The sequence below is a fragment of the Dendrobates tinctorius genome, unplaced genomic scaffold (genome assembly GCF_039654945.1).
Source record: "Dendrobates tinctorius isolate UK_male_01 unplaced genomic scaffold, ASM3965494v1 ptg000092l, whole genome shotgun sequence".
Taxonomy (NCBI): Eukaryota; Metazoa; Chordata; class Amphibia; order Anura; family Dendrobatidae; genus Dendrobates; species Dendrobates tinctorius.
This window is the reverse complement of record NW_027361760.1, coordinates 8,759,186-9,047,543: the sequence shown is the minus strand read 5'-3', so window position 1 is coordinate 9,047,543 and position 288,358 is coordinate 8,759,186. Positions and strand designations below refer to the sequence as shown.

The 288,358-nt window shown below is 43.5% G+C and overlaps 2 protein-coding genes across 7 annotated transcripts; one reads left to right on the top strand and one right to left on the bottom strand.

Moving 5' to 3' along the window:
- The first annotated feature begins 48,711 nt into the window (after positions 1-48,711).
- LOC141098476 (uncharacterized) lies at positions 48,712-56,088 on the top strand. Of its 4 annotated transcripts, XM_073586312.1 has the most exons (4): positions 48,712-52,181; positions 52,306-52,467; positions 52,782-52,971; positions 53,626-56,088. In XM_073586312.1, the coding sequence occupies exons 1-2, from the start codon at positions 51,495-51,497 to the stop codon at positions 52,309-52,311; spliced, it is 693 nt and encodes a 230-aa protein (XP_073442413.1). In that variant the 5' UTR covers positions 48,712-51,494; the 3' UTR covers positions 52,312-52,467; positions 52,782-52,971; positions 53,626-56,088. The 4 variants fall into 4 exon arrangements, with proteins under 4 accessions (XP_073442413.1, XP_073442411.1, XP_073442412.1 ...); XM_073586310.1 differs by having other exon boundaries at positions 52,782-56,088; XM_073586311.1 differs by having other exon boundaries at positions 52,306-52,971.
- Positions 56,089-116,067: 59,979 nt separating this feature from the next.
- On the bottom strand, positions 116,068-259,476 carry LOC141098475 (death-associated protein kinase 3-like). 3 transcript variants are annotated; one of them, XM_073586305.1, is made up of 8 exons: positions 259,095-259,473; positions 215,767-216,127; positions 190,801-190,930; positions 190,169-190,217; positions 174,224-174,250; positions 169,285-169,437; positions 150,921-150,966; positions 116,068-117,492 (listed from the first exon to the last, which is right to left on the bottom strand). In XM_073586305.1, the coding sequence occupies exons 1-8, from the start codon at positions 259,154-259,156 to the stop codon at positions 116,959-116,961; spliced, it is 1,362 nt and encodes a 453-aa protein (XP_073442406.1). In that variant the 5' UTR covers positions 259,157-259,473; the 3' UTR covers positions 116,068-116,958. The 3 variants fall into 3 exon arrangements, with proteins under 3 accessions (XP_073442406.1, XP_073442408.1, XP_073442407.1); XM_073586307.1 differs by lacking the exon at positions 169,285-169,437 and having other exon boundaries at positions 259,095-259,476; XM_073586306.1 differs by lacking the exon at positions 174,224-174,250 and having other exon boundaries at positions 259,095-259,476.
- Between the last annotated feature and the right edge of the window lie 28,882 nt (positions 259,477-288,358).

Below are 288,358 nucleotides of genomic sequence, written 5' to 3'. Positions count from 1 at the left end.
GACATCTGCATGGAGCCGTTTTATTTCTTTCCAGGTAATGTAGCGTTTGTGTGGACTGTTTAAACCTTTTACATTATGAGAAAGGATTTTTAGTTTAATGTTGGTTTATTGCTTAGATATCAAAAACCTTCACCCGACCAATCTTATAATTTAGCAGAAAGGTAAACAAAAAAAAGGAAAACAAAAAACAAAACAAAAAAACAAGTATTCAAGCAAAAAACTATGAACAATACAAGGAAAATAAAAGAAAGGAAGTATGTATCTAAAGAGTCCTCCTGGAGGTTATCCACTAACTGTGGTATCTCTCCTTTTATGGAGACTTAAAAAAAGCCAAAATGTGGCAAGATCCCAGAAAGCCATAAAGGTGTGGAATAGTAGCCTATTAAACATTACTTAACTATTGTTAATTATTATTTATTTAAGACCCTCAGTAATAATTAACCATACGTATAAAACAAACAGGTGAACCAATAAAGTAGGCTAGACCAATAAAGTATATGACATATGTTTCCATGATCAACCATTATCTTTGGTAGATGGATCTTTCTGTAGGAATCATATGAAATCTAGACCTTCTTCTGGAGTAAAGAGTGGGACAATTTTACCCCTATGGGGAATGAGTAATTTTGTTGGGAAACCCCACCTATAAAAAATTCCTAGTTCTGTAAGTTTAGTAGTGATTTCTTTAAACGCTTTTCGGGCATCCATAGTGGATTTCGAAAAATCAGAAAAGAATTTTAGTTGGTCATGTGGAGAGGGGAGGGAACCTTTCTCTCTAACATATTTCAGAATTTTTTCTTTTGTTTCGAAGAAATTAAAGTGGAGAATCGTATCTCTTGGTTTATCCTTAGATACATTCTTGGGTAGGGGCAATCGATGGATTCTGTCAATCGTCAGTTGTAGGTCAGTCAAAGATGGCAGAGCCCTCTTTAACAATGCTTTGGTGTGGTTTGAAAGATCCCTTTGCATCACGCTTTCGGGTATCCCTCTGATCTTGACATTATTACGTCTGCTCCGGTCCTCTAAGTCCGCTAATTTGGACTTTACGACCAAGAGCTCAGCTTTCAAATCTGAATTTTGTTTTACTAGGTAGTCTGTCTTGTTCTCAACCTTAGTTAGTCTTTTTTCGTTTAACTCAAACCTTTGAGAGAATTTATCACTGATTTCTTGGATATCTATTTTCTGGGAATCGAAAGCCGATCTAATAGATTCATTGATAGAGTTAATGACAGAGTCAGTGACAGATTTGGAGACAGATTTAAGGAAATTAACCAGCATACCCTCGGTAACCATTCTGTCAGACTTCAATAGGGTATTGTAGTCAATATCAAGAACTGGCAGGGAAGCAGTAGAAGATAACTCCGAGCAGCCCTTTATTGGTGGTTGCTTGACAGAAGTGCTATTTGGAGAATACTCCTTGGAAGGGCTGTCAGAATCAAGATTCACTGCCCCCTCTTCCACATTCCGATTTTCTGGGTTTTTCCTCTTATTAGATTGGGACATATCCATCTTGCTGTCCCTGTCCTGATTAGAGGGCTGTTCTTTGTTTATGGTCTTAGAATTCTGAGAGGATGAAAAAGGCAAAGTACGAGAACTAGAAGACAAACTTTTCTGGTCCGATTTCCTCTGAATGATCTTACCAGAAGAACTATTGGGCATATTTTCAGATGAAGTAGCTTCCTCCCTTTATAGGGGGGGATCTAGATTTAAGTGGGCTTAACAGGTTGGCAGAGTCAGTATAAGATCTCTGGCTAGCAGTATTCTTAGGCTTTTGAATTTTACTAGCAGTGGATTTAAGATTAGCTGCCATAATAGGGGTATGTACTCAAAGAAAGATAGTATATATAGTGAGTATAATCCCCCCAATTAAGGCCATCTCACACCCTCCCAGTGATATACAGTTGCTTATTATGTAAATAATAGTGACACTATTATCTATAAAGTTATAACTCCAAGTGCCTTCAGTATCTTAGGGCTAGTTACACATGCTTCTCAGGCGAGTATAAATCACTGCTGACACCCAGAATCACAGCAGATACCTAAGATCACAGCCAGCACCCGAATATATCCAGCAATCAGCAAAGTCCCACAAAAGAGTCCAGAAAAAACTTCTTCAGCAAAGCGGCTCACCACTCCGCATCTAGAGGACACGACAGTTCAAGTCCCCTCTCTGGTATCAGCTCCGGACAGGACTACATAAGGCAGTCCCCGTCAATTTCTCCTATAAACGTCGCAGTAGAGCATCGGTTCCGGATCTTCTCTTTTCAATACACTGGCACCTCCTTCTCGCTGGTTCAGCACCGCCCCTCACCACTCATGCGGCTCCTTTAATTCTCCACTCTCTCTGGATACACTAGAGACACCGACAGTCAACTAGCAGCAGCACCTCCACTCAGGAAAAACAAGAGAAAAGTTGCTATTTACCAAGGATATATAGAAGCACAACTGATCCGGATCTCCACCTCTTGACGAGCCGGCTCCTCTTCCCCACCACCAATCTTCGCTGTCACTCACCGCTCCTGCAGGTTTGCAAATCTCCACTCTCCTCACCGTGGCACAGCAGAGCCCAACCAGTATCCTCCTGAGGCAGGCTACAAATCTCTCTGCCACCGACCGGGTCAGTAGTCACAGTAACACCACTGATCCGGATCTCCTCCTCTTGATGATCCAGCTCTTCTTCCCTCACCACCGATCAGCGTTGTCACTCACCGCTCCGGCAGCCCAGCAGATCTCCACTCTCCTCACCAGAGCACAGCAGAATCCAATCGGTAACCTTCTGAAGCAGACTTCAACTTCTCTCTCTCACCGTCCAAGTCAGCTGACAAACACCTCACAGCAGCTCTACTGATCCGGATCTTCTCCTCCTGATGTTCCGGCTCTCTTCCCCACTGCCGATAGCAGACAGCAATATTCCTTATTTCTGTTCCTCTCACCTGCCTCTCTAGCACCAGGCAGGGTGCTCAAAGGCTCACCAGATCAGACTCCAACAAGTCCTTATGCCTAAGAAGCCTGCATAATAGCAGTTCCAGCGCTTCTTGCTGAGGTGATTTTTTGCTGAGTCACCACTGACAGCTTATCCCTGCTTTCTTCCAGGAGCTATAACTTCTTAAATATCCAGCGGATTTTCTTCAAATAGGTCTCAAAATGATCCCAATGAGATTAGCAATCCACATCTGAGGGTCTTCCAGCAAAAAGCAATCTTCTTAGTTAAATAAGTTACTTGAAACACCAGGCTTCACAGGAGCTCTGAGCTCACATGTCCTCCTCCATTGAGCTCCAGGCCATGCCTCCGCAAACTCATCCTTTTAGAGACTTGTTTGGGCTCATGGGAGGAGTAGAAAAACATGAAAAATTTCAATCCTGAAAAATTCTACCAAGCGATTTGAGTGTTCATTCAAAACGGTGCTATTTGCTATTGGGCCCTATTGAATAATGAATGTTTTGAATTTTCTCCAAAAGTAAAGTAGTTGCAAACTCATCCTTTTAGAGTGTTGTTTGGGCTGATGAGAGGAGTAGAAAGGCATAAAAAATTTCAATCCTGAACAATTCTACCAAGCGATGTGAGTGTTCACTCAAAACGCTACTATTTGCTATTGAGCAATATTGAATAATGAATGTTTTCGATTTCCTCCAAAAGTAAAGTATTTGCAAACTCATCCTTTTAGCCTCTTGTTTGGGCTCTTGAGAAGAGTAGAAAAACATGAAAAATTTCAATCCTGAAAAATTCTACCAAGCGATGTGAGTGTTCACTCAAAACGCTACTATTTGCTGTTGAGCAATATTGAATAATGAATGTTTTGAATTTTCTCCAAAAGTAAAGTAGTTGCAAACTCATCCTTTTAGAGTGTTGTTTGGGCTGATGAGAGGAGTAGAAAACCATCAAAAATTTCTGTCCTGAACAATTCTACCAAGCGATGTGAGTGCTCACTCAGAACGCTACTATTTGCTATTGAGCAATATTGAATGTTTTGAATTTTCTCCAAAAGTAAAGTAGTTGCAAACTCATCCTTTTAGAGTCTTGTATGGGCTCATGAGAGGAGTAAAAAAATGTCAAAATTTCAATCCTGCATGATTCTACCAAGAAATGTGAGTGTTCATTCAAACCGCTGCTTTTTGCTATTGGGCCCTATTGAATAATGAATGTTTTGAATTTTCTCCAAAAGTGAAGTAATTGCAAACTAATCCTTTTAGAGACTTGTTTGGGCTGTTGAGAGGAGTAGAAAAACATCAAAAATTTCAATCCTGAATGATTCTACCAAGAGATGTGTGTTCATTCAAACTGCTGCTTTTTGCTTTTGAGCCCTATTGAATAATGAATGTTTTGAATTTTCTCCAAAAGTAAAGTAGTTGCAAACTCATCCTTCTAGAGTCTTCTTTGGGCTCATGAGAGGAGTACAAAAACGTCAAAAATTTCAATCTGGCACGATACTTCCAAGAAATGTTAGTGTTCTTTCAAACCGCTGCTTTTTGCTATTGGGCCCTATTGAATAATGAATGTTTTGAATTTTCTACAAAAGTAAAGTAGTTGCAAACTCATCCTTCTAGAGTCTTGTTTGGGCTCATGAGAGGAGTAGAAAAACGTCAAGAATTTCAATCCGGCATAATTCTACCAAGAAATGTGAGTGTTCATTCAATCCGCTACTTTTTGCTATTGGGCCCTATTGAATAATGAATGTTTTGAATTTTCTCCAAAAGTAAAGTAGTTGCAAATGCATCCTTTTAGAGTCTTGTTTGGGCTCATGAGAGGAGTAGAAAAGCATCAAAAATTTCAATCCTGAACGATTCTACTAAGAGATGTGTGTTCATTCAAACTGCTGCTTTTTGCTTTTGAGCCCTATTGAATAATGAATGTTTTGAATTTTCTCCAAAAGTAAAGTAGTTGCAAACTCATCCTTCTAGAGTCTTCTTTGGGCTCATGAGAGGAGTAGAAAAACATCAAAAATTTCAATCTGGCACGATACTTCCAAGAAATGTTAGTGTTCATTCAAACCGCTGCTTTTTGCTATTGGGCCCTAGTGAATAATGAATGTTTTGAATTTTCTCCAAAAGTAAAGTAGTTGCAACTCATCCTTCCAGAGTCTTGTTTGGGCTCATGAGAGTAGAAAAATGTCAAAAATTTCAATCCTGCCCGATTCTACCAAGAACTGTGATTGTTCATTCAAAACGCTGCTTTTTGCTTTTCTACCCTATTGAATAATGAATGTTTTGAATTTTCTCCATACGTAAAGTAGTTGCAAACTCATCCTTTTACAGTCTTGTTTGGGCTCATAAGAGGAGTAGAAAAACATCAAAAATTTCAATCCTAAACGATTCTACCATGAGATGTGAGTGTTCATTCAAACCTCTGCTTTTTGCCATTGGGCCCTATTGAATAATGAATGTTTTGAATTTTCTCCAAAAGTAAAGTGTTTGCAAACTCATCCTTCTAGAGTCTTGTTTGGGCTCATGAGAGGAGTAGAAAAACGTCAAAAGTTTCAATCCTGCACGATTCTACCAAGAAATGTGAGTGTTCATTCAAACTGCTACTTTTTGCTATTGGGCCCTATTGAATAATGAATGTTTTGAATTTTCTCAATAAATAAAGTAGTTGCAAACTCATCCTTAAAGAGTCTTGTTTGGGCTCATGAGAGGAGTAGAAAAATGTCAAAAATTTCAATCTGGCACAATTCTTCCAAGAAATGTGAGTGTTCATTCAAACCGCTGCTTTTTGCTATTGGCCCTATTGAATAATGAATGTTTTGAATTTTCTCCAAAAGTAAAGTAGTTGCAAACTCATCCTTCTAGTCTTGTTTGGGCTCATGAGAGTAGAAAAACGTCAAAAATTTCAATCCTGCACGATTCTACCAAGAAATGTGAGTGTTCATTCAAACCGCTACTTTTTCCTATTGGGCCCTATTGAATAATGAATGTTTTGAATTTTCTCCAAAAGTAAAGTAGTTGCAAACTCATCCTTTTAGAGTCTTGTTTGGGCTCATGAGAAGAGTAGAAAAACGTCAGAAATTTCAATCCTGCTCGATTCTACCAAGAGATGTGAGTGTTCATTCAAACCGCTGCTTTTTGCTATTGGGCCCTATTGAATAATGAATGTTTTGAATTTTCTCCAAAACTAAAGTAGTTGCAAACTCATCCTTTTAGAGACTTGTTTGGGCTCATGAGAGGAGTACAAAAACATCAAAAATTTAAATCCTGCACGATTCTATCAAGAAATGTGAGTGTTCATTCAAACCGCTGCTTTTTGCTATTGGGCCCTATTGAATAATGAATGTTTTGAATTTTCTCCAAAAGTTAAGTAGTTGCTAACTCATCCTTCTAGAGTTTTGTTTGGGCTCATGAGAGGAGTAGAAAACCGTCAAAAATTTCAATCTTGCACAATTCTACGAAGAAATGTGAGTGTTCATTCAAGCCGCTGCTTTTTGCTATAGGGCCCTATTGAATAATGAATGTTTTGAATTTTCTCCAAAAGTAAAGTAGTTGCAAACATATTCTTCTAGAGTCTTGTTTGGGCTTATGAGAGGAGTAGAAAATCGTCAAAAATTTCAATCCTGAATGATTCTACCAAGAAATGTGTGTGTTCATTCAAACCGCTGGTTTTTGCTATTGGGCCATATTGAATAATGAATGTTTTGAATTTACTCCAAAAGTAAAGTAGTTGCAAACTCATCCTTCTAGTCTTGTTTGGGCTCATGAGAGTAGAAAAACATCAAAAATTTCAATCCTGCACGATTCTACCAAGAAATGTGAGTGCTCATTCAAACCGCTGCTTTTTGCAATTGGGCCCTATTGAATAATGAATGTTTTGAATTTTCTCCAAAAGTAAAGTCGTTGCAAACTCATCGTTCTAGAGTCTTGTTTGGGCTCATGAGAGTAGAAAAATGTCAAAAATTTCAATCTGGCACGATTCTTCCAAGAAATGTGAGTGTTCATTCAAACTGCTGCTTTTTGCTATTGGGCCCTATTGAATAATGAATGTTTTGAATTTTCTCTAAAAGTAAAGTAGTTGCAAACTCATCCTTCTAGTCTTGTTTGGGCTCATGAGAGTAGAAAAACGTCAAAAATTTCAATTCTGCACGATTCTACCAAGAAATGTGAGTGTTCATTCAAACCGCTACTTTTTCCTATTGGGCCCTATTGAATAATGAATGTTTTGAATTTTCTCCAAAAGTAAAGTAGTTGCAAACTCATCCATTTAGAAACTTGTTTGGGCTGTTGAGAGGAGTAGAAAAACATCAAAAATTTCAATCCTGCACGATTCTATCAAGAGATGTGAGTGTTCATTTAAACCGCTGCTTTTTGCTATTGGGCCCTATTGAATAATGAATGTTTTTAATTTTCTCCAAAAGTGAAGTAGTTGCAAACTAATCCTTTTAGAGACTTGTTTGGGCTGTTGAGAGTAGAAAAACATCAAAAAATTCAATCCTGAATGATTCTACCAAGAGATGTGTGTTCATTCAAACTGCTGCTTTTTGCTTTTGAGCCCTATTGAATAATGAATGTTTTGAATTTTCTCCAAAAGTAAAGTAGTTGCAAACTCATCCTTCTAGAGTCTTCTTTGGGCTCATGAGAGGTGTAGAAAAACGTCAAAAATTTCAATCTGGCACGATACTTCCAAGAAATGTTAGTGTTCTTTCAAACCGCTGCTTTTTGCTATTGGGCCCTATTGAATAATGAATGTTTTGAATTTTCTGCAAAAGTAAAGTAGTTGCAAACTCATCCTTCTAGAGTCTTGTTTGGGCTCATGAGAGGAGTAGAAAAAAAACGTCAAAAATTTCAATCCTGCACGATTCTACCAAGAAATGTGAGTGTTCATTCAAACCGCTACTTTTTGCTATTGGGCCCTATTGAATAATGAATGTTTTGAATTTTCTCAATAAGTAAAGTAGTTGCAAGCTCATCCTTCTAGAGTCTTGTTTGTGCTCATGAGAGGAGTAGAAAAACATCAAAAATTTCAATCCTGCACGATTCTACCAAGAGATGTGAGTGTTCATTCAAACCGCTGCTTTTTGCTATTGGGCCCTAGTGAATAATGAATGTTTTGAATTTTCTCCAAAAGTAAAGTAGTTGCAACTCATCCTTCCAGAGTCTTGTTTGGGCTCATGAGAGTAGAAAAATGTCAAAAATTTCAATCCTGCACGATTCTACCAAGAACTGTGATTGTTCATTCAAAACGCTGCTTTTTGCTTTTCTACCCAATTGAATAATGAATGTTTTGAATTTTCTCCATACGTAAAGTAGTTGCAAACTCATCCTTTTACAGTCTTGTTTGGGCTCATAAGAGGAGTAGAAAAACATCAACAATTTCAATCCTAAACAATTCTACCAAGAGATGTGAGTGTTCATTCAAACCTCTGCTTTTTGCCATTGGGCCCTATTGAATAATGAATGTTTTGAATTTTCTCCAAAAGTAAAGTAGTTGCAAACTCATCCTTCTAGAGTCTTGTTTGGGCTCATGAGAGGAGTAGAAAAACGTCAAAAGTTTCAATCCTGCACGATTCTACTAAGAAATGTGAGTGTTCATTCAAACCGCTACTTTTTGCAATTGGGCCCTATTGAATAATGAATGTTTTGAATTTTCTCAATAAGTAAAGTAGTTGCAAACTCATCCTTAAAGAGTCTTGTTTGGGCTCATGAGAGGAGTAGAAAAATGTCAAAAATTTCAATCTGGCACAATTCTTCCAAGAAATGTGAGTGTTCATTCAAACCGCTGCTTTTTGCTATTGGCCCTATTGAATAATGAATGTTTTGAATTTTCTCCAAAAGTAAAGTAGTTGCAAACTCATCCTTTTAGAGTCTTGTTTGGGCTCATGAGAAGAGTAGAAAAACATCAGAAATTTCAATCCTGCACGATTCTACCAAGAGATGTGAGTGTTCATTCAAACCGCTGCTTTTTGCTATTGGGCCCTAGTGAATAATGAATGTTTTGAATTTTCTCAATAAGTAAAGTAGTTGCTAACTCATCCTTCTAGAGTCTTGTTTGGGCTCATGAGAGGAGTAGAAAAACGTCAAAAATTTCAATCCTGCACAATTCTATGAAGAAATGTGAGTGTTCATTCAAGCCGCTGCTTTTGGCTATTGGGCCCTATTGAATAATGAATGTTTTGAATTTTCTCCAAAAGTAAAGTAGTTGCAAACATATTCTTCTAGAGTCTTGTTTTGGCTTATGAGAGGAGTAGAAAATCGTCAAAAATTTCAATCCTGCATGATTCTACCAAGAAATGTGTGTGTTCATTCAAACCACTGGTTTTTGCTATTGGGCCGTATTGAATAATGAATGTTTTGAATTTACTCCAAAAGTAAAGTAGTTGCAAACTCATCCTTCTAGTCTTGTTTGGGCTCATGAGAGTAGAAAAACATCAAAAATTCAATCCTGCACGATTCTACCAAGAAATGTGAGTGCTCATTCAAACCGCTGCTTTTTGCAATTGGGCCCTATTGAATAATGAATGTTTTGAATTTTCTCAATAAGTAAAGTAGATGGAAACTCATCCTTCTAGAGTCTTGTTTGGGCTCATGAGAGGAGTAGAAAAATGTCAAAAATTTCAATCTGGCACGATTCTTCCAAGAAATGTGAGTGTTCATTCAAACTGCTGCTTTTTGCTATTGGGCCCTATTGAATAATGAATGTTTTGAATTTTCTCTAAAAGTAAAGTAGTTGCAAACTCATCCTTCTAGTCTTGTTTGGGCTCATGAGAGTAGAAAAATGTCAAAAATTTCAATCCTGCACGATTCTACCAAGAAATGTGAGTGTTCATTCAAACCTCTACTTTTTCCTATTGGGCCCTATTGAATAATGAATGTTTTGAATTTTCTCCAAAAGTAAAGTAGTTGCAAACTCATCCTTTTAGAAACTTGTTTGGGCTGTTGAGAGGAGTAGAAAAACATCAAAAATTTCAATCCTGCACGATTCTATCATGAGATGTGAGTGTTCATTTAAACCGCTGCTTTTTGCTATTGGGCCCTATTGAATAATGAATGTTTTTAATTTTCTCCAAAAGTGAAGTAGTTGCAAACTAATCCTTTTAGAGACTTGTTTGGGCTGTTGAGAGGAGTAGAAAAACATCAAAAATTTCAATCCTGAATGATTCTACCAAGAGATGTGTGTTCATTCAAACTGCTGCTTTTTGCTTTTGAGCCCTATTGAATAATGAATGTTTTGAATTTTCTCCAAAAGTAAAGTAGTTGCAAACTCATCCTTCTAGAGTCTTCTTTGGGCTCATGAGAGGAGTACAAAAACGTCAAAAATTTCAATCTGGCACGATACTTCCAAGAAATGTTAGTGTTCTTTCAAACCGCTGCTTTTTGCTATTGGGCCCTATTGAATAATGAATGTTTTGAATTTTCTACAAAAGTAAAGTAGTTGCAAACTCATCCTTCTAGAGTCTTGTTTGGGCTCATGAGAGGAGTAGAAAAACGTCAAGAATTTCAATCCGGCATAATTCTACCAAGAAATGTGAGTGTTCATTCAATCCGCTACTTTTTGCTATTGGGCCCTATTGAATAATGAATGTTTTGAATTTTCTCCAAAAGTAAAGTAGTTGCAAATGCATCCTTTTAGAGTCTTGTTTGGGCTCATGAGAGGAGTAGAAAAGCATCAAAAATTTCAATCCTGAACGATTCTACTAAGAGATGTGTGTTCATTCAAACTGCTGCTTTTTGCTTTTGAGCCCTATTGAATAATGAATGTTTTGAATTTTCTCCAAAAGTAAAGTAGTTGCAAACTCATCCTTCTAGAGTCTTCTTTGGGCTCATGAGAGGAGTAGAAAAACATCAAAAATTTCAATCTGGCACGATACTTCCAAGAAATGTTAGTGTTCATTCAAACCGCTGCTTTTTGCTATTGGGCCCTAGTGAATAATGAATGTTTTGAATTTTCTCCAAAAGTAAAGTAGTTGCAACTCATCCTTCCAGAGTCTTGTTTGGGCTCATGAGAGTAGAAAAATGTCAAAAATTTCAATCCTGCCCGATTCTACCAAGAACTGTGATTGTTCATTCAAAACGCTGCTTTTTGCTTTTCTACCCTATTGAATAATGAATGTTTTGAATTTTCTCCATACGTAAAGTAGTTGCAAACTCATCCTTTTACAGTCTTGTTTGGGCTCATAAGAGGAGTAGAAAAACATCAAAAATTTCAATCCTAAACGATTCTACCATGAGATGTGAGTGTTCATTCAAACCTCTGCTTTTTGCCATTGGGCCCTATTGAATAATGAATGTTTTGAATTTTCTCCAAAAGTAAAGTGTTTGCAAACTCATCCTTCTAGAGTCTTGTTTGGGCTCATGAGAGGAGTAGAAAAACGTCAAAAGTTTCAATCCTGCACGATTCTACCAAGAAATGTGAGTGTTCATTCAAACTGCTACTTTTTGCTATTGGGCCCTATTGAATAATGAATGTTTTGAATTTTCTCAATAAATAAAGTAGTTGCAAACTCATCCTTAAAGAGTCTTGTTTGGGCTCATGAGAGGAGTAGAAAAATGTCAAAAATTTCAATCTGGCACAATTCTTCCAAGAAATGTGAGTGTTCATTCAAACCGCTGCTTTTTGCTATTGGCCCTATTGAATAATGAATGTTTTGAATTTTCTCCAAAAGTAAAGTAGTTGCAAACTCATCCTTCTAGTCTTGTTTGGGCTCATGAGAGTAGAAAAACGTCAAAAATTTCAATCCTGCACGATTCTACCAAGAAATGTGAGTGTTCATTCAAACCGCTACTTTTTCCTATTGGGCCCTATTGAATAATGAATGTTTTGAATTTTCTCCAAAAGTAAAGTAGTTGCAAACTCATCCTTTTAGAGTCTTGTTTGGGCTCATGAGAAGAGTAGAAAAACGTCAGAAATTTCAATCCTGCTCGATTCTACCAAGAGATGTGAGTGTTCATTCAAACCGCTGCTTTTTGCTATTGGGCCCTATTGAATAATGAATGTTTTGAATTTTCTCCAAAACTAAAGTAGTTGCAAACTCATCCTTTTAGAGACTTGTTTGGGCTCATGAGAGGAGTACAAAAACATCAAAAATTTAAATCCTGCACGATTCTATCAAGAAATGTGAGTGTTCATTCAAACCGCTGCTTTTTGCTATTGGGCCCTATTGAATAATGAATGTTTTGAATTTTCTCCAAAAGTTAAGTAGTTGCTAACTCATCCTTCTAGAGTTTTGTTTGGGCTCATGAGAGGAGTAGAAAACCGTCAAAAATTTCAATCTTGCACAATTCTACGAAGAAATGTGAGTGTTCATTCAAGCCGCTGCTTTTTGCTATAGGGCCCTATTGAATAATGAATGTTTTGAATTTTCTCCAAAAGTAAAGTAGTTGCAAACATATTCTTCTAGAGTCTTGTTTGGGCTTATGAGAGGAGTAGAAAATCGTCAAAAATTTCAATCCTGAATGATTCTACCAAGAAATGTGTGTGTTCATTCAAACCGCTGGTTTTTGCTATTGGGCCATATTGAATAATGAATGTTTTGAATTTACTCCAAAAGTAAAGTAGTTGCAAACTCATCCTTCTAGTCTTGTTTGGGCTCATGAGAGTAGAAAAACATCAAAAATTTCAATCCTGCACGATTCTACCAAGAAATGTGAGTGCTCATTCAAACCGCTGCTTTTTGCAATTGGGCCCTATTGAATAATGAATGTTTTGAATTTTCTCCAAAAGTAAAGTCGTTGCAAACTCATCGTTCTAGAGTCTTGTTTGGGCTCATGAGAGTAGAAAAATGTCAAAAATTTCAATCTGGCACGATTCTTCCAAGAAATGTGAGTGTTCATTCAAACTGCTGCTTTTTGCTATTGGGCCCTATTGAATAATGAATGTTTTGAATTTTCTCTAAAAGTAAAGTAGTTGCAAACTCATCCTTCTAGTCTTGTTTGGGCTCATGAGAGTAGAAAAACGTCAAAAATTTCAATTCTGCACGATTCTACCAAGAAATGTGAGTGTTCATTCAAACCGCTACTTTTTCCTATTGGGCCCTATTGAATAATGAATGTTTTGAATTTTCTCCAAAAGTAAAGTAGTTGCAAACTCATCCATTTAGAAACTTGTTTGGGCTGTTGAGAGGAGTAGAAAAACATCAAAAATTTCAATCCTGCACGATTCTATCAAGAGATGTGAGTGTTCATTTAAACCGCTGCTTTTTGCTATTGGGCCCTATTGAATAATGAATGTTTTTAATTTTCTCCAAAAGTGAAGTAGTTGCAAACTAATCCTTTTAGAGACTTGTTTGGGCTGTTGAGAGTAGAAAAACATCAAAAAATTCAATCCTGAATGATTCTACCAAGAGATGTGTGTTCATTCAAACTGCTGCTTTTTGCTTTTGAGCCCTATTGAATAATGAATGTTTTGAATTTTCTCCAAAAGTAAAGTAGTTGCAAACTCATCCTTCTAGAGTCTTCTTTGGGCTCATGAGAGGTGTAGAAAAACGTCAAAAATTTCAATCTGGCACGATACTTCCAAGAAATGTTAGTGTTCTTTCAAACCGCTGCTTTTTGCTATTGGGCCCTATTGAATAATGAATGTTTTGAATTTTCTGCAAAAGTAAAGTAGTTGCAAACTCATCCTTCTAGAGTCTTGTTTGGGCTCATGAGAGGAGTAGAAAAAAAACGTCAAAAATTTCAATCCTGCACGATTCTACCAAGAAATGTGAGTGTTCATTCAAACCGCTACTTTTTGCTATTGGGCCCTATTGAATAATGAATGTTTTGAATTTTCTCAATAAGTAAAGTAGTTGCAAGCTCATCCTTCTAGAGTCTTGTTTGTGCTCATGAGAGGAGTAGAAAAACATCAAAAATTTCAATCCTGCACGATTCTACCAAGAGATGTGAGTGTTCATTCAAACCGCTGCTTTTTGCTATTGGGCCCTAGTGAATAATGAATGTTTTGAATTTTCTCCAAAAGTAAAGTAGTTGCAACTCATCCTTCCAGAGTCTTGTTTGGGCTCATGAGAGTAGAAAAATGTCAAAAATTTCAATCCTGCACGATTCTACCAAGAACTGTGATTGTTCATTCAAAACGCTGCTTTTTGCTTTTCTACCCAATTGAATAATGAATGTTTTGAATTTTCTCCATACGTAAAGTAGTTGCAAACTCATCCTTTTACAGTCTTGTTTGGGCTCATAAGAGGAGTAGAAAAACATCAACAATTTCAATCCTAAACAATTCTACCAAGAGATGTGAGTGTTCATTCAAACCTCTGCTTTTTGCCATTGGGCCCTATTGAATAATGAATGTTTTGAATTTTCTCCAAAAGTAAAGTGTTTGCAAACTCATCCTTCTAGAGTCTTGTTTGGGCTCATGAGAGGAGTAGAAAAACGTCAAAAGTTTCAATCCTGCACGATTCTACTAAGAAATGTGAGTGTTCATTCAAACCGCTACTTTTTGCAATTGGGCCCTATTGAATAATGAATGTTTTGAATTTTCTCAATAAGTAAAGTAGTTGCAAACTCATCCTTAAAGAGTCTTGTTTGGGCTCATGAGAGGAGTAGAAAAATGTCAAAAATTTCAATCTGGCACAATTCTTCCAAGAAATGTGAGTGTTCATTCAAACCGCTGCTTTTTGCTATTGGCCCTATTGAATAATGAATGTTTTGAATTTTCTCCAAAAGTAAAGTAGTTGCAAACTCATCCTTTTAGAGTCTTGTTTGGGCTCATGAGAAGAGTAGAAAAACATCAGAAATTTCAATCCTGCACGATTCTACCAAGAGATGTGAGTGTTCATTCAAACCGCTGCTTTTTGCTATTGGGCCCTAGTGAATAATGAATGTTTTGAATTTTCTCAATAAGTAAAGTAGTTGCTAACTCATCCTTCTAGAGTCTTGTTTGGGCTCATGAGAGGAGTAGAAAAACGTCAAAAATTTCAATCCTGCACAATTCTATGAAGAAATGTGAGTGTTCATTCAAGCCGCTGCTTTTGGCTATTGGGCCCTATTGAATAATGAATGTTTTGAATTTTCTCCAAAAGTAAAGTAGTTGCAAACATATTCTTCTAGAGTCTTGTTTTGGCTTATGAGAGGAGTAGAAAATCGTCAAAAATTTCAATCCTGCATGATTCTACCAAGAAATGTGTGTGTTCATTCAAACCACTGGTTTTTGCTATTGGGCCGTATTGAATAATGAATGTTTTGAATTTACTCCAAAAGTAAAGTAGTTGCAAACTCATCCTTCTAGTCTTGTTTGGGCTCATGAGAGTAGAAAAACATCAAAAATTCAATCCTGCACGATTCTACCAAGAAATGTGAGTGCTCATTCAAACCGCTGCTTTTTGCAATTGGGCCCTATTGAATAATGAATGTTTTGAATTTTCTCAATAAGTAAAGTAGATGGAAACTCATCCTTCTAGAGTCTTGTTTGGGCTCATGAGAGGAGTAGAAAAATGTCAAAAATTTCAATCTGGCACGATTCTTCCAAGAAATGTGAGTGTTCATTCAAACTGCTGCTTTTTGCTATTGGGCCCTATTGAATAATGAATGTTTTGAATTTTCTCTAAAAGTAAAGTAGTTGCAAACTCATCCTTCTAGTCTTGTTTGGGCTCATGAGAGTAGAAAAATGTCAAAAATTTCAATCCTGCACGATTCTACCAAGAAATGTGAGTGTTCATTCAAACCGCTACTTTTTCCTATTGGGCCCTATTGAATAATGAATGTTTTGAATTTTCTCCAAAAGTAAAGTAGTTGCAAACTCATCCTTTTAGAAACTTGTTTGGGCTGTTGAGAGGAGTAGAAAAACATCAAAAATTTCAATCCTGCACGATTCTATCATGAGATGTGAGTGTTCATTTAAACCGCTGCTTTTTGCTATTGGGCCCTATTGAATAATGAATGTTTTTAATTTTCTCCAAAAGTGAAGTAGTTGCAAACTAATCCTTTTAGAGACTTGTTTGGGCTGTTGAGAGGAGTAGAAAAACATCAAAAATTTCAATCCTGAATGATTCTACCAAGAGATGTGTGTTCATTCAAACTGCTGCTTTTTGCTTTTGAGCCCTATTGAATAATGAATGTTTTGAATTTTCTCCAAAAGTAAAGTAGTTGCAAACTCATCCTTCTACAGTCTTCTTTGGGCTCATGAAAGGAGTAGAAAAACGTCAAAAATTTCAATCTGGCACGATACTTCCAAGAAATGTTAGTGTTCTTTCAAACCGCTGCTTTTTGCTATTGGGCCCTATTGAATAATGAATGTTTTGAATTTTCTACAAAAGTAAAGTAGTTGCAAACTCATCCTTCTAGAGTCTTGTTTGGGCTCATGAGAGGAGTAGAAAAACGTCAAAAATTTCAATCCGGCATAATTCTACCAAGAAATGTGAGTGTTCATTCAAACCGCTACTTTTTGCTATTGGGCCCTATTGAATAATGAATGTTTTGAATTTTCTCCAAAAGTAAAGTAGTTGCAAACGCATCCTTTTAGAGTCTTGTTTGGGCTCATGAGAGGAGTAGAAAAAAAACGTCAAAAATTTCAATCCTGCATGATTCTACCAAGAAATGTGAATGTTCATTCAAACCGCTACTTTTTGCTATTGGGCCCTATTGAATAATTAATGTTTTGAATTTTCTCAATAAGTAAAGTAGTTGCAAACTCTTCCTTCTAGAGTCTTGTTTGGGCTCATGAGAGGAGTAGAAAAACGTCAAAAATTTCAATCTGGCACGATTCTTCTAAGAAATGTGAGTGTTCATTCAAACCGCTGCTTTTTGCTATTGGGCCCTATTGAATAATGAATGTTTTGAATTTTCTCCAAAAGTAAAGTTGTTGCAAGCTCATCCTTTTAGAGTCTTGTTTGGGCTCATGAGAAGAGTAGAAAAACGTCAGAAATTTCGATCCTGCATGATTCTACCAAGAGATGTGAGTGTTCATTCAAACCGCTGCTTTTTGCTATTGGGCCCTAGTGAATAATGAATGTTTTGAATTTTCTCCAAAAGTAAAGTAGTTGCAACTCATCCTTCCAGAGTCTTGTTTGGGCTCATGAGAGTAGAAAAATGTCAAAAATTTCAATCCTGCACGATTCTACCAAGAACTGTGATTGTTCTTTCAAAACGCTGCTTTTTGCTTTTCTACCCTATTGAATAATGAATGTTTTGAATTTTCTCCATACGTAAAGTAGTTGCAAACTCATCCTTTTACAGTCTTGTTTGGGCTCATAAGAGGAGTAGAAAAACATCAACAATTTCAATCCTAAACGATTCTACCAAGAGATGTGAGTGTTCTTTCAAACCTCTGCTTTTTGCCATTGGGCCCTATTGAATAATGAATGTTTTGAATTTTCTCCAAAAGTAAAGTGTTTGCAAACTCATCCTTCTAGAGTCTTGTTTGGGCTCATGAGAGGAGTAGAAAAACGTCAAAAGTTTCAATCCTGCACGATTCTACCAAGAAATGTGAGTGTTCATTCAAACCGCTACTTTTTGCTATTGGGCCCTATTGAATAATGAATGTTTTGAATTTTCTCACTAAATAAAGTAGTTGCAAACTCATCCTTAAAGAGTCTTGTTTGGGCTCATGAGAGGAGTAGAAAAATGTCAAAAATTTCAATCTGGCACAATTCTTCCAAGAAATGTGAGTGTTCATTCAAACCGCTGCTTTTTGCTATTGGCCCTTTTGAATAATGAATGTTTTGAATTTTCTCCAAAAGTAAAGTAGTTGCAAACTCATCCTTTTAGAGTCTTGTTTGGGCTCATGAGAAGAGTAGAAAAACGTCAGAAATTTCAATCCTGCACGATTCTACCAAGAGATGTGTGTTCATTCAAACTGCTGCTTTTTGCTTTTGAGCCCTATTAAATGAATGTTTTGAATTTTCTCCAAAAGTAAAGTAGTTGCAAACTCATCCTTCTAGAGTCTTCTTTGGGCTCATGAGAGTAGAAAAACGTCAAAAATTTCAATCTGGCACGATACTTCCAAGAAATGTTAGTGTTCTTTCAAACCGCTGCTTTTTGCTATTGGGCCCTATTGAATAATGAATGTTTTGAATTTTCTACAAAAGTAAAGTAGTTGCAAACTCATCCTTCTAGAGTCTTGTTTGGGCTCATGAGAGGAGTAGAAAAACGTCAAAAATTTCAATCCGGCATAATTCTACCAAGAAATGTGAGTGTTCATTCAAACCGCTACTTTTTGCTATTGGGCCCTATTGAATAATGAATGTTTTGAATTTTCTCCAAAAGTAAAGTAGTTGCAAACGCATCCTTTTAGAGTCTTGTTTGGGCTCATGAGAGGAGTAGAAAAGCATCAAAAATTTCAATCCTGAACGATTCTACCAAGAGATGTGAGTGTTCATTCAAACCGCTGCTTTTTGCTATTGGGCCCTATTGAATAATGAAGGTTTTGAATTTTCTACAAAAGTAAAGTAGTTGCAAACTCATCCTTCTAGAGTCTTGTTTGGGCTCATGAGAGTAGAAAAATGTCAAAAATTTCAATCCTGCACGATTCTACCAAGAACTGTGATTGTTCATTCAAAACGCTGCTTTTTGCTTTTCTACCCTATTGAATAATGAATGTTTTGAATTTTCTCCATACGTAAAGTAGTTGCAAACTCATCCTTTTACAGTCTTGTTTGGGCTCATAAGAGGAGTAGAAAAATGTCAAAAATTTCAATCTGGCACAATTCTTCCAAGAAATGTGAGTGTTCATTCAAACCGCTGCTTTTTGCAATTGGGCCCTATTGAATAATGAATGTTTTGAATTTTCTTCAAAAGTAAAGTCGTTGCAAACTCATCCTTCTAGAGTCTTGTTTGGGCTCATGAGAGGAGTAGAAAAATGTCACAAATTTCAATCTGGCACGATTCTTCCAAGAAATGTGAGTGTTCATTCAAACTGCTGCTTTTTGCTATTGGGCCCTATTGAATAATGAATGTTTTGAATTTTCTCTAAAAGTAAAGTAGTTGCAAACTCATCCTTCTAGTCTTGTTTGGGCTCATAAGAGTAGAAAAACGTCAAAAATTTCAATCCTGCACGATTCTACCAAGAAATGTGAGTGTTCATTCAAACAGCTACTTTTTCCTATTGGGCCCTATTGAATAATGAATGTTTTGAATTTTCTCCAAAAGTAAAGTAGTTGCAAACTCATCCTTTTAGAAACTTGTTTGGGCTGTTGAGAGGAGTAGAAAAACATCAAAAATTTCAATTCTGCACGATTCTACCAAGAAATGTGAGTGTTCATTCAAACCGTTACTTTTTCCTATTGGGCCCTATTGAATAATGAATGTTTTGAATTTTCTCCAAAAGTAAAGTAGTTGCAAACTCATCCTTTTAGAGTCTTGTTTGGGCTCATGAGAAGAGTAGAAAAACGTCAGAAATTTCAATCCTGCACGATTCTACCAAGAGATGTGAGTGTTCATTCAAACCGCTGCTTTTTGCTATTGGGCCCTAGTGAATAATGAATGTTTTGAATTTTCTCAATAAGTAAAGTAGTTGCAAACTCATCCTTCTAGAGTCTTGTTTGGGCTCATGAGAGTAGAAAAACGTCAAAAATTTCAATCTGGCACGATTCTTCTAAGAAATGTGAGTGTTCATTCAAACCGCTGCTTTTTGCTATTGGGCCCTATTGAATAATGAATGTTTTGAATTTTCTCCAAAAGTAAAGTAGTTGCAAGCTCATCCTTTTAGAGTCTTGTTTGGGCTCATGAGAAGAGTAGAAAAACGTCAGAAATTTCGATCCTGCATGATTCTACCAAGAAATGTGAGTGTTCTTTCAAAACGCTGCTTTTTGCTATTGGGCCCTATTGAATAATGAATGTTTTGAATTTTCTCCAAAAGTAAAGTAGTTGCAAACATATTCTTCTAGAGTCTTGTTTGGGCTCATGAGAGGAGTAGAAAAACATCAAAAATTTCAATCCTGCACGACTCTACCAAGAGATGTGAGTGTTCATTCAAACCGCTGCTTTTTGCTATTGGGCCCTAGTGAATAATGAATGTTTTGAATTTTCTCCAAAAGTAAAGTAGTTGCAACTCATCCTTCCAGAGTCTTGTTTGGGCTCATGAGAGTAGAAAAATGTCAAAAATTTCAATCCTGCACGATTCTACCAAGAACTGTGATTGTTCATTCAAAACGCTGCTTTTTGCTTTTCTACCCTATTGAATAATGAATGTTTTGAATTTTCTCCATACGTAAAGTAGTTGCAAACTCATCCTTTTACAGTCTTGTTTGGGCTCATAAGAGTAGAAAAACATCAACAATTTCAATCCTAAATGATTCTACCAAGAGATGTGAGTGTTCTTTCAAACCTCTGCTTTTTGCCATTGGGCCCTATTGAATAATGAATGTTTTGAATTTTCTCCAAAAGTAAAGTGTTTGCAAACTCATCCTTCTAGAGTCTTGTTTGGGCTCATGAGAGGAGTAGAAAAACGTCAAAAGTTTCAATCCTGCATGATTCTACCAAGAAATGTGAGTGTTCATTCAAACCGCTACTTTTTGCTATTGGCCCTATTGAATAATGAATGTTTTGAATTTTCTCCAAAAGTAAAGTAGTTGCAAACTCATCCTTTTAGAGTCTTGTTTGGGCTCATGAGAAGAGTAGAAAAACGTCAGAAATTTCAATCCTGCACGATTCTACCAAGAGATGTGAGTGTTCATTCAAACCGCTGCTTTTTGCTATTGGGCCCTAGTGAATAATGAATGTTTTGAATTTTCTCAATAAGTAAAGTAGTTGCAAACTCATCCTTTTAGAGACTTGTTTGGGCTCATGAGAGGAGTACAAAAACATCAAAAATTTATATCCTGCACGATTCTATCAAGAAATGTGCGTGTTCATTCAAACCGCTGCTTTTTGCTATTGGGCCCTATTGAATAATGAATGTTTTGAATTTTCTCCAAAAGTTAAGTAGTTGCTAACTCATCCTTCTAGAGTCTTGTTTGGGCTCATGAGAGGAGTAGAAAAACGTCAAAAATTTCAATCCTGCACAATTCTACGAAGAAATGTGAGTGTTCATTCAAGCCGCTGCTTTTTGCTATTGGGCCCTATTGAATAATGAATGTTTTGAATTTTCTCCAAAAGTAAAGTAGTTGCAAACATATTCTTCTAGAGTCTTGTTTGGGCTTATGAGAGGAGTAGAAAATCGTCAAAAATTTCAATCCTGCATGATTCTACCAAGAAATGTGTGTGTTCATTCAAACCGCTGGTTTTTGCTATTGGGCCGTATTGAATAATGAATGTTTCGAATTTACTCCAAAAGTAAATTAGTTGCAAACTCATCCTTCTAGTCTTGTTTGGGCTCATGAGAGTAGAAAAACATCAAAAATTTCAATCCTGCACGATTCTACCAAGAAATATGAGTGCTCATTCAAACCGCTGCTTTTTGCAATTGGGCCCTATTGAATAATGAATGTTTTGAATTTTCTCTAAAAGTAAAGTAGTTGCAAACTCATCCTTCTAGAGTCTTGTTTGGGCTCATGAGAGGAGTAGAAAAATGTCAAAAATTTCAATCTGGCACGATTCTTCCAAGAAATGTGAGTGTTCATTCAAACTGCTGCTTTTTGCTATTGGGCCCTATTGAATAATGAATGTTTTGAATTTTCTCTAAAAGTAAAGTAGTTGCAAACTCATCCTTCTAGTCTTCTTTGGGGTCATGAGAATAGAAAAACGTCAAAAATTTCAATCCTGCACGATTCTACCAAGAGATGTGAGTGTTCATTTAAACCGCTGCTTTTTGCTATTGGGCCCTATTGAATAATGAATGTTTTTAATTTTCTCCAAAAGTGAAGTAGTTGCAAACTAATCCTTTTAGAGTCTTGTTTGGGCTGTTGAGAGGAGTAGAAAAACGTCAAAAATTTCAATCCTGAACGATTCTACCAAGAGATGTGTGTTCATTCAAACTGCTGCTTTTTGCTTTTGAGCCCTATTAAATGAATGTTTTGAATTTTCTCCAAAAGTAAAGTAGTTGCAAACTCATCCTTCTAGAGTCTTCTTTGGGCTCATGAGAGGAGTAGAAAAACATCAACAATTTCAATCTGGCACGATACTTCCAAGAAATGTTAGTGTTCTTTCAAACCGCTGCTTTTTGCTATTGGGCCCTATTGAATAATGAATGTTTTGAATTTTCTACAAAAGTAAAGTAGTTGCAAACTCATCCTTCTAGAGTCTTGTTTGGGCTCATGAGAGGAGTAGAAAAACGTCAAAAATTTCAATCCGGCATAATTCTACCAAGAAATGTGAGTGTTCATTCAAACCGCTACTTTTTGCTATTGGGCCCTATTGAATAATGAATGTTTTGAATTTTCTCCAAAAGTAAAGTAGTTGCAAACGCATCCTTTTAGAGTCTTGTTTGGGCTCATGAGAGGAGTAGAAAAGCATCAAAAATTTCAATCCTGAACGATTCTACCAAGAGATGTGAGTGTTCATTCAAACCGCTGCTTTTTGCTATTGGGCCCTATTGAATAATGAAGGTTTTGAATTTTCTACAAAAGTAAAGTAGTTGCAAACTCATCCTTCTAGAGTCTTGTTTGGGCTCATGAGAGTAGAAAAATGTCAAAAATTTCAATCCTGCACGATTCTACCAAGAACTGTGATTGTTCATTCAAAACGCTGCTTTTTGCTTTTCTACCCTATTGAATAATGAATGTTTTGAATTTTCTCCATACGTAAAGTAGTTGCAAACTCATCCTTTTACAGTCTTGTTTGGGCTCATAAGAGGAGTAGAAAAATGTCAAAAATTTCAATCTGGCACAATTCTTCCAAGAAATGTGAGTGTTCATTCAAACCGCTGCTTTTTGCAATTGGGCCCTATTGAATAATGAATGTTTTGAATTTTCTTCAAAAGTAAAGTCGTTGCAAACTCATCCTTCTAGAGTCTTGTTTGGGCTCATGAGAGGAGTAGAAAAATGTCACAAATTTCAATCTGGCACGATTCTTCCAAGAAATGTGAGTGTTCATTCAAACTGCTGCTTTTTGCTATTGGGCCCTATTGAATAATGAATGTTTTGAATTTTCTCTAAAAGTAAAGTAGTTGCAAACTCATCCTTCTAGTCTTGTTTGGGCTCATAAGAGTAGAAAAACGTCAAAAATTTCAATCCTGCACGATTCTACCAAGAAATGTGAGTGTTCATTCAAACAGCTACTTTTTCCTATTTGGCCCTATTGAATAATGAATGTTTTGAATTTTCTCCAAAAGTAAAGTAGTTGCAAACTCATCCTTTTAGAAACTTGTTTGGGCTGTTGAGAGGAGTAGAAAAACATCAAAAATTTCAATTCTGCACGATTCTACCAAGAAATGTGAGTGTTCATTCAAACCGTTACTTTTTCCTATTGGGCCCTATTGAATAATGAATGTTTTGAATTTTCTCCAAAAGTAAAGTAGTTGCAAACTCATCCTTTTAGAGTCTTGTTTGGGCTCATGAGAGGAGTAGAAAAACATCAAAAACTTTAATCCTGAACGATTCTACCAAGAGATGTGTGTTCATTCAAACCGCTGCTTTTTGCTTTTGGGCCGTATTGAATAATGAATGTTTTGAATTTTCTCCTAAAGTAAAGAAGCTGCAAACTCATCCTTTTAGAAACTTGTTTGGGCTGTGGAGAGGAGTAGAAAAGCATCAAAAATTTCAATCCTGCACGATTCTACCATGAACTGTGATTGTTCATTCAAAACGCTGCTTTTTGCTCTTGGACCCTATTGAATAATGAATGCTTTGAATTTTCTCCAAAAGTAAAGTAGTTGCAAACTCATCCTTTTAGAGACTTGTTTGGGCTGATGAGAGGAGTAGAAAAACGTCAAAAATTTCAATCCTGCATGATTCTACCAAGAAATGTGAGTGTTCATTCATAACGCTTTTTGCTATTGGGCCCTATTGAATAATGAATGTTTTGAATTTTCTCCAAAAGTAAAGTAGTTGCAAACATATTCTTCTAGAGTCTTGTTGGGCTCATGAGAGGAGTAGAAAAACGTCAAAAATTTCAATCCTGCGCGATTCTACCAAGAAATGTGAGTGTTCATTCAAACCGCTACTTTTTGCTATTGGGCCCTATTGAATAATGAATGTTTTGAATTTTCTCCAAAAGTAAAGTAGTTGCAAACTCATCCTTTTAGAGTCTTGTTTGGGCTCATGAGAGGAGTAGAAAAACATCAAGAATTTCAATCCTGAATGATTCTACCAATAGATGTGAGTGTTCATTCAAACCACTGCTTTTTGCTATTGGGCCCTATTGAATAATAAAAGTTTTGAATTTTCTCAAAAAGTAAAGTAGTTGCAAACTCATTCTTGTAGAGTCTTGTTTGGGCTCATGAGAGGAGTAGAAAAACATCAAAAATTTGAATCCTGCGCGATTCTACCAAGAAATGTGAGTGTTCATTCCAACCGCTACTTTTTGCTATTGAGCCCTATTGAATAATGAATGTTTTGAATATTCTCCATTTTCAACAACTTTATTAAATTTTTTGAACAACAGTAATGTTCTTACATTGATATTTAAATGTCGATGTTACATTGAAACAAAGGGTGTAGGGAAGACTAAGGGATTCGGAATAGGTTTTAAGTCGCTTTATTAAGACATACAAATGGTAAAACAAAAGGATGGGTAGGGAGGGGAAATATAGATTAAACGAAGAATGTCATGTCTTTTCGATGTAAAGGGGATTAAATAACCCCATAAGGAAAAGACTTGACATTAACTAACAGTATTATTTTCTGCAATATTTTTAGGAGTAAAAATGCTATATAAAGACAAGCATACATATTATAGTACAACACCTGCAAAGTAAAAAGGTATTAGTATCGCTTAATAATTCTTATTGACATGCTTATACGAGCTGAAAGTAATAGTATCTCTTAATATAATAAAAGTTACAGTATATGTAAACTTGTCGCTGTCGGTCCAAGTAACCAGTACCCAAGGACAAAATGGAGGGAAAGTTCGGTTTTGTTTTCTCAGACTATAGAAGTGGAACATGAATCAAATTCGCCTATTAAATCGCTTTCACCAGTAATTAGCAGCTCTTAAGAGTCCACAGATCTATAAGAGATGGGTATCACCTGCAGCCCACAATTTTCAAGTATCATCAAGGCGGAAATTTGGTGTAGATAGAGGAGGAACGCCAGGAGGATATCTATAAGGAATTATGCCAGCTTTTTTTAGGAACTCCATACCCTCCGTTGGAGATTGGATGACAGTTATTTTAGATGCAAATTTCACAAGCAATGAGGAAGTCTGTGACCAATTATAATTAATACCAACACGTTGGAGTTCTCTCGTAGTCAGATTAAATGACCTGCGTTTTTGCATGGTATTGCTGGAAAAATCCTTGAAGAAAACCAAACTTTTGTATGGCGATGTGAGGAAAATTGTGTTAGGCGTCAGATTCCTGACTCTGCACAGCAGGAATCTAGAGCCAGACATCCGGCGGTCTCCCATTCTCCTCCGACCGCTCCAGGTGTTGCTCAGCAATCACGGCGAGCCAGGCGTACTGCTCAGACTCGCTCTGATAGCCTGGGTGTTGCTGCCACCTCTGGTGCAGCAATGGTAGCGCAACCTGCTCTGCAGGGAACCGCTCCAGAGGCTAAGTCCTCATGCCGTGCTACTGGGCATGCCCGCAAGGTGACCTCTCACTGGAGAGCAGGGGTCACATGTTCAGGTCCTGTGTTGGATCTGATTGGTCCTTTCCAGGGTACTGGAAGGTCCCGAAAGCGCATGGCTATAAAAAGCCCGCATGGTGGCTCGGCCATGCGCTAGTGTAGCATATTATGCTGTGTATGTATGGTGATGGATGCATGGACTGGTGTCTGACTTATTATGAAACCCCTTCCCTTGGAAATATCACGGATGGTGACTGTGTGTTGGGTTAGTCAGCTCCAGATTCTTGCAAGCTACACGCCACTGTGCTTTCCATGCCTACACTAGCGTCCGTCGGTGTCTGGTTCGCGGCGCCAACACTTGCGGCTTTAGTTGCCGCTACGCTGCATTAACAGCAGCTATTGGTGTTCGCGGCTGCGACGCCACACACCGGCTCCTGTGACGTTAACAGGGTTAGCGGCGTTACATTTATGTATGCCCAGCAACTCTGTGTCTGAACAGAGCCGCTCTTTGCGTTCGGGTGACGTTAACCCGTGCGCACTACTTCTTCTGGTGCATCTGCCATTGTCTAGCAGCGGTCTAGTCACCTACCGCACGGTGGACCCCGGGCGGCGAACGCACTTCCTATTATTTATATTTGGTGCATTCCGCCGTCCCTAACATTACACTAGCGCCAGGGTCTGGCTGGCAATGGCAGACGTGCAGCAGTTGCAGCGCTATATTCGGCAGCTGGAGAGCAGGTTGGTGGCTATTGAGAGCGCCAACTCAGCTGCGAATACCACGCTGGCTGCTGCTCAGACAGTCGCAGAGGCTGTCTCACGTGTGCCTACTCTTTTGCCCACGCCGACACTGTCCCGCCTCCCGCTTCCCGACAAGTTTTCGGGTGACAGCGCCACCTGTAGGGGATTTGTGAGCCAGTGCTCAATTCAGCTCGAGCTGCTGGCTGCACGATTCCCTACAGAGCGGGCTAAGGTGGGCTTTATTGTGTCACTCTTGTCTGGCCGGGCATTACAGTGGGCTACACCTTTGTGGGAACGTGATGATCTGGTGGTTCAGGGTGCTGCCCAGTTCCTCGCGGCTCTGAAGCAGGTCTTTTTGGGACCGCGGATCACGCACGACACCTCTTTACAATTACTCTCCCTAACACAGGGGTCACTCTCGGTCAGCCATTATGCTGTCCGGTTCCGGACATTGGCTTCCGAATTAGAGTGGCCGGACAAAGCTTTAGTCCCGGTGTTTTGGAGAGGGTTGGCTGAGCACGTTAAAGACGCTCTAGCTACCAGGGAGGTTCCCACAAGTCTGGAGGAATTGATTGCCGTCTCCACCCGCATTGACCTCCGATTTACGGAGTGCGGGCTGGAACGTGCACAATCCAGACGAAGGGTTAATTTGGCTCCCACCTTCACCGAGCCGCTGAGATACCCCGCACAGGAGCCTGTACCCTCCGAACCTATGGAGGTGTCCCGCACAGACTCCAAGTCACCACCGGTGCGTAGTTATGTACGTTGCTACCAGTGTCGACAACTTGGACACTCGGCCAGCACGTGTCCTTTGCGGGCAAAAAAACGCCCACGTCCTGTGGTCATAGGAGGTGGTCAGTCCAGCATGAAACCCTTCTCACCCAAACCGGTATTCCGGGGTACCTTAGACAGTGGTCCCCTCACCTGGGAGGCGGAGGTTATCGTGGATTCCGGGGCCGAAGGGAATTTTATGTCCTCAACCTTCGCCCAGAAACACGCTATCCCTCAGGTGTTGCTGCCTCAACCACTGACCATCATGGTGGTTAATGGGGCGCATTTGCCTACCCAGGTGACCCATCAGACAGTCCCACTCGGGCTTTCTATCTCTCTGTCCCATCGAGAGATCTTATCCCTGCTCATTTTGCCAGACGGTATTGACCAGGTGCTACTTGGTCTTCCCTGGCTCCGTTGCCACTCTTCTCATATTGAGTGGGCATCAGGGAAAATACTGGCCTGGAGCAAAAGTTGTGAGGGAAAGTGTCTGAAGGGCAGTCTTCAGGTGGCTTCCACTGAAGTGCCTGCGGATCTCTCCGCACTTCCTAAACCCTACCATCAGTACGCGGACGTCTTCTCAAAAAAATCTGCGGAGACGCTTCCGCCACACCGCTCATATGATTACCCGATAGATCTCATGCCAGGCACAGAACCTCCTAGAGGCTGTGTGTACCCATTATCACTCCCTGAGACAGAAGCTATGTCACAATACATCCGGGAGAACCTGGCTAGAGGTTTCATAAGGAAGTCGGTGTCGCCGGCTGGTGCAGGGTTCTTTTTCGTTCAGAAAAAGAGCGGAGAGTTACGTCCCTGCATTGATTACAGAGGTCTCAATGCCATAACAGTGAAGAACAAGTACCCTCTTCCGTTGCTCTCTGAACTGTTTGACAGGTTGCGAGGGGCCCGGATCTTTACAAAACTAGATCTACGGGGGGCATACAACCTGATCCGCATTCGCGAGGGAGATGAGTGGAAGACAGCCTTTAACACCAGGGATGGCCACTATGACTATCTGGTCATGCCCTTTGGCCTATGTAATGCGCCAGCTGTCTTCCAAGACTTCGTCAATGACGTCTTCCGCGATATGCTGTCTACTTCGGTGGTGGTCTATCTGGATGATATACTCATCTTCTCGCCAGATTTGACTACTCACTGGAGAGACGTATGCAGGGTCTTCGACCATTTACGGGTGAACTCTCTATACGCCAAGCTGGAGAAGTGCCAGTTTGAGCAGGAGTCCTTGCCGTTCCTGGGCTATATCATCTCGGCCCAGGGATTGGCTATGGATCCGGCCAAACTTCAAGCGGTGGTGGACTGGCAAGAACCCCATTCACTCAAAGCGGTGCAGCGCTTCTTAGGGTTCGTAAATTATTACCGCCAGTTTATACCGCACTTCTCCACATTGGTGGCTCCTTTGGTTGCTCTCACCAAGAAAGGAGCTAACCCTAATGCTTGGTCAGAACAGGTCTCCAAGGCCTTCTTGTCTATCAAATCCCACTTTGCTGGTGCTCCCATCTTACATCGTCCCGATGTGAACAAGCCATTTATTCTGGAGGTAGATGCCTCTTCCGTCGGTGCAGGAGCAGTCCTCTTCCAGAAAGATGCTCAAGGTCGGAAGCATCCTTGCTTCTTTTTCTCAAAGACCTTCTCACCGGCAGAGAAGAATTACTCCATCGGTGACAGGGAGCTGCTGGCCATGAAGTTGGCCTTTTCTGAGTGGAGACATCTCCTGGAGGGGGCTCGGTTTCCCTTCCAGGTATACACGGACCATAATAATCTGGTCTATTTGCAAACGGCCCAGCGCCTGAACTCCCGGTCAGGCTAGGTGGTCGCTTTTCTTTTCCCGCTTCCGCTTCACCCTGCATTATCTCTCCGGAGAGAAGAACGTCCGTGCGGATGCTCTTTCAAGCTCGGTGGTTTCGGTGGAAGAGGGAGAGGCTGAGCCTCGGCTTATTCTCCCATCGGAGAGTTTTACAACCGTGGCTCCAGTTTCACTCGAGTCAGTGCCACCGGGCAAGACCTTGGTTCCTCCTCAGCTACGGCCGGAGGTCCTCGCCTGGGCACACGCCTCCAGGGTAGGTGGTCATTTTGGCAATAAACGGACCACCGAACTCCTGGCAGGGTCATATTGGTGGCCACATATGGCTTGAGACGTTAAGGAATATGTGCAGGCATGCATTTCGTGTGCTCGGAACAGACCCTCTAGACAGAGGCCGGCGGGGCTGTTATATCCCCTGCCAGTGGCGGATAGACTGTGGGAGATGGTTGGCATGGATTTCATAGTTGGCCTGCCCAAGTCTGGTGGCAGTACGGTCATCTGGGTGGTCACCGACCATTTTTCCAATAGGTGCATCTGGTGCCACTCGCACGGCTGCCTTCTGCCCGTGGTCTTGCCACTTTGTTCATAAAGCACGTGTTCCGTCTACATGGCATGCCGGACAAAATCGTGAGTGACCGAGGTCCCCAGTTTGCATCTCGGTTCTGGAGGGAGCTCTGCAGCTTACTCAGCATCGAGCCAAATCTGTCCTCCGCCTACCATCCCAAGACGAACGGCTTGGTCGAAAGAACCAATCAGACCTTGGTTACCTACCTGCGGCATTTTGTCTCTGCCAGGCAGGATGACTGGGCATCCTTGCTACCTTGGGCTGAATTTGCCCTAAATAATGCGGTGGCTGATTCCACTGGTCAGACGCCCTTCCTCCTAAACTACGGTCAACATCCACGCGTTCCTGTTCCAATGCCAGTGTCCTCCACTGACTCCAGGGTGGCAGACTGGGCAGTGGAGGCCCGGGACATTTGGGATCGCACTCAGGATGCTATCCGTGCTTCTAAGGAAAGGATGAGGGTGTCCGCCGACACGTATCGGCGACCCGCTCCAAGCTTCTCCCCTGGCGACATGGTTTGGCTCTCCACCCGAAACATCAAACTACGGGTCGAGTCAGCTAAGTTCGCGCCGCGATATATTGGACCATTGAAGGTCCTTGAGCGAATTAGCTCGGTGGTCTACCGCCTGGCTCTTCCTCCACATTTAGCCATTTCGGACGTGTTTCATGTGTCCCTCCTCAAACCAGTTCACATGGCCCGGTTTTCTGAGTCATCGACCGGGTCGTCAGACTTATCATCTGACGAGTTTGAGGTTAATGCCATCGTAGGGCGCAGGTTTGTCCGTGGCAAAAAATTTTATTTAGTGGATTGGAAGGGTCATGGGCCCGAGGCTCGAACCTGGGAGCCGGTAGAAAATATTCACGCACCGCTCCTGATCGCGGCTTTTGAGTGCAGTGAAGCGCAGAGGGGAGGGGGCCTTAGGAGGGGGGGAAATGTTAGGCGTCGGATTCTTGACTCTGCACAGCAGGAATCTAGAGCCAGACATCCGGCGGTCTCCAATTCTCCTCCGACCGCTCCGGGTGTTGCTCAGCAATCACGGTGAGCCAGGCGTACTGCTCAGACTCGCTCTGACAGCCTGGGTGTTGCTGCCACCTCTGGTGCAGCAATGGTAGCGCAACCTGCTCTGCAGGGAACCGCTCCAGGGGCTAAGTCCTCATGCCGTGCTACTGGGCATGCCCGCAAGGTGACCTCTCACTGGAGAGCAGGGGTCACATGTTCAGGTCCTGTGTCGGATCTGATTGGTCCTTTCCAGGGTACTGGAAGGTCCCGGAAGCGCATGGCTATAAAAAGCCTGCATGGCGGCTCGGCCATGCGCTAGTGTAGCATATTATGCTGTGTGTGTATATTGATGGATGCATGGACTGGTGTCTGACTTATTATGAAACCCCTTCCCTTGGATATTATGGATGGTGACTGTGTGTTGGTTTAGTCAGCTCCAGATTGTGGCAAGCTACACCCCACTGTGCTTTCCACGCCTACACTAGCGTCCGTCGGTTCCTGGTTCGCGGCGCCAACGCTTGCGGCTTTAGTTGCCGCTACGCTGCATTAACAGCAGCTATTGGTGTTCGCGGCTGCGACGCCACACGCCGGCTCCTGTGACATTAACAGGGTTAGCAGCGATACATTTATGTATGTCCAGCGACTCTGTGTCTGAACAGAGCCGCTCTTAGTGTTCGAGTGACGTTAACACGTGCGCACTACTTCTTCTTCTGGTGCATCTGCCATAGTCCAGCAGCGGTCTAGTCACCTACCGCACGGTGGACCCCGGGCGGCGAACGCACCTCCTATTATTTATATTTGGTGCGTTCCGCCGTCCCTAACAAATTGGTTCCTTCGAAACACCCAAAAGCGCATTTCTCAGCCAATTCGGGTAAAATGAAACAATTACATCACTAAACAGATTAGCCGGCAAGGATGAAGGCCTTCGGATCCTAAATACTTTTTCAATTAGTTTTTCCCTTTAGTTTCAGGAAACAAATAGAATACCATTGAAGAGATATAGTCCTTTAATTTAGATGGAGGAATTGACTCGGAGACACCTCTGATCTTTACGTTGTTTTTCCTTTTAAAGTCTTCATAGTTATGCAAAGAATCTCTGAAGGAGGTAATATCTTTCTGAATATTTCTTAAAGAGCTTGAGAGTTCGTGAAGATCTGGAACACCCTTAAAGCATGAGGTTTCTTGGATTTTGGAAACAGATTTTGACTCTTGAGCATATTACAAGATTTTAAGCCGATGTCACCGGTCATAGTCGATAAAAGTCTATAAAGAATCTCTTGATCAAGCCTTCCGATGCTTTAACTGTGTTTGTTAGTTGAGGGGCAGATTCTCCATTTTTGGTTTCAAACGATAATCCCGGAATACCCTCACCATTAGTGGATTTCCCCCAAGTATCCAACGATTTCAAAAAGGCTTTGCATATATTAACCCAAAAACTTTCAGTAGGATATTCATCTGATGCTTGTATGTTATCCAACAACAACATGTTGATAGTAGATACTCCAGAATCCACACCAGATTTCTCCCGAGCCATATCAAGGCCATCAGTTTGTGCCTCCTGATTAAAAGAGCCCTCTGACAAAGAAGAGTATAGTGAAGAAACCTCCTCAGAATCCTCAAGATCAGGAATGTCACTTTCCGAATTATAAGTATGGACTGACCCCCCAATAGATTTCTCCAAGGATGAACTTTCCGGCCCCTCCCTCAACTTTGAGGGAACATCCAATGTGATATATTGTTTAGTTAGTTCTGTAACTCCATTTTAACTTTGTATAGTAGTAGGATTTGGGTGCGAATTCTCAAAATATTTTTTAATTAATTGTCTGTTTTCCTCAAACAAATCATTCCAATAACCCCTGTGGAAAATATTATACAGTCATATGTAAAAGTTTGGGCACCCCTATTAATGTTAACCTTTTTTCTTTATAACAATTTTGGTTTTTGCAACAGGTATTTCAGTTTCATATATCTAATAACTGATGGACTCAGTTATATTTCTGGATTCAAATGAGGTTTATTGTACTAACAGAAAATGTGCAATCTGCATTTAAACAAAATTTGACCGGTGCAAAAGTATGGGCACCCTTATCATTTTCTTGATTTGAACACTCCTAACTACTTTTTACTGACTTCCTGAAGCACTAAATTGGTTTTGTAACCTCATTGAGCTTTGAACTTCATAGCCAGGTGTATCAAATCATGAAAAAAGGTATTTAAGGTGGCCACTTGCAAGTAGTTCTCCTATTTGATTCTCCTATGAAGAGTGGCATCATGGGCTCCTCAAAACAACTCTCAAATGATCTGAAAACAAAGATTATTCAACATAGCTTTTCAGGGGAAGGATACAAAAAGTTGTCTCAGAGATTTAACCAGTCAGTTTCCACTGTGAGGAACATAGTAAGGAAATGGAAGAACACAGGTACAGTTCTTGTTAAGCCCAGAAGTGGCAGGCCAAGAAAAATATCAGAAAGGCAGAGAAGAAGAATGGTGAGAACAGTCAAGGACAATCCACAGACCACCTCCAAAGACCGGCAGCATCATCTTACTGCAGATGGTGTCACTGTGCATCGGTCAACAATACAGCGCACTTTGCACAAGGAGAAGCTGTATGGGAGAGTGATGCGAAAGAAGCCGTTTGTGCAAGCACGCCACAAACAGAGTCGCCTGAGGTATGCAAAAGCACATTTTGACAAGCCAGTTACATTTTGGAAGAAGGTCCTGTGAACTGATGAAACAAAGATTGAGTTGTTTGGTCATACAAAAAGGCGTTATGCATGCGCTGTATTGTTGACCGATGCACAGTGACACCATCTGCAGCAAGATGATGCTGCAGGTCTTTGGAGGTGGTCTGTGGATTGTCCTTGACTGTTCTCACCATTCTTCTCTGCCTTTCTGATATTTTTCTTGGCCTGCCACTTCTGGGCTTAACAAGAACTGTACCTGTGTTCTTCCATTTCCTTACTATGTTCCTCACAGTGGAAACTGACTGGTTAAATCTCTGAGACAACTTTTTGTATCCTTCCCCTGAAAAGCTATGTTGAATAATCTTTGTTTTCAGATCATTTGAGAGTTGTTTTGAGGAGCCCATGATGCCACTCTTCATAGGAGAATCAAATAGGAGAACTACTTGCAAGTGGCCACCTTAAATACCTTTTTTCATGATTTGATACACCTGGCTATGAAGTTCAAAGCTCAATGAGGTTACAAAACCAATTTAATGCTTCAGGAAGTCAGTAAAAAGTAGTTAGGAGTGTTCAAATCAAGAAAATGATAAGGGTGCCCATACTTTTGCACCGGACAAATTTTGTTTAAATGCAGATTGCACATTTTCTGTTAGTACAATAAACCTCATTTGAATCCAGAAATATAACTGAGTCCATCAGTTATTAGATATATGAAACTGAAATACCTGTTGCAAAAACCAAAATTGTTATAAAGAAAAAAGGTTAACATTAATAGGGGTGCCCAAACTTTTACACATGACTGTAGGTATTTGAAGCACGCTCAGGAGTACCAGCCCTTGATTTAGAAGAATTATCCTCTATAGTATGGTTGACAGTTTCTCCCTTTTTTGGAGAAGATAAAGCTGATCTCTCCCGTGCCACATCAGATAGGGTTATGTGCCCATTTATTTGGAATCTGTCCTTAATATTAGTAGAATCTGAAGATGAAATAACTATCATTTTTTTGATGATTAAGATTAATAGGAGGCAGGACCCCATTATAGCCTGGTAACGGTTTTTTGCTAACCGTCCCATCTACAGGTTGATAAGAGAGCTGCGATACCATATTATTACTATAAGAAAATCCCCCCAATTCACCATGCCGCTTTAGGGATTCCTCCCTCACCATCGGCTCCTTTACTGATAAACGGCTGCCATTTATGCCCACCGCAGATGGCACAAATTCCACAGCATCATATCTTAGGTTGCTGAATAGACCCGCTGGTGCATTAAGAGAAGCACTAGAAGCCATATCGCTGTAATTGTACTTCAGCTGCGCCGCAGCAGCGCTCAACACAGAGTCCCGACATCCCCTCTGATCCTCATCAGCTGAAGCCGCTGCCTCATCAGTCTTAGGCCTCTTTCACACTTCCGTTTTTTACAATCAGTCACAATCCGCCAGGTTTTGAAAAAAAACGGATCCTCAATTTTTTTTTGAGGATCCGTTTTTTTCCCATTGACTTGCATTAATGGCGGATTGTGACGGATTGCTGTCCGTTGCATCCGTTTTTTGTGAGGATCCGCCAAAAGTTGCTGTCCGTCACCATCCTCAAAGATTTCAAAACGGAGCTTGTAACGTTTTTTTCTCTGGCGGATCCTCCAGACACTCATTTAACCCGAAATTCTTTCTGGGTGCCGGACAAAAAAAAAAAAATTCTCTCTCTCTCTCTCCGGCCAGCGATTCCTTTAAATTTCTTCATTTTCAGGATCCGTCTGAAAACGGATCCTGTGCCATCCGTTCACATCAGTTGAGAACGGATCCGCTTGTCCGCCTTTTTGGCGGATTATAACTGATGCAAAAAACTGAAGTGTGAAAGAGGCCTTAAAGAACTCCTCCACCGATGTCTGATCAGCTGATGAAGCTCCATGCGCTCCCAAATCTCTCCCGGCAGCACTGGAGGAAGGCCGACCAGAAGATCTATGCAGTGTCGGGACAGGAGCAGCGCCGCCGTCATTCCTCTGCAGCCGCGGCTCCCACGGACTACCGACAGCTCTCCAGAGCAGTAGCTTCTGAAGCCGGGGCCATGCGCAGCCTCAAGGACCCCACCGCCGACACTGGACAAGTCCCCCGCTCTCCAAATGAGCCCGTCGCCGCTCCAGCTGCACCATGCTTACCGTAGGAAAGCCGCCCGATGGATCCCTGCAGTAATCGATCTGGCGCTGCATCTCCTTCACTCCTCTTCAGCCGCGGACTCCCGACACCTCTTCAAAGCAGTAGTTTCTGAGACCGGGGCCATGCTCAGCTCCAGAGACTCCACCGCCAATGTCGGACAGGTCCCCCGCACTCCAGATAAGCCCATCTCCGCTCCTTTGCCACATGGATCAACCACTGGGGATGGAGGCCTGCTATGTTTACCTCAGATGCAGTTGGGGCCTGTGTGAGAGGCCCTCCCGGAGTTTTTCTGTCCATACCGTGAAGTTCCCCCAGCAGGAGCTGCTTTTTTCTCTTAAGTCTTTTCCTGGACATATTCTTTGTTTTTTTAAATCCAAAGTTCCACTAATTAGCAATCTTCAGTAGCTTAAAATAGGGGAGAAGCAGGAGCTCTTAAGAGCATGTCTGCTCTCTTCCCCTGCAAACCACGCCCCTCTTGAATTTTCTCCAAAAGTAAAGTAGTTGCAAACTTATCCTTCTAGAATCTTGTTTGGGCTGTTGAGAGGAGTAAAAAACCATCAAAAATTTCAATCCTGCATGATTCTACCAAGAAATGTGATTGTTCATTCAAACTGCTGCTTTTTGCTATTGGGCTCGATTGAATAATGAATGTTTTGAATTTTCTCCAAAAGTAAAGTAGTTGCAAACTAATCCTTTTAGGGACCTGTTTGCGCTGTTGAGAGGAGTAGAAAAACATCAAAAATTTCAATCCTGAACGATTCTACCAAGAAATGTGAGTGTTCATTCATACCGCTGCTTTTTGCTATTGGGCCCTATTGAATAATGAATATTTGTAATTTTCTCCAAAAGTAAAGTAGTTGCAAACTCATCCTTCTAAAGTCTTGTTTGGGCTCATGAGAGGAGTAGAAAGATGTCAAAAATTTTAATCCTGCACGATTCTACCAAGAAATGTGAGTGTTCATTCAATACGCTGCTTTTTGCTATTGGGCCCTATGGAATAGTGAATGTTTTGAATTTTCTCCAAAAGTAAAGTAGTTGCAAACTCATCCTTCTAGAGTCTTGTTTGGGCTCTTGAGAGGAGTAGAAAAATGTCAAAAATTTCAAACTTGCACAATTCTACCAAGAAATGTGAGTGTTCATTCAAACCGCTGCTTTTTGCTATTGGGCCCTATTGAATAATGAATGTTTTGAATTTTCTCCAAAAGTAAAGTAGTTGCAAACTCATCCTTTTAGAGTCTTGTTTGGGCTCATGAGAGTAGAAAAACGTCAAAAATTTAAATCCTGCACGATTCTACCAAGAAATGTGAGTGTTCATTCAAATCGCTGCTTTTTGCTGTTGGGCCCTATTGAATAATGAATGTTTTGAATTTTCTCCATTTTCAAACAAACTTTATTGAATTTTTCAAACATAGCAGTAATGTTTTTGCAGCATTATCATGATAGAGTTGAATTTTCAAATTAACAGTAATGATTCGACATTGATATGATACAGTAGAGATTAAAAATTAACAGTAATGATTCAATATTGATATAATAGAGTAGAGAGTACATTATAATATAACTAACAATATCGCGTCTATTCAATATGTTTGGGGATAAATAAACCCCTATACCGAATAGACACGATGCTAAACTAACAGTTGTTTCTCTTTAGTATAATTAGGAGTTACGTAAACCCCTATAAAACGCAATATAACAGAGGAAGAATCTGCAACTTGCAGACAAATTTCCTAAATTGGGAAAGTTCGTGGAAACTCTGCATATCTTCTGCATTAAAAGACTCAAGACAAACGGGATATGAGGTCTCATCCAGGATTCATCCAGGCATTTCTCTTCTTTTATTCAAGGACGCAAGAAAGGACATTCCCTCTTGAGCGGAGAGAATTGAGATAACTTTTCCCCCATGATTAACCAAAAGCTTGGTGGGAAACCCCCACCTATATAGGATATATACTATATAGTATTTTTCTATTTTTCCTTTCTCTTTTTTATTGTTACTCCAAAGGACATTGCACTATGGAAAACCATAAAGGGGCCTGGACCTTCGATGGACTTTTTACCTTGTTTTTACTTGGATCTATTGTGTTGGGAAATCCAGGAACTGAAAAAGACCCTATTGTCTACTCCAGAGAAGCTATACTGCTGCTTAGGGATACAACAAGGCAGCATGCTGCTAATAGACCAGAGGACATTCTGCCAGAAATAAGGAGGACTAAGAGAAGAGGTTGCAGAGCTGGAGCCCTCAGGAAAGCTAGAAGAAGGCGCTATAGACCTGCTCTTCCCTCCGTCATTATGGGCAATGTGAGGTCACTCGGGAATAAGTTGGACGAACTGTCGGCGCTGGCCAGACATCATCGGGAATTAAAGGAGTGCAGTATGTTGCTGTTTACAGAGACCTGGCTCACCGAAGGTTCTCCGGACACTGTTGTCTTGTTGGATGGCTTTAAACTCATTCGCGCGGACAGGACAAGGGAGAGTGGTAAGAGGAAAGGCGGAGGGATGGCGATATTTGTGAATGATAGATGGCGTGACTCTAGGCACATCGTGGTCAAAGAGCAAACATGCTGTAAGGACATTGAGCGATTAGCTGTGGGCATGAGACCTTTTTATTTACCGAGGGAACTATCGCATGTAATCATGATAGATGCATATGTCCCCCCTTCTGCGAAAGCTGATGCTGCCACTGAGGTCCTACAATCCACAGTGAGCATGATGCAGTCCCTTCACCCACAAGCACTCCTTGTTTCGGGAGACTTCAATCATGTGTCTTCAGCATCCATACTACCCGGTTGCACACTGTATGTTACCTGCCTCACTAGAGACAACAAAATATTGGACTTGTTCTTTGCCAATGTGAGAGGGGCATATGCCTCGTCAGCCCTACCGCCCCTTGGACGATCGGATCAAAACCTAGTGCACCTCCAACCCGTGTACAAGCCACTTGTACAGAGAGAACCTGCTGTCACTCGCACAGTGAGGATATGGACTGAGGAGAGTGATGATGCTCTGAGAGACTGCTTTGAAACAACCACTTGGGATGTGCTGCAAGATTCCTATGGTGATGACATGGTACACACTGTATAACGGACTACATTAATTTCTATGTAGACAAAAGTAGTGAGGTGCTTCTCTAACAATAAACCATGGATCAGCCCCGGAATAAAGGCTCTTCTCAAAGAGAAGTTGGCCTTCAGATCAGGTGACAAGGGCAGGCTGAAAGAGGTGCAGAAAGATCTGAAGAATCTAATCAGGCAGGGAAAGGCTAATTATAAGAGAAAGATTGAACTGAAATTGTCACAGAAAAGGATTCATGAAGTCTGGGAGGGTCTAAAGTCTATATCTGGGCATAGACAGACTGTCTCCAGGATGGTTGTAGATAAAGAGGGGCTTAATGAACTTAATCTATTCTTTAACAGATTTAATCACACACTGGCTGCTCCTGCCCCTGCATACCATTCACACCTCTCTGCTACAATAACCTCACCCCCTACTGCAACTTGTCAACTGAGCCAGGGTCTGTTCTTTACAAGTACCCAGGTTGCAAAAGAACTGGATAAGATCAAAGTTTTGAAGGCTGCAGGTCCTAACGGCATCAGTGCAAGGCTATTCAAAACCTGTGGGCACCAGCTGAGTGAGATCATTACATATCTGTTCAATATGAGCCTGAGAATAGGTATAGTACCATAACTTTGGAAATTATCGTGTGTGGTACCAGTTCCGAAGAAACCTTATCCGAAAGACCTTAATGACTATAGACCTGTAGCATTGACATCACAACTGATGAAGGTACTAGAGAGATTGGTTCTCACACGTCTCCGTCCTCTAGTGAGCTCGGATATGGACCCTCTCCAGTTTGCCTACAGGCCGGGCATTGGTGTGGATGATGCCATTATCCACCTTCTAGATAGGACTCTCTCTCACCTGGAGAAACCTGGGAACACTGTGAGAATAATGTTCTTCGATTTCTCTAGTGCTTTTAATACCATACAGCCAGGTCTACTGAGAGACAAGCTGGGCCTTGTTGGCGTGGACCTCCAACTCTCCACCTGAATCCTTAACTACCTCACAAACCGACCTCAGTTTGTAAAGGTTCGGGACAGTGTGTCAGACACAGTGATCTGCAATACAGGGGCACCTCAAGGTACAGTTCTTGCCCCTTTTCTCTTCACACTGTACACTGCGGATTTTAAGTGCAACTCATCTAGCTGCTACTTGCAGAAGTATTCTGATGACTCTGCAATAGTAGGCCTCATCACAGGAAGAGATGAAAGATAGTACAGAGATACTAACCAAGCTTTTGTGGAGTGGTGTCAGAGGAACCACCTTAGGATTAATTCCGGGAAGACCAAGGAATTGGTGGTGGACTTTCGCAAGGGAAAAAATCCACCAGTAGTGGTGAACATTCAGGGAAATGACATTGAGATAGTCAACACCTATAAGTACCTTGGTGTGATCCTCAATAATAAGCTTGACTGGGCCCATCACTTGGATGCAGTGTACAGGGAGGGCCACAGTAGGCTTTATCTGCTCAGAAGGCTGAGAGCCTTCAGATTTAGGGGGCACTCCTTGCAACCTTCTTCAACTCTGTTGTGGCATCAGTCATTTTCTTTGGTGTGGCGTGCTGGGGTAGTGGCATATCAACCAGGGACAGGAATAGGCTGGACTAACTGATTAGAAGGGCCAGCTCTGTCCTGGGATGCCCCCTTGATCCAGTTCAGGAAGTAGGCGACAGGAGGATACTGGCCAAGGTGAGCTAAATGGTGCAGAATGATTCCCATCCCATGCATGAGACGGTGACAAAGATGTGCAGTACTGTCAGTGACCGGCTACTTCATCCTAAATGTGAGAGGGAGCGCTATCGAAAGTCCTTCCTTCCTGCTGCAGTTAGGCTGTATAACCAACACTGTCCAAAACGGAGAACGACCCAAACAGTGAACTGATAGATCCAAAGTTGTGATAGTCCGGTTATATCTTTTTTTTTTTCGTATATGTACCTACCTACTGTCAATGTAATGCCTTTATGCATCTGTATCTGTACTTGTTCCTGCCTTGCTGCTGTAATGCTCTGAATTTCCCCATGGTGGGACGATTTAAAGGATTATCTTATCTTATACCTTTTTTGCGAAGTAGTGTAGTAACCTCATTAAAAAAATTTCTCCACTGGATAGTATCTTTTGAGAGGTCTGCAAATGTTTTGATGTGATCATAAGGGTGGGGAAGTTGTTTGTTAGTTTTAAGATAGTTTAGAAGTTTTTCTTTAGTAGAGAAAAAATGAAATCTTAGAATTGTATCTCTGGGGACTTCGGCTGAGATGGATCTAGGACGGGGAAGCCTGTGTATTCTGTCTATCATTAATTCTGAATCTGGTATGGAAGGCAAAATTCTAACTAAAATCTCTTTAACATAGTTTTGTAAATTATTTTGATGTATTTTTTCTGAGTTCTCAGTTTGATGTTGTTCCGCCGACTACAGTCTTCAAGGTCAGCCAATTTACTACGTAGATATTGTATTTCTTTTTGAGTGCTTGTTTGTTCTTTTTGCAAAGAAGTAGAGGTTTTCTCAAGAGCTTCTATTTTTTTATCATTTTTATCAATGCTGATATTTATTGAGTCTACGTTTGTTTGTAATAGATTAGCATGTTTATTAAGAGTGGCTTCTTAAATTCTTGTTTAGCACCAGAATTACATCTTTAACGTATTGTTCCGATTATCCTTTTTGGGATACCTGAATGCTGTCTAAGTCAGTATATGTATTTGGATTAGGACTTTCTGATAGAATATTATTGTCTAATCTGGGCCTACTTTTATCGGAGCTTTGTGAAGGGGAGGCCTCGTAAAATTCTTCAGAATCCGATAGCATGGATTTACCCCCTATTTTTGTCTCTTTTCTTTTAGCTTTTTTATTAGCGGCAGTGACATCCATTTCTGTTTGGATGTTATCTAATTCTTGCAGCATTAGAGAAGTTGCATCACCGTTTTTACCAGTTAAGGTTTTAACTACTTGGGGAGTAGAAGGAGGGCTGATTAACAGAGCCTCATCTAGGCTAGTGACATCTTGTTTTAAGGAATGTTTGTCTCTTTGTTGTTTCGGTTTATTACTCCTCTGACTCATTTTGATGAGTTAGCTAAATATAAATATGGATAACAAAGAAAATATTACAAAGCTCTCAAACAGGGTTAGAGGACTATATAATTCTAAACGGGTCTCAACTAAGAGCTATGCAAAGGTTTGATGACACCACCTTCGTAGATTCCCATATATGTAGGAATAAAAATATTTAGATTAATCCTTGATTAAGTATTTTTATTACCTGAGTTTTAATAATCAAATGCTATAAATTATTAACATTAAGTAGTAATAAAAATAGGTAGTTTAATGCCTCTCTTTTCCACTAACCACCCGCTGTAATAATAAAGTCAGACTAGACTGATACCTATCTGCTTCCTATCAATACAGCTTCCTAATCCAGGGAGCTGATCTTATAAAGTAACTTTAATATAGCAGAGATCGCAGAAAGTATAAACAAAGAAATGCAATAACTCCAACTATTAATCAAGAAGCACAATTCCTCCCCAACACACCCACCAAATACTAATTAAATTGTCACTTCTTCAGAGGAAATCACACCTCTGTGAGATCAGATTAGTTTAAGCTTTGGGATCAACAGGATTATTATTGCTCCGTTTTAAAGCCCGAAACTGCGGTTCCCCACCACTCTGTGCATAAATCGGACAGATCAAATATCAAAAGGGGGCTTTCAGATACCGTAAACAGAACCCAAACAAATTCTGATTCAAGAAGATCTGCTGCCCATCGCTTCTCCTCTTATTTTGAGTATGCAGTTACTGTTCCACTTTATTATATATTATGCAAGAGGCCAGAATTATAAAAGACGCTGCAAAAGAAGCCCCTGGCCGACCTAAGATGGGAAGATCTGCCAACCAATACAATTAAATACCTCCCGCTGAAAATAAACAGCCGCAGTTCCTCAACAGAAGAAAAAAAAACAATGTCGCTGATGATTATGTTCCTTCACCTGAAAAGCTCCTTCCAGGGATCCAGAGGTATTTCCTATATCAAGTAGAAGGGTAACCAAACCAGCTTGATGATCTGACAATCGGAGGGTTGTGGCAGGAAGAAACCCACCTCTAATCAGCAGCCGCGGCTATCTACCGCTGCTATAGTCCTTTAATCTCACTCTATGCAGGTTTTCTCTGGATGTAGACCACCTCCCCGTGCTCCAGAAATGGCCTCCAATCAGGACAGATGAAAAGAGATGGCCCCGATCCGCAGCCCCAACTCGTCACCGCTGCTTAGAAGCCGGCAGAAGAAGACCCGTTGTTAAACAGCAACCGCAACTCTTTACCGCCGCTGAAGTTCTTCAATCACCACCCTGCAGTGATCCCCCGCTCACTGAAGATGTCCTCAGGCCGAACAGATGGAAGAGGAGAAGAGGAATCGACCTCCGGATCCAAAGTACAGCGTGACCCAAGCTCCGAAGACAGCGGGCCGCTGGAAGAAGAGAGCCGCTGTCAATCAACAGCCGCGGCTCCTTACAGCCGCTGTGACCATTCAATTGCCGCTTCACAGTGCCTCCATATCCTCCGAAAATGACACCACGTGAGACAGAGGAAGGAGAAGAGGAGAAATCAGTCCCTGGATCTTGATAGTAGTGCGTCACACTGCAGGAGGGGAGCCGATGTAAAACAACAGCAGCGGTTCTGCACCGCCGCTGCAGACTGTTTCTGCCGCTGTGCCTCTCTCTCCCACCTTAAGGATCTTGCCTCTCAAGTTGTCAGAAAGACTTTCCAAACACCAGGATCCCGAAGTCTTCACAGGAGATGGCCAGGTTTCTCCGCCACTTCACATCTCCGGCAGGCTGAGACGCTGAGTCATGCAGGCAGGCAGGAGGAGGTCCAACTCACCCGACGCTGAAGGCCATTCTCCAATACTCTCCTTTGTTGTTGTAAAACCAGCTTTAAATATGTCCCCTTGGTCCTCAGGCAATTAGGAATCCAAAAGAAGAGTTCTCAGTCCGCTGATGTCCTTAAAAAGTTGCTTTTTTCTGTTGCTTATGCAGAAGGCTGCAGGAGCTCTGTGCCAGATGTCTTACTCCATCCAGCAGCAGACCACGACCCTTTTGAATTTTCTCCAAAAGTAAAGTAGTTGCAAACTTATCCTTCTAGAGTCTTGTTTGGGCTCATGAGAGGAGTAGAAAAACATCAAAAATTTAAATCCTGCACGATTCTACCAACAAATGTGAGTGTTCATTCAAACCGCTACTTTTTGCTATTGGGCCCTATTCAATAATGATTGTTTTGAATTTTCTCCAAAAGTAAAGTAGTTGAAAACTCATCCTTCTAGAGTCTTGTTTGGGCGCATGAGAGGAGTAGAAAAACATCAAAAATTTCAATCCTGCATGATTCTATCAAGAAATGTGAGTGTTCATTCAAACCGCTGCTTTTTGCTATTGGGCCCTATTGAATAATGAATGTTTTGAATTTTCTCCAAAAGTAAAGTAGTTGCAAACTAATCCTTTTAGAGACTTGTTTGGGCTGTTGAGTGGAGTAGAAAAACATCAAAAATTTCAATCCTGAACAATTCTACCAAGAGATGTGAGTGTTCATTCAAACCGCTGCTTTTTGCTATTGGGCCCTATTGAATAATGAATGTTTTGAATTTTCTCAAAAAGTAAAGTAGTTCTAGAGTCTTGTTTGGGCTGATGAGCAGAGTAGAAAACCATCAAAAATTTCAATCCTGAACAATTCTACAAAGCGATGTGAGTGTCCACTCAAAACGCTACTATTTGCTTTTGAGCAAAATTGAATAATGAATGTTTTGAATTTTCTCCAAAAGTAAAGTAGTTGCAAACTCATCCTTTTAGAGTGTTGTTTGGGCTGATGAGAGGAGTAGAAAACCATCAATATTTCTGTCCTGAACAATTCCACCAAGCGATGTGAGTGTTCATTCAAAACGTTGCTATTTGCTATTGGGCCTTATTGAGTAATGAATGTTTTGAGTTTTCTCCAAAAGTAAAGTAGTTGCAAACTCAACCTTTTAGAGTCTTGTTTGGGCTCATGAGAGGAGTAGAAAAACATCAAAAATTTCAATCCTGAAAAATTCTACCAAGCCATGTGAGTAGGGATGAGCTTTCCTATATTGAAATATCGGATATCGGCCCGGTATTTGCGATATCGGAATTCCAATTTCTGATTCCTATATTTTTTTCACATCGGAAATCAGAAGACGACTAAGCATGGTTTAAAGGGAGTGTATCTGTTCCACGTGGTGCTCCTGGAAACTCCCTGCAAAGCAAGGTGATCTGAACACAGACACATGTCAAAGGGCATATTGACACCACCACTGGCAGTTTTAATTTAATAATGTAAAATCACTAACTCTAACTATCCCTAACCCCTTACCACTAACCCTAACCACTAACCCTAACCCTTACTCTAACCCTACTAACCCTAAACCCTAACCCTGCTAACCATAAGCATAACCGTAACCCTACTAACCCTAACCCTAATAACCCTAAACCCTAATCCCTAACCATCACCCTACTAATCCTAACCCCTAACCCTACTAACCATAACCATAACCCCTAACCCTACTAACCTTAACCCCTAACCCTAGCCCTACTAAACATAAGCATAACCCTAACCCTACTAACCCTAACCCAGCTTACTATAAGCATAACCCTAACCGTAAACCCTGACTCTACTAACCCTAACTCCTAATCCTTACCCTAACCCTACTAACCCTAACCTCTAACCCTACTAACTATAAGCATAACCGTAAACCCTGACTCTACTAACCCTAACTAACCCTAACCCCTATCCATAACCCTTACCCTACTAACCATAAGCATAACCCTAACCCTAGCTAACCCTAACCCCTAACCCTAACTCCAACACTAACCCTACTATCCATAAGCATAACCCTAACCAACACTAACCCTTACCCTACTAACCCTACTAACCCTAAACCTTACCCTACTAACCATAAACTGTAACCCTACCCCAACTAATCCTACCCCAAAGAAAAAACACCTCTGTTAAGAAGATGGTGACCAGTTTTCCTGCTACAGCTTTCGCTCTGTGTATTTTTCTAGTGATTTTTTTTGCTCCTCTGCCTCTGCAAACTCCTTCCCCATTATACTGAGGTGTTTCCCCTCCATTTTATCCATTATATAGCTCTGTAGTGGTCATTTTGTAATTCCGATTTTTTTTCTCCCATTGACTTGCATTGATATCGGAAATCAGAAATTCCGATATCTGATATTTTTTCAATATTGGAAATCGGAATTCCGATACAATATCGGGCAATATCGCTCATCCCTAGATGTGAGTGTTCATTCAAAATGATGCTATTGGGTCTTATTGAGTAATGAATGTTTTGAGTTTTCTCCAAAAGTAAAGTAGTTGCAAACTCATCCTTTTAGAGTGTTGTTTGGGCTGATGGGAGGAGTAGAAAAACATCAAAAATTTCAATCCTGAACAATTCTACGAAACGATGTGAGTGTTCATTCAAAACGCTGCTATTTGCTATTGGGCCTTATTGAGTAATGAATGTTTTTGAATTTTTTCCAAAAGTAAAGGTGTTTCAAACTCATCCTTTTAGAGTCTTGTTTGGGCTGAAGAGAGGAGCAGAAAAACACCAAAAATTCCACCAAGAGATATGAGTGTTCGTTCAAAATGTGGTTATTTGCTATTGGGCCTTATTGAGTTACAAATGTTTTGACGTTTCTCCAAAAGTAAACGAGTTCCAAACTCATCCTTTTAGCATCTTGTATGGGCTGATTAGAGGAGCAGAAAAACACCAACAATTTCAAGACTGAACAATTCCTTTTTCAATGTTTTTATTTAAATTTTGTAACAATAGATGATGTGAATGTATATTGTTAAGTCAAGTCAGCAATGATATATATCAAGGAAGAAGGAGGGGGGATGGAGGTGGGAAGTGGAGGAGTGGGGATATGGAGAAATATGGAAAAATAGGGAAAGTGGGTAGGGTACAGAACATGACATTTAAACAGTCAAACAATTGATTAAACAGTCATTTGGTATTTAAGCGAAGTCAAGTGTATGAACATCAAGAAATAATTGTACAATAAATATCGTACATAACATGTATTGCTAGTATGTGAGACAGGTACATTGCTTACACAGTTATTTGGTATTTAACCCCTTCACCCCCAAGGGTGGTTTGCACGTTCATGACCGGGCCAATTTTTACAATTCTGACCACTGTACCTTTATGAGGTCATAACTCTGGAACGCTTCCATGGATCCCGGTGATTCTGACATTGTTTTCTCGTGACATATTGTACTTCATGTTAGTGGTAAAATTTCATTCAAATAACTTGCGTTTATTTGTGAGAAAAATGGAAATTTGGCGAAAATTTTGAAAATTTCGCAATTTTCCAACTTGGAATTTTTATGCCCTTAAATCACAGAGATACGGCACACAAAAAACTTGATATCTAACATTTCCCTTTAACATTTCTCTGTCTTTAGATCACAGATATCACAACATGCTTTATCCACAGGGCAACAAGTATAGCCTATGATGGAACAGTTCTGGATGACATTTTTACAGTGTAAAACATTAATTAGTCCTAAAAAATTATTTCTCTAGAACACAGTCGGTGGACACTTATTAACCCCTTCCTGACCTTTGACGCCACATAGGCGTCATGAATAGGGATGAGCTTTCCGATATTGAAATATTGAATTCCGATTTCGATATTTTTTTCACATCGGAAATCGGAAAGCAGAAGAAGACTAAGCATGGTTTAAAGGGAGTGTATCTGTTCCATGTGGTGCTCCTGGAAACTCCCTGCAAAGCAAGGTGAGCTGAACGCAGACACATGTCAGTCAAAGGGCATATTGACACCACCACTAGCAGTTTTAATTTAATAATGTAAAATCACTATCCCTAACCCTTATCCCTTACCACTAACCCTAACCACTAACCCTAACCCTGCTAACCATAAGCATAACTGTAACATTAACCCTAACCCTACTAACCATAACCATAACCCCTAAGCCTACTAACCTTAACCCCTAGCCCTACTAACCATAAGCATAACACTAACCTTACTAATCCTAACCCCTAACCCTACTAACTATAAGCATAACCCTAACCGTAAACCCTGACTCTACTAACCCTAACTAACCCTAACCCTTAACCATAACCTTACTAATCCTAACCCCTAACCCTACTATCCATAAGCATAACCCTAACCCTAACTAACCCTAGCCCTTCCCCAACCCTACTAACCCTAACCCTGCTAACCATAAACCCTAACCCTACCCCAACTAATCCTAACCCAAAGAAAAAACACCGCTGTTAAGAAGATGGTGACCAGTAATCCTGCTACAGCTTTCGCTCTGTGTATTTTTCTAGCGATTTTTTTGCTCCTCTGCAAACTCCTTCCCCATTATCCTGAGGTGTTTCCCCTCAATTTTATCCATTATATAGCACTGTAGTGGTCATTTTGTAATTCCGATTTTTTTCTCCCATTGACTTGCATTGATATCGGAAATCGGAAATTCCGATATCCGATATTTTTTCAATATCAGAAATCGGAATTCCGATATGATATTGGGCAATATCACTCATCCCTAGTCATGACGCCTATGCGGCGTCAAGAATTGATTGCCCCCCTGCGGGTCGGGTGACAGGGGTCACTGAAAGGTCACCCGACCCACACACAGAGGACACTTTAGAGTTAACCCCAGGGGGCGTGCCTTAGCTCCCACGTGCCTATGATCGCTCTGATTGACTGTTAAAAGTGAAACAGCCAATCAGAGCGATTTGTAATAATTCACCAATGAAATTTGATGAAATATTACAATCCAGCCATGGCCGATGCAGCAATAGCATCGGACATGGCTGGGCACCAAGACCCGACCCCCCCCACCCTGACTGGCGGGAGAGATCGGCCCCCACCACTGATGGACAGCAGCGATTGGTCACCGTCGTCATCATCTGCTCCCCCTCCCCTTCCCTCCCCCACACTTTCTGATCCCCCCATCACCCCCCAGTACCTCCGATGTCCTGCTTTGGCTCCCGGGGTCCCGCCATCCCGGATCATGGGCACCGCCATCTTGGAAAATGGCGGGCGCATGCGGCGCCCAAGAACGTGCCAGCCTCCCATTCATTTTTCCTTTTGATCACTGTGATTTACTCTCACAGTGATCAAAATGAAAAAAAAAAGTAAATACACCCCCCCGTTTATCACCTCCATAGGTAGGCACAAATAATAAAATGAAAAACATATTTTTATTTTTCCATTAGGGTTAGAATTAGGGTTAGGGTTGGAATTAGGGTTAGGGTTGGAATTAGGGTTAGGGTTGGAATTAGGGTTAGCGTTAGAAATAGGGTTAGCGTTAGAAATAGGGTTAGGGGTGGAATTAGGGATAGGCTTGGATTTAGGGATAGGATTAGGGTTAGGGGTGGGTTGGGATTAGGGTTAGGCTTGTGGTTAGGGTTAGGGGTGTGTTGGGGTTAGGGTTGTGGTTAAGGTTATGACTAGGGTTGGGTTTGGATTAGGGGTGTGTTGGGGTTAGAGTTAGAATTGAGGGGTTTCGACTGTTTAGGCACATCATGGGGTCTCCGAACATGACATAGCGCCACTATTTATTCCAGCCAATTTTGTGTTCAAAAAGTCAAACAGCGCTCCCTCCATTCCGACCCCCGACGTGTGCCCAAACAGTGGTTTACCCCCACATATGGGGTATCAGCGTACTCAGAAAAAATTGCACAACAACTTTGGGGGTCTAATTTCTCCTGTTACCCTTGGGAAAATAAAAATTGTGGGCTAAAAAGAATTTTTTGAGGGAAAAAAATGATTTTTTATTTTCACAGCTCTGCGTTATAAATTTCTGTGAAGCACTTGGGGGTTCAAAGTGCTCACCACACATATAAGTTCCCTGGGTGGTCTAGTTTCCAAAAAGGGGTCACTTGTGGGGGTTTCCACTGTTTAGGCACATCAGAGGCTCTGCAAACGTAACTTGAAGCCCGCAGACCATTCCATCAAGTCGGCATTTCAAAACGTCACTACTTCCTTTCTGAGCCCCGACGTGTGCGTGAACAGTTGTTCCCCCCACATATGGGGAACCAGCATACTCAGGACAAACTGTACAACAACTTTTGGGGTCCAATTTCTCCTGTTACCCTTGTGAAAATAAAAAATTGCGGGCTAAAAATCATTTTTTGAGGAAAAAAATTATTTTTATTTTCACGACTCTGCATTATACACTTCTGTGAAGCACCTGGGGGTTGAAAGTGCTCACTATGCATCTAGATAAGTTCCTTAGGGGTCTAGTTTCCAAAATGGGGTCATTTGTGGGGGAGCTCCAAAGTTTAGGCACACAGGGGCTCTCCAAATGCGACATGGTGTCCGCTAACGATTGGAGCTAATTTTCCATTCAAAAAGTCAAATGGCGCTCCTTCCCTTCTGAGCCCAGCCGTGCGCCCAAACAGTGGTTCCCCCCACATATGGGGTACCAGCGTACTCAGGACAAACTGAACAACAAATTTAGGGGTCCAATTTATCCTGTTACCCTTGTGAAAATAAAAAATAGCGTGCTAAAAAATCATTTTTTGAGGAAAAAATTTTTTTTTTCATGGCTCTGCATTTATAAACTTCTGTGAAGCACTTGGGGGTTCAAAGTGCTCATTACATATCTAGATAAACTCATTGTGGAGTATAGTTTCCAAAATGGGGTCACTTGCCGGGGATTTCTACTGTTTAGGCACATCAGGGGCTCTGCAAAAGCAACATGATGCCCGCAGAACATTCCATAAAAGACTGCATTCCAAAATCGTGCTCCTTCCCTTCTGAGCTCAATCATGCGCCCAAACAGTGGTTCCCCCCCACATATTGGGTATCGGTGTACTCAGGACAAATTGCACAACAACTTTTTTAGTCCAAATTCTCCTGTGAAAATAAAAAATAGCAGGCTAAAAAATCATTTTTGAGGAAAAAAAATGATTTTTTATTTTCATTGCTCTGCATTATAAACTTCTGTGAAGCACTTGGGGGTTCAAAGTGCCCACCACACATCTAGATACGTTCCTTGGGGGGTCTAGTTTCCAAAATGGGGTCACTTGTGGGGGAGCTCCAATGGTTAGGTACACAGGGGCTCTCCAAACGCAACATGGTGTCCGCTAACGATTGGAGCTAATTTTCACCAGTCAAATGGTGCTCCTTTTCTTCTGGGCCCTGACGTGCACCCAAACAGTAGTTTATGACCACATATGTGACATCGATGTACGCAGGAGAAATTGCCCAACAAATTCTAGGATCCATTTTATCCTGTTGCCCATGTGAAAATGAAAAAACTGAGGCTAAAAGAAAATTTTTGTGAAAAAAGTCCTTTTTTTACGGATCAATTTGTGAAGCACTTGGGGGTTCAAAGTGCTAACTATGCATCTATACAAGTTCCTTGGAGGGTCTAGTTTCCAAAATGGGGTCACTTGTTTGGAAGCTCCAATGTTTAGGCACACAGGGACTCTCCAAATGCGACATGGCAACCGCTAAATATTCCAGCATATTTTCCATTCAAAAAGTCAAATGGCGCTCCTTCCCTTCTGAGCCCTGCCGTGCGCCCACAGTGGTTTATAACCACATATGAGGTATCAGTGCACTCAGGAGAAATTGCCCAACAAACTTTAGGATCCATTTTATCCTGTTACCCATGAGAAAATGAAAAAATTGATGCCAAAAGAAAATTTTTGTTGGAAAAATTAAAATGTCCATTTTTTCCTTCCATGTTGCTTTAGTTCCCGTGAAGCACCTGAAGGGTTAATAATCTTCTTGAATGTAGCTTTGAATAGCTTGAGGAGTGTAGTTTTTAGAAGGTTGTTTCATCTCAATTTGAGAGAGGTTACAGTTGCAACATTGCACATATTACTTGCAGCTTTATATTATTATTTTTTGGCTAATCTTTTCTCTCAAATTCTGAGATCTACAACCGCTACTTGCGAACTTACGCTAACATTGCCTACTGTTAAATTATGGGTTACATTTAACATCTTTATTGAATACATGTTTTTCTTCATTTCTGCCCACACATACATATTTGTGTATATCTACAGGGTGGTGGTCACACCTGTTTGTTTCTTCTCTTTGTATATGCTATATTAGCTCAATAAAATTTATTGTATTCATTCCATTGGTATGCGCCTTTTCTTTTTTTTGGGTATTTATGTCATTTAAGAAGGGCGAAAATTAGCGACCGTTTTTTTGGACTTATTGGTTCTTTGTTGGTTTATTCTAACATTTAGGTCATGGACTTTAAGGCACGGGAACAGTCCTGGTTGTCAAATGTTGATTCTATCTTTAAAGGAGAAGTTGCATCAGGTGGTGTTGTTGAAAGTGGGTCTATTTTGGAGCAAAAGAATTCATATAAATTTTTACTCAGGAAAAGCCTACGTATCTGGTGGAACAAGGCGTCACTTGAGAGTTACTTGGCTAAGAATATGATTCCCAGAGGTCTTCGGGTGAGAATTGTGCCCTCCTTTCCGGTGGAAGACTCTCTTTTTCGTAATAGATGGGAGGAGACGTGTAATATATGTTCTCGATCACTAATTGAATTACTCATTGGGATCAACAAGAAAACCTTGGAGGGTCTTGAGAATGAAATTGAAACTGTAAAGAAGAAGCTTGTGGAGGATTTGTCAGCTTCTAATATGGATCAATTTAAAACGGAGATGGAGAAACAGTTTCTAATCTGGGAAAAGGAGGTTCAGGAAGGAAAGGCCAAAAAATTTTCCAGGGATTTACTTGATTACAAAAATAACACTGTTTATAGGTGGCATAAGGCTACGACCACTCATCGTGCCTCCTCTCTGTCATCTCTATCATCGGCGGAAGATACTGCTTCAAATAATACACCACGTGTGTACCCTATGACTAGGGGGAGATACAAGGGACGTAATAACAAAAATTCTGGGAACAAACGAATTCCAACTCAGGTATTGACTGGTTCCATACCCCAAGTTATTAACCTCTCTGATGTTGCTCTGACTGAGACGCAGATAGAGGTTTTGGGTTTGGGTCTTACTTTCTCACCCTCTTCATCATTTGATGTTTTTACAGCGATAAAGGATTTACATCTCTTTGCACGTAAGCTTATATTGAAGAAATTGCATGAAAAGAACACGGGTGATGATGGTTGGACTCCAAGAGAATTGGAAGCTATAAGGGATTTGGAAGAATTGTGTGTTGAGACATCGGGGGAAGAGGATGAACCAGTTCAAAGTAAGTTTGTGGTCCCCAAAGTTAAAAAGTTTCCTCCTTTGAACATGTATGCGAACATTGAGTTGTTTGTGAAATTAGTGTCCGAGGATTTTAAGAAAATCCCCACTAGACTTCGACATGACAATCTTACAAGGGAACAGAGGCGTGCCCTGAATGAATTGAAGTCATTAAGGGGAGTTGTAATCAAACCGGCGGATAAGGGGGGCAACGTGGTGGTGTGGCCCACTACGTTGTATGAAAAGGAGGCAATGAGACAACTCAGAGATACCACATGCTACCGAAGACTGTCCTTTAATCCCACTTCTGTTTTTCAGGCAGAATTATGTGAGATTTTGGAGGATGCCTTTCAACAAGGCTTTATATCTAAAGAAATCAAAGAGGGCTTGATTCCAGCATCTCCACGCACTCCTTGCTTATATCTGCTCCCGAAGGTGCATAAGGATTTGGTCTCTCCCCCTGGTCGCCCGATAGTGTCGGGGAATGGGAGCCTCAATGAAATGACAGGTAAATTCTTAGACTTCTATCTGAGACCCAGTGTTGAAAGTCTGCCATCCTATTTAAAAGATACTGGGGATGTGCTTAGGAAGTTGGAACACGTGAATTTGGAAGAGGACATGTGGTTGGTAACCATGGATATAGAAGCACTATATACTTCTATTAGACATCACGATGGGCTGCATGCAGTAAATTCATTTTTATGTATGACAACCATGGATCATGGGTTCATCTTATTTCTGTTGTGCCTTCTGGAATTTTCGTTGACCCATAATTTTTTCATCTTCAATGATGCCCTCTACCTACAGCTCCAGGGCACCGCTATGTGGGCGGCTTTTGCCCCCTCATATGCAAATTTGTTCCTGGGGCTGTGGGAGAGGGACATCTTTTGTACCAACCCTACTCCTTTGAGTACTAAAATGATTTTTTGGGTCAGATATATTGATGACGTTCTTGCTATCTGGCAAGGTAGTGAGGAGGATCTTGTGTCCTTTATACGGGAATTGAATCAAAACAATATCAATTTAAAACTGACTTATCACTACAGCCGCACAACAGTTGATTTTTTGGATGTGTGTATATCCAAAGATGGCAAGGGTCTATTGCATACTGAGATACATAGGAAGGATACAGCAGTAAATTCTCTATTACATGCTTCTTCAGCGCATCCGAAAGCTTTGAAGAACAGTATCCCAGTGGGACAATTTATGCGCACGAGGAGGGTGTGCTCGGATGAGGCATCCTTTGTAGAACAGGCACAAGATCTGGCAACACGATTTGAGGAACGTGGATATTCGGAGCGTGCGATTAGACACGGTTGGCGCAGGGCATCACGCATGTCACGAAATGATCTCTTGCACTCGGCGAGGAAAAGGACGAGCTCCACACAGGTAAGATTTATTTCTACCTTTAATAACAACATTCACGGGTAAGGGAGTCCTTGGAGAAATTTTGGCCCCTATTGACCACTGATCTAACTTTGGCCAAGTATATGAAAGATTATCCATCTATCACATATAGACGGGCTAAGAATCTTAAGGATCTACTTGTGCATAGCTACTACAGGAAATCCATTCCTGATAGCCTTGGCACGAGAGGTCTGAGGTGGGGCTTTTTTCCTTGTAGGGATTGTGCGGCGTGTGCCAACCTGGAGCGTTGCTCATCCTTTCTATCAGGGGATGGGTCCAGGGAATTTCAGATTACCCAACATATCACCTGTGGCACTGAGGGTGTGATATATCATGCGTCCTGTCCTTGTGGACTTGTCTACATTGGACTAACATCGCGCCAGCTACGTGTCAGGGTGCGGGAGCATGTCCGGGACATCACCAAGGCGGGTGATGTCACGGACGTGTTAACCCTGAAACCCATACCTCGGCATTTCAGGAAAGTACACTCCTGCAATGCCAAACTCTTGAAAATAAGAGGGATAGATAGAGTTCTCATGGATGGTCGAGGGGGAGACTGGAAAAAGAACCTTTCCCAATTGGAAGCCAAGTGGATTATGAGGGTTGATTGTGTACGACCTAAAGGCCTTAATGAAGTCTTGAGCTTTGCTCCATTTTTGTAATTTTTGTTTTTTATCATTTTTATTCTGGTTTTATTATTCTTCTAACATTTTTCTTCATCTTTCTAGTTTTTCTAGGCCATGATTTCCTCATTTATATTTTTTCCTGGATTCTTTGGAATGTTGTGACGGTGATTCGTGACATTGTATGTTTTACATCTTTGAAGACATCCCCATTATGGTGCTAATTATGAAGAACCTTCATCACATCTGTTCTTGTGTTTTATGTTCGACTTTTAGTGTTGTCTAATCATATGTATACAGGTGATCAAGAACGGATGGATTGTTTCTGATATAGGATTGGTGTCTTTTTATATATTTCATCTAACTAATTTAGATATAATGTTCATGTATGTCTTCCTTAGAATAACATATCCTCTCCACATGTTTTGCAAATGTTAAAATGTTTTTTATCCGACTGGCAAATATCTAGTATCGGTATTAATATCTTCTACAACTTTGAAGGACAACTTTTTACTAAGATGTGGGCAGGGATATTAGACTTGTATGGACACTCGGATTAGTTTTGCGGTGAGCGCTTCCGGATGTTTGGCTTCTGTCTGGTTGTCATGGATGCGCGCCCATCCAGCGTCATGGGTCCTGCCTCTCAGCTGACGCGTCGCTGTCCGGCCGGCCCCTATGACGTGGGACGCGCATTTCGTCACTTCCGGTATGGGGCACGAGCACCGGAAGCGCCGCCACACCGCAATTCTTTCCGAGTGATTGAGGAACTATTTAATGGCCGCACTCTGTCCGCTTTCACATTGCCCCCCGAGGAAGCTGACGCGAAACGCGCGTCGGGGCACTTCTCCACCCCAGGTATACACATGGCATTTTGCCACTTACAGATTTGGATCATGGGTTTTCTATACTAGCGGCCAAACATGCGGTCATGGGGGTTTTTCATCCCACACATGGGCATTTGTGCAATTATATGGATGGGTGCAACTTTGTTTGATAATTATTGCCTTATATATATGTGCAACCATTCCTCCAGGGTCACTTTGAGTACATGTATGTACTTTGGATGGCTATCATGTAAATAACCCTTGCTGCTATAATTTTTGCTGCTATTTTGAATGAAGATAATCGGGTATCATGCATTTTGTTTGCACGTGGCACTTTATTTAAATTTTGTAACCCATATGGTGGTTGTTTCATCTCAATTTGAGAGAGGTTACAGTTGCAACATTGCACATATTACTTGCAGCTTTATATTATTATTTTTTGGCTAATCTTTTCTCTCAAATTCTGAGATCTACAACCGCTACTTGCGAACTTACGCTAACATTGCCTACTGTTAAATTATGGGTTACATTTAACATCTTTATTGAATACATGTTTTTCTTCATTTCTGCCCACACATACATATTTGTGTATATCTACAGGGTGGTGGTCACACCTGTTTGTTTCTTCTCTTTGTATATGCTATATTAGCTCAATAAAATTTATTGTATTCATTCCATTGGTATGCGCCTTTTCTTTTTTTTGGGTATTTAGTTGTTATTTTGGGTAGATTTAATTGGGCTAAGTAAGATGATATGGCAGCTTGTTTTGATTGCGAGGTGGAAAGCGCGTTGATGTTATAGAGTTTTTCAAAGTACTTGGCGAACTCGTTGACCACATCTTGTGGATGCGATAAAGTAGTTCCAGCTGGAGATTTAATTCTTTTGATTCTATTATGAATCCTTTTTTTTAATTCGGTTGACCATAAATTTTAAGGGTTTATTGAGGGATGTGTTCCTTTTTCTATTTAGTTGCCTTTATCATTTCTTCATATGAGGAAAAGATTAGTTGTCTGAGGTCTTTTCTGAGATTGGCTATTTTGGTTTGTAAGCTGGATGAAGGAGATGGGAGGTTGATTTGTGTATTAATTTAGTCTCTGAGGCTTTTTTGAATATTTTCAATTTCCATTCTTTTTTTTCCTGTGATGAAATTTGGATTAATAGCCCTCTAATAACCACCTTATGGGCGCACCATTTGGTCGTGGAACTGATGTCATCTGTATTGTTTTCCTCAAAGTATTGTTTGATGGCTGTATCGATATGATTTTTGTGCATTGGGTTGTTAATTATGTTGGAGTTGCATTTCCATAGGCCTCTATTTTTGGTCGGGGGTCCTAGAGTGAGCTCTGCTGATCCCGGTGAATGGTCTGAGATTAATTTATCTTTGAAATATATTTTCTCAAATCTGGGGAGTGAGAAAACATCAGTGATTATAAGATCAATCCTTGATGCAGATTGGTGAATTTCTGAGAAATGTGTGTATTCTATTGAGGATGCATTGATGCATCTAAAGGTATCAAAGAGTTCATTTCTGAACAACCAACTATTCAAATTGCCAGTTTGCGGCCTTTTTTTAGATGATGAGTCTAATTGGTGATCAGGGACGGTGTTGAAATCTCCCAGCATCAACATCCCACGCCTTCTTATCTTGTTGGCCTTAGTCAGTAATTTGTTCAGGAAATTTATTTGATTTACATTAGGTGCGTACAGATTTACTATTGTGCAGATTTGGTTGTTGATGCGACAAATTAAAATGTGGTATCTGCCTTTTGAGTCAGAAAATTCCTCGATAAATTGGAAGGGAATGGTATTTTTGATTAATGTTATGACACCTGCTTTCTTTCTTTGATTACTAGACTCGTATATGTGGGGGAATTTTTGATGGGAGAATTTGGGGTGGTTATCCTGCCTGAATTTTGTCTCCTGGATGCAGACTATGTCTGCCTGAGACTTATCTAACTCTTTCCAGATGGATAATCTTTTTCTGGAGCTGTTGAGTCCTCTAACATTGTATGTCATGAATTTCACGCTCATATTTAGTTTTAGGAAGAAAAAGGGATGGGAATGTCTCACTTGAGGATAAAATCAGTGTACCTTAGTAAGAGTATTAAAACTAATAGAACAGAGAATTTTTAGTTACACCAATCAGGTTGTGCAGCGAGTGAATTAATAACGGTAGAATCAGCAACTTTAAGGCCGAGTGCAGACGTACTTTTTGGCCCTGCGGATTTTTCCGCGCAGAATGGAAGAAATCCGCAGGTCAAATGACCTGCATTTTTCCTGCGGATTTCTTCCATTTTTCATGCGGTTTTTGTGCGGTTTTCCATCGCGGTTTTCCCCCTGCGGATTTGGTGACAGGGGAGATGGAAAACCGCACAAAAGAAGTAACATGCTGCGGATTTTGTACCGCGGAAAAATCCGCAGCATGTGCACAGCGTTTTTTTTTTACATTGATTTTAAGGCTAGTGTACATCACAATGCAGAAATGCAACGTTTCTGCGTGGTAAAATCCGCTGCGGATCCGCTGAAAATCTGCATCGTGTGCACACAGCCTCAATAACACTAACGAAAAAACACAAGCTGATCTACCCTGAAAAACAATTCCACTTCAAAGTGGAGCAGAAGAATTTCTTTTCCTTGGGGGTGAGTCTAGTAAAGATAGGCAAGCCACTTTGAGTCAAAGGCCTAAGGCCTGGATCAGTGGATGGATCAACGATACCCTCTCTGGAGTGAATTCTCTTTTAGTGAGGCAATGAATTTTGCTCCCTCTTCAATGGAGAAAATAAAATCAAAGTATAAGGAATAGCCACAATGCCTGCATAAAGTATATCAGAATGCACAAAACAATGTCACAAAAGCTTAGCCAAAAAGAAAAATTCTATATATATATTCCAACACAAAACACAAGAGTGCTATACTGCAATGTAAACAATGGGTGACTAAAGTTCTATGGTGCCAAATGTAAACAGAATGATGAGGGGCAGAAGAAGGCTAGCGCTGAAACGTGCGTAGAGACACTGGCTACAGGTGTTATATAGGTATATTATGCCCTATCCTGCATTTTCTTTGCACCATAGCACTTTATATTTCAATGGTTGCTTAGTCTCATATTTGCATTATCTTGCACTTATAGATATCGTCATTCTGTTTACATTTGACACCATAGCACTTTAGTCACCCATTGTTTACATTGTAGTATAGCATTCTTGTGTTTTGTGTTGGAATATATATATATAAAAAATTTTTCTGGGCTAAGCTTTTGTGACATTGGGTTGTGCATTCTGATATGCTTTATGCAGGCATAGTGGCTATTCCTTATACTTTGATTTTATGTGCTCCAGTTTTTATCAGCTAGTATAAAATTTTTTTTAATACTTTTGCTCAATAAAATATATATTTATATTATCCTATTGCACCTTGTCTTTGTGGCACATTTCTTTGTAGGATTTATTTATATTTGTGCTTGAAAATATAAATGTATACAATTGTTTAATTGTAAAGGGCTTGGATATGTAGCTTGAAAGAGGGCAGAGTGGAGGATCACCCCAAGGTCACGACTATTTGTCCCGGTGTGCTGTCCCGTCATTGCACAGGCATGTGTCCCACAACATTACCTGTGCCCTCCACAATGCTAGTGTTCTGTCAGAGGGGATTTTATTGCCGCTGGTGGAATTTTAACAGATAAGTGCATTCGCCTGTCAACTGACTGCTGACAGGCTGAATTTTATAAAAATGAACAATGCCTGGATTGGGGAAGACTTCTGTACACCACCAAATGAAAACAGCAAAACATAACCTCAAATACATTGTCTTTTTTGTGGAGGTGTATTCTCATGCACCTCTTCGCAACCACACATGGGTATCCGCTTCATGATTTGGTCTGTTTGGGGTTATCCTCCTCCTTATCCTCATCATCCTCAACCAGTAGAACACCAGGGTGAACATATTCCGTTATGCAAAAGTCACTCAATTATTGTGCAAGGGTGTTTTTATGATGCCCGTTACTAATTTGAAACCAAAACAAATGTTACTCCCCCAGGGGGAACGGTCATAAAAATGAGATGTACATGTATTCTTCCCATTTATTCTTATATTTTCCAGTTTTCCTATCTCTGGACCATCCTCTTAGGACCTAGTGTGTACCTCTCCAATAGAAAAATATTGAAATACTATTATATTATATTTTAATTTATATCCCTGTCTCTGAGCTGTTGCTAGGGACAAACATATCTTGTTGGACACATTCTGGCTTCATATCTATGAACCTTTGTTTGCCCCTCCCTTTTGTTTTTTCTTTCATAGGTGGATTCACATTTTTTTATTTATTTGTTTGATTTTAGTATGAGATTTATCATTATGTTTCCTCATTCTTTGCCACTAAATCACCAGGGTTAAGGTGTTCTGTGCTGCTACAGCAGTCCAATTTTTGGCAAGGGTGTCTATGATGCCCATAGTATATTTTTTAAAAATGTAACCCCCATGGGGAAATGTTTGGCAGCCCGTGCACTGCGTGTATGGGCGTTACAAGTCTAGGAGACCTGCTTCTTAACATTGGGCCTAGTTTTTAATGAGGCCTTCGTCAATGTCTCCTCCTTCTCTGCCACTAGATGACCATGGTTAACGTGTTCTGTGCTGCAACAGGCAGTCCAATTTTTGGCAAGGGTGTCTATGATGCCGATAGTATATTTTTAAAACATATACCCCTCAATGGGGAAATGTTTGTCAGCCCAGGCACTGTGTGTATATAACGAGAGTGACAGACTGCTCAGAAAAGGGCATTTAGGCCTAAAATGCCTTAATTTTTGGCACATGTATGTATGAGGCATGTCAGAGATAGACCCCACTGTAAAATGTGCCCTGTTTTTTAATATAATTTAACAAAGTGCTGTATATAACTTGAGTACCAGACAGGAAATCACTGGAGTACCAGCCTAAAATCTGCAAATTTTTATCACACGGACATATGAGGCGTGTCACAGATATGCCACACTGTCAAATATGTTTCTTTGTTTTTTGGTGGATGCAAAAGATTGTTGGATATAAAGAGAGGGACAGACTGCCCAAAAAAGGGAATTAAGGCCAAAAATGCCTCAAATTTTGGAACACAGATGTATGAGGTGTGTCAGAGACAGACCCCACTCTAAAATGTGGCCTGTTTTTTAAAATAATGCAACATACTGCTGTATATAAGTAGTGTTACGCTGCGGATGACGATGGCGAGAGTGGACCCTCTGGGCCGTGACGCCGAGCCCTCCCCGAGCGAGCGCACCAAGTGGACCGACCCCTATACAGGGACCGTTAGGGAACAGACTCGGGAAGTTCAAGCGCCACGGCAGCCAGGACCAGTGGTCGGCTCAGGAGGGTGAGCAGATGAGGAGCAGAGGAAGATCTGGAGAGGAACCAGGAAGACCAGGGTCCAGAAGCTGAGGGAGGTGGAGAAGGACAGAAGAGGATGGCGGGAACCAGGAAGAGGCAAACTGAAAAGGGAAGGAGACACAGGGGTACCAGGAGGCACAGGCAGGAGTCTCAGGGGGAACACAGGAGACACAGGCGGAAGACACAGGGATTATCAGGAAGAAGAGGTACAAGACACAAGGGGTTAACCAGCGCACAAGCTTGCAAGAAACTAGCAGCAGAGAGCGCGGCCTAGACATAAGAGAGGTAACTCAATAGTCAGGCGCCTCCACTAAGGGAGGGCGGCCTGAAATACCTGGTGGTGGGCTCTGATAGGTCAGGAGGCTGGTCCGGGTCAGGTCACGCCAGGCGGGTGGCTGACGACAGAGGCGCGCGGCTTAACCCTCCGGCGTGTGCGCAGAGGCATAGTGCGCGTGGCCGAGGGAAGTGGAGGAGTGCGTCGGGACGCCGGCCGCCGGAAAGCGAGGAGAGCGGGGGCGCGCGTCCAGGACGCGTCAGAGGAGTGAGTCGGGCCAGAAGCGGAGGTGGTGAGTATGGCAGCGGGAGCGGGAGCAGTGGAACTGGGAGCGGTGCTGACAAGTAGTTTCAACTAGGAAAAATAAAGAAAAGCGCCGTAAACTGGCAAAACTTTGAGCACACAGATATGAGCTGCCATGGAGATACCACAATGACAAATGTGTGCCCTGCTTTTTTTATTTTTGGCCTAACTAATGCTGTATATAAGTACAGTTTCACCCTGGAAAAATAAAGAAAAGCGCCGTAAACTGGCAAAACTTTTGAGCACACACAGATATGAGCAGCACGGAGATACCACTATGACAAATGTGTGCCCTGTTTTTTTTATTTTTGACCTAACTAGTGCTGTATATAAGTACAGTTTCACTCAGGAAAAATAAGAAAAGCGCCAAAAACTGGCAAAACTTGGAGCACACAGATATGAGCTAACTTGGAGATACCACTACGACAAATGCGTTTCCTCTATTTTTTGGGGGCTAAATATTGGGTGGAGACCCGAGTTGCCACCGAGTAATCCTGGAAATGTTCGGTGCTAGCCGAGTACAGTGATACTCGGGCGAGTACCGCGTAGTGGCGAGCACGTTCGCTCAGCACTATAGGCCACATATTTTACAGTGTGTTATGTCCGTTACACGCCTCATGTTCTGTGGTCTACAAATTGTGGCATTTCAGGCCTCCATGAAGCATTTTTCTATACCATATTTTCCTGTCAAAAATATCAATACAGGCCACATATTTTACAGAGTGGTATCTCCCTGACACGCCACATTTTGTAGACCACAGATACATGAGGTATTTGAGGGCTCCATTCAACTGTTTTTGCTGTGACTTACCGTACTTCTATACAGTACTTTTCTGTAAAAAAAACAAACAGGCCACATATTGAACAGTGTGATATCGTGATGGAAATATATACAGTATATTTCAAGTAGATCTCACTTGCATATATACTCACATATAATCACAACTAATATATGCACTATAATCCACTGCTTCAAAATGGCTGCCACCAACCAGCTCTTTGGGGCTGTCCAAGATAAGAAAAGAGGAACAACACCAGATGAGTAGATGTCTCAACTTTGTCCTGGTTTCAAAAGGCAACAGTTATATTTTAGTTACTTAATCAGCATCTTGCCATGCATTAATCACAATATATTCCATACATATATTTAGATAGCCAATAACAAAGGAGCTTGACCATATGGTAATTAACTAACCACCCGTTTCTATAGGCAATTATAAAACCATTTAAAAACACACGTGACATGCACACATGTGAACACGTCGATCAGACAATGCTCACACCACCCACTAACTGAGATACAACAAGAAAACACAGAATGACAGATTTGCAAAAATACTCTGCAATAAAAAATGGCAGTAATCAGCAAGTGCTGGATAACAAATACAGGGTATTTAGTCGATACTTTTTTTGCGCAAAAAAAATGCACATCAAGCTGCTCCACCACGTCAAGGTAACCCCTATCGAAGCAGTTCCTATCTAATGTATTAAAAACCTGAACATGTGAACAGTGTCTAATATGAACAGGATTCAGACAGGCCACTCCCTAGTATGGGCTTGTGGTCTGAGACAGCTCTTATGTGCACGTCACACAAGAGAGGGGTGGGGTCTCCCAAACCATGCTAAGCAAGGAAAAAAATGGATTAAAAGCACACGTGACATGCACACATGTGAACACGTCGATCAGACAATGCTCACACCACCCACTAACTGAGATACAACAGGAAAACACAGAATGACAGATTTGCAAAAATACTCTGCAATAAAAAATGGCAGTAATCAGTAAATTATAAAACCATGTATGTACAATAAACCATCAGTATTGATGGAATGTTAGTCTGTCACCATGAGTGTACAGTGTCATTCTTGAGCACTCAAAATACTCAGTCTAATTGGGAATGGCTGCAGCACACACAGGGATAGATTTATCCTAACCAAATTTCTATAACAGTATCTCCGTCAGATGCCTGATCTATCTGTAGGCTACAAATTGTGGCATTTCAGGCCTCCATGAAACTTTTTTGCTGTGTGTTACCCTATTTCTATACCCTATTTCTCTGTCAAAAATATAAATATAGGTCACATATTTTACAGTGTGTTATCTCCGTGACATGCCTCATGCATCTGTGGTCTACAAAATGTGGCATTTGAGGGCTCTATTTAACTGTTTTTGCTGTGCTTTACTGTAATTCTATACAGTATTTTTCTGTAAAAAAACAAACATGCTGGCCACATATTAAACGGTTTAGTATCTCTGTAAAAATACTTCTATTTCAAATTGGTATGGCTTGTTCATGACTGTGTCTTAAATGCACCAAATACTCCCACCATCATCATCTTCTGCCTAGAAGCAGGTACTGTGCAGATAAAAAGTCTGAGGAGCAGAGGGTGAATACTAGGGCGGTGTTATACTCTGTCTCTGGATTATGAAGGTGAAATCTTCTAAATTAAATGATGACTGTAAGAGCCAGAGCAAAGCACGTGGAAGAGCATGGGGCCAGGACTCAAAACTACTGTAGACTACTGTAGCCTGTTGTACCTGGGCCGGATTATGACAATCCATCACCTACTAATACTGAACTTGTTGGACATGGACGTCAAAATGGAGCCCCTGCAGTTTCTAGAACAGAAGCTAGAGATTTTGACATTTCGGTTGGATTTCAAGATGTGTCGACCGGAGAGCATCGTGATCGAAAATGTGACTTATGATATGGGTGTTTCCACTAGACAATCCATCCAACAAGTTATTGAATCAAAATCTGGTTTTGCTAGCAACTCTATTCAGCTGTGCACAAACTATGTCAAATTGATAGCAAGACCCCAGTGGGTCTTGTCACATTGCCATGTTAACTACAGTCCACAGATGTTATCTAGATCCCTAATCTCACCTCTACTTTACGAGCATGATAAGTTAATAGGCAAAGCATGTGGTGTTGATGGAGCTGGTCTTTTCTTGACAAAGAAACTAAATAAGATCAATGAGGTGGTTAGCCGCATATGCAACGTAGAAATTGTAAAAGATTACAATTACTTTCTCCAATGAGTCTCCACACACTTCACCAACTTGCTTTCACTTTTACATTATATTCCGAAGCCTTGAAGATGATGAATATATTATGAAGCAAATAGGTATGAATAATTATCACCCAAATGCTGCTACAGAAGTCAGAACATACACAACCTGTGTGGCACTGATTTACCACTGAAATTTTGAAGTCTGAGACTAGTATCATTTTGTGGATTGATGTGAGCCACAAAGTCCTTCAAAGTGAAACTGCTCTGGATCTAATGTACAATTTGCTTACGAAAATTAGAACATGCCTTTTATGATGCTTGCATTAAAGAACTGATTGGCCAGATATGTACGGACTCAGGAAGACCGGGCTCCGGGTATCTGTGCTGCGCAGGTCTGTAACTGTTAAGGCTGCATCCCCTGTTTCCTGGGGGAAGGAATAGGGGAATGGACAGGCCCCCTTACACAGGAAGAGGGGGCATGTTTCGAAAGGGAACCTGGCCAGAAGCTTATGGAAAAAACATGCAAAGCAGGAGTGAATTCCCCGCTGTCAGTGTGTGAGCAGCAAGGGGGCAGCGCACTATGCACCTGAAGCACCACCGCTGCAACAGACTGAAGCAAACAGACCCAGTGACCTAGAGGCAGGGGCGCAAGCCTAAGAAAAAGCGGGCATGACAGCAGAGTGTTTTGGCAATGACAAGCAGCATGTTGGAGGCTGAGCAGTGTGCTCTGACCTTAGAGCACTGGCGGTGCAAGGACTGTTCCCATCAGCTCCCATCGCTTCAAGTGGTATTGTCAGAGAGCAAGGCACCGTGTGCCCAGTGACTGCCAGAGAGCAATGCACCGTGCGTTCTGGGACCGTGAGTACAGCGCACAAGCACAGTAGAGAGAGCTAGTTCATGCCACATGTCCAGCTTGGATAACCAATAATTAAAAGGCACAGAGGAATGACGGAGGACATTGGTACAGTCAGCAAGGTACTCCCTCAGCATCTTCCAAAACTTTACACTCCTTATGAGAGTACCCCACACCTCAGGGCCAGGGCGATGGGAGGGTCTGAGAAAACTCTCCCATAACTTTGCCAGTGTTCCACTGCCTCTGCTGGATTGGAGTTGTGTCTGTCACCTGTACTCCTTGGTTGTCCAAGGAACTGTGACCTCTGCTGTCAGCGTTTTGAAATGGGAATTTTTTTAATCTAGTACTGCAACATTTTTGTACACTTATCTGCCTCTGGAATAAAAGATATCAAGTTCTCCTATTAGAGTGTGTCTAGAAGTGTCACCAATCAGTACTGCCTGGCTGTCAGCCAAAATTTCGAGAATGTGAGAGTCACAGGAAAGGCAGTATAACAAACTCAACCAATTGAGTACCAGACTGTTAACAGGAAAGACTTCCTCAGGCCATCCACTACTTTTGACTAACCTCTGCATTATCATTATAAATACAACATTGTAAATACATCATTGTAAATGCACCCCTGTACTTCATATCTCCACCACCTCATTGCAGATTTTAAGCTCTCACGAGCAGTGTCATTTTCTTTTGATTTAATTATTGTATTATTATTATTGCTACTTAGGACTGTTGCATTTGAAAATGTAAAACTGTAAATATGTTTGCGCTATATAAATAACGTTTATTAGTATTATTAGAACACAAAGAAGCAGGACGGTGAAGCTAATTATGGTGTCATCGCCTCTCACTATCTTGATAGATTCCTCAAAGTTTGGGAGGATGGTACATATGTCTGACATCCATGTGCACTCCTGAGATCTTATGTGTAAAGTCTTAACTGAATACGGATGGGCTTGTTGATGCTGGTAGTCAACAACTGCCCTCTTCTGCTCACAAATCCTTTCCAACATGTGCAGTGTAGAGTTCCAAAGCATGGGCACATATCACACACCAGTCGGTGAGCCAGGAGCTGCAAATGCTGCTGAAGCATGTTAAGGGTGGATGAAGCTGTAGCTGACTTTCTAAATTGGGCACGCAGGGCATCGTACATTCACAAGCAGATCCGGCAGTTCTGGGTCGCTTTTGAGAAAACATTGAACAATGAGGTTAAGCACATAGACCAGCCATGGTATGTTTGTGAGCTCACCTCGCATCAGAGCCACCACCAGGTTCTGGCCATTGTCACACATGACCATGCCTGGCTGTAGGTTCAGCGGTGTCAGTAACACATCTGCTTGCTCTTTCAGAGCCAACTACAACTCTTCAGCATTGTGCGGTTTGTCACCTAAGCAAATTAGCTTCAGCACAGCCTGTTGCCATTTGGCTGAGGCATTGCTGCAGTGCTTCCAGTTTGTGACTGATGAGATGGAGGCTGAAATGGAGGAGGATGAGGTGTAGGAGCTGTAGACTGTGGGGGCAACCCTGATTGACCTAGAGCTTGCAATCCTTGACGTTGGGAGGATGTGTTCCAACACAAGGTCCGACTGGGTGCCGGCTTCTACTTTGTTAACCCGGTGTGCCGTCAGCGAGATGTACCGTCCCTGCCCACAAGCACTTGTCCACGTGTCTGAGGTTAGGTGGACTTTCCCAGTAACTGCATTGTTGAGGGCACGGCTAAGGTTATGGGACACATGCTTGTGTAATACAGGGACGACACACAAGGAGAAATAGTGGTGGCTGGGTACCGAGGAATGGCCGCTGCCATCAGGTTGGCTGAGGCAGTGCTGCAGAGCTTCCAGCTTGTGACTGATGTGTTCATTTCGGAGATGGAGGCTGAAAAGGAGGAAGAGGAGGTGCATGAACTGTAGCCTGGGGGTAAGAGTGATTGATGTAGGGCTCGCAATCCTCGGCATCGAGAGGACGTGCTCCATCACAATGTCCGACTGGGTCCCTGCTTCCGTCAGCAAGATGCACCGTTCCTGCCCACATTCACTTGTCCACATGTCCATGGTTAGGTGGACTTTCCCAGTAACAGCATGGTTGAGAGCCTGGGTAATATAGTGGGACACGTGCTTGTGTTATGCCGTGACGGCACAACGGGAGAAATAGTGGCGGCTGGGGACAGAGTCCTTTTTTTAGACTGACGCCGAAATAAGGTTGCAGAAAGCTGTCTCCACGAGGTTAAAAGTCAACATTTCAAGCACAAGCAGATGAGAAATGTGTGCATTTATTACTGTTATTTGGGGCATTGAATGGATATTTCCGCTTGCGATCCAAGGACTGGGGTATGGACAACTGAACGTTGTGCTTGTTGGATGTGCTTGTTGATGGTGCTATTTGAGTTTGTGTGCAATGACAGATGCAGGGCAGTGGGCTTTTTCGCATGCACCATGGACAGGGGATTTGCTGGCACGCACAACAGTGGAAGAAACAGTGGTATCACCAGCAGACACTGTTACTGGAGCCTGGTGTTCGGCCCACAAAGTCGGGTGCTTTGCTGCCATGTGCATGATCATGCTGGTGGTGGAGAGGCTGGTATTTTCACTACCCCTGCTCATGCTGGCATGGCCGGTGGTGTAAATGGCCTGTTTGAGGTTATCGTCAGAGTTTTTAATAAACCACCAGACTCGGGAACACCTAACAGTTGTACTGGCAACTTCTGTCGTGTTAGTGTTACGGGGACATTCAGTGTCTCACTCTCACACACCACCTCCTCACCTCGCCTCCTTTGTTTTGGGGTTCCCTAAGGCTCAGTTCTAGGACCCCTACTCTTTTCCATCTCCATCTTCAGCCTGGGACAGCTCATAGAATCCCATGGTTTGCAATATCATCTCTACGCCGATTACACGCAGATCTACCTATCTCGACCTGACATCACCTCCTTACTGACCAAAATCACACAATGTCTGTCCGCTATCTACTCATTTTCTGCTCGCTTTCTAAAAGTGGTCATGGGCAAAACAGAATTCATCATCTTTCAACCATCTCATTGTACCCCTCCACTAGAACTAACCATCAATATTAACGACTGATCACTTTCCTCAGTCCTGCATGATCGATGCCGCAGGGTGATCCTCAACTCTGCCCTCTTTCAAGCCACATATACAAGCCCTTGTCTCCTCCTGCTGACTCCAACTCAAAAACATTTCCCGGATCCTTACATTCCTTGACCAAGAAACTGCACAAATGATTTTGCACACCCCCATCATTTCCCGCCTCAACTATTGCAACCTCTCTTGCCTACCCTATAGGGTAGGCCATTACGCGGTGTGCTGATGCATTCCCCTAGTAATTGGGACTGGAAGGTCGAGCGACAAAATGTGGGTGTTTGGTGTGGCCCAATTTCAGCTTGCCAGCAGCCTCAGCCTCTGCATGCACCATCACATCCACTTCCCCGTACCTTTACCACATGCCTTGCCCCTTTTAAATGTACTGCATTATTTTCCACATTCACTCCAAATGGCTAAATTTTGAACAAACTTATATGTTATCCGTGTATCTGAAACTCACGGTTTAAAATATCTGGCCTGTAGGTAAAAAATTTTTTTTCATCAAACTGGTGTCAATAACTTTAGTAAGAGACAGGAAAAACAGTTCAATGGAGGACTCAAATGCCACATTTTGTAGCACACAGACAGATGAGGCGTTTGACGGAGACAGGCCACTTTCAAATATCTTGCCTGTATTTTGTTATTTTGGGGCCAGAAAAATTATGTTAATAACTAGGGTAAGGCACAACCAAAAAAAATAGATGGAGGCATGATACCATATGCATATTAAAAGTGAGCTGGGTGACCTTGATAAAGCATGGGAGAAGATTAACCCTTTTTGTGCTGCCTGTCAGCAGGTCTCACAATGTATTTAAAATGCCCAGTCCACATAAAAATGGCGAGCATTTATATGAAAACGCACAATATATATGATATCCCATAGAAATGGCTTCTTAGGGGGATACCACACATCCTCCACATCTCTTCAGACACCACCACTAGAAGACCAGGGTGAACATGTTCCGTGATGCAACAGCCACGTTATTGTTTATAAAAGGATGTTTGTGGTCTCAGCAGAGTTCACCTATCATTTCTTGTGGTTCCTCCCCCTCCCAATGAGGAGTACAAATAAATATCAATTATTAAAAAATTATAGGATTGTACAGGAAGAACAAATAGATAGGCGTGGTATGGCACTGCACTCTCTCAACACTAGAGTTGTTTAATTATGTAATGCTGGTAAAAATTTTCACATGCAGATGAAGTTGATAGAAAACCACAATCTATGTCCTCCTAGCATTCCTCTGTACACATCTCAGAATTTGTATCACTATTAGCGTGATCTATTTCCCTTTAACATTTCTCTGTCTTTAGATCACAGATATCACAACATGCTTTATCCACAGGGCAACAAGTATAGCCTATGATGGAACAGTTCTGGATGACATTTTTACAGTGTAAAACATTAATTAGTCCTAAAAAATTATTTCTCTAGAACACAGTCAGTGGACACTTATTAACCCCTTCCTGACCTTTGACGCCACATAGGCGTCATGAATAGGGATGAGCTTTCCGATATTGAAATATCGGAAATCGGCCCGATATTTGCGATATCGGAATTCCGATTTCGATATTTTTTTCACATCGGAAATCGGAAAGCAGAAGAAGACTAAGCATGGTTTAAAGGGAGTGTATCTGTTCCATGTGGTGCTCCTGGAAACTCCCTGCAAAGCAAGGTGAGCTGAACGCAGACACATGTCAGTCAAAGGGCATATTGACACCACCACTAGCAGTTTTAATTTAATAATGTAAAATCACTATCCCTAACCCTTATCCCTTACCACTAACCCTAACCACTAACCCTAACCCTGCTAACCATAAGCATAACTGTAACATTAACCCTAACCCTACTAACCATAACCATAACCCCTAAGCCTACTAACCTTAACCCCTAGCCCTACTAACCATAAGCATAACCCTAACCTTACTAATCCTAACCCCTAACCCTACTAACTATAAGCATAACCCTAACCGTAAACCCTGACTCTACTAACCCTAACTAACCCTAACCCTTAACCATAACCTTACTAATCCTAACCCCTAACCCTACTATCCATAAGCATAACCCTAACCCTAACTAACCCTAGCCCTTCCCCAACCCTACTAACCCTAACCCTGCTAACCATAAACCCTAACCCTACCCCAACTAATCCTAACCCAAAGAAAAAACACCGCTGTTAAGAAGATGGTGACCAGTAATCCTGCTACAGCTTTCGCTCTGTGTATTTTTCTAGCGATTTTTTTGCTCCTCTGCAAACTCCTTCCCCATTATCCTGAGGTGTTTCCCCTCAATTTTATCCATTATATAGCACTGTAGTGGTCATTTTGTAATTCCGATTTTTTTCTCCCATTGACTTGCATTGATATCGGAAATCGGAAATTCCGATATCCGATATTTTTTCAATATCAGAAATCGGAATTCCGATATGATATTGGGCAATATCACTCATCCCTAGTCATGACGCCTATGCGGCGTCAAGAATTGATTGCCCCCCTGCGGGTCGGGTGACAGGGGTCACTGAAAGGTCACCCGACCCACACACAGAGGACACTTTAGAGTTAACCCCAGGGGGCGTGCCTTAGCTCCCACGTGCCTATGATCGCTCTGATTGACTGTTAAAAGTGAAACAGCCAATCAGAGCGATTTGTAATAATTCACCAATGAAATTTGATGAAATATTACAATCCAGCCATGGCCGATGCAGCAATAGCATCGGACATGGCTGGGCACCAAGACCCGACCCCCCCACCCTGACTGGCGGGAGAGATCGGCCCCCACCACTGATGGACAGCAGCGATTGGTCACCGTCGTCATCATCTGCTCCCCCTCCCCTTCCCTCCCCCACACTTTCTGATCCCCCCATCACCCCCCAGTACCTCCGATGTCCTGCTTTGGCTCCCGGGGTCCCGCCATCCCGGATCATGGGCACCGCCATCTTGGAAAATGGCGGGCGCATGCGGCGCCCAAGAACGTGCCAGCCTCCCATTCATTTTTCCTTTTGATCACTGTGATTTACTCTCACAGTGATCAAAATGAAAAAAAAAAGTAAATACACCCCCCCGTTTATCACCTCCATAGGTAGGCACAAATAATAAAATGAAAAACATATTTTTATTTTTCCATTAGGGTTAGAATTAGGGTTAGGGTTGGAATTAGGGTTAGGGTTGGAATTAGGGTTAGCGTTAGAAATAGGGTTAGCGTTAGAAATAGGGTTAGGGGTGGAATTAGGGATAGGCTTGGATTTAGGGATAAGATTAGGGTTAGGGGTGGGTTGGGATTAGGGTTAGGCTTGTGGTTAGGGTTAGGGGTGTGTTGGGGTTAGGGTTGTGGTTAAGGTTATGACTAGGGTTGGGTTTGGATTAGGGGTGTGTTGGGGTTAGAGTTAGAGTTAGAATTGAGGGGTTTCGACTGTTTAGGCACATCATGGGGTCTCCGAACATGACATAGCGCCACTATTTATTCCAGCCAATTTTGTGTTCAAAAAGTCAAACAGCGCTCCCTCCATTCCGACCCCCGACGTGTGCCCAAACAGTGGTTTACCCCCACATATGGGGTATCAGCGTACTCAGAAAAAATTGCACAACAACTTTGGGGGTCTAATTTCTCCTGTTACCCTTGGGAAAATAAAAATTGTGGGCTAAAAAGAATTTTTTGAGGGAAAAAAATGATTTTTTATTTTCACAGCTCTGCGTTATAAATTTCTGTGAAGCACTTGGGGGTTCAAAGTGCTCACCACACATCTATATAAGTTCCCTGGGTGGTCTAGTTTCCAAAAAGGGGTCACTTGTGGGGGTTTCCACTGTTTAGGCACATCAGAGGCTCTGCAAACGTAACTTGAAGCCCGCAGACCATTCCATCAAGTCGGCATTTCAAAACGTCACTACTTCCTTTCTGAGCCCCGACGTGTGCGTGAACAGTTGTTCCCCCCACATATGGGGAACCAGCATACTCAGGACAAACTGTACAACAACTTTTGGGGTCCAATTTCTCCTGTTACCCTTGTGAAAATAAAAAATTGCGGGCTAAAAATCATTTTTTGAGGAAAAAAATTATTTTTATTTTCACGACTCTGCATTATACACTTCTGTGAAGCACCTGGGGGTTGAAAGTGCTCACTATGCATCTAGATAAGTTCCTTAGGGGTCTAGTTTCCAAAATGGGGTCATTTGTGGGGGAGCTCCAAAGTTTAGGCACACAGGGGCTCTCCAAATGCGACATGGTGTCCGCTAACGATTGGAGCTAATTTTCCATTCAAAAAGTCAAATGGCGCTCCTTCCCTTCTGAGCCCAGCCGTGCGCCCAAACAGTGGTTCCCCCCACATATGGGGTACCAGCGTACTCAGGACAAACTGAACAACAAATTTAGGGGTCCAATTTATCCTGTTACCCTTGTGAAAATAAAAAATAGCGTGCTAAAAAATCATTTTTTGAGGAAAAATTTTTTTTTTCATGGCTCTGCATTTATAAACTTCTGTGAAGCACTTGGGGGTTCAAAGTGCTCATTACATATCTAGATAAACTCATTGTGGAGTATAGTTTCCAAAATGGGGTCACTTGCCGGGGGTTTCTACTGTTTAGGCACATCAGGGGCTCTGCAAAAGCAACATGATGCCCGCAGAACATTCCATAAAAGACTGCATTCCAAAATCGTGCTCCTTCCCTTCTGAGCTCAATCATGCGCCCAAACAGTGGTTCCCCCCCACATATTGGGTATCGGTGTACTCAGGACAAATTGCACAACAACTTTTTTAGTCCAAATTCTCCTGTGAAAATAAAAAATAGCAGGCTAAAAAATCATTTTTGAGGAAAAAAAATGATTTTTTATTTTCACTGCTCTGCATTATAAACTTCTGTGAAGCACTTGGGGGTTCAAAGTGCCCACCACACATCTAGATACGTTCCTTGGGGGGTCTAGTTTCCAAAATGGGGTCACTTGTGGGGGAGCTCCAATGGTTAGGTACACAGGGGCTCTCCAAACGCAACATGGTGTCCGCTAACGATTGGAGCTAATTTTCACCAGTCAAATGGTGCTCCTTTTCTTCTGGGCCCTGACGTGCACCCAAACAGTAGTTTATGACCACATATGTGACATCGATGTACGCAGGAGAAATTGCCCAACAAATTCTAGGATCCATTTTATCCTGTTGCCCATGTGAAAATGAAAAAACTGAGGCTAAAAGAAAATTTTTGTGAAAAAAGTCCTTTTTTTACGGATCAATTTGTGAAGCACTTGGGGGTTCAAAGTGCTAACTATGCATCTATACAAGTTCCTTGGAGGGTCTAGTTTCCAAAATGGGGTCACTTGTTTGGAAGCTCCAATGTTTAGGCACACAGGGACTCTCCAAATGCGACATGGCAACCGCTAAATATTCCAGCATATTTTCCATTCAAAAAGTCAAATGGCGCTCCTTCCCTTCTGAGCCCTGCCGTGCGCCCACAGTGGTTTATAACCACATATGAGGTATCAGTGCACTCAGGAGAAATTGCCCAACAAACTTTAGGATCCATTTTATCCTGTTACCCATGAGAAAATGAAAAAATTGATGCCAAAAGAAAATTTTTGTTGGAAAAATTAAAATGTCCATTTTTTCCTTCCATGTTGCTTTAGTTCCCGTGAAGCACCTGAAGGGTTAATAATCTTCTTGAATGTAGCTTTGAATAGCTTGAGGAGTGTAGTTTTTAGAAGATGTCACTTTTGGGTATTTTCTGCCATATAGACCCCTCAAAGTGACTTCAAATGTGAGGTGGTCCCTAAAAAAATGGTTTTGTAAATTTTGTTGTAAAAATGAGAAATTGCTGGTCAACTTTTAACCCTTATAACTTCCTAACAAAAAAATTCTGCTTCCAAAATTGTGCTGATGTAAAGCAGACATATTGGAATTGTTATTTATTAACTAGTTTGTGACACATAACTCTCTGGTTTAACAGAATAAAAATTCAAAATGTGAAAATTGCAAAATTTTCACCAAATTTCCATTTTGTTCACAAATAAACACAAAAATTATCGACCTAAAGTTACCACTAACATGAAGACCAATATGTCACAAAAAAACTCAGAATCACTAGGATGCATTGAAGCGTTCCAAAGTTATTATCTCATAAAGGGACACTGGTCAGAATTACAAAAAAATGGCCAGGTCATTAGGGTCAAAATAGTCTGGGTCATGAAGGGGTTAATTCGCCCCCATTTAGTGGAATATGAAGGTCTTGAGATCCATTTGTAGGAATCCAGATATTAAAGGGGTTGTCCACTACTTTTTATTAACCCCCAATGTATCCCCTGGGGCCCATAATGGATTTTGTAAATACCTTATGCTTGTGAGTGGCGCTATGCCGGCGGCTGAGTCCAGGTCACGTGACCCCCAGGCTGCAGCCGCCGCTAATATCCGCTGATGTCACAAGTTTCTGACTCTGGAAATTGACGTGACATCATCAGAAGGCATGACCCAGCCTCCGCAGACTGCAGTCACTCATCAAGAGTGACTGGGCTGTGGGCAGTGCTGCACTGCATGTCACAGCCCAGTATGGAGAGTGCACACTGCAGAGTTTGTCATCACTCCCATCAAGAGTGACGGGGCTTTTGGCTGTGCAGGGGTTGCCGGGGCTGTGTGGGGGTTGCCGGGGCTGTGCGGGAGGTCTGCCGTGGCTGTGCGGGCTGACCGGGGAGTCTGCAGGCTGTGCGGGGGTTTGCTGGAGCTGTGCGGGTGGGTCTTTGGGCTGTGCAGTGGTCTTCTGGGACTGTGCGGTGGGGTCTGCAGGCTGAGGGGGTCTGTGGGCTGTGGGGGGGGTCTGCGGGCTGTGCGTGGGTCTGCCAGGGCTGTTCGGGGGTTGTCGGGGCTGCCCGGGGGGTCTGCATGCAGGCATCATCCGATAGGACTACAAGTCCCATCGGGTTATGCTTGCTACACTGACAGTGAGCGACATATTAGCCAATGATGGGACAGTAGTAGTCCCATCACCCGGCTAATGTGTTGAATGTAAAAAAAAAACCAAAACAATAAACCAATAATAAATCAATCTATACTTACCTTTCTGCCGTAATCCAGTTAATAACAAGGGTCCCACGACGATCTCCCGTGTAGAACACTGACATCGGGTGATGTCAGTGCTCTACAGGGGCTCCCGCCATGAAATGACAGGCGGATGTAATCCTCCGCTGTGTATCTCTCCACCACCAGGAAAGAGGTCCCATAACCCTAATTCTCACACAGCATTGCTGCAAAGTGAAAGCCTAAACTCAGGTAACCTCAGTGATGCACTGCAGGAGCCATTGTCTCCTGTCAGTTCATCACTGGGAGGCCCTATAGAGCAGTGACATCACCAGATGTCAATGTTCTATAGGGGAAATCATTGTGGGACACTCATTATTAATTGGAGTGCGTTGGACAGGGAGTATGCAATAGGTTTATTTTTTTTACTTTTTTTTATAGGAGACCGAGGGCATCGTTTGGATCTGGGCATGCAATAAAAATATGAAAACCGTGTTGTGTTTTATGTAATTAAAATACTTTAGTCTTGTGTGTGTGTGTTTTTTTAACCCTTTATTAATATAAGATTAATAATGGATAGGCGCCGTATTGATGGCTCTCCATTATTAACTGGGCTTCTTGTCACATTACAATAGCAAGGTGACATTAACCCCTTATTACCCCATATCCCACCACTACACAGGATTGGGAAGAGAGGGATTAAGTGCCAGAATTGGTGCATCTTACAGATGCACCATTTCTGGGGCTGCTGCAGGCTGCTATTTGTAGCTAGGGGGGCAATATCTATGGCCCCTTCCTAGGCTATGAATATCAGCCCGTAGCTGTCTGCATAGCCTTTCTGGCTATAAAATATAGGGGGACTCCACGTCATTTTTTTTGGGGGGTGGGGGGGTCCCCCTATTTTAATTGCCAGACAGCTGTGGGCTGATATTCATAGCCTGGGAAGGGGCCATGGGTACTACCCCCTTCCCAGGCTACAAATATTGGCCCCCAGCCGCCGGCTTTCCCGCTCTGGCACAGAAAATTGCTTGGGAGCCCACGCCATTTTTTTTTTCATTTTTTTTAAATGAAAAATTGTTCTTTAATAAACATGGATATGGATATATATATGTATAGATATATATATAGATATATCTATGGATAGATGTATAGATATATATCCATATGTATAGATATATCTATCTATGGATATATCTACATTATAGATAGATACATAAATATATCTATCCATATATCTATCTATCCTATATCTATCTGTGTGTGTAATGGAGTGTGGGTTGGACAAATGTAAAAGAGGAAGTTGGACAGAAATGACATCACAAATCTTTTTTTTGCTAAATAACATTTATTTAGCTTACAAAAAAGCATACAAATCTGCATGTAAAAAACACCTGAAAAATGCATCAAATCTGCATAAAAAACACACCTGTGTTTTCTGCTAAGAGATGCGGATTCTGTGCGGCAAGATCCGCACTGGAATCTGCAACATGTGCACATACCCTAAAGGTATCTACATGGGCACATATTCATTATTTTTTTAAAAAGAATGTCAGTGTTTGTGCATGCATTCATTCATGTGCATGCTCGTTCCTGTGTGTTGTCATGATCTCAGTGCGGGTTTGACTCGCACACGTGGGGTTAATGTCTGGAACCAGTGCTGATGACTGGCATTTCTGGGGTTAAAGGTTGTGATCCCGGTGCAGGCTTACCTGCACACCTGGGGCTATGATTGTGGCCTCTCCCTGGTTCTGGGGGAGGCTTCTTATAGCCTCAGGACGCTCCCATCCCTGTCAGTTATACTTTCGCCCTTGGCATTGTGTGGTGACCCCTGAGTGTGTTTGTGCTGTGTTCTGGTTGCTTGACTCTCTGTGTATGACTCGGTCTGTTTCCTGGATATCGCTTTGGATTCTGCCTGGTACCTCCTATGTCTGTTTGGTTTTGATCTCTGCTTGGCCCTGATTATCCGCTCTGTCTCCTCCCTGGTACTGTACTGTGATCCTGTGTATGACCTTTGGCTTTGTCTGACCTCCCGTCTGTTTATCCCTCCTGTACCTCTTTTGCCCGTACTGTTGTGACCTCCGTTTTGCCTGACTCTGAGTTGTTGTATGGTGTCCTGTCATATCTGAAAGCAGGACGCTAAGCCACGCCCCCTTGCAGTCACATGACCATAGGTCCTGTGCAAGCTTGTTCATTTTCAGTGTCCACAGGTCCCGTGCCTCTTTACTTTCCAGCGCTGACTGGTCCCTGACACTATTCGCTTGAAGCACGCATTGTCACCTCTGCTGCCACTCCACAGGTATCGTTTAGCACTGCTTCTGTACTCAGGACACGCGCACTGGCTCTATGAGCAAGTGTAGTGCGGTGTCTCTGACATGTGTGTGCTCAAGATGCTTGCAATGTGTTACAATAAGAAGCTTCAGTTTGAAGATAGAGGGGGGAGAGGAGGGAGGGGTCTGGGTGTGTTTTGGAGTGGCTGTGCTAGGGGCTGGCTTACAGGCCAGTGCAATACATTATGGAACTTGTAGTATTAGAGCACAATAAGTCAGGAGAAAGGAAGTTGTCGATTAACCCCATGAGAGCCGGATCCAGCACTGAGGATGTGCTGCTAGAGCATGATAAAAGGTAATATTGCTAAAATAAACAAAGTGGATGTTTTGAGTGGCACATAACAAGACTTCTGAAAAAAAAAAAAGTTATAGTACTGGACAACTTCTTTAAAGCTACCAAACAACAAATATTATCTTTTAAGTTTAAACTGATTATTGAAGACATTTAAACAAGTTATTCAACATTTATGTAGCCTTCCTTGACAGAACAGTAGAACCATAATTGTGCTGTATCACAATACCAGACCAAGGGGAAAACAGAAATTCTTGATGCAATAACGCAACTGCCCACAACAAAGGTGAACTGTACTACAATGCTGTGAACAGGATAAATTGTCCAATGTCTGATGCTAGACTCTTTCAAACATCAACTACCTGCTGGTGTTCATCACCAGCATTAAACCAAAAATATTTTTTTTTATCTTTTTAACCCCTTCATGACCCAGCGTATTTTGACCCTAATGACCTGGCCATTTTTGCAATTCTGACCAGTGTCCCTTTGTGAGGTAATAACTCAGGAACACTTCAATGGATCCTAGCGATTCTGAGAAAGTTTTTTCGTGACATATTGGGTTTCATGTTAGCGGTAAAATTAGGTCGATAATTTTTGCGCTTATTTGTGAAAAAAATGGAAATTTGGCGAAAATTTTGAAAATTTTGCAGTTTTCAAATTTTTATTCTGTTAAACCAGAAAGTAATGTGACACAAAATAGTTTAAGAAATAACATTTCCCACATGTCTACTTTACATCAGCACAATTTTGGAAACAAATTTTTTTTTGTTAGGAAGTTATAAGGGTTAAAAGTTGACTAGCAATTTCTCATTTTTACAACAAAATTTACAAAACCTTTTATTTAGGGACCACCTCACATTTGAAGTTACTTTGAGGGGTCTATATGGCAGAAGATACCCAAAAATGACATCTTTTAAAAACTGCACCCCTCAAGCTATTTAAAACTACATTCAAGAAGATTATTAACCCTTCAGGTGCTTCACAGGAACTAAAGCAACGTGGAAGGAAAAAATGGACATTTTAATTTTTCCAACAAAAATTTTATTTTAGCCTCAATTTTTTCATTTTCACATGGGCAACAGGATAAAAATGGATCCTAAAATATGTCGGGCAATTTCTCCTGAGTACACAGATACCTCATCTGCGGACATAAACCACTGTTTGGGCGCATGGCAGGGCTGGGAAGGGAAGGACCACCATTTGACTTTTTGAATGAAAAATTAGCTCTAATCATTAGCAGTTGTCCTGTCGCGTTTGGAGAGCCCCTGTGTGCCTAAACTTTGGAGCGTCCCACAAGTGACCCCATTTTGGAAAATAGACCCCCCAAGGAACTTATCTAGTTGCATAGTGAGCAGTTTGAACCCCCAGGTGCTTCACAAATTGATCTGTAAAAATGAAAAAGTACTTTTTTTTCACAAAAAACTTTAGCCTCAATTTTTTCATTTTCATATGGGCAACAGGATAAAATGGATGCAAAAATACAGTTGTCATGTCGCGTTTGAAGAGCCCCTGTGTACCTAAACATTGGAGCGCCCCACAAGTGACCCAATTTTGGAATATAGACCCCCCAAGGAACTTATCTAGTTGCATAGTGAGCACTTTTAACCCCCAGGTGCTTCACAAATTGATCTGTAAAAATGAAAAAGTACTTTTTTTTTTTTTTCACAAAAATTTTATTTTAGCCTCAATTTTTTAATTTTCACATGGGCAACAGGATAAAATGGATCCTAAAATTTGTTGGGCAATTTCTCCTGAGTACACCGATACCTCATATGGGGTCATAAACCACTGTTTGGGCGCACAGCAGGGCGTGGATGAGAAGAACCGCCATTTGACTTTTTGAATGAAAAATTAGCTCCAATCATTACCGTTTGCCATGTCATGTTTGGAGAACCCCTGTGTGCCTAAACATTGGAGCTCCCCCACAAGTGACCCCATTTTGGAAACTAGACCCCCCAAGGAACTTATCTAGTTGCATAGTTAGCACTTTGAACCCCCAGGTGCTTCACAAATTGACCCATAAAAATGAAAAATTACTTTTTTCCACAAAAATTTTATTTTAGCCTCAATTTTTTCATGTTCACATGGGCAACAGGATAAAATGGATCCTAAAATATGTTGCACAATTTCTCCTGAGTACACCGATACCTCATATGTGGTCATTAACCACTGTTTGGGCACACGGCATGGCTCGGAAGGGAAGGACCGCCATTTGCTTTTTTGCTTGGAAAATTAGCTACAATCGTTAGCGGACACCATGTCGATTATGGAAAGTATGTAGTGTAAGTCAGGTTGGTGTGTGGTGTAGTATACACAACACACACAACAGCCTGAGGTACACTATATTACACCACACACCAACCTGACATACACTACGCCACACACTCCAACAGGTTGGTGTGTGCGGTGTATTGTGTCAGGTTGGTGTGTGGTGTAGTGTAGTGCACACTCACCAACCTGACGTACACTATGCCACACACACCAACCTGACGTAAACTACACCACACACACCAACCTGACACATGTCAGGTTGGTGTGTGTGGTGTAGAGCAGGGGTCCCCAACCGCCGGTCCGCGGCCCAGCACCGGGCCGCTGCAGTGCCGTTGCCGGTCCGCGGACACAAGGGGAGCCAGGGGCGGTCAGTGGCGTAGCAGGGGCTGGGGCGGCGCGCACGTGTGTAGCGGCGGCTAGGGAGCGATCCAAGCAGCTCCGCTGCCTGCAATAGGGGATAGCAGGAGCAGAGCTGCAAGGACCCGTCCAGCTTCCTGCCCGCCGCCCGCGCTTCCTGTCTCTGACTGACACAGAGAGGAGCGCGCCGCTGCTGTGTCAGAGCGAGGAAGCGCGGGCGATACTGCGACAGGTGAGAGGTGGTGTGTGTGTGTGTATATGTATGTATGTCTGTCTGTGTGTACATGTATGTCTGTGTGTGTTTGTCTGTGTTTGTGTAGCTGGAGCCTGGCCCTGGAGGAGATGGGGACATGAGAAGACCGTGATGGGGAGAGAAGGCCATGAGGGGGTAATGGGAGAAGGCCATGAGGGGGGTGATGGGGAGACGTCAGTGATGGGGTGAAGGCAATGATGGGGAGAAGGGAGTGATGGGGTGAAGGCAATGATGGGGAGAAGGGAGTGATGGGGTGAAGGCAATGATGGGGAGAAGGGAGTGATGGGGTGAAGGCAATGATGGGGAGAAGGCAGTGATGGGGAGAAGGCAGTGATGGAGTGAAGGCAGTGATGGGGTGAAGGGAGTGATGGAGCAGGCAAGGATGGGGGTGATGGAGCACTCATTCAAAACCTATGGCGAGTTGAGTCACATTCTAAATGTTATTTAATTATAAGTATGCACTGCTACACTACAACTGCGTCCATAGCCCCGCCCCCTTATGTCCAAAGCCCCACCCCTGCCACACCTCCATCCCCGCCCTGCCGGGCCATGGAAGAATGGTCTTGCTTGAAACCGGTCCCTGGTGCAAAAAAGGTTGGGGACCACTGGTGTAGAGTATGTCCGGTTGGTGTGTGGTGTAGTGTAGTGTACGTCAGTGTTAGGGTTTTTTAGAGAAAAACCCAGAGTGGACCCTCTGGGTCATGGCTCCAGAGCCCCCGAGGTTGAATGGACCGGGTGAAGCCAACCCCTATACAGGGAGTGTTAGGAGGAGGCCCAAGGGAGGTGGAACCACAACAGCCGGAGCCAAAGGGGCGACTCAAGGCAGAGCTGGATGGGTATGAAGGAGAACGGAATTGCTGGGCCGGAGAAGGTACTTAGGAACTGAAGATACAGGAGTGCCGACGGGCATGGCTGAGACTCAAGGCAGGCAGGTACGGAAGGAACACAGGACTTACGGGCACGGCTGAGACACAAGGCAGGCAGGCAGGTATAGCAGGAACACAGGACTAATAATAATAGAAAACGGGGTGCTCACTGCTAGAAATCTGGTGCTCAGAGGAAAATAGAAATATATACTTAGAAAAAAACCTTGGCACACAGTATAATATGAATCTTGTTTATTCATCCAAAAAAGGGCATGATATGTTATGAGACCAATAATATACAGACAAACAATCAACGTTTCGGCTGTTAAGCCTTCCTCAAGATTTTATCTATAAGACAGAAAACAACAAGACAGCCAATATAAGCTTCCTTTACAGAAATTGGTATCACATAATAGTCTCATACACGTATAAAACAAAAACAATAAAAGGAAATTATTTAATCCTGTGACAACCTTTATTGCATTTATTTTATTCAGTATAGAATAGGCACAGATAAAAAAATAGAAAACATAATTCCATAAAGAAAAAACAATTAATATTAATTATCCTTCGCAATGCTCAATTACATATCATGTAGAAATCCGACAAGAAGATACCACAGAAATATACATGGAAAAGGTTCCCATACCTGTATAGAAAATGGTCCACATATATTGCCATTTGGATTCTCATTAACTCAGCCCATATAGGAAATTATATTACGGAAATACAATCACAGTTGTGTGATGCTGGAACTTATACTCCCATTTCGTTTAATCCTACCTTTGAAATAGCCAAAAAGATTAAAAATCTTGTTGATTTCTATTGCCAATTGGGCACTATTGATTTGAAATTGAGAGAATTCTTAATTAATTCTACTCCATCCATACCAGTGTTTTACACACTTCCGGAAATCCACAAAGATTTGTGGAAACCACCTGGAAGACCTATAGTGGCCTCCACTAATTCGGTTCTATCTCCATTGTCTATCACTTTAGAGAAGATACTAACTCCTCACATACCTTTAGTAAAATCTTATATAAAAGGATACCTCTGACTTCTTAAACAGTATCAGATCAATGGGCTCTATACCTAGTGGTAGTGGACTAGTTACATTAGATGTGAATAGTCTGTACACGAGTATTATACATCAGGAGGGAATTGATTCTATGGTGACATTTTTATCTAATCATACCACCTTTTCTGGGGATCAGATCGAGTTTTGTAAAGACTTACTTTGATCTTGACAAAAAAAATGTTTTCTTTTTGAAGACCAATTTTATATACAAAACAGGGGAACAGCTATGGGGTCTAATATGGCACCCCCCTATGCGAACATCTACATGGCGCAATTTGAAGAGTCTTTTGTATACACTCACCCTTTGTTCATCTCTTATGCAATATATTGGAAACGTTACATAGATGACGTTTTTACAATTTGGACGGGAAGTGTAGAAACCTTGATAAGTTTCTTCAATGATTTGAATACATGTGTCACAGGACTTACCTTTTCCCTACATCATGATGGCCAATCAATCAACTTTCTTGACACTTTTGTATCTATCAAATCTGATGGTACAATTGAGACAGATCTGTATATCAAGCCCACAGACAAGAATAGTTTACTTCATTTTAAAAGCAGCCATCCACTACATATGAAGCGGGCACTACCAAAATCTCAACATGTGAGGATCGATCGGATCGTCTTGGATCCTATGACTAGAGAAATTAGACATCAAGAGATGGACACACGTTTTAGAAATAGAGGATATCCTACACATATATTGAAACCATATCGGGAATCTCCAGTTCGTTTGAATAGCACAAAAAGAGTAGCTTTTGTGAGCACATTTCATCCTTTTAACAATCTGGTGAACCGATGTATATTTAAACATTGGGATGCTTTAAAAAATTCATATCCCTCTGAGTTTCGTCTTAAACCGCTTATGTGTTTTAGGAGACCCGATAACATTAGGAGTCTTGTTGTCAGAGCAGACATTGGCTCTGGCAAAGGGCAACTTATTCAGAAGACGTTGTCCACATCCAGGAGAGGGACCTTTCCCTGTCTGGGATGTTTGCAGTGTTCGAATGTTACCAAGGGGGATTCTTTCACACATCCCCGATTGGGACGGCGATACTCGATCAATGGATTTTTCACGTGTGACTCGTCCTTTGTGGTATATCTAGTGAAGTGCCCGTGTGGTCTCGGATATGTTGGGGAGACAACCCAACATGTCCGGGACCGCATTTCACAACACAAATCAACAATTAGATGTGGGCGTACATTATTACCAATCCCTGCTCATTTCTTGTCTTGTGGTCACTCGGTAGCGCAATTGAAATATCAAGTTATAGATCATGTACCAGTAGCAAGGAGAGGGGGATAGGGTTAAAAAAATCGAATGACCGAGAGTCGCATTGGATACATACATTACAGACCCTTACTCCATTGGGACTGAACAGAGAATATGAAGTAATTTACTGAGTTATATCTTTTACATATACTACAGATCCTAACATTGTTGGGATTTAGTAGAGTATAAAATATTTTATTGAATATAACTTGGTTGGATTTATGGGACCTGGTTGTCCCTTTTTTCTCTTCCCTTTCTCTCCCCCTGTTTTGTGTATATATAAGGATTATTGTTCCCTGTATCTTTTAGGACCATGTAATAATTATATCAATGTTTAGACTTTATCATTACTGTATTCTGCCAACACTAACGTACAGTGCTTTCCTTGTTAAAGTAAATTATTATACCTGGATCATATGATATCGATAGGATTTGATACTGTGTTGAGAGTTATATCTTATCTTTAATAAAACAATTTTTCTTTATTTTCCTTTTTAGTTATATCCTGACACCACCCGTGATAAACCAACCACATGATTGTCACAACGTTAGTTAATAGCGCACTCCATCTTTTCGGATACCGGCAGTAGTTCTTTAGTCTCGGGACTTTGTTTCTCTTCGGGCATTCAGCGCCTATTTAGTGTGAGGGGTCTCGGCTTTTTCCGTCAGACTTTGTTAGCGCATGCGCGCTACACTGCCCGTGTCACCGGCATAGACCCGGAAGTGTTCCTCCTCCATGACTTTTAAGGAACGCTCCCTTTCACAGTGGTTACCGCAACTCTCCCTGGCATCCGTGGGTGCGCCTCTCTGACGGTCATTCTTGGTGGTAGGCTATATCGGGTTTTTAACCCTTCACTGGATATGATTTACACTTTTTTTGGGGATATTTACATGTGGTGTTTTTCCTTTGTAGAAAGTTTTTTTTTTTTTTTTTTTTTTTTTTTTTTTTTTTTTTTTTACACATTTCCTATATGGGCTGAGTTAATGAGAATCCAAATGGCAATATATGTGGACCATTTTCTATACAGGTATGGGAACCTTTTCCATGTATATTTCTGTGGTATCTTCTTGTCGGATTTTTACACGATATGTAATTGAGCATTGCGAAGGATAATTAATAATTGTTTTTTCTTTATGGAATTATTTTTTCTATTTTTTTATCTGTGCCTATTCCTTACTGAATAAAATAAATGCAATAAAGGTTGTCACAGGATTAAATATTTTCCCTTTATTGTTTTTGTTTTATACGTGTATGAGACTATTATGTGATACCAATTTCTGTAAAGGAAGCTTATATTGGCTGTCTTGTTGTTTTCTGTCTTATAGATAAAATCTTGAGGAAGGTTTAACAGCCGAAACGTTGATTGTTTGTCTGTATATTATTGGTCTCATAACAACATATCATGCCCTTTTTTGGATGAACAAACAATTGATTCATATTATACTGTGTGCCGAGGTTTTTTCTAAGGAACACAGGACTGACAGGCACGGCTGAGACACAAGGCAGGCAGGTACAGCAGGAACACAGGACTGACAGGCATGGCTGAGACACATGACTGAGAGGAGGCAAAAGTTTAGGGACCTGAGATGAGGGTAGGTGCCAGGCACAAAGACGCTAGCGCTAATCTGCAATGACAATCAGGCATCTTACCTGAGAAGACGTGCAGAAATACCGGGTGTGTGCCTCCATGTTGGGGGCAGAGTCTTCAAGTCAGAGCTCCCAAAGCACCGACACGCCGAGACCTCAAGTGAACAGCCGGGGAGTGGAACAGGCCAGGAGCGGGAAAGCGCCGGGGAGCGGGGACGTGCTGGTGAGTACTGGCAGTGGCTGAGACAGTCAGGTTGGTGTTGTGAATTCTCTCTCTGGCTTAACTGAAGGTAGTGGAGCTGGTCGGATTGACAGAGGAATTGCGAGTTCTCTTTCTGTACTCCCTCTGGTGGTTACTGGAGGTAGTGAAGCTGATTTGATTGACAGAGGCTTGCCACCTGATGAGGTTTCTGATTGGGATTTAAGACAGCCGACTCCCTCTATCCCTGCTGGTGATTTTCTTCCTGTGCCTCCAGAGGTCTGATGTCTCCTGCTCTTTCCCTGCATGGTTCAGCCAAGTGGTTCATTTGTTATTCTGTTTGCATTTGATCTGGTTTTGTCTATCGCTGCTTTGTGCGGGTCAGTCAGCTCTGGCTGGGGTGTGCTGAATCACCACCCATATGTTACTGCATGTGCCAGTTTGTTTTGCCCCGTTATATTGGTCTCTTTTTTGCTTGCTTTCAGAATATACCAGAGTGCTAATATAGTGGGGGTGAAGTCGTGCGACTTCAGTGTTTTTTGTGCATCAGACGTGTTGGACTTTTTGCAGGGTTTTTTGAGTGATTGCAGACAGTGTCTTTCCTTTCCTGTCTAGTCAGTGTTGTCTCCATCGTTTGCTCAGTCTATTTTTCTGCCTGCGTTTGTGTTTTCATCTTGTCTCACCAACAATATATGTTTGGGGGCTATCTATTCCTTTGGGGTCTGCTCCGGGGCAGTTTATATTTCCCCTTTCTTGCTTTAGGCTTAGTTAGCTCTCCAGCTGTGCCGAGGCATCTAGGATCATCGTAGGTACGCTCCACGGCTACTGCTAGTTGTGTGCACAGGATCAGGGGTCTGCAATCCGCTTAGTTTCCAACCTCTCTGGTTTTTCTGTGGCTTAGCCTGGTCCTGCTATCCTCCTCAGTGACCCAATCATAACAGAATCACCAGCCTAACTGTAGACTCTAAGGTACTCTAAAGAAGGAAAGAATTAAAAAAAATAAAATTTAGAATATTTTTAATATTTTTTCCTATTTTTTTTCTGGGGCTGTAGGAGGATTTTTTTTTGTCTAAATGGAGACTTAGCAATTGTCTTATCATGTTGAGCAGCTCGCTGCTGAAGTGTGGGGAATTTCTGCCTATCTCGCTCAATCATCTGCTGTTGAACCAAAAATCCCTACTCCTGATGTGTTTTTTGGGGATCGGTCTAAATTTTTGAATTTTAAGAATAATTGTAAACTATTTTTTGCTTTGAAACCTAACTCATTGGGGAGCTCTGTGCAGCAGGTTAAAATTGTCATCTCCCTGCTATGCAGCGATCCCCAGGATTGGGCCTTTTCTTAGACACCCGGAGATCCTATTCTGGCTAATGTGAACGCATTTTTTCAAGCCTTGGGGTTGTTGTATGATGAACCTAATGCTATTGATCAAGCTAAGAAAACCATAATGGCATTGAACCAGGGTCAGGATTCTGCAGTTATATTGTCAAAAATTCCAAAAGTGGGCGGTCCTTACTAAATAGAATGACTATGCCCTAGCAGCTCTCTTTCGGAAGGGTTTGGCAGAAACCGTAAAAGATGTTATGGTGGGATTTCCTGTTCCCTCTGGTCTTGACGACTATGTCATTGGCCATTCAAATTGTTTGGCGTTTACGTGAACGTAAAACTACACGAGAGGCGTTGCCGCCTTTCGAACGAACTTCTGAATCCATGCAATATGATAGGGTTTTGTCTAGGGCGCAATGTCAGGAGTTTAGAAAGCATAATAAGTTGTGTTTTTCTGCGGGGACGCCTCTCATACTATTGCAGTCTGCCCTAAACGAGAAAAGCGTTTTGCTCACACATTTGTGGTGGGCAGTGTACAGTCCAAGTTCCTTTTGGCGATTACCCTGATTTGCTCCTTGTCTACATTCTCCGCTAAGGCTTTTGTTGATTCAGGAACAGCTTTGAATCTGATGGATTTGGACTTTGCTAAACATTGTGGTTTTTCCATGATACCCCTGCGGACTCCTATCCCTTTGAGGGGTATTGATGCTACTCCTTTGGCGGAGAATAAACCCCAGTTTTGGACCCATGTGATAATGCAGGTCGCCCCGGACCACCAAGAAAATTATAAATTTATGGTGTTGCATAAATTGCATGATACTATTGTTCTGGGTTTCCCTTGGTTGCAAACTCATAATCCTGTTTTAGATTGGAAATCTGTGTCTGTGGTGAGTTGGGGTTGTCAATGTGTTCTTATTGACACTCCTGTTTTCTCCACCTCTCCCCAGTCTCATGATATTCCTGAATATTTGGCTGATTTTTCTGATGTATTCAGTGAGAGTAAGTCTGCGTCTTTGCCTCCTCATAGGAGTTATGACTGTGCAATTGAGTTAATGCCCGGGTGTAAATTTCCAAAGGGTCAGCTTTTCAACTTATCGGTACCCGAACATGATGCTATGCGATCTTATATCAAGGAGTCGTTGGAGAAGGGTCATATTAGACCATCCTCTTCACCTTTAGGTGCTGTTTTTTTGTGGCCAAGAAAGATGGTTCATTAAGGCCATGTATTGACTATCGTTCCCTTAACAAAATCACTGTTAAAAATCAGTACCCATTATCCCTTATTTCTGATTTATTTTCCAGTTAAAAGTGCCTGTTGACCTCAGGGGGCATATAATCTTATTCGCATCAAGCACGGGGATGAATGGAAGATAGCGTTTAATACTCCGGAGGGACATTTTGAGTACCTGGTGATGCCTTTTGGGCTCACTAATGCCCCTTCTGGCTTCCAGTCTTTTATGAACGATATTTTCTGGGATTTTGTGGATAAGTTTTTGATCATTTATCTGGATGATATTTTGATCTTTTCCAGTGATTGGGATTCTCATGTGGAACATGTCCGGACTGTGTTCCGGATTTTGAAGGAAAATTCTCTGTATGTTAATGGATCAAAGTGCCTCTTTGGTGTACAGAGGATTTCATTTTTGGGATTCATTTTGTCCCCGTCTGCTATTGAAATGGACCCGGCCAAGATACAGGCCATTTATGATTGGGTTCAGCCCACTTCTTTGAAGGCTCTCCAGAAGCTTTTGGGTTTTGCCAATTTCTACCGTAAATTTATAAGTAATTTTTCTGGTATTGTTAAACCACTGACTGATTTGACCAAAAAGGGCACTGATGCGGTGAATTGGTCTCCAGAGGCAGTTTCAGCATTTCAGGAGCTTAAGCAGAGATTCACTTCTGCTCCGGTTCTACGGCAACCTGATGTCTCACTCCCATTTCAGGTGGAGGTAGATGCTTGTGAGATTGGTGCAAGAGCCGTTTTGTCCCAAAGAGATCCGGTGACTTGTAAGATGAATTCCTGTTCCTTCTTTTCTCAAAAAATTCTCCCCATCTGAACGTAACGTCAGGTTGGTGTGAGTAGTGTAGTGTATGTCAGGTTGGTGTGTGGTGTAGTGTAGTGTACATCAGGTCGATGTGTGTGGTGTAGTATACACCACATGCACACACCAACCTGACGTACACTACGCCACACACACCAACCTGACGTACACTATGCCACACACACAAACCTGACACTACGTTAGGTTGATGTGTAGTGTAGGTCAGGTTGGTGTGTGTGGTGTACTATACACCACACACAACAAACTGACGTACACTACAACACACACACACTCGCACACCAACCTGATGTACACTATACCACACCACCCTGACGTACACTACGCCAGACACTCCAATCTGACACACTACGTCAGGTTGGTGTGTGTGGTACAGTGTACGTCAGGTTGGTGTATGTGGTGTTGTGTATGTCAGGCTGGTGTGGGTAAGTTTTGTAGGGGAATGTCATGATGTATTTAGTCGACAGACGTGTGATGAATTGTGAATCATTCATTCAAACAGTCCAGGTTTGTCAGGACACATTTCACATTTAAAACTAGTTGTTTTTCTTGTCCCCCTTTTATAGCATACCCGGCACCTTTTTCTTGTTCTCCCCTCACTGGGAAAATGTTGCCCTGGTACCATATGGGAATCTTGAATTCCATGGGTGCTGGGGCCCGCTCCTTTCTCGTCTCCAAACATTAGGGCCTTTATCACCGCCTTCTGGAGCTGAAGGGTGTATGTGTTATACAGTGCCATTTGTACCATGTGCACAGCCAGTTTTTTTTTTACCACACCTTCGCCTTCCACATGGCACTATAGGGCTGGAGGACTTGATCAGAAAGATCAACTCCCCCATGTGTTTGTTGTACCCCAGGGCACAGTCCGGTTTGTGGACCTGTGCTGGATTACCTCAAACAGTGGTGGCCATGGTGCTGGGACCATGGATTGTTGTCAATAAAAAGACGTCTCTTTTGTCTTTGAACTTGACCACAAGCATGTTGCCGCTACATTGGTCTCGGCTCTCACCCTTTGGGAGAGCCTACTCAATTAGCGACAAAGGGAGACCTCTCTGGTTTCTGCGCACGGTACCATGACAGTAGCTCTGGCAGAGAGGGATTGAAAGAGTGGGATGCTTGTATAGAAGTTATCAACGTACAGATAGTAACCTTTATCAAGCAGTGGGTGGACCAAATCCCACACTATTTTCCCACCCACCCTTAGAGCAGGTAGACATTCTGGTTGCTGAATCCTGCTGTCCCTTCCCTTGGTAAACTCTAAAGCTGTGAGTGTACCCTGAGGTACTCTCACACAGCTTATAGAGTTTTATCCCGTACCTCGCCCTTTTGCTGGGCAGGTACTGATGGAACAGAAGCCTCCTTTTGAAGTGGATGATGGATTCATCCACACAAATTTCCCTTTGGGGAATGCACACTTCAGCAAACTTGTTGCTGAAGTATTCGATGACCTGCCGAATTTTTAACAGTCGGGTCATCGCGGGGAAGGCTGTCAGTAGGGAAGAGCGAGCATACTCGTGGGTATTCGGTACTCAGCGAGTAATGCGGTACTCGCGGTACTTTGTACATCGCGCGTATTTCACTACTCGCCTCGCACTATTCGGTTCTCCTGCCCAGCAGTTGCCAATCACAGTAATGCCGCACCCTTCTTGGTTGTGGGCGTCATTAGTATGATTGGCTGGCCGCCCAGTGTCCTATGAGTCATCAAAGCCTGGCACTAAGCCCTGCCAATGCCATTTTCTGCACATTGCATGCAGAACACAGGTAGTGTAGGGAGAGTGTGAGCAGCTGCTAGGGAGAGTTGTTTTTTTTTTGGTGCAAATCATCCAGAGATCCTCTGTGAAACCCAAAAGCTCTTTTCAGAGCTGAAAGTATAAGGTCAGGGACCGAGTAGTGACCATTTTGCCATTTTTTTTGAGGTCACATTTACCCCTGCAGGGCAGTTTTTTGTGCTGTTGCGGTGCTGTGTTCACAAAATCACAGCGTATAGTACGCACGCACGGTACTGCACAACTGACATGCAGCCAACACCCCTGTCTTGTGTGGTGTCTGGGGTGCGTATTCTTGCCTTAAACCTCAGGGCAGTTTTTTTGTGCTGTTGCCATGCTGTGTTCACATAATCACAGCGAATAGTACGCATGCACGGTACTGCACAACTGACACGCAGCCAGCACCGCTGTCTTGTGTGGTGTCAGGGGTGCGTATTCTTGCCTTAAACCTCAGGGCAGTTTTTTAGTGGCAGCACCGCTGTCTTGTGTGGTTACAGGGGTGCGTAATCTCACCTTAAACCTCAGGGCAATTTTTTTCTGCTGCTGTGGTGCTGTTTGTAAAATACAAAGCAGTACTAGGCTGTAGTGCTACCTTTCTCAAAGCACTAACTGCTCCTTGTTCCCCAATATCTGCATCTGCTTCTATGGCAGAAAAATCCAAAATTCCTAAAAAGGCTGTTGTGAAGGGACAGGGACGTGGGGTCGCTGGTGCCCAACAAGGCACAGAGTCTGGGAGAATGAAGAAGGTTGATGCATCTAGGTTCCTGGCTAAATTTCCCAATCTGGAACATAAATGGGTCTGTAAGCCAGAAGAACAAGAGCAGATACTGTCTTGGATGGCTGATAAGGCCTCAACAAAATGTTCTAGCAGCACCCAATCATCCATGACAAAACAGTCTATTGTCCATACAGATAACGCTGGGTAATCCTATTCTCAACCTGTTCCTAGTTCACCCGGTCAGGAGTCACAGGAAACATTTGACCCCAACCTCGTTCACTCCGAGGATCTGTTTGATCCATTTCCTTGCATTGCCTCTGGCCTCTCACCGCACAACATTGAAGAGGAATGTGAGGGGGTATCATCTGTTGATGATGGCCAAATATTTGAAACCCCACGTCCAGAAGAAAGCCACTTTCATCCACGTGATATACCGGATGAAGAGATGGCGGCTGATGGTGATGACACACAGTTGCCATCTGGCCAGTCGCCAATATCAACACGGAAGAAGGATGACATGGACAACGAGGTGGTCGATGATGAGACCACTGGTCCGACCTGGGCCATTGACACGCATAGACAGTACAGCAACACAGAGGATGAAGGTGGATACGTAGCACCAATAAAGTTTGAGCAGAGTGTGAACTGTGTCAACTGTTGCCAAGAGCAATCCCTCTGTGCCCCAAGTCAAGGCAAGGATGCATTCAGCCGCTGTCTGGAAATTTTTTTCCGATAGTCTTTCTGAACCAAATGTTGTCATCTGTAGCATCTAACATAGGAAGCTGAGCAGAGGCCAGGGCAACGGCAACCAAAGCACCACCAGTATGCAGAAACACATGGCAGCCAAGCATCCTAGTCGGTGGGCTGAACAAGAGGGTACCAAATCAGTGTCTGCGACTGCGGATCAAACCACTGCCATGTTGCCTATGATACGTCCTTTCCAGTCTGCTGGGCAGGATGCAGGTGATCATCATACCTCTTGCTCACAACCTGCAGTTGCACAGACACAGGCCACAACAAGCTCATCCACTTGTTTGTCCCAGGAAAGCATCCAATTGTCCATGCCTCAGATGTAGGAAAGGATGCGTAAATACCAAGCCACACACCCACAAGCACAAATACTGAACGTGCACATTGCCAAATTGCTAGCCATGGAGATGTTGCCATTTAGGTTTGTGGGGACACAGTCTTTCCATGATCTTTAGGCTGTGGCTGCCCCAAGATACTCTGTTCCCAGCCGGCACTATTTTTCCCGGTGTGCCGTCCCCGCGTTACACCAGCACAACTTAATCTAAAGCGTGCTCTCACCAACGCCCTAACCGGGAAGGTCCATCTTACAACAGATATGTGGACAAGTACTTGTGGCCAGGGACGATACATCTCTGTCACGGCACACTGGCTCAACCTGGCGGAGGGTGGGACCATGTCTCAAACTGGACCATCAACACACATCCTACCCACGCCACAAATCAGGGTTTCCTCCTCATCATATACGTCCAGTCTCCCCTCTTCCTCCTCCTCCGCCTCATCATCGTATGCTGAATTACCCTCCACATCACTCCCAAGTTAGGAGCTGTGCAGCAGCAAATCGGCAAAGCGCTCTGCTGAAGCTGATCTGCTTAGGTGAAATACCACACACTGCAGCAGAGCTGCGGTAAGGAAAAAAACAGACCAATCAGTGGCTCTCCCCACTGCAACTCCAACACTGCGACAATGGGTGTAACCTGGTGGCGGCTTTAAAGCTCGGGAAGCTGCTACACGTGCCATGCATGGCTCACGTGCTGGGTATGGAGCAAGATTTCACAATGGGTGATCCTACACAGCCCAGCCAATATCATCAGGTAACATTGGGGGATGAAGATGATGATGAAAATGAGGAGGGAGAGCATTTCTTTTTCAGTGGTACCGAGGGGACACCATGCTACAGAGGGGAATCCCAACCCCAGCTTCATGTCTGTCCAGCATGGGTGGGCTGAAGGGATGGAAGTGGAGGAGAGTCAGTGTGAGGAGAGGATGAGTATTGTTCCTCCTTCAGGGGTCACAGAACATTTGCCTCTTTGCAGCTTGGCACAAATGGCACACTTCATATCTGACTGTCTGTGCCAAGACCCTCACATAATCCACATTTTCAATAGCAACCTATATTGTTTGGCCACCTTTTTAGACCCACGGTACAAGGACAAATTTCCTTCATTACTGTTGCAGTCACCAAGGGGTTTCACAATGGAATCCTTCAAGAAAGCCGTTGTCGATCGTTTGATGGCAACAGCACCCTTAGACACCACTGCTAGCAGAGATACCAGCTCTGTGCAACAGCATGCATTAATGGGGAGAGATACACCAAGCAGGTCCAAAAGAGGTGGTGGTAAAATGTCCACAAACTGGGCCATCTTCAATTAAGCGGCTCATCACCAAGGACTAGCTGGAACAGTAGCAATGTCAAGGAGGGAGAAGTTGAACAAGATGGTCAACAACTATCTAAGTGACCATACCTGCGTCGTTCCTGACGCTTCTGTACCGTTTAATTACTGGGTACACAAGCTGCATAGTTGGCCCGACCTCTCCTATGCCTTGGAGGTGCTGGTCTGCCCTGCTGCTAGTGTGATGTCAGAGTGTTTTTAGCGCCGCTGGGGCAATCATCACAGATACACGCACACAGTTGACTACAGAGAATGCAGACAGGCTGACTGATAAAATTTAACAAGGACTGGATTTTGCAACAGTATTTAAGCCCTCCAGATGACAGTATCCCAACTTAAAGTCACCCAAAACTTTTTTTTTTTTAAACTGTTGATCATGTCCATCTCTTCCCATACAAGCCCCTTTTCTTCTTCTTACACATGTTTTCAAAACCTGCTTCTGACACATGTACCTCATGGTGAATAAGCTAAAAACAATGTTAAGTTAATTAATATTTCCCATCGGAGGCACTTGTGATGAGAGTGAGACCCTTTTTCCTTCATCAACCATGGTATCATGGCCCTTGGGCTAATTTTTGGAGACTCTATGGCTATGTCTGGCCACTGAGCACTGCCACCTCTGTGCTAGTAGTCCTAGCTTCATCATAATGGTTTGGCACTTCAGACGTGCCTTGCTTCCTTCATCAACCATGATACAGCCCCTAGGGCTAATGTTTTGAAGACACTATATCTATGCCTACACATTGGACAGTGGCACAACAAGACAGTATTGTGAATCCCTTGTGATGATGATGATGATGGGTGGCTTCTTCCTGCATTAACCATAACACAGCCCCTAGGGCAGATTGTTCTCCTTACACCACTTACACACTTAGCTGTCAGAAGATCACCTCCATCATCACTCGCTCTTACGACACTTCTGATAGATCACTGGCACTGCATAAGTGGCGTACGAGTCCCGCTCTTCCGACAAAAAAACCACAGGACTTCAAATAGTGTTTGTACAGTCTAATGAATTAGTGGTGTAAAAACAATCAGCCCCTGACCAGGTACCCCATTGTTATATACATTTGTTTACAGCATACATTTTTTAACATTTACACATTTTTTAGCCTTTTCCTCAGCCCCCAGACCGCTTTGTAAGGTCCAGCAGACAATTACTCACATTTTCCATTGACTATCATTGGACTTGCTATTCGTACCGAATACCCGAGTTTTAAGGTATACTTGGTAAGAGTATAGCGAGTCTGAATACTTCAGTACTCACTCATCCCTAGCTGTCAGTATTGTCCCTAAAATGGAGAAACTTATGAATCACCTCAAAATGTTTGCGAATCATAACCATGCCAAATATTGGAGTTTGATGTAAAATATCATTACTCCAGTATTGGCGAATTTCCGGTTTCTTCACAATCCCCATGTGAAGGACCAGTCCCCAACATTTCATCATTTCTACAGAGTCAACAGGACTCCAAGTAGAAAATTATGAATTTGGGTTGTGGGCAAAAAATTGCTGAGCGTGCAAGTTTGATGGCTCCACCATAAGACTGACAATTGACTCAGAGAAATAGACTTTGAAAAAGTCTATTTCCCTGAAGTAGGCAGTCTGGAAATGGATTCCTGATTGGGAAACAAAATCAGGAGTCCGTGGAGCAAAGGTTTCAGGGACGGGGGTCCAGACAGGGGCAATAGTGCTAGGTTGGGCATGACTAGCACTAGTTTGGGGGTTACTCACATTTGCCTGTGGGTCTTCCTCCAAGACCTCCGGCATTTCCTCCCTGGGCTCTGAACGATTTCTCATCCTCCAACATCTTAGTGGTGGTAAGTCTGTGTCACTGGAGGAGGAAGAGTGGGAGGAATAGAGAAAAGTGGGGTCCTCTCCCTCACTATCAGCTTCGGAGACACTAAAGTCATATGCCTCCTCAGCTGAGTACACCCTTTGTGACTGGGATGACTGGAATGAGCAGGACATTGTGCGTGTGGTTTGCTGGTAAAAAAATGTAAACTTTATTATAGTGTGTGTGTGCGTGTGTATGTGCATTTGGTGACTTTCTACTGCAGGAGGAGACTGTCAGGTGTGGGGGGCTGTCAGGTGCGGGGGGCAGGAGGTGCCTGTCAGATGCAGGGGGCAGGAAGGGACTGAGGAGATGCAGCAGCAGGAGATGAAGCCAGCACCAGCAGGTGATCAGGGGGTGATTGCTGTGATCACTGGGGGTGATCACCAGGGGAGGATGGGGCTGTCAGGTGTGGGGGGGCAGGAGGGGAGCAGAGAGCCAGCTACAGATGGAGCTGGCAGCAGCAGGTGATCAGGGGGTGATCACCAGGGGAGGATGAGGCTGTCAGGCGTGGGGGGGCAGGAGCAAAGCAGAGGACCAGCTACAGATGGCGCCAGCAGAAGCAGGTGATGAGGGGGTGATCAGGGAGGCAGAGGGTGATCATTGGGTTGGTGATCACCAGAGGAGGATGGGGCTGTCAGGCACGGGGGCAGAAGGGGAGCAGAGGACAGCTACAGATGGAGCCAGCAGCAGCAGGTGACCAGGGGGTGATCAGGGGGGTGATCACCAGGAGAGGATGGGGCTGTCAGACACGAGAGGGCAGGAGGGGAGAAGAGGACGGGCTGCAGCTGGAGCCGGCAGCAGCAGGTGATCAGGGGGCAGGGGGTGATCACCAGTGGAGGATGGGGCTCTCAGGTATGGGAGATGAGGCAGAAGGGGCGAAAGGGAGCAAATGAAGCTGGCAGCAGCAGGTGATCAGGGGGTGATCACCAGAGCAGGGGGTGATCAGGGGGGAGGAAGCAGAGGTCAGGGGGAATGGAGGGCAGGAGAGGGGAGTACCTGTCCTCAGCAGCAGCAGTTGTGGTGGCGGCAGCGGTGATCACAGTGTCTGTGGGGCAGGTCAGCAGTCAGGCACCTCCCTACTCAGCTTCCACGGATGGGATGAAGCTGAAGAGCGAGGCAGCAATAGTTTTACTCTGCCCCTCCACATCTGATTGGAGGGCTAGCATCACATGGATGCCAGCTCCAATCAGATCTGAGGCGGTGATAAAAAGGTCACCAGGAGTGATCATAGCCCTGGTGGGGCAAAGCCACCCCCCTGGGGTCAAGTATAGGTCCCCCTGTACCTGCGGGTCAGGTGACTTTCATTGACCCTGGTCACCTGACCCGCAAGACCACGATCATTTCGCGACACAGCATATGTGCCACAGGTCGGATTGGCACCGACTTTCATGATGCATATGCTGTGTCACAGGTTGGGAAGGGGTTAAAGGAGTCTCTGGGCCCATATGTGAATTGTGGATCTACAAGTTGTGTTTGTGTCATCAGAGCTTAATCTTAAATGCAGGTGGTTGGATGATTGCTGATGACCCTGAGGATTTAAAGAGTGCTTTTAAGATAGTATCAGGATCAAGTTCAGCTGGAGCATTTTAAGCAACACTGGAGGAGGAGTTTGTGTTTCTTTGACATTAACCTTCCTTCTTTGATGGGGTGTCACTTAATCTTAGAAGAATGGGCTGGTCTGATGTTATCACACTACCATTCCAAGGAAGATTGCATTTCAACTAGGTATCTGTTGTATTTCTTGTAGGCACCAACTGCATCTTCCTTTCTTACAAACACAACCTCTGCAACTCCGGAACTCAACAAGCAGGTGCGCTTCAAGGCACCGCATACACAGAAAAGCTCCACGCTATCTTCCTCGGGGACTCTTGGATGCAAACTATTAATGGTCATTTTTGTGCTTTCTAAAGAGCTAAAGACAGATTGTTTATGAGTAGGCCCTACTGATGAACTGGCCTACTTTGTGACAAGTGTCCGTGACATGTTGCTTAGAGCCGTTGTGTGCAATAAAGGTGGCAATTGGCGAAGTATCGTGCTGAATAGACATGGGAGCTGTGTATGCATCATTCTGTAACACTTTAGTAAGAGGTAAAGTTTGCCCAAGAGAAAATGAATTTCCAACCACTGCCTTTTTTGAACATTCTTTGCAGCTGTGATCTTCAGCTTCTTGGTGGGATATTATTGGCATTCCGTTAACAGCGTTCATTACACTGGAACAAATATCTATTGGCTGTGACATTTGGATATTATTGGTAATAAGTATGGATGAAGATGAATAACCTTGTGCCATGGGTGTGTTAGTTATGGCCGGTGCACTCCTCTTTAAACCTAGTTTTTCACGAGCATCCATCAGTTTGTTTAGTTTTCCTCCAACACTGATCTGCTTTGTATAATTCAGCATCTCATGAGCATGTTGCACTGTGCCCTTTATATGGACACGTGTATCTTTGGCAACCTATTTCTAACGGGCATCTTTTATGCAGAGCTTCAGACGCGCAGCTGTTACACCGATTTTCTGACAGGCATGAAAGGAATTCTGGTAATTGGTGGTGGGCGGCTAAACGACTAATCATTGTAGACTATGTTTTTTCCAAGGGGGATTGGAGTGCATGCAAATTTGGACCAGGCCTTGCATTCACTTCATAGGCAAACTTTATGGTAGTAAAAAAAAAAAAAGGAACTTTTGTTTCATGTGGCCATCCAGTACGTTCAAAGGTTTCTTGTGGTGTGTGTGAATTTGGTGCAGGACAGGTGTTGCATTCAATGCGTAGGCTAACAGTATTGCAGTACCAAAAGAATAATGTGAACTTGATTTTCCTGTGGCCATGCAGTATGTCATTTTAAAGGGATATCGGGGTGCATGTAACTTTGTGCCATAGAATCATAGAGTTGGAAGGGACCTCCTGGGCCATCTGGTCCAGCCCCTGCTCAAAGCAGGATTTGCTAAATCATCCCAGACAGATGTCTGTCCAGCCTCTGTTTGAAGACTTCTATTCAAGGAGAACTCACGACCTCCCGTGGCAACCTGTTCCACTCATTGATCACTCTGTCAAAGTTTTTTCTAATATCTAATCTGTCTCCTCCCATTCAGTTTCATTTCATCCCACTGCTTCTAGTCTTTCCTTGTGCAAATGAGAATAAAGATGATTCTTCAACAATGTGATAGCCCTTGAGATATTTGTAGACAGCTATTAAGTCTCCTCTCAGTCTTCTCTTCTGCAAGCTAAACATTCCCAAATCCTGCAACCATTACTCATAAGACATGGTTTGCAGACCGGTCAACATTCAGGTCGCTTTTTTCGGAACTTGCTCAAGTTTGTTGATGTCTTTTTTAAAATGTGGCGCCTAAAACTGGACACGGTATTCCAGATGAGGTCTGACCAAAGAGGAGTAGAGGGAAATAATGACTTCACGTGATCTAGACTGTATGCTTCTGTTAATACATCGTAGAATTGCATTTGCCTTTTTTGCTGCTGCATCACACTGTTGACTCATATTCAGTCTGTGATCTATTAGTATACCCACATCTTTTTCACATGTACTGTTGCTTAGCCCTATTCCTTCCATTCTGTATATGCTTTTTTCATTTTTATTGCCCAGATGTAGTACTTTGCATTTTTCCCTGTTAAAAACCATTGTTAGTTGCTGCCCACTGCTCCAGTTTATTTATATCTTTTTGAATCCTCGCTCTCTCTTCTCTAGTATTAGCTATCCCTACTAGCTTTGTGTCATCAGGAAATGTAATCAGTTTACCCTCAATTCCTTCATCTAAATCATTGATAAAGATGTTGAACAATACAGGGCCCAGGACAGAGCCCTGTGGTACCCCACTTGAGACATTCTTCCAACTGGATGTGCAGCCATTTATGACCACTCTTTGGGTCTGATCACTAAGCCAGTTATGAATCCACCTAACACTTGCCTTGTCCATTCCATACATTTTTTCAATAAGGATTGTGTGAGATACTTTGTCAAATGCATTGCTGAAGTCAAGATATACTATATCTCCAGCATTTTCCTGATCCACCCAACTAGTGATTTTGTCATAGAAGGAAATTAAGTTAGTCTGACATGACTTATTCGTTACAAACCCATGCTGACTCTGTTTAATCACTTCGTTCTTATCCAGGTACTTACATACATGTTGTTTAATAATTTGTTCAAAGATCTTTCCTGGTATAGAAGTCAGACTCATCGGCCTATAGTTGCCTGGGTCCACCTTCTACCCCTTTTTGAAAATAGGAACAATATTTGCTCTTCTCCAGTCTTCTGGGACTTCTGTTCTCCAAGAATTTTCAAAGATTATGGAAAGGGGTTCAAAAATTTCTTCTGCTATCTCCTTCAGTACTCTGGGGTGTAATTCATCTGGACCTGGACACATGAATTCATTTAGGTTAGCTAAGTGTTTCCTCACTATCTTTCTGTTTAAAGAAATCCTGGATTCTTCTATTCCCTTAATAGGACAGTGAAGAACAGTTGATGTTGCATTTCCTTTCTGAGAGAAAACAGATGCAAAATAGGAATTTAAAAGTTCAGCTTTCTCAACATCCTGTCTTACCATTTCATCATTTTCATCCTGTAGAAATCCTATAGCATCTTTTACTTTACACATATCCCCAAAATTCTTTATTATTGCTTTTGATGTCTCTTGCAAGCCTCAATTCATTGTCAGCTTTAAATAATCTGATTTGTGCCCTGCAAGTTCTGCAGACAGCATTATATTCTTCTTTAGATATGCCTCCCTCTTTCCATTTTATAAACATTTTTCTTTCTTTCTTTTTAGCATGTGCTTAAGTTCTGTGTTCATCCATCCTGGTTTCCTTAAATGCTTCCTATTCTTCCCTCTTTTCGGAATTGTTAACAATTGTGCTTTGAGAATTTCATTTTTTCAAGATTTCCCATCCTTCCTGGACATTTTTGTCCTTAAGGATATCCAGCCTTTGGATCCCTCCAATTCTCTTTCTGAATCCCTTAAAATCTGCCTTTCTGAAATCTAACCGTGCCAAGTGCCAAGGCGGGCCTTGCATTCAATGCATAGGCTAACAGTATGGAAGAACCAAAAGAATAATCTGAACTTGTTTTCCCTATGGCCTTCCAGTATGTGAGTTCAATGGCTTATTGGGGTGCGTGTAACTTTGGTGCAGGGCATACTTTGCATTAAATGCATAGGCTAACAGTATGGCTGAACCAAAAGAATAATGACAACTTGGTTTTCCTGTGGCCATCCAGTTCGTCGTTTCAAAGGCTTATTGGGGTGCATGTGACTTTGTAGCAGGGTGGACCTTGCATTCAATGCATAGGCTAACAGTATGGCAGTACCAAATGAAAAATAATGGTAACTTTTGTTTCATGTGGCCATCCAGGACGTCTGTTCCAAGAGTTATTGGTGTGCATGTAACTTTGGGGCAAGGCAGCCCTTGCATTCAATGCATAGGCAAACACTATGGGAGACCCACTTTCTTATAATGGGAACATATTTTCAGGAGGCCCTCCTGTACGTCTCGCGAAAGGGTTATTGGGGTGCATCCTACTTTTTGGCAGCCAAGCCTCTCAGTGCATAGGCAATAACAGTGGAGGAGACCCACTGTTTAATAATGGCCCTTTAAGAATAGTAATGCCAACTGATGCCCCTATAAAAATAGGCTTTGTGACTTTAAGAGTCACTCTTTCATAAATGAAATAAGATGCGTCTGATGTGTCACACACCACATGGACAGCTAAGGTTGATAAATGCTGCAGTGACATTTCCCAGTAAATGCATTTGTATTGTTTGAAAGCAATGGTAACGAACATTGAAAACTGCATCAAAAATGCTATGTGTGAACATAGCATAAGTGGTGAAGGAACTTTTTGTTTGGGGTTGTTTATTTTGCTGTACATACAAATTATTACCCTGGAAAGGATGTCCCTTAACATATTTCCCTGTAAAATCCATTTTTGTTCGGTTTGAGTACCCGAGTATTACAGTTTTCTCAACCGTAGCAACGAGCATCCAAGCATTTTAGTGCTCACTCATCACTAGCAGAGTGTACATTCATGAAAAAAATGAACTTTGTTTCATTGTAGTCATTTGGTAAATTAAAAAAAAAGAATGAAAAAATTAATGGGGTCTGAAACAGTACCCACTGTTTATGCATTACAATATTCTCGGATCTACCATAGTGTTGTGAGTTCATTTTCCCCTTCACCATTGAGGTCTGATGAACTCCCTCTTCTGGTGAAGGAAGGTAGTGAGGCTGATTACCAAGCACCTGAGCTGGATGATGATGACTGGGTGATGGGAATTTCTGACTGGATATAAGGCAGCCGACGCCCTTCTGCCTTGCTGGTGATCTCTCTGAGGGATTCTAGGAGACCAGTCTGATTCCTGCTCCTCAAAAGCTAAGTTCTCTGCTCTGTTTTTTGCATTTGTGTTTTGGTTTTGGTTTTCCTAGTTTTTCTGGATTTCTGCCATTCCCTGCTGGGGTGTGCTGAATTCCTTTTTGCTCTGTCTTCAGAAAATACCTGAGTACTGATATAGTCTTTTTGAAGCCTAGCATCTTCAGGGCTTTTTTCCCTATCAGCTGTTGGCTCTTTTGATAGGGTTTTGGCGGATTACAGACAGCAACTTTTCTATCCTGTCCTTTGTAGTTAGCTTGGGCCCCATCGTTTGCTCAGCCTATCTTTCTATCTGTGTGAGTGTTTTTTCTTCTTGCTTCACTGTCATTATATGTTGGGGGCTGCCTATTGCTTTGGGGTCTGCTCTGGGGCAGTTTAGATTTCCCTTTCTGTCTTTAGGCTATGTAGTTCTCCGGCTGTGATCGAGGGGTCTAGGGCACCGTAGGAACCCCCCACGGCTACTGCTAGTTGTTGTTGATAGGTTCAGGGGTCTGTAATCCGATAGCTGCCAACTTCTCTGGTTTTCTGGACTTAGCTAGTATTTCTGTTTTTGCCTCCTACGGTGAGTCATTCATAACACCATAGTCTTTCAGAAATAGAAGGTCATCCGCATACAATGCAATCTTCTCTTCTATACTCCCATATTGAAATAGTCTAACCTCAAAAGAATTCCTCACTACTGCTGCTAAGGGTTCTATTGCAATGGCAAGCTATAACGGGACCCCTGTCTTGTGCCTCAATAAAATCTGAAGCTTTGAGACAGCTCAGTTTGCTTTGATTTTAGATGTAGAGGAGTATAGCAACTGCTCCCATGAACTGAACCCCATTTTCTTCAACACCTCCCAGAGAATGTTGCACTCTTTGCTAACGAAGGCTCTTGCTGCATCCAACGACAGCCTCACTCTATGCCCAATGTTATCCCCTGGGAGCTGCATATTCAAAAAGAGGCAAATTTTGTGCAAAGTGTTTCATTCATTTTTTCCCAATATTCAAAAGCCATATTGCTATTCACATTTCATATATTTCACATTGACATGCTTTGGCACGATAAGAGTTCAACCTTTTTTTGTATGTTGTGTATGGAGATAGCTGCTTCTCGTATGCACCTCTTCAGACTAGTTTGGATGTGCCAGTCAGTTTTTTGCCATTTCAAAAAGAGGCAGCGCAAATTAATTGCTGTGGATTTGTTGTCAATAAAGCCAGTTTGGTATGGATTTACCACTTTAGGCCGGGGTCACACTTGCCAGAAACTCGCACAAGTCTCGCATGTCAATACCCGGCACTGCCGCCGACACTCGGCACTGAAGTGTGAGGCTGCATAGAAATACATGCAGTCACACGCTCCTGTCAGAGTGCTGTCGGCAGTGCCGGGTATCGACAGGCAAGACACGTGCAAGTTTCTCGCAAGTCTGACCCAGGGCTTAGACATAATTCCTGACAGCCTATTGGCTAATATTTTAGCTAATGTTTTGATATCTACCGTCAATAGAGAAACACATCTATACGACTCAGGGCACTGAGGATCTTTGCTTTTTTAGGGATAATAGTAATAATTGCCTCTCTCATGGATGGTGGTAATGAACTCACAGCTATACAACCACTCTTGCAGTAATACATTTGGGAGTAATACCTTGTTAAAACGTTTATACACCTCCACAGGGAGGCCATCTACTCTTGGAGCTTTACCACCTGGCATAGAAGACAGAACATTTTCTAGTTCCTCCAGTGACAGAGGACCATCCAGAGCCCTCCTCTCATCTTCAGACAATGTGGGCAACCTGGCCATTTCTAAGAAATTAGAAATTTCTCCTTCCGAAGGTCTGACCTTTGAATCTCTCCAGTAGACTGTCCAATCCCCATTTTGAGAGCAATGCTTATAAATATAGGACAAATCCCTTTGCGCTGCAGTAGCTGGAGATAGTAAATGCCCTACTCTTTCACCTTCTTCAAAAAAGGTGAATTCCTGAAAGGCTCTTTTCCTCTCAGCTTTTTGCAAAAACGTTCATGTAGCCAGGGACTGGGCTGTTTCAACCCAACTTTGAGCATCAGGAGTAGGATCATTTATCAAGTTAACTTCAGCATGCCTGAGTTCTTGAAATACTGCCTGATCTGCTTTTTTAGTTTTCATTTTGCTCCTAGTTATTTTTCTAATAAATATCCCTCTCAGGTGGCCCTTCATAGACACACAGACCCTAGGAATAGATGCTAATCCATTATTAGCTTGGAAAAACTCTTTGAGGTCTACGGCCACTTCTACATTTATGAATTGTAGCCATAACTGATTTAATTTCCAGAGCCTAGGGGGGTTTGTGCCCAATTTGATTGAAACCCGGAGAGGAATGTGATCTGATATAACTCTAGGCAAGTATTGAATACCTCCCACCAGGTGATCCATAGCCATATTCGCCAGCACCAAATCTATACGTAACAAGGAATTATGTGCTGTTGAATAACACGAATATTCATAGTTATCAGGAAATATATTTCTCCATAAATCTACCAGCGCAACCTCTTTAATGAAGGACCTAAAAGGTGTTATGTTCCCTTCTTTTCTAATGGGGTCATGTTTCTCTTTTATCCCGAAGTGAGTCCATGTTGTTAACATACCCAATAATCAAGATCAGAGTCCCCTGATTAAACGCAGATAAAGCTAATATTTTTTGCATAACCTTACCAGAATATGGAGGCGGGACGTAGACGGAAACGATGGAGATCACTGTATCAAATATCTTACTGGTTAAATATAAAATTGTCCTTCTGCATCTATATCTATTTTAATTAGGTTAAACGGTAAAGAAGCATGAACCATTAGAGAGACTACCCTAAAATATGAAGAGAAGATGGGAGTGTTAACTTGCGTGCATCCATCTCTTCCTCAGTCCGGCATATTTCTGAATTGCTAAAACAGAAGACCTTGAAAATCGCTTGAGATTGATTAATTTGAGAATAGGGATTCCCAAAAAACAGAAGGGAACGCTTCCACGGAATTCACTGAAAACTGGCTTAAAGGGAACCTGTCACTCCTCCCAGGAGTTTTTAAGTAAAATAGCCACCTTGTGCAGCACTAATGCTACATTGTCTAGGTGGCCCTTTTATTTAGCATCCCTTCCACCGCAGAAATAATTGTTTTTAAAATTGGTCAGACATACCTGATATTTGACAGGGGGGCAGGTCTTTCCCCCCTGGACACAGATGCCTCACATGTCAGTCATGTCCTGCTTTTGAATTTGGCGCCGCCTCCTCAGTGTTCATTTCTTTTTTTCTCGGCTGTGCTGTAATATTCTGACGTCACCACAGGTCTTGCTGCACCGCTGCCCTCCTCAGCTCCACCGCTGCCCTGCTCAGCTCCGCCCCTATGGGTCACATGGTGCTGACATCATCACAGGTCCTGCTGCACCACTGCTCTGCTGAGCTCCTCCCTACTGGTCACATGGTGCTGACGTCATCACAGGTCCTGCTGCACCAAAGCTCTGGTGAGTTTCGCCCCTCCTGGTCACATGGTGCTGACGTCATCACAGGTCCTGCTGCACCACTGAAAGAATATTACAGAGCAGGCGTCAGAAAAAGAAATGAATGCTGAGGAGGCGGCACCAAATTTAAAAGCTGGACATGACTGACGTATGTGAGGTGTCTGTGTCAAGGGGGGAAAGACCTGGCCCCCTGTCAAATATCAGGTATGTCTGACCAATTTTAAAAACGATAATTTCGGCGGTGGAAGGGACGCTAAATAAAAGAGCCACCTTGACAGAATGCAGCATTAGTGCTGCGCAAGGTGGCTCTTTTACTTAAAAACGCCTGGGAGGGGTGACAGGTTCCCTTTAAAAACAAATTTGCTGCAGACCACTTAGACCAATGTTGGCAAAAATTCTGCACTATAGGCACTATACTGTGGAAGGCCAGAGATATGACTAATCTTTCTATTAATGGGCATAAGATCTCGATCTTGCCTTTTATGTCGTCGTCCTTTTATGCTGTATTGTTTAAGAAACCCGACAAACCAGGCACCTGACCGTGTCAAAGTCCAGCAGTGATGATAATTCAAAACCTGATATAAAGTGCTTCACAGACAAAATTGTTAAAATGTGTAACAATTTTCTCTATGCTTGTGTTTATTAATAATAATAATAATAATAATAATAATAATAATAATAATAATGTCACGCATTCAATGGGTCCAAGATCCATCGCTATTATTTTATTGTTTTTAATTTCATGACATTGTTATACATTTTATATGTATTTTAATTTTATGACATTATACATACAGCATAAAAGGACAACCATTTCTGTCGATCACTCTAGGTTTCTGTCCTGATTAACAGGTCCTGCATGGCATCAAAACATGTTGACTCTGTAAACCTATTCAATAAATCATTCAATATATCCTGTTGGCTCATTGGCAGCGCATGAGTGGCACCTCCGTCACATGGTCTTCATCCAATTTTGTCCTTTCAAGACTGATGTCTTGGAATTATATATGCGAGATTCACGTTGCTTTGTAGCAACCATACTAGGTGAATGGATTCCCTTCCTTTACACCTCATTTTTTTAATCGGTTAAAACCCTATAGCACTCTCTTATTCCAGTCTTCTCTACTCCCAAGGTGAGTACGATGTGACTTTTTAATTTTATTCTTAATTTTACACTTGAATACAACTCTCCAAATTGTCCCCTGCTCGCGCTAATTGCAGGCAGAGCAGGGGATAATGATGTGAGAGGTCTTCAGCATGCGGCGCCTGTGATCAGCGCAAACTGTGCCAGCTTTTCTCAGGCGCCGTTTCGTGTAATACTGATGCGGCACACATATATTTCTGTTTTTTCCAGTATGGGAAATATCAGGAAATGTGAAAGAGCCCTAATACAGGGTGTACCTTAGTCTCTCTAAGTCCCTAGTTTTTAACAGTTCTTGCTTTCTTCATAAATAACACTAAAATTTCCTATTTTTTTAATACATTCAACTTTAGTTTACTTGATTTAAAAAAATATAATTTATTCTTAAAGGTTGCCTTATATACAAGGCATTATACAAGAAAAAGTTTACCGTATATACTCGAATATAAGCAGAGTTTTTCAGCCCCCTTTTTGGGCTGAAAAGACCCCCCCTCGGCTTATAAACGAGTCACGGTTCTAACTTACATTTTACCGATGCAGGGAGGAGGTCCCCGTCGTCTCTGGTATATGTCCGCGGTCCCCGGTATGTGTCCGCGGTCCCTGCAGCCTGGCAGTGTCCCGGCGGGTGATGATAGGGCCGGCTGTCACGGGGCAGTAGGGGAAAAAGCAGGAGATGTGGAACCTGGGCCCCTAAACTGCCCCTCAGGCTAAGGGGGTGCCCTGACTCTCCTTAACTTGGGGGTACACTTGAAGGTAGTGAGGCCCAAGTCCCCGACCTGTCCCTATCTCCTGTTTAGCCCTGAGCTAAATCACCAACCCCCTCCCCAGGAGGTGAGACAGGGAATAAAGTGAACTGCACCCAATAACACACAAAGGAAAATAAAACAGACACCACGAGGTTAATGCAACTAAAACCTAGCTTTTCTCTGCTGCAAAAGCTCCAAGCAACAGAGAAAGGATCCGAACAGCATCAAGCAGCAACTCCACTGCTCCAGACAAGCTGAACCCCTTCTCCACCAGGCAGGTCCAGTCTTCACCAAGGTTGGAAAACAAATGAACAATATTACTAACAGTGATTTACTGCACATGAGAACCTTTATTAGGAAGGAGGGGGGAGTAGTCACCACGTGTTGGTTAATTCACACGTGTAGTAATCCCAGCGGCCACCGGGGCACAACCAGCACCAAAAACAACTACAGTGGTAGTAAACCCCAGCGTCCACCGGGGGGAAAAAGGTTTCTATAAGAATCCACATTCTGCCACGGCTCCAAAAATGGACCGTGACAGTACCCCTCCTTCAATGAGGGGTCTCTGGGCCCTCAACACCACACTTCACCCGAAAAACACCTACGGTGCGGACACCTAAGATCACCAGAGTTCACCTCAGCGACCACCTGACACAGGTTTATGGAAAAAGTGCGCAAATGGAAATGGCAATGTATGCTCCGGAGGCACAACTCTCCAGAGCGCCGACCTGGGGAATGAGTTGTGTATGGGCATTATTGGGGGTAGTTCCAGCTGGTAAGTCCCCGGGCTGAGGATGGCCGACACCTGATACGGCCCGATCACTCGAGAACTCCAGACCCCTGCAGCACACTTCCACCGGATGTTTTTGGTGGCCACCCATACATACTCGTTCACACACAGGTCCGGACCTGAACGTTTATTACCATTCATGCGTTTGCCACAAAATGGTGAACTCTTCAAAGGACTGACAAGAGGCGTCCCCCTGTGTCGTCACACTCACACCCCCACAAAGCTCAGGAGTCACCACTCTCCTCTGACCCCTCCTCCTAAGAGGACTCCGACACCCAGGGTTTGCATGTGGTGAGGGTAGAGACTTGCCCCTACTCCCTGGCAGCATCTCTGCTGCCCCCACTGGAGAAGAAGGGGATGGTTCTAGAAAGATGGCAGAGACAGTAGCCCCTGGGCAGCAGCCCTCACACGACTGATCCCAGCTGACTACTTCCCTAGACCGCCAATCTATGACCGGGTTGTTTTTCTAACCAAGGGAGGCCTAAAACGATAGGTGATGGCATTCCCCCAAGACATAGCATGACAGGAACTCTTCATACTGAGTCCCTACACGCAGATGTATATTTTCTACGACTTGGGTCAACCTCCCCTGGCTCAGTGGGACAGAGTCAATGGCCTGGATGCTTAGAGGTTTGGCCAGCATCCTACACTTCAGGCCATGAGTCTGGACAAAGTGAGTGTCCACCAGATTGACTCCCGCTCCACTGTCCACAAACACCGGTATGCCCTCAGGTACCCCGCCAACCACTACCTCTGCTAACAGTACACTGAGGGCAAAACGGAGGAAATATACACTCCCTGGTCGCCTCCGTCCACACGACCAGGGGGGCACGGCTCCTTAGATGGTACAGAAGATTTGGCGCGCGCTGGGCAGACCCTGAAAACATGACCAGTCTGCTAGTTGTAGTAAACCCCAGCGGCCACCGGGGGAAAAAGCAAAAAGGTTTCTATAAGAATCGACATTCCGCCACGGCTCCAAAAATGGACCGTGACACCGGCGGCCGGCGTTGTCAGCAAGACAAGTGCTCGTGTCCTTAGCTGGCGGGGACACAGCCACGTCTATGGGGGGGTCACATACCGGTGTCGCCGCTGGATCAGGCCCCCCGGCACTTGCAATAGTCACCTGTCCGCATTCCAAGTCGCTGTGCGCCGCTCTGCAGTCTTCTGGCAGTGACGTACAGGTCAGAGGGTGCGCTGACGTAGTTAGTACGCGCCCTCTGCCTGAGCAGTCACTGAAGAGCCGGCAACGCTGAGGAGCAGCTGTCAGCGATGGAGGTGAGTATATAGTGTTTTTTGTTTTTTTAATTCCAGCAGCGGCAGCAACCTGATAGGATTACCGGTAATCCTATCACTTGGGCAGTAATCATGCATTGGGGCCACCATTATTCACTGTGCAGCATTATATGGGGCAGATGTTATGCAGCATTATATGGGGCCACCATTATTGACTGTGCAGCATTATATGGGGCATATGTTATGCAGCATTATAAGGGGCCACCATTATTCACTACATTATATGGGGCATATGTTATGCAGCATTACATGGGGCCACCATTATTCACTGTGCAGCATTATATGGGGCATATGTTATGCAACATTATATGGGGCCACCATTATTCACTGTGCAGCATTATATGGGGCATGTTATACAGCATTATATGGGGCCACCATTATTCACTGTGCAGCATTATATAGGGCATATGTTATGCAGCATTATATGGGGCCACCATCATTCACTGTGCAGCATTATTTGTATGGAGCATCTTATGGGGCACATCATTAACTTTATGGAGCATTATATGAGGCATGTTTTGTATTCAGCATCTTATGGGGAACATCATGAATATTATGGAGCATTAGATGGGCCCATCATGAACATTATGGAGCATCTTATAGGCCCATCATGAACATTATGGAGCATTAGATGGGCCCATCATGAACATTATGGAGCATCTTATAGGCCCATCATGAACTTTATGGAGCATTATGAGGCTTGTTTTGTATGGAGCATCTTATGGGGCAAATCATGAACTTTATGGATCATTATATGGGCCCATCATGAACATTATGGAGCATCTTATAGGCCCATCATGAACTTTATGGAGCATTATATGGACCCATCATGAACACTATGGAGCATCTTATGGGCCCATCATGAACTTTATGGAGCATTATATGCGGCTCATGATTCAATATGGAACCTCCTTGCTTTGCCCAAGCATTGCTGAGTACACGCACTGGTATATCTCTGGTCTTGGATATATAGTACGTACCGTAATTTGAAAATTTATGGTAATTGCTATAGTATGGATTTCTTTTTTAAAGTCTTTTTTATCCCGTTAGAAATGGATCCCAGTACTTCAAATCCTGGACCAAAACAAAAACGCAGGTTATACGAAGCTGGTTTCAAACTTAAGGTTGTGTCAAGAGCAGAAGCAATAACAGTATTGCAAGTAGGGAATTTTGTGTTAAAGAAAAACAAGTGAGGGAGTGGCGTAAAATGAAAGCAGACTTGGAAAAGACTCCAAAGGCAAAAAAAGCTCAATGTGGTTTGAAGGTGTCGTATGAGGCTCTAGAAACTGAATTGCATAAATGGATTGAGTGTCGTCAAAATGGTTACTGCGTAACTCGCATGGGAATTCGCTTAAGTGCCCTTCAAATGGCTAAAGAAGATAAATTGAAAGCACCAGGAATTGAAAATTTTGTTGCATCAGCAGGATGGTGTACCCAGTTTCATGAATAGGTTTAGCCTATGTTTGCGGCAAAGAACAAAGATTTCACAGAAGTTGCTCAAAGACCTTGATGAAAAAGTGATGTAATTCCATTCATTCATCATAAAACAACAAAGGATCCATAACTATGACCTGGGAAATATTGGAACTATGGATGAAACACCTGACTTTTGATCTTCCCAGCAACAGAACTGTGGCAAATATGGGAGAAAAAACTATTTTACTCAGAACCACAGGAAATGAAAAAAAACATTTCAGTCGTTCTTTCTTGTTTGGCTAATGGAACTAAGCTACGGCCTGTCATTATTTTTAAAAGAAAGACCCTGCCTTAAAAGGTCCAATTCCCACCATGAATTTCAGTGGGCACTCATATTAAAGGCTGGATGGATGAAGATGTAATCAAAAAATGGCTGGAAGAAATTTGGAATGGACGACCAGGAGCAACCTTAAAGAAAAAAACATCATTGCTAGTTTGGGATATGTTCAGAGCCCACACATCTGATGACAAAGAAATTGACAAAGTCTTCTCAAGTTACTTTGGCGGTTATTCCAGGTGGACTTACATCTGTATTGCAGCCCCTAGATATGTGTTTAAATAAACTTTTCAAAGACCGTGTGCGGAGGATGTGGCATGAATGGATGTCATCTGGTCAAGTCCGACTAACAAAACTTGGAAATCTGATGAAGTCGGACATAGAATTAATAGCAAAGTGGGTTCGTGATGCACGGGAAGAGATTCCAGAGGACATGGTGCAACGCGCCTTCAAGAAATATGGCATTAGTAATGCTATGGATGGCAGTGAAGACAGCACTTTGTATGAAGACGACAGCAGTGACGGTGATGACTAACTTAGTGATGATGATGACAATGTCTATGCTGCTAACCTCTTACCAGCTGAAGCTCTGTTTGGACATACCAAATGATGAAGAATCCAGTGACTTTGAAGGATTTTAACTCTTGTGTTTTAGATTAGTTGCGGATTGAGCTAAGGTTTTTGTACTTTAAAGTTATTGTTGTTGCCATATTGTTTTTGTTGACCCTCTATTCCACTTACAGGGCTTGTTTAATGTTTTTCTTTTAAATAAATATTCAAAAACATTTAACCTACTGATGTCTCAATTAATTTTACTTTTATTCTTATCTATTTTTATTTTTGAAATTTACCAGTAGCTTCGGCAGTTCCCACCCTAGGCTTATACTCGAGTCAATAAGTTTTCCCAGGTTTTTGTGGCAAAATTAGGGGGGGGGGGGGGGTCGGCTTATACTCGAGTATATACAGTAACTTTTTTCCCTGTGAAAGTGTGACACCAGCGATCTGGGAGTCAGAGAGGATTCCAGGGCTGTTCCCCATGCTGTTCCCCTTCCATTTAGCACTTTTCCATCCATTTCATCTTCAGTGCCCCCAGTCCTCCTTGTAGGGTCTCCTGGAAAAATGCTTAGAGTTCCCACTGACTCCACTTATACTTGTTACTCGAAACGAGCACATGAGCATTACAAATTTCTCGGTCCGAGTAATGAGCATTTTATTTCAGTGCTCGCCCATCTCTAATATATGTTATGCACCTCTCCCTATGCCTTTTAAGGCCCAGTCGGACACATCTCTTTCTGAGTGTTAAGACACTGCTGTTTGTTTAGACTCAATATCCAGCTTCTTGTGTTGCAGCTTTCTGCTCAGACTTCTGAGATTTTGCAAAAAGCTCCTAAGGCTACACTGTAATATCGGGTTAACCAATTATTTGCAGTAAGCACTATGGATGGACATTTAGAGACTAATCATTATGCATTTGGTTTGCAAAGTCCTGTGATCTTTTCAAATCCACAGATCTGGTTAAACCTCAATGGGTATACCAATTGTTTGCTTTTTCAGTATAACAAACTGTTAAGAGACTGTTCACAAAAAGTTACTTCTGCCACCTGCATCAGGAAGCTGGTTCATACCTTCCATTATCTTCTTTGTATAGTCTCCTATTTTCGTCTGCAGTCAAGCATAACCAGTTGTCCAGACCCTTCCGTTCCTCTTCCAGCCTGCTTGTAGCAACACCCAGGATCCGTGTGTCCTCTCTGGCTTGCAGGGTTCGCGAATCCAGCTCACCAGGTGAGCTTAATATAAAATTGAAGTTATATAAATGTCACCCTGTGGCTGAACTCTGAGATAGCATCTACAAGGTGGGGGTGGAGGGGGGCTTTAGCATACCACCAGATATGACAACTTATTGGTTCCCCGCAATTGCAATGGAAGTCGTTGCACACGTTTTGGCGCGGACATCACTTAAATGATGCGGTCAAAGATGGACAGCAATACTTAAGTAGTTAATTTGAAGAGAATGCTTAAAACGCTTTAGTTACAGGCAGACTACTAGGAATCTGCTTGGTATGGTGCGGGCTCAGCTCTTGAATCACTGACTGGGTGGATCAGGGAAATGCTGTAGATACAGTATATCTTGACTTCAGCAAAGCATTTGACAAAGTATCTCACACAATCCTTATTAAAATAATGACTAAGTATGGAATGGACAAGGCAACTGTTAGGTGGATTCATAAGTGGCTTAGTGATCGGACCCAAAGAGTGGTCGTAAATGGCTGCACATCCAGTTGGAATAATGTCTCAAGTGGGGTACCACAGGGCTCTGTCCTGGACCCTGTGCTGCTCAACATCTTTATAAAAGATTTAGATGAAGGAATTGAGGGTAAAGTGATTAAATTTGCTGACAACACAAAGCTAGGAGGGATAACTAGAGAGAGAGAGGATTCAAAAGATATAAACTGGAGCAGTAGGCAGCAACTAACACAATGGTTTTTAACAAGGAAAAATGCAAAGAACTACATCTGTGCAAAGACTTGGGTATACTAATAGATCACAGACTGAACATGAGTCAACACTGATGCAACAGCAGAAAATGCAAATACACTTCTAGGATGTATTAACAGAAGCATACAGTCTAGATCACGTGAAGTCATTATTGCCATTTACTCCTCTTTGGTCAGACCTCATCTGGAATACTGTGTCCAGTTTTGGGCACATTTTAAAAAAGACATCAACAAACTGAAGCAAGTTCAAAGAAGAGCGACCAGAATGGTGACTGGTCTGCAAACCATGTCCTATGAAGAATGGTTGCGGGATTTTATTATTATATTATACATTTTTATAGCATCATTTATTCCATGGCGCTTTACATGTGAAAAGGGGCAAATATGGACAAGTACAATAAACATGAGCAATACAAGACACACAAGTACAGGAGGAGAGAGGACCTGCCCACAAGGGCTCACAGTCTACAGGGGATTGGGAATGTTTAACTTGCAAAAGAGAAGAGAGAAGAGTGAGAGGAGACTTAATAGCTGTCTACAAATATCTGAAGGACTGTCACATTGTAGAAGGATCATCTTTATTCTCATTTGCACAAGGAAAGACTAGAAGCAATGGGATGAAACTGAATGGGAGACAGATTAGATATTAGAAAAAACCTTTTGACAGTTAGGGGGGAAAACAGGAGACGTGGAACCTGGGCCCCTAAACTGCCCCTCAGGCTAAGGGGGTGCCCTGACTTTCCTCAACTTGGGGGTACACTTAAAGGTAGTGAGGCCCAAGTCTCCGACCTGTCCCTATCTCCTGTTCAGCCCTGAGCTAAACCCCAACCCACTCCCCCAGGAGGTGAGACAGCGAATAAAGTAAACTACACCAAAATACAGGGAAAGGGTAATACAGACACCTTGGGGTTAAATAAACTGAAAAACAAGACTTAGCTTGCTCTGCAGCAATGCTCCAGGACAGCAGAGTTGGCCACTTGAAAACAGCAGACAACCGAAGCACCACAGAACTCTGTCAGCTCCTGAACTCCAGCTTGGTTGGTCTCCAAAGAGAAACAATATCACCAACAGTTAGTTGGTGCACCTAGTGAGCTTATGTAGGAAGGTGGGAGTGGTTTCTGCCTGCATAATTAATCACAATGCAGTCAAACCAGCGGCCACCGGGGTAAAAAACTCACCAGACCAACTAATGATGCAGTAACACCAGCGGCCACCGGGGGTGAAAAATTAATATTAACCCCCGATGGCCTGAAAGGAAATTAGTTATGAGAGCCCGGATCTGCCACAGATCCAAAAATGGATCGTGACACCCGCCAGATGAAAAGCCTTTTTAGTATCTACTGTCAGAAGACACAGAGAAATGGGACTTCCCAGGGTGAGCTATTGAATAGATTGTTTTAGCTCTTTTCCCTCTCAAAACAGAAGCTAAAAGTATAGGTGAAAAGAATGTATAAAAACTAGTGGAAAAGCTCTCAGCCCTGGCACTTTTCCCATTTTTCAGATTTTGAATGACACCAAGAAATGCCTCATGCTCAAAACGGTTTTCAAGGGCATTCCAAGTAACAGAGAGAAGAGTAGGTAAATTGATTTTGGCAATATAGGCTCTTATAATTCTATGACCTTCTTTGTGAACAATTCAGAGAAAGAATAACATATTACAGTGAATTTACTGTTGTATTAAAAATAAATTATATAATCAATAAATCATACAAAAAAAAAAAATCACACCATCTTCCCTTTAAAGCGCAACAACATAAAATCATGCTTGTGACTAAAAGTCTGACCTAAGCAGGGCCTGAAACATACACTTCCTAACAATAAGGAGTAAAGATCAACAGACCTGATAGTGCTACTTTGTCTACATGCACATGTCTTCTAACTAACCAGATGTGATAGTCAGAAAGCACATATCCTCCTTGTCTAGTAGACTGGGTGATAATTTGAACAACAACTTCATCTTGGGGTAGCTCGAGTTTGTAAAAAGAGAGAAATGACCACATCAGTTTTTTTTTCTTCTTCATGTCAACTGGAGGTTACTGTTTCCACTCCACTCAGAAGTATAGAACAAGAAAATACATTTTTCAAGCTGTTTCTCCATTTGAAAGAGTGCTGTGCCTCACACATTTCATGCAGAATAACAATTCTGGCACCAAAAGAAAGAGAAGATGCTGGTCTTTAATAAAATACTAGTGTCATGATGCCAGTGAAAAGATTAAGCTACCTGTACAACATATTTAATGCAAGCCTGTGAAACGTCAGCATCATACAGTATGTTCATAAGCTGCTTGCTCAACGGAGATTACAGATGTTCGTGCACAGACAAAAGTAGTTTTAAAAAGACATATATGCCAGACGGGATAAAGAAAATTCTCAGCAATGCGTGAAAATCTTGGTTTAGTGCTGACCAACACCCTTTGCCTCCAAGACCACAGATAACCAAGAAATTTGTTAGGGATTCATAAATAAAGTAAAAAATACAATAAAGTATTTAAAAGTCTGGACAGGCCTAAAACAGAATTAAATTTAATCTTGGTTTGTGCAGATCCAAATACGTAAAAGATATATTAATGTTCATTAGCAATACAAGCTGTAGATAACACAGTACTATCATAATTTTGTAAATAAAATAATGTTAGCTCACCACTGAATACTCTGCCGAAAAAATAGTAATGTTTATGCAAAAAATATCAGTTAAAATAAATTCAGTTTCATATAATCACATATAAAATGTAATTATTTGCACTTTGTATCTTATGAGCTGAAAAAGTAAAACAGTATAATGTTGTGCAACATCTTCTGGTTTAATGATATTACTAGGACTTTTATGATCTTCTCCTCCAGTCATCATTTCTAGTCAATGTATTACTATATCTTTATATAGCTCACTGCCCTTCAATGTTATTGGAATGTGGGAGTGTAACATACAGATTTATTCTCTTTTACACTGTTAGCACATGCAGTCTCTGTCTGAGGAAGAATATTTGCAGATAATACTAAGCAAAAAGCCCATGTCTAGCTGCATGCACAAAGCAAGATTTCTCAATTCCTAGTATACACTTCTGACACCATCTACTCCTGGCCTCTCCATAGTTTTCAGAAGCTCTTCAACAAAGCTCATCTCTGCAGTAACCTGTGCAGCTAATGCTTCGTAACGATTTTCTAATCTGCCAAACTTCCTCTTCAAACCACTGGCAGATACCATGGCAGTCCGTAGGTCATCTTGAACTAGCTGACGCTGGCCCTCTCCACGTTGCAGCTCTTGTTGAAGCCCGATCAGTTGGCGTGCCACACCTTCTTGCTCTTCATGATACCAGCTTTCCTTTTCTTCATAAATTGAGCGTAGGGCATAAAGGTCTTCACGTGACGTAGTTTGACTCTTTTTCAGTTCACAAAGTGCATCTTCTGCCGCTCCTAATTCTTCCAACACATGGCTGAATCTTTCAAAGTTCACATAGGTATTGTTAGGAGGCATGCTAGAGTGTGATTTGATTGTATACTCCTTAAGCCGTGTTGTCTTTAACCTCCTGCGCTCAGGTCGCTTTCCACTGTCCTCATGGCGAACATTGCGACGCTTGATGGCCTGTATGGAAAGCAAGAGAAGTGATGACATGTTTTTATTATGATAGTAAAAAAAAATATAACAAATGCAATCTACTACTAGTTAGCACAGTTCACACTTGCATCAGATTTGATAGGATGACTAGTCTGCATATATAACTACTTTTCTAACCAAAATGGAGGACACTACTAAAGTCAACTCTGTCAGGCACAGAGTTGGTATCTGCATAGAATGGATGAGGTACAACTTAATAGCGTTGTTTATAAACAATATGTGAACAAAGCCTTAGTTAGTCCCTTAACGACTGCAAAAAATTAAGAGACCACTGCAAAATTTTCACTTTGTCTGATTTTTCTCTTTATAGGTATATTTTTGAGTAAAATGTAAATTGCTCTTTTATTCTATAAACTACTGACATGTCTTCAAATTTCCAAGCACTAAATTTTGTATTTAAAATGAGAAATGGTCAAAATAATAAAAAATGCAGAGCTTGCAGACCTCAAATAATGCTAAGAAAGCAAATTCATAAAACATTAGTATTGTTGTTTCTAAATGATTAACTCCGGAAGAGTTCAGAAATCAATATTTTGTGGAATAGTCATGATTTTTAATCACAGCTTTCATGCGTCTTGGCATGCTTTCCACCAGTCTTTCACACTGCTTTTGGGTGACCTTATGCTACTCCTGGTACAAAAATGTAAGCAGTTCTTCTTTGTTTGATGGCTTGTGACTATACATCTTCCTCTTGATTACATTTCTGAGTTTTTTTTAAAGAGGTTCAGGTCTGGAGTTTGGGCCATGACAGGAATTTGATGTGGTGGTCCTTCATCAACACATTGATTGACCTAGCTGTGTGGCATGGCGCATTGTCGTGCTGGAAAAACCAGTCCTCAGAGATGGGGAACATTGCCTGAGCAGAAGGAATAATAATAATCTTTATATAGCGCCAACATATTCCGCAGCGCTTTACAGTTTCAGGCAAGTCATAAGTAACAATGTTAACAATACAGTAATTAAAGCAAAATGAGACGACCCTGCTCTTGAGAGCTTACAATCTAAAAAAGGTGGGGGAGATACAAAGTACAGGTGTGTATTTACAATGATGGTCCAGCCATCTTGAGGGTGTGGGGGATAGAGATAATGAATGGGCTACACACACACACACACACACATAAAATGACTGATTAGTCAAAGGCTGCTCTGAACAAATGTGTTTAAGGGAGTGCCTAAAACTATGCAAATTGTGGATGGTCCTAATTTCTTGGGGTAGAGCATTACAGAGGATTGTTGCAGCACGGGTGAAGTCTTGGAGTCGGGAGTGGGAGGTATAGCTTAGTGCAAAGGTTAGTCGAAAGTCATTTGCAGAGCGCAGCGGTCGGTTAGGCCGATAGACAGAAACAAGGGAGGAGATGTAAGGGGGTGCCGCACTGTGGAGAGTTTTGTGGGTGAGAAGTACTTTGAATTGGATTCTATAATAAATGGGCAGCCAGTGTAACGACTGGCAAAAAGCGGACATGTCTGAACACCGATTAGCTAGATGGACGATCCTGGCTGCTGCATTAAGGATAAACTGGAGAGGGGAAAATCGAGTAACGGGGAGGTCAATTAATAGAGCGTTGCAGTAGTCCAGATGGGAGTGGATCAAGGCAATAGTGAGGGTTTTTGTAGTTTCCATTGTAAGAAAATGGTGGATTCTAGAGACGTTCTTTAGGTGTAAGCAGCAAGAGCAGGTGAGAGATTGTACATGAGATGTGAAGGAGAGATTGGTGTCAAACATGACACTCAGACAGCGCGCCTGCTGCCAGGGTGTTATTATGGTGCCACCCACGGAGAGGGAAATGTCAGATTTAGGGAGGTTAGTGGACGGCGGGAGCAGCAGTACTTCAGTTTTGGAGAGGTTGAGTTTCAGATAGAGAGCGGACATGATGTTGGAGACTGCGGACAGCCACTGGCGTTCTGTAGTACAGCGGGGGTAAAATCAGGGGAAGACATGTATACTTGTGTGTCAACAGCATAAAGATGGTACTGAAGGCCAAATCTGCTGATGGTCTGTCCAATTGGGACCGTGTAGAGACAGAAGAGAAGGGGGCCAAGGCCTGAGCCCTGAGGTACCCCGAAAGCGAGAGTAAGAGATGAGGTAGAGCCAGCGAACAAAATACTGAAGGAGCGATCAGAAAGATAGAAAGAGAACCAGGAGAGGGCAGTGTCCTTAATGCCTAGTGACTGGAGACTAGAGAGTAAGACGGTGGTCAATAGTGTTGAAAGCTGCAGAAAGGTTGAAAAGAATGAGCAGAGAGTGGTCATCACTAGATTTTGCTGTCCGAAGGTCATTGGTCACTTTGATGAGTGCAGTTTCTGTCGAATGTAGGGGGCGGAAGCTGGACTGTGAAGGGTCTAGGAGGGAGGGAGTGGAGAGGTAACGGGTAAGGCGGGAGTAGACCAGGTGCTCCAAGAGTTTATAGATGAAGGTGAGATTGGAGACTGGTCTGTAGTTATTTGTGCAGGATGGGTAGGAAGGGGTTTCTTTAATAATGGAGTAATGATAGTGTTTGAAGGAGGATGGGAAAATGCTCCAGGAGAGGGAGAGATCAAAGATTGTAGTTGAGAGTTGTGATGACTGGGAAGAGAAACTGGAGATGTGAGGGAATGGGGTCAGTAGTGCATGTAGTCGGACAAAAAGAAGAGAGGCGTCTGGAGCCTTCTTTTGTGATGGGATCAAATGTGAAGAGTGAGCCAGGGGAAATGCAAGGAGGGATGGGAGTAACGGTGTTTTGGAGCAGATTTCGTGGTGGATGTTATCTATTTTCTCTATAAAGTGGGAGGCTAGGTAATCAGCACAAATATCTGTGATGGGGGCTTGTGCTTTTGGCCTGAGGAGGGAGTGAAAGGTGTCAAAAAGTTTCTTGGTGTTGTTGGATAGTGGGGAGATCAGGGTGGTGTAGTAGGTCTGTTTAGTGAGGTGAAAGGCAGAGTTATAGGTTCTTAACATAAATTTAAAGTGGATGAAATCTTCTGGTGTGCAAGTTTTCCTCCATAAGCGTTCACCACTCCTAGAGCATCGGTGGAGCAGTGGAGTTTGCGATGTGAGCTAGGGTTTTACTCTGTATTTGGAGGTTCTGAGGGCGAGGTGTGCTACTTGGTCACGGAGTCATTGTAGTGGTGTAAAGCCAGATCAGGATAGGAAAAAGAGGAGATTGGGGACCAGTGATACGTGTAGGGAGTATGAAAGTGTAGGAGTGTTAATGGCTTGTAGATTTCTGAATGTGTGGTAGGTAGGAGTGTGCTGGGGTGAGCGAGGATTTGTGAGCGTGAAGTAGAGAATGTTGTAGTCAGAGAGAGAAAGAAGTGTTATTTAGGTAGGAGATTGAACAGAGCCGGACAAAGACCAGGTCAAGGCTGTTACCATCAAGAAAGCAACTGATTTTCCAGGATATCCTTGTATGAGGCTTGATTCATAAGTCCTTCGCAAACATTAACCTGCCCAATTCCAGACTTGCTGAAGCATTCCCAGATCATCACCAATCCTCCACCAAATTTCACAGTGGGTGCAAGACAGTGCCTTGTATGCCTCTCCAGTTCTCTGTCTAACCAGTAGATGACCAGGTGTTGGGCAAAGCTGAAAATTAGACTCATCAGAGATTACCTTACTCCAGTCCTCTATGGTCCAATCCTTATGGTCTTTGGCAGACTTCAGCCTGGCTGTCCTTTGCTTCTCATTGATGAAAGGCTTTTTTCTAGCTTTACATGACTTAAGCCCTGCCTCTAGGAGCCTGTTACGAACTGTTCTTGCTGTGAACTTCACCCCAGCTGCCATTTTCCATTCCTTTTGTAGGTCACTTGATGTCATCCTGCGGTTAATGAGTGACATTCGAATAAGATGACGGTCATCCCAGTCAGTGGAAAGTCGCTTTCGCCCTCTCCTGGTCTGTAGCTTTGTTTTCCCCAAAGTCTGCTGTTTGACCTTGTTGTAATGAACTGCCATCTTAGAAATTTTAAGGATGGAGGCAACATGACACTCACTGTATCCCTCTGCTAGTAAAGCCAGAATTGAGCCCTTCTTTTCCTCACTCAATACTTTTTTTTTCAACTTCTTTGGCATGGTTAAAGTTATTAAAGTTATTTTTCATTCCTATTACTTTTGGGATATTACTCGCACTTGTTTGGTCATCCAGCTTGTCCTATTGAAAGAGGATTGTGAACACCACATCAGGGTTTTTTATATTCTCCTTCATTAAATAAGATTTGGTTCAGGTGATCACCTAATAAGACGCACATTAAGTAGAATGAGGTGTACGCTGGTTGTAAATCAACGGACACTGGGATGGAATGGCTGTCACACGAGTAGAGAAGCTGATTTTTATAAGTTTTACAAGTTTACATACACTAAGATTACTATGCCCTTAAACAATTCTGGACTGCCCATATGATGTTATGTGTTTGGAAGCATCTGTTTTTAGGCAACATCTGAGTTAGAGACACACCGGTGGATGTATTTTAATGCACACCTGAAACACACTGCTTCTATGTGTAGCATCATGGGAAAGTCAAGAAATCAGCCAAGATGTCAGGAAAAGAATTGTGGACTTGCACAAGTCTGGCACATCTTTGGGTACAATTTCAAGATACTGGAAGATGCCTCGTTTATCTGTACAAACAATTATATGCAAGTACAAAAAAAGATGGGAATGTCCAGCCATCATACCACTCAGGAAGGAGATGGGTTCTGTGTCCCAGAGATGAACATGCTTTGGTCCAAAATGTGCATATCAACCCAAGGACAAAAGCAAAAGACCTTGTGAAGATGACAGAAGCTGGCAAGATTGTTTTAATATCCACAGTGAAACAAGTACTATATCAACATGGGCTGATAGGTCACTCTGCCAAGAAACATGGATTTTTGTGGTACTCACTGTAAAATCCTTTTCTCAGAGACGCTCACTGGGGAACACAAGACTGTGGGTGTATGCTACTGCCGCCAGGAGGCTGACACTAAGTGAATGGAAAAAAAGGTTAGCTCCTCCGCAGTATACACCCTCGCCCTGGTTGTAGGCGAGACCAATTTTGTGAAAAAGCAGTAGGAGATCCAAAAAACAGACACAATCAATCCAAATGCAGGTAACATGTCTAGAACAACCCACCTTCTAACAAAAATACATATAAGTAAACAAGAAAGGAGTCAATTGGCTAACAGGGTGAGTTGTTATGATTAGGTCACCGAGGAGGATTGCTGGGAAATAAGCTAGGCAACCAGAAAACCAGAAAGGTTGGTGACTTAGCAGATTGCAGACCCCTAAACCTAACAACACAACTAGAATTAGTCGTAGGACATACCTACGATGCCCTAGACGCCTCGGCACAGCCAAAGAGTTAACTAAGCCTAAAGCAAGAAAGGGGAAAGCTAAACTGCCCCGGAGCAGAACCCCAAAGGAATAGATAGTCCCCAAACATATATTGCCGGTGAGACAAGATGAGGCACAAACACAGGCAGAAAATAGAGTAAGCAATTGATGGGGCCCAAAGTGTCTAGACAGCACAGGACAGGAAAGATACTGTCTGCAATCACGCAAAAAACCCTAAAAAACCCAACACATCTGATCTGCAAAAATACTGAGGCCACACGACCTCTCCCCCACTAGATCAGCATTCTGGTGTGAACTGGAAGCAAAACAAAAGATACTGATATAACAGAGGATTAACAATACTGAACAGACTGACATAAGATGTGGCATATGGAACAGAGTCCAGCACCGGTCCCAGCAGGGAACAATGCTGAACCCACACAGCAAAGCAGAAAGCAGAGAAAGGCAAAACTGGATCAAATGCAAAAAGATTCCAGCAAACAAATAACTTATCTGAACGATGCAGGACCAAGCAGGGGACAAGCGGACTTCAAGATGCACAGGAAGAAAACAAAATCACCAACAGCAACTGAGGGAAGCTTGCCCACTTAAATCTTCCCAGTCTGTAACACCTAACTTCCACTCATAGTCTTCAGGTGATTGACCTCTGTCAACCCGACCAGCTCCACTACCCGCAGCAACCACCAGAGGGAGCCCAAACTCAGAAGTTCAAGAGTGTTCAAAAAAGTGGGTGCTGTGTCCTCCAATAAGTGTCTTGGAGAAAAGGATTTTACGGTGCGTACCACAAAAATCCATGTTTTTCCTTTGCCTCACTGGGGGACACAGGACTGTGGGACGTCCTAAAGCAGTCCCTGGGTGGTTAGTTGACTCACCGATCCAAGCTATAAGCACCTCCTGTCTAAAGGTGCGCCACCGCTGCTTGGAGAATCCTTCTACCCAGGCTAGCGTCTGCTGAAGCCTGAGTATGGATACTGTAGTATTTGGAGAATGTGTGCAAACTGGACCAGGTTGCCGCCTTGCAAACCTGTTCCGCCGATGCCTGGTGCCGAAGAGCCCAAGAGGCGCCCACTGCCCGAGAGGAGTGTGTTATGATCTCTGCTGGAACAGCTGCACCTATGATGTGGTAAGATTCCTGGATCGTCAGACGAATCCATCTGGCTATGGTCGATCTTGAGGCAGCAAATCCCTTCCTGCGACCCTCAGGGAGCATGAACAGCGAGTCTGACGAAAGGATGCTGTCTGAGACACGTACCTACTAAGAGCTCTCACCAGATCCAACGTATTAAGAGTTTTCCACACGGCATAATGGTGCTGGGCAAAAAGAGGGCAAGATAATATCAACGAGAAACGAGGAAACGACCTTTGGCAGAAAAGGAGGAGCCAGCCTGAGAACCACCTGATCCTTGTGGAAAATCAGAGACGGGGCTTGATAGGATAGAGCCGCCAGCTCCAAGACCCCCTGATTGACATTATTAAGGCCACGAGGAACACCACCTTCGAAGAAAGGTATGCCAAACAACATCCTGCAGTGGTTCAAATGGAGCTTCCTGCAGAACACCTAGGACCAGGTTAAGGTCCCAGGTATCCAGAAGGGCCCTATAGGGAGGTACCAAGTGTGAGGCTTCCAGGATGAAAGTCTTTACCTGCAGATTGGTAGCAATCCTGTGCTGGAATAGGACAGATAAGGCAGATATCTGTCTCCTAGAATTGTAGTTGGGAGGGACCTCCTGGGCCATCTGGTCCAACCCCCTGCTCAAAGCAGGATTCGCTAAATCATCCCAGACAGATGTCTGTCCAGCCTCTGTTTGAAGACTTCTATTCAAGGAGAACTCACCACCTCTCGTGACAGCCTGTTCCACTCACTGATCACTCTGTCAAAAAGTTTTTCTAATATCTAATCTGTCTCCTCCCATTCAGTTTCATCTCATTGCTTCTAGTCTTTCCTTGTGCAAATGAGAATTAAGATGATCCTTCTGCAATGTGACAGCCCTTGAGATATTTGTAGACAGTTAAGTCTCCTCTCAGTCTTCTCTTTTGCAGGCTAAACATGCACAAATCCTGCAACCTTTCCTCATAAGACAGGGTTTGCAGACCGGTCACCATTCTGGTCGCTCTTTTCTGAACTTGCTCCAGTTTGTTGATGTCTTTTTTAAAATGTGGTGCCTAAAACTGGACACGGTATTCCAGATGAGGTCTGACCAAAGAGGAGTAGAGGGCAATAATAACTTCACGTGATCTAGACTGTATGCTTCTGTAAATACATCCTAGAATTGCATTTGCCTTTTTTGCTGCTGCATCACACTGTTGACTCATTCAGTCTGTGATCTATTATTATACCCATGTCTTTTTCACATGTCCTGTTGCTTAGCCCTATTCCTCCCATTCTGTATAAGCTTTTTTCATTTTTATTGCCCAGATGTAGTACTTTGCATTTTTCCCTGTTAAAAACCATTCTGTTAGTTGCTGCCCACTGCTCCAGTTTATTTATATCTTTTTGAATCTTCTCTCTCTCTCTCTCTTCTCTAATGTTCCTAAAGCTCCTGAGGGAACTTGGAGCTAAACCTGAGACTAGGCCAGACTGGAGAAAAGCTAAAATGTTGGGAATGGAGAACCTCAGTGGAGAATAACCGTGGTCCCTACACCATGTGAAGAAAACCATCCAGGTGTGGTGGTAAATACATGCAGAGGCAGGCATCCGGGAGCTAACCATTGTAGCAACCACCTTCTGGCCGAACCCGGCCTGGGTCAGGATCCAAAATTCAACGACCAAGCCGTCAAAACACAGCGCCCCTGAGTTCTGGTGGTAGATCAGGCCCTGGGAGAGGTCTGGGCGCTCTGGCAGGGGATGTCGGCGAGCAGCTGCACTAGATCCTCGTACCATGTCCGACGAGGCCAATCTGGGGCAATCAGTATTACTGGGTCCCCCTCTGCCTTGACCTTCCCGATGACCGATGACCTTCGAAAGCAGCGGTAGCAGAGGAAACCGGTAGCGGTGAAACTGGTTCCATGGCAGAATCAGCGCATCCACAGTGATTGCCTGTGGGTCCCGGGACCGGGTGACAAACATGGGCACTGTGGCCTTTAATCTGGAGGCCCTCAGATCCACATCCGGAGTTCCCCACCATTGGCAAATCTGCCAGAAGACCTCGTGGTGGAGAGACCACTCCCCGGACGCAAGACCCTGCCTGCTGAGGAAGTCTTCTGCCCAGTTTTCTACACCCCGAATGTGGACTGCTGAGATCACAGAGTGGTTCCTCTCGGCCCAGCGGAGGACGTGCTATGCTACCTGCTGCGGGTGCCCCCCTGATGGTTTATGTAAGCCACGGCCGTGGCATTCTCTGATTGAATCTGGATGGGGCGGCCTGCTAGATGATGGAAATGCTGCAGAGTCAGCTGGATCACTCATATTTCCAGCAGGTTGGTCGAGAGAAAACAGGTTCTTGTACCAGGAAGCCAAGAGGGCGTGCTGCAGTGGATGAAGATGGAGTTGGGCAAATGGAATTGCTTCGATTGCTGCCACCATTTTCCCTATGACCTTCATGCAAAAACGAATGGTGCGGGGAACTGGTTGGCGAAGTGCCTGGGCTCCCTGCTGGAGGGCTAGGGCCTTGTCTTGAGGGAGAATTACCAACCCTAGGGAGGTGTCGAAAATCATCCCTAAAAAGGAAATCTCCCGAGTTGGAACAGGGGAAGATTTCTTCAGGATTGACTAACCATCCTAAGCGGGAGAGAGTATCTAGCGTGATGTTGACGCTTTCCTCACATGCTCGAAATGACAGACCTTTGATCAAGAGGTTGTCTAAGTAAGGCAAGAAGACTATGCCCCGGGAGTGCAGGATGGCCATGACGACCACCATGACCTTTGTGAACACTCTGGGGGCGGTGGCTATCCAGAAAGGCAGGGCTGCTAACTGGTAATGTTGATAGCGAAGCGTAGAAATTTCTGATGTGGAGGGAAAATGGGGATGTGCAGGTACGCATCTTGGATGTTGATACAGGCCAAATATTCTCCCTGTCCTATGGCAGATATGACCGTGCGGAGAGACTCCATCTGGAAATGTCTGATTCTGACAAATCTGTTCAGAAGTTTTAGGTCCAAAATGGGCATGACAGTCCCATCCCGCAATTCAGTGGCCTTGAACAAAGCCTGTACCCAGTATTCCATTTTGGGAGGTCGAGAAAGAAAAAAATCATCTTGGAGGATGCTTGACAAACTCTAACTTGTACACCGAGGACACCAGGTCTTACCCATGTGTCGTATATGACGGAGAGCCTGACGTGGCGAAACCAGAGTAAGCGACCGCCTACTCTGCTGGTGTCGCCCGGAACCTGTCTCGAGTCATTTGGCTGAAGATCTTTGGGATCTAGGTCCCCTCGATCTGGGCTGGTGGGATCGCATTCTCCCCAATGGGTTGGCTCTATGAGATTTGACGATCCTTGTCCTGGTTGGGGCGACCTGAAATGGTGGGGTTAGTCGCTGCAGCCCACTCGGGGTTGCGTAAGGCCCGAAACCGTGTCTGAAGCTGGTGACAAAAAGGCTGTTTAACCCTTTGCTGAGGGAGACAACTGCTCGCCCCCTGTGGAGTCAGAGATAAGCTGGTCTAACTTCTCACCGAATAGGCGACTGCTCTGATAAGGTAAAGAAGTTAAGGATTTTTTGGAGGTTGAATCTGCATGCCAAGTCCTCAACCACAGAGCCCTTCTAATGGAAATCACATTTGCAGCGGCGAGTGCCGCACAGCCAGCCGCATCCAAAGATGCATTAAATAGTCCATGACCAAAGCGATCTGATTTGCGATCTCTGCTAACTCTGCTGGCAGGTCCATATCCTGCAAGGCTCTGTTTAATGATTCTGACCAAGAAACCATGGCCTTGGCTACCCAAGTTGCTGCGAACAAGGGAGTGTGTGATTTCCTTATGCCACAAACACTGAGCGAGCCAGGTTCTCTGAGACGGTCAGTGGAATCTTTAATAGAGGAACCATTAGGTATGGATAAAAGGGTCTTAGAGGCCAAGCGCGACCCAGGTGGATCTACCGTCGGGGATTCTGCCCACTTTTTACGGAGATCAGGGGCAAATGGGTATCTTGCCTCGAGCGCCTTCTAACCTGAGAATCGCTTGTATGGCCACTCCCTGTGTCATTGCACTATGTCCTCAAACTCTGGGTGAGTGCCAAATACTCTATGAGGCCGCTTGACCCTCTTAAATGACACCTTGTGACCTGAGGTCAGGGTGGTTTCATCGTCAATCCCCAGGGTCTGGTTGACAGCCTTGATGAGTATCGACTGCTGGTGAAGGCGAGCAGGAGGCAGAGCTCATGGATGCCGAGGCACCGGATGGACCGGGAGACTTTGTGTTGGTTCGTTTCCCCTGCGTCTGCCTAGAGTGAAAGCGGCCCCTGCAGGTCGGAGGCTCCTGTGAGGTGGAGGACCCCTCTAAGACAGGCGAGCCGCTGTCCTTGCTCCTATCTGGGGCTCGAAGGGACTCGACTGCTCTCGCAAGCGATGCCATGGACTGCAACAGAGACAGAGCCCATTCCGGGGGACTAGGAACACTGGGCTCGGTCGCAGGGGAGGACTCCTGGGCACCTTCGGAATCACAGGCTTCATATACTTGTTTACTTTGTGCATGTGGGAAGGCGGACCAACAGGAGGTGCATGCAGCGTACAGAAACATGTGCGCCTTAGTCTTTCTGGACATGGTGGCCCTGCTAAGTGATATGTCTGCAGGGGGAAATAAGCAAATCGCTTAGCCTCTGGGAAAAAATGTGACAGGTCCTGCCAACAAACGGGGTGGCCTTTCTCCTTTTGGGGTAGCACTTACCCCAGTCCTGTGTGCCCTTAGGCATCCAGGCTGCTGAACATCTGCTTTCTTTTCAAAAAAGTGCACCTCGGTGTGTGAGCCGCCGGAAGAGGCGACAGCCGGTGATGTCATGGGGCGGGGCTTCTGCTCGCAGCCTAGCACCGGCTGAAGCTGGGGACTAATTTTCGGCGCCCGCCCGACTTGACCAGCTCCTGTTCTCCCCACCCACTTCCTTGTGTCCAGGGTAGTCAAACAGGTTGGGGTGGTTTCCAGGCATCCCAGAGGAGAACAAAGGAGCTATGGGGACTAATGCACTACAGGGGGTCATCAAGAGACACACACAGTCAGGCTGTAGACCCACAGGGCATCAAGAAAAACACTATGAAAATAAGTGAAATAGAAATATACACAAAATTACATCCACATAGCATATCACACCATCACAACCTCTCCCCCCATAATGAGTGAGCACGCCATGAGGTCTACACAGACTTCTGGCCTGCTCACTTTATTCCACATTGCTCAGTTATTTATAGTTCCTTGTACAGTGGCAGGGGTAGGTCGGCCTGGGGAGCCTATAGTTCTTCTTGTCGAGACAGACCATCGGCGTTCTGGTGTTGGCTTCCCTGCTTGTATTGGATGGAGAAGCTGTAGGGTTGTAAGGACAAGCTCCACCGCAGCAATCTTCCATTGTCCCCTGATACGCGGTTCAGCCATGTGAGGGGGTTGTGGTCTGTAACAATTGTAAAGTCTCTGCCATAAAAGTATGGCTGCAATTATTTTTAGCACCCATACGATGGCAAGGTACTCCTTTTCAATAGTGGCATAGCCAACTTCCCGAACCAGTAGTTTCCGACTGGCAAACGCAACAGGATGTTCTTCTCCGGCGGCGTTCACTTGGCTAAGTACTGCCCCAATCCCAAAGGTGGATGCATCTGTCTGCACGAGGAACCTGCGTTTATAATCCTGGGCAGCCAAGACAGGAACAGTGACGAGGGCAGTCTAACGCTGAAAAGGCATTCTCGCATGCAGGCGTCCATGTCACATTCCTAGGCATGTTCTTGCGGGTCAGGTCGGTTAGGGGCTTGGCCAAGTTGCTGAAGTTAGGAACAAATTTGCGATAGTATCCAGCAGTTTCTAAAAATGCAAGTACCTGCTTTTTATGCCCAAGTGTTTAAGATGTTCTTCCCAGGTTGTGCTAAAAATGGCAATGTCGTCTAAGTAAGCACAGGCAAAGTCCTGACATTGTTGTAACAGTCGATTTACCAGTCTCTGGAAAGTAGCGGGGGCAGTTTTCATCCCAAAGGGCATTCCCAGGAACTCAAAAAGCCCAAGTGGAGTAATGAAGGCCAAGCGCTCTCGAGCGTCCTCCGTTAGGGGTATCTGCCAGTACCCCTTGCTCAAGTCTAACATGGTCACAAATTGGGCACTGGCCAGACGATCCAATAGATCATCAATCCTGGGCATGGGATAAGCATCACTCTTGGTGGCATCATTTAATCACCTGTAATCAACGCAGAATCGTGTTGGGTTATAATTGAGTCACCGTAGGAGGCAAAAACAGAAAAGCTAGCTAAGTCCAGAAAACCAGAGAGGTTGGCAGCTATCGGATTGCAGACCCCTGAACCTATCAACACAACTAGCAGTAGCCGTGGGGGGTTCCTACGATGCCCTAGACCCCTCGATCACAGCCGGAGAATTAGATAGCCTAAAGACAGAAAGGGAAATCTAAACTGCCCCAGAGCAGACCCCAAAGCAAAAGGCAGCCCCCCACATATAAAGACGGTGAAGCAAGAAGAAAGAACACAACACAGATAGATAGACTGAGCAAAGACGGGGCCCAAGCTAACTAGAAAGGAAAGGACAGGAAGGCTGCTGTCTGCAATCCGTGAAAAACCCTATGAAAATAAGAGCCAACCGACTGACAGTGAAAAAGGCCCTGAAGACGCTAGGCTTCAAAAAGACTATGTCAGTACTCAGGAATATTCTGAAGACAGAGCAACAGGCAAAAGGAGAATCAGCTCACCCCAGCAGGGAATGGCAGAATCCAGAAAAGCAAGGCAAACAAAAACAAAACACAAAAGCTAAAAGGCAAAGCAGAAAACTTAGCTTTAGAGGAGCAGGAATCAGACTGGTTTCCTAGAAGTCCACAGAGAAATCACCTGCAGGGGAGAAGGGCGTCGGCAGCCTTATATCCAGTCCGTGACTCCACTCAGCCAGTCATCATCATTAGTCTCAGGTGCCTGATAATCAGGCTCATTACCTTCCTTTACCAGAATAGGGAGTTCACCAGACCTCAGTGACGAAGGGGAAAATGAACTCACAACAGTGTTGCACCATCCTTCTTGGGGACCAGGATGACAGGAGAGGTCCAAGAACTGTGAGATGGCTGAATAACTCCCAGTCATTTCATCTTCTCCAGTTCGTTCTTTATCATGCCTTGAACAGCCTCTGGAACCCGGTAGGCAGCCTGCTGGATGGGGCGTTGTCCGGGGGTTTCCACATGGTGGCTGGTGACAGTAGTCTTCCCCGGCTTTGAGGAGAAAGCAGCAGCCCTCGGCCTTAGTACGACGACAATATCGTCCTTTTGTATATCCGATAAATGGGAGCCCAGGGGCACTTGTTCCAGTGATCCTCCCGCTTGGGCAACCTGGAGGAGATCGGGGAGATACTCGTCAGCTAGAACAGGCAGAGATCGGTCGTGGTAGTCTTTCAGCATGTTAATGCGGACGGTTTTCTGTCGTCGACCACTAGAATCCAGGGCAATAACATAGTTAGTGTCATTAATTTTCTTGACAACCTGATAAGGGCCTTCCCACACTGCTTGAAGCTTGTTGGCAGGGGAAGCAGTAATCATGAGCACTTGCTGTCCTACCATAAATTCCCGGTTCCTGACATTACGGTCATACCAGGTTTTTTGTCTGGACTGGGCCATTCGCTGATGTTCTTTAGCGGAGGTAGCTAGCTGGGCAAGACGGTCTTTGAGCTCTAGAACATAGGGAACAATGGGCATTCTGGTATCTGAGATGTCTCCCTCCAAATGTTCTTTCAGAAGAGTGAGAGGCCCACAAACCTTCCGGCTAAACAGTAGTTCGAATAGAGAGAACCCTGTGGACTCTTGGGGAACCTCCCGATAGGCGAAGAGGAGATGTGGCAGGTACTTTTCCCAGTCTTTCTCAACGTCAACAAAAGCCCTCAGCATATTTTTTAGGGTTCCATTAGAGCGTTCACATAGTCCGTTGGTCTGCGGGTGGTATGGGGTGGTGCGAATAGCTTGAACACCACAGGTATGCCATAGGGACTGGACCAGATCTGACATGAACTGAGAGCCTTGATCCGATAATATTTCACTAGGAAACCCTACCTGGGTAAAGATGGTAACAAGTGTCTCGGCTACCTTTACTGCTGTAATACTGGACAGGGCCACAGCTTCAGGATACCTAGTGGCATAGTCAACCACGGTCAGGATATATTTTTTCCCCGACCAGCTGGGGTGGGCCAGAGGACCTATGATGTCGACAGCTACACGTTGAAATGGTTCCTCAATTATGGGCAGGGATTTCAGGGGTACCTTATGTCGAGATCCTGGATGCCGCATTCGCTGGCACACATCGCAGGTGCGGCAATAATGGGCTACCAACTGCGAGACGCTTGGCCAATAAAAACTTTGGGTGAGTCTCTTTTCAGTCCTTTTTCTCCCTTGATGCCCAGCCAAGGGGATGTCATGGGCCAGTTGGAGTAGCTGTTCCCTGTACTTCTGAGGGACAATGAGTTGCCTGGTCGTTGCGTCAGGGTTGCTATGGTCACTGCACTTTGTTACACGATAATACAGTCCGTTATCTCGAGTGAAGCCATCCCCCATTATCTCCCATGTGCCCAGTTTCTGCCTTTCGCCTAAGGGCTGCTAAGCTAGTGTCACCCTCTATTTCTCTCCTAAACTCCTCTCTGTCGCAAGACTCTCCCAATGTAGCAGCAGCAAACGTATTGCTTACCACCTCTGATGTGGTTCATGGTGGTTGCTCCCTAGTGAGGTCCGGATGATGTATTGCTTGAAGGGTCTGTAGTCTGGTGACTGCTCCCACAAATTGGCACTGTAACTCCCCAATGTCGTTCCCAAGGAGGATATCTGCAGGAAGTCCTCCCATAACTCCAATCCAACACCGTTTTTCTCCACAACCATAATCCAAATGCACAGAAGCTTGCTGTATATATTTGCAGGTACCCCCTGCCAGGACAATGGGAATTCCCGGACCCTGGTAAATTGCCTCGGGTCGAACCACACGGGGGTCAGCGATAGTCAAGAATGCCCCCGTGTCTCTAAATCCTGACACTTTGCATCCATCAATTAAGACATCCTGCAGGTGGCGTTGCCGTTGCTCTGAGTAGCTAAAGGACAGAGGCCAGAGTCCGTACACTCCAGGAATATCATCTATGGTGCCGTGGTCGGTGGTCCACTCTTGTGGGGGTGGTGGTAGCTCTTCCTCAGGCGTGGTGGAGTGCACAAGATGTACTGGATGAGGAGGGGCTGTGTGGGGCACCCTCCGAATCCTGGAGGGACAGCCAGACTGCAAATGTCCAGGTTGCCCACACCCATAACACCTCCTCTCTGTGATATCCCCAGGTCGTGGTCGGAACTGTTGGGGTCTAGGATTGTGAGGCGTGATTGTCATCGGCTTGCGACTAGGTGGAAGAGCAGATATAATTGGAGGGGGACGGGGCGCAGGAGTAGGCCGTGGTTCATTGTCCAGAAGCCTCCTCCATTGCAGTCGGATAGTAAGGGCTTCATCGGCCAGGGATGCAGCTCTATCCATGGTACAGTGTGCGCTCCCGGACCCATTCCTGTACCTCTGCGGGGCACTTGGCAAGAAATTGTTCTATAAGGAACGCCTGTATAACATCTTCCACAGTAAAAGCGTTTCCTGCTTCCAGCCATCTCCGACATGCCTGGGACATCTTATGTGCATACATCCTAAACGATCCCCCCGTGGTGCATGGGAGGTCTCGGAACTTGGCCCTGTATGAGTCTGGGGTGATAGCATGGTAATCCAGGATAGTCCGCTTTACAATGTTATAATCCCGATTCCGCGGTGTGTCAATGGTTCGGTAAGCCTCCGCCATGCTTCCGTTCAGGAGCCCCACTAACAAACGCATCCAACTAGAGTGGGGAACCTCCATCACAGCACACTGCTGCTCAAAGTCTTTGAAGAACCCCTCCACATCTCCGGAAGCCTCATCAAATGGCTTAAACTCTGTCCGGGTGATCCGTACAGGCTCCTGAATCGTTGGGGTTACACTCCACATTGCATTACTCCCTCTTTAAAGCTCCATTGCTTACTGTCTCCGCTGTGCCCGGCGGGCAGCCTCTTCCTTGTACTTCTGAGAGACGCCGGGGCCCAGAACCGCCATCTCTTCTTCGTACCACACCAATCACTGGCTTTTCTGGATGGGGATCCCTGTCTCCAGTGCTCGTCCTTCAGACATCTGGGAGGAGGCCGGGCTAGCGCCCACCAGTAGATCGATTAAGGCCTCTTTAGTCAGTCCCTGGTAGTTCAGGCCCAGGTCTCTGGTTCTCTCCTGTAAACTGGATACAGTCCAATTTCTGTACTCACTCTGGGTGGTTCTCCATTGGGTTACACTCTGTTGATCCCACCGCTGCCACCAGTTGTCATGGGGTCCTTCTCCGATACCACACAATCAACAGAGCAAGGGAAGGGTGAACAATCCCAAGACCTTTATTACAGGCAAAATTAGAAGGTCCATAAACAATCCACCACACTGAGGATACAATAGTCCAGAACAAGAATGTAGTCCAGTAACAGGATAAAATGTCCACGGAGACGAGATTCCAAAACTCTAGCACCAGAGGATAAAAATGGGTCCTTCTCTCTGAAGTGCAGTCTTTACACGATACTCTCCAAACAGGAACTGACTTGACCAGCTCCTGTTCTCCCCACCCCCTTCCTTGTGTCCAGGGGTAGTCAAACAGGTTGGGGCGGTTTCCAGGCATCCCAGAGGATAACAAAGGAGCCTTGGAGATTAATGCACTACAGGGGGTCATCAAGAGACAGACACATTCAGGCTGTAGACCCACAGGGCATCAAGAAAAACACTATGAAAACAAGTGAAATAGAAATATACACAAAATGACATCCACATAGCATATCATACTATCACACCAGGTATGACGCTGCCAACCTCCTCAAGCTCTGGGGGCGCCTGCTAGCATCTGAAGCCCGCAAACAGCTCTCAACAAAGAAAAAGAGGGCCACCAGCCTATGGGACCTACAGGAGCCCTTCCAGCCCACTTTTATCCACGCCTCACCCCTGGATGCCAGCCTCAGGTTAGGATGGGGGAGGGGGGGGCTGCAAAAACAAGCAAGGATGGTGCAGACACCCTAACTCCATCTTCCCTCCAAGGCAAGAGGAGAGGGACCGTCTGCCTCCTTCCACCACCAGTCGCTGCATTGGTGGTGCAGTGAGGGCTGCACAGACTGCATGTGTGCCTCTCTACAGCCTGGGGTTTCAATACCTTAGGGTGGTCAGGGCTGAGTCTGGCATTACCAGATTGCCACATTGCGGGAGAGGATACGTGGAGGCGACACTCCATGTGCTCGCCTGTTGATGGTTTGGGAAGATCGGACCCTTTCAATAGGGTCCGTCACCACTGTCATCTTCATGGAAAAAAAAAAGAATCTGTGAAAAAAAACACGTGTGCTTCCTATGGACACTAAGCATGAACTGGTCTCACCTGCAACCAGGGTGAGGGTGTATACTGTGGGGGAGGAGCCAACCTTTTTTTCTCTTAGTGTCAGCCTCCTGGAGGCAGTAGCATCCACCCACAGTCCTGTGTCCCCCAATGAGGCGAAGGAGAAAAAGCCATTACTCCAAAAGAAACATAAAAAGCCAGATTAATGTTTGCAAACGCACACAGGAACCCAGACCTTAGTTTTTGGAGACATGTCCTGTTGTCTGATGAAACTAAAATTGAACTTTGTGGGTATAATGACCATCTTGAACTGCAGAAAGGAAGGATCCAGCAGAGTAGAAGGCAGCTAAAATTTAACCTTTTATTTTAACTCAATAAAAAAATATATATATTTTTTTGCAATGTAGCACATGAAGCCGGGTGTACAACACGTTAATTCGATCAACGTTTCAACTGACAGAGTCTGTCAATTTTAGCTGCCTTCTACTCCGCTGGATCTTTCAGTTTCTGCAGTTCAATATGTTTGCTCTATGAAAGGGCCTTCTGAGCCTGAAAGCTTGCAAATATAATTTCTCTGGTTAGCCAATAAAGGTATAACTCCTTTAATACTTTTCTCAATTTTTTTTGAAGACATAAGTATTTACATCTATTTTTCTGGCTAACATGGTACCACAATATTATTTTGTATTGTACATCGTAAATAGGTTTGCTCCTAACTGGAACCGTGCTGGGCGTTAGCTGGCGGTGAGGATTCCTCACAGTGGTGAGCTGATCTTTCCTTTTCTTATGACCATCGTTACGTTTGGAGGGAAAAGGGAGAAGCTTGAAAGCCTAAGAACACATCCCAACTGTGAAACCAGGGAGTGGCACATCATATTGTGAGGTTGTTTTGCTGCAGGAGGGACGGGTGCACTTCACCAAAATAGGTGGCATCATGAGAAAAGATCATTATGAGGCAAAACTGAAACAACACCTCAAGACATCAGCCAGGAAGCTAACAACACATCAAGACAACAGCTAGGAAGCTAAAGCTTGGGCAGAAGTGGGTCTTCCAAATGGACAGTGACCCGAAGCATACTGTCAAAATGGTAAAGTCGCGTAAGGATAAAGTCAATGTTTTGGAGTGGCCATCACAAAGCCCTGATCTCAATCTTATTGAAAATTTATGGGCAAAGCTGAAAAGGCAGGTGCGAGCAAAGTGACCTACAAACTTGGATCAGTTACACCAGTTTTGTCATGCGGAATCGGCCCAAATTCCGACGAACTAATGTGAGAAGCTTGTGGAAGGATATCCCAAACGTTAAACTGAATGACTTGGGTCAAAGGGCAATGGAACAAAATACTAATGAAACGTGTTATGAATGGGTCACCGAGGAGGATGGCAGGAACAGGCTAAGCCACCAGAAGACCAGAGAAGTTGGTAACTAAGCGGATTGCAGACCCCAGATCCTATCCACACAAATAGCAGTAGCAGATGAGCATTCTTACGATGCCCTAGATGCTTCGTCACAGCCGGAGGACTAACTAAGCCTAAAGACAGAAAGATGAAATCTAAACTGCCCCGAAGCAGATCCCCAAAGGAATAGACAGCCCCCAAACATATATTGTCGGTGAGACAAGATGAGGAGACACAAACACAGGCAGAGAACAGACTGAGCAAACGGTGGGGCCCAAGCTGTCTAGACAGGACAGGACAGAAAAAGATACTGTCTGCAACAACGCACAAAACCCTGAAAACGTCCAACACTTCTGATATACAAAAAAACCTGAGATCTCTCCCCCGCTAGATCAGCACTCTGGTATAAACTGGCAGCACGTAAAAAGATACTAACATAACAGGGGACTGATCAAGCTGCAACATATGAAGCAGGGCCCAGCACTGCGCCCAGCAGGGAGCACGCTGAACCCTAACAGCAAAACAGAAAGCAATAAAAGACACAACCAGATTAGATGCAAAGGATTAGCAAAAGAATCACTTAGCTGAACATGCAGATCAGGCAGGGGACAAAAGAGCTCCAAATGCACACAGAGGAAAAAAATCACCAGCAACCTTCAAGAGCAGCCAGCTTCATTATATGCTCCCAGCGAGCAATCCCAGATTCCCAATTATCATCGTCAGGTGGAGAACCTCCATCCACCTGGCCAGCTCCACTACTCTCAGTAACCACCAAAGGGAGCTTCAGCTCAGAAAATCGAGCAAGAGAGTTCACAACAGTACCCCCCCCCCTTGAGGCGGGATCACCGAACCCTCATCCACACCACCAGGCCAATCAGGATGGGCCCGGTGAAAGGCACGAATCGATCTCTTGGCATGGATGTCAGAAGCAGAGACCCAAGAATTATCTTCCTGGCCATAACCCTACCACTTGACCAAGTACTGAAGCCTCCGTATAGCCAAACGAGAATCCAATATCTTCTCTACCTCATACTCCAAATTACCCTTAACCAGTACAGGGTCAGAAGGCGCTGCCATGGAAACGACTGGCTCCACAAACCTTTTCAACAAAGATTTATGAAAGACGTTATGAATCTTAAACGTAACGGGAAGTGCCAAACAAAAAGAAACGGGGTTAAGGATTTCCAAAATCTTATAAAGGTCCAATAAATCTTGGCTTGAATTTTGGAGATGCGAGCTTCATGGGAATATTTTTTGAGGACAACCAAACCATATCACCCACTTTAAACCGGGACCAATGGTCCTATGCTGGTTGGAAAACCATTGGGCCTTTTCCAGAGAGTGGGACAACTTATCCACTACTTGGTCCCAAATCTGCTGCATTTTCTCTACCACAGAATCCACACCTGGGCAGGCAGAAGCTTCCACCTGCCCCTAAGAAAATAGAGGATGAAACCCAAAGTTACTAACGAAAGGAGACATCAAAGTGGCAGAGCTAGCCCTATTGTTTAGCGCGAATTCAGCCAAGGGCAAAAATGAGACCCAATCATCCTGATCAGCAGATATGAAACATCTCAAATAGGACTCCAAAGTCTGGTTTGTTCTCTCAGTCTGCCCATTGGTCTGAGAATGAAATGCAGAGGAGAAAAACAACGGAATTCCCAATTTGGAACAAAAGCCCTCCAAAATCTGGAAACAAACTGGACCCCTCTGTCCGACACAATGTTCTTAGGAATCCCGTGCAAACGAACCACTTGTTGTAAAAACAAGGGCACCAACTCAGAAGAAGATGGCAACTTTGGGAGTGGTACAAGATGGACCATTTTAAAATATCTATCACAGATCACTCAAATAACAGTCATTCTGAGAGACAGGGAGATCAGAGGTAAAATCCATTGAGATATGAGTCCATGGCCTCCTGGGCACCAGAAGGGGCATCAACAAACCACTAGCACAAGAACAGGGCTTAGACCGAGAACAAGTCACACAGGACTGCACAAAATTCCTGACATCAAGAGATAAAGCAGGCCACCAAAAAGACCGACTCACCAAATCTCTGGTACCAAAGATACCTAGATGACCAGCCAACACGGAGCAATGAATTTCAGACATTACTCTTTTCCTCCATTGGTCAGGGACATACAATTTCCCCATAGGGCATCGTTCAGGTTTATTCTCCTGAAATTCCTCCAGGGCACGTCTCAAATCAGGAGAGATGGCGTAAAGAACTACAACCTCATTTAGAATAGTCGTAGGCTCGGTCACGTCAAGAGAATCCGCAAAGAATTCAAACATTCTTAGTGCCCGGATTAAGGAAACCACAAAATTAAAACGCATGAAAAACAAGGCCCACCTAGCCTGTCTAGGATTCAAGCGCTTGGCTAATTCAAAATAAATCAAATTCTTGTGATCGGTGAGGACCACAACTTGATGCCTGGCTCCCTCCACCCAATGTCTCCACTCTTCAAATGCCCACTTCATGGCCAATAATTCCCAATTCCCCACGTCATAGTTACGTTCAGATGGAGAAAGTTTTCGAGAAAAGAAGGCACAGGAATTCATCTTAGAGGTTACCGGATCTCTTTGAGACAAAACGGCTCCTGCACCAATCTCAGAAGCATCCATCTCCACCTGAAAAGGGAGTGAAACATCAGGTTGCCGTAGAACCGGAGCAGAAGTGAATCTCTGCTTAAGCTCATGAAATACCGGGACTGCCTCTGGAGACCAATTTACCACATCAGCACCCTTTTTGGTCAAATCCGTCAAAGGATTAACAATACCAGAAAAATTACTTATAAATTTACGGTAGAAATTAGCAAAACCCAAAAACTTCTGAAGAGCCTTCAGAGAAGTGGGCTGAACCCAATCATAAATGGCCTGTACCATAGCTGGGTCCATTTCAGTAGCAGACGGGGACAAAATGAATCCCGAAAACGAAATCCTCTAAACACCAAAAAGACATTTCGATCCCTTAACATACAGAGTATTTTCCCTCAAAATCCAGAACACAGTCTGGACATGTTCCACATGAGAATCCCAAACACTGAAAAAATCAAAATATCAGCCAGATAAATGATCAAAAACTTATCCACAACCTCCCGGAAAATATCGTTCATAAAAGATTGGAAGATGGAAGGGGCATTAGTGAGCCCAAAAGGCATCACCAGGTACTCAAAATATCCCTCCGGAGTATTAAACGCCGTCTTCCATTCATCCCCGTGCTTGATGTGAATAAGATTATATGCCCACCTGAAGTCAAGTTTGGTAAACCAACAGGCACTTTTAACTCTGGAAAATAAATCAGAAATCAGGGGTAACGGGTACTGATATTTAACAGTGATCTTGTTAAGGGAACGAGTCAATACATGGCCTTAATAAACCATCTTTTTTGGCCATAAAGAAAAACCAAGCACCCAAAGGCGAAGAGGATGGTCTGATATAACCCTTCTCCAATGATTCCTTGATATAAGATCGCATAGCATCATGTTCAGGTACAGATAAACTGAAAAGCCGACCCTTGGGAAATTTACAACCGGGCATTAACTCAATTGCATAGTCATAACTCCTATGAGGAGGCAAAGACGCAGACTTACTCTCACTAAATACATCAGAAAAATCAGCCAAATAGTCAGGAACATCTTGAGACTGGGGAGAGGTGGAGAAAACAGGAGTGTCACTAAGAACACATTGACAACCCCAACTCACCACAGGCAGAGATTTCCAATCTAAAACAGGATTATGGGTTTGCAACCATGGAAAATCCAGTACAATAGTATCATGCAAATTGTGCAACACCAAAACTTTACAATTCTCTTGATGGTGGGGCGACCCGCATTACCACCTGGGTCCAAAACTGGGGTTTATTCTCCGCCAAAGGGGTAGCATCAATCCCCCTCAAGGGAATAGGGGTTCTCAGGGGCACCATGGGGAAACCACAATGCTTGGCAAAGTCAAGATCCATCAGATTCAAAGCTGCTCCTGAATCCACAAAGGCCTCAGCAGAAAAAGTAGACAAGGAGCAGATCAAGGTAACCGCCAAAAGGAACTTAGGCTGTACACTGCCCACCGCAAATGCGTGAGCAAAACGTTTTTCTCGTTTAGGGCAGACAGAAATGACATGAGAGGCGCCCCCACAAAAGAAGCATAACTTATTACGCCTTCTAAACTCTTGACGTTGCGTCCTAGACATAACCCTATCACACTGCATGGGTTCAGAAGTATGTTCAAAAGGCAGCACCGCCTCTCGCGTACTTTTACGTTCACGTAAACGTCGATCAATTTGAATGGCTAATGACATGGAGTCGTTAAGACCAGAGGGGACAGGAAATCCCACCATAACATCTTTTACGGTTTCTGCCAGACCTTTCCGAAAGAGAGCTGCTAGGGCTTCATCAATCCATTTAGTAAGGACCGCCCGCTTTCGGAACTTCTGGCAGTATAACTCTGCAGCATCCTGACCCTGGTTCAATGCCAATAAGGTCTTCTCAGCTTGTTCAATAGTTTTAGGTCCATCGTACAACAACCCCAGGGCCTGAAAAAAACGCATCCAAATTAGCCAGAATAGGATCTCCAGGTGTCAGAGAAAAAGCCCAATCCTGTGGATCGCCGCGCAGCCGTGAGATGACAATTTTAACCTGCTGCACTGAGCTCCCTGATGAATTAGGCTTCAAGGCAAGAAATTGTTTGCAGTTATTCTTGAAATTCAAAAATTTGATTGAGCAAGATAGGCAGAAATTCCCCGCACTTCAGCAGCGAGCTGTTCAACACGATCGGATAATTGCTTAGTCTCCATTAAAGAAAAAAAAAAAAAAAAATCCTCCTACGGCCCCAGAGAAAAAGAGGAAAAAATAAATTAAAAAAAAAAAAAATTTGACACTTTTTTCTCTTTACAATTCTTTCCTTCTTTTGAGTACCCTAGAGTCTGCAGTTAGGCTGGTGATTCTGTTATGAATGGGTCACTGAGGAGGATGGCAGGACCAGGCTTAGCCACCAGAAGACCAGAGAGGTTGGTAACTAAGCGGATTGCAGACTCTTGATCCGATCCACACAACTAGCAGTAGCCGTGGAGCGTTCCTAAGACGCTTTGTCACAGCCGGAGGACTAACTAAGCCTAAAGACAGAAAGACGAAATCTAAACTGCCCCGGAGCAGATCCCCAAAGGAATAGACAGCCCCCAAAAATATATTGTCAGTGAGACAAGATGAGACACAAACAGAGGCAGAGAACAGACTGAGCAAATGGTAGGGCCCAAGCTGTCTAGACAGGACAGGAAAAGATACTGTCTGCAATCACGCACAAAACCTTGTAAACGTCCAACACTTCTGATATACAAAAAAACCTGAGATCACACGATCTCACCCCCGCTAGATCTGCACTCTGGTATAAACTGGCAGCAAGCAAAAAGATACTAACATAACAGGGGACTGAACAAGCTGCAACATATGAAGCTGGGCCCAGCACTGCCCCCAGCAGGGAGCACGCTGAACCCTAACAGCAAAACAGAAAGCAATAAAAGACACAACCAGATTAGATGCAAAGGATTAGCAAAAGAATCACTTAGCTGAACATGCAGATCAGGCAGAGGACAAAAGAGCTCCAAATGCACACAGAGGAAAAAAAATCACCAGCAACCTTCAAGAGCAGCCAGCTCCATTATATGCTCCCAGCGAGCAATCCCAGATTCCCAATTATCATCATCAGGTGGAGAACCTCCATCCACCTGGCCAGCTCCACTACTCTCAGTAACCACCAGAGGGAGCAGAGGGAGCTTCAGCTAACATCTCTATACAGTTGCGGCCAAAAGTATTGACACCCCTGCAATTCTGTCAGATAATACTCAGTTTCTTCCTGAAAATGATTGCAAACACAAATTCTTTGGTATTATTCTCTTCATTTAATTTGTCTTAAATGAAAAAAAAAACACAAAAAGAGAATTAAGCAAAAAGCAAAACATTGATCATTTCACACAAAACTCCAAAAATGGGCCAGACAAAAGTATTGGCACCCTCAGCCTAATACTTGGTTGCACAACCTGTAGCCAAAATAACTGCGACCAACCGCTTCCGGTAACCATCAATTAGTTTCTTACAATGCTCTGCTGGAATTTTAGACCATTCTTCTTTGGCAAACTGCTCCAGGTCCCTGATATTTGAAGGGTGCGTTCTCCAAACTGCCATTTTTAGATCTCTCCACAGGTGTTCTATGGGATTCAGGTCTGGACTCATTGCTGGCCACCTTAGAAGTCTCCAGTGCTTTCTCTCAAACCATTTTCTAGTGCTTTTTGAAGTGTTTTGGGTCACTGTCCTGCTGGAAGACCCATGACCTCTGAGGGAGACCCAGCTTTCTCACACTGGGCCCTACATGCTTCAAAATTTGTTGGTAGTTTTCAGACTTCATAATGCCATGCACACTGTCAAGCAGTCCAGTGCCAGAGGCAGCAAAGCAACCCCAAAACATCAGGGAACCTCCGCCATGTTTGACTGTAGGGACCGTGTTATTTTCTTTGAATGCCTCTTCTTTCTCCTGTAAACTCTATGTTGATGCTTTTGCCCAAAAAGCTCTACTTTTGTCTCATCTGACCAGAGAACATTCTTCCAAAACGTTTTAGGCTTTTTCCAGGTAAGTTTTGGCAAACTCCAGCCTGGCTTTTTTATGTCTCGGGGTAAGAAGTGGGGTCTTCCTGGGTCTCCTACCATACAGTCCCTTTTCATTCAGACGCCGACGGATAGTACGGGTTGACACTGTTGTACCGTCGGACTGCAGGACAGCTTGAACTTGTTTGGATGTTAGTCGAGGTTCTTTATCCAACATCCGCACAATCTTGCGTTGAAATCTCTTGTCAATTTTTCTTTTCCGTCCACATCTAGGGAGGTTAGCCACAGTGCCATGGGCTTTAAACTTCTTGATGACACTGCGCACGATAGACACAGGAACATTCAGGTCTTTGGAGATGGACTTGTAGCTTTGAGATTGCTCATGCTTCCTCACAATTTGGTTTCTCAAGTCCTCAGACAGTTCCTTGGTCTTCTTTCTTTTCTCCATGCTCAATGTGGTACACACAAGGACACAGGACAGAGGTTGAGTCAACTTTAATCCATGTCAACTGGCTGCAAGTGTGATTTAGTTATTGCCAACACCTGTTAGGTGCCACAGGTAAGTTACAGGTGCTGTTAATTACACAAATTAGAGAAGCATCACATGATTTTTCGAACAGTGCCAATACTTTTGTCCAGCCTCTTTTTTATGTTTGGTGTGGAATTATATCCAATTTGGCTTTAGGACAATTCTTTTTGTGTTTTTTCATTTAAGACAAATTAAATGAAGATAATAACAACAAAGAATTTGTGTTTGCAATCATTTTCAGGAAGAAACTGAGTATTATCTGACAGAATTGCAGGGGTGTCAATACTTTTGGCCACAACTGTATATAGTATCACTGTAATTGTACTGACTGATCCCAAGAATAAAGCAGTATTCTCACTGAAATACGATGATAGAAAAAATAAAAGCATTTAACTGCTGTTTATTTGTTCATTTTGCCTCTCAAAAATCGTAATTAGGCTCAGATGACATTTATCCTGTGATCTCCGCTGAGTAACTACGTCAGGGTGACACCATCTACATCATTATAGTGTGTGGCTCAGTCAGAGGTTTCATCTGAATAACGTTTTTGAGGGATTTAGACAATCCCTAAAGTAAGTGGTCAGCGTAAAGCACAACATTATTGTGATCCTCACTTTACACTAAAAGTGATTGAAAAATGTTATGAACTCCAAAATGTAACCAATAAAAACTTCAACTTATCCCACAAACAACAAGCCCCTTCTCAGACTCGTCTTCTGTCATTGAAAATATGGGAGTTTCCATTTTACTGGTAGAGCAAAGACTTTGGTAGAGAGACATGGCTCAAAGTCCTTCAAATAAAATCCAGTGAAATCTGTGCTCCCAAAACCACTGCCCTTTTCCCTTCTGAGCGCCACCTTTTGCAGAAAACACAGCCAGCGCCCACATTTGACATTGCTGTAGCGAGGAGAACTCATTTTAGGAGGTATGTGTCTAGAGGCACAAACTTTACAATGGTAAGAGGGTCATGTGACACATCGCTTATTGAGAATTTCTCAAGAAAAACAATGGTGTGCTTGGTTTTGACATAACTTTATTCTTTCATGAGTTATTCACAAGTTTATGACCACTCATAAAATGTGTTCAAAGTGCTGCCCATTGTGTTGGATTGTCAATGCAACCCTCTTCTCCCACTCTTGACACACAAAGAAATGCTAGCACAGGCTTCCAGTATCCGTTGTTTCAGATGCTGCACATCTCGGATCTTCACAGCATAGACAATTGCCTTCAGATGACCCCAAAGATTCCTACATGAACAGTTTTCTGGAAAGTAGATTGGTCGTTGTGGGCCAGTTGAATGGCCACCAAGGTCTCCCAATCTGACCCCCTTAGACTTTTATCTTTGGGGTCATCTGAAGGCAATTTTCCCCTTCCATATACTAATGTGCCACAAACAGGAAGTTGATATCACCAACCTTTCCCATTTTATTTAGGTGTATCCATATAAATGTCCCACCCTGTACATATTTTCATGTTTTACATTATAAAAATTGCAAAAAGGGAAATGAGCCAATACAAAAATGTGGGCACCCCTTGGAAATGTGTGTGCTCAGATAACTTTGACCAAGGTTTTAGACCTTAATTAGGGTTATGGCTTGTTCACCATCATCATTAGGAAAGGCCAGGTGATGCAAAATTCCCAGCTTTAGAAAAACCCTGTCTCCTCTAAGGCCGGTTTCACATTTGCGTTTCAGGGCGCAGCCACGGCCTGCGCACGGCCACCGCTAAGCCCCGCCCCTGCCGCGCCTCCTCCGGGCGCATGACGCTGCATGCGTCCTCTATCTTTATCACTGAGGACGCAGGTCGTGCGCAGTATGCGTTTTGGCGGAGCCTGCGTCCTTTTGACGGTGTGCCGACCAGCGCCAAACGTAACCTGCTGCAATTTGGTTGCGCTCGGCGCACCATCAAAAGGACGCAGGTGCCGCCAAACGCATACTGCGCACGGCCTACATCCTCAGTGATAAAGATAGGGGACGCATGACGCATGCAGAGTCATGCGCCTGGAGGCGGAGCTACCGGAGGTGGTGCGACAGGGGGCGGGGCTTAGCGGTGGCCGTGCGCAGGCCATCGCTGCGCCCTGAAACGCAAATGTTAAACCGGCCTTACCTTGTGCCAAAAACAGCAGCCATGGGTTCTTTTAACCCCTTCACCCAGAAGTACGTTTTCACCTTCCTAAGGGCCAATTTTTACAATTCTGACCACGGTCACTTTATGAGGTAGAATCAACGGATCCCGGTGATTCTGAGGTGGCTTTCTTGTGACATATTGTACTTTATGATCGTGGTAAAATTTCTTTGATATAACTTGCGTTATATCACAATTTTCAAACTTTGATTTAAGGGCATAAAAATTAAGAGAGTCATATCGCACAAAATAGTTAATAACATTTAGCTGTGAAAAAAAAAAAAAACACATTTTTCCTATATAAATCTTTTTTAGCTCCAAATTTTGCATTTTCATAAGGGTAACAAGAGAAATTGCTCCATACAATTTGTTGCAAAATTTCTCCTGAGTGCGCAGATACCCAATATGTGGAGGAAAACAACGGTTTGGGTGCACGGCAGAGCTTGAAAGGAAAGGAGCGCAATTTAACTTTTTAATTGTAAAATATGCTAGCAGTTGCCATGACGCGCGTGGAGAGCCCCTGATATGCCTAAACAGTGGAAACCCCCCAGAAGTGACACCATTTTGGATACTAGAACTTATCTAGATGTGTATTGAGCACCTTGAACCCCCGGGTGCTTCACAGAAGTTTATAATGTCAAGCTGCAAAAAAAAACAAAAAAAAAAAAAAAAACACATCACTTTTTTCCCACAAAAATCTATTTCAGCTACAAATTTTCAATTTTCACAAGTGCAAAAGGAGAAAATGGACCCCAAAGTTTGTTGTGCAATTTCTCCTGAGTTCACCGATACCCCTCATGTGGTCAAAAACTACATTTGAGGGACAGTGCAAAGCTCAGAAGGGACGTAGCGTCATATCACTTGTTTGAGGTTGCCATGTTACATTGGCAGAGCCCCTGAGTTGCCTGAACTGCAGAACCCCCATAAGTGACCCCATTTTACCAATTAAATCTCTCATTGAATTTATGTAGGGGGTGCAGTGATTATCACAGACTTTTATACCATTGGGCAGTGAAGAAAAAATAATTTATATTTTTTACCACGAAGACTGTGTGTTCGCCTCAAGTTTTACATTTTCACACTGGGAAATGGGTAAAAATGGCACCAGAACTTGTCTCACAATTTCTGCTGAATGTAGAAATATGCCATATGTGGCTGTATAGTACTACTTAGTGGTCCGTCCCTACCGAGTCACTCCGCATGGCTATTTACCTCCTGGAGCGCAGATATTCCTAGACTAATTTGAGGATTCCATATAAAGTGCCCCTAAGTGCTAGAAAAGCAGAATCCCCCTTCAAATGACCTCATTTTGGAAATTATAGCCCTTTGGGAATTTATCTACAGACGCAGTGACGATTTTGACTCCATGGATGTTTTTCAGAAACAGGCAGCAGTGGATGTTGCTAAGTGAAAATTGCAAACTGCTGTTGTAATGACCAGTACGCTGTAATGACCAGTATGTTGCAGTCACCTTTACATTATGCCCAGTCCGTGCTTCTAGAGACATGCACCTATAAATTAGGAAGGCTCTCATTACTACAGAAATGCCAAATATGTGGGCGCTATATGTGGTTTAGGCACACTGGAGCTCAGAAGAAAGGAAGCATTTGGATTTAAGAGCAGAGAATTTGCTGAATTTCTATTGGGGAGCAAGGAGCCATTTCGCTTTTCCAGATCCTTTGGGCTACCAGTAACGTGGAAGCCCCTATATTTCCATTAACAGATGACGGACCTGAGCGAGCTTGCTTTTCTGTGGATTGAGTTGAAGCTTTTATTGGGAACATTTTATATAATGCTTGGGATCACATTTATATGGCGCTCTATCCTGAGCACTTACTTTGGGGTTTCCATCTAAATCTCTGAGTGACGTGACAGATGAAACTCCAGAGGGATCTATTCAACATAATAAGGCAGCAGATTTACTCTGGACTCCGTCCGGCCTCTGTTCAGTGGTATCCTTTTCAGAAGTGCACAAAACTGTGCAATCCTAAAAAGATGTACACCTCCGGATCACAGGTCCTATGGTATCCACAGTGACTACATCTGTCTCATTATAAGGAATTTTCCGCCGGGGGTTCTGTCTGATTCGCGTATTCCATCTTCTTGAGCGCGTTTTATTGCACTTTTTGTTCGGTGGTATGATTTTGAATTGTTTTTTGCCTCTATTTTTTATTGTCTTCACTAAAGGGGTTAACTACTGGGACAGTTTTATAGAGAGGGTCGTTATGGACGCGGCAATACCAAATGTGTACTTTTGATTTTTTTATTTACATAAATAAATGTATTTAATGGAAAAATATATATTTTTTTAAATTTAGGGATTTAAAAAAAATATGTTTTTACACTTTGTAATTTTTTTTAAACTTTTTTTTACATTGGATGGGAAATTAATAGAGAGTATCAGATCAGGGTCCAAAGCAGGCGCTCACATGCCACCTTCCCTGCAGGACCCGGAAAGACCCCAAGGCCATCTTGGTGACGGGGGTCTCCATGGAGACTATCAGAAAAACGCAATCGCATCGCGTTGTTCTGCTGTAAGCGCGTCAGGAGCCCCTTCCCTGCGCAATGTTTTTCTATGCCGCTGTCACTACTGACAGCAGAATCAGAGGGGTTAAATGCCCATGATTGGTGGTAGCAAACATGAATTGAAAGACTCTTGGCTGGCTACAAAAAGTGTTTACAAGCTGCAATAGTAGCACCCCTTTTGAAACTAGGCACTAACCATGCAGGGCGCCAACCTTTTGCATTGGCAAAATTTTCCTTTTTGTAATTTTTAAAATGTAAAAGATGAAACAAAAAATAGAAAAATGTATATTTTTTTGCCTAAAATACAAAGGAAATGTGTCATTTACCTTTAAGCCTTTTAGAAAACATTTCTTCTTCAACTTGCTTAACTGTTCACAATAATAGTAATTTTGACAAGAGGTGCCTAAATTTTTACATGCCACTGTAAATGCTATACTTTTCTGTGAACAACATCTAGGTTAAAATGCTCAACAAAACCCCAAGATAAACTCCTTGAAGAGTCTAGTTTCCAAACAGGGGTCTCTTTTGGGGAGTTTCTGCTGTTTTAGCATGTCAGGGTCTCTGAAAATGTGTCATGGCATCCGCAATATGTTCCATTAAAATTTGTGCTCCAAAAATCAGATGGCGCTCTTTCCTTTCCAAGCCCTGCCATGTACGCAAACAGTAGCTTTTGACCACATATGGGATATTGCTACATTCTTGAGAAATTGCGTAACAAAACATGGGGTATATTTCTTTCTACTACACCTTGTGAAGATTTAAAACTTGTGAAAAGTCTGTGAAACACCTGTGGGTTCAAAATGCTCAACAGAACACAAGATTAATTCTTTGAGGAGTCTAGATTCCAATGCTTAGTCAATTGAGGGTGGTAGGGTGGATTCTGCTGCTTTGATATCCCCCCTCAGGAGGTCTCACAATAAGTCATGGTGTCTGCAATCTATTCCAGCCAAATTTATGCTCGAAATACCAAATAGAGCTTCTTATTCAGAGCCCTGCCGTGCACTCAGCAGCTTTTGAGCAAATATGGTATACTGCAACTGTCAAGAGAAATTGAGCAATACATTTTAGAGATTATTTCTAAAGAGTTAACATTTCCTAACAGCAGTTTAGGAGAATTTGAGGGGAACAGATTTTAAAATGGTATCACTGCTTGGATTTTCCAATATATAGACCCATCAAAGTCACTTCAAAACTAAAAAGGTTTGCAAAAAAATAGGGGATTTCTAAATTTCCTTAAAAAAAATGAAAAAAAAAAGCTGTTAGATTTTAATCCTTTTAAATAAAAGGAGAGCTGAAAAATGATGCTGATGTAAAATAGACAGAGACATATTGGAAAGGTTATTTATTAGCTATTTTGTGTGGTATGCCCTCCTAGTTTAACCCCTTTATGACATAAACCCCTTTAAATACACTCAAATTGTTTAGTCACGTGAGGGGCTCCCCAAACGTGACGTGTACTTATTTGTACTAAATGTCCTACTGGGGGTCTGTATGTGGGGGAGACTGGGCAAAAACTGAGAACAAAGGATGAATTCTCATCGCCACACACTAAGAGAAAAAATAATGGATCTCTGAAGGGTTAATAAACTTCTTGAATGTGGTTTTGAGCATCTTGAGGGATGCAGTTTTTAGAATGGTGTCACTTTTGGGTATTTTCTATCATAAAGACCACTCAAAGTAACTTCAAATGTGATGTGGTCCCTAAAAAATGTTGTAAAAAAAAAGATGTCGCTGGTCAACTTGTAACCCTTATAACTTCCTACCAGAAAAAAAAAAATGGTTCCAGAATTGTGCTGATGTAAAGTAAACATGTGGGAAATGTTACTTATTAAGCATTTTGTGTGAGATATCTCTGTGATTTAAGGGCATGAAAATTCAAAGTTGGAAAATTGCAAATTTTGAAAATTTTTGCCAAATTTCCGTTTTTTTTCACAAATAAACGCAAGTCATATCAAAGAAATTTTACCCCTATCATGAAGTACAATATGTCACGAGAAAACCTTGTCAGAATCATCGGGATTCATGGAAGTGTTCCAGAGTTATTACCTCATAAAGGGACAGTGGTCAGAATTGTAAAAATTGGCCCAGTCATTAACGTGCAAACCACCCTTGGAGGTAAAGGGGTTAAAGACACAAGCATTTAAAGTTTGAAAAATGCTAATCTTTCTAAATTTTTACCAAAATATCACTAACAAAGTACCATGTGAACTGAAAAAAAAAAAAAAAACAAAAAAAAAAAAACCACACAATCTCGAAATTACTGGAATAAGTTGATGCATTCCAGAGTTATTATCACAAAGTGACACTGGTCAGATTTGAAAAAAATAGGGGTTGGTCCCCGAGTTAAAAATTGGCTCCATCACTAAGGAGTTAAAAAAACCAGTTCATTATTCAAAAATGTTTATTGTCTCACCTTAATCCATGAATGTTCTAAGCTGTCATCGATAGTCATTCGTTTCCTAATAAATAAAAGCTACGTTATAAATCACGTTATGTTTCTTATGCTCATCATAATGAAATTAATTGCATTAAACAGTTACATTATCAATAGAGGGTCATCCTGCTCTACAATGCAGAAGTGGGCAGAGGAGGTAGTCACTGATGAAACAACTCAAAAGACTATGTACACCTTGACAGAACTTTTTTTTTTTTTTTTTTAATAGCTTCCTAAAAACAAAGTTAAAGGGTTGTCTAGGACTTAACTGTTAACATAATAAATATGAGATGGTGGAGGTCTGACACATGGAACTGTCACAAATTGATTGAAACCTACTCTGGCAGAAGATATAAGCTATGTATGGAAAAGAATATAGTAGTCATGCACATTCCTTAAAGGCTGCTGGCACGTACTAGTGTTTATCACCTATTCACTTACTGAACAGTACAGATGTTCATGACTGTATCGAGCAGGACACATTACCTTTCATTCAAGGGAGCAGACCTACAGCACTACTCTGCAGGTTCCATCTCATCAGTTTTCAATGGATTCTACTTATAACCCCATTAAGCAATTTTCTTAACAGTCCTCTTAAAAAAATTATAAAAAAAAAAAGGTCTAGGAGTTTGCTGCTGTTTTTTTTTTTTTGCTTATCTAAGGCTGGTTTCACATTAGCGTTTTGTAGAGCAGCGCATCGTGTGCACCCTATCGCATGCGCCCCTATGTTTAACATGGCGGGCGCATGGTCTTGCAACTGCACCCGTTCGTCTGCATTATCCTGCACATGCGCTTTTTCTAGGTATGCGCCTAGACACGCTAGACACAACATGTTGCATTTTTTGGTCCGCGACTCCGCCCAACATCGTTAAAAAAACGCATGCGATCGCTTGCGCACGGAATTCACCAAAATATCACATTACAGTCTATGTGAATGCGTTTTTTGCGTAAACATGTCTAGACACTGGTTTAAACCACCCCCTACACAAAGAAACATTGTTTGAGGGGTAGTGTAGATAAAAGGTGTTGGTACTGGCAGACGACTACTCTATAGACAGCCTTGAAGAGACAAGCAACGTTTGGAAATTTGGAGAGAACAAGCAACTTCAATAATGTGAGTATTCTAAACCTAATGTCTGCCTGTCCTTTTTTCTTAATTTATTATGTACTAATGTCTCTTTTTATTGCAGCATGTCTTCTGGAGAGGAGTACTGACCGGCCCGTGGTGAACTGGCCCAAGCAGAGCGTGAAGTGAGTACCTTCCTGCCCTACAGTTTGGGTAAGTATTCGCTATCACATTTACACATGTACCAAATTAATTTTTGTTCTTTTTCAGACCTCATCATCCACGGTTTCTGAGGCGGAACAGCAGGAGCAGCCAGTCCAAGTGCTGGCGGGGAGACTGCCTGTAAGTATAGACTGACTGTGATTGTACTTTTTTTTTGTTTTGTGCTTTTTTCCCCTGACTTTTTTTCGGGCCTGTTTTTCATCTTCAATCTTGCTTCTTTTCTGTATGTTTTTCTATCTTTTTCATTTCCAAATCTTTCCAAGATTATCATGTTTTTCTTTCTTTTCTAGGCTCCACAACAGGACGAAGAAATGGCCCTGGACAACGACGCCCTCATCAACTTAGTCCAGGAGCGAGTCCCGTTGTGGGACAGCCGTGATCCGCAGCATGAGGACACGGTGGTGACACGGCGGCTCTGGAATAAGGGGGCCGGAGCGATGTTGGATGACTGGGACAACACCTCTCCCCGGGTCCGCAAGGATTTTCGTAAGTAAGTAGCTGTGTGATGAGGCAGTGACCTTGGCCGGAATCACTCAAGTGTGTGTGATGATAGTAACTCCTGCGAGATTCTAGCATCACACACATTTGTGTTATCCTGGCCAACAGTGCATTGTCTAATTTTTTAAAAATTTTTTTCCCACAGTGAACAAAGTCAAGACCCGTTGGCGCTCGATGAAGGACCGCTTCAACAGAGATGTTTGTTAGGAGGGCCAGGGTCGCAGTGGTGCTGCTGCAAGGACCAGAACTAAATACAGCTACCATCGGGCGTTGGTTGTTGTGAACTCCCTTGCTCGGATTTCTGAGCCGAAGCTCCCTCTGGTGGTTACCGACAGTAGTGGAGCTGGCCAAGTGCATGGAAGTTCTCCACCTGACGATAATTGGGAACCTGGGATTACTGGCTGGGAGCATATAAAGGAGCTGGCTGCTCTTGAAGGTTGCTGGTGATTTTTCCTCCTTGTGCATTTGGAGTTCATTTGTTCCCTGCCTGAGCTGCATGTTCAGTTAAGTGATTCTTTTGCTAATCCTTTGCATCTAATCTGGTTGGGTCTTTTTTTGCTTTCTGCTCTGTTGCTAGGGTTCAGCGTGCTCCCTGCTGGGGGCAGCGATGGGCCCTGCTTCATATGTCACAGCATGTTCAGTCCCCTGTTATGTTAGTGTCTTTTTGCTTTGCTTCCAGTTTATACCAAAATACTGATCTAGCGGGGGTGAGGTCGTGTGACCTCAGGTTTTTGTATATCAGAAGTGTTGGACTTTTTTAGGGTTTTGTACGTGATTGCAGACAATATCCTTTCTGTCCTGTCTAGATAGCTTGGGCCCCACCGTTTGCTCAGTCCGTTTTCTGCTTGTGCTTGTATCTCATCTTATCTCACCGACAATATATGTTTCGGGGCTGTCTATTCCTTTGGGGATCTGCTCCGGGGCAGTTTAGATTTCACCTGTCTTTAGGCTTAGTTAGTTCTCCGGCTGTGACGAAGCATCTAGGGCATCGTAGGAACACTCCACGGCTACTGCTAGTGTGTTGATAGGATCAGGGGTCTGCAATCCGCTTAGTTACCAACCTCTCTGGTCTTCTGGTGGCTTAGCCTGTTCCTGCTATCCTCCTCGGTAATCCATTCATAACAGTTGGCGTTCCTAAGACTGGTCCTTGCCACCAGAGCGTATTTTGTTGTATTGTATTGTTTTTTACTCTGTGCTTTTCTATTCCACAGGAGTTGGCGCTTTAACTATTGTAAATGCATGATAGTAATGTTTTTCTTTTCACAGCACCTGGAGCAGCACCCTGCAACCTGTACCTGGAGCGGTCCTTCATCGAAAGACCTCAGTCCCGTCTCAGCCATCCGACAGCCTGCAAGCAGCTTGCGGGTCGGCAACACATACAGCTGGAGACCAGGAAGCTGGTATGTCAGGTGTTCCCCTGTCACAAGGTCTCTGCCACAGGTTTTGTGGGCACTTCCCGCCTGTGGCAGAAGGCCTCGGACAGGGATGTCATGCCTGAATTCCTTCACTTGAACTCGGTCTTTCAGAATGGCCTCAAGGCGCTGTCAGACAGACTGGAAAGCGGATTTGCCCTCATGAAAAACCGCTTCCAGGCTGTCGGCCGTCGTCTTGACCATCTGAAAGCCGACTTCAACAGACCAGCACACCATTTTTTCCACCAAATTGGACAGGGCATGGCGGATCACCTTAGTCCAGATCTCCAGCTGAATGTGATGCAGGCCTGCAACACTGCTTTCATGCAGGCTATGCAGCAGAGTCAGTATGTGCAGCAGCCTGTGGTGTAATTTCCAACTGTGCCACCACTGACTCACTTCACCTCACTACCGACTTCTGCTGCATACCACTGCACGGCCACCTGCATTCCAAGCCAAGCCGGACACCTGTACACCACCAAAAGGCCGAGTTCTGCTGGACACTCCGCCACCACCATGGCAAGCGCTGGTCCTGTCTGGACCACCACAGCCACCACCACTCAAGCCTGGACCTCCACCACGCCTGCTTGGAGCAACACCGACGCCACCACTCCTCCTGCTTGGAGCACCACCCCCACCACAACTCCTCCTACTTAAACCACCACCACCGCTCCTCCTGCCTGGACCAGCACTGCCAGCACCGAGCAGCAACAGCAGCAGAGGGGTGACCCCCATTTAATTTTTGCTGAAACACAGCAAAGGTCCCCCAGCTCCAGTCACCCAGGTCAAGGCGGTCACAGTTCCCGGAGGTCCAGGCAGGACACACCAGGACATAGGAGACCCAAAAAACAAAAAACTTTGTCCGTCCCTCCCCCTCTCCTCACACTGTGTCTCACCCTGCCTCCAGTTCCATCCCTGAGCTCCTTTCCCATACTACTTTTGTCGCCCATTCCCCTGGAACTCCTTCCTCCCCTTTAAGCTGTTACTCATCTCTCCACACCCCCAACGTGCTACTATCTTCCCCCAAATGTCGTTCCCAGTAAAAACTTTTTTTTTTTTTTTTTTTTTACAATAAATGTAAAATTCTGGTTTTCCCTAATACTGTTTGGTTATTGTGTCTTTCACCGCCTACACACACTGCGCAGTACACTTTGTGTTTTTGCCACCACATAGCTCCATTACTGACACGTTTCTTGTGCCAGTCCTGGAGATATGTGTTGTTAAAAACACAAATAAATGACTTGTATTATCTCCACCAGTCTCTTCAGTCTGCTAATATTGCACAGACTGAATAGAGGATGATGTTGAGTGCAAGGCATATCTATTGTTACCTTGCCAGGTATCATAAAGAGTGAATTGAGGATGGTGTGTTTTGGCGCTTGTGACACAAGGCCATGGGATTCTAGATATACCTTGTAATTAACCACATCATCTATTCAGTCTGTGGTGAATAAACTGAAGAGATGATGGAGAAAATACACGTCATATCTACAATACCCAGGCCTGGTATCATAATTATTTATCACACCTGGCCAGGTGACTATACCTATGAGTTGTCGAAGCATCGCTTCAGTCTGCATTATCAATTGTATGAAGACTGGAAAGATGCTGGAGTTTCACTCATATGTGTATTCACATGCCCAGGTGTGATAACATTCTGAAGTCATGATGCGTTTTTTTGGGCGTCCTCACTTCAGCATGACACCAGGCCTGGGGATTGTAGAAGCTGTATAAACGTTATCTCTCCAGTCTGCGTGCATACTGAAACCACAGTGGAGATCCTACAACTAATATTTATACTCACATGGTCAGGTGTCATTAAGAGTGAAGGATGCTAGTACATCCCAAAAATCACTATTTGTAACATCAGGACAGGTGACAAATATTAGTTGTATTATCTCCACCGTCGCTGCAATCTGCATTATTGAACACAGACTGGAGAGATGATAAAGGTCATACAACTTGTATATGTAGAGTCACCTGGTCAGGAGTCCTAGTAAAGTCATGATGCACAAAACACAGCATCCTGAATTCACTGGGATACCTGGGCAGGTGATTATCGTATTAGAGTGTATAAAAACAGAGTGCACTCGGTACAGGTAACAAAACTGTTTTTTTATTTACATACACACAAGAAAACAATTTTACACCATTTGATCTTGCCATTCCACACATCCTACATAAGAGATAAAGTAGGCTGCAAATTGGTCCTGCATTTGGCCAACTTCAACTGATGATCTGAGTGGGTGCTGAGTGAAATCAGGCAATGGGTTGGCAGCTGGTTCATCTAGTTGAAAGTTAGGGTGCTCTTTAGCCATAACAAAATTGTGAAGAACCACGCACACTTTCACCACCTCATCCACTGTTTCCAGTTTAAGATTAATGGATGTGCCGAGAATGCGCCATCTGGATACAAGAATCCCAAAGGCACACTCTAAAGTTCTGCCCTGGTCAGTCTGTAATTAAATATTTTTTTCGCGTGGTCCAAGTCCTGGCTGGAGTAGGGTTTCAGCAGGTTTTGGCACATTTGAAAAGCCTCATCCTCAACCATTACAAATGGCTGTGGCGGACCTTTGGTGTGGGGAAGTACTTTTTATAGTTCTAGAACTCCGATCCACTTCTTGCTGGTTTGGTTATCCTTATGTGTTTCCCATCAACCGCTCCAAAACAGCTGGGGAAATGGCAGACTGTCCAGAATTTTTCAGCAATATCAATCCACTTTTCTGCGGTTGGCAGGGGCATAAATTCTGGACAGAGAATGTCCCACAAAGCCCGGCAGGTGTCCGCAACTATTCCTGACAAATTCCAAGCCGGTACTGGAAGTGGAGTGAAGATAGGGTCTCTCCAGTAACCAGGAATCTGCCAAACAGAGAAATAACAAAAATTAATATTTATGTCTAGGGTTTTGTAAAACACTGAAATGAAAAAATATTAGTACATGGCATAATAATTCTGCAGGCTTTTGGTTACTACATGGCAGAACAATAATTATGCAGGCTTTGGCTTAGTACATGGCAGAACAAAAACAACTATGCAGGCATTGGTTTCTAAATATTATCTACCGTAATGTGACCAGGAGCTGTTCCTCAGGAGGAATCGCATGACGGAGCTGTGTGTCATGTCTCCGGATGGCTCCTTGAACACGAGCAAGCAAATCCATGAAGCTTTCTTGGGACATCCGGGTATAGTCAATAAATTTTGCCGGGTTTCCTTGGAGCTCGCTGTAGAGGGTGTGGTACGCTCCACAGCTCTCCCGGACTTCAATAATCGGATGTATCCACAAACGTTGCCGCTGCCGTCTTCGCTGCCTCTCTCTCTCCCTTTGTTGCTGGCAAGCAAATGCAAAAGCTTGAGACAGCGCGATGTCTAGATCCAAGCTGAAGCAAAAACTCTTCCACCGCAGATCCATATTGACAAAGGAAAAAGCAACAAAATCTGAAGAATTCAGCTGTAAACAGGGTCTATATAAAGAATTCCCATGACACACGCCCACTGGTGTCCCATTGGTGGAGTATGTTTCAAAGATTATCCTCCTGTGAAATGTGACACCTAGAGAATGCAAGCACCTAAAAACCGCAAAAGCATGCAAAAACGCATACAAACGCTGCGCTTTTTTGTCGTCATGCGCACGCCGATGCGTCCAAAAATCGCTGCGTTTTCATGCGTTTCCAAGCGTTTTTTACTTGTGTTTCAAGTGCGCACAAAACGTTGCGCAAAAAGGCGCAAATGTGAAACTAGCCTAAGAGTTCTGCAAAAAGAGCTAAAAACAACTGTCAGAGCCCTGCACTTGACAGCTTTCTGCTTTCCCTTCCAGTTCTCAGTTTTATGGCGCAATCAGACAACTGTATAAATCAAAACAAGATCGTAACAGTGCACAGACTTGGCCAGCAGCTCTCACAACCAGAGGATGACAGCTTCATATATTTCTATGCAGCAGTTACACTGTGACCAGGAGGGCCGCCAGCCAGTCTGTGCATGCATTGAGTTCCGATCTCATTCTGATTTATACGGTTGTCTGACTGTGCCCTTACAAATAGTAGAGAAGAAAGGGTTGTACGCAGATCGTAAGAATGGAGAGGGATGAAAGCATGAACAATCTCAAGGAGGCCTAAAGAAAGAGGCTAAGAAAGCCAGCAGTCAAAAAAGGAGGAAAGCACATGAAGAAACAAGTACATGATTGACGCTGTGCTCAATACATGAGCTTATAAACATGGGATTAGCCGGATCACACTCATATCTTATATACAGCCTATTTACTAGGAGAGACAATCCTATAAGAGTAAAGAATTAAACTTGGATCAGGCTGAAAAATGCATATAAAAGGGGTCTGAAAATGAATGAACAAATTCAGATTAGCAATTAAAAGGGTTGATATTGACTTGCAGGAATGCTACTTCCTATAGGTGGCACTAGAGTTCTAAGTCCTTTTCCTCTCTGAAGAGACAATTTGCATATTTCCCAGAGGAGCATTGCAGCTTAAAAGTCTCCTCATCTCTGCATGCATAACATGTCTCTCTCTGCAAGCAGAAACGTTGCCCCTTGGATACCGGGTCAGACGCCTCTCACACAGCCAAACTAGATCTCACACTTTGCTTTGGGGGTACGACCCCTCGCCAGTGCAGAGTGTCTGCAAACTGAGATTCTGGTTTCGGCTTTTGTTCTAAGTCATGTGACAAGACTCTTTAAAAGGTCAGTATTAACTTTGAGGATTGGTACTGAATATAGGTGGCACTAGAGTTCTAGTGCTCTTCCTCTCTGAAGAGACAATTTGCAAACTGTTAAAAAGTTAAAAGATGTCCACCTTTGTAGACTATTTTTTTCATCATTAAATGCATGCTTAAATATTTTTTATACATTGGGGCTCATTAAGCATTTTTCACCATTTGCCTTCTATAGCTGCTGTGTTACACTATCAGTGGGTTAATGGGGTTGGTCACATTGTGAGGATCGCATAGCATTGCATGGACTGGTCCGGCAACTCTCCTGACTGGAGCATGATAGCATAATGTTTTTCTAAGCAGCTGTCAAGCTCATGTCAGGAAAGCAGACAGCCAGCACGAGGTTTACGATGCGATACTCAGGAAAGTTATACGGCAGTCTGTCTCTGCCCTTAACAAAGTGGCTATAGGAGGAAAACTGTGCAAAATGATTAATGAAACCCAATGCAAAAATTATTTTTAGAACCAATGCATGCATTTAAGAAAAAAAAGCTCCCCAAAGGTGGACAACCCCTTTAAGTCTCAGTCTTAACATATGTACAAATTATTTTAATTATGGTCAAAAGCATCTCATTAAAATGTTACTTTACCCTGCTTAAAGAGAACCTAGCACCAGGTCAAAAGTGGACAGTTTTTGTTATTTCATTCTCCCCTTAGTATGCCTTTTTGGTGTTTTTTAACCCCCTAAGTGACAGAGCCAATTTGGTACTTACCGTATATACTTGAGCATAAGCCGAGGCACCTAATTTTGCAACGGAAAACTGGGTAAGCTTATTGACTCGAGTATAAGCTGGGTATGCATTTTCCCCTCATCCCTGTCCTGATATGTGTGGCTCCCTCCGTCCTGTCCTGGTATGCGTGGCTCCCCCATCCTGTCCTGGTATGCGTGGCTCCCCTCGTCACTGTCCTGGTATGCGTGGCTCCCCCCGTCACTGTCCTGGTATGCGTGGCTCCCCCCCGTCACTGTCCTAGTATGCGTGGCTCCCCCCCGTCACTGTCCTAGTATGCGTGGCTCCCCCCCGTCACTGTCCTAGTATGTGTGGCTCCCCCCCTCCCATCCTTGTATACATGCTTCCTATTAAGAAAAAAAAAAAAAAATCCTACTCAACCTCCAGCGTATCCTCGCAGCATCTCGTTCCGGCTTCCATCAGCTCTTCCTCTCCTGAGCGATCACGTGGCAATGCTCATAAAGGTAATGAATATGCACGCGTCTCCACTCCCATAGGCATGGAGCATTGTCACGATAATATAAATGAGCTATGGTTTTCCTTTCTTACACACCTTTCCAGAAATTTCTGCTACATTCATAGCTGCAGAGACAAGCGACCCCCCTCCTTCCCCCCCTGCCAGCAGTTACTGCTTTCTGCCACTCGCTTGCCTGTAATCCAATACTATAGTGTGTGATTCCCTCAACACTTCCCTAAGGAATGTGGTAATTAGCAGGATACAACCCTTTGTCTAACAAGACACGTGCTTTTCCTTTGTATGTATGGGAGATATTAAAAAGAGGGCATAACTTGGGCCCAATCAGTGACAGAAATATGAAAGTTACATATTTGGGACGTGCTTCGTCAGAGCCGCTCAGCCTGTGTTTTCCTAGGCTCCAGCGGAATCCAAGAAACGGATTCCTGCGCAGCCGAGGCATCCAGGTACTTCTCATTTGGACGTGAATGGTCCCCAGCGTCAAGCTGAATAAGATAAGACTTTGTTCGTCGCTATACAAGGTACCTTCTCCGAAATATGATAATTATGCGTTTTCTTAGCAAATTTCTAGCTATGAGAAAAGGGGAGGGTGTTATGAATGGGTCACCGAGGAGGATAGCAGGCCCAGGCTACGCCACATAAAACCAGAGAGGTTGGTGACTAAGCGGATTGCAGACCCCTGATCCTGTCCACACAACTAGCAGTAGCCGTGGAGCGTACCTACGATGATCCTAGACTCCTCGGCACAGCCGGAGAGCTAACTAAGCCTAAAGCAAGAAAGGGGAAATCTAAACTGCCCCGGAGCAGACCCCAAAGGAATAGATAGCCCCCAAACATATTGTCGGTGAGACAAGATGAAAACACAAACGCAGGCAGAAAAACAGACTGAGCAAACGATGGGGCCCACACTGACTAGACAAGACAGGAAAGGAAAGACACTGCAATCAGGCAAAAAACCCTGCAAAAGTCCAACAAGTCTGATGCACAAAAAACACTGAAGTCACACGACTTCACCCCCACTATATCCGCACTCTGGTATATTCTGAAAGCAAAGCAAAAAGAGACCAATATAACAGGGGACAAAACAAACTGGCACAAGCAGTAACATATGGGCGGTGATTCAGCACAGCCCCAGCCAGAGCTGGCTGACCCGCACAAAGCAGAGAAAGAAAAAAACAGATCAAATGCAAACAGAGTAGCAAATGAACCACTTAGCTGAACATGCAGGGACAGAGCAGGAGACATCAGACCTCAGGAGGCACAGGAAGAAAATCACCAGCAGGGATAGAGGGAGTCGGCTGTCTTAAATCATAATCTGAAACCCCAGATCTCCAATCATCTTCCTCATTTTCAGGTGGCAAGCCTCTGTCAATCAGATCAGCTTCACTACCTCCAGTAACCACCAGAGGGAGCCCAGAAAGAGAAGCTATAAGAGAAGTGAACATTCATTTCTCTTCAGAAGTGGCACAGGCTGTAGCCACAGCCGCCGACTTCTGCCTGTGACCCACTGCTCCACCATTCCCCCTCCCCCACTGGCTTTCTGGGACAACTGACTCGTGCATAAGCCGAGGGGGGGCATTTCAGCATAAAAAAACTTATATACGAGTATATACAGTAATGACCAGGCCAATGTTTACAATATTGACCATTGTCACTTTATGAAGTTATAGCTCTGGAACTCCAACATATCTCACTGACTCTGAAACTGTTTTTTCGTGACATATTGTACTTCATGTTAGTGGTAACATTTCTTCGATATAACTTGCCGTTTATTTATGAAAAAATGGAAATTTGGCAAAAGTTTTGAAAATTTAGCAATTTTCAAACTTAATTTTTGTACCCTTAAATTAGAGAGAGTGATGTCACACAAAATAGTTAATAAATAACATTTCCCACATTTCAGCTTTACATCAGCACAATTTTTGGAAACAATATTTTTTTGTTAGGGTTAAAAGTTGACCAGCAATTTCTCATTTTTCCAACAACATTTACAAAACCATTATTTTGGGACCACATCACACGTGGAGTTTGGGGGGGGGGGGGAAATATAACAGAAAACACCCAAAAGTGACACCATTCTAAAAACTGCACCCCTCAAGGTGCGTAAATCCATATTCAAGAAGTTTATTAACCCCTTCAGGTGCTTCACGAGAACTAAAGCAATGTGAAAGGAAAAAAATGAACATTTTACTTTTTTCACAAAAAATTTACTTTGGAACCAATTTTTTTTATTTTCACAAGGGTATAAAGAGAAAATGGACCAAAAAATTTGTTGTGCAATTTCTCCTGAGTACGACAATACCCCGTATGTGAGGGAAAGCCACTGTTTGGGCGCATGGCAGGGCTCAGAAGGGAGGGAGCACCGTTTGACTTTTCGAAGCAAAATGGCGGCGCCAGGCCACGTTTGGAGACCCCCTGATGTACCTAAACAGTGGAAACCCCCCCAATTCTAAATCCAACCCTAACCACAACTCCAACACATCCCTAACCCTAGCCACAACCCCAACACACCTCTAAACCACAACCCCAAAACGCCCCTAACTACAACCTTAACCACACCTCTAAACCACAACCCTAACCACATCCCTAATCCGTACCACAACCATATACCCAAGCCTTACCACACCCCTAATATTAACCACAACCCTAACCCAAACACACCCTTAACAGTAATCCCAACCCTAACTGTAATCCCTACTCTAACTGTAATCCCAACCCTAATGGAAAAATGGAAATATACATTTTTATATTTTATTATTTTTACCTAACTAATGGGGTGATAAATTGGGGTTTGATTTACTATTTTTTTTTTATTTTGATCACTGTGATATGGTCTATGACAGTGATCACAATGAACCAATAGGAAAAATGTCTTATTGTTGCCGGGTGCCAGCCAGCAGATCTCGGTGGGCGCACTGCGCATACGCCCGTCATTTTCTTCCCGTAAGACGCCGTTGGCTGTGGGACCTCAGGGGGGATGCAGGACGATCCAGGGACACTGGATGTACAGGGGTGGGGGGGGGGAATCGGAGACCCCATTTCACTCTCCTCTGAAGTGCAATCAGATCAGAAATTAAATGGGAAATCATTTTCTTGCTGTCACCATCATTCTGTTAATACTGGGGTGTGCTGTATATTATCATGAGCCACGCCTATTCTCTCTGCAGCGAGAATAAACTAAAGACAAACACTGTCCATTTTCCAGGTTCTCTGTAACCCCTTTATGACCTAAAAGGTACAGCAAAGGTCGCCTCCTTCTCTTTGATGCAGGCTCTGGCACTGAGTCATATTTTCAGGCACATGACAGCCGATCTGATCAGCTCTCATATGCCCCTACCAGCTGCAGGTGGAATCGCGATCCACCCGCAGCAGTTAACATTAAATGCCGCTGTCAATCACTGACACTAGCTCCACCCATAAGTGTCCCAGTCACATGATCGCGGGACTGCAATAGGTTGGTATGACAACCCAGGGTCTTCAGTACACCCCTGTGGTTGTCATTGCCGATCTGCTATGAGCCCTTAAGCCGTGCTATGTGTAGCATAAGCAATCAGATGTTTTTAAAAATATGAAAAAAATATAGAATTTCAAATCACCCCCCTTTTGCCTCAATCAAAATAAAATTGTTAAAAATATACATATTTGGCATTGCTGGGTTCATTAATGCCTGATCTATGAAAATATAAAAATTAATCCAATCGATAAAATGGCCTAACGAGAAAAGAGTCAAAAATGACAGAACTTTTTTTTTTGGTGGCCGTAACATTGCAATAAAATGCAATAACAGGCGATCAAAACATCTTATCTACCCCCAAATAGTATAAACAAAAACATTAGATTGGCACGAAAAAAAAAAAATATCCCAGCCCCAAATCATGAAAAATTGAGTTTTTTTTAACAAATTTAGGATTTTTATTTTACCACTTAAGTAAAAAGAAAATGCTTGGTATCTATGAACTAATAATGACCTGGAGAACCATAATGGCAGGTCAGTTTTAGCATTTAGTGAACATGGTAAAAAGAGGAAAAAAAAAAAAAATTGTGGAATTTCATCGCACCTAGAATATTTTTATCATGGTCACGTGTGTCTGGACGCAGATGATACCGCAAGGCGGACCCATAACACACGTGACCCTGGATACAGCGCCTCCAGTGGCGAATTTAGGTATTACACGTTAATATAAATTCTGGAAACCCCGCCTCCAGTACGGCGAATTTAAATAATAAGGGGGAACCTGGATAACATTAACAATGGTGGGCCCTGCGATAGGGAATGGGGACATAGAGACCTCCTAAGCTCCCCTGAGCCAGTGTCCCTACACTCCCTACGCTCCCCACACAGGCTCCACACCTGTCGCCGCACGCGAACCCCAAACCCTTGCTCGCCCCGACCCCAAACCCTCACCAGGGAATCGGTCGGTGCGGAGACTAATCCCACCACTGCACACATGAGGAAAGAAGACAATACAGGGGAAACACCACTTAGCTTCAGGCTCTGTGCTTATGCTCCTGCAACAGAGCCCCACCACCTGTGTGCGTCTTCTCCTCCACCCGGATCATCACCATCCTGGATCCTACACCATAGTGCAGCTTTGGAGCAGAGTCCATCTCCAGTTGCAGCAGTCCAATAACAGAGTCCCAAGGATGAGTCAGCCTCTGCCAAAATTCTAAGCATGCTTGAGTCCAGCTCTCGGCCACCAAGTCGAGCATGCCGAGTGCAACTCTCTCCATAGTCGCCACTCCACAAAGCCATGCACGCACTTCCCGCCGACACCATAAACTGCGACTCCTCCACGCCATGCCAGCAATTCCTGCAGACACCATTAGCTGCCACTCGTCTCCTCTGGCTGACTGCGCAGGACTCCTCTTCAGCTCCATGTTCACCCAGGCTTCACAAACTCAGAATGAATCAATCAATATCACCAGCAGTGATTGCACACCCTGAGACTCACTTATAGAGCCCCACACCTGATTCATAATTACGTGCACATTAAACCTAACGTGCAATACCACTAACCACCACCGGGGACAGTCAAGTCACTTGGCACTTGCCAAAGTAAAAAAAAGTTCACCCTGTGCAATTTAAAACTGTCAGATCAAATTCAGATCATGACAATTTTTCCCCGTCTTCCAGTACACGATATGGTAAAATCAATGGTATCGTTGAAAAGTTATGACTCTGGGAAGAAGGGGAGAAAAAAATGAAACCGCAAAAATGGAACATCCCAAGGTAGTGAGAGGGTTAAATCACAATATTAGAGCCAAAATGCACTATACAAATATATAATAGTTTTAAACACGTGTAAGAAAAGATAATAAACAGGTAAAATCATTTGGTCTCTGTTTGGAATCACAGATGTAAGTCTAAACCCAAGATCTCAATTACTAAATGGAAGCCAAAATTATGTTCTTTAGACCACCCATCTGCACAATATTTATGAACCTTTAACCCCTTTCTGACATCAGACGTACTATCCCGTCCATGGGACCCGGGCCCCTATGCCCATGGACGGGATAGTACGTCTACCGCGATCAGCGGTGCCCACGTGGTGAGCGCCGCTGATCGCGGCCGGGTGTCAGCTGATTATCACAGCTGACACCAGGCACAATGTGTCAGGGGCGGTCACGGACCGCCCCCGACACGTTAACCCCTTGCACACCGCGATCAAACACGATCGCGGTGTACCGGGGGTTAAAGGGAAGTCATTGGCAGGGAGGGGGCTCCCTCCGTACTTCCCTGAGCCCCCCACGGCAGCGCAATGTGCAGCGCTACTGCGGGGGGCTCCTTTCCTGCAGGCCCCCGAATCCAAGATGGCGACGGGGGCCTTCGGGGGCCTGCAGGAAGCTGGCTTCCTCAGTGCCTGCAAAGCGCAGGCATGAGGAAGCCTTCGGCACTGCCTGTGACAGATCGCTGATCTGTCACAGTGATCTGTGATGTGACAGATCAGCGATCTGTCACAGGACAGTGATGTCCCACCTGGGACTATGTAATAAAGTTAAAAAAAAAAAGTGTTAAAATAATTTTTAAAAAAATCATCGCCAAATAAATTAGAAAAAAAAAAAAATTATTCCCCCAAATAAATCCATTTTTTGGAAATAAAAAAAAAACAAACAATAAAAGTACACATTAGGTATCGCCGCGTCCGTAACGACCCGCCCTATAAAACTGTCCCATTAGTTAACCCCTTTAGCGAACCCCTTAAAAAATAAAAATAAAAAACGAAGCAAAAAATAATTTATTATCATACCGCCGAACAAAAAGTGTAATAACGCGCGATCAAAAAGACGCATATAAATATCCATGGTACCGCTGAAAACATCATCTTGTCCCGCAAAAAACGAGCCGCCACACAGCATCATCAGCGAAAAAATAAAAAAGTTATAGCTCACAGAATAAAGCGATGCAAAAATAATTATTTTTTATATAAAATCGTTTTCATTGCATAAAACCGACAAAACATAAAAAAAATGACCTAAATGAGGTATCGCTGTAACCATACTGACCCGAAGAATAAAACTGCTTTATCAATTTTACCGCACGCGGAACGGTGTAAACGCACTCCCCCAAAAGAAATTCATGAAACGCTGGTTGTTGTTCATTCTGCGTCCCAAAAATCGGAATAAAAAGCGATCAAAAAATGTCACGTGCCCGAAAATGGTACCAATAAAAACGTCAACTCGTCCCGCAAAAAAGAAGACCTCACATGACTCGGTGGGTCACAATACGGAAAAATTATAGCTCTCAATATGTGGTGATGCAAAAACTATTTTTACAATAAAAAGCGTCTTTTAGCGTGCGACAGCTGCCAAATATAAAAACCGCCATAAATAGTAAATCAAACCCCCCGTCATCACCCCCTTAGTTAGGGAAAAATAATAAAATTAAAAAAAATGTATTTATTTCCATTTTTCCATTAGGGTTAGGGCTAGGGTTAGGGCTGTTCGGGTTGGAGTTAGAATTGGGGGTTTCCACTGTTTGGGCACATCAGGGGCTCTCCAAATGCAACATTGCGTCTGATCTCAATTCCAGCCAATTCTGAGTTGAAAAACTCAAATGGTGCTCCTTCCCTTCCAAGCTCTGCCATGCGCCCAAACAGTGTTTTACCCCCACATGTAGGGTATCAGCCTACTCAGGACAAATTGCAAAACAATTTTTGGGGTCCAATTTCTCCTGTTACCCTTAGGAAAATAAAAAATTGGGGGCAAAAATATCATTTTTGTGGAAAAAAATGATTTTTTTATTTTCACGTCCGAGCGTTATAAACTTCTGTGAAGCACTTGGGGGATCAAAGTGCTCACCACACATCTAGATAAGTTCCGTGGGGGGTCTAGTGTCCAAAATGGGGTCACTTGTTGGGAGTTTCAATAGTTTAGGTACATCAGGGGCTCTCCAAACGCACATGACAACCGCAGACCATTCCATCAAAGTCTGCATTCTAAAACGTCACTGCTTCCCTTCCGAGCCCCGACGTGTGTCCATACAGTAGTTTTCTCCCACATATGGGGTGTCAGCGTACTCATGACAAATTGGACAACAACTTTTGGGGTTCAATTTCTCCTGTTCCCCTTGGGAAAATAAAAAAATTGGTGACTAATTGATCATGTTTGTGGAAAAAATACGATTTTTTTATTTTCATGCCCGGGCGTTATAAACTTCTGTGAAGCACTGGGGGGTTCAAAGTGCTCACCACACATCTAGATAAGTTCCTTGGGGGGGTCTAGTTTACAAAATGGTGTCATTTGTGGGAGGTTTCCATTGTTTAGGTACATCAGGGGTTTTCCAATCGCGACATGGTGGCTGATCTCAATTCCAGCCAAAAACGTCAAATGGCGCTACTTGCCTTCCGAGCTCTGCCATACGCCCAAATAGTGGTTTACCCCCACATGTGGGGTATCAGCGTACTCAGGACAAATTGCACAATAACTTTTAGGGTCCCGTTACCCTTGGGAAAATAAAAATTGGGGTGAAAAGATCATTTTTGTGGAAAAAAAATATGATTTTTTAATCGTACCGCTGTACGTTATCAACTTCTGTAAAGCCCTTGTGGGTTCAAAGTTCTCACCACATATCTAGATAAGTTCCTTGGGGGGTCTAGTTTCCAAAATGGGGTCACTTGTAGGGGGTTTCCACTGTTTAGGTACATCAGGGACTCTCCAAACGTGACATGGCGTCCGATCTGAATTCCAGCCAATTTTGCAGTGAAAAAGTCAAACGGCGCTCCTTCCATTCTGAGCTCTGCCATGCGCCGAAACAGTCGTTCCCCCCCACAAATCAGGTATCAGTGTACTCAGGACAAATTGCACAATAACTTTTGCAGTCCAATTTCTCCTGTTACCCTTGGTAAAATAAAAAAAATTGAACCTGAAGTATTTTTTTTGTGAAAAAAAGTTAGATGTTCATTTTTTTTTTTTTAAATATTCAAAAAAATTCCTGTGATGCACCTAAAGGGTTAATAAACTTCTTGAATGTGGTTTTGAGCACCTTAAAGGGGTGCAGTTTTTAGAATGGTATCACTTTTGGGTATTTTCTATCATATAGACCCGTCAAAGTGGCTTCAAATGTGATGTGGTCCTAAAAATAAAATGGTGTTGTAAAAATGAGAAATCGCTGGTCAACTTTTAACCCTTATAACTTTCTAACAAAAAAAAATTTTGGTTCCAAAATTGTGCTGATGTAAAGTAAACATGTGGGAAATGTTAGATATCAAGTTTTTTGTGTGCCGTATCTCTGTGATTTAAGGGCATAAAAATTCAAAGTTGGAAAATTTGCCAAATTTCCATTTTTTTTCCACAAATAAACGCAAGTTATTTGAATGAAATTTTACCACTAACATGAAGTACAATATGTCACGAGAAAACAATGTCAGAATCACCGGGATCCATGGAAGCGTTCCAGAGTTATGACCTCATAAAGGTACAGTGGTCAGAATTGTAAAAATTGGCCCGGTCATGAACGTGCAAACCACCCTTGGGGTGAAGGGGTTAAGCTCACCAGCATGTGCTTTCCTATGCAGAGAATTACTGCATAAAAATCATTTGCAAAGGGTCTCTATGGTGAGCGAATGGCACCACATCCATCCATAGTGTGGCTTCTGTACAGCATAGACCTCCTAAACATATGGACCTGACAGTGGTCAAAAACAAAGTCTGCACTTAGCCTAATTGTTTGGGTTTATGGCTGCAATGTATTTTTTAGTGAGGGAAAAAAAAAAATAAAAACTCACTTTGGATCTTTGACTAGCAGTCTTCGTATGAAATCCTTAGCAAGTTCACTTGTATTAATAAAATATTCCTCATCAAAATCATAGTTAACACCTGAAATATTAGTCAAAGTTTCCTGCTTCGTCTCTCCCAAAAATGGAGATGCCCCACTTAACCTAAGTAAAAAAAAAAAAAAAAAGAAGACAAGGTTAAACAGAATAAGGTAGATTAGAAAAGGATATAGTTTTTTATGTTACATAATTTTGCTTCCTATGCTCTCAAGTCAGTTGTGCTGTCTAGTATAGAATAGCAGAATCCTCAAAATCATTACTGGGTGAGTGAGTTCATCTGGAACTAATTTAAAAGATATTAGAGGGACCATAGTGATCCTTTTAAATATTTTGGAATAAGGACTGGATTTTTATAAAATCAAAGAAGTGAGCAGACAAAAATAGGCCGAAACGTTGCTTTGTTTTTGACTCATCACTGCTGTGAGGTTTCAAATATTTTGGATTTTTATAAGGATCTCTATGGTGTCTCAGAAATCTTTGGATTTGCTGCTGTTTTTGAACCTGGTGGGAGGCCCTGCCGAGCAGCAAATACTCAATGGTGCATATAAATTATATACTGGGAAGAAACACAGTTTAAATCGCATTACAAACTTATGTTACCATTTAATGTGCAATTGATAATTTGCAATATGGTACGAGGTATATGTCAGGAAAATATGAGTTATTTCCTAATATCTTAAGCACACATCCAGAGCTGCCTGTTGCCCTCACCCCCTTTGGTTTATGAAAGACCAAGCTTCACAAGCGATCCCCCTTGCTGCTGTAGCCTCCCCTTGTCTGACTCTGTGAAATTCTATCCACTCCCCCCCTCCCTTCAGCAGATGGTCACTTTTATTACTCTGGCCAATTAAGTGTGTGGTTTTTTTCTCTTTCCCGCCAAGATTTCCTTTGTTTTAATCCTAAAATGATCAAACTCAAATGTAATAACTCCTGTTAGGCTGGAGTCACACACAACGAATAAAGAAATCGGACCCATTTTAACGGTCCGAAATCGCACAAACGTATCTTAACCAGTGATCCGTTTTTGATGCGATTTTTCTTCATTGATGCGATATTAATCGCATGTAAGGATCCGTTTGACATCCGTCTGGCGAGATTTTCTCGCAAGATAGCTAAATGGACATATAATGGAGCCCAATGACAGATTTCCGCACACAAACTAATAGATATAGACACATTAAATATATATATATTAATGTGTCTAGATCTATTAATTTGTTTGTGTGCGGAAATCTGTATATATATATATATATATATATATATATATATATATATATATATATATATATATATATATATATATATATATATATATATATATATATTTTAAACATGTCATAGAGACACATTTATATATATATTTCTAATTTATACAGTTCTTCATTGCAGAATAGCCGCTGAAACATTTGCCGGCTTTTGTAAAATCATTCTTCTGCCCGACATGAAATGACACATGGTTTACATATAGTTAAAAAAAAAAACATGAAATTAAATGGTTATGTCTATCACTATTAATTATATGAGGGTTTGTGGGTAAAATTTTGGAGTTGTAGGGGTTCATTTAAGGGGTTGATTCGTTGTATTAAATTGAGGGAACTCCCTGCAGCCTCAGTGACGTCAGCGGGAGTCCCCGCAATTGAATACAACGAATTAACCCCTTAAATGAACCCCTACAACTCCAAAATTTTACCCACAAACCCTCATATAATTAATAGTGATAGACAAAAAAAAACATGAAATTAAATGGTTAACTATATGTAAACCATGTGTCATTTCATGTCGGGCAGGAGAATGCTTATACAAAAGCCGGCAAATGTTTCAGCGGCTATTCTGCAATGAAGAACTGTATGAATTAGAAAAATAAATATATATAAATATATATATATATATATATATATATATATATATATATAATACAATACATGTCATAGAGATATATATATATATATATATATATATATATATATATATATATATATATATATATATATATATATTTATTTTTCTAATTCATACAGTTCTTCATTGCAGAATAGCCGCTGAAACATTTGCCGGCTTTTGTATAAGCATTCTCCTGCCCGACATGAAATGACATGCATGTATATATATGTGTGTGTGTCTAGATCTATTAATTCGTTTCTTTATTTAACCGGTCACTGTGATATTACTGTATTTGAAAAAAAAAAAACTGGGCTTTCGGTGCGATTTTACCGCAACTCGCACATCGGGTCCGTTTGCAATCCAATTTTTTCTCGCCCCCATAGACTTGCATTGTCGAATCCGATCCGAAAATCGGTGACAATCGCAGCACGCTGCGATTGTCTCGGTCCGAGGATTGGATCCGTTAAAAAAAAAAAAAAAAAAAATCGCATGATGTGAGCTGCCCCATAGAATAACATTGGGAGGAATGCAATGCAATTTTTTATCGCATTGCATTTGTCCGATTTAATTGCTAGTGTGACTCCGGCCTTAAACCTAGAAACAGGAAAAGTAGATTTCCAGAATCAGGATAATTGAGGCTCTGCAGGCAGCGCTTTGCAGCCTGTATAGCCATCAGAAACCTGGGAAATGAGTTTATGCCTCCTATTAACACGCAGACATGTCGTGTTCGATCTCAAAAGAAAGGTAAACTCGTAGGGGAAAATATAATGCCCCTGTCGTCACACTGTGAGCTTTCCAGCCAAATATATCGCCGACCTCCGTCACGTGATCAGGGTTCCGCGAAGTGTTGCCTTGACAACCAGAGGTCTCATGGTTGTTGCAGGCACATTGTTGTGAGCGCCGCCTGGTGGACGGCACTCATAGCAATGCAGTAAATCAGCTACATATGGGTGATCAGCTCATCGCCCATATGTAGCAGAGCCGATCAAGTGTGGCATGCTTCTAGGACTCCTATGGAGGCTATTCAAGAATGCCAAAAGTAAAAAAAAAAAAAAATGGTAAAAATTAAAAAAAACATTAAAAAAAAATTAAAAGTTCAAATCACCCCCCTTTCGCCCCAATCAAAATAAAACAATAAAAAAAGAAATCACACATACACATTTGGTATCGCCGTGTTCAGTATCACCCGATCAAAAAAAAGATTAACCCGATCGCTAAACGGCGTAGCGACAAATTCAAAACGCCAGAATTACGTTTTTTGGTCGCCGCAACATTGCATTAAAAAAGAATGTATTTGCACAAAAGTGGAACCATTAAAAACGTCAGCCCAGCGTGCAAAAAATAAGCCCTCACCCAACCCGAGATCACGACAAATGGAGACGCTACGGGTCTCGGAAAAGCGCGCAATTTTTTTTTTTTTTTTTTTAAGCAAACTTTGGAATTTTTTTTCACCACTTAGATAAAAGAGAACCTAGACATGTTTGGTGTCTATGAACTCGTAATGACCTGGAGAATCATAGTGGTAGGTCAGTTTTCGCATTTAGTGACCTAGCAAAAAGCCAAGCAAAAAATAAGTGTGAGATTGCACTTTTTTTTGCAATTTCACCGCACTTGGAATTTTTTTTTCCCCGCTTTCAAGTACACTACATGGTAAAACCAATGGTGTCATTCAAAAGTACAACTCGTCCCACAAAAATTAAGCCCTCACATGGCCATATTGACGGAAAAATAAAAAAAGTTATGGCCCTGGAAAGAAGGGGAGCGAAAAACGAAAAATCAAAAACAGCTCTGAGAGTTAAGGGGTTAATCCCTTTTATTGCCGACTGTCTTTACATATTGCATTTTGTCTCTTTTAGTAATGTCTTTTGTATTTTGTCAAACACTGCCTATATTTTCTGTAGTAAACCTATAAATTTACTAGTTTTGTTCTCCTTGCTCTATGACAGAAGCGACACGTACTCCGCTCCAAATCACGCTACCTGTTGGTTGCTTCCTGGCCCGATATAGGCTTTAGTATCAAACGAAGAACTGGTGGCAGCGAAGAGTCCAGGTTGTATTGGGGAACCCTGGCAGTGACGGATTGGATATTTGTGTATCCCCTGCCTGGGACTCGTCATATACATACTGCCCTCACTGCAGAGTGCCCAATAGCCAGTACGCGACAAGGCAGCCTTTCCGGCGACTACTTATCCTAGGCGCATTACCCTGACTGACCTGATAAGGGGGTTGCCAGAGAGCTGCAAGTTCCTAACTGGAACTGAAAGTGGAAACAAAAGTTGGTTTATATCCCTGACAGTAAATAATCTATTATACAATACCTTCAAATTACATGACTGAGAATTCTCTATATATGTAAGTTCCAGTGTGATTAGAAATAAAATAGACCATTTCATTTTTCTCTCCACAAAGGCCCCGTGGTGATTTATTCTTGTATTTAGAATTCAGAAAAGGAATGGATGCTTTTCTTGTGAGTAACAGTATAGAAGGTTATGAATAACATAATATTATAGGTAGATGGTTGACCCAGCTAAGGGGAAGGAATTTTTTTTCCCTATGGAGAAAATTGGCTTCTACTCTGTGGGTTTTTTGCCTTCCCCAGGATCAACAATGCAGAAGAGCTGCACTAAAAATAGGCTGAACTAGATTGACATAAGGTCTTCCTTCAGCCTTCAAAACTATGTTACTAGAATATTTATCAGGACTATTTGGATTGTAGCTCTACATTTACTGGAACAAAACGGTTTGTTGCATAAGGATTAAAGAGACTAACCGGTTCACAGCTTTCTCCTTATACACAGCATAAGGAAAAAACTACCAATCTACCATGGGAGGGTGGGGTGAGCCTGCTGCTCCTGAATGCCTGAACTCTTGGTGTTTGGCATACTCTGCAACCAATAGCTCTGTTACTTACTGAAAGTCTTGTTCATACAGTCGGACACAAGCTGGTGACAGATTCTTATTAATTATTACATTAAAAAAATCACATGTTTCTGACTACACGTATACTCACAGGATGTAAGTGATCACTCCGATGCTCCTGTGTAGACATTAGAAAAATGTTAGGAAAAGGCTTGTAATAAATTAGAAAAAGATTAATTCTGTACTTCTAATACACTTCTGTGCTGTCTCCAGCCATTGGTAGGATTTATCTATGTCAGTCATCTCTATTATCTGTCAACCAAAATTTTTTATTGAAATTTTTAAATGGTATGGGGAGAGGGAAAAGGAAAGGCATGAGGGGAGAAAAAAGGTGGGGGGTGATAGAGGTAGAAAAGTTGGATAGGAGGAAGCGAAAAATCAGGAAGGTGAATAAAAGCTTTTTTACATGTCGATTTCTTCCTCATCATGTAACCAGTGTTCGTAGATTCAGTACTATGAATATGACAATGATATGTAATCCAAAGAAAAGAAAATTCACTTGAGAAATGAAGAAAACATTTTTAATCCAAATTATGTTTCTTGACGGAATGAAAAAAAAAAAAAAAAAGAGTGAAGAAAGAAGACCATCATGTGGAAAAAGCCATGTAGAGGTGTGGAAGTAGTTATTCCCAGTTGGCTTAGAAAATCGAGGCCTTCCTCCGGAGACAAAATGATAAATGATTTTGAAGCATATTTCACCTGCAAAGAAAATACTTGGGTCCAGCAGTAAAGAATTCCAGCACATAGGAGTTCATGCGTAATATGTCAAAATGATTTCCTTGTTTGCATCCTGGTCTTAGACAAATCTTTAAACAAAGTTATGTTGTTGAATCGGGAAGGAAATTTCATGGAGTCTCCAGTCAAAGCCAAAAGGTAATTTCTTATCCACTCAGAATAAAAGGACACAATGACATCTCTTGCTAGGTCTGTTGGAGAGAACTTGGTTTAGGAATTCTGCAGATGTTCACTTCCTTTATGTTTGGTAATAATTTAGAAACCATTTTGGAAATATGTTTTTTTAGTTGAAAAGGTTTTACTGATTCTGGGATTCCTCTGATTTTTAAATAGTTTTTTTATCTTGATTTCCTCAAAATTAGCCAAGCTGTTTTTAAAAGGACCGGATATCCTTTTACAACTGCTTTAGAAAGTCTGTGAAGGCAATTTAAATTTGGAGAGTACTGGATTTCAGAATAATGTGGTTCTCTTGGATATCTTCTATTATTTTAGAAGATTTTGGAGGTATATCGGGAGCATCAAAAGTCTCTTAATCAGTACCTTTGCATACAATAAGAATTGTTTCCTTCAGTAATTTTTTAATGAAATTCTCTGAAGTTTTTAACTTGTTTGATGGGGGGGGGGGGGGGGGGGGGGTCTTCGGACTTCTATGGAATAATCCCCTTCTTTCTCACGATTCCAGATGTTGTTTTTGGAAATGCCAAGTATTGCCAAAAAAAGTTGCAAATGTTTACCATGAGTCCTTCTGAAGGAGAATTGTCAGAGGCAAGTATGTTATCTGCCATAGAGATGCATTCTTTGTTTATTAAATTCCATGCAAAGGCACGTTCTTGGGTTCCAAGAAAAAAAAACTGCTCCTGAATATTATTCCCTCTATATGAACTCTTTCTGGTGATCAATTGAATGTACAGATATACTATTTATGTTTTCCCTATCAGAACTCTGCACCGAGGTCCCTTCAAAATTGTCAGAAAATTCTGATGTTTCTGGACTCCCTGGATGTGAATCAAAAGAAGAAACACTGGAATATTCATCAATGGGTAAGTCATTTGTTGAATGGTAGTCAATATATTTAGAATTGTTATCCCAGAACGAATCTGCAGAACATGAGTAATCAGAATTATTGGAATCTTCAGAATGTATATTTTCTAGTTCTGCGTATAAATTGGATGAAGAATTCATTTGTAAGAGTCGTGAGTAGATTCGGAAATCATTTCAGGATCTCCCAGATCACTACAATTTTTATTCTGCGTTAACTCCCCAGCTGAAGGAGAAATTATTGAATTATTTAAAAATAACTCACTTTGTCTTTTAATGATGTCAAACCTAACGCTTTCCCCTATGTGACTAAATTGATCAATGTGAGTTGCTAACATAGCAGAGCCAAAATAGATTTTTGTTCCGCTTTACCGACAAGTCCATTCATGGGTGTCATGCATATTTGGGATGATGAATTAATGTCCTTAGAAATATCTTCTGTAAGTTTAGGATCCATATTGAGAGATTTAAAGGTGGCACATCTCTCTGGTACAGTGCACGATTCATAATCTGGAAATTCATGTACTGCTGGATCAAGAATATTACTAGACTAAGACATGGCAATTGAATTATTTAATGGATTCTTGCATAGCTTCATTAGAAAGTCTTGACTCTGAGGCGTGTTCCTCTGGATTATTGGGGAAATATCTGAGGATTTAAAGATTGAAGCATCGGGCAGCTGTGTTTCTGTCACAAGGTTTGGGGGCATAATTTGGCTGTGACATGTCGGCTGCTTCATTTAATTTACTACTGCGTTGCCTCACCTGATCGTCAGGGTTATGAGGCATGTTCCTTTAGATTTTGGGATTATTAGGAGGCAAGTTAGGGGTGGAACAGTTACCTGATAAGGAGGTAAGTTGTGGACCACTGAGTTTCAGAGATGGTCCTTCCGGCAGCAGCAGGAAGGCTGACACTGTGCGCTACTCAAGAGCAATGAATACTCAATGCTCTCTGCGATGAACAGTCCACGGCATTCCAGCATCAGTTCAGTATTCCAGCAGCTGTGCTCTGCTTGTGAGCAGCGCACGACGTCCCTGCCATGCGCTGCTCACAAGCATTAAGCAGCTGCTGGCATCAGAACAAAATGCGCATTTTTCATCGGCTCCTACCCGTTACTGCACAGCACTTCTGCACCAGATTGTCTCCTATGACCTACTCATGATTCTCCCGTGATTTCTCTCTTCTAATGAGCTTCAATCTTAAACCGTCTGATGAAGGTCAATGAATAGACCGAAACGTCATGTTTTTTGGATTATGCCCTCTGAAATAAAATAAAAATATTCATTATCAGCATTGATCTTTTGAGTGCCGGATTAATTTTTTACATTGATTAAGGATTGGTTACCCTTATCCGGGCACCACCATAATTTGAGGAGTGACGTGTCATTATATTTTGTAATCATACCAGGACCGGGATGGGACCAATCATACCAGGAATAGGGGTGTGTGGTCTTTTTTGTTCTTTTGTCCCAGAGGCCTGGGAGTTTGAGGGTTCTGGGCAGGATCTTAGTTGTTCCTAGCATTGCGCTTCTCTGGACAGAATTCAGATGTTGCTCCTGGGATCTGTTGTAGCCATTTTCCCAACTTAGGGGTCAATGCTCCAAGTGCCCCCATCACCACTGGAATCACTGTTGCTTTCACCTTCCATATTTTCTACAGTTCTCCTTTGAGGCCCTGGTATTTCTCCTTCTCATATTCCTTCTTTCTGATGTTGCTGTCACTTGGCACTGCCACATGTATTATCATTGCAGTCTTCTGATTCTTGTCTACTATCACAATGTCTAGTTGGCTAGCCAACACCTTATCCGTCTGGTTTTTGAAGTCCCAAAAGATTTTAGCCCTTTCATTCTCCACCACTTTCACTCGGATCTCCCACCTGGACTTAAGGGGACTTGGCCCATATGCTGTGCAGATATTCCTGTATATAATTCCCGCTACTTGGCTGTGACGTTTGATATACGTTGTTCCTGCTTACACTTTGCAACCTGCCGCTATGTGTTGGACTGGTTCTGAGGTTTCTTTGCATAGTCTGCACCTTGGGTCTTGCCATGTGTGATAGATTCCTGCTTCTATGGAACTGGTACTTAGTGCTGTCCCTTGTGCTACTATGATTTGTGCCTCAGTGCTGTCTCAGAGTCCAGCTTTCTCCAGCCATTGGTAGGCTTTCTCTGTCAGCCACCTCCATTATCTGTCGATGGTACATCCCATGCTGTGGCTTGTCTTGCCATGGCGTTCATGTTCCTGTTCTTCCTTCCAGATCTGTTGTGTTGCTGCCTTAGGCTTTCTCTCAGCATCTCATCTTTTGGTGCCATTTTTCTGATGTATTCCTGGATACTCCGTGTTTCATCCGTGATGGTGGCCTGGATGCTTATCAAGCCTCGACCACGTTCCTTCTATTGGTATACAATCTTTTGTTGCTAGACTTAGGGTGGAGACTTCTATGCATTGTGAGGAGCTTGTGTGCCTTCACACCTGCAGTTTCCATCTCTTCTTTTGGCCAGCACACTATGCCAGCAGGGTATCTGATAACTGGCAGGGCATATGTATTGATGGAGCGGATTTTATTCTCATCATTGAGTTGGCTCTTCAGGACCTTTCTTACCCTTTGATGGTATTTGGATGTTGCTTCTTTCCTTGCCTCCTCATCATGGTTACCATATCCCTGTGGAATGCCGAGGTACTTGTAGAATGTCTGTACATCTGCTATGTGCCCTGTTGGTAATTCCATCAGTCTTGACTACTTTGCCTCACTTTATTACCAACCGTCCGCACTTCTCTAATCCGGAGGACATCCCAATGTCTTCACTGTAGGTGCTTGTCAGGTGGATCAGTGAATTGATGTCTCGTTCGTTTTTCACATACCGCTTGATGTCATTCATGTTGAGGAGGTGGCTGATGGTGCTTCCACTCCTGAACTTGTATCCATAGCCAGACTCTAATTATCTGACTGAGGGGGTTCAAGCCTATGCAGAACAGCAATGGGGACTGTGTATCACCTTCGTATATGCTGCATTTGATGGACACTTGTGCTACTTGTCTTGAGTTGACTTCCTATGTTGTTCTCCATAGCCCCAATGAGTTTCTGAGAAAGGTTATTAATTTCCTGTTGACACTGTAGAGCGCCAAGCACTCACAGATCCATGAGTGTGGCATTGAGTCATAGGCTTTCCTGCAGTCAATCCAGGATGTGTTAGGATTGGTCCGTCTGGATCTTAAGTCTTGAGTGACTGCTCCATCTACTAGGACCTGGTGCTTAGAGCCTCTGATTTTGGTCCCAATGCCTTTTTGAGCTGAATTCATGTACTGGTTCATATGTTTCTGTAGCTTAGTGGCTATGATGCATGACAGGAGATTCCACATTGTTGAAAGGCAGGCTATCGGGCGGTAGTTGGATGGAACTGTTCCTTTGGGGTGATCCTTCATGATAAGCACTGTTCTTCCTTGTGTAAACCAAGCTCGGCAGTGGCCTTCTTCTAGCAATTGGTTCATCTGCTTTGCCATGTGTTCATGTACCGCTGTTGATTTCTTTAGCCAGTAGGTGTGGATCATGTCTGGGCCAGGTGCTGTCCAGCTCTTGACCCGCTGCTGGAAGACTGCTTCTGTAATGGTGACTGGTTCTTGCTCTATGTGGTTGCTGTGTTTCACTTTCAGATCTTGCAGCCACATTGCACTGGTGTGTGTTTTTTACTTCTCCCGTATGTTCCTCCAGTATTGTTCAGTCTCTGCAATTGGTGGAGTTGCTGCCTTTGTACTGCTAATCTGTAGCTGAGAGTACACCTTGGATGGTACTTTGGAGAACAGGGCATTTCTCTTCTTAGCCTCAGCTTCTCTAGTGTATCTCCCTAGTCTTGCAGCAAGTGCTGTGAGCCTTTGTTTTGCAGTCTCTAGGTATTCAGTTAGGGACAAGCCTTTGTACTTGTCCAGCTTGGTCTTTCCTTCTGTATTTCTGTTAGTTGACTTCACTTCGTGTCACCTTGATTTTAGTCTCCAGTCTTCTTTTCCAAGGGGGGCACGTACTTCTGTTCTTGCTGGTTGTATAGCCAAGCATTTCCACGATTGCTGTGGCAGTAGCATAGATCAGTTTATTAGTTTGAGTTTTAGTGGTGGTAAGTATTGATGCAAGTGCTCTATTAGCATCTTCTAGCATACTGTCTGGTGTTTCTTTGCTGAGCATTGGCAGTCTCTCTCTGGTATTGATGGTATTTAGTTTATCTAAGTGCTCTCTAGTTGCAGGATTGGATCAGGAGATTCAGGGATTTGCACATGTTGGTCTTCATGTAGGGTGGATCTGCATTGCAGTTGATCCATCTCAAGTTGTGATAATAGCTGCTTTCTCTTTATGATGTTGAAACATTGGGTGACTAGTTGTTTCTCAGTTAGTGGACATGCAGGTCTTGTATCCATCCAGAGTTTCCTAATACGCTTCATATATCCTCTCTTATTTAGGCCGGTTTCACATTTGCGTTTAAGGCCGACCAGCGCCAAACGCAACCTGTTGCAATTTGGTTGCGCTCGGCGCACCGTCAAAAGGACGCAGGCGCCACCAAACGCATACTGCGCACGGCCTGCGTCCTCAGTGATAAAGATAGGGGAAGCATGACACATGCAGCGTCAAGCGCCTGGAGGCGGAGCTACCAGAGGAGGTGCGGCAGGGGGTGGGGCTTAGCGGCAGCCGTGCGCAGGCCGACGCTGCAGCCTTAAACGCAAATGTGAAAATGGCCTTAGTCTGCTGCTATCATAGCATTCAATCAGATCCAGGTTCTCTTGCCTTGTCCATGTATGGTTTGTTCCAGTAGCCCACACACTCTCATTTCTATTGTTAGTAGTCTTGTCAAAGGACCACTACTGGTATATTATTTCCAACAGGGCAGAGCCAGGACTACGCTACCAGATCGCTCACACACCTCGACCCGGACCTACAAGCGCTACTTCCTCGCAGGTCCCTGCCTTCATAATATGCACTGAAACCTCAGTTTGCTTGTTTAAGCTTACCAGGTCCAGTAAAAGCTCTGATACCGGAACGCTTACCATATAGACAGTTTTTGTCCTTAAAGCTCACGTTACATCCAGCACCGTGTATAATTTAACTGCAGACATAATTAACTGTGGATACAACAGCTTACCACCATATGGATATATCATCTTTTATAGTTTCTACTAAAGGAACATTCTGATGAAGGTCCTATGACGGACTGAAAACGTTTAATTTTTGTCTGGATGCACAATAAAAAAAAGAGGTTAATTTTTCACATTTTTGAGTGACAAGTTTGTTTACTCTTTAATGATAAAATTAAGGTTATACACATGGGAAGAAGGAATCAGTATCACCATAACACACTGAATGGGAAACTACTGGGTAAATCTGACATAGAGAAAGACTTGGGGATCCTAGTTAATGATAAACTTACCTGGAGCAGTCAGTGGCAGGCAGCGGCTGCCAAGGCAAACAGGATCATGAGGTGCATTAAAAGAGGTCTAGATACACATGATGAGAGCATTATACTGCGTCTTTACAAATCCCTGGTTAGACCGCACACAGTACTGTGTACAGTTTCGGGCACCGATGCTCAGGAAGGAAATAATGGAGCTAGAGCGAGTACAAAGAAGGGCAACAAAATTAATAATGAGGAAGGGGGAACTACTATACCCAGAGAGATTAGCAAAATTAGGATAATTTAGTCTGAAAAAAGACGACTGAGGGGCGATCTAATAACCATGTATACATATATAAGGGGACAATACAAATATCTCTCCAAGGATCTGTTTATACCAAGGAATGTGAAAGTCACAAGGGGGCCTTCTCTGCGTCTGGAGAGAAGGATTTTCCACCAACCCAACATAGAAGAGGATTCTTTACTGTTAGGGCAGTGAGAATCCAGAATTCCTTGCCTGAGGAAGTGGTGATGGTGAACTCAGTCGAGGGGTTCGAGAGGCCTGGATGTCTTCCTGGAGCATAACAATATTGTATTTTACAGTAATTAGGCTCTTTAGAAGGATGTAGATCTGGGGATTTATTCTGACGGAATACAGGCTGAACTTGATGGACAAATGTCTTTTTTCAGCCTTGCTAACTATGTTACTATTCTATAACAGCCACCTAGAGTAGGTATTCTAGTGTATCATAGTGTTAGGAGCCTTGGTAGTTATTTTATTTTAATTTATTTTTCCACATGGCAGAGCCTGGATTTAACCATTACACTATACCAGCCACACACATACACACTTAGGGAGAAAAAATAAATATAGCCTCCCAGGAAAATGAGTAATTGGTTATTATGCTGTTTAACTTGTAACATTTATTAGGTAGTGAATAGCATCATGTTTTTATTTTTCTACCTAAGCAGACCTAACGTATTGTTTCAGCTCCCTCCAAAGATTTTTTATTGGGTTCAGATCTGGAGACTGGTTAGGCCACTCCAAGACCTTGAAATGATTCTTAGGGAGCCACTCCTTAGTTGCCCTGGCTGTGTGTTTCAGGTCACTGTCACGCTGGAAGATTCAGACACACCCAATCTTCAATACTTTTACTAAGGAAAAGAGGTTCTTGACAAAAATCTCATAATACACGAATCCATCCTTTCTCCCTTCAATATGGTGCAGTCGTCCTGTCCTTTTTTGCAGAAAAGCATCCCCAAAGTATGATGTTTCCCCATCATGCTTGACAGTTAGGATGGTGTTCTTCGGGTTGTACTCATTCTTCTCCCTCCAAACACAGTGAGTGGAATTGGTATAAAAAAATAGGAATTAGTCCTTCTGGTAATTATATTTCCAGGAGTCCATCATGACAGCACGACAGGAGGTAGCCCTACTCACCCTCTAGGGACAGGAAACACGCAAAAGGTTAAAAGCCCCCTCCCTCCCACCTCAATCCCCAATGTCTTTACCAATCACCACACCACGATGGATGCAACTCTTTTAACTGAATTCTTACATACAAATGTTAAACTCAGCTTTTAGAATTCAGGGGAGGGAATGTAATGGTGCCATCATGACGGACTCCTGGAAGTATAATTACCGGTAGGACCAGTTGCTATTTTCCCCAGGACGCCCCTCATGACAGCACGACAGTTGAATTAGCAAATCAATAGCATTTTACGGTGGGACCACTGCCTGCAGGACCTTCCATCCGTAAGCTAACTGCTGACCTGACATCACATCTAGCTTGTAGTGTCTACAGAAAGCAGTTCTATTAGACAAAGTTGAGCCCTGCAGATATGGTCTATGGAAGCCCCTGCTCGCTCAGCCCAGGATATGGAAATTGCTCTTGTGGAGTAGGCTTTAAGGTTAAGTTAGGGCAAGTTAGGATAGGATATGGGTTGAACTAGATGGACTTAAAGTCTCCCTTCAACCTTAATTACTATGTTACTATGTTACTATGTTACTATGTGGGGGCTCTCTCTTTTTCTGATTTGTACAATCGAGAGAAGATTGATGTAATCGACAAGGATAAAGTTGCCTTTGAGACTTTCTTGCCTTTATTCTCTCCTGCATACTGTAAGAACAAGTTTGAGTCCTGTCTCCAGGGACCTGTGATCTCCACATAGGCAATCAGTGATGCGCTTTCTTTCTTGTTCTTTCGGAGCTGACAAAATGATGGTAGAATGATCTTCTGGCTTAATTTTGAATTTGATAATACCTTTGGCAGGAAAGGGTCAAGTCTAAATATTGAACAGTCCTCCAGGATCTGTAGATAGGGATCCTTTACTGACAGTGCTTGGATCTTCCTTAAACGTTCTGCAGAGGTGACTGCCACCTGAAATGCAGTCTTCATTTAAAGAAAATTAATATTACATTCTTCCTGGGTTTCAAAGGGAGGACTGCATAGGGTCCCTAGCACTATGTTTAGGTCCCATTGTGGAACAGTTTGATTGTGTGTCTTAACCTAGTAACGGCTCACATAAACCTTGCAATCCACAGGTGGTCTGCTAGAAGGAAGTCCAGAAAGGCGCTAAGAGCAGAAGTCTGTACTTTTACGGTGCTAGGCTTTAGTCTCATCACGAATCCTATCTGGAGGAATTCCAGGACTTTGGGAATGTCTGGAAGGGATGACTCTGATGTGGTTTCCCCTAAATAAGAGTAGAATTTTTTCCATACCTTGGAATAGATTGCTGAAGTCACCAGTTTTCAATTTGCCTGCATAGTGGTTATTACATTACCCGATAATCCTTTGCCTCTCAGGATCCAAGCTGTCAGGTGTAGAAAGCGCGTATCTTGACGCCAGAGGCGCCAGAAGGAAAACAGGATCCTCCAGGGCCATGAAGTATAACACTGGAAACCAACTTCTCTTGGGCCAGAAGGGGGCCACCAGTATTACCATGACTTGATCTTCCTCAGGACGTGTGATATAAGGGGAAAGGGGGAAATGCGCACAGAAGATCTGATTCCCAACTCAAGATAGGGCAACCACCCCTTCTGGGTTGTCTCTTGGATCTATGGAGAAGAACCTTGCCAACTTTGCATTCTTCCAGGTTACAAACAGATCTATATGCAGAACCCCCCACCTCTGTGTTAGCTGGTGGAACACTTCTGAATTCAGCTCCCACTCAGAGGACCACAGATTTTCCCTGTTGAGAAAGTCTGCTACTCTGTTTTTGGAGCCTTCCAAGTGAACTGCTGAGATGGACAGAATGTTTCTTTCTTTCTGCCCACCAAAATATTAGCTCTGCTAAGGCCATTAGGAGTTGGCTTTGCGGGCCTCCCTGGTGACGCAAAGGAAACCGCTGTGACGTTGTCCAAAAAAATTTCACATGACGATCTCTGACCGTGTCTCGGCATTGTTGTGTTGTCTTCCATACAGTCTATATCTCTCTGTAATTGAATAATCTTTTTTGGTCTTCCGGGGTCCATGTACATTCAGGTACTGTCCCTCCACTTCTGCTCCCCATTCTTTCAGACTTGTGTTGGTGGTGAAATGGATGAAGAGAGAAATGATCCATGGTAATCCTTCCCCAAGTTTTTTCCTGGATGTCCACCAAGAGCGGGAAATTTTTAGGCTTGCTGAAATTCTCATTTTCCTGTCTAGACCAAATGGATGTCTGTTCCAGACTGACAGTATCATTCTTTGTAGCTGTCTTCAGTGGGCTTGGGATGCAGGATATCAGCAGGTCTAGGACCCTCATGGCATACCTGATGGAGACTATCCTCTTTCTCTGCAATGTCCAAATCTTGTCTTTGATTTCTTCTTGCTTTATGAAGGGAAGGGAAGATATCCTGTGATGTGAATCGAGGCAGAATCCTAAGAACACCTTTTGAGTACCTGGTTGAAAGCCGGATTTTTCCCAGTTGAAGCGCCATCCCAGACCCTCTAGTATGTCAATAGTCTGGGCAAGCTGCTGAGGAGGATGGTTGAGTCTGCTATTAGAAGGATGTCGTCCAGGAATGGAACTATAATAATTCCCTTCTTCCCCAGAAAAGCAGCCACCTCCATCATTACCTTCAAAAAGATACGAGGAGCTGAGGAAAGGCTAAATGGCAGACACGGGAACTGGAAATGGTGGATTGATGCTGATGCTCCAGCACAAACCTCAGTAACTGGCGGTGGTCTGGCACGTGGTAGAATGCATCTTTTAGATCTAATGTGCACATGACGGAGCCTTTCCATATCAAATGAATGCTTGATCTTACTGTCTCCATTTAGATTTTTTTGCACCTGACCCATTGATTTAGGAGCTTTAGATTTATATTGGTATGAAATTTGCCCGAAGACTTTTTTATGGAGAAAAGAGAAGAGTAGTGACCTTTACCTATCTTTGAAAAGGGTACTGTCTCGATTGACCCTAATTTTAATTTTAAGAGGTTCCTGACATCCCCCAGAGTCTTTTTGAAGCAGAGAAGGAATAGAGTTTGGTGGTGCAAAACCATAGAGGGAGATGGGAGAAGTCTATCCTGTACCCTTCCCCTATGGTCCGCAGAATCCACTGATTGCAGTTTTTTCTGGAAAGGTGTTGGACCATAACAGTCTCCCTCCTACCTTCCTGGCATCAAGATCTCCCTGGAGGGCTGGAAGAAAACCGGGAGGATCTACCTCTGCCCCCCTTGGGGTATCTCCACCTTCCTGTCTTCTCCTTTGCATTACAATCCTGCCTGGGGCCTGACTGGGTCTACAAAAGGAGTGATAATTTTCGTTTTTTCTTCCAGGAATCCTTTCTTTTTGTCAGAGGCCCTCCCTAAAATGTCATCTTGAACTGGACCAAAGATGAGTGGGAATGGGATAGAGCAAAGCTTATTTTTAGAATGGCTGTCCCCTGACCACGTTTTAAGCCAGATAGCCCGATGCGCTGAGTTAGACAACACATAACTTCTGCCAGCAAAAATCACTGATTCAGCAGAGGCATCTGCTATAAATTGTGCCTACATTTTTAACATAGGGAGGGACTCTAACATGACCTCTCTAGGGGTGTTAGATTTCAACTGGGAGGTTAGCTCGTCGATCCAGATACATATGAACCTGGATACCAAGGTATCGGCAATATTAGCCTTAAAGACGGCTGCTGAAGACATCCTTCTCCTCTTCAATAGTCCCTCGGCCTTCATTTCCATAGAATCCCACAGGCAGTTAGAGTCTTCAAAAGGTATTGAGGTCTTTTTTGCAACCTTAGCGAAAAGGATGTCCACTTTTGGGATTTCTTCCTAAATCATGACTTCCTCCGGATCGAAGGGGAGATGGGCTTAAAGTCTCTTGGAATAACAAAATGCTTTTCTGTGTCTTCCCATTCTTTCAGGATCATTGCATTAATGTGTTGGTTGACCAGGAACACTATTTCTGTGTGTCCTCACTCCTCCAAACACCTCATCCTTAATCATGTGTGGCACTTGAGTCTCTTCGACATTCATGGTAGCTCTTTCAGCCCTCAACAGATCATCCGCTGTTATGAACGGGTCACCGAGGAGGATGGCAGGAACAGGCTAAGCCACCACGAAACCAGAGAGGTTGGTAACTCAGCGGATTGCAGACCCCTGATCCTATCCACACAACTAGCAGTAGCCCTAGATGCCTTGGTACAGCCGGAGAACTAACTAAGCCTAAAGCCAGAAAGGTGAAATCTAAACTGCCCCGGAGCAGATGCTCAAAGGAATAGCTAGCCCCCAAACATAGGCAGAAAATAGACTGAGCAAATGATGGGGCCCAAACTGTCTAGATAGGACAAAAAAAACCCTTAAAAAACACATCTGATATACAAAAAAACCTGAGGCCACATGACCTCACCCCCGCTAGATCAGCACTCTGGTGTAAACTGGATTGGAAGCAAAGCAAAGGATACTAATATAACAGGGGACTGAACAGACTGACAAAAGCTGTAACATATGAGTGGGGCCCAGCGCTGCCCCCAGCAGGGAGTACGCTGAACCCTCGCAACAAGGTAGAAAGCAAAAAAAAGGCACAACCAGATTAGATGCAAAGGATTAGCAAAAGAATCACATAAACGAACCATGCAAATCAGGCAGGAAACAGAAGAACTCAAAATGCACAAGGAGGAAATCACCAGCAACCACTAAGGGAAGTCAGTGCACTTATATGCTCACAGCCAGTAATCCCAGATTGCCAATCATGGTCAGGTGGCAAACTTCCATCAAACTGGCCAGCTCCACTACTCCCAGTAACCACCTGAGGGAGCTCCGGATCAGAAGTCCGAACAAGGGAATTCACAACAATCCGCATTTTCGGATGAGAAAAAAATACTTTTTTCTTTCCTCCGAAAGCATCTGGGGAATACTTTCTTCCTCCTCCTCCTCCTCCTCAACGTCCTTCTCTGAATAATACGAATATGGGTATGCCTCCTCTGAGGATTTTCCATCTCCCATCTGGCTCTCTTATGACAGGAGGTACTCTGAGCTGGCTGTGGAAGTGCGGTCCATGCTAGAAAGCACACGAATCACTGGATGGCCTCCCTGGCTGGAAATGCGTTCCATGCTGAAACGTACACCAGTGTGTGCGAACCGGAAATCTGGCGACAGCGTGGAGCTGAGAGTCCTTCGCAGAGGAAAGAAGCAACGTCGGGAGCTCCACCGACAGGCTGAGGGACCCCCACCCAGTGAGGTATCAACCATGGAGCCTATTGACAGTGGGAAGGGAAGAGATTCAGTCCCCTCCGATCCCAATGAGCTCCCAAGTAAATTATCTGCGCTCCTTCTCTTGCTGTGCTCTGTCCTGCTAGGGACAGGAAACACACACGTGTGTTTCCTGTCCCTAGAGGACGAGTAGAACTACCTCCTGTCATGAGGGACGTCCTGGGGAAAGTTTTATTTTGTACTCATCTGACCACATGAACTTCTCCCATTCCTCTTCTGGATCATTCAGATGGTCACTGGTGAACTTCAAATGGGCCTGGATATGTTCTGGTGCGAGCATGGGGACGATGCATGCCCTGCAGGATTTAAATCCATGACGGCGTAGAGTGCCACCAACGGTAAATTTTGAGACTATTGTCTTAGCCTTGTGCAGGTCTACAGTTTTGTTCCTGGTGACCTTAGACAGCTCTATGGTCTTGCCCATGGTGGAGAGGTTGGAGTGTGATTGAGTGTGTGGACAGGTGTCAAGTTCAAACAGGTACAATTAATACAGGCAATGAGTGCAGAGTAGCAGGGCTTCTTAAAAATAAAAAAATAACAGGTCTATGAGAGCTAGAATTCTTGCTGGTTGGTAGATGATGAAATACTTATTTCATGCAATAAAAAGCAATTTAACTATGTAAAAATCAGACTGATTATCTGGATATTTTTTTAGATTCTGTCTCTCACAGTTGAAGTGTATGTACGATAAAAATTACAGACCTCAATTCTTTCTGGTGGGAAAACTTACAAAATCGGCAGTGTTATCAAATATTTATTTTCCCCACTGTATATGGAGGCGAGGAGATACAGACCTAGAGAAATATTTAGCACATACCTGTGGTTTTGTGTGTGTATTTGGCCCATTATATGCTATACTGTAATACATTTTTGATGTTTGCCTCTCTTCAGACTTTATCCTTAATTTAAAAAAAGGAAGGATGGCACTCACTGTTCATAAAATCCACCTTTATTGCATGTATAAAATCTTTGGCAGGGGAGCAATGTGTATGGTAAGAGGACATGCACATTGCTCCCCTGCCGAAGATTTTATACATGCAATAAAGGTGGATTTTTATGAATGGTGAGAGCCATCCTTATTTTTCTTTGCTTTTATCCTTAATTTTGCATTAGCTTCTGAGCTAATGGGTACAAACTAGCTGCTTTCATGTCTCCCATAAACAGATTTCTGCTCTCCGGTCTCTGTATAGCACATTTACAAGCAGCAACAGCCACATGAAAGACATACAGCAGTAATGAGTACTATAGCAACAAATCCAGCTCGGAGATGAGATAAAACAATAGAGGTGCAGCACCGGTCTGTGTGTGTCTCTCTGCTCATTTCTCATCCCTTCCCATACCACAGACTTACCATATAACCTGATCCCTCAGGAAGGTTATGCCCTGGAGTTTGACATTCCCTTTGTCTGTTCGATTCTTAGACAGAATTTAAAAAAAAAAAAAAAAAAAAAAAATCAATCCGATTCATAACTGATGCAAATCAAAACATTGAACTTTATGGATCCATCTAGGTTCCTTTAGAAGTCCATTGTTACTTTGAAAGATAAAGCGCATCATGCAAAAAAAATTTCTCTTTCTAATAACTGATACATAACAGAACCCAGATGGACTTTGCTCTAGGCAAGCCAAGGATGAGAAGGTTAGGTCGGGTGCATACACTCAGGAATTGGCAGCACTTTGGATGCAGCACATGTTCCCTGCGTCCAAAGCGCTGCCCGTGTATTGAAGCAGGTGAATCCGTCTGTGTTCACTGCACTGTGCGGAATCACCGCGTCCAATTCATTGTACGGGTGAGATTTTTCTTGAGGAGATTTGCGTCTCTGCAAGATAAATAGACATGCTGCGGTCTGGAAAGACTCACTGCATGTCTGTCTCTGCAGGTAAGCCGCAGGCATCTGTTCATGCATGGTGGACATGGGATTTCTTAAAATACCATTCACTATGCTGTAACATTTGGAAGCTGCAGGCTGGATACAGCACAAGTATGCAGCGTCCAATCCGCAGTGTTTACTGATCGTGTGTACCTACCCTTACAGTCCAGTCAATCAGACCCTTTTTCGCCTTACAACAGTGACAGTGTGTAGTAAAGCCCATACACATTATTGTTGTGTTGTGGGATGCCAGAATAAATTGGCCAACTAAGCTAACAAATACTGAATGCTGGCAATAATACAATGCACAGAAGATGCCTCACCACATATCAGCCTCTAATCCAAGAGGTTCATAGTTGACAATCTCAGGAGCTGTAAAACCAGAATATCAGAAATTATATACAATGATATGCACAGGAAAAAAAAGGAAGAGCATTGTTATAGGAAACTTAAGTCCCTCATGCCCTCCAAAACACCACTTGTACATTCATGTATAAACACCCTGCCTAACAAGCTCTTTCAACTGTATAACTCTGACATGGGTATCAAAAAACTAATTTTAAATTCTGTTTTCAACATGCAAACCGCTTTCAGATTATTCTATGGGGCATTTATTTCCCAGACTAGTCATTCCACTCCCCGACTTCACAGGCGCACTGCACATGTCCGGACATAAAGCAGCCAGAAGTCCTCTGAGGAGTCAAAGATCAATTGCCGACTCACCAAAAGACCTCTCTGTCAGAAAAGCTTTTCTTAAAGCCCCATACTCAACAGATGTGTTTTGGCGAGTCTTATTAACTTTGTCAAAACAAAGATAGGCATAGTTGCTAAGAAATTTCAGATCTTATCAAAGTCTCACAAATGTTAGAGTTATGCTAACAATGCATGAAAAATTTAAGATGTTGTGGACCACACAAATCTAGAAACCTATAGTTGAGTGGATTTGCCAACTTACCGACAAATTCAGGTGTTCCAAATATATTCTTAAACTCATTTCCTGCTTGAATTTTGTGGGCAATTCCAAAATCTATGAGTTTTATACGAGGGTTTGGGCTACTTTGATCCAGTAACATGATATTTTCTGGCTGAAAAATAAAGAGAAATGGAGATATTGACCAAAAAATTTCCTCGTCAATTCTTAATGCTCAAAAGTTTTGGAAATATCCAAATAGCATAATAAGCTTAAAAACTTTAGGGCTGATAACCATCAGCATTAATAAAAATCGGTCCGATGTGGTTCCTGAAAGTTGGACGTGTGTTATGTGAGTACAATGCAATTTTTCTCCCATAGCATCTGTATAACATGTATATGAAATCCGTAAGCAATGCGATTTTAACATTAGGTTTTACATAGATTATTTCTATGTCATTTAACCCCTTCCTGACATGAGACATACTATCCCGTCCATGGGACCCGGGCCCCTATGCCCATGGACGGGATAGTACGTCTACCGCGATCAGCGGCGCCCACGTGGTGAGCGCCGCTGATCGCGACCGGGTGTCAGCTGATTATCACAGCTGACACCCGGCACAATGTGTCAGGGGCGGTCACAGACCGCCCCCGACACGTTAACCCCTTGCACACCGCGATCAAACACGATCGCGGTGTACCGGGAGTTAAAGGGAAGCATCGGCAGGGAGGGGGCTCCCTCCGTGCTTCCCTGAGCCCCCCACGGCAGCGCAATGTGCAGCGCTGCTGCGGGGGATTCCTTTCCTCCAGGCCCCCGAATCCAAGATGGCGACGGGGGCCTTCGGGGGCCTGCAGGAAGCTGGCTTCCTCAGTGCCTGCAAAGCGCAGGCAAGAAGAAGTCTTCTTCAATGCCTGTGACAGATTGCTGATCTGTCACAGTGATCTGTGATGTGACAGATCAGCGATCTGTCACAGGACAGTGATGTCCCACCTGGGACTATGTAATAAAGAAAAAAAAAAAAAAAAAAAAAAATCAAAATCGCCAAATAAATTAGTAAAAAAAAAAAAAAAAAAAATTATATATATATATATATATATATATATATATATATATATATATATATATATATATATTTTCCCCAATAAATTCATTTTTTGAAAATAAAAAAAACCCAAAACAATAAAAAGTACACATATTAGGTATCGCCGCGTCCGTAACGACCCGCCCTATAAAACTGTCCCATTAGTTAACCCCTTTAGCAAACCCCTTAAAAAATAAAGATAAAAAACTAAGCAAAAAATAATGATTTATTATCATACCGCCAAACAAAAAGTGTAATAACGCGCGATCAAAAAGACGCATATAAATATCCATGGTACCGCTGAAAACGTCATCTTGTCCCGCAAAAAACGAGCTGCCACACAGCATCATCAGCGAAAAAATAGAAAAGTTATAGCTCGCAGAATAAAGCGATGCAAAAATAATTATTTTTTATATAAAATAGCTTTCATTGCATAAAACCGACAAAACATAAAAAAACGACCTAAATGAGGTATCGCTGTAACCGTACTGACCCGAAGAATAAAACCGCTTTATCAATTTTACCGCACGTGGAATGGTGTAAACGCACCCCCCCAAAACAAATTCATGAAACGCTGGTTTTTGTTCATTCTGCGTCCCAAAAATCGGAATAAAAAGCGATCAAAAAATGTCACGTGCCCAAAAATGATACCAATAAAAACGTCAACTCGTCCCGCAAAAAATAAGACCTCACATGACTCGGTGGGTCAAAATACGGAAAAATTATAGCTCTCAATATGTGGTGATGCAAAAACTATTTTTACAATAAAAAGCGTCTTTCAGCGTGCGACAGCTGCCAAAAATAAAAACCGCCATAAATAGTAAATCAAACCCCCTGTTATCACCCCCTTAGTTAGGGAAAAATAATAAAATTAAAAAAATGTATTTATTTCCATTTTTCCATTAGGGTTAGGGCTAGGGTTAGGGCTGAGATTAGGGTTAGGGGTGTGTTGGGGTTCGGGTTGGAGTTAGAATTGGGGGTTTCCACTGTTTGGGCACATCAGGGGCTCTCCAAATGCAACATTGCGTCTGATCTCAATTCCAGCCAATTCTAAGTTGAAAAAGTCATATGTGCTCCTTCCCTTCCAAGCTCTGCCATGCGCCCAAACAGTGTTTTACCCCCACATGTAGGGTATCAGCCTACTCAGGACAAATTGCAAAACAATTTTTGGGGTCCAATTTCTCCTGTTACCCTTGGGAAAATAAAAAATTGGGGGCAAAAATATCATTTTTGTGGAAAAAAAATGATTTTTTTATTTTCACGTCCGAGCGTTATAAACTTCTGTGAAGCACTTGGGGGTTCAAAGTGCTCACCACACATCTAGATAAGTTCCGTGGGGGGGGGTCTAGTGTCCAAAATGGGGTCACTCGTGGGGAGTTTCAATAGTTTAGGTACATCAGGGGCTCTCCAAACGCACATGACACCCGCAGACCATTCCATCAAAGTCTGCATTCCAAAATGGCACTGCTTCACTTCCGAGCAGGGTGGATAAAAATCAATGTTTTTTTAAAAAAAAAATCAAAAAAAATCAGATTTTTTTCAATAAACTGCTTTTTGAGGAAAATATTTTACCATCCAAAGGTTCTTCCATCATGAGATAAAGCGGAGTTGTTTAACTCAGTAGAATAAAGGCTGTATATGTGTAACATTCACAATGCCATGCTCTTCCAGAGGTTTCTGTAGGATTAGTGGGCAGTTTCTCTCCTATATTATCACAGACGCTCGCTTTACTTACGCAGTTCTCAAAACTGAATTTGACTCCGCAGAGGTCCCAGCCTCTTCTTCACGGCAAAAAGGTTACAACATGAACAGAGTTGAGAAAAAGACCTTAATCCTATTGTTCTACAAACCTATGAACACAGAATCAACCCCTTCAGTGCCAAGTCCAAGAAGTTAGACAATATGTTTCTGATTTTTTGGAGTGGAATAGATCTGCACAACACAAGAAGAATGTGAATCTAAGTGTGAGGAGGAGGAAGGGCAAGCAGACAAGAAAATGAAAGTGAAACTTTGAGCACAATACTGCAGCATAGCCACAGACAGACAAGTCTGGATCTGTTTGTGTGTACGATCTGAGGTTTATTACATTCTTTCCTTATAATGGCAGCAGGCCGTAAAAGAGACCCAGTTTGGGAATATTTTAATGAAGCTCCTTCGCCTATCGGTAAGGCAGGCATGCGTGCAAAATGCAAACGATGCAACAAAGAGATGCAAGGCCTGGTGGCGCGAATGAGGCAACATCATGAGAAGTGCGGTGATGAAGAAGACCAAAGAAACACTTCTGAACAGGCAGGATCTTCAGGTTGGTAAACATTTTTATTGAATCCTATTTCTAAAGACTGAACTGTCATGTGTGAGAAAAAATATATTTCTTATTATTACTGCATGTTACTGTCATTTGGTACAGTTATGAAGAAAAACAAATATTCCTTTTGGGGCAGGGGCAGTGATGTGTTGTGTACAATAAGCAGAAATTGTATAAACAATAAAATAACAGCATTGACTTTTTGTTTAGGGGAATTCATGGATTCTGGAAACTATCCACCTCCATGATCACCATCATCCTGTTCTACAGTTTCAGAGTTATCCATCCAGGATAGTGCTTCTTTAGCAGCAGCAGCATCATCAGACACCCACAGCCACATATCACCATCACCCAAAAGGAAGAAAAAACCTTTACCTCCTGGAACCACCATAGATAGGTTTGTGATAAGAACTAGCAGATTAGAAAAAGAGTTTTTGGTGACACTTTAGGTTTGATTTTTTAGAGTCATGTATTAAAAGTTATATTTTATCTTACTTGCTTGTATAACAACAGAAGGTAAAGTCTTCCTTGCACAAACAACTGATATGTCAGGAAATGCACACACAGCAGAATACTTACAAGTGGCAGTAAAAGCTAGACGTACTAGACATGTGAACAAAAATTCAAATGTCTAGTACGCAGTTTGGTCACTGACAATGCTGCAAACGTATCCAAGATGAGAAGAGATTTAGAAGAGCAGGGAGGGAATACAAAGCTGCTAATAACATATGGTTGCAGTGCTCATTTGCTGCACCTCTTAGCCAAAGACTTAAGTGTTCCAGAAATAAAGGCTAATGTTGTTGAAATTGCTAAATACTTCCGTAATAATCATTTTGCTGCAGCAGCTCTGAAAAGGATGGGTGGAACCAAGCTAACGCTCCCACAAGATGTTAGATGGAACTCTGTGGTGGACTGTTTTGAGCAGTATATCAAAAACTGGCCTATTCTGATGACACTTTGTGAAGAAAATCGAGATAAAATAGATGGCACTGTCACGGCCAAAATCCTCAACATTGGGCTTAAGAGAAATGTTGAACATATGCTGAGCTTCCTGAAACCCATCTCTCAAGCTTTAAACAAAATACAGAAAAATAGCTGTTTTATTGCGGATGCTGTTGAAATTTGGAAGGAACTGAGTGAACACTTAAAAACAGAACTACACATGGACAGAATTAAATTACAAGCAGTAAACAAACGAATGGGACAAGCACTGACTCCAGCTCATTTTTTGGCAAATATTGTCAATATCCAATATCTGGGTCAAAACCTAAGTGCTGAGGAAGAGGAGTTAGCTATGACATGGGTATCCAGCAATCATCCATCTTTAATGCCAACTATAATAAACTTCAGAGCTAAGGGGGAACCATTCAAGAAATATATGTTTGCTGAAGATATTTTAAGGAAGGTCACACCAGTAAACTGGTGGAAGTCACTTAAGCACTTGGATTTAGAGACTGTTAAAGTAATTATTTCACTTTTAACAGCAGTAGCTTCTTCTGCAGGCGTTGAAAGAATATTCTCTTCCTTTGGACTCATTCATTCTAAATTGAGAAATCGGTTGGGACCCAATAAAGCAGGAAAGCTTGTTTTTCTTTTCCAGATTATGAATAGGAACAAAGAAGAAGATGATGATGAAGACAAGTGAGCTACAGAGGACAGCAGGGACAGTAGTATTTAAGTTTATCATGTGTCGGCTGGGCTGACAGTCTAAGTTTCTTAAAATATATATATATTTTGTTTAGCCAAATTAGTTCACAAACATGGATGTTTGTTTAAGCAAATAACTTATGCTGTAATGTTATAGTTTCAGTTGAATAAATCTATTTAAATTGTTATTAAGGTCAGGATTATTTTTCTCCTTCCTAAGTACAACAGAACAGTGGTGTCCAAATATGAATGATTAACCCATTAAACTGGGGAGAAAAAAGTAATATAAAAAGTGATTCTAAAAATCTTCATCTACTTGCATGTTAAAGTAGCAAGAACTAGTTTAGGTAGAAACTTTGATTTAAATCACTGATTTAAATCAAGCCTTACTGACTAGTGATTTAAATCGTGATTTAAATCAGTTAGATTTAAATCAAATCCACCCTGCTTCCGAGCCCCGACGTGTGTCCATACAGTAGTTTTCTCCCACATATGGGGTGTCAGCGTACTCATGACAAATTGGACAACAACTTTTGGGGTCCAATTTCTCCTGTTACCCTTGGGAAAATGAAAAAATTGGGGACTAATTGATCATGTTTGTGGAAAAAATACGATTTTTTCTATTTTCATGCCCTGGCATTATAAACTTCTGTGAAGCCCTTGGGGGTTCAAAGTGCTCACCTCACATCTAAATAAGTTCCTTAGGGGGTCTAGTTTTCAAAATGGGGTCATTTGTGGGGGGTTTCCACTGTTTAGGTACATTCGGGGCTCTCCAAACGCAACATGACACCCGCAGACCATTCCATCAATGTCTGCATTCCAAAACGTCACTACTTCCCTTCCGAGCCCTGACGTGTGTCCATACAGTAGTTTTCTCCCACATATGGGGTGTCAGCGTACTCAGGACAAATTGGACAACAACTTTTGGGGTTCAATTTCTCCTGTTACCCTTGGGAAAATAAAAAAATTGGGGACTAATTGATCATGTTTGTGGAAAAAATACGATTTTTTTATTTTCATGCCCTAGCATTATAAACTTCTGTGAAGCCCTTGGGGGTTCAAAGTGCTCACCTCACATCTAGATAAGTTCCTTAGGGGGTCTAGTTTCCAAAATGGTGTCATTTGTGGGGGGTTTCCACTGTTTATGTACATCAGGGGTTTTCCAATCGCGACATGGTGTCCGATCTCAATTCCAGCCAAAAACGTCAAATGGCGCTGCTTCCCTTCCAAGCTCTGCCATGCGCCCAAATAGTGGTTTACCCCCACATGTGGGGTATCAGTGTACTGAGAACAAATTGCACAATAACTGCTGTTACCCTTGGAAAAATAAGAATTGAGGGTGAAAAGATCATTTTTGTGGAAAAAAAATATGATTTTTTAATTGTACCGCTGTACGTTATAAACTTCTGTAAAGCCCTTGTGGGTTCAAAGTTCTCACCACATATCTAGATAAGTTCCTTGGGGGGGGTCTAGTTTCCAAAATGGGGTCACTTGTAGGGGGTTTCCACTGTTTAGGTACATCAGGGACCCTCCAAACGTGACATGGCGTCCGATCTGAATTCCAGCCAATTTTGCATTGAAAAAGTCAAACGGCGCTCCTTCCATTCTGAGCTCTGCCATGCACCGAAACAGTCGTTCCCCCCCACAAGTCAGGTATCAGCGTACTCAGGACAAATTGCACAATAACTTTTGCAGTCCAATTTCTCCTGTTACCCTTGGTAAAATAAAAAAAATTGAACCTGAAGTATTTTTTTTGTGAAAAAAAGTTAGATGTTCATTTTTTTTAAAATATTCAAAAAAATTCCTGTGACGCACCTAAAGGGTTAATAAACTTCTTGAATGTGGTTTTGAGCACCTTAAGGGGTGCAGTTTTTAGAATGGTGTCACTTTTGGGTATTTTCTATCCTATAGACCCCTCAAAGTGGCTTCAAATGTGATGTGGTCCTAAAAATAAAATGGTGTTGCAAAAATGAGAAATCGCTGGTCAACTTTTAACCCTTATAACTTCCTAACAAAAAAAAATTTTGGTTCCAAAATTGTGCTGATGTAAAGTAAACATGTGGGAAATGTTAGTTATCAAGTTTTTTGTGTGCCGTATCTCTGTGATTTAAGGGCATAAAAATTCAAAGTTGGAAAATTGCGAAATTTTCAAAATTTTTGCCAAATTTCCGTTTTTTTCACAAATAAACGCAAGTTATTTGAATGAAATTTTACCAGTAACATGAAGTACAATATGTCACGAGAGAACAATGTCAGAATCACCGGGATCCATGGAAGCGTTCCAGAGTTATGACCTCATAAAGGGACAGTGGTCAGAATTGTAAAAATTGGCCCGGTCATGAACGTGCAAACCACCCTTGGGGGTGAAGGGGTTAAAGATAGTTTTCTGACAAAATATTCTTCATTACATAGATAGGTAGATAGGAATAAATATGTGAGCGAGATCACATTGCTTTGCTTGTGCAGCTTACATGTATTTAAGTCATAAATAAAGAAAAAAAATGGTGTGGGGTACCCAAAAATTTTGGTAACCAACTGAGGGTAGATGTTTAAAGCCTGGGAAGGGGGTAATAAACATAGAGCTTCCCAGGCTATTAATAACTGCTCACAGCTGTATATTTAGTCTTTCATGGTTATTAAAATAACTCCTTTTGGATAAGATATTTTAACTCAGGCTAACTGTGCGCTGCTGAGACCAGGATAAAATCACCACATGAGAAGTTTAACTATTTATTCCCAACGCGTTTCAAAGTGAAAAACCACTTCTTCCTCAGGGGATGACATGTAGTGTATGACTACATGTCATCCCCTGAGGAAGAAGTGGTTTTTTCACTTTGAAACGCGTTGGGAATAAATAGTTAAACTTCTCATGTGGTGATTTTATCCTGGTCTCAGCAGCGCACAGTTAGCCTGAGTTAAAATATCTTATCCAAAAGGAGTTATATTGGCGGTCACGTTTGTGAACCTTCGGGCGTGCAGCAGGCTGACATTGATTTACATGCTTTTATCCCCTCTGGAAAAGGTGAGTAGATTCCATTTGAATTTATTCTATTTTCCACCCAGATAAGACCCTATTGCGCTTTTTCTTTCCTTAGTTTTATTCTATGGTTATTAAAATGGGGGACCCTACAAAAAACCTAAAAGTGGGGCTTCCATAGAAATTAAAATCCAACAAATGCTAAGCAGACAGCTGCACACTGATATTAATAGGCTAGGAATGGGCCAATGATACTGGCCCCCTCCCAGGCTAAAAATATCAGCTTTTAAGCAGAACCACAAATGGCGCTCTTCCCACTTGCTGTGGCAGGTGGGGTAATAATATTGAGGTTGATGTCAGCTTTGTATTTTCAGCTAACATCAAGCCCTGGGGTTAGTAATGGAGAGGTGTCTATAAGACACCCCCCATTACTAACACCAGTCAAATTTAAAAGAAAAAACCACAGTCCGATTAAAGTCCTTTATTTGAAAAAAACACTCCCCCCTCTTATACTCACATGTCCAACGAGAAGATAATAATCCATTTGTCCAGCGACGAGCCTAGCTCTGCTACATCTTGATTTCATGCTGAACGTTGGCATGATGTGAGCTTTCAGCCTGGCATCCAGCAAAGACACCAAGTTGCACATGATGGCGCAGCATGTGTCTCGCGGTGACGTGAAAAAGATGAGCAGAGTTGATAGCCGATGAACTCCATTCACCTCACTGACGTCACCGCTAGCGTGAGAAAGTTCTCCCGCTGCTAGTCGTGACGTCAGTGAGGTGAATGGACTTAATCAGCTATGAACTCCACTCACCTCATTCACATCACCACGATACACTGATGCTACACTATCATGGAGTTAATAATGGGGGCATTTTACAGATGCCTCTCCATTGCTAACCCTTGGGCTTAATTGTCAGCTGCCAATACAAAGATGACATCAGCTCCAATACTATAACTCCACTTGTCACCGCTCCAGGAAAAGTGGGAAGAACAAAGGCTAAGCACCATATTTGGCACATCTTATGGATGAGTCACTTCTGGGGCAGCTGAGCGCTGATGTTCTTAGTCTGGAAGTGTGTCAATATCCATGGCCCCTTTCTGGCCTAGTAATATTATTAATATCAGCCTGCAGCTGTCTGCTTAGCCTTTGCTGGTTATGAATTATAGGGGGGCCCCACATCAATTTAAAGGGGGTATTTTAACCCCTTCACCCTTCAAGCCTGTTTTCACCTTCATGACCAGGACAAATTTTACAATTCTGACCAGTGTCACTTTATTAAGTAAACTCTGGAACGCTTCAACGGATCCCACTAATTCTCAGATTGGTTTTTTTTTTCCAGGACATATTGTACTTCACGATAGTGGTAATATTTCTTTGATATGACTTGCGCTTGTGAAAAAAAATGAAAATTTAGTAATTTTCATACTTTTAATTTTATGCTTGTAAATCAGTTATCTAACGCAAAATAGTTCATAAATAACTTCTCATATGTCTACTTTACATCAACACAATTTTTTTAAACAACTTTTTTGTTAGGAAGTTGTAAAGGTTAAAAGTTGACGAGGGATTTCACATTTTTACAACAAAATTATATTTTTTTTTTTAGGAAGCACATCACATTTTAAGTCACTATACAAGGGGCCTATAAGACAGAAAATACCCAAAAGTGACACCATTCTCAAAACTGCACAGGAATTAATGGAATGTGGAAGGAAAAAACATTCAAAAATTTTTCACTTTGAGTTCAATTTATTTTATTTTCATGAGCACGCCGGAGGTACAGTGCAAAGGTCAGAAGAGCAATATTGCAGTTCAGATTTTGCTGGAATGGTTTGAGTGTGCTATGTTTGATTGGCAGCACCCCTGAGGTAGCAGAACAGCAGAACCCCCCAAAAGTAATCCAATTTTACAAACTACACTTCTCAATGAATTCATCCAATTTTACAAACTACACTTCTCAATGAATTCATCTAGGGTTGCAGTGATCATCTTGACACTACAAGCGTGTCACACAATTTTACACCATTTAGCCCCAGATTTTACATTTTCACAAGGAGAAATGGGCAAAAACAGCACCAAAACTTGTCCCACAATTTCTGCTGTATGTAGACATACCCCATATGTGGCTGTACAGTACTGCTTAGCCATATGGTGAGACTCGGGAGGGATGGAGGGCTATTTGCCTTTTGGAGCACATTTTTTACTAGAATAGTTTGTGAACTCCATATACAGTACCCCTACGTGCTAGAAGAGCACAATTCCCCCTCAAATGACCCCATTTTGGAAGTTATCTATAGGTGTAGTGACAATTTTGTCTCCATGGGTGTTTTCCAGAAACAAATGCAGTGGATGTTGCTGAGTGAAAATTTCAAACTGCCATTGTAGTCACTAGTACGTTGTATTCACCAATATGTTTTGCCCAGCTCATGTTTCTGGAGACATTAGGTGGGCTCTCATAGCTACAGAAATGCCAAACATGTGGACGCTAAATGTGGTTCAGGCTCACTAGGGTTCAGAAGGAAGGGGGGGCATTTGAATTTGGGGATGCAGAACATGCTGAATTTCTTTTGGAGTGCCATTTACATTTCCAGAGCCTTTGTACTACCAGTAAAGTGGTAGTTCCCTATATTTCGGTTAACAGATGATGGACCTGATTGGGGACTTTCTTTTTTCGTGGATTGAAGCTTTTTTGGGGAACATTTTGCCTAACATTTAGGATCACATTTATTCAGCGCTCTACGCTGAGCTCTTACATAGGGGTTTCCATCTAAATCTCTGAGTGACGCGATTCAAATGAAACCTACGAAGGATCCATTCACTAATGAGGCAGCAGAGTTACTCTGGACTCCGTCTGGCCTCTGTTAAGCGTTGTCCTTTTCAGAAGTGCACAAAACTATGGCAGACCATGCTTTTATACACGCCTAAAAAGAGGAACACTATCGGATCACAGGCAGCCAAATGGCGTCCATAGAGCCTCATTATAGGGGCACTTCCGCCTAGGGTTCCGAAATTCTGGTGCAAGTGCTCAGTGAAGAGTGCAGGATAAATGTGAGCCAAGCCTTACTGCAATCTTTGAGAGGCAGAATGAAAAAAAAAAAAAAATCATCAGCAGAATAAATGGTTTTATAAATTTTTCACGCCATTCCTTGTGTGGTTTAGGTGATTAGATGACTTTATTCTTCGGGTCGGTGAGATTATATCAGTTTATGTAGGAGTGCTGTCACACACTAAAAAATGCTTTTTACTGCAAAAACAAGTTTTTGCATCTCCATATTTTGAGAACTATAGTTTTTCCATATTTCTGCCAACAGTCATGTGAAGGCTTGTTTTTTGTGGGACGACTTGACGTTTTAATTGGTACCATTTTTGGGCATATGACATTTTAATCGCTTTCTATTATGATTTTTGGGAAGCAGAATGAACAAAACACAACAATTTGAGCAATTACAGCGATACCATATTTATATACAGGTGCTTCTCACAAAATTAGAATATAATCAAAAAGTTATTTCAGTTCTTCAATACAAAAAGTGAAACTTTTTGGAGATGGAAATTTCATTCTCCAGCAGGACTTGGCACCTGTCCACACTGCTGAAAGTACCAATACCTGGTTTAAAAACAACAGTATCACTGTGCTTGATTGGCCAGCAAATTCACCTGACCTTAACCTCAGAGAATCATTGGGGTATTGTCTAGAGGAAGATGAAAGACACCACACCCAACAATGCAGACAAGCCGAAGGCTGCTATTCAAAGCAACCTGGGCTTCCATAACATCTCAGCAGTGAAGCTAATCGCCTCCATGTCACGCCACATTGATGCAGTAATTAATGCAAAAGGAGGCCCAACCAAGTATTGAGTGGATTTATTGAACATACATACAGTACAGACCAAAAGTTTGGACACACCTTCTCATTCAAAGAGTTTTCTTTATTTTCATGACTATGAAAATTGTAGATTCACTCTGAAGGCATCAAAACTATGAATTAACACATGTGGAATTATATAATTAACAAAAGTGTGAAACAACTGAAAATATGTCATATTCTAGGTTCTTCAAAGTAGCCACCTTTTGCTTTGATTACTGCTTTGAACACTCTAGGCATTCTCTTGATGAGCATCAAGAGGTAGTCACCAGAAATGGTCTTCCAACAGTCTTGAATGAATTCCCAGAGATGCTTAGTACTTGTTGGCCCTTCACTCTGCGGTCCAGCTCACCCCAAACCATCTCGATTGGGTTCGGGTCTGGTGACTGTGGAGGCCACGTCATCTGGCGTAGCACCCCATCACTCTCCTTCTTGGTCAAATTGCCCTTACACAGCCTGGAGGTGTGTTTGGGGTCATTGTCCTGTTGAAAAATAAATGATGGTCCAACTAAACGCAAACCGCATGGAATAGCATGCCGCTGCAAGATGCCGTGGTAGCTATGCTGGTTCAGTATGCCTTCAATTTTGAATAAATCCCCAACAGTGTCACCAGCAAAGCACCCCCACACCATCACACCTCCTCCATGCTTCACGGTGGGAACCAGGCATGTAGAGTCCATCTGTTCACCTTTTCTGCGTCGCACAAAGACACGGTCAAAACCAGGGGAAGAGTCCTGAGGAGCACATTTGCATATTCCCAGTGCCTTCTGGGATAAGTGAAAAGTCTCCGCGAGCTCAACGATCACTGGATTTTGGCCGTTGCTGCTGAAAAGCGGAAATCGGTAAACCGCGCGCCGAATTTTGGCTCATTTTTTTCATCATTTTGAAATCTCAATAACTATAACGATATGGAAGAGGCCAGGAGCCATTTGATGAGCTGCATTTCTTGCTACATGTTCACAGACTTACCAGTAGAAAAGCCAAACTTCACATTCCACAAATGCAAGCTTGTGTCCGTGTTGGAGAAAAAGTTGCAAAATCTCGAAGAGAGGTTAGCTACGTTGAAGATCATTAAGGAAGGTGAAGAGTTCTTAGACAGAGCAGAATCTCTTCATGTTACAGAAAGAGAAGTAATTCAAAGTGCACCTGAAGAAACAGAGGAATGGAAACATGTGTCCCAGAGAAGCAGGAGGATCGGGAGGCAGTCAGCTCCCATACTGCTCAGGAACCAGTACCAGGCTCTCACGCAGGGGAACGATGAAGAAATACATCAGGATAAGACTTTGCCCATAAACAGCAACCTTGTACTCCTTCAGAGTCCTCCTGGATGGAGAAAGAAAAATGTTGTGAAGAAACGGAGAGTGGTGGTCATGGGGGATTCCCTGTTGAGAGGAACAGAGGTCGCTATCTGCAGACCGGATATAACCTCAAGAGAAATGTGCTGTCGTCCAGGTGCAAAAATTAAAGATGTGTCTGACAGGATATCAGGACTCTTCAGAATTACAGATGACTACCCATTCCTGCTAATACATGTGGGGATAAATGACACAGCAAGAAACGACCTGGAAACCATCTGCAGTGACTTTGAAAACTTAGGCAAGAAAGTGAAAGAACTGGGAGTGCAGGTGGTCTTCTCTTCCATCCTCCCAGTGGATGGCCATGGAACAAGGAGGTGGAATAAGAATCTGCAGGTGAATAACTGGCTACGTCGATGGTGCCGTCAGCAAGGATTTTGATTTCTGGATCACGGAGTGAATTACCTATATGATGGACTGCTTGCTAGAGATGGGGTGCACCTTACTAAGACTGGAAAACATGTATTTGGAAGTCGCCTTGCTACACTCATCAGGAGAGCTTTAAACTAGAACAATGTGGGAAGGGAAGCAAAAAGGCCAGAAAAAGCCATACACCTGACAAATGCTATTAAGAACTCTGCTATTAGAAGTGGAAAGGAAGAACAAAGACAAAAGAATCTAAATAATAAAAATATTGGAGAAAGAGAAACCAATCACAAACTAAAATGTTTCTATACTAATGCACAAAGCATGTGCAACAAACAAGGAGAATTGGAACTACTAACGCAGGAAAATATGATGTCATTGGAATCACTGAAACTTGGTGGGACGATACACCTGATTGGAATACAAGGCTAGAAGGATACAACTTATTTGCAAGAAACAGACTTGATAAACGAGGAGGAGGTGTCGCATTGTATGTTAGAAGCGCGTATATCTGCACAGAGATTGAAGCTTCAGAGACTGGGAGTTCTGTGGAAACTGTTTGGGTAAGAATACAAGGACAGAACAATGGAAAGGACACCATTGTAGGCATTTACTACAGGCCGCCTGTGCAAGCTGAAGATATGGATGAACTCTTTATGCATCAAATGGCCAAGTTCTCCAAAAAATATGACATAGTTGTCATGAAAGATTTCAACTATCCAGACATTTGTTTGGAATCTCTCTCAGGCAAAACTTACAGGTCAAGGAAATTCTTATCCTCTCTTGCTGACAACTTTATCTTCCAAAAGGCAGGGGAGAAAACAAGGGGATCTGCTACCTTGGATCTAATCCTTATAATACAGGGAGGAGATGGTTGTGGAGGTAAAAGTGGCTGGGACCCTAGGAGGTAGCGACCATGCCATTTTAGAATTTTGGATAACTAGAGGAGGAAGACCTGTGAAGACTCAGATGTCAAGGTTAGATTTCAGAAAGGCAGATTTTAAGGGATTCAGAAAAGAATTGGAGGGATCCAATGACTGGATTAAAGACAACAATGTCCAGGAAGGATGGGAAATCTTCGAAGAATGAAATTCCCAAAGCACAATTGTTAACAATTCTGAAAAGAGGGAAGAATAGGAAGCATTTAAGGAAACCAGGATGGATGAACACAGAACTTAAGCACATCCTAAAAAGAAAGAAAGAAATGTTTATAAAATGGAAAGAGGGAGGCATATCTAAAGAAGAATATAATGCTGTCTGCAGAACCTGCAGGGCACAAATCAAATTACTAAAGCTGACAATGAATTGAGGCTTGCAAGAGACATCAAAAGCAATAATAAAGGATTTTGGGAATATGCCAAAAGTAAAAGAAAAGTCAAAGCTGCTATAGGATTTTTACAGGATGAAAATGATGAAATGGTAAGACAGGATGTTGAGAAGGCCGAACTTCTAAATTTCTATTTTGCATCTGTTTTCTCTCAGAAAGGAAATGTAACATCGACTGTTCTTCACTGTCCTATTAAGGGAATAGAAGAATCCAGGATATCTATAAACAGAAAGATAGTGAGGAAACACTTAGCTAACCTAAATTAATTCAAGTCTCCAGATCCAGATGAATTACACCCCAGAGTACTGAAGGAGATAGCAGAAGAAATTTTTGAACCCCTCTCCATAATCTTTGAAAATTCTTGGAGAACAGGAGAAGTCCCAGAAGACTGGAGAAGAGCAAATGTTGTTCCTATCTTCAAAAAGGGGAAGAAGGTGGACCCAGGCAACTATAGGCCGGTGAGTCTGACTTTTATACCAGGAAAGATCTTTGAACAAATTATTTAACAACATGTATGTCAGTACCTGGAAAAGAATGAAGTGATTAAACAGAGTCAGCATGGGTTTGTAACTAATAAGTCATGTTAAACTAACTTAATTTCCTTCTATGACGGAATCACTGATTGGGTGGATCAGGGAAATGCTGTAGATATACTATATCTCGACTTCAGCAAAGCATTTGACAAAGTATCTCACACAATCCTTATTGAAAAAATGACTAAGTATGGAATGGACAAGGCAACTGTTAGGTGGATTCATAACTGGCTTAGTGATCGGACCCAAAGAGTGGCCGTAAATGGCTGCGCATCCAGTTGGAAGAATGTCTCAAGTGGGGTACCACAGGGCTCTGTCCTGGGCCCTGTATTGTTCAACATCTTTATCAACGATTTAGATGAAGGAATTGAGGGTAAACTGATTAAATTTGCTGATGACACAAAGCTAGGAGGGATAGCTAATACTAGAGAAGAGATTCAAAAAGATATAAATAAACTGGAGCAGTGGGCAGCAACTAACAGAATGGTTTTTAACAGGGAAAAATGCAAAGTACTACATCTGGGCAATAAAAATGAAAAAAGCATATAAAGAATGGGAGGACTAGGGTTAAGCAACAGGACATGTGAAAAAGATGTGGGTATACTAATAGATCACATACTGAATATGAGTCAACAGTGTGATGCAGCAGCAAAAAAGGCAAATGCAATTCTAGGATGTATTAACAGAAGCATACAGTCTAGATCACGTGAAGTCATTATTGCCCTCAACTCCTCTTTGGTCAGACCTCATCTGGAATACTGTGTCCAGTTTTGGGCGCCACATTTTAAAAAAAAGACATCAACAAACTGGAGAAAGTTCAGAAAAGAGCGACCAGAATGGTGACCAGTCTGCAAACCCTGTCTTATGAAGAAAGGTTGCACGATTTGGGAATTAGCCTGCAAAAGAGAAGACTGAGAGGAGACTTAATAACCGTCTACAAATATCTCAAGGGCTGTCACATTGTAGAAGGATCATCTTTATTCTCATTTGCACAAGGAAAGACTAGAAGCAATGGGATGAAACTGAATGGGAGGAGACACATTAGATATTTAGAAAAATCTTTTTGACAGCTAGTGATCAATGAGTGGAACAGGCTGCCACGAGAAATGGTGAGTTCTCCTTCAATGGAAGTCTTCAAACAGAGGCTGGACAGACATCTGTCTGGGATGATTTAGCGAATCCTGCTTTGAGCAGGGGGTTGGACCAGATGGCCCAGGAGGTCCCTTCCAACTCTACGATTCTATGATTCTATGAACCAAAGATCTCAAACTGGGACTCATCAGACCAAAGCACAGATTTCCACTGGTCTAATGTCCATTCCTTGTGTTCTTTAGCCCAAACAAGTCTCTTCTGCTTGTTGCCTGTCCTTAGCAGTGGTTTCCTAGCAGCTGTTTTACCATGAAGGCCTGCTGCACAACGTCTCCTCTTAACAGTTGTTGTAGAGAAATGTCTGCTGCTAGAACTCTGTGTGGCAATGACCTGGTCTCTAATCTGAGCTGCTGTTAACCTGCGATTTCTGAGGCTGGTGACTCGGATGAACTTATCCTCCACAGCAGAGGTGACTCTTGGTCTTCCTTTCCTGGGGCGGTCCTCATGTGAGCCAGTTTCTTTGTAGCACTTGGTTTTTGCCACTGCACTTGGGGACACTTTCAAAGTTTTCCCAATTTTTCGGACTGACTGACCTTCATTTCTTAAAGTAATGATGGCCACTCGTTTTTCTTTACTTAGCTGCTTTTTTCTTGGCATAATACAAATTCTAACAGTCTATTCAGTAGGACTATCAGCTGTGTATCCACCAGACTTCTGCACAACACAACTGATGGTCCCAACCCCATTTATAAGGCAAGAAATCCCACTTATTAAACCTGACAGGGCACACCTGTGAAGTGAAAACCATTTCCAGTGACTACCTCTTCATAGAATCGTAGAGTTGGAAGGGACCTCCTGGGCCATCTGGTCCAACCCCCTGCTCAAAGCAGGATTCGCTAAATCATCCCAGTCAGATGTCTGTCCAGCCTCTGTTTGAAGACTTCTATTGAAGGAGAACTCACCACTTCTCGTGGCAGCCTGTTCCACTCATTGATCACTCTAACTGTCAAAAAGTTTTTTCTAATATCTAATCTGTGTCTCCTCCCATTCAGTTTCATCCCATTGCTTCTAGTCTTTCCTTGTGCAAATGAGAATAAAGTTGATCCTTCTACAATGTGACAGCCCTTTAAGCTCATCAAGAGAATGCCAAGAGTGTGCAAAGCAGTAATCAAAGAAAAAGGTGACTACTTTGAAGAACCTAGAATAAGACATATTTTCAGTTGTTTCACACTTTTTTGTTAATTATATAATACCACATGTGTTAATTCACAGTTTTGATGAGTGAATTAATTTTCGTAGCCATGAAAATAAAGAAAACTCTTTGAATGAGAAGGTGTGTCTAAACTTTTGGTCTGTACTGTACATACAGAAGAAATACTAAAATACTAGGTCAATCCAAGCATAGCTGTTCCTTTGGCTAAGCCCATTTGCAAACAATGAAGCAACAGAAGCTGGATCTGGTCCAGAAACACGAGGACTCTATAAGGCTGGTTTCATATTGGCATTTCACAGACCTGTGTCGGTCTGCGCACGGCCGCTGCTAAGCTCCGCCCCCTGTCGCGCCTCCACTGGTTAGCTCCGCCTATGGGCGCATGACACTGCATGCGACCTGCGTCCCCTATCTTTAGCACTGGGGACGCAGGCCGTGCACAGGTATGCATTTGCCGGCACATGCGTCCTTTTGACGGTGCGCCGACCAGCGCCAAACGCAACCTGTTGCATTTTGGTGTGCTCGGCGCAAATGACAAAAGGACGCATGCGCCGGCAAACGCTTATCTGCGCACGGCCTGCATCCCCAGTGCTAAAGATAGGGGACACAGGTCGCATGCAGCGTCATGCGCCCATAGGCAGAGCTAACCGGAGGAGGTGCGGCAGGGAGCGGAGTTTATCGGCGGTCGTGCGCAGACTGACGCAGGTCTGTGTAACGCCAATGTGAAACCAGCCTAATTGGAGTTGAGGTCCGAGACAAAATGTCAAGTGGTAGGCCGGCGATACAAGTTGCGAGGCACGCTGCTTGCGTCCCTAAGCACAAGGCAAAAGGTCTAAACCAGAGGCAAAAAGGCCCACAGCCATAACACCAGAGGAACTATGAAGTACAGAGGAACTATGAAGCAGCCTGAAGTACTATCAGGCACAGAGGTAATCTGATGCACTATGATGCACAGAGGTAACATGAGGCACAGACAAACTAGAGCCATGCTTGAAGGTGCTAAACAAGAGACCAGTCCCACAGAACCCCTCAATTCCCCTAAGTCCATACAACGAAGCTCCACAGGCTATCTTTACACTAGGAGTAACCTCTCGTACAACTATTCCCTATAGGGACAAGAAAAACACTGGAGGGTGGAGGTGGGAGGGGCTGTTTACCTCTCGGTGATCCTGTCCAGCTACAGGTCAAGGAAAGACTACCTCCATGGTGCTGTTTGGAGGGACGGAGTGGAAACAATATTTAAAATCATAGGTACAATTTATTTGTGATTTTGAGATCTAACATACTTTAGCAAGAGAATAAGCTTTGAAGAGAAAAAAAAAAAAGTAGCATCTTAATGGCACCTGGTGTCAGGCGATTTTCAATATCTTTTGGATTAAACAGCAAGTGGTATACTGTACTGTGGGCTTATTGGAAACTGTGTAATTAGTCAAATCAAGTCTTGCTTTATCTATGTATGGACTTCAATTAAATCAGAAAGCCAGCACTGCCCTCTGACTGGCAGACATTTCCCTAGCAACCAGAAGTCTTCTGTCATTTAGGCTGAATTTAAACATCAGTGAAACAAAGCCCGATCACAGACTGATGTTTGGATGGAGCACTGGTCTGCCAAACTAAAACTCCACACCCTCAAAGACATAGATGAAGCAGTAGAATTCAGGACAGCAAACCCATAGCCAGTTTCATAGTAGTTTGACAATATTTTCAATTGCAAGAATAGCATACTTTTTCAATTTTCCCGTCAAAAGAGCTAAAACCCTGAAGGACTCCATTAGGCTGGGTTCACATAGCATTGGGGGGATGCGTTTAACGCATCCGTTGAATAGCGGCATTAACGCACCCATAGACTGCTACAGACGAGCGCATCGCTAATGCATGTCATAATTGGCATGCATTAGCGATGTGCCGTCATTCTGTGACGGACCCTCGGACGCGGTCTGCAGCGTTCGGGGGTCCGTCACTGTTAGCACAGATGGAGCATCTGCGCTAACGTGATCACGTTAGGGAGTAGCGTTAACACAGTCCGTTAGCGATATGCGTTGAACGGGCTGCATTAAAGCTATGTGAACCCAGCCTTATAAAGGTCACCAGGGTCTGCCAGTATTTTCTGCAATTTGAGGGTTAAACAAAATTTCATTTAAATCTAAAGGGGATAAAGATGCATAGGCAAAAATGTGCTAAAAGGTAATATTTTATTCAAAATTGATTAAATATAAAATAAGCAGAGGGATAATTCTGAGGCTATGTGCACACGACGCATTTTAAATTCCCGCGGAAAAAAATAGCTTTTTGCAAGCGTAATTAGCTTGCAGAATGCTAGTGTTTTCCAAGCGATCTGTAGCATCGCTTGGAGAACTGATTAACAGGTTGGTTACACTCGTCAAACATAGTGTTGTTTGACTAGTGTGACCAACTTTTTATTATTGAGGCTGTCTATGCAGCATCAATAGTAAAAAGATATGTTAGAAAAAAAAAAAAAAAAAAAAAAAAAAAAAAAAAAAAATCGGGTTATATTCACCTTCCGGCGTCCCGCGCAGTGTCCCCAGCGATGTTCCCGTTCCCAGTAATGCCTTGCGAGACCCTTGATGAAGTCGCAGTCTCGTGATACTGTAGCGGTCTTGCGAGGAATAGGGACCGCTACAGTATCGCGAGACCGCGACGTCATCAAAGGTCTCGCAAGGCATTACTGGGAACAGGAGCATCGCTGAGGCCCGGGAAGGCTGCGCGGGACGCCGGAAGGTGAATATAACCGGATTTTTTATTTTATTTTTTACAGGGATATGTTACCCACAGCCTGGAGAAGAGTCTCCTCTCCTCCAAACCTGGGCACAATCCGCTAATGTTCTGCTTACTTTTCGCATGGTGGGCACAGCCACATGCGGAAAGTAAGCAGAACAATGCATTCCTATGTGGGCGGAATTCCCGCAATTTCGCAAAATTAATGAGCATGCAGCGTATTTTTCCGCGATGCGATTCCACCGCGGGAAAATCCGCAGCATTAGCACAGCATTGCGGAATCCCATAGGAATGCATGGGAAGCTGCTTTTTTTTGCGTTTTCGCGGCAAAAACACGCGTTAAAAACCGCTGCGAAAATACAGCGACGTGTGAAAGCAGCCTTAAAATGGCCAGGTGAAAAACAAACCGTGGCCAAGGACATTAACTTGAGGCAGCAAATAATCAAACACACTGATTCAAAATGTCATCATGTGAAATAATGTCATTGGTAGCAGCATTTACAAGAATCCTATAAAATGCAAAGTGCTAATACATATTAACCCCTTCATGACCCAGCCTATTTTGACCTTAATGACCTGGCCATTTTTTGCATTTCTGACCAGTGTTCCTTTATGAGGTAATAACTTCGGAACGCTTCCACGCATCCTAGTGATTCTGAGATAGTTTTTTCGTGACATATTGGGCTTCATGATCGTTGTAAATTTAGGTCAATAATTTTTGCGTTCATTTGTGGAAAAAAGCGGAAATTTGGCGAAAATTTCACAATTTTCAAATTTTGAATTTTTCTGTTAAACCAGAGAGTTAGGTGACACAAAATATTTAATAAATAACATTTCCCACGTATCTACTTTACATCAGCACGATTTTGGAAACAAAATTTTGTTTTGTTAGGAAGTTATAAGGGTTAAAAGATGACCAGCGATTTCTCATTTTTACAACAAAATTTACAAAACCATTTTTTTTTAGTGACCACCTCACATTTGAAGTCACTTTGAGGGGTCTATATGGCAGAAAATGCCCAAAAGTGACACCATTCTAAAAACTGCACCCCTCAAGCTACTAAAAACTACATTCTAGAAGATTATTAACTCTTCAGGTGCTTCACAGGGACTAAAGCAACATGGAAGGAAAAAAATGGACATTTTAATTTTTCCAACAAAAATTTTCTTTTAGCATAATTTTTTTCATTTTCACATGGATAACAGGATAAAATGAATCCTAAAATTTGTTGGGCAATTTCTCCCGAGTACACCGATACCTCATATGTGGTCATAAACCACTGTTTGGGCGCACGGCAGAGCTCAGAATGGAAGGAGCACCATTTGACTTTTTGAATGGAAAAATATGCTGGAATATTTAGCAGTTGCCATGTCGCATTTGGAGAGTCCCTGTGTGCCTAAACATTGGAGCTTCCCCACAAGTGACCCCATTTTGGAAACTAGACCCTCCAAAGAACTTATCTAGATGTGTGGTGAGCACTTTCAACCCCCAAGTGCTTCACAGCAGTTTATAACGCAGAGCCGTGAAAATAAAAAATATTTGTTTTCCTCAAAAAATGATTATTTAGCCCACAATATTTTATTTTAATAAGGGTAACAGGATAAATTCGACCCCAAAAGTTGTTGTCCAGTTTGTCTCGAGTACGATGGTACCCATATGTGGGGGTAAACCACTGTTTGGGCACATGTCGAGGCTCGGAAGGGAAGTAGTGACGTTTTGAAATGCCGACTTGATGGAATGGTCTGTGGGTGTCATGTTACGTTTGCAGAGCCCCTGATGTGCCTAAACAGTGGAAACCCCCCACAAGTAACCCCATTTTGGAAACTAGACCGCCCAAGGAACTTATCTAGATGTGTGGTTAGCACTTTGAACCCCCAAGTGCTTCACAGAATTTTATAACGCCCAGGCGTGAAAATAAAAAATCATTTTTTTTTCCACAAAAATAATTTTTTTAGCTCCCTATTTTTTATTTTCCCAAGGGTAACAGGAGAACGTTGTTGTGCAATTTTTCCTGCGTACGCTGACACCCCATATGTGGGGGTAAACCACTGTTTGGGCACACGTCTGGGGTCGGAAAGGAGGGAGCACTGTTTGACTTTTTGAACGCAAAATTGGCTGGAATAAATGGTGGCTCCAGGACGCGTTTGGAGAACCCTGATGTGCCTAAACAGTGAAAACCCCTCAATTCTAGCTCCAATCCTAACCCCAACAAACCCCTAACCCTAATCCCAACCCTAATCATAACCCTATTCACAACCCTAACCCCAATACACCCCTACCCACAAGTCTTTCCCTAATCCCAACCCACCCCTAAACCTATTCCTAACCCTAATTCCAACCCTAACCCTAATCCCAAACCTAACCCTAATACCAACCCTAACCCTATTTCTAACCCTAAACCTAATTCCAACCCTAACCCTAATTGAAAAATAAAAATATTTTCTTTATTTTATTACATGTGCCTGCCTATGGGGTGATAAGGAGGGCGGTGATTTACTTTTTTTTTTTTTTTTTTTTATTTTGATCACTGAGAGAGTTTATCACAGTGATCAAAATAAAAAAAAAAAAAAAGAATCTGCAGCCGGGAAATGCCGGCGGGCGCACTGCGCATGCGCCCACCATTTTCCAAGATTGCGGCGCCCATGCAGGAGGGCCGGCGGGACACCGGGAGGCAGAGCGGGACATAGGAGGGAAGGGGAGGAGGAGTAGATCGTGACGGCAGCGGACCATGCATGCTAGTGCAGCATCGGCCATGGCTGGATTGTAATATTTCATCAATTTTCATTGATGAAATATTACTATCGCTCTGATTGGCTGTTTCAATTTTAACAGCCAATCAGAGCGATCCTAACCACGTGGGTGCAAAGCCACCCCCCCCAGGGCTTAACTGCATGTTGTCCTGTAGCTGCGGGTCGGGTGACATTTCAGTGACCCACAGGAACGCTATTTATAGCATGACGCCTACGGGGGCATCATGGGTCATTTGGGCACGACTTTTCATGACGCCTACGTAGGCGTCATGGGTCGTGAAGTGGTTAAGGAATGCTATCACCCATAACACAGCAATCACGATTATACCACAGTAAATGTGAGCTCATTAGACCATAAAGTGCATATATTTTAAGGCTGCCAAATAAGTCAGAGATTGTTATTTAACTTATATTGGTACAAGTCCCGGTCACAAGCACACCTCAGCTACACCCTAAAAGCGCTGTTTCGCCTGAATGGCTTCCTTGAATGACATACCCCCCATTTGAGGAAGCCAGTCAGGCGAAACGGCTCTGTCGAGGTCTAACTGTGGTGTGCCTGTGGCCGGGATTTGTACCAATATAAGTTAAATAGCAACCTCTGACTTATTTGGCAGCCTTACAAAATATGCACTAATGCACTTTTTGGTCTAATGAGCTCAAATTTACTGTGGTATAATCGTGATTGCTGTGTCATGGGTGATAGCATTCCTTAATATGTATTAGCACTTTGCACTTTATAGGATTCTTGTAAATGCAGCTACCAATGACATATTTCACATGATGCAATTTTCAATCAATGTTTGTGATTATTTACTGCCTCAAGTTAATGTCCTTTGGCCACGGTCTGTTTTTCACCTGGCTGTTTTGAGATTAGCCCTTTGCTTATTTTATATTATTTTAACTATATTACTTTTTAGCATATTTTTGCCTATGCCTCTTTATCCCCTTTAGATTTAAATGGATTCTTTTTATTATGATTCATATGAGGTTGGTTTCATACTTTGGATGGGCTCTTGTTATGCATCAATTAGAGGGTACTCGCACAGTGTCATTTAGAAAATGGTACAGTGACCAAGCTTTCCCAGACTAAGCTGAATTAGGAAAACGCTGTTGGACATTTTCAGGAGGCGGCTCCTCCGGCGATCTTCTTGCGGTTACACCAGCAGTTTTCATTCTATACTCCCAATATAGAGAATAGGAGGTTTACAAGTAGTAGCTGCTAGAAGAACAAACAAGTTAATTCTTTTAACTGTTTCTATATTTCTAAACCTTGACGTGGTTAAAGGAAGTGACATAAGACATAATATTGCTGTGCACAGGTTAAGACATTTCAGTGAAACATTTTCATTTTATGGGTCGCATTCTGAAAATGATTTTGTGTGCACATATCCAAACTATAGATTTCTGCTGGCCATACACACAAACACGTCTTCCTCTAAAGCCATCTCTTCCTATTTGACTGAGCCTTTATGTGTTTTTATTGGGAAGAGAGGAGAGACCCATTGGCTGACAGCTCTGATAGCAGCTTATCTCTCCGGAATCAAAGGGTTTGGCATTTGAATGCAAACCTCTTCCTCCTATATTGGAGGAGGGCTTGTAGGGCCCCCATACATATTAGAAATTTGCCTGACACTTCCAATATCGTGGCCCTGGACAACTTTAATGGAGATCTTGAAATTTTCACTGTAGTTGCAATGTGCTGTGAACAAAGGCTTTACAACAATAACTAATATGACCCAAATGTTTCATAAAATAGTATACCTTGAGATCAAAATGTGCAATGCTTCTATGGTGCAGATAGTGGACCCCATCTAGAATCTGTTTTAGAAACATAGTGGCCTCTTCCTCACTCAAGCTTTCTTTTTGAGCCAAGAAATCAAATAATTCTCCTCCAGACACCAACTCCAATATAAGCACCACATCTGTGCGATTCTCAAACACATCATGAAGAGTGATTATGTTTGGATGCTGAATCTCTCGTAAGATGTCAACTTCTCTCTCAATCTCCTCCCGGCTCACACCTCGGCGACTGGATGACAAGCGACGCTTCTTAATGAACTTGGCGGCATACTCCAATCCTGTTCTACGTTCCCGGCACTTCCTCACAATGGCAAACTGACCACTAAAAAGAAAATGAACAATTCATTCATACAAAAATGTAAGGAGAAACGCTTTACTTGGTCTCCACATAGTCACACGAGAGGAGAACACAAGACTACTTGACACACTGATAATGTCTGTAAAGCGCTGCAGAATATCATGACATTACGTAAAGAAAATAAAGAATAAAAAATAAGTACATTAACCCATTCAGCCCAAGCCTGTTTTCACCTTCATAACCAGGCCAAATTTTACAATTCTGACCCGGGTCACTTTGTTAAGTAATGACTCTGGAACGCTTCATCGGATCCCACTGATTCTGAGACTGTTTTTCACGACATATTGTACTTCATGATAATGGTAAAATTTATTTGGTATGACTTGCGTTTACTTGAGAGAAAAATGGAAACCTGGTAATTTTCAAACTTTTAATTTTCATGCCCTTAAATCAGAGTAACGTCAAACAAAATAAAATAAATAAAATAGTTAATAAATAACATTTCCAACATGTCTACTTTACACGCCTCCTAAGGAAGTAATACACGAAACATGCGTTGGGGTGAGGGGGAGCTATGGTGACTGTGTAAATTAGTAAGTACCATACTATATTCTGTCTAAATGATTTAAATCTTTACATCAATGGATTGATATTCGTTATAACTTGTGCTATCTATATAGAAACGATTAGTTTATGCATGAAAAGATAAAAATTGCGCTATGCATACTAAGCATTAATCTAGTCTTGAAATGTGAAGATCTTTATTCATTTTTTGTCTAAATAAGATTATGTCACCCTGTATAATCTTATTGCTTGCGTAGTCTCTGTGGTTTTATTATCGAAATTTAATCAAAATTAATTTTTAATTGGATGTATACTCTGAGGCTGTGTTGTCATAGCTATATGAGTTGTTCCTTTCATATAGTTGGGCAATTGTGTAATATATGTCTACTTTACATCAGCACAATTTTTGAAACATTAGGAAAAGAGATGGACGAACTCGAACAGTAAAGTTCTGGGTCCGTACCAAACGCCTACTGTTCAGGAACGGACTTCAACAGGACACCAGGAAGTCCGTGTTACTGTCAGCAGGATTGTGCATAGTAACCTACACACAGTGTCAGGTCGGCGCCGTTATACTGATTAAAATGATACCTTGGTTGATGAAGTCCGTCTTGTGGTTGTTGTTTAATCTTTATTTTCAGTTTTGAGCTAATGATGTGCTCATGCGTCGGGGCGGGCTGTGGGTGGGGTTTTCATGTGGTGCTCTGATTAGGTATTCACCTGTATGGCTTATGGCTTGACTTCTGCCCACTAGTGTGTGTGTGTATATATATATATATATATATATATATATATATATATATATATATATATATATGAATGGTGACAGGACAATTGTGTACAAGATAATTGTGTACGGACTATTGTGTACAGACAATTGTGTACAGGCCAATTGTGTACAATGACAATTGTGTACAAGGCAATTGTGTACAAGGCGATTGCCCTGTACACAATTGTCCTTGTACACAATTGTCCTTGGACACAATTGGCCTGTACACAATTTTCTGTACACAATTGTCCGTACACAATTATCTTGTACACAATTGTCATGGAACCATATATATATATATAATTTATATTTATTTTCGATATGTACACTAGTGGACAGGTCACTGACGGATCAGTGACCTGTCAGAAGTCAAGCCAAACAGCTGAATACCTAATCAGAGCACCATGTGAAGACCCCACTCACAGTCCCGCCCCAAAGCATGAGTGTATCATTAACTCAAAACTGAAAATGAAAGATTAAACAAGCACAAGACAGACTTCATCAACCAAGGTATCATTTTAATCAGTGTAACAGTACCAACCTGACAGTGTATGCAGCTTATTGAGCACAATCCTGCTGACAGGTTACCTTTAAATTAATGAAAAAAAAGGCATCACTTCCCCTCCATTATTGACAATCAGTCAAGCTAAAGCAGACAGTTGGGGGCTGTTACCCTTAGGCTGGTAAGATACCATGGATATTACCCGAGCCTAAAATTAGCAGCCCACAGCCGCCCCAGAAAAGGCACATCTGTTAGATGCGCCAATTCTGGCACTTTGCCCGGCTCATCCCACTTGCCTTGTGGTGGTGGCAAGTGGGGGTTCATATTTGTGGGGTTGATGTTACCTTTGTATTGTCAGGTGACATCAAGCCTCCGTCTTAGTAATGGAGTAGAGTCTATAAAATGTCTATTCATTACTAATTCTATATTTATATTGTAAACACACACAGCCAATAAAAAGTCTTTAATTTGAAATTAAAAAAAAACTTTTTTATTTAAAAATAACAAATAGTTATACTTCCCTAACGCCAATTGCAGTGAAGCCATGGTCTACTGTTAAAAAAATAAAATGGCAGAATATACCACTATTAAATCCACTCATTATATTACATCAATTGGATTAAGGATTAAAATATAACTTTTAGTCTACAATATTAAAATTCTATAAATAAAGTGCAAGGTGCTCAAAACAAACAACACACAAAAAGAAAAGCTGGTGTGCTAAAGATATTAATTCAGTTAGTATTTACCAGAGATGTCTGTTTTATCAAATATTCCTATAACAGACCCTCTGCTTTACTGCATTCATATACTATTGTTAGTCTTTCAAATGTTGGGTTCAATAACACCTACAACTCTGGTGCCCCAATATAAATTATTGCAACTTGCCAATCAGGCCTTTAGGCAGTAATACTGTAGCAAAATAGTGCCTTTCAAGTACTGCATCCAAATGAACTCGCAGATGACACTATAATGACAACTATTGCAGATTGCCCACCAGGCCTATAATCAGTGACACAGTGGCTTGCCAAATCTAATATCTTCAAATGCCCAATATATACTGATACAATTCACAATAACCAAATAGTTTCTTATGTTAGTGTTATCAGCATCCATATGGGTCTATCCACTCATTTGGCATAGCCCTTATTTATAATATATATATATATTCCGTGCACTGACAAAAAAAAACACAAACCAGCTTTTTACCCTAATTGGACTCGTTATATAAACTGCGAGTTCCTAGGGAATTCATAAGTACGCAACTATATAGGAGTCACAATAGTTCATTATTGTCATGGTAAAGATATCATTGTCATACATTCATTTTTTCATTAGATACCTCATATCCTTCTCATTAGAGGTTATTAGTCATGACAAAAAAAACTCTGTGGCATACAATAAAAAGAACGGTCTCACCAATTGCGGGTTTTGATCAGATGAGCTTTCATCCCCATAGTGGTGAATACAATACCCCTTCTCCCGATACGTTTCGTTTACTCATCAGGGGAGTCAATTGGGGCCAAGATAACCATGCGTTACAGGTGGCAGTTTCATGCCCAAACTGCCAAAATGTGTGCAGCATAGTAGTGCGTCATCCATTTTTATACTTGCACCTTGCTCACTGGAGGGACAAGCACTTTCGGTTTCTTGTTAGTACAGCTTCCTGTGGCTGGACCGCATGCATCATCTGCGCGTCCGTTCTGTGGAACGCACGGCACGCTGAGAGTGCGGTCATCAGCCACAGAGCATGCGCGGAATAGCGCTGCTCTTACTAGAGGGGAATGTGACTGACATGCAGACGTCATAGCTATGTACCTCCCATACATGATGTGCCAACATTGCCATAGCTAGTCAATGCGCAAGCGCTAACCTCTAATGCTTGTAATGGCGAATATTAAGGGATATCCATTAAGAAATCCCACTCCCCATATGGCCCCTCTTTAACCTTTATTTCAACCAACTTTTAGCTGAACTTAAAAATCCATTCAATTAACATAATGGATCATTAACCCTTAGACTACATGCAGGTACCAAATCAGAGGAGGACTATTTTGGATATTGCTTAGAGGATCCCAAATGCGTTTTTTTAAAGATAATACCGTAACCTCAGCCAATTTTATAACAGATTTTTTGATAGAGATGAATTTGTACATATTCAAGGAATCATAATGGATAAAGAACAGCTTTTTTACAACGTAATGCACTTAGAACGACCGACTTTCTCAGACATAATACAAACACGAGGGGTGAAAAGGAAATATTTACTACTATGTCCCTAGGGCCCCTAATTTAACTGTTTCCTACCTCATGCAGAGATTGGCACCCTAGGACCTGCGTAAATGTGGTCCACATTCGACGCCGGTTATCCCTCTCTACTGACCCTATAAGACCCTATGCTAGAAGAAGGAAACAAAGGAAAGTTGGTCATTGAGGCCCTTTGGATATATGGTTTGTAACCAAAAGATCCATTTTGTCTCTTTTTGCAGGATCATTTGGTCCCAGTTTCCGCCTCTTATAGCTGGATTGATTTTATCTATTCCACTGAGAGTGATCTTCTGTGCTAGCGGTTAGATCACCAAGGTCACCACAGCTCATGGGCTTGGTTGGGAATGCAGCCTCAGTGACTGGCGGTAACCTCAATGATGTCACTGCTAGACACTTAAGGCTAAGCTCGCATCCGCTATTTACCCAGTGGTTCTCAGCATGGACGGTCACATCTTGATACCGTCTAGGTAGAAGGCTGTATATCTCAGACATGGATTACAGTGTGGGACAGAACAACAGATGGGAGAGGGATATGTTGTTTTTTTTTTTTTATAGGAGACCATAACTTCCTTGCAATGGGTGTTAAGGAAGTATAACTAGGTTTGTTATTTTTAAATAAAAAAAAGCAAAAGTGTGTGTTTCTCATTTAACCCCTTAGCGACAGAGCCAGTTTGCAGCTTAATGACCAGGCCAATTTTTACAATTCTGACCACTGTCCCTTTATGAGGTTATAACTCTGGAACGCTTTAATGGATCCCGCTGATTCTGAGAATGTTTTTTGTGACATATTGTACTTCATGTTAGTGGTAAAATTTCTTCAATAAGACTTGTGTATATGAAAAAACGGAAATATGGCGAAAATTTTGAAAATTTTGCAATTTTAAAACTTTAAATTTTCATGCCCTTAAAATCAGAGAGAGGTGTCACACAAATTTCTTAATAAATAACATTTCCCACATGTCTACTTTACATCAGCACAATTTTGGAAGCAAATTTTTTTTTTGCTAGGAAGTTCAAAGGGTTAGGCTGAGTTCACACGTGGCGCTTTTTTTCGCGTTTCCGCGGCGGTTTTAACCGCGCGATTTTGCCGCGAAAAATAAGCATCCCATGCATTCCTATGGGATGCCGCAATGCTGTACTAATGCTGCGGTTTTTACCGCGGCGGAATCGCTTCGCGGTAAAAACCGCAGCATGCTCATCAATTTGCGGAATCGCGGTGATCCCGCACCCATAGGAATGCATTGTTCCGCTTACCTCCCGCATGTGGCTGTGCACACCATGCGGAAAGTAAGCAGAACATTTGCGGATGTTACCCACGGTCCGGAGGAAAGGAGACTGTCCTCCGGGCTGTGGGTACCATATCCCTGTAAAAAATAGAATTTAAAAATAAAAAATATTGTTATTCTCACCCTCCGACGTCCCGCGCAGTCTTCCCGCTTCTCTCCACGCTTTCGTTCCCAGTAATCCTTTGCGAAAATGCCCGCAATGGCGTCCGTTCTCGCGGGATCGCGAAGTCTCGCGGTCATTCTCGAGACGTCGCGATCCCGCGAGAACTGACGTCATCGCGGGCATTTTCGCAAAGGATTACTGGGAACGGATGCGCGGGACGGCGGAGGGTGAGAATAACAGCATTTTTTATTTTTTTTTTTTTACATTCTATCTTTTACTATTGATGCCGCATAGGCGGCCTCAGTAGTAAAAAGTTGGTCACACTTGTCAAACACTATATTTGACGAGTGTGACCAACCCGTCAATCAGTTCTCCAAGCGATGCTACAGATCGCTTGGAAAACGCTAGCATTCTGCAAGCTAAATACGCTTGCAAAATGCTAGTTTTTCCGCGGGAAAATCGCGGGAATTTAAAATGCGATTTTCCCGCGGACTGGAAATCCGGAATTCTCGCTGTAATTTCCGCGAGAGTTCCGGTACGTGTGCACTTAGCCTTAAAAGTTGACCAGCGATTTCTCATTTTTACAACAAAATTTACAAAACCATTTTTTTAGGGACCACATCATATTTAAAGTCATTTTGAGGGGTGTACATGACAGAAAATACCCAAAAGTGGCACCATTCTAAAAACTAGACCCCTCAAGGTGCTCAAAACCACATTCAAAAAGTTTATTAACCCTTTAAGTGCTTCACAGGAACTAAAGCAATGTGGAAGGAAAAAATTAACATTTAACTTTTTTTTGCAAAAAATTTACTTCAGAACCAATTTTTTTATTTTCACAAGTGTTAAAAGAGAAAATCAACCACAAAATTTGTAGTACAATTTCTCCTGAATACGCCGATACCCCATATGTGGGGGTAAACCACTTTTTCAGCACACGGCAGAGCTCGCAAGGGATGGAGCGCCGTTTGACTTTTCAACGCAGAATTGGCTGGAATTGAGATCGGATGCCATGTTGCGTTCGGAGAGCCCTTAATGTGCCTAAACAGTGGAAACCCCCAACAAGTGACCCCATTTTGGAAACTAGATCCATAAAGGAACTAATCTAGATGTGTGGTGAGCACTTTGAACCTTCAAGTGCGTCACAGAAGATTATAACGTAGAGCTGTGAAAATAAAAAATCCATTTTTTTCCACAAAAATTATCTTTTCGCCCCTAAATTTTTTTTTTACAAGGGTAACAGGAGAAATCATACCCCCATAGTTGTGTGATTTGTCCTGAGTACGCCGATACCCCATATGTGGGGGGGAACCACTGTTTGGGCGCATGGGAGAGCTCGGAAGGGAAGGAGTGCCATTTTGGAATGCAGACTTAGATGGAATGGTCTGCGGGCATCATGTTGCGTTTGCAGAGCCCCTGATGGGCCTAAACAGTGGAAACCCCCCACAAGTGACCCCTTTTTGGAAATTAGACCCCCTAAGGAACTTATCTAGATGTGTGGTGAGCACTTTGAACCCCCAAGCGCTTCACAGAAGTTTATAAGCACAGAGCCGTGAAAATAAAGTCTTTTATTTCCACAAAAGTGATTTTTTAGACCCCAATTTTTAGACCCCCAAAGTTGGTAAATAGTGGAAACCCCTCAATTCTTGCTCCACCCCTAACCCTAACCCCAACACACCCCTAACCCTAATCCAAACCCTAATCCCTAACCCTAATCCTAGTTCGCCCTAACCCTAATTCTAACCCTAATCCTAGTTCGCCCTAACCCTAGCCCAACCCTAACCCTAGCCCAACACTAACCCTAGCCCAAGCCTAACCCTAGCCCAAGCCTAACCCTAGCCCAAGCCTAACCCTAGCCCAAGCCTAACCCTAGCCCAAGCCTAACCCTAGCCCAAGCCTAACCCTAGCGGGAAACTGAAAAAAAAATATTTTCTTTATTTCATTATGTTTGCCTATATAAGGGGGTGATAAACGGGGGAGGGGGGGTTTATGTACTATTTTTTTATTTTGATCACTATGATAGTTTATCATAGTGATCAAAATAATGAATGGAATCTGCCAGCCGGAGCCGGCAGAGTCCCGGCGGGCGCACTGCGCATGTGCCCGCCATTTTCAAGATGGCGGCGCCCATCGGAGGACGCCGGCAGGATGTGGGACCACCGGGTGGGGACGGAGGACCATGGAGAGGTACCGGGGGGGGGGAAAATCGGGAACCCTATTTCTCTCTCCTCTGATGTGCGATCACATCAGAGGAAAAAGAAATTTAATGCATAATTGCGGCTTTTTTTTTTTGCGGTCGCTGTTATAGGGTTAATAACGGCGATCGCAAAAGCGGGGTCGGTAAAAACCGACTGATTCATGTTCTCTGGGGTCTCGGCTACCCCTGTCAGCCGAGACCCCGGAGAAAATCCGACACTGGGGGGCGCTATTCGCTTAAATCACAGCGCCATGAATTAACGGCGCTGTGGTTTTAGTACCCTTAACTACCGCCGTTAAAAGGCGTATTGGCGGTCGTTAAGGGGTTAAAAAAGGGCTTTATTATTATTTATTTATATAGCGCCATTAATTCCATGGTGCTGTACATGAGAAGGGGTGTTACATACAAAGTTATAGATATCGTTAACAGTAAACAAATTTACAATGACAGATTGGTACAAAGGGGAGAGGACCCTGTCCTTGCAGACTTACATTCTACGGAATAGTGAGGAAGAGACAGAAGGTCGGGGGTGCTGCAGTTCGGGTGGGGATGAGGCGGCAGTTCAGGCGGTGGTGAGGCGGCAGAATAGTTATTGCAGGCTGTAAGCTTTCCTGAAAAGATGGGTTTTCAGGTTCCGTTTAAAGGATCCGAGGGTGGTGGATAATCGGACGTGTTGAGGCATGGAATTCCAGAGGATAGGGGATATTCGGGAGGAATCTTGGAGGCGGTTGTGTGAGGAACGAATAAGTGTGGAGGAGAGTAGGAGGTCTAGGGAGGATCGGAGATTACGTGAAGGAAGATATTGGGAGATTAGTTCAGAGATATAGGGAGGGGAAAGGTTGTGGATAGCTTTGTAGGTCAGTGTTAGTAGTTTGAACTGGATTCGTTGGTGAATTGGGAGCCAATGGAGGGATTTGCAGAGGGGAGAGACAGGGGAGTAGCGAGGAGAGAGGTGGATTAGTTGGGCTGCAGAATTGAGGACAGACTGGAGTGGTGCAAGAGAGTTAGCATGGAGGCCACAGAGGAGTGTTGCAGTAGTCAAGGCGGGAGATGATGAGGGCATGTACAAGAGTTTTAGTAGATTGAGGGCTGAGGAAGGGACAGATTCTGGAAATATTTTGAGTTGGAGGCAATAGGAGGTGGCAGGAGTTTGGACGTGTGGTTTGAAGGACAGGGCAGAGTCGAGAGTTACTCTGAGGCAGCGGATTTCAGGTGCGGGAGAGAGCGTGATGCCGTTTACCATAATAGATAGATCGAGTAGGAAAGATACGTGAGATGGAGGAAAGATAATGAGTTCAGTTTTGTCTACGTTGAGTTTTAGGAAGCGAGAGGTGAAAAAGGAGGATATGGCTGATAGACACTCTGGGATTCTGGACAGCAGAGAGGCAACATCTGGGCCAGAGAGGTAGATCTGAGTGTCATCTGCATACAGGTGGTACTGGAAGCCATGGGACTTTATGAGTTGTTCTAGGCCAAGAGTATAGATGGAAAAAAGTAGGGGCCCCAGGACAGAGCCTTGGGGGACTCCAACAAAGAGGGGGCGGGATGAGGAGGTAGTGTGGGAGTTGGAAACACTGAATGTGCGGTCAGAAAGATATGAGGCAATCCAGGACAGGGCAAGATCTTTGATGCCAAGGGAAGAAAGAATCTGTAGCAGTAGGCAGTGGTCAACTGTGTCAAAGGCAGAGGACAGGTCGAGAAGGAAGATGGAGAACTGTCTGTTAGCTTTGGCTGTGAGTAAGTCATTAGTAATTTTGGTCAGGGCAGTTTCAGTGGAGTGGTGGGGGCAGAAATCAGATTGCAGGATGTCAAGGAAAGAGTTAGATGAGAGGTGGGAGGAAAGTTGAGCATGGACATGCTGTTCAAGGAGTTTGGAAGCAAACGGGAGCAGTGATATGGGGTGATAGTTGGGCATAGCAGTTGGGTCAAGGTTTATTTTTTATGAGGATGGGTGTTATGGTGGCATGTTTGAAGGCAGAGGGGAAGGTACCAGAAGTTAGGGATAGGTTGAAGAGATGGGTTAGGGCTGGAATGATCATGTTAGTGAGGATGGGAAGCAGGTGGGAAGGGATGGGGGTCAAGTGCATAGGTGGTGAGGTGTGATTTGGAAAGGAGATGAGTAAGCTCTCCTTCATTGATGTTGGAGAGGGAGGTTATTAGGGAAGGGCAGAGGTCTGGTATGTGGAGTGGTTGGGGTGGTGGAACTGTAAAAGTTTGCCTTGTTTGGTCAATCTTGTTTTTGAAGTAGATGGCAAAGTCCTCAGCAGAGATGAAGGGAGTTGGAAGCGGCAGTGGTGGGTGGAGGAGAGTGTTAAATGTGCTGAACAGTTGTTTTGGGTTGTGGGATAATGAAGATACAATGTTTGTGAAATAGGTCTGTTTAGCAGAGGTGAGGGCTGATTTAAAGGCAAGTGTAGCTTGTTTGAAAGCTGTGAACTTGTCTGGCAGGCGTGTTTTCTTCCAACGCCGCTCCGCGACCCTGGATGCTTGTCGAAGTTTTTTGGTGAGGTTGTTGTGCCAGGGTTGCCTATTGGTTTGTCGCACTTTGCCATGCATGAGAGGAGCGACTGAGTCTATGGCTGATGTGATGGTGGCATTGTAGAAAGCGGTGGCACTGCTGTCCGTGTTGTGGAGTGAAGATATGGAGGACAGAGGTAGAAGAGAGTCTGAGAGTCTGTGAATGTCTAGGTGTGCGAGGTTTCTGCGAGGATGTGCTAGTGGCTGGACATGGGGGGCAGGCGAGATGGACAAGGATGAGAAGGTGAGTAGATGGTGGGCAGATAGGGGGAAGAGAGAGGTTGTGAGATTAGATAGGGAACAGAGGCGGGTGAAGATGAGGTCTAATGTTTGGAGGCTGCTGGCTGGTGGGTGTCAATGGGGATGTTGAAGTCCCCCATGATGATGGTGGGGATGTCAGAAGAGAGAAAGTCGAGGAGCCAGGTGGAGAATTGGTTGATGAAGGCAGTGGCTGAGCCCGGTGGTCGGTATATTACAGCCATTTGGAGATTAGAGGGAGAGTAAATATGGACAGAGTGAACCTCTAAAGAAGAGAGGATAAGGGAGGGTGGGGGTTGGATAGGGTTAAAGAAGCAGTTTTTAGAAAGGAGGAAACCCACCCCTCCATCATGTCTGTTGCCAGGGCGAGGAGTGTGGGTAAAGTGGAGGCCGCCATAACTCAGCGTGGCCGGGGAGGCCGTGTCAGGGGGTGTCAGCCAGGTCTCAGTGAGGGCCTGGAAGGAAAGGTTGCGGGAGGTAAAGAGGTCGTGGATCACGTGGAGCTTGTTGCAGATTGAGTGAGCAATCCAAAGTGCTCCAGAAAGAGGGTGCGGGAGGGAGGGGGTCAGTGGCACAGGTTTTAAGTGTGCGGGATTGTGGTAGTTTCTTAGATATTAGAAAAAACTTTTTGACAGTGATCAATGAGTGGAACAGGCTGCCACGAGATGTGGTGAGGTCTCCTTCAATAGAAGTCTTCAAGCAGAGGCTGGACAGATATCTGTCTGGGATGATTTAGCGAATCCTGCTTTGAGCAGGGGGTTGGACCAGATGGCCCAGGAGGTCCCTTCCAACTCTACGATTCTATGATTCTATGTCGCATCTGACCAAGGTCATATCTGACCTGCTCTGTTCAACTTATACCAATCAAATGTCCATGAAATGAAGCCAGGTGAGGGAGAGAGGGAGGAGAAGGAGGGGGCTGGAGGACGGTTCACAGCAGGGGGCAATTAACAGATTGCAGTTAATAGGACATTTGAATAGCATCAAAGTTGAAGAAAGAGGTAGGATAATATGGAAGGATAAGACTAGGTGTGAGGAGCATGGGTATATCAATATGCATACAGTCAATTTGAAGTATGATACATGGAATTAAAGTCAGGGGAAAAAACAGAGTACAGACATACCAATTAAAAACAGGGTGAGAAATGCATGAGGGTTCAGTAGGTATTCTGGATTAAGTGGGGTTCAGCAGACATACCAATTAAAGAATTTATGTTTATTCTGTTGCGTGTTTATTTACCATATGCCTATAGTATAATTAACAGAGAGGCGTCTTACAGACGCCTCTCCATTACGAAGCTGGGGGCTTTGTGTCACTGGACAAAACAAAGGTGACATCAACCCCACAAATATTTACCCCCACTTGCCACCATCACAGGGCAAGTGGGAAGAAAATGGTTAAGCACCATAATTAGCACATCTAAAAAATGCGCCTTTTCTGGGTGACGGCAGGCTGCCATCTTTAAGCTTAGGGGGTGGGGTCAATATTCATGGACCCTTACAAGTTTGAGAATACAAACCCCCAAGCTGTCTGCTTTAGCATGGCTGGTTGCCAAAAATGGGGGCAGGAATAAAAAAAAAAAAAAAAATAAAAAAAAGCGTGGGGACCCCTCTATTTTTGATAACCAGTCTCGCTATCACTGACAGTGAGGGTTGCAGCCCACAGCTGTCATTTTTGCCTGGCTGGTTATCAAAAATACAGGTGAACCATGTTTTTTTTTTTATTTATTTAGAGTGCAGGTTGATGAATACCTGCTTTCGCCGTTATTACTGGCAGCAGACGAAGGGTGATGGAAGTCATAGTCCCATCAGCCGACATTAGCGACCAGAGGTTAACTTTTTAACTATAATTACTTTCACTTTAATCAAACTACCCAGATCCCTTTAGCTGACCTTTTAGTAGAATAGAGAATACAAATTACAGAAAGTGAACCTCTTCTTTAGATTAATAAGCAAAGATACAACGCTGACAGAAGCTACTGGAGTATTTGCAGAAAGTCCTGCATCCTGGTCATGCTGCCCTTAGGGTCAGTGTGGTCTGGGGTAAGCACTTGGAACATCAAACCCTTACGATGCATCTTTATCCTTTTAGCATAAACACACAGGATCATCTTTATGTAGCTTCTTGTCATGATCTGATTGGATGTCAATTGTCAGTATTGTAATATGATTGGTTATTTGATGATCCCCCCCCCCCCCCCCCCCCATGTCCCTCCTACTTGTGCATCCTCCCAATAATTTACTATAAGAACTGTGCCGCAACACAACGGAAGAAGGTTGTGACTAAAGGTTGTGACGTCATCTTTGGGAGACTGAGAAGTTATTTGACAGCATGGGAGCAGCAGCTCTCTGACTGGCGGTAATGATTTTACCGCTGATCAGAGGCAGTGTTTGCCGCGCTGTCATGCACATACTGAATGCTTGGGCCCCCTATTTTTTTTTTTTAAACTGTTCAGTCAAACCTGAACATCCAGGGGCTCACCCATCACTAGTTAGGAAGTTAGAAGGGTTAAAAGTTGACCAGCAATTTCTCATCTTTTCTACAGAATTTACAAAACCATTTTTTTTTTTTTTTTTTTTAAGGAACAACATTACAATTGAAGTGACTTTGAGGGGTCTATATGACAGAAAATAAAGTGACACCATTGTAAAAACTGCACCCCTCAAGGTGCTCAAAATCACATTCAAAGTTTATTAACCGTTAAGGTGCTTCACAGGAATTTTTAGAATGTTGAAGTAAAAAAAAAAAAAAAAAAAAAAAAAGAGAATTAAGACTTACTGGTAATTCAGTTTCTAATAACCCACCACGACAGCACTCCAGAGGATTAGAGATAGATGTTCGGGGTCGGCCGAACAGTTACAAAAACATTCAGGTTCGGGTACCAGAACAGTACCCAAGCCCGATTCACTTGAAAGGGTTGGGTACAAACATCTAGTGTGTGCCACGCTGTCATGTGCATGACAACGCAACAAAAGCACCGCTTCTAATCGGTGGTAAAATCAAAAGCCACGGTTCCCACGCTGTCAAAAGAGAGCTCGAGAGCACAGCTGTGATCGGAGGTATATATTTTACTTTACCTCCGGTAGCTGGTATCAGCTAATGGGACTACTGTTCCCATCAGCCAACGCCTGCTGCCGTTAATAACAGTGAGAGCAGGAGCGGATGATGAGAGTTGTCATCAGCCGGCACCTGCGCTGTAAATAATTTAAAAAAAAAAAAAAAAACCCGACATGAGTTCCCCTGTATATTTGATAACCAACCAGGCAAATCTCACAGCTAGGGGCTCCAACCCTCAGCAAGGCTGGATATCAAGAATAGAGGAGTCCCCAAGCCATATTTTTTATTAAAAAAAAAAAAAAAAAAAAAAAAAAAAAAAAAAAAAAAGAAGAAGAACGACATGGGGTCCCCCTCCCCACATTTTTACAACCAGCCAAGCTAAAGCAGTTGGGGGCTAGTATTCTCAGGCTGGTAAGGGGCCATGGAAATTGCCCTCCCACTAGCTTTAGAGTAGCAGCCCACAGCCTCCCAGAAAAGGTGAACATTTTAGATGTGCCAATTCTGATGCTTTGCCTGGCTCATCCCACGTGCCCTGTAGTGGTGGCAAGTGGGGTTCATGTTTGCGGGGTTGAGGTGACCTTTGTATTGGCAGGCTGAAAACCACTGGGGAATGAGCTGCTGTGAGTCCAGCATCAGTGACTAGCGGTGACATCATCGAGGTGACTGGTCACTGAGGCTGCGTTCCGGCAGGGCTAAACTGCGGTGAACTCTGTGAGATCCCCGCTAGCACCATCAGAAAGTCTCACGGTGCAGAGGCGAGTTCACCGGGATAAATTCACTGCAGTGAGTTTTAACTGTGGTGAGCTCGTCTCTGCACCGTGAGACTCTCTCATGCTGCTAGCGGAGATATCACCGAGGTCACCGTAGATTAGCCCTGCTGGGAAGGCAGCCAAATTGAAGTTCAGATTTTGCTGGAATGGTTTGAGGGTGCCATGTTACATTAGCAGAGCCTCTAAGATGCCAGAACAGTTGACCCCCCCACATAACAGACCCCATTTTACAAACTAAACCTCTCATTTAATTCATCTGGGAGTGAAGATCATGTTGAATTTCCAGGTGGGTCACAGAATTTTATACCATTGGGCAGTGAAGAAAAAAATAATTACATTTTTAGAGCCAAAATATTGTTTTAGCTCCAGATTTCACATTTTCACATTGGGAAATTTGTAAAAACGGCACCAAAATGTGCCCCACAATTTCTGCTGAATGTTAAATAACCCATATGTGGCTGTACAGTACTGCTTAGCCCACATGGCGAGGCTCAGGAGGGACGGAGCGCTATTTGCCTCCTGGAGCGCAGATTTTGCTAGAATAGTTTGCGGATTCCATATACAGAGCCCATAAGCGCTAGCAGAGGAGAATCCCCCATCAAGTGACCCCATTTTGGAAATTTATCTACAGGTGAAGTGATGTTTTTCACTCCAAGGGTGTTTTCCAGAAACAAGCAGCAGTGGATGTTTCTGAGTGAAAATTGCAAACTGCCATTGTAGTGGCTAAAACCAGAAAGAAAAAAATTGACAAGAGAATATCAAAAAATATTTTATTGTCATTTCATAAAAACAAGAAATAAATGCATGCAAAAGATTAGTAGTCAGATGGACACAAGTCCAAGATAAGTCACAATGTATGGGATACGCAAGTATATAAATAAATAGATTAAGGAACCGGGGAGGGCAAAAAATATATAAATCACACAAAAGTAAAGCTGTCATAAAGGAGTATTCAAGGGTATATAATATACAAACAAAAGAAAGGTATCTACACATGTATAGCATCTGTGTGGCAATAAGAAGTGCTTGTGCAATAAGTAAAAACTGGTCTATTCAATATGCTTCCCACGCCCAGTGAAGAAGCAAATTGCAAAACGTTCAAGAATTATGTTGTATTGACAGAGGAGTCGCGAGTTCTCTTTCCGGGCTCCCTCTGGTGGTTACAGGAGGTAATGGAGCTGATCTAATTAACAGGGGCCTGCCACCTGAGAATGAGGAGGACGATTGGACATCTGGAGTTTTTGACTGGATTTAAGACAGCCGACTCCCTCTATCCCTGCTGGTGATTTTTCCTGCCTCCTGAGGTCTTAGTTTCCAGTTCAGTCCCTGCATGCTCAAGCTAAGCGTTCTTTGCTATTGTTCACATTTGATTTGGTTTCGTCTATTCAGTTGTGTGGTCAGCCAGCCCCGGCTGGGGCTGTGCTGAATTTCCATCCTTATGTTACTGCTTGGGCCAGTTTGTTTTTGTCCCTTTTTGCTCTGCTTTCAGAATATGCCAGAGTGCTGATATAGTGGGCGAAGTCTAGTGACTTCAGTGTTTTTTTCTATCAGACGTGTTGGATATTTTTTGGCAGGGTTTTTTGCGTGATTGCAGACAGTGTCTTTCCTTTCCTGTCCTGTCTAGTTAGTGTGGGCCCCATCGTTTGCTCAGCCTATTTTCCTACCTGCGTTTGTGTTTTCATCTTGTCTCACCGACAATATGTTTGGGGGCTATCTATTCCTTTGGGGTCTGCTCTAGGGCAGTTTAGATTTCCCCTTTCTTGCTTTAGACTTATTTAGTTCTCCGGCTGTGTCGAGGCGTCTAGAATCATCGCAGTTACGTTCCACGGCTACTGCTAGTTGTGTGAATAGGATCAGGGGTCTGCAATCCGCTTAGTTACTAACCTCTCTGGTTTTCTGTGGCTTAGCTTAGTCTTGTTTTCCTCCTCGGTGACCCAATCATAACAGAAGACGTTCTCCCACCCGCATCCACGCGTCGCTCGTCGGCGCCAGCAGGAAGCCGCCGACGAGAAATGGCCCAGGACGTTCTCGCGCGATCAGCGATAGCCAGCGGGGGAGCCGGTTGGAGGTAAGTGTCACATATAGCAATATCGCTAGCAATATCGCTGCTGCGTCACAAAATTGGTGACGCTTCAGCGATATTGCTAGCGATCTCGCTGTGTGTGAAGCCCCCTTAAACTGAGCAGAGCTCCCCTCCTCCACTTGGAGAACTAAGAACTGCTGAGAGGTTACTTGGAAGCTCCAATTAACCCTTCCTGCGCCTTAACCCCCACTGGTCTCCTACCATTGCCCTATTACCAGTGCAGTGGTCATCTCTGAAACCGCAGGAACCAGGGGAATTATTCCCTTTCCATGTTTCTTTCTCTCTTTAAACATATATGATTAAACTCAGGGAAAAGCAATAACTACACCATTGTATTTTCTGTCAGTATAAAACTATATGCCAAGAACATATATGCCATAGTTCTTGCCAACAATTCCCACAATGCTCCCTATTGTTGCTTCTATTACAAATATAATCAGCAAGGCACAGAACAAACGTGCTAAAAAATATACTCACCGGACCCTGGTCCATGCCACAGGGCAGAAGCACCTTGCCCCATAGAGAACGTATACTCACCATCGACTCCCTAGAAACAGGCGTGCGCTGGGTCCAGATTACTGGCACAGCTTACGCCTTGGTCTCAAATATCTAGGGAGCTCATAGGCCTCCCTGAAAAAAGGCTCATTCTTTCCAAATTGCCACAGTGTCTGATTCACTCCCAGGCCAATTTAACATAAACCGATAGCAACAGTGTGGCCACAAAGAGTGCTTGGGATTATTTTATACACAGACTTAGGGTTTTATCCCTTGAGCAACTATCTATATAAACCGGAACTTACTTGTTTTATACCTTTAAATCTCGTTTAAGACTCAAGTATCTCATTCTAATATATCCACATTCTCGTTAACAGTTGAACTCTAGTATACAAAATGAGCAACAGAGGCTCAAATTTAAAAAACAAAACTCTAAAGACCCCAAAATCCCATAAAGGGAATCGCCCTAACCCCTCTGAAACTACAAATGTCATCAGTCCCTTCAGATCCAGATCACCAAGAAGGAATGACAATGACAATAAAGTAACAGCTAACAGTAACCTCTCCCAATCAACCGGTAAAGAGGAGGATCAGCTATTTAAAGCACCACAGACACCACCGGCAGCAAAAGAAAATCAAAAAACCATACAAACAACTCCTAGCCACTGCAACTATCCAGCAGAGGAAATGGATCTGTCACAATCCTCTAAAAGAAAAGACCCGGGGGATTGGGGAGAAAAATATTCGAATTGTCAATACAATCCTGAAGAGGACTCTACCGACTCCTCTCCCAACTCCAGCCCAGAGAGAAACAAATTAAAAAAAAAAAAAAAAGACTTAAGCCGCATCTTCTCCGCTAGTGAGGAAACCATCCCAAGACCAAGCATCTTTAATGCTGAATTCTTCATGTTAGACATGGCAAAGAAAATAAATGAGAGCATGGAAAAGAACTTTGAGAAACAGGCCGACATGTTTAAGTCTACCTTCGAAATGTTTAGAAAAAATTGAATGAACATGAAAGCAGACTAAACATCGTTGAGGGGAAGACAGATATAACAATTAATAAAACCCAGGAATTGGATGCAGAACTGTCCAGACTCAAATTAAAAATGGCAGGACTAGAGGACAGGAACTGCAGAAATAACCTAAAAATTAGAGGCATACCAGAAGAGATCACCTCAAACAACCAGTCAGAACATGTGAAAAAAATTTTTAAGAAAGCAATCCCCACACTCTCAGATGCAGAGCTGATTATAGATAGAGTACACAGACTGCCTAGACCCACTCGCATCCCGACAGAGGTGCCAAGAGACACGATCATGCAAATTCATTTCAATAATACCAAAGAAAAGATACTACAATACCTGAAAGACTTGAAACAGTTTCCAGAGCCTTACAATAATCTAAAGATATAAGCGGATCTTTCCATGGAAACTTTAGAAAGTTGGAAAACATTCAAGGAGATCACTACAATCAGGGCTGTGGAGTCGGTAAGCCAAACCTGTGACTCCGACTCCTCAATTTCCCTTACACCGACTCCGACTCCACGACTCCGACTCCCACACATATTGCTTATATTTAAGTGAAAAATTTATTGTAGTACAATGTGAACCTCAGACATTTAATCATTTTTATGATCCAATAATCAAGATATTTAGATAGAACAGAATATATATTGGTGTACTACCCGGTTTTCATTCTTTTTGGTACAGATACGATATGGATAGACAGATATGGATAAATGGATAGATAGAGCAGATTTCTAATCTGCTTTTGCTATTGAAAGCATTATCTATGAGCTCAAAAACCTTTCAGGTGATGCAGTTTTTTAAAAAGATGATCAGCTTTTGCAGCTGAAAAAGTATCCTCAAAAAACACAGGAAAAACGCTGTGTGTGAATGTAGCCTTAGATCAGGAATAGAACAGCCATTTATAGGACATTTCATAACTTTCCCAAACTCCTATGAAAAAATATTCAGCACATCCTGCATTGAATTACTGTACCCAATTTATTATATATTTTAGGAGTCGGAGTCGGTCCATTTTGTACCAACTACGACTCCACCAAAATGAGCACCGACTCCGACTCCACAGCCCTGACTACAATGCTCAGGGACAAAGGCATTGCCTACAAGTGGGGCTTCCCTTTGAAGCTTTTGATCACCTTCAGGGGGAAAACAATACCCATATTCACCCCAGAGGGACATGACTTCATTGAATCACTAGGGACAAACAAAAAAGCCCCTTCATCATATCCTAACCACTACAAGAGGAATACCTCATACATTACTTATCTTCACCCAAGGGCTTACGCTAAGACTAATGTTTTATTATATATGCTACATTATCTGTTATGCTAATTATGCAAATTGTCTCTTCAGAGAGGAAGAGGACTAGAACTCTAGTGCCACCTATTGGAGGTAGCAATCCTAAAAGTCAATGTTGACCCTTTAACGAGCCTAGTTACATGACTTAGGATAAAAGCCAAACCAGAATCTCCATTTGCAGACAAAATCCTAAGTCATGTAACTAGGCTTGTTAAAGGGTCAACATTGACTTTTAGGATTGCTACCTCCAATAGGTGGCACTAGAGTTCTAGTCCTCTTCCTCTCTGAAGAGACAATTTGCATAATTAGCATATTTCCCAGAGGAGCATTGCGGCTTTAAGTCTCCTCACCTCGACATGCTTAGCATGTCATTCTCCGCAAGGAGAAATGATACTTCTTGGATATTATCTGTTATGACACTGTATAGGAGGTTTCACTCAGGCCTCATGTGCACGAACTTTCCTCCAAGTTAGAGGAAGAAGAAGTACTCACAAGTTGTGAGCCACCCTTCTTTCAGAGGACATTTGATTATTGATATTTGTATTCTAAAATTGTTTATTTGTACTACTGGTTTCTTAGTTAAATAGCTTAATAGTGCTATTGTGTTTATTAAACAGGTTCACGCTACCGTTGAGCTTTACAAATGCACATTTCTTCCGCCACCATACAAATAGTCATGAGCACCAAAATAATATCCTACAATTTCAGAGGACTAAACAGTCCACAAAAGAGGTTCACAATATGGAAAGATATTTCTCAAATCTCAAGCAGACATCATATGCATACAGGAGTCCAAATTTAAAAAAAAGAACCACTCGATACTCTCCCGCAAACAATTCCCACACATTTTTAAATCAGATAATAAGAAAAAGGCGGGGGTCATCACAATTATTAAAAATAGCCTCTCATTTGAATTTATTGAGGAGCATAAAGATGAAAAAGGGACATTTCACATCCTGATCTGTGTCATTAATAACCAAACCTGCACAATCGTCAACACCTACGCCCCAAATAATGGCCAGATTAGATTTCTAAACAAACTAAAAAAAGAAAGTAGCTACAACCAGAAAAGGAGATTTGATATGGTTGGGGGACTTCAACATGGTCCCAGATAATATCATGGATTCATCCTCACCTAACAGGTCGCGATCAAACACTTTGAATGGGTGGCTTCACCAGAGCGAACTCTTCAATGTATTCCGTTGAATTAACTCCACATCAATTGAATATACCAACTACTCCGACCCCCACCAAACGGCCTCTAGGATAGATCTGATATTAACTGATGTATTCACCCTACCGAAATTTCAAAAACTATCAATTGAAAAAAGGACTATATCAGACCATTCACCGCTTAGTGCAAACATTCTACTAGGCCCTCCCACAAACAATGCCCCACTATGGAAATGTAATCCAAATATATCACGTAACCCCATCCGAGACAAAATAAAGTCCGCATTGGAAAACTATTTCAATTAAATAACGAAAACATTGACCCACTAACCCTGTGGTGCGCCCACAAAGTGGTCATCAGGGGAGTTATTCAAATTTCATCCAACGGAAAAAATGCTACTAGATCAAAAATTAAAGCCATCCAAACTAAAATTAGAGATAAAGAAAACGAACAGCTCTCCTGCACTCAACCATCTGAAAAAATCCAAATAGAATTACTGAAACTAAGATAGGATCTCAAAACAATCCTTTTCTCCTCTTACGATTCGGTCATCAAAAACCTAAAATTCAAACAGTACTCATCGCTTAATAAGGCAACACGTTTTATGATGAGCCTGTCATGATCCAGGACGGGATTTCGCTTTGACCCGTCCTGGTTAGACTATGGGTTAATTGTGCTGCCTCTCTCTGGCAGCAGGAGGCTATTTAGTGCTCACTGGACCTGGGTCCGGTGTCAGTTATACTCCTGCCCTCGGCTGAGTTAAGTGACCTCTTGTATACGTGTGCCTTGTGCCTGATATCTTGCTTGCTTGTTTGGTTGTGATCTGGTTCTGTCCCTGTTACGAGTTCTGCCTGCCCCTCTTGTACTGCGCTACCTCTCGTGTATGACTCTCCGCTTGTGACCAGACTTCTCTCTGCTTGCCCCCTTGGTACCACGTCACCCTCTTGTGTATGACCTTTGGCTTTGTCTGACCACCCGTCTGTTTGTCCCTCCTGTACCTAGTTTGCCCGTACTGCTGTGACCTCTGTTTTGCCTGACTCGGAGTTGTTGTATGGTGTCCTGTGCTATCTGAATACAGGACGCTAAGCCCCGCCTCCTTGCTGTCACATGACCATAGGTCCCGTGCCAGATTATTCAGTTTCAGAGTCCGCAGGTCCTGTGCCTCTTTACCTTCCAGCGCTGACTGGACCCTGACACTATTAGCCTGAAGCACGCATGGTCACCTCTGCTGCCCTTCTCCACAGGTATCTTTTAGCACGGCTTCTGTACTCAGGACACGCGCACTGGCTCTATGAGCAAGTGCAGTGCAGTGTCTCTGACATTATAACTGACCCATACCATTTTTTTTTTTCTCTGCTCCCATTCACCTGTGTGTGTGATGGATCCTATGCACACTCTTTCTGAACAGGTTAAGCATCTGATGCATTTGTCTCAGAAACTCTTTGGAGAACAAAGTCCTGGCTCAGTCTCAGCAGCTGATCGCTGACACTGTGCAGGGGGTTCTTTCATTGGGGGCTCGGGATGTTACATTAATTTCCCCTGAGTCTCCAGTGAAGTTACCAGATACCTTTTCTGGAGATAAAAATGACTTCAGAATTTTCAAGGAGGGCTGTAAGCTTTTTTTTCCCTTAAGACCACACTCTTCTGGGGATGAAAGTCAGAGAGTGGGGGTCATTATGTCTCTGTTAAGGGGAGCCCCCCCAAGCTTGGGCTTTCTCCCTTCCTACCACGGCCCCTGAGCGTATGACTGTGGATGCATTTTTTGAGGCACTGGGGCATATTTATGATGAGCCTGATTGGGTGCGTATGGCTGGGGACAGGCTGATGAATGTTTGCCAGGGGAAACACTCAGCCGAGTGGTTTTGCTCAGAGTTCAGACGCTGGGCTGCTGAGGTCTGCTGGAACGACGCCGCTCTCCGGGTGTTGTTCCGTAGAGGCCTGTCTGAGCATCTGAAAGACGCCTTGGCTCTCCACCCCCCACCTGATGCCCTGGAGGAAGCTATGACACAGGCCATCCGAATGGATCGCAGGTTACGGGCAAGGGGAGTGATACAAACCGAGACATCATTATTCTCCCAAGGAAGGGGAGCCAGTTCTTCATTGAAAAATCACAGAGATGGGAACCATCAACCTTAAGGAGAAAGAAAGGAGACAACGGCACGTGAGAAAATGCTGTGTTCACAGTGGCGAGTCTGGACATTGGAAAAAGGATTGCCCCTCCCGGCCACTAACCAACAAGCGACTGAGCCCGGGTGATTATCGTGGAGGTCACCCAGGCTCTCAGGTACCCTTTTCTACGTTTTCTAAAATGTCATTTCAAGTGGAACTTTGTTGTGGGAGTGTCTCCACATCCACTTCTGCCTTCGTGGATTGCAGTTCATCATTGAACTTAATTGACTCTGACTTGGTGGCCAGGTGTAAGTTAGGGACAGTTAGGTTGGAGACTCCGATTCACCTTGTTGCTATTGACAAAACACCACTGGTTAAGAATGACATTGTGTTTTGTACTGAAGAGTTTCTCCTTAAAGTGAGTTCCTTACACCAGGAACGTATTTCATGTTTGGTAATGAACAACCTGCCTGCGGGACTGGTGTTGGGGTTCCCCTGGTTACAGTTGCATAATCCTGTGATTAATTGGGAATCTCGGGATATTGTTAAATGGGGTCCCTATTGCTCTGAGAAATGTCTTGTTTCTGTGTCTGTGTCGTCCATGGGTCTAGAAGGCATTCCGGAGTGCCTGATAGATTATACTGACGTTTTCTCCGAAAAAGAGGCTGAGGTTTTACCACCACACCGCCCATTTGATTGTGCCATTGACCTGGTTCCAGGTGCTAAATTGCCCAAAGCCCGCCTGTATAACCTCTCGGGTCCGGAACGGGCTGCGATGAAGGAATATATTTCCGAGAGCCTCCGTAAGGGACATATTCGTCCTTCTGTTTCTCCTGTGGCGGCAGGGTTCTTTTTTGTAAAAAAAAAAAAAAAAGACGGTGGTTTGCGCCCATGCCTCGATTTTCGTGAGTTAAATAAAATAACTGTGAGGAATACTTATCCCCTTCCACTTATTCCTGATTTATACAATCAGTTGTCCGGAGCCAAGTGGTTTTCGAAATTATATCTACGGGGAGCGTATAACCTTATCCGAGTCCGGGACGGAGATGAATGGAAGACCGCTTTTCTCACTACTGAAGGGTTGTTTGAAAATTTGGTCATGCCCTTCGGCCTGACCAACGCTCCAGCGGTCTTCCAAAATTTCATAAATCATGTGTTCTCCGATTTGATTGGACATTTTATGGTGGTGTATTTGGATGACATTTAAATCTACTCGCCTGATAAACAGACTCACATTGGTCATGTTCGGGCAGTTCTCCAAAGGCTCAGGGAGAGCTGTCTTTTTGCTCAACTTGAAAAATGTTTATTTTTTGTTCAGGAACTGTCCTTTCTGGGGTTCATCGTGTCTGCTGAAGGGTATCGCATGGATCCTAATAAGGTGCAGGCCATTCTCGAGTGGGTTCAACCGTGTGATTTGAAGGGTCTGCAACGTTTCCTAGGGTTCGCTAATTATTATCGGAAATTTATAAGGGGGTTCTCACAGGTGGTTAAACCCCTCACAGACATGACTCAAAAGGGGGCCGATATCAAGAATTGGTCAACCGCAGCGGTAGCGGCATTTCAGTTTTTGAAAAAATCTTTCATGTCGGCCCCGGTTCTTATCCAACCGGACCCCTCTGAACACCATTTATTGTTGAGGTAGATGCCTCAGAGGTGGGGGTGGGGGCGGTATTGTCCCAGGGACCCGCCACTTTGACCAATTTGAGACCTTGCGCCTTTTTCTCAAAGAAGTTCTCCCCTGCGGAGAAACTATGATGTGGGGAATCGGGAACTTCTGGCCGTAAAATTGGCTTTTGCAGAATGGAGGCATTTTTTTTGGAGGGGGCTGTTCATCCTATAACGGTAATCACGGACCACAAAAACCTAGCTTACATTGAGTCCGCTAAAAGGTTGACTCCCAGACAGGCTAGATTGTCACTTTTTTTTTCCCCGATTCAACTTCTCAATCACTTTTCGACCAGGATCCAAGAATATCAGAGCGGATGCGTTGTCACGCAGTCTTGATCCGGTGTCCCCCCCAGAACCTCCATCCTCCATTCTTCAGCCTGGGGTGGTGGTGGCAGAGGTTTCTAATGTGTTAGAACGGGAGATTCGAGAAGCCCAGGCTCTTGCACCTCCAGCTAAGCCGGTGGATAAACTTTTTGTGCCAGCTCAGTTTCGTCTCAAGGTCCTCCAGGAGTTCCATGACTCAGTTCTGGGTGGACATCCAGGGATCTCAGCGACCCGGAAGGCCATTGCTAGAATATTCTGGTGGTCTTCTTTAGCCTCTGATGTTGGGGAGTATGTGTCTGCGTGTGAGGTTTGTGCCCGTGCGAAAACTCCCCATAACCGGCCGGCCGGGGAATTGTTACCACTGCCAATTCCTGAGAGACCATGGACTCATCTGTCCATAGATTTCATCACCAACCTTCCCCCTTCCAAGGGTAATACCGTGGTCTGGGTCGTAGTGGACAGGTTTAGTAAGCAGGCACATTTTGTACCTTTGGCAGCTCTACCTAATGCGGAAACATTGTCCAGATTGTTTGTGGAGCATGTGGTGCGGTTGCATGGGGTACCCCTGAATGTGGTGTCTGATAGGGGAGTGCAATTTGTGTCCAGATTTTGAAGAACTTTTTGTAGGAGGTTGGGTATTGGTCTGTCCTTTTCATCTGCCTACCATCCAGAGACTAATGGGCAGACTGAGCGGACCAATCAGTCTCTGGAGCAAATTCTGCGTTGTTTGACCTCAGCCCGACAGGATGATTGGTGTTCTGTGTTACCATTGGCTGAGTTTGCATTTAACAACCGCACTAACCAGTCTACGTGTACATCTCCTTTTTTTTGCAATTATGGGTTTCATCCTCATTTTGGAGAATTTTCCCGCTTGAATTCTGGGTGTCCTGGGGCGGACGAGACGATCCAGCAGTTGGGGGAGGTATGGCGGGAGGTCCAGAATAACATTACGAGGGCCCAGGACAAATTTAAATTTTTTGCGGACAAAAAACGATCCGTGGGTCCAGTGTTTCAGGTCAGAGATAAGGTATGGTTATCCACCAAAAATGTAAGGCTCAAGGTCCCCTCTGCGAAGCTTGGGCCCAAGTTTATAGGTCCCTATGTAATTACCGAAGCAGTTAACCCGGTGGCTTTTCGGTTGAGTCTTCCGCCATCTCTAAGGATCCCTAATGTTTTCCATAAGGTCCTTTTGAAACCTGTGAGGTCCGGTGGGGAGGGATCATCATCTTTCCAGCAGGGCTGTGGAGTCGGTAAGCCAAACCTGTGACTCCGACTCCTCAATTTCCCTTACACCGACTCCGACTCCAACTCCGACTCCCACACATACTGCTTATATTTAAGTGAAAAATTTATTTTAGTACAATGTGAACCTCAGACATTTAATCATTTTTATGATCCAATAATAAAGATATTTAGATAGAACAGAATATATATTGGTGTACTACCCGGTTTTCATTCTTTTTGGTACAGATACGATATGGATAGACAGATATGGATAAATGGATAGATAGAGCAGATTTCTAATCTGCTTTTGCTATTGAAAACATTATCTATGAGCTCAAAAACCTTTCAGGTGATGCAGTTTTTTAAAAAGATGATCAGCTTTTGCAGCTGAAAAACGTATCCTCAAAAAACACAGGAAAAACGCTGTGTGTGAATGTAGCCTTAGATCAGGAATAGAGCAGCCATTTATAGGACATTTCATAACTTTCCCAAACTCCTATGAAAAAATATTCAGCACATCCTGCATTGAATTACTGTACCCAATTTATTATATATTTTAGGAGTCGGAGTCGGTCCATTTTATACCGACTCCAACTCCGACTCCACCAAAATGAGCACCGACTCCGACTCCACGACTCCGACTCCACAGCCCTGCTTTCCAGACACCGGTTCTAGTAGATGGGCAGGCTGAGTACGAGGTGGAACGAATTGTCGACTCCAGGTTGGTCCGTCGCGCCCTTCAGTATCTGATACATTGGAAGGGCTACGGTCCTGAGGAACGCTCGTGGGTTCCTGCTCAATCAGTTCATGCGGATCGGTTGATCCGAGCCTTTCACGCCAAGTAACCTGAGAGACCTGGGGGTCCGGTGGCCCCCCATTGAGAGGAGGGTACTGTCATAATCCAGGACGGGATTTCGCTTTGACCCGTCCTGGTTAGACTATGGGTTAATTGTGCTGCCTCTCTGGCAGCAGGAGGCTATTTAGTGCTCACTGGACCTGGGTCCGGTGTCAGTTATACTCCTGCCCTCGGCTGAGTTAAGTGACCTCTTGTATACGTGTGCCTTGTGCCTGATGTCTTGCTTGCTTGTTTGGTTGTGATCTGGTTCTGTCCCTGTTACGAGTTCTGCCTGCCCCTCTTGTACTGCGCTACCTCTCGTGTATGACTCTCTGCTTGTGACCCGACTACTCTCTGCTTGTCCCCTTGGTACCACGTCGCCCTCTTGTGTATGACCTTTGGCTTTGTCTGACCACCCGTCTGTTTGTCCCTCCTGTACCTCGTTTGCCCGTACTGCTGTGACCTCTGTTTTGCCTGACTCTGAGTTGTTGTATGGTGTCCTGTCCTATCTGAATACAGGACGCTAAGCTCCGCCCCCTTGCTGTAACATGACCATAGGTCCCGTGCCAGATTATTCAGTTTCAGTGTCCGCAGGTCCCGTGCCTCTTTACCTTCCAGCGCTGACTGGACCCTGACACTATTAGCCTGAAGCACGCATAGTCACCTCTGCTGCCCTTCTCCACAGGTATCTTTTAGCACGGCTTCTGTACTCAGGACACGCGCACTGGCTCTATGAGCAAGAGCAGTGCGGTGTCTCTGACAGAGCCGAATCAAACAAGCAAGGCAGAATAACAGAATTAATAAAATTTTATCACCCAAAGGAACATCTCTATCCCACCCACAGGATATAGCGAACACATTCGTGGAATTTTACCACGAATTATACAACTTCAAACTTCACTTCCTCAACCTAAAAACGTGAACATAGAAAATTTCCTATCAAATATTAACCTACCTAAATTAACCCAAGAGAATCTAGAGACACTAACATCGCCCTTTATCCAGGAAGAGATCGAGGACACTATTAGAATATTATAAACTATTTAAATCCTCAGGCCCCGACGGTTTTGGGAACGACTATTATAAATCCTTCAACAAAATCCTTTCCCCACAACTTTCAAAAATCTTCAACAAGGCCTCCACATCTGGTACATTTCCAGAGGAAATGCTAGAATCTACAATTATCCTAATCCCCAAACCCAATGCTGACTTAACTAAAGTAACTAATTAATGCCCCATTTCACTCATCAACTCTGACTTGAAGAATTTATTTGAAAATCCTATCTGACAGAATTAAAAATCTTCTTTCCAGCCTAGTAGACAAAGACCAGTTTGGATTTGTTAAAGGCCGACAGGCCACGGATGGGACTAGAAGAATAATCAACTCCATTAACCCCTTCACGACCCCTACGTAGGCGTCATGAAAAGTCGTGCCCAAACAACCTTTGACGCCTACTAGGCGTCATGCTATAAATAGCCCCCCTGCGGGTCGGGTGACCGGGGTCACTGAAAGGTCACCCGACCTGCACACAAAGGACCCTTCAGAGTTAACACCTGGGGGTGTGGCTTAGCCCCCACATGCCCATGATCGCTCTGATTGGCAGTTTCACTTTTAACAGCCAATCAGAGCGATTGTAATATTTCACCAATGAAAATTGGTGAAATATTACAATCCACCCTTGGCCGATGCTGAAATAGCATCGGACATGGCTGGACACAGAGACCCGTCCCCCCCCAACACCGACTAATAGCACCGATCGGCTGCCGCCACCGTCTGACGGCACCGATCGGCAGCCGCTGTCATAACCTGCCCCCCCCGCCGTCCCTCCGCCCCCCCAGCCCTCCAATCACCCCCTCTCACCCTCCTTTGTGCCTCCGACCTCCCGCTATCCGTCCTTGTGTCCCGCTGTCCAGCGTCATGGGCGCCGCCATCTTGGAAGATGGCGGGCGCATGCGCAGTAACGAATCTGCAACGCTGCAGATTCATTCATTTATTTTGATCACTATGATAAACTTTCATAGTGATCAAAATAAAAAAAAGTAAATCACCGCCCCCCTTATCACCCCCATAGGTAGGGACAAATAATAAAATAAAAAAAGGACTTGGGGTTAGGGTTGGACTTGGGGTTAGGGTTGGACTTGGGGTTAGGGTTGGACTTGGGGTTAGGGTTGGACTTGGGGTTAGGGTTGGACTTGGGGTTAGGGTTGGACTTGGGGTTAGGGTTGGACTTGGGGTTAGGGTTGGACATAGAATTGAGGGGTCTCCACTGTTTAGGCACATCACGGGGTCTCCAAACGCAACATGGAGCCACCATTTATTCCAGCCAATTTTGCGTTCAAAAAGTCAAATGGTGCTCCCTCCATTTCGAGCCCCGACGTGTGCCCAAACAGTGGTGTACCCCCACTTATGGGGTATCAGGGTACTCAGGAAAAATTGCACAACAACTTTGGGGGTCTAATTTCTCCTGTTACCCTTGGGAAAATAAAAAAATGAGGGCTAAAATAATTATTTTTGTGGAAAAAAAAGATTTTTTATTTTCACGGTTCTGCGTTTTAAACTTCTGTGAAGCACTTGGGGGTTCAACGTGCTCACCACACATCTAGATAAGTTCCTTGGGGGGGTCTAGTTTCCAAAATTGGGTCACTTGTGGGGGGTTTCCACTGTTTAGGTACATCAGGGGCTCTGCAAACGTAACATGACACCTGCAGACCATTCCATCAAGTCGGCATTTCAAAACGTCACTACTTCCATTCCGAGCCCCAACGTGTCGCCGAACAGTGGTCCCCCCCACATATGGGGTACCAGCGTACTCAGAACTAACTGGACAACAACTTTTGGGGTCCAATTTATCATGTTACCCTTGTGAAAATAAAAAATAGCAGGCTAAAAATTTATTTTTTGAGGAAAAAAAAAAATATTTTTATTTTAACGGCTCTGCGTTATAAACTTCTGTATAGCACCTGGGGGTTCAAAGTGCTCACTATGCATCTAGATAAGTTCCTTAGGGGGTCATTTGTGGGGGAGCTCCAAAGTTTACGCACACAGGGGCTCTGCAAACACGACATGGTGTCCGCTAACGATTGGAGCTAATTTTCCATTCAAAAAGTCAAATGACGCTCCTTCCCTTCTGAGCCATGCCGTGCGCTCAAACAGTGGTTTCCCCCCACATATGGAGTACCAGTGTACTCAGGACAAACTGGACAACAACTTTTGGGGTCCAATTTATCCTGTTACCCTTGGGAAAATAAAAAATAGCGGGCTAAAAAATCATTTTTGAGGAAAAATAATATTTTTTTATTTTCATGGCTCTGCATTTATAAACTTCTGTGAAGCACTTGGGGATTCAGAGTGCTCACTACACATCTAGATAAGCTCCTTGGGGGTTCTAGTCTCCAAAATTGGGTCACTTGTGGGGGTTTCTACTGTTTAGACAGGGGCTCTGCAAACGCAACATGACGCCCGCAGAACATTCCATCAAAGTCTGCATTCCAAAATGGCGCTCCTTCACTTCTGAGCTCTCCCGTGCTCCCAAACAGTGGTTACCCCCCACATATGGGGGTATCAGTGTACTCAGGACAAATTGCACAACAACTTTTGTGGTTCAATTTCTCCTGTTAGCCTTGTGAAAATAAAAAAATAGCGGGCTAAAAAATCATTTTTGAGCAAAAAAAAAATTATTTTTTATTTTCACTGCTCTGCGTTATAAACTTCTGTGAAGCACTTGGGGGTTTAAAGTGCTCACCACACATCTAGATAAGTTCCTTTGGGGGTCTAGTTTCCAAAATGGGGTCACTTGTGGGGGAGCTCCAATGTTTAGGCACACAGGGCCTCTCCAAATGCGACATGGTGTCCGCTAATGATTGGAGCTAATTTTCCAATCAAAAAGTCACATGGCGCTCCTTCCCTTCCGGGCCCTGCCGTGCGCCCAAACAGTGGTTTATGACCACATATGAGATATTGATGTACTCAGGAGAAATTGCCCAACAAATTTTAGGATCCATTTTATCCTGTTGCCCATGTGAAAATGAAAAAACAGGCTAAATAAAATTTTTGTGAAAAAGTACTTTTTTTTTTTTTTTTACGGATCAATTTGTGAAGCACCTGGGGGTTCAATGTGCTCACTATGCATCTAGATAAGTTCCTTGGAGGGTCTAGTTTCCAAAATGGGGTCACTTGTGGGGGAGCTCCAATATTTAGGCACACAGGTGCTCTCCAAACGTGACATGGCAACCACTAAATATTCAAGCATATTTTCCATTCAAAAAGTAAAATGGCGCTCCTTGCCTTCTGAGCCCTGCCGTGCGCCCAAACAGTGGTTTATGACCACATATGAGGTATCGGTGTACTCAGGAGAAATTGCCCAAAAAATTTTAGGATACATTTTATCCTGTTACCCATGTGAAAATGAAAAAAAACTGATGCTAAAAGAAAATTTTGGTTGGAAAAATTAAAGTGTCCATTTTTTCATTCGATGTTGCTTTAGTTCCTGTGAAGCACCTGAAGGGTGCTAGCCACTCGCATGAGGCTTCGCCACGGCCTCCTTCTGTGGCCGCTCCTGTATCTCGTCCTGCTGCTCTATGGAGGCTTCTGTCGTATCCATCGCTGGGCCTTCAGAAGCACCCCCGCAGCGTTGCCTCCTGCCTTTTAAGGCCTCCCTGTACCCGGGTCAGCAGGGTTCTGGCGCGGCACCTCCCCAGCATCCGCGACCCCCCCCGCATGCTCCGCCCCCCCTCTCCATGGGCACAGCGCGTCCCCCCGGACAGCCGCGCACACTGGAAAGCCGTCCGGCACCCGACTTCCGGTTTCGGCGTCCCTGGCCCGCCCCTTCCGCCGCGTCACTTCCGCCGTGCGTCAGAGACCGCGGGAGCGCGCGGAACGGAGCCAGCAGGGCGCCCCCGGCTCCGGTGTGCCCGCCGCCCCCACATGCGCCGGCCGACCGGGCGCGACCGCCGACCCGGACGCGGGAGGATGACCGGACCCCGGGGGGAGACTCAGGAGGGGCCTGCATACGTACCTGGTGCCCGCACTGTGGAGACGGCTGTCCACTGGACCCTATGCTCCACCTGCTCCAACCACAGCCGTGGCGACCTACCCGGCCCCACCGTGGTGCTTCCAGGGACCCCGAACTGGACCAAGGTAGGACATCCCCCCGCTACCTGAGTCGGTCAGCCGGCCTGGGAATCCCTCGTCGACTCCATGACGGACGATCTGTAGGGAGTCCTGTCCTCTAGGAACAGGAAACCAACTGATGCGTGGGAGAGGTGCCGCCCTTTTTGTATCTGTAGGTTTCCAGTTCCTAAAGGGCGGATCCCCTCTCTCAGGTGGTGCTGTCATGGACGACCGAATAATAACCATTTAAATTTTAGATGCTTGTACAGTGGTGCCTTGGAATCTTTGGAGGGCTGTGTTGGGTCGTTGATACATGTACCCCAGGAGTTGACTACGGAACAGGTGCCTCCCTTGCCAAGGCCTGGAGATTGGAATGTTTATAATGCATCAAATAATGGAACATTGGTATTCAACGTGAACTTGACGCTAATAAACACAACAGCATCGTGGATGTATGGGCCGCTATATGAAGAACCCACGCCCTATGACTATCCAGGACAACGACCATGGCCTTTTACAGTGCTAACGAATGGCACTGGAACTGTACAAGTTGCAGCAGAAGAAAATATTGCTTGCTGGGAGGAAGACATAGATAAACTGTTAATGAAACCTCCAAATGTTGGAATAAATTGGACAGTATTTGCTAATTATTCTGAAAAAGGACTAAATGCTACGAATTTTAGTTTTCAGCTAAATAGAACTAAACTAATAGTATGCGCCAATATGACAAATAGAGTAATAGCTATTAACCCTAAGCCAAATAGGACGGATGGTGGTGTATGGGCGGGGAGTATCTAGCTTAAGACGGTACTTAAGAATAATTCAAACAAATGCTTCAAATAATTTTAACTTTGAAGCAGGGTCTAATATAAGTAAAGCTTTGAATTGGACCACTTGTACATTGCAGACCATATATCAAATGCAGCAGAAAACTACAATGCAAACTCAATTAATGACAGGGAATGAAAAAGTTTGGAGGACCGTATTTAATAATACAATTTCAAAAACTTCATGGTTAAAAATTGAAGTCCCTAAAATGATTTGCAGTGATACAAGTGGTCAAGGTATATTATACAGTATATATATATACACACACACACACACAAAATGTAACAAATCAACAAATAATGTGCAGGTATGTTGTATTACCATTATTATTGGGGCCCCCAGGGTCACAATGGTTTTGGATGCCTACCATGTATGGTATTTATATTGATGTTAACAATAGAACACATGATTTAAGTTTATGTGAGGATACTTTGGACGGAAAGATTTGCAGATTACATTCTACAGTATATGAGCCTTGTCTATTGCAAAATACCGTTAATATCTGTGAATTCACTGTTGTACCTATAAAGGCCCCGTCACACTAAGCGACTTACCAGCGATCCCGACAACGATATCAACATGTCAGGATCGCTGGTGAATCGCTATGTGATCGCTGGTGAGCTGTCAAACAGACAGCTTCACCAGCGATTAGCACAGCGACGCCGCACGTGCGGCATCGCAGTGTTCAGCGCTGATTCATGTCAAAAATAGAATTAAAATAAAAAATATTGTTATTCTCACCTTCCGACGTCCCGTGCAGCATTCCCGCCTCTCTCCACGCTCCGGTCCCAGTAATCCTTTGAGAGAATTACCGCGATGACGTCCGTTCTCGCGGGATCGAGAAGTCTCGCGGTCATTCTTGCAAAGGATTACTGGGACCGGAGCGTGGAGAGAGGCGGGAATGCTGTGCGGGACGTCGGAAGGTGAGAATAGTAATTTTTTATTTTTATTTTTTTTTATTATTTTAATCGCTGGTCTCCCGCCTGTCACACACAGCGATGCGTGCTGGCCAGCGGGAGATCAGCAACGAAAGAAATGTCCAGAGATTTCCCAGAGCGATCAGCGATACCGGCAGGGGGGCCGGTCGCTGATCGCTGTCACACACAGCGATCTCGCTGGTGAGATCGCTGTTGTGTCACAAAACTTGTGACTCAGCAGCGATCTCGCTAGCGAGATCGCTATGTGTGACGGGGCCTTAACATTCAAATTGTTAGTAGAAATAGCTTCATAAGAAGTTTGTGTGGTAACAGATACCCCTATAATACAAGATATGCAAACTCCATTTGTGGGATGTTTGAAGGATGTATCCACAATACGATGGGAAAATCAGACAGACATTCTTACTAACTCCTGATCAAGTTATACAAGAAATGGTTCAGTGGAACCCTAAACTTTTAGAAGTAAACAATTGGGAATTAAATATGACTAAATTAAGAGATGTTATTACGCATTCAGAAGAGGGTATGAAGATGCTTTCTGTTTTAAATAAAACAATACAACAGCATATAATTAGAACTACCATAGTTGTAGGAAAAATTGTAAAAATGGGGTCTATAATAGCTGATGCTACTTATCATTGGTATGATATATTCATGGGTCATTCTCCCTCAGCTCAAAAGATGCTAAATTGCATCATTCACCCTGTGTTGGTACTTGCCGTAATAGTAATGCTCCTTTTAATGTGGAATTGCTATATGGCATACAAAATATTCTGTAGGAAACCAAAAGTACTGCTGGTGACCTATGAAAGTGGAAAATAATTCCCGTGCTCAAGGACCGATTGTGATACTTGTGCAAATTTTTATGTTAATTCATCAACATCTGATTTTAATAGAATAAAATACTATTGTTTTACTGAGCATAGACTTCTTGTCTCTTGCCTAATTAGTATATTAGTGAGCGCTACGTATGTAAGGACCATAAGTCCATCATATTGACTCGGTAAGACACCTGCCTACCACCGGCCAATTGCGGCCCAACGGGCCCAAGGAGTGAGAAACAGACGATCTATCGTGAAAGAGGCCACCCTAAATTCATTGCCTCATCATGACTGGGCAGAAATGCAGGATAGCGTCCGCCTGGTAAAGGAGCTTCTGACACAAGCTGACTCACGCCCAGGTCCAGATGCTCCTGAAAAAACCCAGCAGTTGTAGAAGGAAAGAGGCAGGCTGTTCCTCTATGAGGGAAAGTTGTGTCAGAGGAGTATCAATGCCCGCACTCATGAGTTGGTCTGGCAGGTGGTAGTCCCAAAGAGGGAGGCATCAATGGTCTTGGAAGCATACCACAATGGAGCTAGACACTTCGGATGGAAGAAGTTGGAGGCCTTGCTCCGGGAGAGATTGTACTGGGCTAGTATGAGGATAGCCATTGAAAATTGGTGCCGGGAGTGTGGACAATGCAACCTGCGCAGGAAGGACCGTAACAGCCAGCGAGCTCCTTTACAGCCAATAATAACTAAACAGCCACTCGAGTTGGTAGCCCTGGACCATGTGAAGCTGGTCCCAAGCCTTTCAGGCTACATTTATGCTCTTACCATCGTTGGCCACTACTTGAGATTCCTGGTAGTCGTGCCTGTCAAAGATCAAACAGCCAGGACAGCAGCCAGAGCATTCCTGTCATGATCCAGGCGTGGATCTGACAGATTAAATGGACAAAGTGAACTTTTTTCCTTTGGCAAGGTGTCAAAATGACGTGATTGCCCCCGGTGGCCATTAGAATTACTACACGTGGTGTTTCTTTCTAAGTTGCCCGGTGGTGGTTAGTGGTATCGCACGATAGTTTAGGTTTAATATGCACATAATTCGTATTCAGGTGTGATGCTCTATAAGAGTGTCAGGTGGGTTCAATCACTGCCGGTGATATTGTGTCATTTTGAAAGCAAGCCTGGGTGAAGATGGAGCTGAACATGAGTCCTGCGTGGCCCAGCCAGAGGGGACGAGTGGCAGCTATGTGGTCTGCCAGAAGGGCTGGCATGGCATGGTGGAGTCGCAGTTTATTGTCACAGGAGGTGCTTGCATGGCTTGGTGGAGTGGCGACTATGAAGAGAGTCGCACTCAGTATGCGGGACTATGTTGTTGAAGAGCTGGACTCAAGCATGCTTGACTTCTTGGCAGAGGCTGACTCATCTTTGGGACTCTGTTACTGGACTGCTGCAATTGGTGATGGACTCTGCTCCAAGGCTGCAATATGGTGAAGGATCCTGTTATGGTGATGGATCTGGGTGGAGGAGAAGATGCACGCAGGTGGTGGGCTCTGTTGCTTGGAGCGTACGCAACAGAGCAAAGCTAAGTGGTGTTTCCCCTGTATTGTCGTCTTTCCTCATGTGTGTTTAGTGCAATGGTGGGATTAGTTTCCGCACCGACCAATTCCCTAGTGAGGGTTTAGGGTCAGGGCGAGCAAGGGTTTTAAGGTACGCGTGCGGCGCCCGGTGTGGAACCGGCATACGGAACGTTAGGAGTGCAGGGAAACTGGCTCAGGGGAGTTCAGGAGGTCTCCACTTCCCTATCGCAGGGCCCACCATTGTTAATGTTACCCAAGGTCCCCCTTATTTAAATTCACCCCACTGGAGGCACTGTATCCTGGGTCACGTGTGTATGGGTTCGCGTTGCGGTAACCGCTGCGTCCAGACACACGTGGCCGTGACAATTCCAACAGCACTTTTGTCGACCACACGGATATCCCGAGCGAGTGCTTACAGATCAAGATCCAGCCTTTGAGGCAGAAGTGTTCCAGGAATTCTGTAACTTGTACGGTCGAAAGATCAGGACAACACCGTCCCATCCACAGACCAATGGCATGGGTGAAAAGATGAATCAAGTGGTGATCGATCTACTGAAGACATTGCCTTTGGAAGAGAGGAATCTGTGGCCCGAGAAGTTGCCAGAACTGGTAGACCTCTACAATCACATTCCTGTGAATTCCACCAACTGCACACCAGCCTACTTAATGAGAGTGAGGCCTGGTAAGCTGCCTATTGATTTGGATATGGGAGTCCTTACACCTGATGTAACATCACTAGATGCTGACTGGGATACAGAACGGCAGCAGCAATATCGAATAGTACAAGAGTGCATAGAAAAGAGCCTAGCTCAGGCAAGACAAAAGCAGGAAAAGAACTACAATCAACATGCACCTGCAGTTCCCTTGTCACCAGGAGAACAAGTTCTAAAGCGGAAAAGGAGGATGCATAATTTGGATGACCAATGGAAAGCTGAACCCTACACCGTCCTACCATCATACTTTGACAACACCAAAGTGTGCCTTATCAGTAAGGATGGAGGAGAAACCTCATCAGCAGTATCGAGGGATCATCTGAAACTGTGCCCTGACCAACTAAAGGAAAAGATGAGAGTGCAAAACAACCTTCAGCCCATAGAGGAAGAAGAGAAAAAGGTCAGCACTGTACTCTGAGAATTTCCTGCAAACAAGAGTGGATCAAGCCATCGTAGTTCCTGTCCTAATCTTTCCCCAGGCCACTGCAACTGAAGTAGCAGATTCAAGAATACTCAAAGTCAGCAAGTTGCGGATGCCACACCAGCAGTGGAGCAAGAGGATCCTCGCCCTGCCAGTGGTGAATCTGTCATGCCCACAGTGAGTCTAAGAGTTCGCAGATGGCTACTACCCAGTTTACCAACAGCAGTAACAGGCCCACTAAACCTAAATAGGCCATTAGAAGTACCCATGCTACACAGATCTACCCGTAGTACAAAAGGTGAGATCCCAGCTAGATATAGAGATTAAAGTGCAAATAGAAAATGTAAACTGTACATGTAAATATGCAACTTTCAAAGCTCATGTGCCTAGAGACTGTAAGAACATCTTATTTTGATGGACAATTGGGCCACAGGACTATGTGTGGCCAAAACAATCTTTGTAAATAGTTACCAACTTACTCAGGAATTGGACCATGGACATTGACGCATGGACTAATCGTCACAATGACTATTTTTGGAGCTTTGGTTTTTGTAATTTTTCACTTTTTGAAATCTTGTAACAGTTACAATTGTTCATTTGTATGTTTTCTCAGTCCGGGAGTACTGAATTGCGCCAGGGGGGAATGTGGCGCCCCCAGGAGTATGGTCGCCACAGTGGCATTACCTTCTTCCTAGGGAGGGTGATGTCATGCTTGGAAGCAATGAGGGATCTCTCTATCAGGTAACTCCAGCACACAGCACAGTTCCCACTCCAGGCCAGCAGAGGGAGCTCTGAACCAAAACTGCTGAGGAGCTGCTCTCTGTGGCCAGGAAAGGGAAGTTAGTGGAGTTCGTGTGGAAAGGCGAGCTGGGAGGATTGAGCAGAAGTCGGGCTCACTCCTACCTGAAGTGCATTGTCCGGAGTCCGGTGTCCGAGGTTGTATGGATGCTGATGGTCCTGCAGCAAAAACCGGAGGAACAAGAGGCTGTAAATGCTCTGTTCCCAACTAAGACTCGGAGGCACAGCAGCAAGGTGTGTGAGCCAGAAATAGGAGGCTATGGCTGCCTGACATACTAGGGGAGTTCTAAAACAGAGCAAGCAAGAGGAAATTCAGTGTAACTCCGAACTGCAAGTACCTCAGAATAGCGCTAGGAAGGAGACTACACAACCCATCTGCATACAGAGATTCCTAAGTTGCTTCCAGGCTGATTAACTCCTGTTCCACCTGTAATCTGGATCCTGGACTGCACTTACAAAGCAAAGTAAAGGTAAAGGAAACTGCACCCTGTTGTGTCATTCCCTTCTTCATGCAACCCCTTCAGCACTGCTACATCTCTGTGCCTAACACTACACCCTCTTCCTCAATACCTATTACTACTGCCCTGGTACTACAGCTCTACCTGTGGGGAGCTATCACATCTTTGCTGCTTTATTCCATCTGCACTGCAGCATCGGCTTAACCCCTTCATTGCCGAGCACCACAGGTGGCGTCACGAATCATCTACCTATAAACTTTATTCGGCTACGTTTCACCCCTTTTGAATGCACGCCCAGGGCCACGGACCAGGTCACCGTGACACATCCCTCTGAGACACCGGCCCGGTACCGAGTAACCCCACAGCCCTGGGGGTGATCCACAAGCATATCATTATCTGAAAATAAAGATTAAACTGTGCCGCTAACTATAAATCTGTCTCTAATCTTCCCTTGATCTCTAAACTCCTGGAACGCCTGGTCCACTCCCGTCTTATCCGCTATCTCTCAGAAAACTCTGTTCTCGACCTTCTCCAATCTGGTTTCCGCTCTTTACACTCCACTGAAACTGCCCTCACTAAAGTCTCTAATGATCTGCTAACAGCTAAATCAAATGGTCATTGCTCCATGCCAATTCTCTTGGATCTCTCTGCAGCATTCGACACTGTGGATCATCAGCTTCTCCTCACTATGCTCCGTTCCATTGGCCTCAAGGACACCGTTCTCTCATGGTTCTCCTATCTCTCCGACCGCTCCTTTACTGTATCTTTTGCCGGTTCCTCCTCCTCTCACCTTCCCCTTACTGTTGGGGTCCCTCAAGGATCGGTTCTAGGCCCCCTCCTCTTCTCCTTGTACACTGCCCCTATTGGTCAAACAATCAGTAGATTTGGTTTCCAGTACCATCTCTATGCTGATGACACCCAATTATACGCTTCTTCTCCTGACATCACGCCAGCCTTTCTAGAAAACACCGGCGATTGTCTAAATGCTGTGTCTAATATCATGTCCTCACTATATCTGAAACTGAACCTGTCAAAGACAGAACTCCTGGTGTTTCCTCCCTCTACTAATGTACCTATACCAGACATTGCCATTTCTGTGTGTGGTTCCACTATTACTCCCCAGCAACAGGCCCGCTGTCTTGGGGTCATACTTGATACAGAGCTTTCCTTTGCCCCCCACATTCGATCACTGGCTCGCTCTTGTCATCTGCACCTCAAAAATATTTCTAGAATTCGACCTTTTCTTACTTTTGACTCTGCAAAAACTCTTACTGTTTCTCTTATTCATTCTCGACTATTGTAACTCTCTTCTAATCGGTCTCCCTCTTACCAAACTCTCCCCTCTCCAATCTGTCTTGAATGCTGCAGCCAGGATCATATTCCTCACCAATCGTTACACCGATGCCTCTACCTTGTGCCAGTCATTACACTGGCTACCCATCCACTCCAGAATTCAGTATAAACTTATTACCCTCACCCACAAAGCCCTCGATAGCTCAGCACCACCTTACATCTCCTCCCTTGTTTCAGTATACCACCCTACCAGCGCCCTCCGTTCTGCTGATGACCTGAGGTTAGCATCCTCAATAGTCAGAACCTCCCACTCCCGTCTCCAAGACTTTACACGTGCCGCGCCAATTCTTTGGAATGCACTTCCCAGGTCAATACGATTAGTCCCCAATCCCCACAATTTTAAGCATGCCCTTAAAACTCATTTATTCAGACTGGCCTACCACCTCAACACATTAACTTAATCTATCCCTGTGTGGCACAGCCAAAAGTTTTACCATAACCAGGTTCCCCGCATCATGTTCCCACATGCTTTATGCATCCATTAGCCCTCTGTGTTTGTACTGTTACACACTTAACATTATGGCTGGTCCGTACAATCAGGGCAACTGTTACCACCCACTTTTCGTGTTTCCCCTTTTTTCCTCATAGATTGTAAGCTTACGAGCAGGGCCCTCATTCCTCTAGGTATCTGTTATGATCTATGTGATTATTGTTATGCTGTAATGTCTATTGTCTGTACAAGTCCCCTCCGAAATGTAAAGTGCTGCGGAATATGTCGGCGCTATAGAAATAAAATGTATTATTATTATTACTTCATGAACCAAGGTATCATTTTAGGCTACTTTCAGACTTGCGTTCCCTGGCGCAGCACAGGGCCGCCGCTAAGCTCTGCCCCCCGGCCAGCTCCTCCTCTGGGCGCATGACGCTGCATGCGACCAGCGTACCCTATATTTAGCGTTGGGTACGCTGGCCGTGTGCTGGTATGTTTTTGAGGCGCATGCGCCTTTTGCGTTGCGCCGAGCGCACAAAAATGCAACACAGTGCGTTTGCTGCACGTCGGTGCAGCGCAAAAAGGGCGCATTCGCCAGCAAAAACATACCAGCACACGGTATGCTAAATATAGGGTACGCTGCTCGCACGCAGCGTCATGCGCCCAGAGGAGGAGCTGACCGGAGGAGGCGCGGCCGGGGGCAGAGCTTAGCGGCCAGGGAACGCAAGTCTGAAAGTAGCCTTCATCAGTATAACGGCGCCGACCTGACACTGTCTGTAGGTTACTGTGCACACTCCTGCTTACAGGTTCACTTTAAGACAAAATTCAGTTGTGTCACAAGTAAGAACTCCATTGGCTCCTCCTTTGGATTTTTAGCTTTATTTCAGGAATTTATGGTACATAAGCTATTTACATATAAGTGATCAGAATGTAGTTATGGTCAGGCAAAAGAAACTCTTAAAGGGAACACTACTAACCTGCATATATGAGGTTAATCTGCAGGCTGATTGAGTTGCAAACCTGCCCTGTAACCGCGCCTTCAGCACTGACTGACAGCCGGGTCTATTGGCTCCGACCATATGACTGACACCCGAACGTTGCCGGGAGAAAAAAAGTTGATATCCTTCCATCAGAGGGGCTCTGCGTGCAGGATCACAACACTACTGACCTGCTGATTAACCTCATTTCTGCAGGATAATAGCAGTTTTTACTCGACAGGATTCCTTTAACTGTTCTAAAAGGGTCAGAGTTTCCAGGAGTGGAAACAATAAGCTGAACACCAGATTGTCCTACTACATAGATGACCTGGCTGCCCTATCTACTAGTGGTCATGGTGAGACGCTGGACATACAGCTCCATTTAGTAAGGGCAGGAAAGGGCTCTCTGCTCTGTCCCCAGTGTGATCTCCTCAAATAACTGCGCTTTGCAGGGCTCCCAACTGTCCCAGATCCAACGGGAAAGTCCCGATTTTGACACTCCCACCCACTATCCCGGCCAGGATTATAGTTTTCTCGCACTGCGAATCAGCCGCCATGCCCACCTGTCATTTCAGAAAGGGCTATGTACCGATCTCCATACAATTCCCTCTATGCACAGAACAGAAGCCCCCGACTTCCCGACTCACGTGACCGGTCACATGACCGTGACATCATCACAGGTCCTGAAGCTGAAGTTGCTCCTCTTCTGCATCTGCTCAGGTTGCTCATATATGGCTTTTCTGTGCACATAGGACCTGTGATGAGGTCACAGGAGGGGAGGAGTCAAGGGTCACATGACCAGGGGCCTCAGTGTATGCAGGCCTCTGCTGTGCTGGTTGTCAAGGTGCTGGATGAGGGGAAGTTTATGTGTGGGGTCAGGAGCGGTTTACAGGCTGGATGTAGCAGAGCCGCGTGTGTAAGGGGTGTACCAAACGGAGCCCTGTGTGTACAGAGCTGAGTCATAAGTATGTGTACAAGGTGTACAGTGTGTACGAGGCGAGCGGAGCCGCGTGTGTACGAGGCGCATGGAGCGGAGCCGCGTGTGTACGAGGCGCATGGAGCGGAGCCGCGTGTGTACGAGGCGCATGGAGCGGAGCCGCGTGTGTACGAGGCGCATGGAGCGGAGCCGCGTGTGTACGAGGCGCATGGAGCGGAGCCGCGTGTGTACGAGGCGCATGGAGCGGAGCCGCGTGTGTACGAGGCGCATGGAGCGGAGCCGTGTGTGTGTATGAGGTGTACGGAGCCGTGAATGTACAAGGTTGGTGTATGGTGGGGAGCATTCATACCTCCCAACCGTCCCGGATCCAGCGGGACAGTCCCGATTTTGAGAGTCTGCCCCGCTGTCCTGGCTGGGAGCTTATTTTTCCCACGGACAGAGGAGTACACGACGGAGCCCCGAGGAGCACTTTAAAACTCGCACGTGATGTTCCACTGGAAGTGATGTGCTGGAAGCTGATAGGAAATTAGGTAATTTCGGGAGGAGATTGTGACGGAAACATGGAGGCACTACAGGGAATGCTTCAGATCCATCACCGTGTCCTCCTCCAACAGCGCAGACCCTCACCTTGGAATCGGGGATGCCAGCCATGTGAGTGGATCATGATATGTCCTGCACCGGGAGGTTCAGGTGGGTATTACAATGGGAGCCAGGCTGCTAGAGTATCTTTAACAGAATCTCTCTCTTTCGCTCCGTTCTCTCTCTCTCCGGTCTCTCTCTTTCGCTCTCTCCATTCTCTTTCTTTCTCTGTTTCCGTCTTTCATTTTTCTTCAGTACCAGTCAGTGTGCCCACAGTACCAGCCACTGTGCCCTAAATGAGTGCGATTATGGCATGGATATGGGTGTGACTAGTTGCGAAGTGGGTGTGGTCAGGGCGCAGTCTAAAATGTGCCGCTACACGCGCCACAGACTTTCGCCCCCTTTCCCTTCTAAAGTTGGGAGGTGTACGGTTTTGGTGGTCCAGAGAGAAGTGGAAAGAACGCTGGCAGGCCCTCTGCCATAGCCGAGGAAGACTGGCTGGCAGCACAACGGTTAAACACTGCGCTACACTGCCCGAAAGTCGTGAGTATACTGTATACAGGGCCTAGTGTCTCACCTTCCCAGCTCTTCTCCCATCTCATAGAATTCCTCCACATTTTGCTGCCGGAAGCTGCTCATGGTCCTCAGCTTCTTGGTTGCTGCCCCGAGAACCTGGCGCTCCCAACTAGAATTTCCGGACTCGTAATGTTCTGGATGCTTGAGTTATGACGTCTGCACACGGCACGCCTCCTCTGACGTTTGGGTTCAAGTGATTGGTCAGCAAGCAAGCCGTTCACGTAGTAGTGAGTGCTGGTCACAGTGTGCGCCGCTCAGCCAATCATGAGGCCTACTCTTCTGTTCCAGTGCCCCGGATTCATAGCGCAGGATGGCTGCTGTATATCGGCCTGTCAACTACATAGGCCGGCCTGCGAGTTTGCACTTGGAAGGAAGGTTGGGTAGTGGGAGTGTTAGGCAAGTGTCAGTCTCTGGGAGCTGCAGCTGGTCATTGGCTGCAAGGCTGTAATTGGCCTGACGCTGATTGGTGCATCAGGAGCGCGCTCAATCTTCCCCATCCCCATCACCAAGGAGGCAGGTTAGAAGGTGGAAGGCGTGCATTCAGGTCGCGCGCTCAGTCCCCGAGCAGGCTAGAAAGTGGGACGCGTTCTCAGTCCCGAGGCAGGCTAGGGAGGCGCGCATTCAGGAGCGCGCTCAGTCCCCGAGCAGGCTAGAAAGTGGGACGCGTTCTCAGTCCCGAGGCAGGCTAGGGAGGCGCGCATTCAGGAGCGCGCTCAGTCCCCGAGCAGGCTAGAAAGTGGGACGCGTTCTCAGTCCCGAGGCAGGCTAGGGAGGCGCGCATTCAGGAGCGCGCTCAGTCCCCGAGCAGGCTAGAAAGTGGGACGCGTTCTCAGTCCCGAGGCAGGCTAGGGAGGCGCGCATTCAGGAGCGCGCTCAGTCCCCGAGGCAGGGTTAATAGCTAGATTTAGGCTGTGTTCACACACAGCGTTTTTTAGCGGGTTTTACCGCGGTTTTCTCTATAAACTCGCTAAAAATAAGCTTCCCAGTCATTTCTATGCATTTTGCACTTTTTGGGCACATTGATGCGCTTTTTACCGCGAAAACGCATCGCGGTAAAAAACGCAGCATGGACATTAATTTTGCGGATTTTTCCGCGGTTTTGGCTTCCATGCGTTTTGAAACCGCTGAGGGAAAAAACGCATCAAAACCGCGCAGAAAACGCATCAAAACCGCCGCGGAAAAATAGGTGTGGTTTCCGGGAAGGGAGTCAGGTTTTCAAGCAGAAATTTTCTGCAACGTGTGCACTTAACCTGAGGTTCACATTTGCGGATGGGCGAACTGCGGAGGTCTGTGGACTTCCTCCATGAAGCTCTGCCCACTGCCGCACCTTCTCCGCTCAGCTCCGCCTATGTCCGCACGCGGCTTGCGTACCTTTCTTTTTCATTGGGTACACAGGCTGCTCGGATGTATACGATGCGGCAACCTGTGTCACACGCAACTTTGAAAGTGGAAGGCACGCATTCAGGAGCGTGCTCTGTCCGTACGGACTTGTGCGCCTGGGAAAGCTGCTGTATGCGCACATCTCCGTCCTGAGCTATATACTGTAACCAGAGCTGTATATTGTATAGGTGAGCATCTCCGTCCTGAGCTATATACTGTAACCAGAGCTGTATATTGTATAGGTGAGCATCTCCGTCCTGAGCTATATACTGTAACCAGAGATGTATATTGCATAGGTGAGCATCTCCGTCCTGAGCTATATACTGTGACCAGAGCTGTATATTGTATAGGTGAGCATCTCCGTCCTGAGCTATATACTGTAACCAGAGCTGTACATTGTATAGGTGAGCATCTCCGTCCTGAGCTACAGTATATACTGTAACCAGAGCTGTATATTGTATAGGTGAGCATCTCCGTCAAGAGCTACAGTATATACTGTAACCAGAGCTGTATATTGTATAGGTGAGCATCTCCGTACTGAGCTATATGCTGTAACCAGAGCTGTATATTGTATAGGTGAGCATCTCCGTCCTGAGCTATATACTGTAAGCAGAGCTGTATATTGTATAGGTGAGCATCTCCGTCCTGAGCTATATACTGTAACCAGATATGTATATTGCATAGGTGAGCATCTCCGTCCTGAGCTATATACTGTGACCAGAGCTGTATATTGCATAGGTGAGCATCTCCGTCCTGAGCTATATGCTGTAACCAGAGCTGTATATTGTATAGGTGAGCATCTCCGTCCTGAGCTATATACTGTAAGCAGAGCTGTATATTGTATAGGTGAGCATCTCCGTCCTGAGCTATATACTGTAACCAGATATGTATATTGCATAGGTGAGCATCTCCGTCCTGAGCTATATACTGTGACCAGAGCTGTACATTGTATAGGTGAGCATCTCCGTCCTGAGCTACAGTATATACTGTAACCAGAGCTGTATATTGTATAGGTGAGCATCTCCGTCAAGAGCTACAGTATATACTGTAACCAGAGCTGTATATTGTATAGGTGAGCATCTCCGTCCTGAGCTATATACTGTGACCAGAGCTGTATATTGTATAGGTGAGCATCTCCGTCCTGAGCTATATACTGTAACCAGAGCTGTACATTGTATAGGTGAGCATCTCCGTCCTGAGCTACAGTATATACTGTAACCAGAGCTGTATATTGTATAGGTGAGCATCTCCGTCAAGAGCTACAGTATATACTGTAACCAGAGCTGTATATTGTATAGGTGAGCATCTCCGTCCTGAGCTATATACTGTGACCAGAGCTGTATATTGTATAGGTGAGCATCTCCGTCCTGAGCTATATACTGTAACCAGAGCTGTATATTGTATAGGTGAGCATCTCCGTCCTGAGCTATATGCTGTAACCAGAGCTGTATATTGTATAGGTGAGCATCTCCGTCCTGAGCTATATACTGTGACCAGAGCTTTGTATTGTATAGGTGAGCATCTCCGTCCTGAGCTATATACTGTAACCAGAGCTATATATTGTATAGGTGAGCATCTCCGTCCTGAGCTATATACTGTAACCAGAGCTGTATATTGTATAGGTGAGCATCTCTGTCCTGAGCTATATACTGTAACCAGAGCTGTATATTGTATAGGTGAGCATCTCCGTCCTGAGCTATATACTGTAACCAGAGCTGTATATTGTATAGGTGAGCATCTCCGTCCTGAGCTATATACTGTGACCAGAGCTGTGTATTGTATAGGTGAGCATCTCCGTCCTGAGCTATATACTGTAACCAGAGCTGTATATTGTATAGTTGAGTATCTCCGTCCTGAGCTGTATACTGTAACCAGTGCTGTATATTGTATAGGTCAGCATCTCCGTCCTGAGCTATATACTGTAACCAGAGCTGTATATTGTATAGGTGAGCATCCCCGACCAGAGCTGTGTACTGTAACCAGAGCTGTACATTCTATAGGTGAGCATCTCCGTCCTGAGCTATATACTGTAACCAGAGCTGTACATTGTATAGGTGAGCATCTCCGTCCTGAGCTATATACTGTAACCAGAGCTGTATATTGTATTGGTGAGCATCTCCGTCCTGAGCTATATACTGTGACCAGAGCTGTATATTGTATAGGTGAGCATCTCCGTCCTGAGCTATATACTGTGACCAGAGCTGTATATTGTATAGGTGAGCATCTCCGTCCTGAGCTATATACTGTAACCAGAGCTGTTTATTGTATAGGTGAGCATCTCCGTCCTGAGCTATATACTGTAACCAGAGCTGTATATTGTATAGGTGAGCATCTCCGTCCTGAGCTATATACTGTAACCAGAGCTGTATATTGTATAGGTGAGCATCTCCGTCCTGAGCTATATACTGTAACCAGAGCTGTATATTGTATAGGTGAGCATTCTCGACCTGAGCTGTGTACTGTAACCAGAGCTGTATATTGTATAGGTGAGCATCCCCGTCCTGAGCTATATACTGTAACCAAAGCTGTATATTGTATAGGTGAGCATCCCCGACCTGAGCTATATACTGTGACCAGAGCTGTAAATGGTATAGGTGAGTATCGCCGACCTGAGCTATATACTGTGACCAGAGCTGTATATTGTATAGGTGAGCATCCCCGACCTGAGCTATATACTGTGACCAGAACTGTATATTGTGTAGGTGAGCATCTCTGTCCTGAGCTATATACTGTGACCAGAACTGTGTATTGTATAGGTGAGTATCTCCGTCCTGAGCTATATACTGTAACCAGAGCTGTGTATTGTATAGGTGAGCATCTCCGTCCTGAGCTATATACTGTAACCAGAGCTGTATATTGTATAGGTGAGCATCCCCGTCCTGAGCTATATACTGTAACAAGAGCTGTATATTGCAGAGGTGAGCATCTCCGTCCTGAGCTATGTACTGTAACCAGAACTGTATATTGCATAGGTGAGCATCCCCGTCCTGAGCTATATACTGTAACCAGAGCTGTATATTGTATAGGTGAGCATCCCCGTCCTGAGCTATTTACTGTAACAAGAGCTGTATATTGTAGAGGTGAGCATCTCCGTCCTGAGCTATGTACTGTAACCAGAACTGTATATTGTATAGGTGAGCATCCCCGTCCTGAGCTTTATACTGTAACCAGAGCTGTATATTGTATAGGTGAGCATCCCGGACCTGAGCTATATACTGTGACCAGAGCCGTATATTGTATAGGTGAGCATCCCTGACCTGAGCTATATACTGTGACCAGAGCTGTAAATTGCATAGGTGAGTATCGCCGACCTGAGCTATATACTGTGACCAGAGCTATATATTATATAGGTGAGCATCCCCGACCTGAGCTATATACTGTAACCAGAACTGTATATTGTATAGGTGAGCATCCCCGACCTGTGCTAAATACTGTGAACAGAGCTGTATATTGTATAGATGAGCATCCCCGACCTGAGCTATATACTGTAACCAGAGCTGTATATTGTATAGGTGAGCATCCCAGTCCTGAGCTATATACTGTAACCAGAACTGTATATTGTATAGGTGAGCATCCCCGACCTGTGCTAAATACTGTGAACAGAGCTGTATATTGTATAGATGAGCATCTCCGTCCTGAGCTATATACTGTAACCAGAGCTGTATATTGTATAGGTGAGCATCCCCGTCCTGAGCTATATACTGTAACAAGAGCTGTATATTGCAGAGGTGAGCATCTCCGTCCTGAGCTATGTACTGTAACCAGAACTGTATATTGTATAGGTGAGCATCCCCGTCCTGAGCTATATACTGTAACCAGAGCTGTATATTGTATAGGTGAGCATCCCCGTCCTGAGCTATTTACTGTAACAAGAGCTGTATATTGTAGAGGTGAGCATCTCCGTCCTGAGCTATGTACTGTAACCAGAACTGTATATTGTATAGGTGAGCATCCCCGTCCTGAGCTTTATACTGTAACCAGAGCTGTATATTGTATAGGTGAGCATCCCGGACCTGAGCTATATACTGTGACCAGAGCCGTATATTGTATAGGTGAGCATCCCTGACATGAGCTATATACTGTGACCAGAGCTGTAAATTGCATAGGTGAGTATCTCCGACCTGAGCTATATACTGTGACCAGAGCTATATATTATATAGGTGAGCATCCCCGACCTGAGCTATATACTGTAACCAGAACTGTATATTGTATAGGTGAGCATCCCCGACCTGTGCTAAATACTGTGAACAGAGCTGTATATTGTATAGATGAGCATCCCCGACCTGAGCTATATACTGTAACCAGAGCTGTATATTGCATAGGTGAGCATCCCAGTCCTGAGCTATATACTGTAACCAGAACTGTATATTGTATAGGTGAGCATCCCCGACCTGTGCTAAATACTGTGAACAGAGCTGTATATTGTATAGATGAGCATCTCCGTCCTGAGCTATATACTGTAACCAGAGCTGTATATTGTATAGGTGAGCATCCCAGTCCTGAGCTATATACTGTAACCAGAGCTGTATATTGTATAGGTGAGCATCTCCGTCCTGAGCTATATTCTGTAACCAGAGCTGTATATTGTATAGGTGAGCATCCCCAACCTGAGCTATATACTGTAACCAGAACTGTATATTGTATAGGTGAGCATCTCCGTCCTGAGCTATATACTGTAACCAGAGCTGTATATTGTATAGGTGAGCATCCCCCACCTGAGCTATATACTGTAACCAGAGCTGTATATTATATAGGTGAGCATCTCCATCCTGAGCTATACACTGTAACCAGAGCTCTATATTGTATAGGTGAGCATCCCCGACCTGAGCTATATATTGTGACCAGAGCTGTATATTGTATAGGTGAGCATCCCCGACCTGAGCTATATACTGTAACCAGAGCTGTATATCGTATAGGTGAGCATCTCCGTCCTGAGCTATATACTGTAACCAGAACTGTATATTGTATAGGTGAGCATCTCCGTCCTGAGCTATATACTGTAACCAGAGTTGTATATTGTATAGGTGAGCATCCCTGACCTGAGCTATATACTGTAACCAGAGCTGTATATCGTATAGGTGAGCATCTCCGTCCTGAGCTATATACTGTAACCAGAACTGTATATCTTATAGGTGAGCATCTCCGTCCTGAGCTATATACTGTAACCAGAACTGTATATTGTATAGGTGAGCATCTCCGTCCTGAGCTATATACTGTAACCAGAGCTGTATATTTTATAGGTGAGCATCCACGACCTGAGCTGTGTACTGTAACCAGAGCTGTATATTGTATAGGTGAGCATCCCCGACCTGAGCTATATACTGTAATCAGAGCTGTATATTGTATAGGTGAGCATCTCCGTACTGAGCTATATACTGTAACCAGAGCTGTACATTGTATAGGTGAGCATCTCCGTCCTGAGCTATATACTGTAACCAGAGCTGTATATTGTATAGGTGAGCATCTCCGTCCTGAGCTATATACTGTAACCAGAGCTGTATATTCTATAGGTGAGCATCTCTGTCCTGAGCTATATACTGTAACCAGAGCTGTGCATTGTATAGGTGAGCATCTCCGTCCTGAGCTATATACTGTAACCAGAGCTGAATATTGTATAGATGAGCATCTCCGTCCTGAGCTATATACTGTGACCAGAGCTGTATATTGTATAGGTGAGCATCCCCGACCTGAGCTATATACTGTGACCAGAGCTGTATACTGTATAGGTGAGCATCCACAACCTGAGCTGTATACTGTAACCAGAACTGTATATTGTATAGGTGAGCATCTCCGTCCTGAGCTATATACTGTAACCAGAACTGTATATTGTATAGGTGAGCATCTCCGTCCTAAGCTATATACTGTAACCAGAGCTGTATATTGTATAGGTGAGCATCCCATACCTGAGCTATATACTGTAACCAGAGCTGTATATTGTATAGGTGAGCATCTCCGTCCTGAGGTATATACTGTAACCAGAACTGTATATCGTATAGGTGAGCATCTCCGTCCTGCGCTATGTACTGTGACCAGAGCTTTATATTGTATAGGTGAGCATCTCCGACCTTAGCTATATACTGTGATCACAACTGTATATTGTATAGGCGAGCATCTCCATCCTGAGCTATATACTGTAACCAGAACTGTATATTGTATAGGTGAGCATCCCCGACCTGTGCTATATACTGTAACCAGTACTGTATATTGTATAGGTGAGCATCTCCGACCTGACCTATATACTGTAACCAGAACTGTATATTGTATAGGTAAGCATCCCCGACCTCAGCTGTGTACTGTAACCAGAGCTTTATATTGTATAGGTGAGCATCTCCGTCCTGAGCTATGTACTGTAACCATAACTGTATAATTGTATAGGTGAGCATGCCCGTCCTGAGCTATATACTGTAACCAGAACTGTATATTTTATAGGTGAACATCCCTGAGCTACATACTGTAACCAGAGCTGTATATTGTATAGGTGAACATCTCCGTCCTGAGCTATGTACTGTAACCAGAGCTGTATATTGTATAGGTGATCATCCCCGACTTGAGCTATATACTGTAACCAGAGCTGTATATTGTATAGGTGAGCATCTCCGTCCTGAGCTATATACTGTAACCAGAGCTGTATATTGTATAGGTGAGCATCCCCGTCCTCAGCTATATACTGTAACCAGAGCTGTATATTGTATAGGTGAGCATCTCCGTCCTGAGCTATGTACTGTAACCAGAACTGTATATTGTATAGGTGAGCATCCCCGACCTGAGCTATATACTATAACCAGAGCTGTATATTGTATAGGTGAGCATCTCCGTCCTGAGATATGTACTGTAACCAGAACTGTATATTGTATAGGTGAGCATCTGCGTCCTGAGGTATATACTGTAACCAGAACTGTATATCGTATAGGTGAGCATCTCCGTCCTGCGCTATATACTGTGACCAGAGCTTTATATTTTATAGGTGAGCATCCCCGACCTTAGCTATATACTGTGATCACAACTGTATATTGTATAGGTGAGCATCTCTGTCCTGAGCTATATACTGTAACCAGAACTGTATATTGTATAGGTGAGCATCCCCGACCTGAGCTATATACTGTAACCAGTACTGTATATTGTATAGGTGAGCATCTCCGACCTGAGCTATATACTGTAACCAGAACTGTATATTGTATAGGTGAGCATCTCCGTCCTGAGCTATGTACTGTAACCAGAACTGTATATTGTATAGGTGAGCATCCCCGACCTGAGCTATATAATGTAACCAGAGCTGTATATTGTATAGGTGAGCATCTCCATCCTGAGATATGTACTGTAACCAGAACTGTATATTGTATAGGTGAGCATCTCCGTCCTGAGCTATATACTGTAACCAGAACTGTATATTGTATAGGTGAGCATCTCCGTCCTGAACTATATACTGTAACCAGAGCTGTATATTGTGTAGGTGAGCATCCCCGACCTGAGCTATATATTGTACCCAGAGCTGTATATTGTATAGGTGAGCATCTCCGTCCTGAGCTATATACTGTAACCAGAACTATATATTGTATAGGTGAGCATCTCCGTCCTGAGCTGTATACTGTAACCAGAGCTGTATATTGTATAGGTGAGCATCCCCGACCTGAGCTATATACTGTGACCAGAGCTGTATATTGTATAGGTGTGCATCTCCATCCTGAGCTATATACTGTAGCCAGAGCTGTATATTGTATAGGTGAGCATCTCCATCCTGAGCTATATACTGTAACCAGAGCTGTATATTGTATAGGTGAGCATCTCCGTCCTGAGCTATATACTGTAACCAGAGCAGTATATTGTATAGGTGAGCATCCCCGACCTAAACTATATACTGTAACCAGAGCTGTATATTGTATAGGTGAGCATCTCCATCCTGAGCTATATACTGTAACCAGAGCTGTATATTGTATAGGTGAGCATCTCCGTCCTGAGCTATATACTGTAACCAGAGCAGTATATTGTATAGGTGAGCATCCCCGACCTAAACTATATACTGTAACCAGAGCTGTATATTGTATAGGTGAGCATCTCCGTCCTGAGCTATATACTGTACCCAGAGCTCTATATTGTATAGGTGAGCATCCCCAACCTGAACTTTATACTGTGACCAGAGCTGTATATTGTATAGGTGAGCATCTCCGTCCTGAGCTATATACTGTAACCAGAGCTGTATATTGTATATGTGATGTACAATGTCTGCAAGATATGTTTTCTGTTGGAATGTGCTAAAAATCCTCCATTTTGTGAGAAGCTGCCTGCCAGTGTCTCATTTACATTGCACACTGCAGCAGCTTCCCTTCCCCCAAGTGTTATAAACCAACTTCTTACACCATTTGACCCTCTCCACCGCTGAAAGAAAAGGAAAAAAAAGTGTGGGAAAAAGGTCTTTGTCTGAAATCAAGGTTAGAAGTAAACCTTTAAGAGCTTGCCCTGCGAAAACCGTACAAAGTAGAGATATGAAAATCATATTTTTGTAACCTGAGCGGTCCCAGCTTCGACACCGCGTCTCTTTCGGAGTTCAAACATGTCCAGAACCTAAGATATGATTTGCTCCCAAATATAAGGTCGTACCTATGCCGTGCGTGGTATTGTTTTATTCTATGTGGTAAATCACAAACAATGGCGCCATATATATGTCTGTATGGGTTTCCATCGCGAAGCTACGGTGATTATAAGTTTTTAGTAAGATTTCTAACTTGGAAGAGAGAGGTGGGATTAACCCAGGATGCATCTCTCCGTGATGTCACATAGCAAAGCCTATAAGACATTCCCTGGGCAAAACCAGAGCAGAGAGCAGCCGCAGTCCGTGCTGACAAGAACTCCAGATGAGTGGAGATGTGTGGCTCCGCCTTCTTTCTCCACCGCATGGTTTGGCCTAAAGAGTCATGAACAACCGTGAGTGTACTTTCTATGTTCATCCATCTTTTATTTTATATTTGTAACTGTACATAATTAAGGTCTCAATTTTATAGCAACTTTTATCTTTAACCACTGCCCTACTTTTTCGGGGAATAAATGATAAAATTATTTAGTTCTGTCTCTATGCTCTAAGAATCGAACTATACGCCTTGGTTAGATAATCGTTACTAATTTGTCGGGTTGGCTTCGAACCCCTCCCTTGAGTCTATAACTTAAGCAGAGAAACCAGGAGCTGGTGGCAGCGCGTTGTGTACGGTGATTGCGGCTTGCTGGCAGTCCAGAAGGGTCTTATCTTGCTGAGTGAGGGGCTGCGACCACAGCATTGATAATTCCCTTACTGCAGAAGCCTAATTGCCGGTTCTCAACAGGCAGCCCGTCCGGCGACTAATTATCATAGGTGCAGTTCCCTGACTGACCTGAGGGTAAGGGGGGCGCCGGAGAGCTGCGAGTTCCAAAGTGGAACTGAGAAAGTGGGATGTACATAAATCCCTGCAGTACTTAGAAGATTGATAGCAGTGGTGGGGCACCCAAAATACCCCCTGCGTTAAATTGTAGAGCGAGATTAGCTTGCTGGATATTTTTGTCACATGGTGCCAGTGGTGGGATAACTAAGATAAGCAGAGCATCTCTGTCCTGAGCTATGTAATGTAACCAGAACTGTATATTGTATAGGTGAGCATCTCCGTCCTGAGCTATATACTGTAACCAGAGCTGTATATTGTATAGGTGAGCATCTCCGTCCTGAGCTATATACTGTAACCAGAGCTGTATATTGTATAGATGAGCATCCCCGACCTGAGCTATATATTGTAACCAGAGCTGTATATTGTATAGGTGAGCATCCCCGAACTGAGCTATATACTGTAACCAGAGCTGTATATTGTATAGGTGAGCATCCCAGGCCTGAGCTATGTTCTGTAACCAGAGTTGTATATTGTATAGGTGAGCATCCCCGACCTTAGCTATATACTGTAACCAGAGCTGTATATTGTATAGGCGAGCATCCCCGACCTGAGCAGTATACTGTAACCAGAGCTGTATATTGTATAGGTGAGCATCTCCGTCCTGAGCTATAAACTGTAACCAGAGCTGTATATTGTATAGATGAGCATCCCCGACCTGAGCTATATATTGTAACCAGAGCTGTATATTGTATAGGTGAGCATCCCCGACCTGAGCTATATACTGTAACCAGAGCTGTATATTGTATAGGTGAGCATCCCCGACCTGAGCTATGTTCTGTAACCAGAGCTGTATATTGTATAGGTGAGCATCCCGACCTGAGCTATATACTGTAACCATAGCTGTATATTGTATAGGCGAGCATCCCCGACCTGAGCAATATAGTGTAACCAGAGCTGTATATTGTATAGGTGAGCATCTCCGTCCTGAGCTATATACTGTAACCAGAACTGTATATTGTATAGGTGAGCTTCTCCGTCCTGAGCTATATACTGTAACCAGAACTGTATATTGTATAGGTGAGCATCTCCGTCCTGAGCTATATACTGTAACCAGAGCTGTATATTGTATAGGTGAGCATCCCCGACCTGAGCTATATACTATGATCACAACTGTATATTGTATAGGTGAGCATCTCCGTCCTGAGCTATATACTGTAACCAGAGCTGTATATTGTATAGGTGAGCATCTCCGTACTGAGCTATATACTGTAACCAGAGCTGTATATTGTATAGCGAGCATCCCCGACCTGAGCAATATACTGTAACCAGAGCTGTATATTGTATAGGTGAGCATCTCCATCCTGAGCTATATACTGTAACCAGAACTGTATATTGTATAGGTGAGCATCTCCGTCCTGAGCGATATACTGTAACCAGAGCTGTATATTGTATAGGTGAGCATCCCCGACCTGAGCTATATACTGTGATCACAACTGTATATTGTATAGGTGAGCATCTCCGTCATGAGCTATATACTGTAACCAGAGCTGTATATTGTATAGGTGAGCGTCTCCGTCCTGAGCTATATACTGTAACCAGAACTGTATATTGTATAGTTGAGCATCCCCGTCCTGAGCTATGTACTGTGACCAGAGCTGTATATTGTATAGGTGAGCATCCCCGACCTGAGCTATATACTGTGACCAGAGCTGTATATTGTATAGGTGAGCATCCCCGACCTGAGCTATATACTGTGACCAGAGCTGTATATTGTATAGGTGAGCATCTCCGTCCTGAGCTATATACTGTAACCAGAACTGTAGATTGTATAGGTGAGCATCTCCGTCCTGAGCTATATACTGTAACCAGAACTGTATATTGTATAGGTGAGCATCCCCGACCTGAGATATATACTGTAACCATAGCTGTATATTGTATAGGTGAGCATCTCCGTCCTGAGCTATATACTGTAACCAGAGCTGTATATTGTATAGGTGAGCATCCCCAACCTGAGCTATATACTGTAACCAGAACTGTATATTGTATAGGTGAGCATCTCCGTCCTGACCTATATACTGTAACCAGAACTGTATATTGTATAGGTGAGCATCTCCGTCCTGAGCTATATACTGTGACCAGAGCTGTATATTGTATAGGTGAGCATCTCCGTCCTGAGCTATATACTGTGACTAGAGCTGTATATTGAATAGGTGAGCATCCCCGATGTGAGCTATATACTGTAACCAGAACTAGATGTGACATAATGAAGCCCACTTTGGCACTGTCAGAAGCAAACATATGCCCCAAAATTTTGAAGTGTAGGGTACACTGATTGAGAAAACCCGACACTGAGTGGGATCACCATGGAAGCGGGTAGGAGCCGCCAGGCGGGGGCCCTTGCTTGTCATGACAGCAGGTACCTGGGTGTTGCTAGGTGAATCAGGAGCAGCCGGGTTCTGCAGAGAATCCATGCGGGTGGACAGGTTAGGTAGATACATCGTGATCTTATCCTGTTGATCTCTTTAACGGGTTACCTCTTGGCACAACCCCAACGCCAGAGGCCTCTGGGGTCCAGCGGATTCCATGGCCAGAGCAATCTGTAACTAATGGAAGCGGAGACAGAGATGGGGAAGTTCACATTCGTTTTTATTTTTTAAGTGGAACCTCGGGACCACGGTCCGGGGGGCTCCGAAGGGGGCGTGACTAGTGAGCCTCGGGCACCCGTAGTAAAGCCCCTGAGGCAGGGCCAGAATGGAATACCTGGAGGACACAGGTGCTACCTCCAGTTAGACCCCGAACACGTGGCAGCTGTCCCAGCGGGACCAAAAGGGATAACAAAACTTTCAGCAGAGTCCGTAATGCGCTGGGTCCTGGATCCGGTTAGTTGGTAAGGAGTCCGTTCCAGTGACCTTCACACAGTCCTTGGACTCGGATGGCCGTAGGAGGAACGGGATGGCTTAGGCCCAGATGGTTGCTGATATAACCAGGTAAAACAGGATACTGATATGCTGTGGAAACAGAGAGCATTAGACAATGCACAGAGACTGCAGATGCAGTGCAGACAGGTTAGCATGAGAACCGGATGTAGCAATGATAGATACTAGTTGCTCCTGCGCTCTCCCTATGGAGGAGAGGCCAGAAATAGCAGCCAGTGCGCTGCCATTGGTTTATTGCATTTTTTTAATAATGCACGCCGCCCCTTTAAGAAGGCAAGAGAGAAGGCGGGCGTGCCCTAATAGCCTTAGCTACAGATCTCCTCACAGGACGCCAGGAGGCAGGAGGGAGGACAGAACGCTGAGTAGCAGCATGAGAGGCTCGAGGTAAGTGCCCAGAACGGAGAGCAGCGGCAGTCCTGGACGCAGTGCCTGGACGGGGGCCAGGTGTAACAGCGGCAGACCTGGGCGCAGCGACAGGACGGGGACAGGGTGTAACACTTATTCTTGGCGCAGGAGACACGCGCCTGAATGTAGCATTTGACGTCACGAGCCCTATGCGGCCACCAGTACGTCCTTGCCAGAAGCTCAACTGTCCGCTTAGTACCAAAGTGTCCACTAGGGTGACCGGATCTCATATGGGGGGGAAAAAATGTCAGAATCTTGTTCGTCTGGACCCCACAAAACGATTCCCCTTTCCAGATATTGAGATAGCCAAAATTTCAGCTTGATCAAACGACGTTAACCCGTGCTGCTCGTCGCTCAAAGTTTGAAAAAATCCAAATTGAGGTATTTTAAGATTTAGGTATTTTGCATAGTCTGTTAGACTATAAAGAATGTGACAACAACATTGCAGAAATAGCCCTGACCAAATTTTCGAACCATTTGTGGTATTTGAATGCAGAGTTGGTGGGATTATCGTTTTTTGATCCCACCATTACAGACAATGAAAAGTTGTTAATGGCTAATAAATTGCTCAGTAGCACAGATGAACCATCAGAGCACGCTAACCTACATGAGTTGATAATTTTACATCGTTATCTTATCTATTCTAGAGCTTTTGTTAAAGTAGTTTTTGAAACATCAGAATATAATGCTCGGCATTTGCTTACAACTTGCAGGACATATTGCTTTTGTTCTTCATCTTTTGTCAGAAGGTCGTTAAAGTCGGTTACTTCCTACCTCTTTTAATTTTTCTTTCCTAACTTTTGGATTTACAACCCTAGCGTGCTCTGATGGTTCATCTGTGCTACTGAGCAATTTATTAGCCATTAACAACTTTTCATTGTCTGTAATGGTGGGATCAAAAAACGATAATCCCACCAACTCTGCATTCAAATACCACAAATGGTTCGAAAGTTTGGTCAGGGCTATTTCTGCAATGTTGTTGTCACATTCTTTATTGTCTAACAGACTATGCAAAATACCTAAATCTTAAAATACCTCAATTTGGATTTTTTTCAAACTTTGAGCGACGAGCGGCACGGGTTAACGTCGTTTGATCGAGCTGAAATTTTGGCTATCTCAATATCTGGAAAGGGGAATCGTTTTGTGGGGTCCAGACGGACAAAATTCCGACATCGATTTTTTGCGGTCACCCTAGTGTCCACCCACCTTGGACGGGTGAGCCCAAGAGAGGACCTCCAGACGCAAACAGGCAGGAACTAAAGTCTTGCCCGGGGGTACAGACTCAAGGGCGACCGGAGCCACTGTCCTCTGACTATCAGATGGTAAGATTAACCGAGGCTCCTCCTCCGCTGATACCACGGAGCGAGATAACGCATCGGCTCGGACATTCTTCTCACCGGAAAGGAAATGTAGGGTGAAGTGGAACCGGGAGAAGAAGAGGGACCATCGAGCATGGCGAGAATTTATCCGCTGGCCCGTTTGGAGAGAGACAAAATTTTTGTGGTCAGTGTAAACTTGGAAGGGATAGCGAGCCCCCTCCAGGAAGTTTCTCCATTCAGAAAAGGCCAACGTCATGGCTAGCAACTCCTTGTCCCCAATGGAATAGTTCCTTTCCGCCGGCGAGAAGGTCTTGGAAAAGAAGAAGCAAGGATGCTGCCGACCTTGAGCATTCTTCTGGAACAGGACTGCTCCAGCACCGACGGACGAGACATCCACCTCTAGAATAAATGGCTTATCCACATTGGGGCGATGTAAAATGGGAGCACTAGCGAAGTGAGACTTGATGGAGAGGAAGGCCTTAGATACCTCCTCTGACCACACTTTAGGATTCGCTCCCTTCTTGGTGAGGGCAACGAAGGGAGCTACCAAAGTCAAGAAGTGTGGGATGAATTGGCGGTAATAATTAATAAATCCCATAAAGCGCTGCACCGCTTTGAGGGAGTGAGGCTCCTGCCAATCCATTACCGCCTGCAGTTTGGCAGGATCCATGGCCAAACCCTGGGCCGAGATGATAGAGCCCAGGAAAGGCAAGGACTCCTGCTCAAACACGCACTTCTCCAACTTGGTGTATAGGGCGTTTGCTCGTAGGAGATCGAAGACTTTGCAAACCTCTCTCCGGTGGGATTCCAAATCTGGAGAGAAGATGAGAATATCGTCCAGATAGACCACCACCAAAGAGGAAAGCATATCTCGAAAGATATTGTTTACGAAGTCTTGAAAGACGGCCGGGGCATTAGATGGGCCAAAGGGCATGACCAGATACTCATAATGGCCATCCCTGGTATTAAAAGCCGTCTTCCACTCGTCTCCCTTACGTATTGCTTTTGGAAGTGCATTGAGCAGCAAGGTGGTGTGCTGGTGAAAGGGGAAAAAAAAAACCAAAAAAAAAACTCTTTTAAATCTTCTTCCTGAGCGAGTGTGAACGAGCTGAGTGTGACCTGAGCGTAAGTGCAAACTGTGGTAAGTGTGTGACTTGAAATTCAGTGACTTTAGATTCAGGGAGTTTCCAAGGGAGTTCTTAATGAATTGCTGTTATATTAATACTTTTTTTTTTTTTTTTAATTTATTTTTGCTTATCTTATTTTCTGGTGCAATCCCCATTAGGATGTGCTCCACTATTGCCAATGCCATCCAGTGCACGTCTTGCCGCATGTATGAAATCCTTGAACAGCCGGTCGAGGGTGCATACTGCTGTGCAAGATGTGAGCACGTTGTGCATTTGGAAGCCCAGATACTGGATCTAAATGTGCAGCTGGCAACACTGAGATCCATAGACAATATGGAAAGGAGTCTTCTGCTCACTGAGCAGACGCTCAATGGGATAGATGAGAGGGGGGGATGCTAGGTTGGAGCTGCAGGACAATGAAGCAGCTAGCTGGGTGACAGAAGGCGGGGTAGAGGGAAGAGCACCAGGGAGGCTAGTCCTGATCTGGCACACCCCAATAAGTTTGCTAAGTTGGCAGATGAGGGGAGTGTCGGTGCAGGAGTAGCACTGCTTCAGCAAGGCATGTCCTCTGAAAGCCGGAGGAGTGTCTGCTCCAGTAAGGGGGGAAATAGGAGAGCAGGGCAGGCCAGACAGGTTCTGGTAGTGGGAGACTCAATTATTAGGGGAACAGATAGGGCAATCTGTCACAAAGACAGGGATCGTCGAACGGTGTGCTGCCTACCTGGCGCTCGAGTCCGACACATCGCTGATCGGGTTGACAGATTACTGGGAGGGGCTGGAGAGGATCCAGCGGTCATGGTGCACATTGGCACAAATGACAAAGTTAGAGGTAGGTGGAAGGTCCTTAAAGATGATTTCAGGGAATTAGGCTGTAAGCTTAAAGCAAGGACCTCCAAGGTGGTATTTTCGGAAATACTTCCTGTACCAAGTGCCACGCCAGAGAGGCAACGGGAGATTAGGGAGGTTAATAAGTGGCTCAGGAATTGGTGTAGGAAGGAGGGGTTTGGGTTCCTGCAGAACTGGGCCGACTTCTCAGTTGGCTACAGGGGGAGAAAATGGCTAGAAGGTTGGAGGAGTGTTTAAACTAGGGACGGGGGGGGAGGGTATTCCTTTTATAGGAGGGGAAGACAGTGCAGATAGAGACCTGGGCACAAATAATGACATTGGGGGTGGGGGTGGCATGGGGGGTGGGGTTAGAACAGTTAATAATTTAAGAAAGAATAGAGGTACAGAGAGATACATAAAGTGCATGTATACTAATGCCAGAAGTCTCGCCAACAAAATGGAGGAATTGGAGTTAATGTTGTTGGAACATAATTATGACATGGTGGGGATATCTGAGACATGGCTGGATGAGAGCCATGACTGGGCTGTTAATTTACAGGGCTATAGTCTGTTAAGAAATGACCGTACAAATAAGCGAGGGGGAGGCGTGTGTTTATATGTAAAATCATCCTTAAAACCCATCCTTCGTGATAATATATATGAATCTAATGAAAATGTAGAGTCCCTGTGGGTAGAGATAAGGGGAGGGGGGAAAAATAATAAATTACTGATAGGGGTTTGTTATAAATCTCCAAAAATAATGGAAGCTACAGAGAATATCCTCATAAAGCAAATAGATGAAGCAGCGACTCAAGGAGAAGTCATTATTATGGGGGACTTCAACTACCCTGAAATACATTGGGGAACCGAAACCTGCAGTTCCAGCAAAGGTAATAGGTTTTTGACTACTATGAGAGACCATTACCTTTCACAACTGGTTCAGGACCCAACAAGAGGGGGGGCACTGTTAGACCTAATATTAACTAACAGGCCAGACCGCATATCAAATGTAAGGGTTGAGGGTCACTTGGGTAATAGTGATCACAAATTAATAAGTTTTCATGTATCCTTTAATAAGATGTGTAGTAGAGGGGTTACAAGGACACTAAACTTCAGGAAGGCAAATTTCCAATGGATGAGAGATGATCTTGGTGCAATTAACTGGGACGATATCCTGAGACATAAAAATACACAAAGAAAATGGGAGACGTTTATTAGCATCCTGAATAGGACCTGTGCACAATATATACCGTATGGGAATAAACATGCGAGAAATAGGAGGAAACCACTATGGCTAAATAGAGCTGTAAGGGGCGCAATAAGAGATAAAAATAAAGCATTTAGAGAATTAAAGCAAGTAGGTAGTGATGAGGCATTAAATAAATACAGAAGATTAAATAAATTCTGTAAAAAGCAAATCAAGACAGCAAAGATTGAGACAGAGAGACTCATTGCCAGAGAAAGTAAAAATAATCCCAAAATATTCTTTAACTACATAAATAGTAAGAAGCTAAAAAATGATAGTGTTGGTCCCCTTAAAAATAGTCTGGGTGAAATGGTGGATGAGGATGAGGAAAAAGCCAATATGCTAAATGACTTTTTTTCAACAGTATTTACACAAGAAAATCCCATGACGGATAACATGATCAGGGATAAAAATTCTCCATTAAATGTCACCTGCTTAACCCAGCAGGAAGTACGGCGGCGTCTACAAATCACTAAAATTGACAAATCCCCGGACCCGGATGGGATACACCCCCGAGTACTGCAGGAATTAAGCACAGTCATAGATAGACCACTATTTTTAATCTTTAAAGATTCCATAATAACAGGGTCTGTACCACAGGACTGGCGTATAGCAAATGTGGTGCCAATATTCAAAAAGGGGACAAAAACTGAACTTGGAAATTATAGGCCTGTAAGTTTAACCTCAACTGTGGGTAAAATCCTGGAGGGTTTTCTAAGAGATACTATACTGGAGTATCTGGAGAAGAATAACCTTATGACCCAATATCAACATGGGTTTACAAGAGACCGTTCCTGTCAGACTAATCTGATAAGCTTTTATGAAGAGGTAAGTTCCGGACTGGACCAAGGGAATGCAGTGGACGTGGTGTACATGGACTTTTCAAAAGCTTTTGATACGGTGCCACACAAAAGGTTGATACATAAAATGAGAACAATGGGGATAGGGGAAAATATGTGTAGGTGGGTTAAGAGCTGGCTCAGGGATAGGAAACAAAGGGTGGTTATTAATGGAGCACACTCGGACTGGGTCACGGTTAGCAGTGGGGTACCAGAGGGGTCAGTTTTGGGCCCGCTTCTTTTTAACATATTTATTAATGACCTTTTAGGGGGCATAGAGAGTAGAATTTCAATATTTGCAGATGACACTAAACTCTGCAGGGTAATTAATACAGAGGAGGACAATTTTATATTACAGGAGGATTTATGTAAACTAGAAGCTTGGGCTGATAAATGGCAAATGAGCTTTAATGGGGATAAATGTAAGGTCATGCACTTGGGTAGAACGAACAAGTTGTATAATTATGTGCTTAATTGTAAAACACTGGGCAAAACAGTCACTGAAAAAGACCTGGGTGTATGGGTGGACGACAAACTCACATTTAGTGGCCAGAGTCAAGCAGCTGCTGCAAAGGCAAATAAAATAATGGGATGCATTAAAAGAGGCATAGATGCTCATGAGGAGAACATAATTTTACCTCTATATAAGTCACTAGTGCGACCACACTTAGAATACTGTGTACAGTTCTGGTCTCCGGTGTATAAGAAAGACATAGCTGAACTGGAGCGGGTGCAGAGAAGAGCGACCAAGGTTATTAGGGAACTAGGGGGTCTGCAATACCAAGACAGGTTATTACACTTGGGGTTATTTAGTTTGGAGAATCGAAGGCTTAGGGGTGATCTTATTACAATGTATAAATATATGTGGGGACAATACAAAGACCTTTCTAATGATCTTTTTACTCTTAGACCTGTGACGGGGACAAGGGGGCATCCTCTACGTCTGGAGGAAAGAAGGTTTAAGCATACTCACAGATGCGGATTCTTTACTGTAAGAGCAGTGAGACTATGGAACTCTCTGCCATATGATGTTGTAATGAGTGATTCACTACTAAAATTTAAGAAGGGACTGGATGCCTTTCTTGAAAAGTATAATATTACAGGGTATATACACTAGTCTCCTTAATATTGCGTTGATCCAGGGAGCTAGTCTGATTGCCGTATGTGGAGTCGGGAAGGAATTTTTTTCCCCAATGTGAAGCTTACTGTTGCCACATGGGTTTTTTGCCTTCCTCTGGATCAACATGTTAGGGCAAGTTAGGATAGGATATGGGTTGAACTAGATGGACTTAAAGTCTCCCTTCAACCTTAATTACTATGTTACTATGTATGCGTATCAGGTTGTACGCTGCCCGCAGATCAAGTTTGGTAAATACTCTTGCTCCCCGCAACCTATCGAACAGCTCCGATATCAAGGGCAGAGGGTACTTATTCTTAATGGTGATGGCGTTAAGACCCCTGTAATCGATGCAAGGACGCAATTCACCGCTCTTTTTCTGCACAAAGAAGAATCCCGCCCCTGCTAGTGACACCGACTTCATAATAAATCCCCTGGCCAGGTTCTCTTTGATGTATTGTGACATTGCCTCCATCTCCGGAAGAGACGGGATGCACCCGACTCCGGGGAGGCTCTGCACCAGGCAGGATGTCGAAAGGACAGTCGTAGGGCCGGTGCGGCGGGAGAGTCTCTGCAGGTCTCTTGGAGAACACATCTGCGTACTTCTGATATTGTTTAGGGAGCGAAGATAGATCTGCGGGAGCCACAGTGGAAGCAACCTGAACGCACTCGCTCAGACATCTACCCTCACAAGACTTACTCCAACTAAGAATTTTCCCCGAGGACCACTCAATATGGGGAGAGTGGCAGCGCAACCAGGAAACTCCCAAGAGAACCTGATCGATACCTTCGGGCATAATAAGGAGGGAAACTGTCTCGTAATGGGACGGAGACAGTGAGAGTCTTAATGGAGCAGTCTGATGGGTAATCTGCAAGGGTAATGTCGAGCCGTTCACCACTCTGATGGTGACCGGTTGAGGTAACCTGGCCAAGGGTATCGCGTGCTGAAGAGCAAAGGCTGAGGACATAAAATTACCCTCCGCTCCAGAATCCACGCAAACCTCCACCGCCAGAGTGGAGGAACCGAACTCCAGCTCCCCCTTGAAGGTTAGCTTGGAGGAAAATGGTGTGGAGTCACTTGACCCTTCTGCTGTTGCCACTAGACACAGGTGTTTTTCCGAGCACTGTGGGCACCTATTGGCAACGTGACCAGACTGTCGGCAGTAGGAATGAGCTTTGGAGGTTTGAGCAGGGCGGAACTTAGAGCCCGTGTGAGGCACCTCCATAACCACGGACGACTCAGACACTCGATCGGGTGGCTCCAGAGGCTTAGAGAAAGTTGGAGCCAACCTAAACCTCTGTCTGGACTGGGAGCGCTCCAACCCTCGCTCTAGGAAGTGGAGATTAATGCGGGTGGAGATGGTAATAAGCTCCTCCAGAGTACCGGGAACCTCCTGAGTGGCCAGAGCGTCCTTAAAGTGGTCAGCCAAACCCCTCCAAAATATTGGTATTAGGGCCTTATCCAACCACTCCAACTCAGAGACCAGTGTCCGAAAACGGATGGCATACTGGCTGACCGGGGACAAATCCTGTGTCAGGGCCAACAGCTGTAGCGCGTTATCGTGTGTGACCCGTGGTCCCAGAAAGACCTGCTTCAGAGAGCCTAGGAACTGAGAGGCTCTCTGAACCGCGGGGTCACCACGCTCCCACAGTGGGGTGGCCCACTCCAGAGTTCTGCCAGCCAGAAGGGAAGCGATGAATCCGACCTTAGCCAACTCAGAGGGGAATCGCGCGGCCAACAGCTCTAACTGAATAGCACACTGGCTGATGAATCCCCTACAGGAGGCACTATCGCCTGAGAACTTCTCGGGCAGCGGGAGGTGGGATAACATCGGTGCAGGGATGGAAGTGGGAACACAAGAAACAGCCTCTGCGGCTGCCTGGTGTCAGGAACACCGCACTGCACTTGCTCACTGAGCCAGGGTGCGTGTCCTGAGTACAAAGACTGTGCACAAAGATACCTGCGGATCGTGCAGCAGTGGTGACAATGCATGCTCCAGGACCTGAATCACGTGACTGCTGGGGGCGTGGCCTAAGCTCCACAGAGGTAGGAGCTGCAGGGAAACTCCTAGAAGGGTAACTACAGGACAATGTTACCAAGGGGCATAGACAGAGACAGACACCAGATCAAGCCGGGTCAAAGCACGAGATAGCAGGACAGTACCAAAGGGCTTAGACAGAAAGAATAGTCAGGACGTAGCAATAGATCAGAAAACCAGAACAGGTATTAGACGGTACAATAGGGGTAAACTGTAACAGAGTAACGATAGCCAAGCCAGGAGGTCAGAACCAGAAAAGACAATGGTACCAAAAACGAGAGACGGAGTACAGAGTGAAGGAACAAGCCGGGTCATACACAGGAAGCAAACAGACAATGCAGAGTACACGCACACCAGGGGTCAAACACACCAGAATAGCAGTATAAGGCTACTTTCACACATCAGGTTTTCGGCGTCAGGCGCGATCCGGCGTCGTGCCGGAACGCCGGATCTGGCAAATGTTTTGTAAAACCTGATGTGCCGGATCCGGTTTTCTGCCGGATCCGTCTTGTTCTTGACAGACAAAACCGGATCAGTCTCATCCGTTTCATCCGTTTTTCTATCCGTTTTTCGACGGATTACGCCGGATCCGGTTTTTAAAATTGACCCTTGTGGCCTTCCGAACGGGATTGGCTACTGGAAAACTATATATAGCGTGTTCCTACAGCCCTTCTTTGACAGGTTGTAGAGGAGAAAGTGCAGGTTGGAGAGAAGAGCAAGTTACTGGCGAAGATGGATGTTGTCATTGGAAATATTTTGAAGAATTTGGCGGATTTTACAGCGGAGGCGAATCGTTTGAGGGTGATTGTTCTGGAGAAGGAGAGAGCGAGACAGCAGCGCATCAGGCATCGTAGACAACGTTTGTGGATCCACCCCATCACAGCCAAGAGAATGACGCGTGGGGTCTATTCTACACTCTGCATGGACCTTCGACGAAACCCGGATAAATTTTTTGGATATGTTCGGATGAAAATGGAGAATTTTGATTACTTGGTGGAGCGCATTGCACACCTCATAAGAAAAGCGGACACCTATTGCCGCTTCTCTGTTTCACCCGCAGAGCATCTGATGGTGACTTTAAGGTAAGCCACATTTATTGGATGTGATCGCATCAGAGCACACTTTCACTGCAATCTTGTTGGTGGTAGTTTGTATCTCCAAGTGTTATAGCTGAGTTTTGGTATGTAATGCTGTGATTTTAAACTAATTGATTGTTTTTTAATTCCCCACAGATTTCTTGCAACTGGAGAATCCCTTTCGTCACTGCATTTCCAGTACAGACTCGGGATTTCCACCATATCTGGAATAGTGAAGTACACATGCCGTGCACTGTGGGACTCCTTAGCTGAAGAGTTTTTACCAGAGCCCACAACAGAGAGGTGGATTGAAATTGCTGACAAGTTTCAACAGATATGTCAGTTTCCCAACTGCTTGGGCGCTGTGGACGGGAAACATATCCGCATTGTAAAGCCAGCCGGATCGGGATCGGAATATTTCAATTACAAGAAATATTTTTCAATTGTCCTCATGGCCATCGCTGACGCGGAATACAAATTTATTGCTGTTGATATTGGGGCCTATGGCCGCTCCAATGACTCTCAAGTTTTCAAACTGTCTGCCATGGGGCGTAAACTGTATGGAAACACCTTCCACTTCCCACCACCTAGACCGCTGCCGCAAACATCTGGTCCACCTATGCCATTTGTCTGTGTAGGGGATGAAGCCTTCCAGCTGTCAGAACACCTTTTGAAACCGTACTCTAGCAGAGGATTGACAAGACCAAAACGCATTTTTAATTACCGCCTCACAAGAGCAAGAAGAATGGTTGAATGTACCTTTGGTATTCTGACAGCCAAATGGCGGGTCCTATTGACTGCGATCAACCTCAAGACAGAAACTGTTGACGAGGTGATCAAAGCTTGCGTGGTACTCCACAATTTTGTTATCTGCAAGGAACCCATTTCCATTGAGGACACCTCTGAAGAAACCACCTTGCAAGATTACCATGACATTACCACTAGAAGTTCTGTGACGGTTTCAGTAATGAGGGACAATTTTGCACTATACTTTATGTCACCTCAAGGCAGAGTACACTGGCAGGATGACAGAGTGTGAAAGATTTGTGCCCTAAACTTGTGTACCTTCTGTACCAACAGTATATACCTTTGCCAACCAAAGTTGGCTATCTTGTCATGGTCTTACTATTTTTAGCTTTAGGCCACAGGTGTGTACCTGGTTGTGTTTTATGCAAAGTATTTCACCTTTTAACAAAAGTTGTGTACATTGTTAGGAAATCACCAACAATAAACATAACTTTTTAGGTGAAATACTTTGCTTCAAACACAACCAGGAACACAACTGTGGCAAAAAGCTAAAATTTACCCACAGATATATACCTGGTTTTGAATACCTTTTTACCTTTTAAATACCCTGTATTTAACCTTTTTTTTAAACATATTTCGCCGCAGAAAGAAATGACAGACAACCAGTGTAAACAATAATTTAACTTTTATTTAAAATATTTTTTTTTGTAAACTGTTTTTAAAGTTAAAAAAACTTTTTTAATAAAGGTTTGAAACCAACTAACACATCATAAATCTGTGTAGTGTGGGGTGGAAGTACTGCTGGAGGGGCTGCGGGACACTTCGACAATGGGAGTGTGGAGAGAGGACTGGGATCGTGGTGGGGAAGGAACAGTTAGAGGTGATGGTGTGGAAAAAGCTACAGAATGGGTGGACATGTGGGAGGCAGAAGAGGTGGTGGGCGGTGGAGTGGAGGGTTGGGCAGGGACTGTAGGAGCAGATGATGTTGATGGAAAGTTGTATGGGGAAGGAGTTTGGTACGGGGAAGGAGTTTGGTACGGGGAAGGAGTTTGGTACGGGGAAGGAGTTTGGTACGGGGCAGGTTGCTGGAAGTGGGGAGATGTCTGGTACTGGGGAGGTTGCTGGTACTGGGGAGGTTGCTGGTACTGGGGAGGTTGCTCGTATGTAATAGGAGGGGGAGGATGGAAAGTGGCTGGAGGGGGTGCAGATGTAATAGGAGGGGGAGGATGGAAAGTGGCTGGAGGGGGTGCAGGTGGAGGAACTACAGTGGTGGGAGGTGGAGGTTGGGAGGTAACCTGCTGTAGAGCACCGTGGCACGAATGCATTACATGCATCTGCTGGGTAGGAGATAGCGTTTCCATGCGCTCCACAACAGACCTGAAAAAGGTGTGGTTTGGCGAAGATCTTGCTTCTGAATGCATGGTTTGCAGGAGTGTCTTCACCTCCAGAATGCTGGAGTTGATCTGCTGAAAGCCTGCGGAGATTTGCTCTGACAAGACTTTTAGACAGTTCTGGAAAGATGCATTCAGATGCAAGAACTCTGGCGCATAAGTCTTTTCCTGACCCCTCTGCCGCTGCCGCCCAGTACCCGCAGGTGTACTAGAGGTGGCAGGGGCAGAAGGGTGGGGTAAAGGGAAAGCGATCTCCTCACCAGCAGCTTCATGTAATGTAGGTGGCCACGATGCTCCTGTGCTGGTGGATGGGACAGATGGGTCGAATGTGTGGGAAGGTGCAGATGTACCGGGGCGGTCGAAGTGTCCCTCGGTGCCGGTCTCCTCAGGGATCGCCTCAGAAGGGTCCAATCGTGCAGGCTCCCGAGTGCTGCTCACCGTGCTGTGGAATAAAGAGAAAAAAAAACAATTAAAATAGTGACATGGTATGGCCCTGGCTGAAAAAAAAAAGTTACATCTAAACATTTTTTTGTCACATGTGGTGTGTAATATTTACCTTCTGGTGAGCATTGTTTCCCGGAGGAACGACAGGGCTCGTGCGTACTTGTACTTGCTCCTGCGTCCTCCAGATCCACTCGGGGCCCGAATCTCTTTATTGAACTCCTTCTTGAAACGATCCCTCACAGACCGCCACCGCTTCACAATTCTCTCCCCTGAAACGAGAAAGGACAAAGTGGTTAGTATACAACATCAGTGTTTCCCAAACTCCAGTCCTCATGGTCCCCAGGGGTCATGTTTTCAGGATTTCCAAAGTAAATAGAAATCCTGAACACATGATCCGTGGGGACCACGAGGACTGGAGTTCGGGAAACACTGGTTTAAATCAAGCAACCGGTACTGTATATACTTACGCTCTTTAATCTGGCCCGAGCTTCGAGGTCCTCCCAGCGGTCCACAAGGAGCGAACAGATTTCCTCCCAGAGTCGCCGGGTAACAATCAGGTCAGCATGGCGGCGGTCAGCCATATTCCAGAGCGGCTCCCTTTCTCTGACGAGATCAATGAGGTGGTCCACATCGATTCCTCCATCCTCACCGTCCGAGTCGGGAGCACGCTGTGAAGGCTGTTAAAGAAAAAGACAAAAATAACATAATTAGCCTCCACAAAAGAAATGAAATAAAAAGTGCAAAAAAAAAAGCAAAAATATTTATACTTACACGCTGGTGACCGCCGCGTTGCTGTCGCCGACGACCCTGGGAGGCACTGAGAGGACCTCTTGGCCGAGCACCAGATTGGGAAGACTAGAGAAGAAAACAAAAAATGTTATGTCTTTGGATGTAGGCATTTGTTTGCTGTGTGTGGTCTGCAGAACATTGTTTTCTATGTGTTGTGTGTAGTGTGATGTTGTGTTTCTGCGTTTGATGCAAAAAAATTACCAATTGTGAGCCCACTCCAAGTGTCTGTCCACCCCTTCCTTCTTCTTCTGGGAGCTCCTCTTCATCTTGTGATTCCTGTTTTGAAATAAAAGGCAATGATTAGACATATATTACAGAGATGATGGATTTTGGAAATAAAAACTTACCGTCAAACGCTGACGATGCGAGGGAGGGCTCCCAGAAGAAGATGTGCTGTCTTCCTGATGGCCAGACTCCATGGCTGTGGGTGGTGTTCCTGCTGCTGCCATTGCTGCTGCTGCTGCTGCATCTATTGGGTGGCTGTTGAATAAAGAGAAACAAAGGGCCAATGAATATCTTGATATTCCATAGCCCTAGTTTGGAGGAATGGGGGATTTGATAATTACCGTCTCTCATCTGCTGCTGGACTCCCCTCCCGTTGTTCAGCATGCTGCTCCATTTGGGGTGGTGCTGATGGTGCTGCTGCTGCAGATGTCTGCTGCCTTCTCCTGCTCCTGTTTCTTGGCTTGGGTGGCATGTTGGGTGTGGCTGAGGGTCCCACTGTCTGGCTTTTATATATGTCTTGTGGGCAGCGCTACTGAGCATGCTCAGACCAAAAAAACCGGATCCGGCGCATTGCAGCGCTCATAGGCTTTTTCGCCGGAGACAAAAAACGTTACAGTAGCCGTTTTTTCCAGACGCTGGATCGCGTCACATTGCCGGATCCGGCGAAAATCGGATGAAACGCATGGCCATCTGGCTCGATCCGGCTCTAATGCAAGTCAATGGGGGGGAACCGGATCCGGCATTGCATTTCGCCGGATCCGGTTTCTGTCAAAAGCGCCGGATCGCGCCTGACGGCGAAAACCTGATGTGTGAAAGAGGCCTTACTGACAGAGAATGCCAGTATGGAGTGAGCATAAATACCCCTCCCAGATCCAAAGAGAGGCCGGCAATGTTAACCCTGTCAGAACAGGACATTAACCATGTCCTAACCATGACACCTGGGCAGCAGCCGCAGTAATATTCGCAGCTGAGGTTGAACGATCAAGAGCCACCAACCTGCCCCCCCTGCTGCCAAATGTGCTGCAGTAGTTGCTGTTTATCCACCATTACTAGCCAGACCCTGGCGCCAGTATAATGTTAGGGCTGGCAGAACGCACCAAATTATACAATAATAGTAGGTGCGTTCGCAGCCTGGGGTCCACCGTGCAGAGGTGGTACATTGCTGCTAAGTAAAGGCGGAAGTATAAAGCAGTGTGGGAAGGTCACACGTGGGTTAACGTCACCTAGTGTGAACAGCAGCGACTCTGTTAACTCACAGAGCCACACTACCGCTGAACATAAACACCGGAGCCTGTTTAACTCACAGAGCCCGGCCAAGTCGCACACAGAAAGCGGTCATAGACCCTACCCCAAGGACACGGGGTCAGAGTCCCTTTAGACCTGAGCGCACGGCGTCGCAACTGCGGACACCGTTATAAACGCTGACTTCAGTGTGTAGAGCACTTGCACTGTGGCGTGCCGTGCCACTGGTGGAGACCAATGCCTGTCACTGACTCTGACCTACCTACACCTAAGCCTGGGCGCTTAACAGGCTAGGCTGCACAACACATGCGTACCAAGGGTAGGGGTTCTTAATGAGTCATTCACCAGAGATATTCATACATGCATACGACACACACTCTTGATAGTCAGCTAATGCAGTCTATACTAGCGCTTGGCCATGCGAACCTTTCATAGCCGCGTGCTTCCGGGACTTTCCTGGCGTTTTGGATGGACCAATCCTAGCTGGAGAAGGACCTGAGCACGTGACCTTCGATCTCCAATGGGAGATCACACCACGGGCATGCTCAGTGGACCGCAAGGAGGACTTAGTCCCTGGAGAGACTCGCTGCTGGCCAGCCTGCGTTGCTAAAGGTGGACCAGAGGTGGCAGCAGCAAGCAAGCCCACAGTGCTGGTCTGAGCAGAGCGCTGGGAACGACAAGTCTACTGAGCAGGCTCCTCTGCAGCCGAAGGAGAATGGGAGACCGCCGAGTGCAAGGCTCAAGATTCATACCAGGAAAGGGGGGTGAGGG

Bases quoted from the DNA above. Each gene is read 5' to 3' on its own strand.
- LOC141098476 (XM_073586309.1), top strand. From the start codon at position 52,512: ATGTATGCGAACATTGAGTTGTTTGTGAAATTAGTGTCCGAGGATTTT.
- LOC141098475 (XM_073586305.1), bottom strand. From the start codon at position 259,156: ATGAGCAGCTTCCGGCAGCAAAATGTGGAGGAATTCTATGAGATGGGA. The intron at 190,218-190,800 runs GTAAGTTGGCAA...CTGGTTTTACAG, and splicing joins TGGAACACCTGAATTTGTCG to CTCCTGAGATTGTCAACTAT. The intron at 150,967-169,284 runs GTGAGTTTTTAT...TTTATTTATTAG, and splicing joins CTGCTAGTCAAAGATCCAAA to GAAACGAATGACTATCGATG.